Below are 224,265 nucleotides of genomic sequence, written 5' to 3'. Positions count from 1 at the left end.
TATGGGAACTGGGAGACCAGTTGACCGGTGACCTGGGGTCTGTTAGAGAGGAGGGAGGGAAAGGAGCCGGGGTGGGGGCAGATGACAGATGTCTTTGAAGAACGGAGGCTGAGGAACCCACACTTACAGGGAACTTCTCTTCTGGGGATGAGTGTCTACACCATCAGTCCCCTGTCCTCAACACCAGGCTTCTGAACCTGCTCAGAGTCTTCTGAGTCTTCCTCCAGACCTCTCCCCAGCCACTGATGCCACCAACACTCAGGCCACCCTACAGGGGATCCAATAAGAGGTCAAGAGTCCTCTCCTGCACAACCTTCCACCACCGCCCCCCACCCTTGACCTGGCTGGATTTCCTAGCAGTCCTCTTAATTAATCCACTTCCCCATGAGCTGGTGAGCATCTACTGTAGGGGGACATCATAAGGGCTGCTCCAAAGACTTACGAGCGGTGCAGGGGAGACAGACACAGGTGGCGCAGTTCCTGCAGGGCCAGGGTGGCTGCCTGGGGGCTCACTCAGAGGCCCAGCATTCAGAGACTCCATGCACTGCCCCTGCCCTGCTTGGTTGCACTCTCTGCCCCTCTGCCCACTACCAAGTGTCACTCTCTCCGGTCACTTAGTTAAAATGCCTGAGGGAGAATCCCACTGGGCCCCCAAATCAAGGTCATCATCAAGCCCATGGTGACCTTCTCCACCCATCTAATCAGCTGGGGCCAGGAGGCTGACCCAGGACAGCGGGGTCTTCATGGAGGTTGAAAATTCTTGCACACGTGTAGCTGTTTCTTCATTTAATATACTATTCCACAAATACTGTTTCTGAAATTTCTTTTGTTTTGCTCTTATTGGTTTTTGAAAACCACAAATTTAGTAACATGGCCACGATTTATTGGAAATAAACCTTTATTCTGATGTAGTAAGGGAAAATGTACTACCTGAATTACCATGAACTTTTTTTTTTTCCTTAAAAACATTTTTTTTTTTCACTTTGAAATCTTTGGGGACTACTTTCTGGCATAATTTCCCTGTTCTGTCCCAAATGGCTTTGAAATACTTACTGCTTCTCTCAGATGACAAACCTTGGAATATTGCTTCTTTATTTGATGGCAAAGAGGAAAATGTCTACAGCCCCGGTTAGAAGCTCTTTAGACAAAATGTCGGCAATGGTTGCCCATTGTTTAAAATTTGTAAAAAAGAAGGTAAATTCAAATCTGAAAACCAACATCTGCCAAGACCCACTGCACCAGCCACCTGCGTGCTTCAAGAATAGCTTGATACAATTTCCCATGCTTTAATCTGCAGAAGCCCCACAATCACAACCAATAATCTAACAAGTTTGCAACAACGTCGGAGCTTTCTGTATGTTATGCCTTCACATCGCTTACAAATGTTTTGAAAAATTGCCAGCTTTTCAGAGATGCATGAATAGTGTCATACAAAGAAATGACAGTACTGAGATCACTGAGGAGCTCTTTCATATCCCGACAAACCTCAACACCATTAAACCCCTAAGATGTGCATGACAATGTGTGTAAAAAGCTCTTGGCTCATCCTCCATAAACGTTGTAGCAACACCAATGAATCTTCCATTTGTGTCAGCAGATCCAGTGTAGACATAGCCATGCATTTTAATATAAGCAATTATATGTAGTTACATATGTATAAATACATAAATATTATTATCAAAATAATCGGTGTAAGTGTCTTCCAATTATCTTATCCCCATACATGGCACTATCATCCTAATTAAGATGGCCTCTGACATTTTCTTCAGGGACCTTCCACAGACTGAGAGCTAGGCACTGAGTCCTACCATGTCTTATGATTTCGTTATGGAAACAACCCATCTTTATTATTATAAAAACAATCCATCTTTATTATTTCATTAATAATTCTAAATGCCAGCTATATGCCTGGCACTCTTCTAAGTGCTTTGCATGTAAATACTGACTGAATCCTCCCAACAAACTATAAGGCACATTCTGTGATCATTCCCATTTTTCGGTAAGGAACTGGCACTGAAAGTTAAGTAACTTGCCCAATTTCCACGGTTAGTAAGTTTGCACAATTGGAAGAAATCAACTTACATTAGTTGCAAGTTTTTTTTTATATTTCTCTTTGATTTCCAACTCAAAACACTTGCCTTTGTTCACAAATTAGATTCTCTCTGCCAATGATAGACACGGTTTTCCCAGAAATAAAGTATTTTTAACTTCAGATAAAGCCTACTTTTCTCAATAGGTTTCAATTAATCAAACCATAGTCTGCAACAGGCAATGTCACCAAAAAGTAGTTGATTATTACAAAAATACACCAGTTATAAACGCACTTTGCATCTTTTTCTGGTTTTCGGAAAATTTCCAGGAATCTTTTCATTTCAATTGTTCTTTTCACTCCTGAATTTTTGCCAGCAGAACCAGAATGGTTAACAGAATTGTAATTGTTTATAATGCTCTGTCCCATCCATTTAAAAAATCTGATGACTATGATTTTAAAAAACATTTTAATTTGCCTTGAATTTTTTGTACTTTGAAGGTAGGTTTGCGTTGATAAGCCCATTAGTTCCTTTCACAAATTTCAAGCCATGTGCAGAATCCTGCCTTTGAAATGTGTTACTCTCTATACCAGGCCTCATGTCAACCCTGATTAACTCTTGATGATAAAATATGTGATTATGCCTCGCTACTACAATTGGCATCATAATTTGATGATAAACTCTTGGAAATTTTTGTGAAAACTAGAAACTCAAACTTTTGTTTTGACATCACTTTTTGAATTCCTGTGATCTAAGTATTTATTTAGAATTGCTCAGTGATTGTGTTCCATCTCCAAGAAGAGAATGCCAGTGACAGATTCTCTAACACTTCTTGTTATGACACTTTCCATGTTTTCTCAGTTATTTTCTAACCAGATTAATGTCCCAAAGCAGGGCTCTTTCAGTCCTAGTGGCTTTCTTCTGCTATAGCCCTATAAACCATGGATTCAGTAAGTTTGTACCAACTACAGTTTTTACTAAGAAATCATTAGTAGTTTATTTCACTGTAAATTTTTTAATTCTATTTTTTTTTTATCTTTTACTGATTTGGAAGTAATACTCCCATTTCTACTCCTTTGGTGGTTACCCTAGAAATTTTCAACATGCACATTTAACTTCTCAAAATCTAAAGTTAATCACTATCTTCACCTTCCTGCAGAAAAACGTATGATCCAAGTATGCTTTAGCTTTGGCCACTACCCTGCCCCAATTTATTTGCTATCGCTGTTCAATATCTGGTTCTACATTTTTAGTCCCACAAAGCATATATAACATTAAGGTTTTATACAATCAGTATTTATTTATTTTAACCTTACTTACCATTCATCCTTTCATTTCAGACTTTCCTTCTGCCTAAAATTCTTTTAGTGAGGGTCAATTGGTAAAATTTTCATTTTTTTTGATCTGAAAAAGTCTGTATTTCACTCTTATTCTTGAAAGATACTTTTTGCCAGAAATACAATTCTGGGTTGTAAGTTATTTTCTATCAACACTTTGAGGATATATCCCACTCTCTCTGGCATCCATTATTGAGAGTCAGCTCTCAGTCCAATTGTCATCACTTTGTAATAATCTGTCTTTTCTCTCTGACTACTTTTAGGATCTTTTTTTCTTAAATGTATTGCAATTACATTGTGTATGTGTTGGTTTTTTTCATTTATGTTGTTGGAATTAGGTGGGCTTCACTAATTCAAGGACTGATGCCATTGATCAAGTTTGAAAAATTAGCTCTTTAAAAAAAGCCTCTTCTCCATAACCTCTATTCTTTCCCTCTAGAACTCTGATTAGATAGATGATCGTCTTTCATACACAGCCCTTCATCCCTCAACCCCTCCTTGATACTTTTTACACCTCTTTCTCTCTCTGTGTGTGTTGCATTCTGGGTTATTTCTTGAACTCTTCTGGTTCATTAATTCTCTCTTCTACTATGTCTAATCTTCTAACTTATACATTTGATAATAAGCGGTTTTCTTTGTTTAAAGTGCAGTATAAGCTACATACCACAAAATGCATGAATCTTAGGTTTACATCTTGATGAGTTTTTGCCTATGTGTATATCCATGTAACCCAGATTAAAATATAGAACATTTCAGAACCTCAGAAAGTCCCTCCGTGCCACGACCCTGTCAATAATCCCTAGGAGGTAACCACTATTCTAACTTCTATCAATATTGATTAATTGTGCCCATTCTACAGCATCCTTCAAATGGAATCTTACAGTACACACTCTTTTGTGTCTGGCTTCATTGACTCAATTATGTATTTGAGATTTATCATGTTGTTGCAAATATCAATAGTGCATTCCTTTTTAAAATTGCATTCCTACCCTCTCCAGCTAAGCAGCCCTTCTAGTTACTTTATTTCTGGGAGAGGAGTAGTAGACAGATAGATTGCCTGGTGTATCTTCTATTAAATAGGACTACATAAGTATGTTTCCCTTGCACACTTTGATTTGGAGAATTGATGCCAGTTGGCAATAGTTCACTCAGCTTAGATTGCAATGCAAAGGGGGAGAGGGGTACACAACAATAATAAACATAAAAACTTGCTGAAAAAAAAAGAAAAAGAATTTTAATTAAATTTTTTTTTAAATTGCATTCCATTGTATGAATCTAGCAATTTATTTAATCATCCTGTGGTTGATAGGCATGTAGATTATTTCAAGCTTTTGGCATTTTGAATAAAGTCTTTCCGTCAACATATGCACTCATTTCTCTGGGTTATATATCTAGTAGAAGAATGGCTGTATGTTTAAATTTATTGAATGAACAAATTTGTATCAGTGGGCAGTTGGGCAGGTGGGCAGGTGAGTAGATGAATAAAACACCAAGTCAGGTGGGGTGGGCCTGCTGAAGCTGTCTGGACATTGAGCTATACCAAAAGGCTAAGTTTTTCATTGCATGCCCCAGTTGTCTGCTGGTTGATAGCCCCATGCATGTGGTTGCAGAATCTAGCTTTCTCCCTTTTATAGGTCCAGCCCCTCTAGTTTTAGGGAGAAGAAATTGCCTCCCAGCTCCAGTTTAAATCTCACTGGCTCCCTAAGTCCTACATTTCAGCCCCTTCTTCTGCGGCACAGGAAGCACAGTCAGAATGTCCAGGGGGGCTTGGGCCCCTGCTGGGCCAATCTACCACCACATAATCATCTGACATGAGTACATATCCCAAAGTCTGGGAATTCCTTCTGGACTAAAACTCTGAGTGGGTATTCAGCAGAATATCTCAGGGTGGGTTTTGATACTTCTGGTTCAGACCTCTCTACCAGTGGGAGGCAGAGATATAGACCTCCTCACCCTTCATTTTCCAGCCTTATGGAAAACTCTTTGACTAAGAACACATATGTGCTCTCAAGAAAAAGCCCTGATTTTCAGGGACCCACATGTTGAAAATAAACATTTCCCTCAAGTAAAATTAATATATAAAGATAACATCCTATTAAAGAAAAGACATTTATATTGTTGTGTAGAACACTTGAGCCATGGGATCTCTAAGTGCTTCACTGAAGAAGTCAGTCTTTGGTTTATATTTGCCAAAACAAGGCATCCACTGAAGTAGTCTTCTGAGAAGAAAGGGATATTTGCTCCAAGTTCATGCATCTTGCAAAATAGAGACATGGAAACTCCACCCAAGAGTTCAGCCAATTCTTGGTCAGGGTCCAATTTCAAAGTATCTGGGTTTTCTTTCCCATCAGAGACTCTGCAGGAGGAGTGTTCTTCCAAGATGAGGCCTAGGATGGGAAGCTCATCCTGAAAGTCAGACAGGAATTCTACCTCTCCTTCCAGGGCAAACATCACAGGGTATGGGCCATGTCTTTATGTTCTATTTTGATGAAAATTTGCATTGTTACACTGCCTCAGGATAAACATAACCGTGACTTATGTTTCTCAAAATTCATATATTCAGTAAACCAATCTTTAATGAGCATTTACTATATGCCAGGAGACTATGCTGGGTGTTGGGAGCACAGCAGTGAACAAAATAGACAAAGTTCTTGCAAAGCTGACATTCTATATAATTGGCTTCATGCACCCTTGACAATTTTTGTCCTCTCAGAAGTTGGGCTGACACATGCTCTGGAGTAATGTTTTTGAGCACGACTTGGAGGAGAAATGCATCGGGCACACATAGGAGTCCCTGGATGAGGTGGTGGCATTGCCGCAGTGCAGGCTGCCTACAGATAAACAGAGGACACAAGGCTGGGGAGGTGGGGATGTGCCCATGGAGGGTCTTCAAGTTCAAGCTAAGGAGTTTGACTTTCTTGGGAATGGTGACACCAATAGTCAATGACTACTGAGTGCTTACTAGGTGCTAAGAGCTTTTTAAGTACTACCTCTTTTTAATTCTCTCAATAATCCTCCAATCCTATTATTACCTCCAGATTGCATATGAAAAATGGAGTCACACAGAGCTAAAGAAACTGCCTCTGATTCCACAGTTGTGTGAAAAAAATTTAATAGAGTAGAGTTGTTTGGTAGAAATCTGGCAGCCATGTGCAGGATGAATTGCAGAGAAGAGAGGAGAGACCACAGGGATTTATCCTAAGAGAACTGGGGAAAGGTAACAAGAGTCCTAACTAGGCCAAAGGCAGGGGGAATGGAAAGAAAGGAGAGAGAAGGAATGGATACAAAGATTGACTGGATGTGCAGGGTGGGGACTAGAGAAAGGGAGATGTCACAAATGCCTCTTAGCTATTGAGCTTGGATGACCTAGAGAAAAATGGGGCCATTAGAGAAAAGGGAAGTCAAGGAGAGGCACAGATTTGTCAAGGAAGATGATCTTTTTTGGGGGAGTATGGCAGAATAGTCTAAGGGGCCTGTGGAAGGCATCTCATGGGCATTTGGAAATTAGTGACCTGATCTGGGATAAAATACTGGGATGGCAATAACAAACCAGTAAGATGTCTGCACCAAGGTGTTCATTGAAGCTGTGGGAGTGAATAATGATAGATGATGATGATAGATAGATAGATAGATAGATAGATAGATAGATATAGATAATAGAGATAATGATAAATGATGCTAGATAGATAATAGAGATAGATGATAGGTAGACAGATGACAGATAATAGATAGGGATAGATGATAGATAGATGATGATAGATAAATACATAATAGATGATAGATAAATGATAGACATGATAGATAATAGATATAAAGATGGTAGACAATAGATGATTAGATGATGAATAATAGAAACAGATGATAGATGAATGATGCTAGATAGATGGATAATAGATGACAGATAACAGATAATAGATGATAGATAATAGATAGATAATTAGACAATAGAGATAGATGACTTAGATAATAGAGAGAGATTCTAGATAGATAATAGATGACTGATAGGTACTAGATAGATAGATAGATAGATAGATAGATAGATAGATAGATAACAGCTGAAATGAGGCAAGGGCAAAGGACAAGGATGTCTCAGAAAGGAAGGGAAGCCCATCCAGGAGCAACTCCCAGAGGTGGCAGAATCAGGAAAGTACTTGGTTAGGAAAACGAAAGGAAGAGTTTCCAAAAGAAGAAAGGGTTGAAGATAGTCAAATGCTCAAGAACCCAAGGGAAGTTATGGTTCAGAAAGGACTGGAATTTGGAAATAAGGAGTTCTGATGAATATCTCAGAAGATGAAGAGAAACTTGCAAACTCTTCTGGTAGGAGAATAAATTGGTACAATCTTTCCAGAGGCAAAACTGGTGATATGGGTAAAAAGAATTAAAATATTGCCTATCTGGAGAGTATACTTCCAGAAGTTAAACTTCTAGAACTTTATCTAGAAAAGAAACACTCATGGGCATGTAGTAAGATATAGCCATGGGGCTGTTTGTCAAAACTTCATTTAAAACAGTGAAAATTTGTACATGTCCAACAGAGATATTCAATTAGATGTAAAGATGCTTGTGATTGATTGTAAAGATAAAGAAGCAAGTAACAAAACTATGTACAGTATGATTCCTCTCCCCCCTTTTTTCTTCTCTCCATCCTCATACCTTTTTTCTTCCCTTTTGGATTATCTGTATTTTCTACAACTCTATCCAATAGAAACGTAATACGAGACACATATGTACTTTTAAATTTTCTAGCAGTCACATTTAAAAAGTGAAAAGAAACGGATAAAAATAATAATATATTATTAACCCAATATATCCAAAATAATATATTACAACATGTAATCAATATAGAAAACATTCATGAGGTATTTTACATGCTTTTTGTTACTGAGTCTTCCAAATCTTGTATGTATTTATACTTACAGAACATCTCAGTTTAGACCAGCCACCTTTCAAGCACCCAATTAGCCCCACATGGCTCATGACTTCCATCTTGAACAGCACAGCTCTATAAAATAATAGCAGCTAATGTTTATCAAATACATACTGTGTGCCAGGCCCTGCCCTAATAACATCAGGTGGGAATTACAACTCATTCAATCTCCCAAGGATACCGTGTGCTCACTGGTTATTATTATCCCCATAGCACATACTGTTCTTGTAATAATAACACCATAATAAAAGTTTTGGGGCCTCTGCAAGCGATTTTCCTAATGGGGTGGGGATGGAAGCCAGGTTGCAAAGATTTATCAAGTGAAGGGGGAGTGGCGGAGTTGGAGACTAAAAACTATTGAAGAAGTTTGGAGGTGAAGAAGAAAAATCAACAGACAAAGAAACTTGAGGGCATGACATTTTTGTAGAGTGGGGAGACACGAAGAAGAATGTAGGATGAAGGGGAAAGAGGGAAGTGAAAGGTAAAAGGGGGATGGCCGGAGCACCGTGATGCACACCACAGCTCCCCAGCCCAGGGGTGGGGGGTGAGAAAGAGGTGGCCAGTGAGGGAAGCAGACAGGGACCCTCGGTGGGGGCTTCCCAGGAAGGACGTGACACCTTGACTGCATTGTGAAGGAAGAAGTTCGCCAGCAAAGAAGCAAAAGGGGAAGGGATGTAGATTTGAGAAGTACTTAACTATAAAAAGGAATAACTGGTCAGATGTGGAAGATGAATGAGGCGTAGAGGACAATTCCCAAGTTTCCAGCATGGAAACGATGACAGTTGCCGAGTGCTTCTTTGGAGCCAGCACAGGTCCTGTGCACCACAGATGTCCCCTCATTTAATCCTCACAGAGGTCCCATACAGTGCTCACCATTTCACAAATGTGCGAGCCAAGCTGAGGCAAGGTCATTTGCCCCAGGTCTTACCACTAGTAAATAGAAGAGACAGGATGTGAGTCCAGGTTATTCCAGGAATGGATGGAAGGAGCCAGAGCCAGGACTGGCAGCCCAGACCATCCAGCAGAGTAGGCATCAGGCACCTCTGCAGAAAGTGAGGCTTTGGGCTGCAGGAGATGGGAACTCTGGTAAGGGAGGGAGGGCAGGTGCAGAGAGAAAGATAAGCAACCCTGAAGGTGTGTGGGGTGGTAGGGTGCTCTGGTAAGAAGGAAGCAGGCTTTGGTCTCCGGCAGAGCTCAGCAGCCTGGGCTAGGAGAAATGGAGGAGAGAAGGGTTGGTGAATAGAAAGAAAAGTGGAGGAGGCAGAGAGCAGGTTCTGGTTAAAGGTGGGCACCTATCTCACCTGGTGTGGGAGAGCAAGCATTAGTGCACAAGATCAGCTGGGAAGGAGGGGGAGTTAGAGGAAGGGGTGTGAGAGCTTGGGAGGGACTGGGCCTGGAAGATGGCAAAGGAAGAGATGGGAGCTAGGGTAAGGAGAGGCACTGGTGCTAGATCCAGAACACAGTGGCAGCTGAGACCCCAAAGGTGACAAATTCTTCTCTTAACCTTCTCCAGTAGAAGGGAGAAAAGGGGAAGAGGCACTAAGAGGAGAGGAAAGAGAGGAAAGCAGGTAAGAGAGAACTATCTGCAGAGGAAGGGAAGGGAAGAGAAGCAGGGAAATTAGAGAAAAACAGGTAAGGAAAGTGAGAGAAAGATGCATGGGAGAGGGAAAGACCAGATAGGACAAAGGTAGAAGAGCAGGAACTCCCCTCACTCAAGTCACCCCAACATCCCATCTCCATCCCCTGGATGCCCTGTCTCGGGAGAGTTGGCTGAGACAGACGGACTGACAGCAGAGGTGGGGTGGGATGGGGGTGGGACCTGAACCAGGAAGGGCCAGGGCTGTCCCAGATCGTAACCGGACTCAAGGCACTCACCCTCTGTGATTCTTTTCCTCATCTGTAAAATGGGCTTAAGGACAGACAACTGGATGTCAACATACTTTAAAAGCATCAAGTCAAAGGACAGTGTTAGAAAGGTCTATGGATTTAGATACGAACAGGTATACCCGAAGTCATACGAATGAAAGTAGACGTGGGCGGTGCAGACGCAAGCGTAGGAAAGGTGGGGTAGATTCCAAGCTCCTCTGCGCGCCCAGCTTAGCGTAGTTCGCGGTCACTGCGCAGCCTCACGGTGGGGGTGGGAGGTGGGCTCATCGCGGCTAGACGTGCGCGGCCTTGAGGCCGGATGCAACTTGCTCGGGCTCTCTCGTCTTGTCCGTCGCAGCTCCCAGCACGTGCCCTGTCGCCGCAGAGCACAGGCCCAGGATAAACACTGTCCCGCTGGAACCTTGCTGCGACAAAATCCCTGGTCATCTCTTGCCATTTTCCGTCTTGTCTCCTCATTCTGTACCTCTGCCCAGCTCCGCCGCCTTCCCTTACGGATATGGCCTGGTCAGGTCCTTGTCCCCACTCGGCGGCACTTCCCTTTTCCCAGGATTGCGGATGGGGCAAAGGAGGAGTGGGGAAGAAATACTGGGAGGAAAAGTCGGGGAGGGGGTACAGGGACGCAGGGGATGGAAGAGATAGAGACAGCCTGAGACAGAAACGGGGAGGGAGGGGGAGAGCAGTACAGAGAGCCCGAGAGAGCCGGAGAGGTCAGCGACAGAAACGCGGGCTCGGCCGCGGATTCAGTAACTCTTCCTTCCATAGTCGTTTCCGGGGTGGCTCTGCGGTGCGCGCCCCTGGGCCGCCCAGGACTCGAAGGGAGGCAGGGTGCGGTGGCCTCACCTCCCCCCCTCGCCGTCTCAGCACCCCCACCCCTCGCGCTAGGGGGCCGGAACGGCGGTGGCTTGCGGGGGCTTTTCAACGCAGTCGAGTGGAAAATAGACTTTAACCGGCTTTGTGGCGGCCGGGGCGCCCGGAGCGCTCTCCAGGACCCGGCTCCGGGCGCTCAGGAGAGCCACTCCCAAGACCCGGCCTGGAGCCCCCGCAGAGCCGCGCGGTGCGGCGACACTTAGCCTTCGGGCGCGGGAGGCCCATCCCGCAGACCTCCTCGGACTGACCCCGGCAGCGGCGAGGGCGCGGGACTCGCTGCGGTTCCCTCCCCGCGGAGCGCTCGCGGGGGCCCGACCCAGCCTCCCAACGCCCTCCTAGGCCGCGGCGCCGCGTTTCCTGCTGCCTGCGAAGCCCCTGGCGGAAAAGTTAGGAGAGTGTTGGTTCTCATTACCAACCTCCCTCTCACCCCCCGGGAATAGCCCACGAAATGGAAACTGACAGGAGCAGAGACGCTCGCTGCTCTACCGTCGCGTGTGGAAGGCGAGGGTCGGGGGAGGCCTGGCGGCCGCTGCGTTCCCAAAACGACCGGCGTGACTTCTCCGCGACCGACTCGGGCTGCGTCGCCAGCTCCAGTTCTCCAATGTAAGGCACGGTGTCCCCGAGACACCCCCACCCCACGCCCAGAGACTGCTGCCGTGACTGGGCAAAGGGACGGCGTCCGAGCCCCGCGAACTGAGGCGCAAGGCAAGACGGCGGCGGGGTGTTGCTCCCCGGCGGCCCCCGGCCTGGCTCAGAGTTGTCTCTGGAGATATTCAGAAAACGGGAAACCACACGAAGAAGGCCGCGGCTTTAGACTGCGGCCCGGGAGCCGCGTGGTAGGTGAACCGGCAGGTCCCGAGACCAGGGAAGCAGGTTCTCGGGAGAACACATTTGTGGGCCCTCCAACACCCACCCTCCGCTAGGATCCAGATTCTCTAAGAACTGAACCGTCCCGGGACGAATGGGAGAGGGTTCAACTAAGTTACACACGGAGGAAGGGGGGCCGGAGTTTCTCCCCAAGCCCCAGTCCTCTCGGACTCCTTCTCCGGTTCCCTTGTGGGTGGAGACGGCTGCGGCGGTCGCTAGACTCAGCAAAAGGGCGGAGACGCGGGGAGAAGCCGGTGGCGAGAGGGGAAGGGGCCTGGATTGCCAGGAAAAGGCTCCAGTCCGGCTTTTGCCTCCGACTCCGGGCTCCTTCCCCGCCCGCGGTCCCTCTCCCGGCCCCGCCCCACCCCGCCCCCCACCTTGGGGCAGGTGAGCGGCGGCCAATGGGCGAGCGCCCGGCAGGTGCCCGCTAACTCGCGCCTCGCTTCGCCGCGGCCGAGGCCCGGCTGGGCAGTGCCGGGCGGGGGTCGGTCCGGAAGGCTCCTGAGGGAAGGAGCCGGGCTCAGCCCCCGGACCATAGAGGCAGCTCGCAGCATCGCACCGAACCCGCTCCAGTGCCTGTACCGGGACCTGCCCGCTCGGCCGCAGGGGCCGGCGCGCCTGGCTGCGAGTCGTGGCCCGACTCCGCGCTCTCTCGCTCGCACGCCCCTCTCCGCTCCGCGCCCGGCTCGCCGGCGGGGGCTGTGCGCGGGCGGGCGGGCGGGGGAGGTGAGGGGTGCGGGTGTGTGTGCATGTGCCTGGCTGGGTGCACACCCCGCACGGCGGCGGCGCCAGGACGCGGAGCGCTTCCCAGAGCCCCGCTGCCTTGCTCGGTTCTGGCGGCCGCGACCATGTTCCAGCCCGCGGCCAAGCGCGGCTTTACTATCGAGTCCTTGGTAGCCAAGGACGGCAGCGGCGGCGGGGGCACGGGCTCTCATCCCCTAGCGACTGCCGCCTCCGAGGAACCGCTCCGGCCCACGGCGCTCAATTACCCTCACCCCAGCGCGGCCGAGGCGGCCTTCGTGAGCGGCTTCCCCGCCGCTGCCGCGGGCGCCGGCCGCTCGCTCTACGGTGGACCCGAGCTCGTGTTCCCCGAGGCCATGAACCACCCCGCGCTGACCGTGCACCCGGCGCACCAGCTGGGCGCCTCCCCGCTGCAGCCCCCGCACTCCTTCTTCGGCGCCCAGCACCGCGACCCGCTCCACTTCTACCCCTGGGTCCTGCGGAACCGCTTCTTCGGCCACCGCTTCCAGGGTGAGTGCCGACGCTGTGCCCTCCGAGGCGGCTGGCTGGCGCCCGCTCTGCGGCGGCGCGGGGGAGGCTGGGGGAGCGCGGAGCTGTTCAGAAGTTGGTGCCGAGAAGGCTGCGGGTCTGCTGAGGTCGATTTCCAAGCCCGGAAAGCCGCGCGGGATCCACCCGCACCTCTACCCCGTTGTTCTCCCTCCCCGAGTCGGGTTGGGACCCCCAGGCTTTCCCAGGGAAGATGCCCGTCTGGACGGCAAGCCCGAGGGCATCCGTGGAGCCTCCCCGGGTCTCCCCGCGGCCTGCCTTGTTCTCCCTCCTGGCTGAGCCAGTCCCAGCCTAGAGAGCCAAGCGCTCGCCGCTCTCCCTCCGCCCTGGCTGGACCCGGGACTTCGCATGTCCACCAACTCTCAGGGATCCGCCCTCGCTGGCGCGTCCGGCGGGGGAAAGTCCGCCCGCCTGGGGTCTATGCGAAGCGTGGGCATGGGGGAGGGCGAACGAGAGTTAACGTGGCACGCTTTGCTGTCTTGGGATGTTTCTCGGCAACCTTGGCCCGACTTCTCCAAGTCACACGTGCTTCTCGGAACCAGGGTAGGGAAGGTTTGCAGGAACAAAGTGGTTCCTCCGCCTTTCGCCCCCTCCGGGAGCCCACCTGGCTGCTGAGGAACCAATGACAATCCTTCTGGGCAGGGGGCCGACGCTGAGGGCTGTTAAGGTCGCAGCAAGTCCGAGTCCCCTGATCTACACCAAAATGGGTCTGCTAATGAAGATCCCCCGCTGGCCTCACACACACACACACACACGCACACACACACACACACACACGCTCTTCCTCCGAAGGAAAGGAGAGTTGCGTTTGTTGGAGTTCGTTTTCTTCCTTGAATTTGTTGAAGTTTGGTTTTCTTCTTCTTTTTTTTTTTTTTTTTAATAGGTTGTCCATAATTTGCGCGGTAATTGTTTTCCTTTCCGATTTTAGTTTGTTAGTGTAGACCCGATCCCAGCCTTGTGAGATTTCGCGGTTCGGAGCTGCGTAACCCGGCTTTTAGGGAAACAAATGAAAAGGATATGGCTGGGGCTTCGGCTCCTGGGGCTAATCTGACAGTAACCAAGTCCACTCAACCAAAAAAAACCTGGATGTTTGATAACATTATCTGGATAATAGAAGAAAAATTGTATCTTGAAGCGTTTGCCTTAGCTACTTGGCTATTTCACAAAAAGTCGCTTTTTCGGTCCCTATTTTTCTGACAATTTTCTCAGACCCACCTAGCCAATATATCCTGATTTGGACAGACCCCACAATGTAGTGACTCGAATAAGAATTTTTATGGGCAAACTTGTCTCCCCCGGGGACTTAAAAGATTTGCCCAAATTATCCGAAAAATCGCCTACGCGTCCGCCGCTTTAGGCAAGAGTTCCTGTCAATTAAAACCAGTGCTTCTAATGAAATTGGGGGTTCTTAAAAATTGAGCAAACCACCGTGGTCCTCCGTGGGCTCGGTCCCCGGCCTGCGTCTCACAGCCTGGCGTCTTCGGGCCGGAGTGGAGTCGCTGTGGTTTGTGAGCCCCGCGGGCTGGAGCTACCCAGCGTTCGCGGGTGGCGGATTGATGGAGGGGGTGAGGGATGGAGAGGACCGAGCCCTGTGCCTCCTGCAGCTCGGCTCGTCCGGAGGTGGCTTCCCGGCGGCTCCCTCGGCATTGGATCACGCGCCCCGCGCCCGCCGGGCCACCTTTCCCGCCTCCCGCTTCGCCCGCGCGGCTCGGGGCGCCGAGGACCCGGGACGCCTCGCGAGAGATCCAGCCTGGGCTCTGAGCATCCCCAGCCAGGCAAGGCCGGATAAATCCTTTGCAAAACCCGCTCCGAAACTGCCGCCGCTGCCCGGGAGCCATCAGTCCCGGCAGACACGTTGTCGAGTTGCACAAACGGATGGATTTTTCTCTCGAGAGCCGTGTCTGGACGCGGAGATGGAGCTAAGTGTGGTCTCATTTTCGAAGCCGGAATGCCGGTGGGCATTGAAAGACTTCGAACCCGGAGACGCTTTCGCTTCAGGGTTCATCTCCGCGATGGCAGACCCAGACGCGCCCCAGGGGCAATGCGCCCTGCGGTCCCGGCGGAGCCTCCGGCCTGCGAGCCGAGCCGACCCGGACTCTCCGGCGCCGCGTTTTCTAGAGAACCGGGTCTCTGCGATGTTCATTTCAGCCCCGTTTTAATGCAAGAAATGAAACCCTACCCGAACGAAAAGGAACATGTCTGCGCTCTGTGCGCAGCGCTCTGGGGATGGCACGGTATCGCGCGCACGGGCAAGCGGCTTCGCTGCCTTGCGAGGCGGTGGAGGAGCAAAAGCGAGCGCTGGGTAGCCGGGACCAGGCGGCAGGATCCGGCGGCGGGACCCCGAAGCCCCGGCCGGCTTGCGAGGCCCGTAGAGGAGGGGCCGACCAAGACCTGGAGTTGGCGGTATTTCGGTGCTATTTCTCGGAGATCAGGAACTTTCCGGACCCGGGAGCCGAGCCGGGAGGGGGCCGTGGGAGACCCTGCCCTCCGGGACGGGCAATGGTAATGGACCGGTGCTTCAAAGGGAGCCTTTGTTCCGGCAGGAGGACGCCGGACGAATGCTGGGATGAAGTTATTTCTCCCCGTCGCCCCGCCGTCCTTCCCTGCGGGCAGAGGCCTCTCCAGAGGAAACTGCAGCTCGAACCGGGCGCTTCGGCTCCCTGGCTCCCATCTCCCGCCGCCGCTCTGGTGGGAGTCTTCTGCTAGTTCCCAGCCATTGCCTTGAAGGGAAGTGCAGAAAGAGGCTGTAGGAAAACGAGGTGGAGGGTTCAGTTCCCAGCTCCAGGGAAGGATAGGCGGGCCCCTTTCCACCTGTCCTTGTCCGAAACTGACAGCCCCGCTTCACAACCCAGAATTACCGCGTCCACGCAGGCAGCACTCCAGCCCCAGACTTCTCTGCCCTTGTGGTCCAGTCAAGAGAAACTGGGGTCTTAGCAAGGATGGTTCAGGCTGTCTCCCCACAGGTCAGAGTGAGCTGGGCCCAGGTACACAGGCCCGTTAGGCACCACCCTCGGCCTTACAGAAACATGTAGTTTTGGATCTGTTTGCCAAGACGGTTAGTTTTGTTGTTGTTGTTGTTGTTTTACCAATCATCCTCTTTCTTACAGGGAAAAAGCCCTGTTTCTTTTGGAATCAAATAACCTCATTGCTTATCAGCATCTCAAATAATTTCCCAGCCCCCTGTGTCATCTTCATGGTTGGGTTAGAAGGGCCCTTATGTTTCTGTCTATGCTTGTGGACACAGACTGCAGGCCTCTTGCCATCCACCCATGACAGGGCACTACATTCTCTCCGTGAGGCAGACCCAAAGCAAACTAGCTTCCTCCTAAAATAACCAGACTTGTGGCAAAGGAGCAAGTGCATGAAGAAGGACAGAGAAGCTTGTGACTTCCATCCTCCACTTTGGGTTTATAAAGGCAAACCCAGAGAACTCCCCCATCTAGTCACGCACACTGGGATGGGCTGGAATCCTGCTTTCTCAGCCCCACTCTGCCTTCCCGCCTCTGCTTCCCACTCATCCACACCTACAGGGCCTCTCGTCGCTGCCTCCTCACTTCTGACCAGGCTGGGTTGGCTGTGCCGCTGAAGCCAACCTCTGTGAACACTCGGCTGAGCTAGGTGTCCTCTCTCCTTCTCTGGCTCATCTGTCCAGAGGAAATGACTGCTGGGAGCTCAGAACGATGTTGTTTTTTGAAGCAAATCAATGAGAAGCTTTTGCTTCCCCCCTACTTCCCCCACCTCTTCCTGGCTTACCCAATGACCCCCACCCCAGAGTCTTTATTCCCACCTGGAGCAGGCACCTCCGTTCTTTCTGATTTATCCCACTCTGCCAGACCACTGCTCCTGACCATCTGTCTGCTCCACTATCCCGAGTTAAACCTCTCTTTCTTCAGTCAGGACTGAGAGCCCTGGGCCTGCCCCCATTCTGAAGGGGCCAGTGGACAGTGTGTCCCTCCCCCTTCCCCCATATACACACTCTCTTTTGTAGTGGCACAGATTCAGTCAATTTAGATGGATACAGTGACTGGAGGTTAGTGACTTTTCCCTGTCAGGTACCTTTGTCTCTTTCCCAGGCACTAGCCCCTAATTCCTGGGCAACCCTGTTCCACAGAAAACCCCAGCAATACAGAAGACCTGTGTAGAAGTCCAAAGCCCAGGGACTTAGAGAAAGTGAAGTCAGGCAGTTCCCACCAGCAGAGGGAAATGAACAGTTACCTGGTGAGTTTTCACAACAGCGTCTCAATTATACGCCTTTGCTTCACTTAAATAGATTTTTCAGGAGATGGGAGATGGCAACTGAATTATCCAGATAATTGTCTTAAGAGCAAAAACAGGCCAAATTGAGGCAACCTAGTGGCCATCTGATCTCTAAGGAAATTAATTGGATCAGTCAATCTCAACAGCTAACTGTCAAAACATTCTATCTAGGGCTGTGTGTTGTTGATGGGTCTGGGGGTCTGTTGGGTATTCCTGCATGAGAATCAATGGATGATGTCCTTGGGCCTCTTTAGAGTCTGTTAGCAGATGCCACTGAGCCAGGGAGTGTATGAGGGCCTAATGGGGGCTCTTTGAGGCTGGGACTGTGGGTGGGAGCTTGAATTGGTTGTTCCTGACCCCCCATCCCAGCATCATCTAGTCCAATGTTACCCCCTCCTCCTGGGTGTGGGAGCTAAGTCCCCACGCTGGCCAGCATTTGCCAAGGGACAGTCAAACCCTTTGAAAATCCTGTAGACTAGATGGGAGAAACAAGACAGTAGGGTGGCTGGAGCATATATTTACACACGCCCATGCAGAAACCAATGTATCTATATCTATCTATATATATTAGAGAGAAAGATGACATCTAGATATTTATACATGTGTTTCTTCAGCACGAACTATTCAGGAATGAAGCAGGGCCTGTGACAGTGACAGTGTCCTGTGGGGCTGGGAGGGTTTTACGCTAGAGGCTGGGCCTCCAGGTCAGCTGAAAGCCTGGGAAGAAAGCTGGAGAGAGGGCTGACCTTAGACTTCCTGGAAGTTGATCTAGCCACTGGCCTATTTTTACCACTTGCAAGGTAGAGCTTGGTTCTGCTGACACAAGTTTTCAGGGAGCTAGAAGCCTGAGCATTTAGCTGCATGGCTGTGGTTTAAGCAGGTGTGAAGGGAGAGCTCCTTGGGTACCCTTCTCGCTCCTGAATCTGTTTGGTATTGGGGTGCCTAACACCCTCGCTGTTCTCTTTATTGCATTCCTGACACCTGGCCCTCCCTCCTTCTTGGCCCACTGAGGGAGGAGAAGGAGTGGTGTCCTGACCAGTTAATTAAAAGCAAACAATTTGGAGGCCTGGGACGCTGCTAAAGGGCGGAGGGAAAGAAGGCCCAAGGACCACAACTTGGCCTCTTGGGCTGCTCCTGCCAGTCTGGATTAGGGCCCGGTGGGGCCTCACTAGGCCAGGGCCAACTTTTTGGCCCAGCACAGTGATCTGCTGGGCCGCGATTCCGCATATCCCAGAGGGGTAGCGCTCAGAGTCTGGGGAGGTGCTGGGAAAGGGAATGGACTTAGTGAAGGGGCGGGAAAAGGGCGAGGAGGGAAGTGGGGCGACCGGGATTGGAAAGGGGGAGCGGAGCGCTCAAGGGCGTGCGGGCGCGGGACGGAGGGCCGGCAGAGGGCCGGGCTGCGGCTCATGGCGCCCCTTCTCTCTTTCTGTACCTGCGTGTGCTGCCGTCGGCGGCGCGGCCGCAGCGAGCGACGTGCCCCAGGACGGACTGCTTCTCCACGGCCCTTTCGCGCGCAAGCCCAAGCGGATCCGCACGGCCTTCTCGCCCTCTCAGCTGCTGCGGCTGGAGCGCGCCTTCGAGAAGAACCACTACGTGGTGGGCGCCGAGCGGAAGCAGCTGGCCGGCAGCCTCAGCCTCTCCGAGACGCAGGTAATCACCCCCCGCCAGCCTGCGGCCTGCCCTGCGCCCCCGGGGCCGGGTGGACGTGAGGGAGGGCGGGGGCGGGAGTGACCCTGAGCCTCGGTCCCCGGCGTCCCCCCGCTTTGGCGCGCCCGCGAAGCTTGTCTTTAGAGCCCCTTCCCTGTGGCTGTTTTGAGCCGCAGAACTTTTATCAAGCACTCAGGATCCGGCAGGAGAAATACAAATCTTATCTCGAGTCCGGCTCCCGAGGCCCTTAAGGAAGTGCCCTGTTACGGGTGGAGGTGGGGAGTGGGGAGCCCCCACGCCCCCTCACTCCCGGGCAGCACCTTCTTCCGCCACTCTTCAGGGTGGGCGCTCACGATTTTGTGGGGTGATCGGGCCTTCTCTGCCGGCACTGGCTTTACTGCTGTTAATGGCAGAACTGACCGAGGCGTCGGATGTGGCTTGGGGAGACAGCCCAGGTGTCCTCAGGTTATAAACCTTCGTCAAGGCGACCGGCCCCACTGCTGTGCCTTGGTGGCTGCTGCTTGGGACAGAGGGTGGCACTGACCCCGCGCAGGCTGTGGTGTGCTCTTGGAGCACCCGAGGGGCCAGGGCAAGGTGGGAAAGTGGACTCTGGGTACTCAGGGGCTGTTTTCAGTCGCTTGGAGGCCTATGGACTGGAGGAGGGAATAGACTCCGACGGTGTTGGAGGGGTTCAAACTGGGTGACTTTACTGTTGCCATGTAGTATTTTTGTAACTGATAATTTTTAAAAACATTTTTTTCAAGAACTAGATGGGAGTTTTAGGGAGGCAGATTTGGGTCCATTGTAAGTAAAGACTTTGCCATAATAAATGCTGCCCGGAAGCGCCCCTTAAGTTCTGGGTCGGTCGCGGTCTGACGTGCTGGAGGGGCTGCTGCGAGAGAAGATTACAAGGTCTCGATGGGCCTCGGGAGACCTTATGTCCCTCGGTGTCCCAGGTTTTCCAGCCAGCTTCCAGATTTGCGAGCGAGAGAGGCAGTCTTAGCGCAGCAGCTCCCGCCCCGTGGGCATGTCATCTTCCACTCCTCTTTCCTGCTCCACTCGCCTTCTTACTGCCCCTGCCTCATTCTGAGATGGTGAGAAGGCGCCGTGTGTGTGTGTGTGTGTGTGTGTGTGTGTGTGTGTGTGTGTGTGTGTGTGTGTGTGTGTGTGTGTGTGTGTGTGTGTTAGTAGCCTGGGGCCTCCCCGGTAGCAGTTCCAAGATCCCCAGGATCACTGTGAGAGAGCCCGGGACGCTAGCAGTGTCCCCAGGCCGCCCCTACCCTCTCGTCTTCTGCTCGCATTTGGGCATCTATTGTTGTATCTGTCTGACAGCCCACTTAACGCATCGCTCCCGGCTCCACTGCAGGACCCGCGTGCGTTTTCAGATTGGCTTGCTGGGCTGTTATAACTGCAGAGAAAAAGCTTAGAAAACAATGGAGTTAATTTAAAGACATTTTAAAGGAGGATAATTTAAAAAAATAAGTTAATAAAATAAAACACACACCTCTTTCCCTTCTGGCAAACAGTCTTAAAATTATCGTTTAAAGCAAGGTGTCAATTTAAGAATGGTTTTTATAGTGAACTTCATTTAAACAGTAGTATTTATTAAATTTTTAATTGCAGAAGTGCAAGAAAATAAAAACAGCGTATAATCCCACCACCCACAGATAACACTTGTTGAAATAATGTTGTGGTTTTTAAAACTTTCCATTTTTTAGCTCATTTGAAATTAACCTTTCAAATTGAATCTAGTTGCCTATTTAAAATAGACTAATTGTTTCTTTCATTTTTATTGTGAGAACTTTCAGACATATTTTTAAATCCCAGATAGAATAATATAATATATCCAGTTTTACTACCGAAACTCATAGCTAATCTTGTTCCCTCTATAAATGGACTGCTTTTTTGCATATGGAACAAAAAATAATAATAATAGAACTATGGGAGGTCTGAGCCTTAGAAACCTCCTTGTCAAGGTCTGTCTTTCCAGCTGAGGACCCTGAGATGGGAAGCCAGACTCTGCAGAGCTCCCCAGTCAGGAAGACACGATTTCAAATGGCTGCTTCCTTTCAAACTGACTGTGTGACCCTGGGGGAATTACTCAACCTCTCTGGGCTTCATTTTCCTCATCCAGCATGTGGGTTGTTTAAGGATTAAAAGCATCTAATATGAGCTCAAAGAATATTACTTTCCATCTCCAGTCCCTTCCTTTCCATTTGTTCAAGTAATATGTCCAGTTAGGGTCAGAATAAGATCCAAACCTGGGCTTCTTGACTCTTAGTCCAGTGCTCATCCTGCCACATCGTCTCTACCATCAGAGCGGTCTTTCTGTTCACCTTATAACTTATCATCTGGACCTAGGTTATATAATTAACTAATTATCCATCTCAGTATTTACTAGAGGAGCTTACCTGTCAATTCCAGCCATCAGCTGTTTGTCAAGCATCAGTCACTCCCATCATCCCCCTGCCTTGTATTTCTACCATCAATATCTATATTTGTCTCTCAGAACTATCTAATCTGTCCCTCAAAAATGGCTGTTTTATATCTAGCCACCTACTTCTGTCTGCTCTCATTTATAACACCTCCCTAAAGCTGATTAATTTATATTTTCTATTAATTATATGTGCTTTTCCCTAACAATAACTTGTATTTACCCACCTGTTGATTATCTTGTTATCAGCTCTTTTGTTTTCTCTTCTGTGTATCTACCATCCATCTCAAACTTCCATCTCTCTAGAACTATCTAACAATTGACAGACAGTATATTTATACATCTTCTAATGGTTATCTATCATCTCCTTGGCTCTGGCTCTGTCTTCTCTCTGGGCCTCAGTTGCTGTATCTGTGGGATTGACTGAAATGAAATGCAGCATTCCTCCCAGCCTGGAGTTCTGTAGCTCGTCTATATTCTGCCTCAGTGCTTCTGCATAATCCCTCCTCCCTGTCCACAGAGCTCACACTCTACCCGCCACCTGTCATAACGTATCGATCTTTGCTGTTATGACTTGTTTAATTATCAGCCTTGTCCACAGGACTGGCTCTCCGGATGTTGATCTGTAGACCAGGCGAATCCATCTCCCAGGGAGATCCTAAAATACAGATTCCTGGCTCCACCCAGGATGTTCTCTTAGAAGGTCCAGGATGGGACCCAGGAAAAGTTTTTTAAAACAGCTCTTTGGGTGATTCTGGTGAACAACAGGCCTGACCGTCTTAGCTCTGAGAAGCAGAGGTAAAGTTCTGTGTGTTTCTCACTGAACCCCAGGCCCAGCTCAGTGCCCAGCTAGGAGTAGATGCCCAATAAACATGTACTCAGCGAATGGGCCCATTTCTCTTGATTCCATACATATCCATAGGTTAACTTTGCTCTCTGCTCTCAGTGCTCTCGCCCTGGCTCTTTCCTTTCCGCTTCCCCTTGCACTTTCACAGCAGACTGTTGATCTAGATGATGCAAACACCAGCTCGTGGATAAAACTTCTGGGACAGTTAGGTGGATCGGTGTGTGGGTCTCTCTAAGCCCGAAGTTTCAGCATAGGGTGTTGGGAGGTGGACAAACTGAGCTGCTTTGTTGGGGTAGGGCTGTGTTTAGTGAGGAGTGGGGAATTTGTGCTGGGAGGGTCATTGGGTCAACCCAGGAGGTGGAGAGAGGGGCGCTGGGCAAGGGCTAGTTCTCCCAGTGGCTCTAGTTACTTGCTCCCACTGCTGTGGTGCAGCCCTGGGGTCTGATCAGAGTAAACAGACCTGGGCCTGAGTTACATCAGGGCCTTGAGTGTGGGTGAGTGTGTGTAACATGTGTGTGCCCACAGTGTGGGGCACATATGAGCAAAGTGTGACAGATGCCCATAGATCAAGTGATGTCTTACCTACACGTCAAGTGCCACAAAGCAGTCACATGGCATGGAGTGCAGGTTCAGATGACCTCTTGATAATGACCCTTGCATACTTGCATGCTACTGTATGTGTGTGTGTGTGTGTGTGTGTGTGTGTGTGTGTGTAGTTCTAATAGGAAAGAGAAAGTATTTGCTCCAGGCTGATGAATTTCTCAGTATTTCCAGCTGCCTCCTCTCCCCAGCCCTGAACTTGGCTACTCTGTTGGGCAAGAACTTAGAGTCAGCCAGAAGGAGCAATAGAGGCCAGGCTGTGGGAAAATTTGAACAGGGTTTTGAAGGCTAAGTAAGAGTTTTCCAGATTAGATAACTCAGAAAAAGGTGGAGAGTCTTGGAAGGAATATGGTTTATATGAATAACAGAGAAAGTCAGTGAGTCAGATACTTGGGAGACCACAAAGAACCTCTCCCCAAATACAGAGAGTGTCCTCCAGCTAATATTCCCACTGTGCCCTTGGGGCTTAGGCAGAGCTGAGTAGTGTGGGAGGACAGCAGAATACATACAGCCTCCTAAGCCAGCTCCAGCAGAGTTGGCAGCCATGTCATGTGACCTGGCTCCTTTCTGGGTCCTCTGTCCACTAGGAAGGGGCTTTGGCGTAGCCCTGGAGTTGCCCAGCTGAGTTAGGAGTATCCCATGGAGTGCCACTCTTAGCTCCAGCTACACTCAGAGCCCAGTTCCTTTCCTCTTATCAAGTTTAAAATAAGTTAATGCCTTAAAGAAAACTCATACAAGTAGAAAAAGGAAGAAAAGTCACCCACACTTTTGGTATATTTCCTTCTAGTCTTTTCCCCCCATACGTATTTTCTTTTTCCATGATGTCATACTGCCGACACTGAGGATCCTGCCTTTTTCACTAATATTATTAAGTCAGAAGCATCCCCCTGTTATTACAGTCTTTGTAAACAGCATCTGGACACTCAGTCCAAGGCTGTTCTCCGGAAGATAGCCAGGCTGCCTAGGGAAGGGTTTATGTCCCCATGGATTGCACACCCTGTTTCTGGAGAGCTGCCTCCTTGACCCCACTAGTTTTCATGGAGAAAGTATTCAGAATCACCCTTCACTTGGGTGTCCCAGGAAGCTGCCCATGGCCTGAAAACACATCATGTGCCTGAAGTTCCACCATCGAAGTTTTCCTTCTTCGGGCCAGGGTTGCTGGGAAAGGGTAGCACGCTGGGGGCCATCCCACGAGAGGCGAGTGTGATGATCAGAGTCCTTCCTAGAAGGTGACTCAGGAGTGTGTGGGGGAGGGAGAAAGGCACAGAAGAGACCCTCTGTCCCTAGTGTCACCCAAGGCTGCCCTCAGTCCATCCTCGCCAGGCTGGCCAAGCTCAGTCCAGGGCCAGCCCACTTGGACTTCTCAGGAACTAAGCCTCCAGCCCTGAGTCATGCACACGCCTTGCACAGGAGGCCGGGTGAGCTCACCCGCCTACTGGCTAGCACAGCCCCAGCAGGCTCCTGGGCTGGGGGCAGGGGCCAGGCTGACTGCCAAATGGCTGTGCCAAGAACCACCCAGGACCCAGCCACCCTGCACCCAAGGAAAGGTGGGCTTGGAATCCAGAAGCCCTGTGCTTGGAGCATCTGCTGTCCTCCCTTGTCTACCTGAAGTGAGATGTGCAAGCTATAGGTTTCCTGCCCTGCAAATGAGGGCACCCCACCTTTGGAGGCATCCCCTCTTCCTGTCCCTGGCTGGCTGCTCTGGGTAGTGCTGAGACTGGCTGCTCCTCCCCATCCTGGTGCTCTGGAGGGCAGGGTGGAGTGTCACGGTGGCACCCCTGGGGTAGCCCTGGGTTGGGTGGGCTCCGGGAAGGGACAGAGAGGACTGTCTGGGATGCGTGGAGATATGAAGGTGGGCCCAGCTGCCAGGCCTGCTTTTGGCCACTGCTGCCTGCCTTTGTGGGTAAGGGCTGAGCTTTTCAGCTTTCCCAGGGAGGAGGGCCTGGACGGGGTCATCTTTCTGAGGAATGTTGCTTTCAGCCCTACCCAGAGTTCAGGGCTCTCCCTCAGCAGTCACTGCTGCTGCCAACACCGAGTGCTCACCATCATTGCACACTCACCATTTGCACAGCCTCCATCCATCACCTCTGCTGCAGCTGGCGCAACCTACTTGCTTTCACCTGTGCTGTCATTCCCAGGAAACTGTCTACACCTCGTGATCCTGCCCTCTCTACGTCACCTCCCCTTGGGACCCTGTGAAGCAAGGGCACAGGAGGTGCCCCAGAGCTGCCAGGGCCTCAGAGAGCAGCTCTCCCATGGAGAGGGACTTGAGCCCAGAGAGGGGAAGGGACTTACCCAGGGATCAGCACCCAGGACCCTCCTCCCAACTCAGAGGAGGATCGGTTCTGGCCCCACTCTGCAAGGCCAAGCAAGGAAACGTGTAGGGATGTGGAGGTGATGGACAAAGGATTTCTAAGCACTGAAACTAGTCAGGGAGCCAGGACAACCTGCCCAGATTATGCATGACAGGATGGTAAGGGCTGGGTGCTGGACACTGAGCAAATGCTGGAGGAGGAAGGAGGAGAGAGAGAGGATTAGAGATGGGACTAAGTCTTGGAAGGCTTCCTGGAGGAGATGGGCTTAGAATAGAGACCTACCCCTCACCCCATGCCTCCCCCATCACAGAGGGTCTCTGAACCCTCCTCAGTAGGGCTCTCACTGCATGTCACAGAAGGTCCCTCCACCCCCAGCCCCAGCCCCTTACCCTGTGTTCAAAGATGAGCTCACTTTTGTCACCTGGAATTCTCCTGGCTGTTCCTTGGGCAACCGGTTCCCACATCCGTACAGTCCACAGGGACCAGTGCCGTGGGAGCAAGAGGTCCAGAGCTGCCCCTGGAGGGCAGAGCACTGCTGTCAGTGGGCAGGGCCTTCAGACACACCCCCTCCCTCGTCCTCCTCTGTCCGGGGAGGGTGTGGATTTCAAGCTACTCTGAGGAGCTGTCACCCAAGGGGGCTGTGAGGCTCCCACCTGCCCAGCTCCAGCCTGCACCACTCCAGGGAATTCCACAGGGGTTTCTGAGAAAGGGTCCTGGGAGGTTAGAGCCCCCAGCTGTGAGTCCCCGGCCCTAGTTGTGGTCTGGCTGTGCTGGGTACTACTTTTGTTCTGGAACTTACCTCCAGTTCATGGAGCCACTTCCACTCTGCCTCTTTGTGTGGCAAAGAACACAGGGCTGGCCCTAAGGGCAGGGGACCCCAGCAGGCCCTCGGGGAAACCAAAAGGACCCATGCCATATGTACTGTTCACCTGAACCCTGGGAGGGAGGGAATATCATCTCCTCCCTAGAATGCAGCAGGGATGCAGCCTGCAGGGCCTCAGAGCCTGGGCTCCTTCCCCTCTGCTCTGCTGCAGCTACTGGAACCAGGATGCCTCCAAGCTCCATGACTCCCCCCTTTCCTCTGGTTGAGGGGGACAGGCCGTCTCTCCAGGCCCACCTCATTGGCCCCTGGAAGAGCAGACCTCCAGGCCCACCAGGTGGCAGCTGACCAGGGGGAGGGTCCCAACCCTGGAGGCCTGACCCTGTGTGGCCTCAGTTTCCCCACCTGGCTCCCCATTTGCCTGGAGTGCTGAGGCCCCACTGGCTGCCCAGTGGCCTCCCAGGTGTTTCTCACCTGTGCCCCCTCCCTCCCCGGCCCAGGTGAAGGTGTGGTTCCAGAACCGGAGGACAAAGTACAAGCGGCAGAAGCTGGAGGAGGAGGGTCCGGAGTCTGAGCAAAAGAAGAAGGGGTCCCACCACATCAACCGGTGGCGCATCGCCACGAAGCAGGCCAACGGGGAGGACGTCGATGTCACCTCCAATGACTAGGGGTGGGTGGCCAGGAACCCACCACTGCAGAGTGCTGCTCGCTTCTGGCCGGGCCCCCGGGCGGGCGCAGGCTGGACTCTGGCCACTGCCGGCCCGGCTGGCTGCGGGGAGGCCTCGAGCCGTGGCCCCGGAGGGCTTGGAGCCTGGGCCACCACTGACAGAGGGACAAGCAATGGGCCAGCTGAGGCCGGGGACTGCCCAGCCAGTGGCCCACCACCGCAGCCTCCCAGCTGCTCTCCATTTCCCTTCTCTTATCTCCTTTTGTTTTGATGTGTTTCTGTTTTAATTTATTTTCCAGGAGCCCGCTATAGTTCTTAGTGATCCCCTTGTGTCTCCTTCCCTGGGGGGAATAATAAAAGTCTCTCTCTTAATCGTGGTGGCGTCCAGCGCCAACTCCTGAGCCTGGGAGCCTGGTGAGGTGGACTTGGCCCCGGGGGAGGGCAGAGCAAGCGTGTGCAGGGCCCAGGAGCCTGGGGTGGGGCTCTGAGACTCAACTCATCAACTCCTCTCCTTTGTTGGTGGTAGACCCTTGTGTCTCGCTCCAGCCCCACAGCAGGAGAAACTGAGGCTAGACATAAGGAAGGATCATCCTATGTCTTGAAGGTGGTAGAATGAGGGGTGAGAATCAGGCCCAGGTGGGTCAGGGAGGAGAAACAGAGCTCCCCCATGCTTAGGGGAGTGAAGACGTCGGTGGCTTCTCCAAGTGAGGAGAAATCCGAGGAAAAGGGGAGTGTTCGGGGCTGAGTCAAGGGGGCACCATTCCCAGAGGCCATCAGTCCCAGCCCCAAGTCCTGGCACCAGTCAAATGCTCGCCTGTCCCAGGAAACCCCAGTGGGGCAGATCGGAGCTTCAGAGGCAGGGCTGGAGGCTGAGCCTTCCACTGGGCCCAGGAACTCAGGCCACCCCCACCCAGGAAGGAGCTGGAAGCAGCGTTCACGGAGCCCTTTAGCTCACCTGTTGCCCTTCAGTTTGTCCACTTGTTTTACCTAGTGGTCACCTAGTAAGGTCTCCTGCATCCTAAAAATGCATAAACTGTCTTCCTAACAGCTTCCCCTTTAGACATTCAAAACCTGTCTCCACTTTTTCCCATGTGCTCCCCAAACCCCTGCTCTTTTGGCCACTTGGCTGACGATGACGACAGTCACTACGGTCACCAGCCATCCCTCTGTGGCCAAACCCAAACCACACTACCCTGATCTGGATTCAGCTGCTCCCTGATACGCTGGCCAATCCCTCACCACTGCCTTCATTTTGGTAGCTGGGATACCTTCCCCTCTGCCCCTCTGAGTTCTGCCCTTTCTCCTCCACGCCTCCTCTGCTGCACCCTGACGTCAGCCCTTGGCCCTCTTGTCTCTCCCCCGTCCTCCTGGGGGGTTCACATACACTCGCAGGACCTCTCTTGGCTCCACATCTCCAGCCGACCTCTCCTGAGCTGCAGACCCTCTGTGCCGCCCGCTGCCCTCCGTGCCCCTCAGCACCTCAAACTCAGCACGCCCACAGCTGGACTCATCTCCCCAGTCTTCCTCTCCCCCCACCCCCCTCCGCCACACCTCACCTGCTCAGTCTAGATTAGCTTCCTGACAGCACCCGCTTAGTCCAGCTCCTCAGCTCTCCCCGACACCGGCCCAGGGTCTGTTCCTCGGGGGGTGGGGTGGGCATGATGAGGTTTCCGTGGATGCCAGAGGAGGCCTCTTCCATGCCGTGGCTAAGGATTATCTTCCTCGAGCTCAAATGGGACCTTGTTCCCACCCCCCCCACCCCCACCCCGCACCACTTTCCCACCCTTGGCCTCTCCTTCCTCTCTCCCGGTGCCCTCTGCTCCAGTCTTACCCATGTCTTCCCTGTCTGCAAGGGAGCCACAGGCTCTCCCTGCACCGTGCCTTTGCTTGTTGTGTCCTTCCTGCCGGGAATGCCAGGTGAGCACACCGGGGGTGCTTGATCGATGTGAGTTCATGGGAAGGAGAGCAAAGCTGACCTCTGTCCACTCTATGTCCACCTCGCTTGTGTCCAGTCGCTGCTAGAAACCAAAGGGTTTTGTCCTATCCCCACGCCCCCGCCCCCATCCCAACCCCTACCAGCCAGGAGAACGTGTCCACTGCACCTTGAGAGCCCTAACCTGGGCAAGTCCAAGGTAAGCCGCCTGTGGGCCCTCTCTCTGCCGCGCAGGTGGGGTGACTTCCCGGGAGCATGTACGCACAGGTGGGGTGACGGTGGCCCCACTGGGCAGCAGGGGAATGGAGGAGCCTTCCTCTCAAGCTTCCAGCTCACTGGGCTGGGGAGGGCATACAGGGAGAGCACAGCTGAGCTCCCCCTGCCATCCGGATGACGCGCTGGAGAGGACCCAAGCAGACCCGCAAGGCTTCCTGGGCCGGGCCGGCGAGGAGGTGGGGTGGGGAGTCCCCCCCACTCTCCCTTCCGTCCCCCATGTTGTGCCTCTCCCGCAGACGGTAAATATTGGTGTTGTGACTTCATTAATAAAGGCTTCTGTGAGCCTGAAAAACATGGAATCAGGATAAACTATTTTCTGAGCTGCAGGCTTGCCAGGTTTGCTAATTTGGGAGTTTTTGGGCCCTATCCAGGGAACAAACCAAAGTCTCTCGAAGAGACACAGATGCAGCCGAGAAGGGGAGAAGAAGACAAGGAAAGCTGCTCCCTGCCCTCCCCCACGACTCCCCCCTCACCTGGAGCCGGGGCCCTGCAGAGGGGAGACCGGGGACCTTGGCTGGCTGGTTTCCTTGGCATGCAGGGAGCTGCTCAGCTGGGCTCCCTGAGTGACCCCTCAGCTGGGCTGGCCCCCAGGGGCCCTGCAGAATCTGAGGACCACAAACTGAGGTATTTATGGGCTCCTGTAAGAACTCCAAGTCACACACAACTGAAGTGGAGGGAGCACAGGGGACCTGTTCCTAACTTCCTTGGCCTAAACCATGTGGCTCCCCTTCAGGGAATGATCTTTACACATCCTCTTGTCCGTGGAACTTTCTGGAATGAATCCCCACAGCCTTCACAGAGGCTTGGCTCATGCTCCTAGCCTCTCTGCACTTGGTCTGCACCAGCTCCTCCTCACGGGTGCTGCGGTTGCTTCCCACGGGCCTTCGAGGAGCCCTTGCCACGTGACCCGGGCTCTGCCCAGGGGGCCAGGCTCAGGGCCCCTCCTGGAGCCCCCCATTCCAGGGCAGCCACACAGGGGGAGGGGAGGGGAGCCCAGCAGGCTGAGTGGTGCAGGCCCAGCCAGCTTTCCTGTCAGACTGGCACTGCCAGTGCGGAGCCAGACATCGGGAACAGGTTTAACCAATTACCCGAGCGCCCCATCTGCTGTCTGGGGTGTGTGTGAGGGTGAGTGCGTGAGAGGGTGTCTGGGAGTGCCTGGGAGGGGTGTGGGCGTGTGTGCGAGTGTGACTGTGTGGGTGTGCGTGGGCGTGTGGCTGTGCATGTGTGCGGCTATGTACATGGGTCCTGTGTGGCTGTGTCCCAGCCATGCCCCCACATTTCTCAAAGACCGTGGACCAGCTTACAGTCTTCCCGTGCCCCTCAAGATCTTGGGGTCCACACGGACAGCCCACTTAGCGCCCCAGCCTCTCTTTCCTTGCCCTCCTCAAATGTGGATGTCCTTTCCTGTCACACCATGAATTCGTCCTGCTCAACTTCTCAACTTGCCCTCTACATCAGTGCTTTGACCTCACAGCCTCTCCTGGCCACGGAGCCCTCTACCCCTTCTCTGGCCCTTTCAGGCCCTCTTGTTCTTGCTTCCTCCTTCACAGGTGCTCACTTTGAACAAAATCTGCCAGACCCTTGTCCCACTGATCCTTGGTGGCACCTGCCTGGCAAGACCACAAGCCTGTCCAAACCCACTTCTTCACCTGCCCTTGCAGCTGAGAGCCATGAGGACATCACGTGGGCGTGCTGATCCCCTGGGGTCTCCGGCCTCAGCTGAGGCCTCACCCCTGCTAATCAGCCTGCTCCCATTCTCCACAGGGGGTGTCTCAAACCATCACCTTTCACCCCAATCTCTTCGCCCCCTTCCTCTCAGCACAGGACCCAACTTCCATCTTCAGAGAGAAAAAAGTAGCAGAAGAGGAAAACCTTTGGATCAGTCAGAGTCCAGGTGGAAAGAGATGGTACCTCCAAACCAGGCAATTTGAGGAGCATTTAATAAAGGAACAATGAACAAACTTTGAAAAACCAATAAAGGATGTGGCACCACCCCAGGGCTGGTGGCAATGGGGAGCCCTGGTGGCTCTTAGGCTTGAAGAGGTGAAGGGCAGGAATAGTTACCAGAACCCAGAGAAGACAGCTGGAGGGAGGGCTTCCGGCCAGAGCTGTGCCTGTCAGCAGAGAGAGCTCCCCCTCAATCCTCCAATTTCCTGCCTCCTGGCACAGGCAGCAGCAGGGAGAAGGAAGGGGGGTTGAACTGGAGGGTCAGAGAAGAAGGTCTACACTCCTGCATCCAACCTGTCCACTCCAACTTCTGTTATCCCCAGAGAACTTCCTTGCTTTCTGGTCAAGGAGGATCCTCCCACTTGGGCTCCAGATGCTACCACCCATCCCCAGAAGCTCATCCTGGATTGTTCTTCCTTTTTCCTACCCTTCCAGTCTCTTCTGACTCCTGCCCCTTTGGGTTCCAACATGCCCAATAGTCTCCCATCTGATAAAGCCCTCTCCTAAGGCATCTTTATCTCTCTGCCCTGCTCACAACCAAATTTCTTTAAAGAGCTGTCTACACTCCTTGTGGATCACACCCCCTTTATCTAGTGTATGGATGAGTGGAGGAATGGGGATAAAAACTAAAGGTCCAATGGGGTGGGATGGGGGGATGATTTGGGTGTTCTTTTTTCACTTTTATTTTTTATTCTTGTTCTGGTTCTTTCTGATGTAAGGAAAATGTTCAGAGATACATTGTGGTGATGAACGCATAACTATGTTATCATACTGTGGACAGTGGATTGTATATCATGGATGATTGTATGGTGTGTGAATGTATTTCAATAAAACTGAATTTAATAAAAAAAAAAAAACAGCTGTCTACACTGGCAGCCAGTGGCAGTCCCTCTGACTTCTCAACCCATGGAGCTCTGGCTTCTGCCATGACCACACTCCACTGAAACAGCTCTCCCCAGATCCCTCCAAGAGACGTGCCTTCACCTTCGTCTCCCTTCTGTGCGCAGCTCCGTAACATGTGGACAGTCCATCTACTCGGAGCACTCTTCTCTTGCCTTGTCCTCCGGGATGCCACACTCTCTTACTTCTCCTGTGGCTCAGCTTCCTTGGCAGCTGCCTTGTCTCTCTGTCCAGGCCTCCGAGGTTGGGGCTCCTTGGGGTTCCATCCCAGGTCTTCCTCTTCTCACCCCCATGCTCTCTCTGGGTGACTTTTTCTAAGGAAACTGAAGAAGCCAGGCTCTGGCCTTAGCCAAGTCTGTTAGCTGCCGCCTCTGAGTGGGAGGTGGAGAATGAATCTTGCTTGGCACTGCCCTGGAGACATCTGGCACTGCAGAAAAGGGCGTGCATGTAGGGGTTTGGCCTTCTGGGGAGTGGCTGTCTCCGGGTCTAATCAGTGGTAGGGGAATGGATGAGATGGCAGGAGCAGCTGCAGCTCTGGGGGACTGAGGAAGGCTCCATTTAGAAAATGAAGCCGGGCTCCCAGGGGCCTTGAGAAAAGGTCACTCATCACTGCCCTCATCCGCTAGCATTTCTGAGCCTCCTTCTATCCATTGCCTCAGTAGGAGGAGGGAGGCCCTGGGGGCTGGGCAAGTGGGGACAGGGGGGTAGGGGAGGCCACATTCCTGGAGTGTTAATGATCTCTGGGCTGGGCAGGAACTGAGCCCCCAAACCAGCTAAAAACAACAAACAGCTCCCAGGAGGGATTTGTGTCTGTCCTGCGAACCAAGGATTTCCGCCCAGATGGGGGCTATGGCCTGTGGGGCTTTCAGCAAAGAAATTCCCCGGAGACCAGAAGACCCCGGGCCTAGAAGTACTGCTTTGTGAACAGGCCCCTCCCCCATCCCTTTCCCTCCTCCAACCCTCCTAGGGAGACCCAGATTCCCGGGGAGGGGAGGAGCGGCTCCCCTGACACCCTCACGGGGCTCTCAGATCCTTGGAGCAGTCCAGGGAGTGAGGCTGTTCTCAGCCTTTCAGAGATGAGGACCCCGAGGCTCAGCGAGCAGCATGACCCGGAGAAGGTGCTCAGTGAACATGTGGCTAAATGAACGAGTGGCTGAATGAATGCAGTCACTGGCTACAGGCCACCCACCAGACTGGGGCCCAGCTGGGGCTGGAACCCGGGGCTGCCTGTCTCCAGATCACGGGGACTTCTCTCTACTACACGGTCCCCCAGCAGGCGAGGTCAACAGCTTCTTCTTCCACCTCTAAAGGAGATCCTGGAAAAGAGGCCGGGCCTTGCTCCCTTGGGAACTCTGGCTGCCTGGAAGGAGGAGCAGGAATGTCAAGAGGCAGCCAGTGCTCACCCTGAGGGGCTGCGGAGGAGTTAGGAAGGGGCAGGCACCAGGGCATCAGCCCTTTTCGTGGGCTCAGACCTTCCCTCCCTGTGAGGTCCCCCCTGGTTCCCCATCCTCCTAGCCGCATACCAATACAAACAATATGGGAATCCACCAAAAGTCCTTATTTATGGACACGTTCCTCGAGGGGGTCCCTTAGTGAGCACTCAATAACCACTCTGTAAAGGGGGTCCTTTTGCAGATTTCCCACCCATGCCCCTCTGCCCAGTTTCCTGCCTTCATACACTCCTCTGCCCTTTTCTGTTTCCCTCTTGGCTTCCCAGCCGGCCTCACCCTCCCTGGAGCCTGGGGCTACAGCCCCCCGCCATGTCCACACTCTCCCCAGAAATCCTCAGGCAGCCCTTGATCTGGGCTCCACATTCTAGCTCCCCGGGGGAGCTCACTCCTGGACTATTCTATTTCCTACTTTTACAGCAACCCCGCTCCCCCACCTCTCCCACCCACCAGTCACAAAGCCAAGGCCTGATGCTTTAAATCCATCATTTATTGCCCGCAGCTCATTAGTATTACAGAAATCACAGAGACTGAGAAATTTTCTGAGAAGGTTAAAAAGACCGCAATTTCAGCAAAGTCCCCTGGATGTGGCCAAGGCGTTTGCTGGTCCCTCACTCACACCAGCCCAGGGCTGGAAGGCCGCCTTGTTCTGTCCGGCTGACCCTTCTCCAACCCTCAGGCCCCCCACCCTTCTCCCAGGCCAGAGGCTCGGAACAGGAAGCAAGATGGTGCCCTGCCGGGGGTGGAAAGGGGACTAGCAGCCATCTTGGCCTCCTGGTCTTCTGGTTCCCGCCTTCAGATCCCTCAGAATGCTCTCTGGAAATGGGGAGAAGGGCATCCCTGAGCCTGAGGGAATGTTTGAAGGGCCACAGGAGGTTTGGGCAGGTACTCCGGGGCTGAATCCAGCGGCAGGTATGCCCTGTACCCTGGCACCGCTGGGCCAGCCCGCCCTGATTGTGGGTCAAGGCTTGTCCTCCTCCCCAGTCATGAACCAATTCGCCCACCAAACCTTCCTGCCTCTGGCTCCAGCAGAGTGGGGGATGGAGGTTGACTGAAATTTTCCCCTCATGGGACTTTCTGCAGCAAGGCCAGGGCTTAGCAGCACAGCTGACTGTCCCTCTGTCACCACCACTCTGAGCCGCCCCACCCTGGAGGAAGAGTCCCCTTAGCTCACCTGAAATTGCATTGGGAGAATGACCAAAAATCATTCAGGAGACAAAGCAAATAGGTTATGGGGTGCTGAGGCCCCAGGGGTGGAGCAGAGGTAGCCTCCAGAGGGGGCGGGAGTGGGGGTGTGGTAGGCAGTTTTGGTCCCAAGGTGAAGTGCACATGAACAAGACCCTATGAGAAGTGAGCTTTTCAAGAGGGGACCCAGGCATGCCCAGCCCCCAGTCCGGGCTGAGCAACCAGCACAGCACTGGCGGTCATTGCCACATTCACATTATGGTGGGATTGCCCCTCCCACACCCTGGCACCCCTTCCCCCTTCCCTGCTACATCGTCCTCTGTGTTTTTCTCTGCCTTCTCCCCTGCCTGATGGGTGCTCCTCAGGAGGGTGGTGGGCTCCGCAGGGCAAAGGCAGCAGCGGCCTCTGGGTGGGGTGCAGGGTCAGTGCCCATGGAAGGCCAGCCTCACTGCAAACACTCCTGACCTCAGGGTGGGGAGGGGCCTCCTGCAGCCTCTTGCAGCCACCCCCTAGCTGCCTGCCCTGGCCCGCTTGCCTGCAAGTGCCTGGGTTCTCCATCTGGGCTGGAAGTCCCAAGGTGCTCCGGGCCCAGGGGCTGCATGCCAAGGGGTCCTGTTCCAGCTGGGGTCAGGTGAGGGGTGTGCTTTGAGGCCAAGGCTTCCCCTTTGCTTGAGCCTTGCAGACAAGGGGCTCACTCTGCTCACCCCCACCCCACCTCCGGCCTGTAAATGGGAGGAAGGCTGGAGCCAGCAGCAAGGGGCTGCCGGGAGCCTGAGTGGGGGCGAGAGGCGGCGTGCGGCTATGGCTGCACTCTCAGGACCAGGCTTCTCCTTCTCCAGAACTGTAAGGTGTTTGGCAAAGGTCAAGTGCTCCCAGGATGTGGCATCACACGTAGAAGGGTAAGGTCCAGTTTCTGAGGCCAACTGCTGGCCATTCCCAGAGGAGGCTGCCCCTCTCCCAGTCCATCATCCGCACTGCAGACGTGCCTTGGGAAAGCCAGCATCTGAGCAGGACAGGCGAAGGCGAGATCTAGCTGGAAGAGCTGGCGGATACTCAACCCCATCCTCCAGCTCCAGACAGGGAGTGGACTTGCCCAAGGTCCCAAAGCCCAGCAGTGCAGAGCTGGGTCCGCCTATTCCTGCGTTGATGGCTACCACTCAGGAGGGTGCCTGGGTTCTGGCCTCCAGGCTCTCAGTCACAGGACCCTCAGGAAGGGGTGCGGATGGGCCAGATGCCCCAGTGGCTGGGGAGACTCCGGGACAGCTGTCAGCCTGGCTCCAGCACCACTGTGGCCTGAGGCCTGCAAGGAGGATCTTCCCCTGGAGGCTGGAGTGCAGGCCCAGGGTTCCCACTAAGCATCGTTCCTTCTTGGGGCATCCTGCCTGGAGCTGAGGTCACCTCAGGGGTCCCCGTATCAGTCAGGGCTCCAAGACAGGTGGCCCCAGCCCCACTGTGTCACTGCGTTCCACAGCCTCCTGGCCCCTTCCTAGGACCTCTTCCACTGCTGGGTCATCCTGTGGGACGTGGGTGCCCCTCTCCCCTTCCAACCCTGTCTCAGGGGGTGATCTGGCTGGGCCACCCCCATACCCTAAATCTACCTGCCCAGCCATCAAACCAACCCAGGCCTGTTCCCACCCCGTCAGAGACCACTTCTGGGCAGCCACAAACAAAGCTCAGACTCGATTCCAATAAAAAATAAAAAGAGAAAAAGAAAACACCCAAAATATAAAAGAATCCTAACCCAACCCCTTGGGCACGCTACAATTTTTCAGCTTCACATATAATTGTGCTGAGTGGAGTTTTGACAACCCCGTGTAAGGCCCAGAAATGCACTTGATTTTTTTTTTTTATAGGAAATGCATCAAAATCCTCCTCCCCTATGTTAAAATGTGAACGGATTAGTCTCCCTACCACTGTGGGTCACAAGCCAACCCACAGGGCGGCCCAGGACTCGGGGAGTCTGCTCTCCCCTCCCTGCTGGGGCACCCCACGAGGCTCCTTCCCTGCCCCCAGCTCCCCAGCCTGGATGCTGCAGTGCCCCGGCCAGCAGGCCCCACTCACAGCCCCTTGTTGTACACCACTGTCCGGCTGCTCGTGGCCCGGGCGATCTCAGGCTCTAATTGGGACGTTTCAATCTGAGGAGAGAGAACAGGGGGTGGAAAGCTGAGGGTGGGCTCTCTGGAGAGGGAGAATCTGAAGGGGAGAGCAGGGAGGCCGGAGTTGCCCGTTGGGATCACGCTGGTGCCCCCTCCCTGTGCCCCAGCCACGTGCCCTCCCCACTGACACACCTTCCTTCCCTCCTGCCCCTCAGCCTGTAGCTCACAGTGTCCCTTCCAGCCCAAGAAGAGGTCCTGCATCTTCTCTTGCCACGGCGTTCGAGGGTGAGCAGCCTATTTGTTGGCCTCTGAGTTCTGTGTCTCCCTCATCTTCAAGGACCTTGTCCGCCACACCCTGGACCTGGTCATCACCCAGTGTCACTCCACTCAGATGCCTTAAATTCCAACTATCCCCTACAGTATCCTGTCTTCCCAGCACCTCACTCACTCTTCCTTTTGTTTTTAAACCACTGAGCCCTCAGACCTGGATTCCCTTGCTCTCCATCTTCACATCCTCCTCCTCCAACTCGTGCACCATGAGGCAGCTCTTGGTGCCTCCCTTGACCAAAGGTCCTTCCAACCCTAACTGGTGGAAGCCCTGCTCTGAATGGGTTCATCCCTCCACCTTCTCTGCACGTGGACTCAACAGCCTCATGGACACCACTCAAAACACACTGTCCCTGACTTTGGCTGGATGCTCAGAGCAACTGGCAAACCACCCCGACTGGCCCGGTCAACTGCCTCTCCCATTCCCCATGGAGGCCACCTTATCCTTCTCTGCTCTCCTTTGCCATCCCCATCCTCATCTCCCCACTCATCCTGAGCAGATGAGCCTGCTTCCTTCTTCAGGGAGAAAACAGAAGGCATCAGAAGGGAATATCCTCAGCCTCCCATCATCCAACCCACAACCTACCTGTGCCCACAGCTTTGCTCAATACCTGGCCTTCTGTTACCCCACAGTAGCTATCCCTCCCTGAGGAGGCAGACCCCCCACCCCGGGCTCTGCATCATTCTGGCCCACTCCGGGAGCCCACTCCTGGATTGTCCTCCCTCTTTCCTACCTTTTCAGTCTATTGACTCTTATTTCGATGCATGACAAGAACCTCCCATCTGACAGAACCTCCTCTTAACCCATGTCAGGCGCCAGCTCCTGTCAGGTCTCTGTTCCCCGACACCCACATTTCTTTAACGTGTTATCTACACCACAGTCTCCACCTCCGTCTCCCACTGACTCTTCCACCCACAGCAAATCTGACTTCTGTGTTCTTATCACATGGCTCGGAAATCTTCCTCCCCAAGGCCATGCCACCCTCCTTCCCTCTATACCCCCCGGACTCTTCTCGGCCGGGCCTCAAACTCCCTGAGCTCTCGGGAGCACTCCCCACTGTCGAGGTCTCCCTCTTGCCTCTGTCTTCTGTGGGCTCTCTCCTGACTGTCCTCCCCTGGCCAATACTGTTGTGCCAGGGTCCTGGGCCTTGGCACTCGCTCTGCAGCTCCCACCCAGGTCTCCTCATGCCCTTCTTGTGACTCAGCTCTCCACAGCGGACTGTCCTCTCTGACGCCTCTCTTTGCATGTCCCACCGGCACCTGAACTAAACGCACCCAGAAGGCAAGTGAACCCACCATCCCGCTCTGCTCCGACCCACCTCCCCAGGCCTCCTCCACCCCAGCCAGGGTCTTCTAAAACCAAGTCACCTCCTTTCACCACAAAATGGCCCCATGTTCCCGCTGCCCTCAGGGATCAGGCCCAGACTCCCGCCTGTCTGCCTCTGGCCAGCCCTGTCCCACACACACCTGACTTCTGTCCCTCAGGTGCACTTGGCTGCTTCTCACCCTCGAGGCTTCGCCTGAGCTGTTCCTGCTGCCACAAGCGCACATCCTCCTACTTGCACTCCTCCTCCCCACCCCAGCTTTCCAGTCTCGGCTTCAGGCCAACTCCCTCACCCCAGCTGGGGGTGGCCCCCCTCCCCGCACTCCCTGTACCCCAGCATGGCATCGCATTGTTGGGGGCTGACTGCTGCCTTGCGTCCCCTCTCCCCACGTTGGACCACAAGCTCCGTGCCCATCCCTGGGTCCTCGAAGCCTAGCCCAGTGCTGGCATTCAGTGCATGTTGACTGAGAAAGTAGAATAAAAAGGGGCAGAAGGCCCTGGGAGCCCCCAGAGATGATCCAGTGGGGGTGCCTGAGCCCACAGCATGAGAGGAGCCAGGGAGGGCAGGGCTGCCTCAGCGACAGGGCCCAGTGTGAAATCTGCCCTGGGCCAGGCCCTCCCTCAGCTTCACTGGGTCCCAAGCACCTGCTGTAAGTCAAGACACGGTCACCTGTGGCCGCCCTGGGGAGCAGGTGGAAGGAGGCATAGACCTGCCCCGGCCTTCAGAGAACTCTGGCTGGCTGGGGAGGGAGCACTGTACAAAGCACTTAGGGATGCCTGGACTGGAGCCGGTGGGTGTGGTGGGCTTCCTGGAGAAGGCCCCGCCATCCCCAGTCCCTGGTACCCCATTACCCAGGTTCCGGCCACTTCCGAGGGCCAAGCAGATAGGAGTCCAGAACAAGGGTTCGGCGTCCGGGCCTCTCCCCACTCCCTCTCCTCCAACCACCTTCTCCCTCCCCACCCCTGCTGGCCTCCGAGTCCCCTCCATCCTGCCGGTTCCCCGCGTCCCCACGCTGCCACTGACACAATGCACAGCGCCCACGCTTAAAAATCTAAATGCTTTTGAAAATGTTTAACCTAGTTAGACAAATTAGCAAAAATTTGTGCAAAACAATTTAGGTATTTAAAATATTCAATGTTTTTAAAAAACTGGAAAACTGTTCTTAGCTTTCAGCTGCAAAAACCAACAAAATATAACATCCCAGCAATCTTACCATGAGGTGTAACATAACCCTTCGGGAAAGCTGTTAAACAGCTACTGAGGCATCCTGGGAAATAGCACTTCATTTATTCAAATGCACATATGTCAGGCTTTTGCACCATATGTCATTCCAAGCTATTTACAGTAATAATTAAATCTTAATCAACGTTTAACCTCTGTAAAATGTTTGAAGAATCCTAATCACCCTTCAGACTGCACTAATGAAGGAGAAATATATAAACATAAAAGGAAAATGATGCATAGATATCACGCTGGAAAGAACAGTAATTGCAAAATTGTATTTCTTTTAAATATAATCAGTAAATGATGTAAAGTAAGCCAAGGAGTATTTTAAGTTAAGACATCTTGGATGTCAGAGGTGTGAGCAGCTAATTTTGTTCTGCTACCCATAACAGATGTAGCATATTTTATTTTAGTGCCATTATTAGCAACTTCCCATGCCGGCTTTCACTGAAGCACTGAGGCCCGCATTAAAATCAGAGGCTGCTCACCACCACGGTGAGGACCACGGTTCAGGGCCATGGACCACCCTGCCCACTCCCTGGAGAGTGCTGGCCCCACTGGAGCCCGAAGCCCTCCCGGTGGAGGCTGTCACAGACCCGGGCGCCCCTGGGTGTGAGGGCACCAGGTAGGAGGGGAGGCAGGGTGGGGGGAGCTGCAGGCGGTGGGAGGGCTCCTGGGGGCGGTGGCTGAGGCACCCGGGAGCAGGGACTTGGGGACAGAGCTGGCATTGCAGGCTTCCTCTCTCGTTTCAGGTCTCTCTGCCCTGGGTTAGCAGAGGCTTACGGCTGCCAATTCCATCCACCAAGGCTGGGCACACAGAGACGGACGGGACCAGCCCCTGCCCTGGAGGAGCTGGCGGGTTGGGGGAGGAGTCACACACTGAAAGCAGATGGATTCCAGAGCGACGAGCAAAGTGCCATGGAAACTGGGGAGGGGGTGGGGGTTACAGCTTACCGATGAGGGACCAAGGAAGGAAGACTTCTCAGAGGAGGTGGGCTGAGAAGAAAATGGAGGCTTTTGAGAAGAGAGGGCAGGGGAAACTTGCTGGGTGAAGGGAAAAGGCCCTAGCTGTTTGAGGTGGGCAAAGTTGGGCATGTTGGAAAGGCAGCAGGAAATGGAGGTGGGGCGGGGACAGGTGTCTGCATTTCAGCTGAGGGCAGTGGGGAGCCATGGAAGGATTCTGAGCAGGAGCAGGCCATGATGCAGAGTGAGTTTGAGGAAGGTCTCTCTGGTGACGGTGGGTGAGGAGGATGGACTGGAGTGGTACGGAGGGGGCAGGGAAGCCTCCTGGGGGGCAGCTGTGGGGATCAGAGTCCCCGAGACAGGCACCGGGTCCTGCCTCACGATGCTGCCGGTGAGGGCAGAGAAGAGGGTGTGCTGGGCATCCTTTCTGAAGACGAAATCCATAGGAGTTGATGACCAACTCCACGTGGGGGTGAGAGGGAGGTGTCGAGGATGACTGTGCGCTGGATAACTCCTAATTCTAGCGCGGGAGCTGGGGTGGCTGCTGACGCCATCTCGGAGGCAGGGAATACAGGAGGGGGGCAGGCCGGAGTAGGGGGTTGACAGGCTCAGGTTTGGCCACGCTGAATCAGGAATCTGGGGTGCCTGCGGGTCCCCCAGGTGGAGAGGCCTGGGAGGCAGATGGGGCCAGGGCTTTGGAGCTCCGGGCAGGGGTCTGGGCAGGAGCAAGAGCCTGGGATGTGCGAGCACAGCAGAGCCTCCAGAGTGGAGGAGGTTGCCCAGGAGAGCAGATGGAGGGAGAGGGTGCCAGGGCCCGGGGAACACGCACATTCGAGGGGTGGGTGAAGGGAACAAGCTCACGATGGCAGCCGTGGCAGGCCAGCCCAAGGGGTGGAACTGTGACAAAGGGTGCCACAGACGCCAGGCAGCCTGAGGTGGCCACAGACACCAGGCAAACAGTTTTTGGAGGGTGGTCCTGGTGGGGGCTGAGAGGCTTTGGCCTTGGCACCTGGATTTTGGGGACCAACTAGGGTCCAGAATGCCTAACCCCCCACTTGGTGCTGGCCCTGGTCACAGCCTCCCTCTTCCATCCTGGGTCAACTCGGCTGGCCGTTTGTAAAGACCCTCCAGCTGTCTGGTCAATGGCCCACCATATTCTAGGTTTTCTTGGTGCTGGGACCATGGAGGTCCTCGCTAGTGGACTCAGAGTGGGAGGCAGGGGCAGGGACTCCTGTGCTGCCTGCTAGGCCAGCCCTGCTCTTTCCTCCCTTCTCCACCAATAATCATGCCTCTAGAGCCCTTGTGGCCCTCACCAGCTCTGGGGTCCCAGATGGAGAACGGAGGGCCTAAGCTGCTCTCTTGGGATCCAGTGCTGCTTGGAGGGGCTGACGGGTAAGACCCAGAAGCCAGCTTCATGTGCCACGAAGGCAGCAGAACAAATGGGCCAGTGATTGCAGCAGCTCCTAGGAGGGACTGGGAGAGAGGGAAAGAGGGAGAAGGAGCAAGAGATGCAGGAACACAGAGGAGTGGGTACAGCAGGGAGCGGCCACTGGCACCGAGGGCAGGGTTTTGGTTCTGACCACAGACTAACTGGGAGTGACTCCTGGGCAGGAGAAAGGAGGCAGGGCAAGGCCACAGGGAGAAATGGTGACCCAGGCTCCAGGTTGCCCTCTCTAATGGGGAGTGTGAGGCCTCCTTCCTTCCCAGGCGATTGAGAGCCAGTCAACAGGGGGCTCGGGGGGGTAGTAGGGGGAGGCATCTAGATGGGGAGCCAGAGTCCTGGAAGGTTGGGGCTGCAGGGCCCAGTGGGAAGCTGAAGTTATCAATCAGCACAGGCTGATGGTGCCTGTCCCCAGCCCCTCTGCCCAGCCTGGGAGTGTCGGGAAGACGTAGGCCTGCTGGAAACACTCACCCTGCCATGCATAAGCTAGTACTCCCGGACTCCTAGACAGAACCTGCAGCCTGGCTCCCACATGGTCTCATGGGATGCCCCATATCAGAGGCCCCCACCCTATCCCACAGGCCCAGTTCAGACCCTGCAGCCCCTCCCAGTAGATAGCTCCAAAGCAGACGTCCAGTTGCATTTGAGGTCAGAGGCAGCAAACTGCAGGCCTCATGTCCAGTAGCCCCTCTGCCTCCCCGCAGCACCCAAGTCCTGGCTGCTTCCAGAGTCCCCTAGAACAGCCTGGCGACCTTCCTCTGTGGCCCAGGAAGGGTTAACCCTGAGCTATTTACCTCTGTCTCCTGGCTCAGTGGGTCGGGGCCCAGAGTCAGGAATGTGTGTGGGGCCACTGCTGCTGGCTGCAGCCCCTGCACACACACCTGCAGCGGCGGCCAGCGGATAGTTTACATATTTGAACCTGGAGCTAAGGTGCAGAGACATAAACAGGAAACTAGATCCCCCGGCCTGTGCCCCATTCCCGGGGGCTTTTACCTACTACAAAGGCCCTCCTCCTCCTCGCCTTTCTTCCGGAGGCGACCCGGTGACACAGCTCAAAGCCACCTCCTGCTCCTGCCCGGGGTCCGGGCCTCTGAGGGTCCGTGGCTGGTGGCGACATTGACACAAGGTCCAAAGCCCAGGTCGGCACCTGGCTGAACCCGTGTGCCTGAGGCCTCTGCCAGGGCAGGGGCCTGCCTGTCCCCTGGGCAGCCCCATCCTACCCCTTCTCAGCAGGTCCAGGCAGGCCTCAGGGCCTGCTCAGACGCACCCCCAGGCCCTGGGTTTGGGGGAAGGAAAGCCATCCTGAGTACCCTTGGAGGGTAGGGGAGCAGCTGAGGCCTGAGCCTGGACCCCAGAACCCCTCAGTTAGACCCATGTGGCTGGCTCTGGGCTCCCACTGCCTTCCCAAGGAAGGCCGGACACTCAGGGTCTTCTGATATCTCCTCTAGGTACCTCACCCCTTGGCTTCTCTCCATTTCCCATACATGGCACGATTAAGCTTTGAGACCTGAATCCAGGCTAGATCCTTATTCTCTGTGGCTGCCTCCTCCAGGAAGACCTCCCTGATCTTCTCAGCCCCAATCCATTGCTGCTTTCTCCAGTACCCACAACACTTGTTTTTCATCTCTATCACATCCTCAATCCCAGGCTGATTTGTGAATATAGCCCCCCCCCCCATGGTGAGCCTCTCAGGCAGCTCAGTATTCCTGTGCCTTGGACACAGTGGGTCCTCAATAAAGGCTGAGTCAAATGGAACTGTAGCACCCTAAGCCCAGGGCTCCTTCTTATACTTTTCCTCCTCCCCTGTGCTGGGCACACCCAGGGGACGCTCAGACCCCTCCTCACTTTGGAGCTTTGCCTTGTTCCTGGGTGCCCTCTGGTGGATCCACCCCAGAATCATTCTCTGTCCTCCATCTCCTCAGCTTCAAGGCCTCAGTTTCCCCCCATGTGCAGAGGGAAGATTTTCTACCTCCTGACGCTGGGATGTGGATAGTATCAAGAAATTGATGGGAAAGCGCTTTGGAGACTTAGACGACACATAGGACGCTGTGAAGGGAAGGTAGGAACCCACGGTTAGCCCGGCACCCAGGCCCAGTCCTGCTCTCCAGAGGCTCCTTGCTGTGGGCAGGCATGTCCCAATACTGCACATGTGTGGATGCATTTAGTCTTCTCAACAGAAGCTTTGCACAACCAAGCCTCCTTCCCTGCCCTGAATTTGGCTAGACGGTGTTCTGGAAGGTCCTGGAAAGGAGAAGCAGGGACGGCTGGGCTGGGAGGTGGATCCGCTGAGGCCTGCCTTTGGGTGTGTGTGCACAGGCCCTGTGTGTGCATGGTCGTGTGTGTGCTCCCACAGGGGCCTGTATGCACACGCAGGTTTGGGGTGGGGGGGTGGGGAACAGGCAACATGACAGGTGGCGTTGGCGTTCCTGGGCTCCGAGCGGCTCTGCCTTTCCCATCCGTCCCTCCTGGGGGGTCCTGTGGGCAAACTCCAAGAAAGCAGCGGGCGGGGAGGCGGCAGATTTCTGATGGCAAAAATAGCCCGCTTCAGAGTTCAGCAGGGACTGATTAAACCGGCAAACAAGAAAAACCCCAAACAAACATCTCCAAGCAAAGCAGGGGATGAATTTTAGACTGGGGAGAGAGGCCCCAGCTCTGGGAGACGGTGAACCCTGCTGTGGGCCCCTAGACATGGCCTCACGTCAGCCCTGGGAGAGCGGGAGAAGCAGGAGCCAATCAACCAAGGCAGGCTGAACCCAGAACAAGCCAGGCCCTGCATCAGGTGCTGATAGGTAAAGAGCACTGGTTCTCAGCCTCAGGGACAACCTAAGTACCCAGGGAGGGAGGGAGGACTGTGGTCCCAAGGTGGGAGATGGGACGCAAGAAACCCACACCACCGGAGTCTACGTTTGGAGGGTGAAACAGATCCTGGTGGGGATCAGCAGGGTGGGCTTCCTGGAGGCGGGGTGATTTCTAGAACAGCTCACTCCTGATCTTTCCCATTCTTGGCTGTGAGTTCAAATCCTTCCTCAGGGAAAGGGAGAGCTGCTGGGGGAGATATTTGCCGCTGATGCGTCACAGCTGCCCAACCAAGTTGGCTCCTTAAAACCACCATTTTCCTCAGGGTTGATGGGGCGAGGGGGAGAGGTGGTGGAGGCTCTGGTACTCACCAGGGGTACCCCCTTTCTCTCCCCATGCAGGGAAGGTGTAGCTCTTTGTTTCTTGTCTCTGGAAGTTGGAGAGGGTGGGGACAGGAAGGCATGGGGACAGTGAGGCGGGGGGGGGGGGCTCAGGGGAGGAGGGGCTGGCAGGGCTGACAGGAGAGGCTGGAGCAAGAAGCCCTGGAGGGCTCTCTTTGCCACCTTTTCTTCCAGTCAAGGTGTTGGGGGGTGGGGCAGAGGGGCAGAGGGAGGATGGGGGAGAGGTAGGGGCCCTGCTGAGGTGTCATCAGGGGAGGCCAAAGGGCACGGGCCGACAAAGTGATGAGACAAAGTGACGAGACAAACGTCAGGCTGCCAAAGCAGACAGGCCAAACAGGGGGCACCCCCACCCAGCTTGTGAACCAATGGCGCCTGCCCCGCAGCAGCTGGTGCAGGGAAGAGAGAGACACACCGTCCAACCCCTACAGAAGCAGCCCCAGCCCTGAGTCATGGGGCCCTGGAGCTGCTGGGGGGGGTGGTGGAAGGAGCCCCATGAGGGTGTGGGGGACTAGAAGGTACATTCTGGGGAAGGCTGGCCTGCCCGTCTCCTGGGCCCCACTCAAGAGCCACATCCCTTCCTGGCCCTGGACGGTGGCTGCCAGAGGGCACGTCCATGCTACAGAAGACTCCCGAGGTCGAGCATGTGACTTAGAGCCACACAGCTGGCTGTCAGCTGTCCCAACTCCAGCACCAGGGCTCTGTCCCGGGTTTTCACTTCCAGTCCAATGGGCAGAGCCAGAAAGAAACTTGGTTCCAGCCCCACATCTTAAGGCTGGGGGCACTGAGGACTTGGAGGCAAGGCCCAAGGTCACACAGAGAGTTGGGGCTGAGGGACGCCAGCCAGAGGGAGGAGGGCAGGCCCGGGGTGGGTGCGTGGGACCCGGGACAGCCCCCCAGTCCCACCCCAGCCCCAACCCCACCTAAGGGCTGGGCAGAGCCCCCAGTCACCCCCTAACTCCCCACTCACCCTCAGAAAAACGCCACCTTCTCCTGTGGACACATTTCAACGTCACCAAATCAGCTAATTATTGACAGTTGGTGAAGAGGAGATTTCACTTTTTCCTCCTGTTAAACTGCTCCTAATTAGTTCCCTGTCACCATGGCTGGCTCGCCCGCCCGCCGCCCGCCCGTTCCCGCAGTAATCCCGCTGCACAGTGCCTCATTAACCTTTTGCTCCTCTCCTGCCGCCTGCCAACACGATGAAGACAAAAACAGATTGTCTGACAATGGCTCTGGCTTGTATGTGCAGCCCCGTTCCCCAGCCCCCGAGCTCCTGGGGGAATGGCGGGGAGAAGAGAGGGGACCGGGGTGGGGGGAGAGCCCGAGAGGAATCAAGGAGGAGAAAGAGGCACAAAGGAAGACAGAGACAAGACAGAAACGAGGCGGGGAAGTGGGGAGGGGGTCTTGGCCAAGGCATTGCTTTCTCGCACCGGGAGCCATGAGGTTCATTAAGCGGGGTTGGAAGAGCTTCCAGGTATGGCGCCCCGGCTGCCGGGGCTGGAGGGGCACGTGCAATGCCAGGTCCCGCCTCTCGCGGCAGCCAGGCCTGCAGCCGGGACCCCACAGCCTGGACATCTCCCTCCAGGGACCTGGGGCACCAGTGCATGAGTGCACATCTGTGTGACTGTGTGTGTGTAAATGTGTGCACGAGTGACAGCGTGAGTGCATGCAAGTGTGTGTGAATGTGTGTGAGTGTGGGTATGTGTGTCAGAAAGCGTGTGTGTCTCTCCCTCTGGGAGAGGAAAGCAATGGCCACATTTGCCTGGAACCCAGAGCCCCAGAGCCCCACTCTCCAAAGAGACAGAGCCAGAAAAGTCAGCACAATTCAGGCCCCAGGCCCCCACAATTACCCAACTGAAAGCAACCCCTGGTAAGTTCCAGCACAGTGCTCTGATTTATTTTCATCATAGCGCTCACTATTCCAGGATATTTCTTATGGATTTATATTTTGTTTCTCCAACCAGAATGTAGGCTCCCTGAGTGCAGGGGGAAATGGCATGGCCACCCCAGTCTCAACGGGTTGGGGAAAAGATTGTGGGAGCCCAGGAGACTGAGAAACCACATGCTGACCATCCCATCCTTGCCTGGTGACACCTGGCTGTGTGGGCCCTGGCCAGTGGCACAGTGGGCTGTAAGCTCCAGTGTCCACCAGGGCAGGCCCTCTGCTCCCCAGCCCGGTCCCCACAGCCTGGACATCTCCCTCCAGGGACCTGGGGCACCAGTGACGTGACTGAGGTCCAGAGGCAGCCACACCCTGTCCCCAGAACTCACACCCAAGTCCATGGGGGGCCTCCTGCCCTACCTGCTGGCCCACCAGGACCCCCATTCCTACCCCACTCTAGGCTAGAAAACAAAGAAACACTTGCTCCAGAAAGTCCCGGGGAGGTGTCAGAGGGCCAGGTGAGGGGACCGGAAGGCCCCCACAGAGTGGTTTGGGGCTCGGGCCTTCTTTTTTTACAGTAGGTGGGGGAGGGTTGGGCTTTGGTTAGGGGATCACTCTGCCTGGGTACAAAGCCCTCTCTATCCTTGCCAACACTGGACCTCAGGCAAGGTATTTAACCTCTTCATGCCTCAGTTTTCTCATTTGTAAACAGGGAACATTATATTGGTAAATATATTGGTAAACATTATATTGGTACCTTCCCTGTAGGACTGTCATGTTTCTGGAACCCCGTTCCCTACCACAGCCAACCAACCCCTCACTCACTGGGACCCCATCGAGGATCCTGCCTTGGTCTGTGTGTGGTCCCCCCGCCCATTCCCCCCACCCAACTGTCATCTCCCCAAGCCCCTGGCCCCCATCTCACAGAACACCAGAGAGTGACACTGTCTTTGATGTTCCCCAATGGCTTCCCATCCCTGAGCTCACTTCGCTGATGAGACAGAGGAAACTGAATACCACCTTCCCTCCCGACCGCCTTGTCTGGCTCCATCACCCAACGCCAAGTCCTATCAATTGCTTCGTGTCCCCTCGGCAGCAGCTCCCCCTGCAGCCCACCTCCCACTTAGTGTCCACAAAGCCGCTCCCTCTGCCCCGTCCCTGGCTGCCCCTTCCCGTTCTGGATGGCTTGTCCCCCTCCACCCTGTAACCCCTCCCACAGTGATCTCATCCCCTCCCTACTATGCACCGAGGGCTCCCCCATCCGTATCTCCAGCCAAAATCTTCCCCCAGAGCTTGGGACCCACATATCTGTCTACATAACATCCTTGATATTCAGTAACACCTCTGACCAGAAGGCACTACGAGGATTTAATACAACACAGCAGGCAGAGCCCCCAGTGTGAGGTCTAGCATAGTAGCTGCTTCGTAAACGGCAGCTAGGAATCTTATTTGCAGTATGACCTTGGCACCATTTTAATAGGCAGAAATAATTTGAAATGAGCAGACAAACCCCCCTCCCAGGAATTAAAGGGGGACTGAAGTTCTTTGCTTAACCTCTGGGGTTAAGTGGGTTGGAAATCCCACCCCAAACCACTGCAGGCCAGCCATTCTAAGAACCAGTTGCCTAAACTCTATCTCCAAGTCCCCTAATTAATTAATTAGTGTTCCAACGAATACTCCTGTCGACAACCGTGGTGGCTTTTGGCAAGGCTGGGTCAGCCAAGCAAGTCCAGACTTATTGTGGCAAATCCCACTGGCTTCTGGGATGTGAGACACAGTCCCTGTACGGCAGAAGTAGCACCTTGTTAGAGAGAATTAATTGGGAGGATGAATGGGGGAACGAGGTACCCTCAGCCAACTGGCTGCTGGCCTTGGTGCCGTCATCCCAGACGGGCCTCGAGACACCCCATAATGCCCAGGCCAGCCTGCATCCTGTCGGGGTGGGGGCAGCTGAGGAGGGGGCTCTGAGAGTTGTGCCCCTGTCCTCCCTTCCAGGTTGACAAAGACTTATTATGCAAGGTTGAGGAAGAGACTTGGGTTACCATAAGAGAGATTTGGGTTAGACGCCCAGAAGAACTAACTTCTGTGCCTATTAGAGGCAGGCATGGGGGAAGAGAGGAGCCTAAAGCAACCTCTCTGCAGCCAGAGCTGGACGCATGGCGGGGGGTGGTAATCAGGGGCTCTCTTCATTATTTGCCCCAGAGGAGCTCCCACCAGAGACCCTTCCACTGCCTCTTGGCTCCACCATCCCAGGGTTGGTAGGTGGTTGAGAGAAGAGAGAAACTCAGCCACAAAATGCAATCAGATATATACAGTAATTCCTAAGAGCTCTGGACTGGCAGGGGGACATCTGGGGATTGCTCCCAGATCAGCACCTGGCTTCTGGGACTTTGAGCTGAGGACTCTGCCCCTTGCCCAGAACCATGGACTTGGCCTGACTGCACAGACAGATGCGACGGGGATGCTAGAGGCCACCGAGAAGCACCCCCACCCCGATTTTCAGAATTTCTAGGCAACGTGGAACCCCTCTGCACCATTTGGAGTTCCCAGGCCGCATCAGCTCACAGCTGCTGAGCCTTTCTCAGAGTGGGGGAGCCCTGCCTTCATGACAGGGTGGAGCCCTGGGGGCATGAGGGAGCTGCTGGGACACGTCACATACCAGGCTTCCCACCCCCTGTGCTGTGGCCCCCAAGACAGGAGCTCTTCCCCCATCACAGTCTCCAACTTGAACTCCGGGGCTCAGCAGAGGGAAGTGACTCCAGCTCCCACGCTCCCCGGGCTTCGGGGTCCAGATGCTGGGCTGCCAGCTCCCCAAGGCTCCGGTTGTCCAGGCCTCACAGCCCAGCTGTCCCACCCCTTGTTTTCACTTTCCTCTACTTCCCTCCAGTAACCCTCTCCCTCCCCACTCTGGAGACCCTTAATGAAGTGGGGTCAGTCCTGAAATCACAAATGCAGAAGCTCCTTTCACTGGCCACAGCCTCCTGCTCTTCGCAGGGGCTGGGCTGGGTCTGGCTCTTCATCAAACCTTGCTCCTCTCTCTGACCCAGCTGCCCACCCTCGCTCCCAGCCCAGCTTAGACTCTACGGTCACTGCTCATCCTGATCTCTCACCACTGAGGGCCCCACCCAGCCTGAGGGAACCCAGCAGCCTCCCGCCCCAGAAAAGCCCCGACCCACACCCACAGACCAGCGTCCTTCCCCTCCTCGGCCAGCCGCTGGCACTGCCCACCAGGCTCCCCTGGCCGGCTGTCTCGTTCTCCCCACTGAGTGTCTCAAACCTCTGTGCTTCTGAACCCCGGCCTCCCCCGTCCCCACCCCGAATCCTCTGCTCCATCACAGAGAACACAGAAGCCAAAAGGACAATTCCCCCAGGGCCCCACCCCCCTGCATCTGCTCTCCCTCTCCTCTTCCTCCTGCTAAAGTGGGGAGGGGGCTTTCTCCCTGCCAAGGCTGAGCTCTCCCGCATCATCTGCGCTGGTCCCTGCGTCTCGCCGTGGATTCTGCTCTCCCCACTATCCTTCAGGCACTTTCTCTTCAGCATTGACACAAACTCCAGTCCCTCCCATTTCAACAAGGACAAAAGAAACAAATAAATAAAACCGTCTCTTGATCCCACATCTCGATGCCGCAGCTAGCCTGGTTTTCTTTTCCCCCCTTTGGTGCCCGGCCCAGACCCATGTCCTTACCGTCACCAGGGGACAGGGCCGGCTTTGATTGCCTGGACTCTTCTCAGGGCTCATGGAGTTGACCTCTCAGGCATGTCGGACCCTGGGAATGGCCGACCCACCCCCTGACCCCATGGGCCCAGGTCTGTCCTCACCTCTCTGGCCTCTCCCCCCTTAGATCTTCCCCTGGCTGAGCCCACCCACGGTCCTCCTTCCGTTACTGTTTCTGGGCTGGGTGTCTCCACTTCTGTCCCTCCAGCCCAGGCCGCTCTCCTGGGCTCCAGACCCAGAGCCAACGTCCACAGGTATACTCCACAGGCACCTCAACCCCCCCACGTCCATCCAACTCCACACGCTGTCCTCCCCTCAGACCCGACCCCACTCCCACCCGTTGCCTCATCAGCCTGGTTGTTCAAAACCAGAAGGCCGGGAGCTCTTCCTGCCAGCTTCCCTTCCCTCCCGCCACGTTCCAGCACCCAATCCTGAAGAAGCCGCCCCCCAACCCTCCCTTACACGGGCCCGCTTCTCCCCATGCCCACAGCCAGCAGCCCGGTCCAAGCCGCCAGCGTCTCCTGCTGGATGCCCGCCACAGCCTCCTGATGGCTTCTTCTCCCCCGGAGCTCCAGCCCAGCCTTCTCGACGCAGCCACAGGGCCGTTCAGAATCAGGACTCTGCAGTCCTGCTTTCAGAGCTTTGGCCTGTCTCGTTCACAGCGGAAACCCCAGTGCCTAGCGTGGCGCTTTGGAGTCAGCAGCGGGGAAGTATTTGTTCATTAGTGACCCAACGTAGACCTTCCTGCACCCCTCCCCGTCCTGCCCACGAGCTCCCTCCCCCCTGCTGACCTCTGACATCTGCGGGAAGAGGCTGATGGCCAGCGGCAGGGCCAGGCCGAAGGCTGCCAGGCACACGAGGCTTTGCACAGGAAGGAGCAGCCGGCGGCGAGCCTGCAGGAGGGCCGTCCTGTGGGGGAGACAGGGAAACGGGGCCCATGAGACTCGAGATGGGGTGGGCTGGCTGCGGGGGCCGTGCTGGGGCCCACACAGGGTCTCAGGGCCATGGCATGTAGTTCCAGGCTAATGCCAGCTTGCAGCTAAACAACTGTGGCAGGATTCTGTCTTTGGGGCCTTTGTTGGTTGGTGCCCCTCTGCCCAGGCAGCCTTGAAGGACGCTACTGGTTGAACCCTCAGCTACGCAAATCTTAAATAAGCGCCTTAGGGCACCCACCCACCTTGTGTCCAGCCCTGTGCCAACAAGGCCACATGTGGGAGAGATGACAGAGCAGGCTGTCGGCCCCTGATCCTGGGGACACACAGGAGAGTAAGAATATCTGCAAAAGCAGCACGTAATTAAATAGCAGACAAACCAGCGTAGATCCAAAGCCAGGAAAGGAGACAACCTACACACACACACACACACACACAAAAACACAGCCAGGAGGGGCTGACCCTCTTCTGTCCCACTGGCCATCCCATCAACTTTGATCCAAGAGCCACTGAGAGAGCCAGACTTACTGTCACCCTGAGCTGCTCCTGGCTCCTGCCTTCAGGGCCCTTTGCCAGCTCCATCACCAGCATGCTCACAGCTGGCACCCACTCCCCAAGTCAGGCTGGGCAGGAGAGGGGTGTGAAAAACCTCCCTCCAAGGCCCTGGGTCCTCCAGCTCTGTGATAAAAAAGGGTACCCAGACAGAACGGGGGTGGGAGTGGGGGCAGGAGCTACCAGCTGACAAACACACCTCCACTGTGGTGTTCATCGTAGCTTTACGTTTTGCATAATTCAGCAGGACGGCCTGGGGAGGTCTGGGGTGGGATGTGCCATCAGGATGGCTGGCTGCACCATTTCCCAGATGTTGGGTGGACACTAAATCGGATAGTGGAAACTGCGTCAGCTTCCATGCGACCAGTTCATGGTGAGAGCCTCTTCTTCGGGCTCTTGCCCCTTTCCTGCTGGAGCAGGAGTGGCTGTGGCCTCAGACAGGTGAGAGGCCCTCCTGGGGGTCAGACAAACCCCACACCACTCTCACCTCCTTACAAGAATCCCAGGAGTACCTGGCCCCCAGCAGGCAGCAAATATGGGAACAGAAGTTTGCAAACTTTAAAGCGTAACAGAATGATCTGGATGGCTGGTTAAGAAGGCAGACTCCCAAGGGCCCTTACCCCTTAGGGCCCCTGACTCGGTACTAGGCCTGGGAATCTGCATTTCAAACAACGTTCCACGAGTCTAGGACCTGAACCACACTTTTGAGCAACCCTGCTCCAGGAGGTTTCTGTTAAGGAGTCAGTAAAGATCCAAATACTTGTAAATTCTATGCAAGGATTCCGTGCTCAGTAATTGTGCATTTTTATCACTGTAGTTAAGGGAGGAGCCTGGTGGCTGGGCTCTTCTCCAGATCTTCCCACTGGCCCTGAGTCCAGGATCTGTCCAGCTATTGACTTCAGCTGAGATGAGCTGCTGGAAAGGGGAGTTTCACAGGATCAAGGGCAGCAGGACAAGGGTACCCAAATCAATCCCATCTGCCCATCTGATCCCCCCTCCACCTGGGTCCAGCAACTCCGTCCTCTCCCCCTCCTCTGTTCTAGCCCTGTGCCCCAATGGGCTCAGCCCCAGGCCCTCTAGACTTTCACAGAAGTCATGGAGGGGCCAGGAGTAAGGTTGAGATGGGCCCTGGGATTGTTTTCAACTCCAATCATCTTCTTAAGCACGTCAAGAAGTGTCGGATCCAAACTCGCCCACAGGGCTTGGGACCAGGGCTCAGAGGAGGCTGTGAAAGGCGGGGTGCCCTCTGCCCCAGTGGTGTGAGCCAGGGTCTCAGTGCCTGGGACATGAGGGCAGGAGAAAAGGGGACAAGAGGGTGTAAAGTACCCGGAGGCATAGCCCTGAGGCCACCAAGGACAGGGAAGTTGACAGGGATGTTCTCTCCTGGCAGTTGAATGGCAGACAGGGGCTCTGTCCTGGGGACCCCTGGTGGGGTGGGAGCACTAGGACCTTGGCTATGCTCTTGGGGGTGACTGGACCCAAGGTCCCACTGGGAATGGGGGTTCAGGGAGCCTTGGGCCTGTGCTCCCAACTTAGGAGGGAGGCAGGCCCAAGACCCCACCCACACAGGAGCCCCTTTAGTCCCAGCTCAGAGCAGGCTGGAGAGTGAACACAGCAGGATGGGGGGAGGGGAGGAGGGAGGGAGATGGCAGGGAGGCATTGGAAAGGCAGCTGGGGGAGTTACATATGCAGATGGAGAGATGTGTGACTGCCTGGGAGAAAGGAAAGACCCGGATGCCAGGGACCAGGGGAGGCTGGGAGTACGGTCTCAGGAACCCACTGTGGAGGGTGTGGTTTGCACCCCATCCCCACCCCACACCCCACCTCCACCCAGCTCACACGGGCCCACCCGGGGCCCTGCCAGGGACTGCAGGGCTGGGGAGCGAGCTGCGGCCTTCCTGGTCCAACACAGGCATCCTGCCCACGAGTTGGGGGCTTATGTCTGGGGGCTTATGTCTGGGGGCCTGATGTCGGGGTCTCTCTTCTGGCCCTGGGTCTTCCTGTGTGAAGCGTATGGGGTGTGAGTGCAATGCAGCCATGGGGGAGGGCGTGGTTGAGAGTGAGGGGCTGTTACATCTGTGTGTGTTGGGGTGTGGGGGGGTGTGTGGTGGAGGAGGTGTCCTCCCCTCAGACCGAGGCCAGTGTTCGGGGCTGGGGCGTGAGGATCTTTTTTTCAGAGTCTCCGAGTCGAGGGGAACTGACGGTGCTGGGCTCCCACCCCGCTCAGATCCCATCAGGAAACCCAGGGCCCTTGACTCGCGGTGCCCCTCGCAGAGAGGGTAAACTGAGGCCAGAGGGAAGTTGAGACAAGACAGTTTCCATCCCTCGGCCTGCCACACAACAGCTTGTCTCCCCCATGGCCGTGCATTCCCTCAGCACTTGGAGAGGAGTTTTAGTTTGCGCTCCATTAATTTGCAAGTAGGCTGCTTTGTAAGTGTTCTTTTGTCTTTTTTTCCTGATTGTCCTGCTTCTCTCATCCAACCGGGGCTCCCCAGAGTAGGGGCTGCCCCCCCCCATCATCCTGCGCGGCAGAGGCCCCTCTGCCCACTGATGTCCCTCGGCCCAGGGGGGCCCCTGCCAAGAGCCAGAGGGCCCATTGGGTGGGAAGGATGGAGCCCTGATGAACAAGGTGAGGAAGAGGGAAGGGTCCTCATTCTCCGGATGGGAAACTGAGGCTCAGGGAGGCACCGCGACCTTGTCAGACTGGCTGAGAGCGGTGGGGCAGGAACCCAGCTGAGTTTTCCTACCATAAGCCCGGGCTCCCTGTGCTCCCTGGCCCAGCCTCCCCCAACATCCCACAGAGCTCATGAGCAGTTTCAGGTATAGGCTTAGAAGAAATCTTTGAGGTAACGAACTGGGTCTTATTCATCTTGATATTCCTGGGGAATCTCAGGCTGGGCTCTTTCTCTTTCCCTATGACCCTCCCAGGAGCTCCAGAGAAGGACCCCCCAAATACAGGGCTGACAGGAGAACGGGACAGCTAACCCCCCTCTACCCAATCCTTGAGCTTCTTGGGGCCCTGAGCTGAGCCAGACAACATGGCACCTCAGACCTCAGGCAGGTCCTAGACTGGGGAGGCTCAGAACTAGAACAATCCCCATCCTGTTGCCCATGCCCCCCAAGCCTGAGTTTGAGCCTCCAAACCATGGGGACACTAACTGCAAACCCAAAGCAAATGCCAGCCGAGAAGGCTTTGCAGACCGTGTTGCCCCAGCAAATCCCAGGGCTCCAGGAGGGCATCTGGAAGACAGCAGCCTCACCTTCCCCATTCGCCCCACTGTGCTGTTGTGAGTGGGGTGCCACTGTCACTGGAATTCCAGGACAGCCTCAGTTCACAACATGGCTACGGATACAAGAGGTGGGGGCACAAAAGTGCTGCTCTCCCGGGAGTTGTTTATTTTTGACTATTGCCAACCTACATCCAGGATTAACTTCCTTAAACCTCAGAGCTCAACACACCACACCCCTGCTCAGGTACCTCCAGACCCCCCACCCCCACCTCCATCTAGGGTGAAAAGGGCTCCTCTCCTGGGCTTGGCACACAGGCCCCCCAGCAGCTGGCCCCACGCTACCCCTCTACCCCAACAGGCACACTGGCTTCTGCTGAGCCAGCCTCCTCACTGTCCACAGGACGGGCCCTCTCCCTGCCCAGTAAGCTCTCCCTTCTGCAGCAAAAATCCTACCCTGCTTCAGGACCAGCTGAGCCCCCTCCTCAGGAAACCAGTCCTCCCTGGGGCTCCCTCCCCTCAGGCTCACCTTGGTCCCCTTCACCCATTGCCTGGTCTTGCCTGTCCCCCTTATCAAAACACAGGCCTCCTGGGGTCAGGCCCCCAAATCTGCTCCTCCCCTGTTTCCATGCAGGGCAGGGCCCAAAGACATACTGATACATGAACTGAGGGCCTGAAGAGGCAGCCAGACTCCTGAGCCACCCCTGGCTCTGCCATCTCCTAGGGCACGACCTAAAGCAGATGACAGAACCTCCCTTTGCCTTCCTTCCTCATCTGTAAAGTGGGAAGACAGTACTTATCTCACAGCATTACTGGGAGGGTTAAAGGAGATCATTCATTCATTCAACAAACACTGAGCCCCTAATATGTGCCACAAACTGTGCTAGATGCTGTGCATGGTGGTAAACAAAAGGAACTCAATTGCCTCTGTGGAGATTACATTCTAGTGGGGCAGGTAGATAGCAAACAAGTGGAGAAATAAATTCAGATACTGATAAGTGCTGTGAAGAAAAATAAGGCCATGCGAGGGGAGAGAGAGGGGGGATAGTTGTAACCTTGGGTGGGGTGGTCAGGGAGGGCCTCTGCGGAGATGGCATCTGAGCAGAGACCTGCCTGCAGGGAGGCTGGGATGGAAGCAGTGCCCCAATAATAGAGTGTTGGCTGTTATCAAAATTAGTCTTGTGGGAATAGGAAGGTCCTCAGAACAGGGGTGGGAAGGAGGATCAGGAGAAGCCCTGGCCCCAGAACCACAGACGGACTGCTCTCTAACCCCGTCCATGCCCTAAACCCCAACAGCTGTCTGAGGTGCCCCCGCCCTCAGCCCAAGCCAGCGGGCCCCACCTTGGGCTCTTCCTGCTTGTCCTCCTCTCTGGCCTGTCCACACCTGCCCAGCTACTCCTGCCCTCTCTGAACAGCCTCTCCTTCGAGTAGCACTTAAGCCTTTGCCATTCAATTTCCACTCATTAATTAATGTAATCACCCTATTATCATTATTATGATTATGTCCCCTTATTTCATTGCAGGTTGACAAATACGTGTTCTCAGGGCATTCCTGTGAGGGAGACGGGGAGGTCATTACCATCCTTATTTTATAAACAGAGAAACCGAGGCTCAGGAGGTGGCAACTTGCAGAATGGGATGGCTCTGGCCCCAAATCTAGTCGTCCTACCAGAATCCTCAGACTCTCTTCACAAAGTTCCTGCACTGTTCACTAACGGAGCATGTACACGCACACACGTGCATTCACACACACCAGAACCACCCCTCTTCCAGGGTGAGGAGGGCTCGCCCCTCAGCTTGGCACACGGGGCTCCACCCCACCCCACTCCACCCCAGCATATTTGCTTCAGCTAAGCCAGCCTTGGGCCAGCCTCAATCGTCCCGACGACCCCTGTAGCACCCAGCAGTGTCCTGCAGTCACGGAATGGTGCCGGTGGCATGGCCCGGGATAGCCTGAGGCTGCGCAGTCCCCTCCCCCTCTCTGGACAGACCCAGCTGGGATGCCAATGGCGCCCCCCCCCCAAGTGGGCACCCCTGTGTCCTCACCGCCCGGACTCACTTCTCCAGCATGGACATGACGATCGGGGGTAGCACCAGGATGGGCATGGGGAGGACGACCCGCGTCAGCGCCGTCTCCAGCAGGGCCTGGGGAGCAAGCAGAGGCGGTGGTGAGAGGGGCCCGCGGAGGGGGCGGCCTCCGACGGCCCAGCCCGCCCCGGAGGCCCCGGGGGCCTGTGGCGCTGCTCAGCACTGCTGGCTGGCAGGAATTATTCCAGGGCGCGCTCATGAGCCCGGATCCCAAGGACAGAAAAGAGCCACCCCCGACGGCCCCTTGGCTTCCCATCGCCTGCCACGGAGTAGGGGAGGGCGGCGGCGCGGACGCAGCCCCGGGATGGCGCCGGGCTTGGGGGGAACGGCAGGGCGGGGAGGGGGGATGTGGAGGACTTCAGATGCTCTAAAAACAAAGCAGCCGCTGGAAGGACCAGAACAAACAGCTGGGGCTGTGGAGCCACGTGAGGCTCACGGTGCTGGGGAGGACAAAGATTCTTGGCGTTACGTTTTCTTTTTTGACGTCTCTTAAAGACTAAGATCGCGGGGACCTTAAGCCTCCTGCGTCTGGTGAGCGATTTTCTTACTCATGAGAGGTCGGCTTTGCAAAGGGGAGCGGGTTCTGCCACGGGTCCGCGGGGTCTACACCCAGGAGCTGGTCCCGGGCTCAGTCCCACACATGCTCCGCGTTCAGCTCAGCTGCAGTTCGGCTCGCTGGCGGGCGCGGTGGGGAGTTATTTTCATCCCAGCGCCCCCTGCCCTCGGAGGAGGCTTCAGGAATGGCTCGTCGCCCACGGGTCCCTGCAGTCTTTCTCCCGGACAGAAAGGGGCTGGCCGAGCCCCTCTGAAGGGAGCCCCGTGGCTGCAGAAGGGCAGGTTTCCCTGCTGCCTGTCACTGCCATGAGCTGTCAGGGGCTGCCCCCCTCACCGAGGCTCCAGCAGAAGAAGGGGTCATGGAGGAGGGTGGGATCAAGCACAGTCCCCTGTGATGCTGGGCAGAGGACTGAAAACCTCCCCCAGGAGCCTGTGTCCTTCAGGACTAGCGCCGCAAGGCCTCTGGCCCCCTGAACAGGTGTGGGTCCCAGCAAGGGATGCAACATGGTCCCCACACCAGGAAGCACCTTGTCCCTCTCCCCATCCCTTGGATGGGCACCCGTTTTCCCTGAGACAGGTGGGAAGGTGGGGGGAAGGAATCAAGAAAGGGGCCTTCTGGAATCCGAGGGATTATCGCGAAGGCCTCGCTGACAGAGCTGAGGCTGGCGTCCCTACGTGGGAGCTGATGAGGGACAGTGGCTGAGCAGGGGTTGCCTGGCTACTCCAAGCTGACCCTCCCTGTCTCAGCACTCAGGAGACAAGGCCCTAGGGCAGGACACGCCACTAACTGCCACTTGGATGAAGCTTGGGGAAGCATAAGGAGATGTGCAAATGGCTGGATTGTTTTTTTCCCAATTACAATTGCTAGAGGGGGTGAGCCCAGTGAAAGCTGAGTTGAAACAGGGTCTTCTTGTAACCAAATATTCTTCCCAAACCACCCTGTGGCCTCCCACAAGCTTGAAATCTGTCCCTGGTGAGGCATCACCTCCAGAGGTGCCTAATTACACAGAACCACAACCGCTTGCCCTCCAGACCTGCTCCTCGTACCCAGGAGGATAGGAAGACCCAGAGGAAGGCCCTGGTCCCGAAGAAGGGGAAAAAAAGCTCTGGCGGGGGGGTCTCCTCTGCCCTTGGCAATTAACACCTCTTCTGGGTTAGGTGATCAGAGAAGCTGGGTCCTGAGGGGCTGGGATGAGAGACAGAACGTTTTGCAGTAGTGGTGGGAGGGGGGCTGCAGAGAAGCGAGGGGCTGTCCAGGGGCAGCAGGGCTGGCTGAGCTGGAAGGAGGCCTGGGGCAGGAGTGAGGTGGGGGTGGGGAGGAGAACTCAAGAGGACAAAAAAGGGGTGCTGTGGACAGAAGTCATTAAAGGAAAACCAGCCCCTTCCCCGTTGCGGGCCTCCCCGTGGCCCCTGGGTGCCCTGCCAACCCACGTGTCTGGCTGCGATCTTGGAGGAGCCCACGAGGTTGCCGTCACCATCCAGGACGTCAATGCCCTCCTCCAGCTCCCCGTACCTCATCAGGACCACGTTGCAGATATTGGCGCTGGCTGGAGAGAGAGGGGGGAGGGACAGGTGTGAGGGGGGATGGCATTGCACCTGGGGAAGGAACCCCAACAAGGGTTCAGAGTGAATGCTAAGTCTGCGTGGGGGAAGGTGTCCATCTGTCTAACATCCTGGTGGGGGTATTTGGATATCCTTGGGACCTGGTGGGCAAAGATATAACATAACTAGCGTTTGGAGCTTAGAGAGCCATGAGCTATCAAGGTGGCTTCTCTCAATGCCTCTGTGGCAGGCCCCAGTCAAGGGAAGCAGAGACCCATCTGGAAGGCTCTCTGGCCTGGAGATGTCTCCCCCAGTGATGCCCGATGTCCGCCAGCAGCAATTCAGTCCCTTGGGCTGCCTTTCTCGGTGCTCCTTGAAATGCCAGGCCCCTGCGTTCAGCCCCTCACTCCTCACAGTAAATCAAGTTCCCAGAGATTTGCTTCCCCGACAGCAGGTGCCAGAGCAGGCAGGAACCTCAGTGCTCACCCAGCACCACCCTCTCAGCATATGGATAGAAAATCGATGCTCAGAGAGGGGGACTGACTTATCTGAGGTCACACAGCAATGTGGGGCAGAGCTGAAAGGCTATAGTGCCTAAATCTCTGGGTCCCCGGAGGGGGTGGGGGTGGGATGTCTGGCACTTAAAGGCAGATCATCTATATTCTTCCCTCTTTGATCATGACCCCAACGTGGCTCCTTGATTAGGCACTACATGCCCGAGGGTGGGGACACCCCATCAGCTAGTGACTGGCATGGGAAGCCTCTCGCTGCCCTCCTGGCCTGGGCCTCACGTGGCCGGCCTGGTCTGTGGCCTGGTGCGGGGACTGACCTGGCCTGAACTCCTCCAGCCTTGCTTTAGAGGGAAGTGGGGGACTTGGGGATGTGGGGGGGGGGGAGTAGGGGGTGACAAATGCAGAGCCCGCCTGCTTCACTCCTCCCCCAAAAGCGCCTTGCTGTTTTTAAAGTTTTAATTTTTGCTAATTAATGTCAATTAATTTTGTATAATGAGTGTTTAATTTTGGGGAGTGTGTGAGGCTGGGAGCGACTGCAGTTCTGGGCTGTGAACGCTGATTAGCATCAACACCTGCTGCTTCCCCAATCCCTTCAGTGTGTGGGGGGGGCATGAGGGTTTGGGGAGCTGGAGGGCGGAGGGGCCCAGTGGGCAGGTGGAAGGGGAGGAAGACCACAGATGCTCCTGGCGCCCGAGCCCAGGGCTGGGGAGCGGGGCGATTCGGGTGCTCACAGCTGGGTGGCAGGGCTCTGTGCCGGTGAGGGGTGGCTCGGGACCTGGGGGTCTCGGAGCCTCCATCTCCTGTTTCAGTAAGGTGGGGAGGTGAAGCAAACAGAGGGGAGGACCAAGAGACTCTGCAGTTTTTGGAGAAGAAAAGCAGGAGACCAAATAGTTTCAAAATGTGTTTACAGCCCATATGCTGTCTCTGGGTATCTGGCGTTTCCACACGGCACTGAGCGGCAATGGTAGCAGCGGGCAGGCCTTCCTTGGTGCCCGGACTCGAGCCCTGTGCCCCGTCCTCTCCCCACAACAGGCCTGCTCACTTGTGTCAAACAGCAGCTCTCAACTGGGGGCGATTTTGTTCCCTGGGAGCCATTCAGCAATGTCTGGAGACGTTTTTGATTATCACGACCTGGCGGGAGGTGCCAGTGGCATCTAGTAGGGACACTGCCAAACACTCAACCATGCACAGGACAACCCACACCACGAAGAATTACCCAGCCCCGAGTGTCAACAGTGCCAGGACTGAGAAACCTTTGTCTTCATCACAGCCAGATTCAGACAGAATTAGAGAGGTGAATCTGCGGTAAAGGAGAGGCTGAGCAGCAGGGAATGAATGACCTGGAGGAGTTGGGAGCCTGGGTTTGGGGCCAGCTGGGCTTGGGTTCCAACCCTGGCTCTGCCCCCTTGCACACCCTCCCCTCCCCCAGGTGAGCTCCTGCCAGTCCCAGAGCCCCCAGAGCTCAACCCCAGGGCAGCAGTGAGCCGGCACCTGGCCGCTGTGTTGGCAACACGCCCTCTAGTGGTGGTAGGTGTGATCTGCAGCTCCCCCACCCTCCCGGGGCTGCCTGGCCCTCAGTTTCCAGGAGACCCTCATACTGGAGACAAAATGTTGGGAAGGATATAGGGCTTTCTGCCCTGAAAGGCACGATCCCTGGCCTCTGAGAACTTCTCCTCCACACTACCTTCAACACCATTAATGAAAGCCAAGGCTGCAGGACTGCGGTAATGAGCATCCGCTTGAGGCCAGGAGCTGCCAGCTCACTCTGGCCACCTCGAGCAGCTGCCACCCAGCCCCTCTGGGCTTCTCTGGGTGTAAAAGGAGGGGCTGCATGCCAAGTCTCCGGGAAACGCCAGCCTCTGTGCCGCACCCACACCAGGTCAGGGAAGCCAGGGACAGCTGAAACGTCTCTAGCCCGTGTGTGTGTGTGTGTGTGTGTGTGTGTGTGTGTGTCTGTGTCAAACGCTTGGGGTAGACACACCCACAGTGCTCAGATGTAGATGACAACCCAGGAGACGCACTGGGGGAGACAAAGAGAAGAAGAGTGGATTTGCAGGTGGAGGTCCACCCAGCCCCAGCCTCAGTGTGAAACGTGGCAACCACAGGTCACAAAACCACTCGAGACAAAAGACAAAGCATGGAAGGAAGTGAAAACCCAGCCTCCCTCCCCTGAGACACCCCCGCCTGAACACTTTTGGGGATGACATCCCCCTCTCATCTAAGCTGCCTGAATGGAAAAAAGACAGAGAAAACCCTAGAAGCCACCTCAAAATGATGGCCACCCCTAAGGTCCTCCCTCAGAACACCCACCGTTCTTACCACCTGCTCCACCTGGATGGCACACGCCCTACAGTCCCTTTGTTGACTGTATACTGATTGCTCATTTAGCGAACACTTGCTGTATACAGAGACTATTAGTCATCCCTGCCTTGAGCAGAGAATGGCAGCCTCTCACAGTGATTTCATTTCCATGATCTCATCCAGACCTTACCATTCTGCTGTATCCCTTTCAAGCCCGCCCTGGTCCCTCCCATCCCACTCCCGGCAAGTCCAGCTCCAGAGACATGGACACTGAGAGCCTAAGCAAATGAGTGAGGTGGGGGGGGGGGGAAGGGAGAGGGAGAGAGAGAGAGAGAGAGAGAGAGAGAGACCGACCACGGGTCTCCTTTCTAACACACCGGTGAGATCTATTATTGATGGCATCAGCAGGTTAATTAACAGTCTGTTAGTGGTAATGTTAAGAAAGCTGGCACATTTTCAACTCAGATTGACACCATTCAAGACTCAGGCATAACTGACGTTGGAGCAGCAATGCTGGGAGATGTCATGGAATGAGAGAGGAGCGAGCAAGCGAGGAGGATTGCTTCACGCTGATGGCAAGCTCAGTGTCAAGTCCTGAGGAAAATATGCTCTTGACTGCTGCAGATGTTCTCACATCAGACCCATCACGATGCAAAATCATGCATCTTGTGAACAGCTAATGAAGCACCCAGTGTAAGATGGACGGTGTGGGAAGGAAGAGAGAGCAGTAGACAGAAAGACAAATGTGCAGGAAAGTTCTCAAAAAGATGATGGGGAGCTTGTCTGCTGACCTAGTATAGGAAGAGACAAGTAGATCAATGGAACATAAGGGCCAGCAACACATCCACAGGTGGGGGAAATTAATCTGTGGTAACGCAGTTGTATGGGCTCACGGGGAAGGGTGATTTAAAAATGGTGGTGGAGCAATAGGCTATTCATTTGGGGAGAACAAAATGCCAGAATTCCTCAGTTCTAACATGCATTTTCCCATATTTTAATGTTTTTAAAATCATTATGTGTCTTACAATGGATGTTGGGGGAAGAAAAACAACCTTATCTGCTACCAAACACAATTGCCTGTGTATGTGTGAACTTAACCATGTGTAGAGGTATCTGTTTGTCCAAGTGTCACCTCAGTTGACCACAGCAACCCACAGAGAATTTGAACTTAGATTCCTAACTGTTACTTAAAACATCTTTTTAAAACTTACACTATAATGGAGCATGGACACGAAACGTTATTGTACATGCAGAAGATCGTCTGCCAGATACCAGGCAATGCAATTAAAGGCAGTAGAAATTGCCAAACCATAGATAGCTCCCCTAAAGAAATGCTTGCCCATATGCACAAAGAGACATTTACAAGGATGTTAATTATAGCACTGTTTGTAAGAGCAAATAATTAGAAACAACCTAAATGTCCACCATTAGGGAACTCATGTGGGAAGATTCCCAAAGCAAATTATTATGTGAAAAAAGCTACTGAGTGGTTACAGAAAGATTAAATGTATGTAAAACCCTGTGATTGCTATACACATATATGTGTGCACAAATTGGCAGGTAATGTTTTTGAAAGGTTCATGCCTAACATAGCAGTCCCTTTTATGGAAAGGAATTAGATGTGGGGATTAGGGGGGAGTTGAAGGGCTTCCATTTTCTTACCTTAGATGTCTCTATATTCTTTGAATTTTTACCATGAGAATATAATCATGCTTTGTTATGTGGAAAGTTAAAAGGAACAGCCAAGCTTCTTGAAGTAGATCATAAAATTGGTGTGACCTATACATAGAGTCATAGATTCCACACTTAGGCATCTATCTGTCAAAAACTTCCTAAAGAAGATGAGTAACTTCAGGAATATTTTTTTCCTTCACGAGCGAGAGAATGAGCGAACGAGCGAGAGAGAACGAGCGAGTGAAAGAGAGAAACAGGGATCTCTGTCATATCACTAGTTAGATACAAACTTAAGGAACAGACAGTTCAGGAACTAAATCCCAGACTTAACACTTTAAAGTATTAAAATGTATAGTGAGTAACAAAAGATTACAAAGAAGCAGGAAATGGTGGCCCATCGAAAGAACAAATAAAAACCCAGAGACATCAATGAAGAAAACCCAACTTTGGACATACTGGACAAAGACTTTAAAAAAAAGGATCTTCAATATGTTCAAGGAGATAAAGGAAAACACACAGAAAGAACTAAAGGGTAGGAAGGAAACAATGAAGGAATATGAGAATCTCAATAAAGAGAGAAATTTTAAAAGGAACCAAACAGAAATATTGGAATTGAAGACCACAGTAACTGAAATGAAAAATCCCCTAGACGGTTTTGACAGCAGATTGGAGCTGACAGAAGAAAGAATCAATGACCTTGAAGACAAGACAATTGAAAGACTGAGGAGCAGGAAGAAAAAGGAATTTAAAGGAGCAAACAGAGTCTAAGAGCCCTGTGGGACACCATCAAATGTATCATTATATACTTTATGGGTGTCCCAGAAGGAAAAGAAGGAAGAGAAAGGGGCAGAAGGAATGTTCAAAGAAATAATGGCATAAAACTTACCAGATTTAACAAAAGACAGGGATATGGACATTCAAGAAGCACAACAAACTCCAAATAGGATAAACTAAAGAGAAATATGCTCACACACAAAGTAGTCAAACTTTCAAAAGCCAAGGACAAGGAGAGCATTCTTGTCTGCAAAGAAAGCTGCAAGAGAAAAGCAACATCTCTGTATGCTGATAAAGGAGTCAATCCAATAAGAAAACATATATTTATATATATGTATGCATACACACACACACACACACACACACCCTTAGTGCCAGAGCCCCCAAACCTATGCAGCAAATATTCACAGCTTTGAAGGGGGAAATAGGTGGTACTACATTAACAGCAGGAGTCTTTAATACACTACTTCCAATAATGGATAGAACATCTAGACAGAAGAGCAGAAAGGAAACAAAGACTTGAACGATGCTATAAACCAACTATACTGAACAGACATATAAAGAACATTTCGCCCAAGAGCAGCAGAATTCACATGCTTCTCTAGTGCATATATACCATTCTCCAGGATAGACCATATGCTGGGTCACATAACAAGTCTCAATTAATTCAAAAATACTGAAATCATACAATGCATCCTCTCCAGCCACCATGGAAGGAAGCTAGAAATCAATAACAGAGGGAGAACTGGAAAATTCACAAGCATATGGAAATGAAATTACACACTCTTAAACAAACCATAGGTTAAAGAAGAAATCACAAGGGAAATTAGGAACTATCTTGAGGCAAATGAAAATGAACCACAACATACCAAAATGTATGGGATGCAGCAAAGGCAGGGCTGAGTGGGAAATTTGTAACTCTAAATGCTTACTTTAAAAAAGAAGATCTCAAATCAGAGATCTAACCTCACACCTGGATGATCTAGAAAAATAAAAGTAAAGTTAACCTGAAATGAGCAGAAGGAAAGAACTAAGAAAGATTAAAGCAGAGATAAATGAAATAAAGAATAAAAAAATAATAGAGACAACAAAACCAAAAGTTATTTCTTTGAAAAGATCAATAAAATTGACCATCCTTTGGCTAGACCAACAAAGAAAAAAAGAGAGAGGACACAGATAACTAAAATCAAAAATGAAAGGGCAGACATTCCTCTTGCCTCCACAGAAATAAAAATGATTATAAGAGGATACTATGAACAATCGTACATCAACAAATTAGATAACCTAGATGAAATGGACAAATTCCTTACAAACACACAAACTACAAAGCACTGATTCAAGAAGAAACAGAAGATCTTAACAGACCAATAACAAGCAAAGAGATTGAATCAGTAATCAAAAACTTCCCAACAAAGAAAATCCCAGGAACCATGGCTTCACAGGTGAGTATTACCAAATATTCCAAGAAGAATTAATATCAATCCTACTCAAAATCTTCCAAAGAATTGAAGAGGCAATACTCCCTCACTTATTCTGTGAGGCCATCACCCTCATACCAAAGCTAGATAAAGATACCACAAGAAAAGAAAATTACAGACCAAACTCCCTTATTAATATACATGCAAAAATTCTCAACAAAATATTAGCAAACCCATCCAACAGCATATTAAAAGAATTATATGCCATGATCAGGTGGGATTTATACCAGGTATGCAAGGGTGGTTCAACACAAGAAAACCAATTAATGTAATACATAAAATGTAATAGAACAAAGGAAAAAACCACATGATCATCTCAATTGACGCCCAAAATGCATTTGACAAAATCCTGTACCCCTTCTTGATAAAAACACTCAGAACACTAGGATTAGAAAGAAACTTCTTCAACATGATAACTCTCTTATATATAAAATCCACAGTTGACATCATACTCAATGTTGAATGACTGCAAGTTTTCCCTCTAAGATCAGGAACAAGATAAGGATGTCCACTGTCACCACTGCTATTCAACATTGTACTGGAAGTTCCAGCAAGAGTAATTATGAAAGAAAAAGAAATAAAAGACATTCTAATTGGAAAGGAAGAAGTAAAACTTTCCCAATTTGCAGATGGCACAATCCTATAAACAATAAATCCTGAAAATTCCATAACAAAACTAAGAGAATGAAGAAACAAATTCAGCAAAGTGGCAGGTACAAGATCAACATGCAAAAATCAGTAGTATGTCTATACACTAGTAATGAATAGTTTCTAGAGGAAATCAAGAAAAAAATTCCATTTGCAATAGCCACTAAAAGAATCAAATATCTAGGAATCAATGGAAGGACTTTCCACGTCCATGGATTGGAAAGACCAAATATTGTTAAGATGTCAATTCTACCCCAAACCATTGACAGATTCAATGCAATCCCACTCAAAATTCTAACAGAAATGGAAAGGCCAATCACCAAATTTAAATGCAAAGGTAAGGGCCCAGAATAATCAAAACCATTCCAAAAAAGAACAATGTTGGAGGATTCTCGTTTCCTGATTTTAAAACTTATCACAAAGTTACATTAATCAAAACATCCTGGCATTGGCACAAGGACAGACATTCAGACCAACGGAATTGAATTGAGAGTTTAGAAATAGACCCCCACATCTATGGCCAATTGATTTTTGACAATGGTTCCAAAGTTTCCCATTCAACTGGGAAAGAACAGTCTCTTCAACAAATGGTGCTGGGAAAACTGGTTATCTATATGTGAAAAAACGAGCATGGACCCTTACCTCATATCATATACAAATATTAACTCAAAATGGATCAAAGATCTAAAACAAGAACCAAAACTATAAAACTCCTAGAAGAAAACACAGGGAAGCATTTTACAGGACCTAGTGGTAGGCAATGGTTTTTTGGACTTTACACCAAAAGCTCAAGCAACAAAAGAAAAACTAGATAAACGGGACTTCATCAAAATTTCAGACTTCAGTATTTCAACGGACTTCATCATGAAAGTAAAATGACAACCTACAGAATGGGAGAAAATATTTGGAAACCACATATCTGATAAAGAGTATATAAAGAAATCCTACAACTCAACAATAAAAAGACAACTCAATTGAAAAATGGCAAAAGACTTGACTAGATATGTCTTGAAAGATACAAAAAGCATGCAAAAAGATGCTTAACATCTTTAGCCATTAGGGAAATGTAAATCAAAACCACAGTGAGATACCATTTCACCTTCACTAGAATGGCTACTGTTAAAAAAATGAAAACAGCAAGAGTTGGAGAGGATGTGGAGAAGTAGGAACACTTGTTCATTGTTGGTGAGAATGTAATTTGGTGCAGCCACTGTAGAAAACATTTTGAGACTCCCTCAGCTAGTTAAATATAGAATTGCCATGTGATCCAGCAATCCCAGTTCTATGTACATACCCCAAAAACTGAAATCAGGGACTTGAACAGATATTTGCACACCAATGTTCATAGCAGCATTATTCACAATTGCCAAAAGGTGGAAGCATCCCAAGTGTCCATCAAGAAAAGAACGGATAATCCAAAGGTGGTATATACATACAGTGGAATATAATTCAGCCATAAAAAGGCATGAAGTTCTGTTACATGCACCAACGTGAATGAACTTTGAAGGCATCATGTTGTGTGAAATCAGCCAAATACAAAAGAACCAATATTGTGTGACCTCACTGATATGAAATAATTAGAATAAGCAAATTCACAGAGTCAGAAACTAGAATACAGTTACCAGGGGCTGGGGTGGGGCTGGGGAATGGGAAGTTAATGCTTAATTGGTACAGAATTTCTGCTTGGGCTGATGGGAAGGTTGGTGGTGATGGTAGCACAACACTGTCAATGTGATGGACACCACTGAATTGTACACTAGAATGTGGTTAAAAGGGGAAATTTTAAGTTGTATAGATGGTAATGGAATAAAAATAAATGAAAAGCCATAGGACTGTACAACAGAAACAACGAACCCTAATGTAAACTATGGTCTACAGTTAATAGTACAATTTTAATAATATTCTCTCAGCAATTGGAACAAAGTTACCACAGTAATGCTAAGTGTTAATAGTGGGGAGGCGGGTACGGGAACCCTGTGTTTTCTGCATGATTTTTCTGTAAACCTACAACATTTGTAATAAAAAATTATTTTAAAAAGTTATGTACATAATATAACATGGAGGTCATGTGTATCTGTGACGGAAGGGAGTTTCCTTAGTCACTCTTCACAGGCTGCTGTTTAAGTTGATAACTTGCATTCCCAATAAAAATTCACTTAGAATCCTGCCTTTCGTAGTTCTGGAATTCACTTAACTGTGTAAAAGAAGTAGCATGTTGCTGCCAGAAAACAAGCATTGCTTTGGGCAAAAAAAAAAAAAAAAGATGTACATTATGATACAGTTAATATAAATGTAAAAAACATAAGCAATAAAATTTATGGCTTATGGTACATATGAATATGGTAAAATTATAAAACCGTAAATGAGAAGGTTACCACTGACTCCAGGATGGTGGAGAGAAGGAATAGAACAGAATCAAGAAGGTGGAAGGCAGGGAGGAGCTGGAATTTATGACTGTCACGGAAAGATATCCAAAATTTACTGTGAGGTTAAAAAGCAGTTTACAGAACAGTATACATAGTATGATCCCATTTGTATTAAATGTACATTTATATAGGCATAGTTACACTATCTAGAGATACAATGAACAGGCAGAGATTCAGATACTCTTAGTCAGAGGGATGTATACCAAACTGATCTCTGGGGAGAGAAGTAGGATTGTTTACCTTTATATAAAAACCATGTAGTTCAGAAGAAAATAGAGCCACTTTCCTTTAAAACAAACAAACAACAAACAAACAAAAACACTCTAGTAGCAAGCAGGAGGCTGGAGTTGCCACCCCGGCTCCAGGTTGACAGAGTACTCCCAGGCTCCACTGCCTCATCTGCAAGGAGGGAAGGCAATGCTGCCCTCTTTCTTTCTTTCTTTCTTTTTTTCTTCCTCCCTCCCTCCCTTCCTCCTTCCTTCTCTCCTTCCCTCCCTCCTCCTCCTCCTCCTCCACCTCCTTCTTCCCTTCCTTCCCCTTCCCTTCCCTCTCTCTCTCTTCCCTTCTTTCTTTCTCCTTCCCTGCCTCCTGCTCCCCTCCCTCCCTCCCTTCTTTTCTTTTTTTCTCATTTTTTATTGTAAGTATAACATATATACATAGAAGTGATAATTTTCCAAGTGTAATTTAACAAGTACTTGGAGAGCAAATTTCAAAGAAAATTATAGGTTACAATTCCACAGTTTCAGTTACTTCCTTATTAGGAAATACAACATATATACAAAAAGGTAATATCTTTCAAAGTATGATTTAACAAGTCGATATATTTCCTTTCTATTTTCTAGGTAACACATGCACAGGGTAGTAAATTCAACCTCTGTAAAAGGGTAAATAGTAAGAAGTCAGTCTCCTTCCCATCCCTGATACTTAGCTTCACTCCCTCCCCAGAGGGACCCACTGTGGCCAGGTCCTCACGTCCCTGTCAGAGAAAGTCTATGAATTTGCAAGCATATATTTACTTGCATCACCACCCTTACACACGTGTGAACACACATACACATGATGAAATCACAGCAGGATACAGTCCCTCTGCCTTTGGAGGAGTGAACATTATTAAATGAAGGTATACACCCTAATATTTGCTTGACTTCATTATAGTCCCCATATTGTACCCGAGATGCAGTGCTATATGGGACAGATTTTCTTTCAAATTGCTTGAGAATTTGGGAAAAGTTTCACAACCCATATTGAGGTGTCACAAACTAAGGACTGGGAATTTCTGGGTTGAAAAATCAGTCTGTAAATTTAGGTGTAGGCTGACTCTGAAGTTCAGAATAATCTCTTAATATAAGAGTCCTGCTAGATTTTCATTTATATGTATTTTTGAGATAAAAAATAATAAAATTTGTAAATATATAAAAAAAAGATTCCTGCTAACACATCCATCTTCTGGAAAACTCCATTTTATCGCAGCTGCTCCCTTAGCTCCAGACTCTTCAATGGCTCTCCAATAACCATAAGACACAGTTTGAACCCCAACACGCCCTCTACCCTTCTGATTCCCCACCATGCCTGGTGCCTCCAAGGACACCTCTTCCTCTCCTGCATCTGGAACCCCTCTCTCCACTGCCTTGTACATCCCCCACCTTCTCTGCCTCTGAAAACCCTACTTTTTCTCAAGGCTCAGTTCCCTGTGATTTCAGGAATGATAAAATCTCTGAAATGGAAGGTATCACAAGTCATTCATTCAGTAAGCATTTATTGAGCACCTACTGTTTGCCAAATCCTGGACAAGCTGCCCAAAAAACTGGTGCCTTGGTCATGCATGAGTGCCCCCCACAGCTTTTGGGGCCAGTCTGCTTCTTGGACAGGTCCCTAACCTGGAGGGGGAGGTGGCGGTAGCCTATCCCAATAAGAGACTCGGTCATTTTTTGAGCATTCATGGATCTTGCCTGCTGGGCTCCCACTTGTCAGCACTACACTTGATGCGTAGGGCCCAGAGCTACCCCGACTCCTCGATTCATGGTATTCTGTCTCCACAAATGCAGCTGACATTATGTGAGCTTCATCAGAGGCCACAGGGCACACAGTGGGTCCATCCTGAGCTCACAGCTGACAAAATCTCCAGATCTTCTTCCCAAGTACTTTGACAAAACTGGGGCTTGGTGACTTTACACTCGTGCAGTTGCCTTTTTTGAACAGCAAGCCTCACATCGAAATCGAACCTCATGAAATTTCATCAGCCCACCTCTACAAACCTTTCTGGACCCCCATACTGTTGCCCATTGTTTTAGTTTGCTAGGCTGCTGAAAGCTGATACCAGGAAACAAGCTGGCTTAACAATGAGGATTTATTCGCTTACAGTTTTGAAGCTGAGAAAAATGTCCACATCAAGGCATCACCAAGCTGATGCTTTCTTCCTGAAGACCGGCTGCCGGTGATCCTTGGCTCCTCTGCCACTTGGCAAGGCACGTGGCGGCATCTGCTGGTCTCTTCCTTCTCTTGTGGGTTTCGTTGCTCTCAGCTTCTTGCTTCTGTGGCTTTTTCTCTCTCTCTCTCCCCCCACCCCTGCCCCTCTCTGTATTCATCCTGTTTATAAAAGATTCCAGTGAGAGGATGGAGACCCCCCCCCCATCCCATGCCTTAAATAAAGTAACCTCATCAGAAGGTCCTACTTACCACAGGTTTACACCCAGGGGGATGGATTAGCTTTAAGAACATGATTTTCTGGGGTCCCTACAGTTCCAAACCCCCACACCCACGAATTCACAAACTCTGCCAGGTTGGTGTTCCTGGTCCTTAAAGGTGAACAACAGGCCTCCTCTGTCCGAGGCCATCACAAGATAAGGGGATGGGACTGAAGACAGAGCCCTCAGACACATCACTAGAGACTTCCCTCTGGCTGACTTAGAGCCTGTGTCCTCTTGGGGCTGGACACACTGGGCACCCATGCCAGTTTGGGGCTGCCCCCAGTTCTGGTATCCTGTCTGCTCCACCATCTTTCCACAAAGTTTTGGTGAGAGCTTCCTTCACAGGCCCCTCAAAAATCCATGTCCACTACACCTACCTAATCCTTTGACAGTAGCGAGGTCAAATGACCCCTCCCCTTCAAAATAAACAAAAACCTTCTCGCTGTAATAATTTCGTTCATATTACATTCCTAAAGTTTTAGTGTTGGGAGGTGATTGAAAGACACCCTCTGATGGATTTCATCTTTCTACGTAACTTCATAGCACTCATCACAAGAACTTTCACTTTCACTGCCATTTTGAGCATCTGAGCACCCCTTTAGCCTCAAACAAGTTCCCTGATGGCAAGAATGTCTCTTCTCTAATTCCTGCCACCCTTGGTTTGGGATCGGGGGGGTGGGTGGAGGGGGAGGAACTGGAAGAGAAGGCACATGATGTACTGGGTGTTACATATCTCATCCCCATGAAAACTTGGCTTTAGAGATAGTAGGACCCGCTGGTGAAAACTCACAGAAGAAAACAGATACTCTAAAAAATAAACTAAAATAAAGATGAGAACCCAGAATAAATGTCCAGGCAGCCACAGAATCTGGTCCCCATTCTCATCAGGGTGGGGTTCCAGTGTCAAGCCTTTGCCACCGATGCACTCATTGGCTCATTAGACAACTTCCCTCCCCTTTCCTGAGCACCTCCTGCATGCCTGGCACAGAGGAGTGCTAGGGGCAGAGGTGAATGAGATCTGTCTCTGTCCTGGGGAGCTCACAATCTGATGAGGGAGGCAGACTCGGAAAGAAAACAGCCAGTCCCAGGAAAGACACTGGTACACACAGGGTGCTACAGTCTAACCCTGACTGGGCCTAGCAGGGAGAGCTTCCTGGAGGAGGTGCTCTCTGGGCCCATGTAGGGCCCAGAAGGTAGGGAAGGCAGAGGGTGGGGCTGACGTAGTGGGGAAGGGCAGACACTCTCGGCAAGGTGGCCCCTGCAAAGGCCTGGAGACCAGAGAGAGAGACAGAGAGACAGAGGGAGACAGAGAGAGACACAGAGAGACAGGTGGGAGAGGAGGATGGCAAGAGCTCCCCATAGCTGGGATGAGGCACCAGGAGCCTGAAGGGCTATGGATGCCACATTAGTGTCACTGACCTGGATGGAGGGGGGCACACGTCACAAGGCCCAGGAGGATGCGGCTGATAAAGTGCAGAGGAGGAGTGGGCCTGGGGGGATCCCCCTTGGACTGCCGTGGCCTCTCCTGGGCATGGGAGCAGGTGGCCCCACACCAAGGAGAGGGTCAGGAAGTGAAGGGGGGGTCAGTGACACGAGGACCATGTGGCCTGAGGCCCAAGGAGAGCACCGAGATGGAGGGGGTGAACAAATAGAAGATTATCTCCCCCAAACACCTTGAGGAAGGGACTCGCTGCTGAACACAGAGATTTTTTCATGGCGATGAACTAAGCTGTGACATCTTAAAGGGAGGGAATTGCTGGGGACCGCACAGGAAGACGTCTTCTCCCGGCAAAGGGTCGACGAGGTTGGCATTTCGGGGTCATGCAGGATGGATGCCTCCTGTGTTAGGGGTCAGCTGTGGACGCTTCACCCTGTCCCGGCGGGAGCTCAGGGCCTTTATTAGCCCATGACCCGGCTTATTCCCTGCTCCATGTGGGTTTGGCTGGGCATTCGCAGGGTGGCCCTCTGGGGTCCCTGCCCACTCACACGCACACCCTCGGAGCCTGGCATGCCAGCCTGACAGCTGTGCTTGCAGAGAGAACGCTGTGGTGGTCGTCCCCTCTCAGCAACCAGCTAAGGTCCTGCCCCTCGTGCTCCCGAAACAAGGCGCGTCTCTCCCCAGTGCCCCCACCACGGATGCTGATCCAGGACCTGGCACTCCCGCTGGTACCGCCTCCCACCCGCCCAGCCCCACAAGCTTCTCGCGAGACTCAGGAGGACGTGAGCCTGTGCTGCCGGGAACGGCCTCTGCTCTGGAGCCTGGAGGCTGGTCCTGGGGGTAGGAGGGGGGAGGGAGGTGTATTTTTCCCATGCCTCCTCTGTTGACCTTTAATTACACTGTTTGCCCAGCTCCCCAAACCATTAACTTCCACCTCTCAGCAACCAGACGTCAATTAATGGAGGGCCTGCTCGGAGCTCAGGCTCCTGAACACAATTAAGCGTGACAGTCCACAAATAGGAAAGAACTGGAGAATTAATTAAGGTCTAAACAAATTAATTACCAGTTCCCAATCGATTCCGATGCCAGCACACATGCTCCTGGGTGCTCCGTCTTTCCGATCATCTCCACGTATAAATAGCAACTGAGGCCCCCCACACGGTGGCTGTTCTAGACCAGGACACTGAGCGCCCCTGGAACCAGCTCGAGGGAGAGAGGCGGCTGCCCGGCCCTCGGCACACAGGCCTGCACACACACTCGTACACACATGCACGGAACCCCAGGCTGAAAGACCAGGGTGCAGGAGGCCAGCCTGCTCCCGGTGGGAGGCTGAGCAGCCCTGCAGCCTCCGGACCCTGTCCCTCGGTTTCTCAGCTGCAGAGGACAGAGGGTTCTCCAAGTGGGGTTGACAGAGCCCTGGGCTGGGCCTGGGAGGACTGGGCTTTGGCCAGTTCAGTGTAACTGCTAGCAAGAATGAATTTGTTTACTCTTCTGTCAAATGGGGACACTGGCTCTGCCTTAGGTTCCTCCTGGAGACATAATGAGGAGAACTGAGGAAGGACAGAGGCCTGCTCCAGGAAGGAGTGTTGGATTCCACAGACCCCTGGGGAGGCCAGCAGCGACCACCAAGGAGGTCTAGGCAGGGAAGGGCCAGAATGGGTCCGGTCCGAGCCCCCATGTCCAGCTGAGGAGTCTGTAGATAGAGAGCTGGGAGCAGCAGATTTGGGTGTGGGATCCATGGGTCCTGCACCCTGGGTGTCTCTGCCTTTCGTGGGCAGTGTGTGGAGTCCAACGGACAAGTCTCCTCCCTCCTCCCAGACTTTGGCCTGAGCAGGAGGCCCTGGGAGGAGCCGGGGGCAGCAGATGAGTGGAAAGAAGCAGCCGATTCCTGGGAGCCTCCCTGTTTCCCAGAGCTTGGGGGCACCCCCAGGCTGCCCAGGAGTGGGGAGGGGGTTGTGTGTCCTCTGAGCACAGGTCCCCTTCAGGACCGTCCCTCACTAACACACACACATACACATGCCCAACAACCAGGGTTGAAGGGACACTTCTGGTTACCTCTGCCTATTTCCTTTGCACCCTCATGGCTGGGAGAGTCTGGCCTCCCCATCATGCCAGGGGCTCAACAGGGCAAAGGACCTTCTACAAGGCAAAGCAGGTCCTGAGCCAGCTGCTGGGTGGCTTCAGCAGCAGCTTGGCCCCATCCGGCCCAGCCTGCAGCAGAATCATGGGGTGTGTGATGCTCTGTCCCAGCTGGGGCGGGGTGCGGGGGGGCCTGGGAGGTGGGGGGTTCTGGGGCTTAGGTGGCTGGAGGCCAAGTGCAGGGGCTGGATGGTGGCCTGAGAGGAGCCCTTGGTGGGCAAGGGGCAGGCCTCTTCCTCTGTACCCCACTCGGTCAGTGTCAACCAAGGGAGTTGGCAGCTGCCCATTTATAGATGGGCCACTGGCAGGGGACACATGGGATTTCAAGACTCCATGGCAGTGGCCGGGCATGTGGGAGGGACTGAAGGCTCTTTCCTGACAAGAAGACAGGAGAGGAATCACGGGCCGGAGCCCGAAGAGGAACAGGTCAGACAGTCTCAGTGAAGGCAGAAAGGGGTAGAATGGAACACAAGGACCCTCCCCATGGAGGAGCCCCAGAGAGGTTAAGGATCCCCCTCCAAGGTCACACAGCAAGCTGGCCTGGAACAGCCCCTGGCGATGTTCTCATTGGAAGCTCGAATTGAGGGACAGATTAAATCTCAGCCGAGGCCCAGATCCAGTCCGGGGCAGCTCAGAGCTGCCTATTTCTCAGGCCACATTTGACCCTCTGGCAGGGATCGCGAGGGAAGCAAGTCCAGCAGCAGGGTTGGCACAATTAGGCCCCTTAACAAACTAAGATCTAAAGAGTTATTCCATTAATGGCCCATGCCAGAAATAGCTGAGAGTTCATTTAAAGTGTGGAGTTGCTATGGCAGTCATCTGGGACGGCCCAGGCATGGCTGCGTGGTTGATCCTGGGAGTTCATTAGCCCCTGGGTCATCGAGGGGGTGGGGAGCACCCAGGATTGCCTCCCACCTGCTCTTGGGGACTCTCGGGTGCTTCAAAGCACTTTCCTATCAATGGAATCTCATCTGAGGCCTCAGTTGATCCTCCCCACAGCTCTGGGCAGAAGGAAGGTGGGTGCCGGTGCCCCCATTTCACAGATGGGGAAGCCGAGCCCAGGGTTGAGGCCATGAACCTGGGTCTGACTCGCGGCTCTTCTGGCTGGGCCTTAGCTCCAGGGAGGTCCCTGGGCCTCGCAGCTCCTTCCTGGGCCTGCCCTGGGCCTCATCGCCTGGCCTTAGATGGGGACTCTGGTGCTACCGTTCAAGCACTCGCTGACAGGACTAACCCTGCACAGCCTTGGGCTGCTTTCAATTGCTTACTTCTCTTTAATTATTAAGAAACTTTCCTCTCTGGTGCACCCGTCCCCAAATGGGGTGTAGGCTTCTTAAGGGCCAGGCCAGCCTTTGTGGGATCCCCAGAGCCCAGGTCTGCAGCACCAACTGTGAGCTGCAAAGTGCAGCAAAGTCCCGGCTGGAGGGAGGAGAAGCCCCTCCACGCACGGGCACGAGTGAGCATCTGAATTTGAGTGGTGGTCTCCAAGAAAAGACTCAAAGCACAAGACCAGCAGTAGCCCTGAACCGCTATTTGTGCCAGGACCCCTTCAACAGCCTTGTGGGGCCAATGCTCCCCTCTCAGAGCAATGCTCTTAAATGCATACAATAGAATGCATAGAATTACACAGGGCTTAGATGGAAATAAGGTATGAAAATATTTCAAAAATTGTGATCTAGTTATAGGTGTGTTTTTAAATTAATTAATTAATAAGCTCCAGCAGTGGATCTAAGAACTACTGTAACTTTGAATTGGTGTTGAGCATAAATGATATTTTAAGATCTCTGTAACAACTGTAATGTGACAGACACTCCCCCCCCCCACCCCAAACACACATAAATACTGTGCAAGCCTTACCTACGGCAGGGAACGGCACAAATCTCTGGACAAGAAGGCGGGTGGCTGGGGTGAACTTGTTTGCTTTCTGAACCAGGACATTAAGGCCCACCTTGGAAAGAAAAAACCAGAAAAAGTGCATTGTGCATTGTGGCTTCCTGTAGGAAGGGGCAGGAGTAGGGGAAGAACAGAAGGTGAGGGGCACTGTCTTCCCCCTGTAGTTGCACCCCAGCCCCTAATCCTTGGTGGCAACTGATGTGTAAAGCTCCAGTGTTCCAGTGTGACCACCGAAACCACCACTGCTCCGTCATCCCAGTTAACGGGCCCATGAGCAAGAGAGAGGAAAAGCCTCAGATGCCCACACGTAGACTCTGGAGAGGGAAAAAGGGACAGTGGGGTGGTTGCTGTTAGAAGGTTACCTAATTTTCAAATAAATGAGGCATAGGAGCCCCTCATTCCCACCCCAGCTTTTAACCTGGGAAGACTGGGAGGCAGGGAGATGTGTGTCGGCTTGGACACACTTCCGGGGTACACCAGGGCCTGCTGCCCTGCTTCCAAGGCCTGCTACGTGGATGGGACTTGTCAAGTCCAGGGATCCCAGCTCCCAGCCTCTGTAACTCAGAAATGGTCTCACCCCTCCACCCAAATAACGTGAACATGTTTCTACAGAGTGCAGAGAAGGGAAGTGTGGAGGGAGGCAGAAGGACACACAGACGGGCATTTGTGATGAGGAAGAGGAGGGAGGAGGCAGGGAGAAGACAGTGAGCAGCTATGGTGTAGCATGCTGTGTGCTAAGCACTTTACATGAAGTGTCTTAATTAAATCCCCACGACAAGCCTTTGAGACAAGACCTATTGCCCCTTTTTACAGATACGAGACAGGTTCTGAAAGGCTAAGTAACTTTACCCAAGGACAGATGGCTTTTATAAGCAGGTGCAGTTGGGATTTGAACCCAGAGTCTGCTGCTTCCAAAGTTTTGCTCTTAACCTCTGTTCTATTCACTTCCCAGTTGTCTTTCATTTAATGTCTTACATGCCATTTTAAACTAGCTGTTTGCATAGCAAGAGGCTCCCTGATAAAAAGCAGTTGGGGCTGGAGTCCAGAGGAGTAGGAAATGGAAGACAGCTCACATCAGGGGAGATAGGGCCTCTGGACCCCCCATCCCCTGGCAGGTGGAAACCAGAAGGTCTGGGTTCAAAACCCTATGTGACTCTTTTGCAAAGATGCAGGAAGTGCTGGAGGTGCAGAAGCCATTGAAGGAAGCAAGCAGGGATACTCAGACCCTTCTGGGTGGTAGCCTCTTGGGGCGGGCAGGGGTGGGGGTGCAGCGAAGCGTGAGGAGGACCAGTGGCCCTTGGTTGGAGTGAGCTCTCGGCAATGTCTCCGTCCTCAAGTCTTGCCCTCCCTGGCCACACTGCTCCTCTCGCTGTCTAGGACTGGCACAGGCCATGGAGTGTGATGCACCCAGTCTTCCCTACCCCATGTGGGGAAGAAAGGAGAGAGGCAACGATGCCCTGGTCCAGGTCTCTTCTGGCCTCCCCTTCCTTGAAGCCCACCAGGGTTGCCTCAACATGGCCGGGATAAGAGTCAGTGAGGATAATGTCAGCTGCCGGGAGCATGGCCAACCTGCCCAGGTCCCAGGGCGTGTTTGTGGCTATGAGGTCTCTAGAAGTCAGCGTGGTCACCCCCACCCACCGATGATGGGCCAGGCTCGGGGGTGGCACGAATGCAGGAGGCAAGCAGCCCCCTGCCCAGGTCTTACTGTCCCAGCAGTTAGGGTGGCTGCAGCCTGAAAGGAACCCAGGGTGGGCTGCAGACCCAGGGATTGGGGGCCCATCTGTTACGGTTCCTCAGGGACCCTCTGGCCTGGAACATTTGGTGGAGCCCATTAAAATCCAAAAGCCTCCTGGCTGGTACCTCTGAGAGCCAACTCATTTTCCCTGGCATGAGGGGTCCTGTTTAAGGGAACCAGCTGGTATTAATGGCACACAACTCATCAGGAACAGCAGCTAGCGATCAGAAAAATCTGAGCTAATAATCAGGTTCGGGAAAGATGAGATATGGAACAATTGCTGCTGAGGGTCCCCCAGTATCTGTTTTAACAGCCTCCAAATAAGCCACAAAATAGAAATTAACCAAACAGGGGCTTCGTTTTGGCGGAGGGGAAGGAAAACAGGGTGCTGATTTTGCACTAGAATTCCCTGCATGGCCAGCAGATGGGGGGTCCCGAGAGAAGCAGGAGCCCAGCGCCATGGGAGCCCAGCAGGGCCTTCTCCAGCCACTTCTCAAGCTCAGGCTCACAGGCCAGTGGATCTGCTGTGGGCAGCTGATGGGAGGCAAGAGGTGGACGAGGGAGACTGGCTGCCCACCAGTCCCCACGCAACATCAAGAACTGCTCGTGGGGTGGGAGCACCACGATATCAATTCTTTAGCATCATGAGCCTGCATGGCAGAAGAGAAACTGCTAAGAGTCCCAAGGTCTTTCCCAGGCTACCAGCTGCCTCATTTCTGCAAGATGGGTCTTGAGCAGGGCATGCAGCTCTCTCTCCCCTCAACCCCAGACCACACAGCTGATCGCTTTTGGGGCCGGCTCTCTTTTGGTGGGCTTCAGGCACTCCACCTCCACACACCCAAAACCGATGTGGACTTGCTTTTTCTTCCCCACACCCTGTCCCCTCTCTCCCATTGCCAGCTCAGTTCCTCATGCTGGAGACCGGGAGCCACCTTGGACAGGAGCCCTCTGCCCCATCACCCGCAGCTCCCAGTTCTGCCTCCTGGGTGTCTTGAATACAGCCACTTCTCTCCCTCTCTGCTCCTTCCACTCAGCTTCGGCCCCCCTCACATCTCCCTGGAGGACGGCCCAGCCTTCTAAGTGGACTCCCTGCTTCTACTCCTGCCCAGCTCTGCTCTACTACAGCAGCCAAAGAGCTCTTCTAAAAACGGATCCTGACGCTTGCTTAAAACGGTTCCGAGCTTCTCACTGCACGTGAAGGCCCATCGCCTGGCTGGCACCGCTCCGGGCCCCTGGCCATCTCACCGTTCCTCTCTCTTTCTCTCCAGGACCCTCTCGCGCTGCCCCTCCCCTGGCCTCCTCATTTTCAGCTTAAGTGTCAGGCCCCCAAGAGGCCTTCTCTTCCATCAGGACCCCTTTTTATTGTCCCTCGCAGAACCTGGAACTTTTCCTTCTGTGTATCAATCACAGTCTCTAAGAATTCATTTATTTACCTTCTTAAAATTTTTTGAATCAAAGTAATACAGCTTTATGGTTAAATGGCTGAATAGCACAGAAATAGTTTCAGCTGTGGACTCTCCTAAATAGCCATCTTTCCCAGGAGCCCATAATCACCGAGGGGCAGGGACTACATCTTTCTTATGCCTCAGTGAATTTGGGGTGCCTGGTAAAATGAGGAGGTGCTTAACAAATGTTTCTAGAGTAAATCAAGTGAATGGATTCTGAGGCAGGAAAAAGGTGAGCCTGGCCTGGTGCAGCCATGCCATGCATTTCAGCCAACCCTGAGCTGACACGGTGCCAGGCTTAGAAAGTTAATGATGAAGCCAGATCCTGCACCCACAGCCTAAAGTTCATTTCCTCCCCTCTGCCAGGAGGAGGGCCCATGGGAAAGGGGACATCCACTTGAGCTCTGAAGGTTGAGTAGGCAGGAGCCCCCAGCAGAGGTTCAGATGCGTGAGACCCCAGGAGGTCTGCAGGGCCCTTAGAGGGGCAGAGTGGAGGACAAGCAGCCCTGAGGAACAATGGAGAAGAGGCACCATGCCTGAAAGGCGGGACAGCGTGAGGTCAGGATTCAGAGCCACTCTTGAATGGTGGATGAGAAAGTGATCAAGTGGTGAGGGGCTTGTGTTAGGCCTGGGGAGCAGGGGCTGGGGAAGGTCAGGGAACCTTTGAGGTACCATAAATACCCACCAGAGGGCACCCTGTGCAGACTGAGCTCTTGGGAACCAAGTGAACCCCTGAGGCTGCACGGAGGGCCCCTGGCCTCCAAACCCAGCCGGCCTGTTGCAGGAGCACAGCGGCTGCTTTGTGGCTAAGATGTCAGGCGGCTCCAGCCACGTCTGAGTACCTGTCGCCAGCGACAGCAGCCAACCCTGAGCCCTGGGCAGGAACCAGCTGCCCACTTGCTGGGAAACCAATGGCATCAAACCCCGTCCGTGTAGGAGGGGGGCAACCTGTCCTCCCCAGACAGATGCAGAGCCACCACCAGCATCACCATCCATCGGCTTCTGTCACGCTTCAGGTCCTGCCATGGGGTGCATGCAACGGGCCGTCCAACCCGGAATCCACTCACAGTGGAAGCAGGGAGCCGACAGGCTGGTCCTGGGATCCCAGCAGGTGCCGTCACTCCCCTGCCTCCATCGTGTCAGTGAGGAGCTGCAGGGTCTGGCATAAACCCTCAACCACAAGGCCGGCTGGGCGCTACCGTGCAGGAGGCAGGGCATTCTCCGGCTCAGTGATAAATACATGCTGCTGCCTTTACCTTGGCCAGAAAACATAGGCTGGGAACCAAGTACAGGGGCTGTGGAGGGGCTAACCCCATTACACCAGAGAGCCTCTCAAAAATGTTCTTGCAGTCCCCACTGTTCTCGGGGTACCTGCGGAGGGACTTTTCTACCAAGGGGCATGGCGACAGTTCCTCCAACCTGGAAGCTGAGAACACTACTTGGCTCTTTCAGCCTTCTTATGCCACAAGGGGAGTGGGGAGAGAAAGGGGTCCCTGTGTTAGTGGAATAGTGTGTGTGATTGGGCCTGAGTTTGAATCCCAGCTCTGTCACTTCCTCCACCTCTGTGTCTCAGTTTCCCCCGCTCTGTAATGGGGAGGAATACCTAAGCAGGGCCTGGCACGTGGTAGGCACTCTGTAAAGCGTTAGCCATTATTACTGTTATTATGACTGTTAGCCAGAATGACTATCAGTGGGGTTGCCACTAGGCGGTGGGAGCTGGGAGGTATGGGGGTTCAGCCCAGCGACCCCGGGACACCTCCTTGTACTCGAGTGTCAAGTAGTATAGGTTAGCACACAACCACTGCATCCTGCACAGATAGAACCCACCCTCACCCCCCTCCCACCCCCAGGGCCCAGCACCTTTGGGAGTAGAGGTCAATCTTGTCCCAGCAGGGAAAGACCTCAGCCAGCTAAGGCTGGAGCTGAAGGGTTCGAGGAATGGGCACAAAGCATCTCTCTGGATCTGATTCCACCAGTTAGCTCCTGACTGGCCATGCTGCACTCCAGCTCTGACCCTTCCTCTCTAGCTGGGGGTGGCGGTGGGGGGTCGGGGGTCCACTCCCACCCAGCATCCTCTTTCTGCCGGGCCTGCCGACTCCCCACGACTTTCTCCTCCAGCCCACTTCTACCTGCACCTCCTGCCATGCCCTGGTCCGCAAGCCCAGGTTGCATTTAACCCAACTCCCTGGCAAAGCACCCACAGTCCTTCCTAAACAGGCCTCTGCTAACTCCTCCCACTTCCTCACCACCTCCTCACCCTCACTCCCTACGTGCCTGCCACACTCGCTTTCTGGAAGTTTCCTGGACCTGTCCTGCACGCCCTCTCCTGTGTGCCTCTGCACGTGCATTGCCCTCTGTCTGGAACACGCAGCCCTGCCTTCTGTCCTATAAGAGCCAGCCCTGTGTGAATTAGGGGCCCCTCCCTGGGGTGCCAGCCCGCCTTCGGGTCAGCTTCACCGTAATTCCAATTTACCACAGAGAACTCTCAGCTCCTGCTCTCAGCATCTCGAAAGCCACACCAGTCTCTGCACCCCCAAGAACCTGCCAAGTGCCTGGCACGTACTAGACCCCCTGAGGCAGGAGAAGGGTCCTTGCCTCCCTCTTCCCCTTGAGTCCCAGCGAGGGTCCCACCCAGCGAGAGCCCAGCGAGGGCCAACTGCAGACGTACTTGATGCCAACCCCCAAATCACAGAGCAGTGAGGAACAAGCAAGGCTTCCTTTGTTAAAACACAGCAAACTGTTAGATTTCAAAAATAACTTAAGACGGAATTTCTTTTTTATTCCCAAGCAAGAAGCCAGGCATTGCGAAATCTATCTGGATGGCTTGCCAGGAGGCTGCCACCCCCGACCCTGGTGGTCCTGCAACCAGCATGGGCTTCCTTTCGGGGTCGTGACAACTGGGGATCCCTGATGCTGGGGGTTTGCCAGCCAAGGCCAGGGGCTCTTCTGGGAGGGGTAGAGAACTCCAGGGTCCAGTCGAGGAGGCTGCACTCCCCAGGGCCTGGCCTCTGCTCCAGCTTGCCCTCGGTCCCTGGCCTGGCCCTCGGCCTGTCAGCCCCCGTCCTTGCCACCTGCTTGAAGGGGCTCGTTTTAATTAATGCCGGAGCTGGGCCAACCACTGGGGCCATGACACTTGTTTGCAGGCCATCTCCTCCTCACAGGCTCGCCCTGGGAGCGGATCCATCACTAATTGAAGCAAGATCAGCTAATGAGGCGGCTGGGCCTGGGGTTCCAGGGAACAAGGGAAAGGAAAATAAGATAAAGCCCCTTTCTTCGGAGGTTTTGTGATTTACGCACACAAAAGGAAAGCCATCAAGCTGCAGATTTTCCAAGTCAGAAACTCCACTGCATCTGCTGGAGTTAGACCCTCATTGTGTGAAGACGCCGGGCGGAGGGACGCTACAGCCACCAAGGCCTGTGGGCTGGGGAAGAGAGCAGCCTCCGGAGGCCAGCGACCAATTGGCCACCTAATTAGTAAGTGTTTATGGAGCATGGCTCCGAGCTCCCCTCTGCAGGGGAGAAGACGCAGTCCCTGTCCTGGGTTAACTTGTAATCCGGCTGGGGCATCAGGCTCAGGCCACAGAACAATGACCAGGGAGTAAAGGGGTGTGCGTGGGAAGGATGGAAGTTTCTGGAACCTGGGAGGATGGAGAATAGGGAGGGCCAGAGGGGTCAGGGGATGCCTTCCCTAGGGGCCTCTGGAGCTAGGCAGGGAGCAGGAGGAGGGAGTCCTCCAGTCATGGGGCCCTGGGAGGCCCAAATCCCCAGGAGCTGCTGGGCCTGGGCCTCAGAACCCCTTGGAATCTGGGTGAACTTTGGTCCTGGGAAGTGGCTGGGATGGAATGACTGATGGCCCCTGGGATGGGAGAGTGAGGACCAGGGTCGCACAGAGCCGGGGCCCCAGGCCTGTGGGAAGGAAGCCCCACTGGAGAGGGACCCCCTCCCATTCCGCACCGCTGTCGCCTTCCGTATGTGGCTTCTTCTCCACCAACTTCTCCCCACCCTGCCCTTAAGTCTCAAAGAAGGAAAATGGGATTTTCAAGCTGCTAAGCCAAGCAGAGCTATCGGCTCCTCCAACATGAGGGCAAGGAGGAGGCAAAAGAGCCCTTTCCCCTCTCAGGGATCCCCACTTTGCATGAGCCCTAAAGGAAGTCTCGTGCTGGTGGCAGGATGACCAGGTAGGGATGGCAGCTCTTGGCAAGCCATCGAAATAGATTCGGCAATGCCTGGTTTCTTGCTTGGGGTAAGACATAAGGATTTAGGGAAGGAGAAAGATCTTGGCACAAGAAGGGACTCCACCCCCCAAAAAAAGGGCTGTTCAGAGCTGACCTGGTCTATACAAGAGTAAATTAAATGAGGCCATTGCAGAACAACCCCCAATCCCTGCTTTAGAAGAACAGTGAACTAAATTACGGTGTATGCCTCAATAGGTTATTACATAGTTGTGAACAAATATTATGTTTACTTAATGACCTGGGAAAGATGAGAAAGTGGGTTTTACCAAAAGATTATTATATGTGAATTCTTTACAATAATGGGAATGGTTTCTTTTCATCTACATTTTCTAGTGTTTTTTTTTTCTTGCCAACAACATTTATTTCTTGTATAATGAATGATATAACGCAGGTCGTCAAGTGACACTTCTCCCCCAGAACTGTGACATAGGAGGCCACCCAGGAGGGATCTAGAGAGCCCCAGGTGGTGGGTTCAAGATGGGGATAGCGTGGGGTGGGCAAGGTCCTGGGAACCTGAGCTTCCTCTCTGGCTTCTGCCCAGGCTCTCACTGTGTCCAGTGCCACCGGCCCTGTGCCCTCATCCAGGAGACAGGGCTCCACCACCCATCTCTGTGCTCACATGGCAGCCCACAGACCTCCCCTCCTGAGCAGCCGCCATGTTCTCAAAGTCCTGCGGAAGATTTGAGTTGAGCCTGTCACCCCATCTTGAGGATCTTTCTGCCCCCAGGAAGAACGTGGGAGGGGAGTGGACAACAGTGCTTCCGGAGCTCAGGCCTGCACAGGGCAGGCGGCATTTGGGCCAACCTGGAAGGATCATTTCTGTGACCGTCCCCTCCTTGGTGTGTCACCAAGTTAGGCTCCTCTGAGCAGCAGGCTGGGGAAACCGGTGCACCTCGAGGGATATACATGCCCTGCCCTCGGCTGGAGTGGGAGCACTTCCCGTCGCCCACAGGCACCGCCTCACCTCCCTGTCTGCTTGCCAAACGTGGAGCATCCGTTTGCTCTCACCCTACTGAAGTGCCACCAGCATCACCTCCTTCTCTGCCTAGAACCTCCACTGAACCTCCACCCCCTCACACTCCCTGCCCTGGCCCAGACCCAAAGACCAGGGACCGGCCGGCGATGCTGGGTGGGGCAGCCGCAGAGCAGCAGGGCCAGGAGGAAGGGGCAGGGAGCTACTCACGGCGATGGAGACAGCACTGATGACAGCCCCCAAGTAGCCCTGGATGAACTTGGACACAGGTGAAGGCTGGAAGACAGAGGCAGAATTTCAGTCCCCCTGGGGACCCAGAGCTCCCCCACTCCACCCTCGCAAACAGCTCCCCCAACAGCAAGCAGCACCCCTGCTCACAAGCTTGGAAGGTCAGGGAAGGAAGAGGGATCTGGAAGCCAAGGGGACTCAGGCCTCGCCCAGCTCCGTTTAGAGGTGGAAACACAAGGCAGCAGCATCTGGGGAGATGCTAGAGGGCCCACTTCAGCTCTGCCCTGCCCTAGAAAGGTAAGGGGCACACGGTGCTGGCTGGCGGGGGACAACAGCAAGGCGGCATGGACCGTCTGCGGCTGGGGTCCACCATTTCCAGTTTTGGAAGGCGAAATGTGGCTGGGGGTTGTCTGCACCTGCAGCGCTTTCTGGGTGGAAATGGGGGTGCCGAGCCAGCCTCTCCTGGGCGTCATCAACTTAGGCAGCAACTGGGCTGCCACATCCATAGACGATAATCTCCAATATTTCTATGGAGAATGTACGCCAAGTTCCAACTTAAATTTTTTTTTTTTTAAAAGTTAGGAACTTGTCCTTCACTATGACACAACCGTAATTTGGGGGATGTCTGGTTTAAGATGTGCAAGTGGGGAGCGGAGAGAGACCCCGGATGGAAGTTTCGATGGGGCAGGCAGGGGAGGGAGAGGGGAGACGTCCTCAGGGTATCAGACCCCTTAGTTCCCACTGCCCAGGCCCAGCTCCAAATCCCCCCACCTCTGGCCCAAGGTTAGAAAACAGGATCCTCTCTTACCCCAAACTGACGGCACCAAAGCGGACATAGACTCCCCACCCCACCCCTGGGCTTGGTGCTGAGGCGGAGACTCCGCCAGGGAAGAGGTGTCCCAGCCAGCACAGCAGGGGCCCAGCAGCTCCTCCTGGGTCACAGAATGGGGGGCCAGGCCTCCCCCATGAGCTCGCCCCAGGAGTGCAGGGACTTGGGAAGGAGGTGCTGGTCCTCTCGGGCCCCTCTCCTCTCAGAAGCCATCCTTCAGCTTTGTGGCCAGCATTCTGGGAGCTGGGCGCACTGAGGCAGCTTCCAGGCAAGCTCGGAGGATGCTTTAGGGGACGTCACTCCCCACGTGGCTGGTGTCATCCTGAGCCAAGATCCAGAAAAATTCTGAGGCCAGAATTTATTCCCTGCACCATCACCACCAGACTGACATTTTAGGGCCTTCTTCATGTCATATAGACAGCCCCTTCCCAGAGGGGTCCTGCCCAGACTCCTCTGCCCCCAGCACAGTAAGGTCTGAGTGTTCCACCTCTTCTGAAAGGCAGCACACGTTAAAGTGCCCAGAGGAGGCACAGCTGATGGGCATGTCCCAGGGGAGGAAGGATAACAGGTCACCCAGCCTGAATCCCACCACAGGTGGTCGTCGGGGCTGCTCACCTTGGTAGCATTGCGGTTTGCATAGTTGACACAAGCATTGTGGCTCTGGTTCAGCCACTGCAAGATAACGGGGGAGAGGAGAAGTCAGAAGTCAGCCACAGACCTCCAGGAAGAAACAGGACACTGTCTCCAGCCCTTAGCTGGTTCTGTCCGTCCCAACAGTTAGCATGACCCACCGTCCCAGTTTGCCCAGAATTTTCTGGTTTTAGCATGGAAAGTCCTGAGTCCTGGGAAAATTCTCAGTTCTTGGCAAACCAGGATGGCTGGTCCTGCCACCCCACAAGCCCACCCCCATCCAGGATGGTTACCTCTCCCGGAATATGGTACTCAGTGCCCATGACGGGCCCCACTGCCTTGGCCGTGGCCTTCCTTATTATATTACTTACTCAGGTTTGTGACATTCAGGCCCCTGGAATGACTGATGACCTTGAACCTTTTAAAAAATATCCCAGCCCACTAGCCTGCACCACCTCCAATGCCCAACATGAGCACTGCTGGGAGTTTTATTCAGGGAAGACTCTTCCATGTTTTATATCAGACAGGCATGTTTTCCTCCTGACCCTCTTTCTCTGCACAAACACAGAGACATAATTATTTTCAGGAAGCCACAACCCAGATTGCCTCAAAGAGCAGAGAACAGGGTCAGTGATGCTTTTTTACCCATTTCACTGCCTTGGGGGTTGGGGATGGATTTTCCTTCCCCTACAGATTTGGACAAGGCTGATGCCAGATGAGGCTGTGGGCTTCGGGGTCACTGACCACTGAACAAGGGGCCACCAGCAATCCATCGTGTCCCCAGTGAGGGCACCAGGCGGCCCTCACTGCCTCTGTCCAGAGGTTAGCATGACACCTAATGGCTCAACTCGTGCTGGGCTGCATGGGACCCGCTCAGCCAGGGCCACGGGAGGTGTGGGGAGTGGGCCGACTCTACCCAAGGGATCCTGGAGAGAAGACACTAGGCCTGGGAGTTCTAAACCAGCACTTGTTTGGGCCCTTCCTCCAGGGGCCCTCTGTTTGCCAGGGGACTATTACCTGCCAGAAGACAGTGGACGCCAGTGTCTGGTTTGGCAAGAGAAGACCAACAACCTAGGAAAGAGAGAATGAGAGAGGAAAGGCTGAAGAAATCAAAAGAAACACCTGACATTTTTGTAAAGAAATATTATACAGCCATGCACAAGAGTGAGCTGGATCTATACAAACCGAAGTGGAAAGATGCCCACAGTGAGATGGTGCACAACGAAAAACGATCAAGTAGCAGAAATGTTTGTACAGTATAATCCCATTTTTGTAAATAAAAAAAATCTCATCTTCTGTGTAATCACATACACAAACACACCTACACAGACATATCTCCAAGGATGAAAAACGACAGCACAGCCTGCCAACTGTTAACTGTGCATGTCTCTAGAGGTCAGATTGCAGGGCATTTCTCTCATTCTATTAAAATATTTTCATATCCTTTTGAACAATGGATTTGTATAATTTCCATAATAGGGGGAGAGGGAAGGCAATGAAAACAAAAAAGCAAACAAAGGGAACACATTCACGTCAACTCAGATAACCTAGCTCTGACATGACCTGACCATCCAATAGGGATTTTGTAAGGATTAAATAAAAATCATTTCAAAGGCCTTGAATGCTTTATAGAAACAAATTGTGGGATTTGTATCTGTTCTCTCTGAGCCTCTGCAAAACAAAAACCTATACCAAGTTTAAGCTACTGCGTGGAACAGAGATGTCTAATAAATATTTGTTCATTGAATGAATAAATGGGTAAATCAATGTACATGTGCACACATATGGCTAAGTATGCTTACATATACATGAATCCATCATTCCCAAAGCCCAGATATCACCTAAGACCCAGACTCACTGGCTTTGTTCTTTTGGTTTAAGTCAAGATCAACTGTCTGAGCTGGACACTGCCAAACCTTGGACTTCAAGGATCCATGCGGCTTCTCAATTTTACCTTTGGAGTGTTTGTGTGCAAAATAACATCCACCAAATATGCTGCATATGGAAAAAATGTGCACAACCATCCACATATTGACTTATTTATTATTCCTGTAGATAAAATGGTTCTTTGGCAAGAATCTCTGTAAGGAACAAGTATAAACATTCAATACCAGGCCGTAAATCAAATTCTAGACATCCTCAGCATTAGTAAATCATGTTTTAAACATTAAATGTTTTAAAACAGCAAACACGCACATACACACATTTATATTTATTGGCCCATATCAGTTTGAATAAAATTATATAATGTAAAGCCACTCCACAGATCCAATGAAGAATTATCTTTTGCGGCTTTTCTCCCAGAGTGAGACCCCAAGTCGCCTTCTCTCTGCAGTGTCGGCTTAGGAGGAGAGGAGAGTGATGCAGGAGATCTTCGGTCTTAGACTGAGCTCCGTCCCTGCGTGCTCTCTGGCCCCTTTGGGGATCTAGCTTTCTCAGCTATGAAGTGGAGGAGTTGACCTTGGAGGTCCTACCTCGGTTTAAAATTCCATTCTCAGGTACAGGTAGGAGATGTGAAGGTGTATCCCGGGGCCCCAGGACCTCCTCCTGGTCAGCCTGCCAGCCAGGACCTGGACCCTGGAGGAAAAGCAGATCCTGGAGACCCTGGGGCTGGGAATGGAGGGTGGGAGCCAGCGAGTGGGGGTGCTCACATGTGGACACCTGTGCACATCCAACTGCCTCCCAAAGCCCAGGGAAATGAAAGCTGTTCTCCACGTTTGGGACTCTGCACATCATTCCCCCGATCTGTCGGTTTATAAAACACACGTGGGACTTGAACTACATTCAATCCCTATTGTCTCACTGGCAAAATACACAGCCCCATGGGACTCACTGTATTTACCAGACAACCGTTGCCCAGGACGTTGCTCATTACATCACAGAGTCACCCTTACGAATCCTTTTAGAGGAGATTTTTTCTGGCCTCCAGGTCAGAAACTGTTCTGAGCAACTGGTTTGCATTTGTCTTGCAGACTGAGCCATCTCACTGTGTCTGTCTTCCCCCTGGCTGTTAGGAAGCTCAGGTCTGATCCTCATGGCATGCATTTTTGCCTGAACCACACTCATGCCTCCATCTTCTCTTCTCGTCTCTAATCTTCCTCTTGTCTCATTTTCATCTTCTATTGTTTCACCTTGTGGCATTTTTTTTTTTTTTAAGAAAAAATAGCATTGTCTTTTCCAGAACAAACCAGAAGCCTATATAAATTAAACTGGTAACCAGACTTTGCACTACACACACACACACACACACACACACACACATTGCACATGGCTTGTGACCAGTGGGCTTTTCACCCTGCTGGCCACCCCCAGCCTCCTACCCCAACTTCCTGCCATAACTTGGGCCCGATGTCCATGCCAGCGCCTCTGACTGTAATATTATAACCCCTTGTGCTTTCTTAAAGGTATAGTTCGACTGATTTTGCCAAGCATGTCCCCATATGTCACATAACAACTCTGGGGGTCAGAAAAAATAGAGATTACTTTCCCTAATTTGCAAATGGGAAACTGAGGCTTGGAGAAATTCAGTGATTTGCCCGAGGCTTCCTAGTAAGGTGAGAAAGAGGTCTCCCGATTCCTGGCTTGGGGACCCCGGCTCTCTGATTTTAGGATGCTCCTTCTCCAGCTCATCCCTCGGAACCCAGAGGAAGAGGGAATTCAGTCAGCACTCCATACTCACTTACTGAGCGTCTTCTATGTGGCACGCTCCATGCTGCTCCCAGTGGAGATGGGAGGAGAGCAATATAAGGCCCCTAACCACAGCAGGCCAACAGATCAAACGCACTTGATATGCCAGGGCGTGAAAATGACCGGATGATTTAATTAGGTGCCCGGGTGTGCGTACAGTAGGTAAATTCTAATATCCCAACAGCAGTTCACAAAAGGAGCAGTCAGTGTGACAAAGCGTCATTGGCCAAATGGGACCCCAGGGAGCCACTGGAGGCTGTGGCGAGGGGAGCAGGGACTCTGCCCTCCGGGCCCCTGCCATCAGGCTGGCAGGGACCAGAAGCACGCAGATGCCAGCTCATTCCCTATTAGGCAAAACGCAGCACCATCTGCACACTCCCAGGAGCAAGAGCAGATATTTTATAACTTCCTCTTTTCTTTTTAAGTCTAAATTAAAAATAAATGTTCCCTTCAGTTCTCAAATGTATATCTCTGGTGCAACCTGCCCACATTCCTTCCCGCTGCCCTTTCCAGAACATGGCAGGGGGAAGGGGGAAAGAGACGGATAGAGAGAGGGAGCCGGTCCACCCGGCTCCAATGCCAGCAGACTGCCTCTCTCCCAAGAGGGAGCCGCTTCCGGCGGCTGGCCACGCAGACAGGCCGAGAGAGCCCAGAATGTGGCGGGTACAAAGGGAAAGTGGAAGGAGAGGGAAATGGGAGCCAGCAGCTAGGATTTCAAGCCCGGCCTCCACCCTATAATCGCTGCAAGACCTTGGCCAAATCTTACATCCTTTGTTCCCATTTTTGGTTCACTACACAGTCGGGGTCCCCTCCATGGCTCCCAGCTGGGGGCAGGTGTCCTCCTGGCACACCTGGCTCTAAGTTCGCTGCTTCCTCCTCAGGCTGCTGGGCGTGGGGCACTAACACACACTCGGGCTCTGGTGGGAGGAAGAGCTGAGCTCCAATCTTGGCTCCAGGTCTGACCAGCTGTGACCACAGGCAGGTTGCTTGAGCAGTCTGTGCCTCTGGTTTCTCGCATGTTATATGGGGATAATCCTGGGGCCTTTCTGGAGGGTTCTGAGAAGAGATAACCGGTGGAAAGAATTTAGCACGGGGTCTGGCCTGCAGGTGTTAGTTGCAGGTATGGTTCCTCTCCTCCTCTCTAGTTCTTGTCCAGCCCACTCCTGCCCACCATGGGCTCTCTTTTTCTCTGAACTCCACAATCTGCATTGCACCATTGAGCCTCATCTTGTTGCCAGCTCATCCTTGAACACAGTTTTATCCCTCAAAGGATGATGAGCTCCTGAAGACAGAATCAGGAACTTCCCCTGTGATGTCACCCAAAGCACTCAGCACAAAACTAGGCTCCCACTACAGGCTGGAAAAACATTGCTATTGCACTGATGATTTAGAACATTAAGTAGTGCCTGGCCAGGGAAGAGACTCTGATGGATCGTGACAGTGTCCACCTCAGTCATCTCTTCTGAAGTCCTTTTATTAAAGTCCTAATTGCATGGAGTATGGACATAGCAAAGACCCCAGCCCTGGCCTCATTTCAGTACTGAGTATGTTTGAAGAATGTCTCCTTGAGAGACCATCGCTTTGGAGAGGTGAGGCCACATGACATCTACTTCTCACACATCCAGGAGTCTCCACTGGTAAAATAACAGTCCTTTGACATCATATCCTTTCCCTCCACACTAACCCGCAAGTTCAATCCTAAAATGTCCCTCTTCGTTTTTGATAGACCCATCGTGGGCCTGGGTACCCCACCACTTGCCTGTCTTTCCCTTCTCCTTTGCCTTCACCTTCGATTTATGGGGCTAATGATCTGAAAAGTAACCTTCAGCACATCAGGGGTATTGCTGTCAAAAGGATCCCAGGCAGTTAAAGAAAATCTCTTTTGTCAAATGACTGGTCAATGCCAGGGAAAGGCCAGAAAGGCTCCGGGGCACAGGCAAGCCCTGACATGAAGTGGACCCTTCATAGCCCCACATGGAGATGAGGTGGCCTACACTAGCACCTTCCAGGACGTGGGGTTTCGATGTCCATGAGAAGGTCTGGCCTGCAGACTACAAGCTCTTAATTTCCCAAGACAGAAATCTGCATAGAATTACCCGGGGCCACCAGACTCACTCACTGGGCACTCACAGACTGCAGTCCTCAGCCCCCCAGCTGGGTGTGGGCAATATGTCCCCGGGTTTAGGGGCTCCGGATGCAATGAGGTGGGGGGAGCAGCAGCAACCAGGGCAGGCAGGGATAAGGAGGGAGGCGCTGATGCCACTTGGGAGAAACTCGGACCGGAAAGAGAAGGCCAGGTCCTGGCTTGGGAGGCGCCATGGTAGCTAAGGGTGCAGGGCACAGACGGACAGTGGGCGAAGTAGAGAGAGGACAGGATGGGAGGGGACCACTGCGCCAGCTCCTGGCCCTGCCTCTCCCCAGCCACATGTGCAGGAAGAGGACAGGGCTGCACAGCTGTCTGTGGGAACCCTGGGAGAGAAGCCGCCGGTTATCAGAAGCCACCGTGGTTGGTGGGGCTTGTCTGGGCAGATACCCAAAGAAGGGGACCTCCGAACGGCACCCGACTCGGGGACCAGGGGTCCCCAGCAGCCCTGGGCACGCTGGCTTAGCTGCGGGCTTATGTATAAATTGGGTTCTCTCTGCCACACACCAAAGGAGGGAAAAGTTCCCATCTTCAAATGTTAAGCTTAAAATAAGACACTACATGGGTGCCAGTGGATCTGTGAAATCTGCTGACTAAACTGGCAGCAGCCTCTGGGAGAAAACCAGCGCGTTTCTCCTGAAGCTCTGGGCAGGGATGGGGGCTGGGGGGGGGTGGTCTCTCAGGCAAAGCCATGCGACAGTGGGGTGGGGCACTCACCTGGGCAGGAGGCAGCATGGCCGCAGCTTCCAGAAGCATCACCGACAAGGCCCGGCCAGCCTTCTGACCCCTCTCCCCCATCACTCAGGAACCCAGTTCCCATCAGATGCGCTGGCGCCCTTGTTTCTATTTTGGTAAGTGTTTTGGGTGGCTTCTGCATATGCAGATTTCTTAGCCACCGTATCCGACAGAGGCTTCCCTAAGGTGGGGACTGGACCCTTCACGGCCCTTCAGACCAGGCGTTTGCAGAGCCGTTGAGCGTTACCAGGTGACGGTGGGCCCCGGGGAGCTGTGGGGCTGGTGGGAGCTGGGCCTGGGGTGGCCACGCTGGAGCAGCCACAGAGCGCCTTTCACACAAGGCTCCCTTCATCCAAGGCCGGGCAGCGGCTCTGGGAGGGAGCGGGACCCATGGGTCCTCCTGTGGTTCGTCCATGTCAAAGTGCCAAGACGGAAGGCCCCCAGTTCTCCACGTCCCGAGGTTCCTCTGGGAACCAGCCTCTGGCCCAGCTATTCCGGATCTTGGTTCTTCACCTCTACCAGGTGCTCACACAGCATGCTGGAGGACTTCCTGCCTCACGCCAGCCACATTTATCCACAGAGAGTTGTTTATTCTGGGCTGCAGAGGATGGGTCTTGATTAGACATTCCCAGCGTCTGCCAAGCTCCCAGGGTGCCAGCAGGACTGTGATCCTGAAAGGACTTGGGAAGGACTTAGGTAGGAGTAGTAGAGAGCACACTCAGTGACTAGAGGCAGGGCTGACAGCCCTTGGGTTACCCAGTTCATCCCTGTTGATGGCAACCATGAAATTTGTAAGGGTCCATTTGGCCTCTGGTGGGAAAATGAGCCCCAAATTCAACATTGGTTCACTCAGTTCTCCACTTGGCAAAGAGATGATACTGCCAAAAGATACATCTCTTTTTTCCAGTGTTGATGGAATATTTTAAAAATGATTATGGAAGACTCGTGTTTGCCTATCTCCTAACCATTCTTTCCTTCTTTCATACTTAACAAAGTCCTATGAACTACGTACCCAGCTACATTGTACATGAAACGTAAGCATCCAGGAGGGCTTCATAAAGGGAGCGGACTCAGTTGGCAAGTATATCCTTTTACTTTTCACCTCTTCCTCCTTCTTGGAATGTGGATGTGATGGCTGGAACTCCAGCAGGCATATTGAACTAAGAGGTGACTTTGAAGATAGAAGCCAACACTGAGAATGGTGGTGTAGAAAGATAAAAGTCTGGGTTTCTGATGACATTGTGGGAATCTGCCTATTCCAAACTTCCTTGACATGAGAGAGAAATACCCTTTTACTTTATGTCACTGTTATTTTGGCTTCTCTGTTATATGCAGATGATCTAATCCTAACTGATATAATCATATAAAAAGCCATAATAAATCCCAAATGGCATAACTGTAGAGGTCACACTCTGAAAAAAAGTAAATTGGAAAATAATAACAGAAGAATACACTTTTAAAACCCAATGACTTGGAATTAAAAATGTGTTGGGTACCATAATTTCAAAATTATTTAGAAAATAACAATGTAGGATCACTATATGTGAAAATGTATTAGATATAGCCAAAGCTATACTCAGAGGCAAAGTCACAGTCCTATACACTTTTTTTTTTTTTTTAACTTTTTTATTTGAAAAACTTTCAAACTTACAGGATAGTTACAAAAACAATATAAACCCCATGCATGGAAGTCCAACATACCCCTTCCTCCACCCTCAGACAACCAGATCCCCCAAGTGTGCCACACCTATCTTCCTTTCTACCTACCTTCCTTCCTTCCTTCCTTCCTTCCTTCCTTCCTCTACTTTCTGAACACTTGAGTGTAGGTTGTGTACATCATCCTATACACTTTTATTAGGAGGAAAGAATGAGAATAAATAAACTAAGCATTCAAGGCAAGAAGTAAGAAAACCAACCACAAACAAACCATAGAAAAGAAAAATGGAATTCATAAAACAAAAACAGAAATGAATGAATTAGAAAATGAAACAGAAGAATTGATAAATACATCTGAGAGCTGATTCCTAGACATCACCCCCTTACAAATGTGGTTATTTTAATAAAGGAGGTGGAGGTGAGAAAAAGGGACAAGACCCAAAAGAGATCCAAGGAAAGATGATTACATTTTAAAATATTAATATTTAAAACTTTTCTATAACAAATGACATCACAGAGTAAAGGAAAAACAACTGGGAGAAGAGATTTGCTATAGGATTCAAAGGATTAATATCCAATATATAGGGAGAACTTTTATAAATTAACAAGAAAACAGAGAAGAATGGGCAAAGGATGTGAACAGGTAATTCACAAAAGAGAAAATACAAATGGCCAATAAATAGATGAAAAAAGGTGCTATATTTTTGGTGCCCAGGGAAATGAAAACTAAAACTGTAACACCTCCTTCCCCATCAGATTGGCAAAAATGTTTAAAAAAAAAGAATACCAGTGTTACGAAGGTGTGGTGAAAGACTTTCTGAGGGGAAATTTGGCAATATCTATTAACAATTTAAATGTGCATACGTTTTACACAGTAAATTAACTTTCTGGAATCTGCCCTTGAGAAATCCTATTTGTGCAAAAAGAACTTCACAGGGGTTTCTAATGGTAAATGGTAAAAACAACCTAAATCCATTACTAGGGGAAAGACTACTGCCTAGCAGGAAAAACAAATGGATGGATGGATGGATGGATGGATGGATGGATAGATGGGTGAATGAGTGGATGGGTAGATGAGTGGATGGGCAGGTGGGTGGATGGGTGGGTGGATGGATGGATGGATGGATGGATGAATGGGTGGATGGGTAGATGGGTGGATGGGTGGGTGGCTGGGCGGATGGATGGATGGATGAAGCAGACCTATACATAGGCAAGCTGTTAAGTGTAATAAATGAATTGTAGATAAATAAGTATATTATTATATTTTCAATGGAAAAAAAACTACAAAAATATAATTTTAAATGATGATTCATGTGCATGCAAATGATAGAAAAAGGCCTGGAAGCTCAAACCAAACTTCTAACAGAGATTACTTCTGGCAGCAGATGTGGGGTTGTGGGTCCTTAGAAAGACATACTTTTTTTTTGTATTGTTTGAATTCTGAGCTGTCAACTCAGAATATTTATATATTACTTACATAGCTTTTAAAATATTCTTTTAAAATCCTGGTGGTATTTTTGAATTCCAAAGAACATATTCACATACTACTTGTATAATAAAAAATATAGAAACAGAGGATATTTTTTAAAATCCTGGATCTATTTCTGAATTCCAAAGATAAAGAGAAAAAAATACCAAAAGATCCCAGGGAACAGGTTGGATGGGGAGGAGTTAACCTATAAAGGAAAAGAGAATCAGGCTAACTATTGTTCACGTGTGAAAGGAAAAAACAGACATTTTCAGACAAGCGAGGATTCAGACACAGCCCATACACTCTGAATATTATTAAAATAAGTACTCTAGCCAAACATTCAACACACACTCACACATTCACATAGAATTAGGAAGCTCTCCTTCCAAGATCCTTAAGAAAGCAAAAGGACCAATGAAAACTCTCTCTCTAGTACAAATCAGGAAAAAAAACGAAAATAATAAGAATGCTTAATAAACAAACTAACAAAATAAACCACTTGATGGCTGGGACAAGTGGTCTCCCAGTGCAAAAGAAAGATGAATGAATTACATTTATTTATTAAACGTAAAGATAAGGTTTCTCTAACTGGGTAAAAAAGTAGAAGTCAGCTATATTTTGTCTACCAGAGACATATAGTACACAATGACAGAAATTAATGTTGCTCTGATATAAAGGAATATGCAATAATATACAAGGCAAACAAAACAGGAAATAGCAATATTAATACAAGATGAAGTAGAATTCAAAGCAATGATATTCAATAACACTGGGATATTTCATAAGAATGTATGTATATTTAGAGAGATTATAACCATCAAAAAGATAAAGCTGTCATGAACACCCCAAACACCACTGCTTCAAAATACATACATCAATAGCTGTAAGAAATGCAAGGAAATAAATAAAAAAAAAACACAATTAGGGTGGGAAATTTATAATCCTTTTTCAGAATATTTCAGAACAATGCAGTAGTTTTAGGGAAACTATATAAGGAAGGTGTGAATAGTTTAAAATCTCTCCATAATTATTTACATATTTCTAAAATATATATATTTATATAATTAAATATTTCAAGCATATAGAAAAATCTAGAAGATAATATAATGAGCATCCATGTTTTGTCACATTTACCATTGTCAAATTTTGGTGAAAATTTTGCCTTTAAAAAAAAATAACACTACACATGCAAATGAAGTACCCCTGTTCTCCCAGATCCCATTTCTTTCTCTCTCTCCTCAGAGGTCAACAACATCATGGATGTTTTTTATGGATTCATAATCTTTAATGTCCTTCAATAAAGTTTTTTTTTAAATTCAGTTTCATTGAAATATATTCACATAACATACAATCATCCATGGTATACAATCAACTGTTCACAGTATGATCATAGTTATGTATTCATCACCACAATCTATTTCTGAACACTTCCCTTACATCAGAAAGAATCAGAATAAGAATAAAAAACAAAAGTAAAAAAAGAACACCCAAACCATCCCCCCATCCCACCCTATTTGTCATTTAGTTTTTATCCCCATTTTTCTCCTCATCCATCCATACACTAGATAAAGGGAGTGTGATCCACAAGGTTTTCACAATCACACTGTCACCCCTTGTAATCTACATTATTATATAATTGTCTCCAGGAGTCCAGACTACTGGGTTTGAGTTTGGTAGTTTCAGGTATTTACTTCTAGCTATTCCAATACATTAAAACCTAAGAGGTGTTATCTATATAGTGCATAAGAATGTCCACCAGAGTGACCTCTCAACTCCATTTGAAATCTCTCAGCCACTGAAACTATTTCGTCTCATTTTGCATCCCCCTTTTGGTCAAGAAGATATTCTCTATCCCACAATGCTGGGTCCAGATTCATCCCCAGGAGTCACATCCTGCGTTGCCAGAGAGATTTACACCCCTGGGAGTCAGGTCCCACATAGAGGGGAGGGCAGTGAGTTCACCTGCCAAGGTGGCTCAGTTAGAGAGAGAGAGAGGGCCACATCTGAGCAACAAAGAGGTACTCAGGGGGAGACTTTTAGGCAAAATTACATGCAAGTTTAGCCTCTCCTTTGCAGTAACAAACTTCATAAGGGCAAGTCCCATGATAGACGGCTCAGTACATCAAACCACCAGTCTTCAATGTTTGTGACAACATCAGCATCAGTCCAGGTGAAGAAGTCCAACACTTCCGCATTTCCCCCAGCTCCTCAGGGGGCCCCTGCAAATATATTTTTATTCTCAGCCCAAATTACTTTGGGATGCATCACTATTTCACTCCAACCTATACTAACCTACCATATCTCGCTTCCTATTCAAAGTTCTATGTAATTGTGGTGTTTGAACAAACTGACTGTAGAGTTATACTGTTTAAAAAATATAGGTCCTGCACCAAATAGACATCTCTTCCCTTGGTCTCACATGGAAGTTGAAGTTTTAAAACACAGTCAGTTTTGACCTTTACCCTTTGGCCCAGTTTGCCCTAGTCTTAACCAGATCTGCTTCATTCATATCACTAATTGAAGTTTGGGCTCTCCTTTGGCCTTTTTTTTTTTTTAACAGTTGCTGTATGCACTAATACTGATATTCATATCTGCTGAGCTCTAGCTCTGAGTTTCAGGTGTCACACAGATACCCAATGTTCCAGAGACCAATCAGGTTATTCACTAAGAGATCAGTATCTCAAAGTTTGGAGGTAGCCATTACAATTCAGGAATAGATTTGACTGCTGTAAGAACTTACAATCTAAGTACCTGCTTATTTTTACAGAAAGAAACAGGAAGGACAAAACTGTTTATCTACAGATGATGGGTAGGAATGAGATAGAAGGGACAAAGAGGAAATGGAACTTTTATGAATATGCCTTTTTTTTTTTTAATAGCTTTGACTTTTGACCCATGCTTGTATTTTATATATTCAGAAACTAAATCTGTACCTGTCTTGTCTGGGGAAAACTGACTAGGGTAGGTCCTCTCCGGGGGAATCCTCCTCCAAGAATCAGCCCTCCAGAAATATCGTCCATGGCAGAATGGCTATTTAAAGAGTAAAAGATCCCTCATCACACAGTTTGAGAGGCACTCTCCTGTTGAGTTGCAGATCCCCAATCTACAGATTCAAACTCAGTGAGAGGAAGAAGGAGAAGAGAGGAAGGCTGACCTGCAGCCAGGGACACCGAGCCATTCCCCCCGCTGGTCCTTGCCTCTGAAGTCATCTGCAGGGAACCCTGACTCAAGAGCACGGGAAGGAGCTCAGCCCACAGTCAGACCTCACCCGAAGTCACCGATTCTAGGTTCACCCTCAGCTGAATTTCAGTACCACTCCTTATTCTCCAGAGTCACTCCTCTAAATTTTCTTTGCATCTTACAGAACCTAACCAAAAGAATTAAATCTGTAAGAATTGGGGGACAGTTAAAATTGACTGCCAACAGAAACAAATAAACCTAACTCTTCATAAAATAGATAAAAAACACATAGAAAAAAATAATTCAAGTAAATTTTGAACATATTTCTCTAACTGTACAGTCTCTGTGGAATAAATTCCAAGGTCAAAAAAAATTCAAAGAAATCTTGGGCTTTGTGTAATACATGTGTTGGGAGTGGTATTGATGTAGCAATTCTGAAGCTCTTTTATTTGTATGTATAGGATTTAGCAAGTGAGTAAATAAATTGTTGGATTCTCATCTGGGGAGAAGGGAGCTACACATATGGGGGGGGGGGTGAGCCCTGAGACGTTGGATTGGAATTAGAGGTGTCAGTATAAACCCATGAATTTATCTCCTAGCTCTGCTGTGAGAGGGCCTAGAAGCCATGATGTCCACTAACAGTGAGCACATCTAGCATCTAGATCTTGGTTTCTAAACACCATTCCCCTCTGAAAGGAACCAGGCTCCTTGGAGAAATGGATGAGTCCAGGACTGGGGCAGAGAAAGTACAAGGTTAGCCTGGAATAGCCTGTTGTGCCAGAAAGTACTGAAATACTCAAAGAATGAGAGGGACATGCCAAACGGGCAGAGAAACCACTTGAAGTGTTCCTATTGGTCACATTTGGCATAGTTTGTATATCAAAATGAATAATGACAGGAATATATTATTACCCACTAAATAAAAAAATACATAAGACAAAAAAAAATTAAAAGGGTGGCAGAAGGGAAAAAGTCTTATTTACAGGGTGGTACCAACTAATAAACAGAGAAGGGATGATATATATGATATATATAGGAAATCATCATTTTATAACCACTATACTAATAACTGATTCAGGTGAGAATCATCAACAGATGTTAAAACCAGTGGGTGACTGACTAATTGAGAACAAGATATCTACATAGTTTCAAAGTTTCACTCCACAATTAACTTATTAGTTACAAAGGGAAAAGCATATATTTACAATGAAAACATACAGCAGATACTAGTTGCTTCATACAAAATGCCCATGTTCAGTTTTAAGTAGATACTACCAAATAGATTTCTAAAGTGATTGCACCAATTTATATTTCCATTAGCAGTGTACGAATGTTCCAAGTTCCACTTGGTACTGTCAGTCATTTTAATATTATTTGTTCTTTGGGGTGAGTAGAGGTATATCATTGTGGTTTTATTTTGTATTTACCAGATAACTACAGAGATTGGCCATTTGTATATCTTTTACCAAGTTTTTTTTTTTTTTTTGGGGGGAGGGGTCATTTTAATTGCATTGTCTTTATATCAATTGATTGATAGGTATGAATTCTTTATATCACTCCCTGGCCCCTCTTATCACTGTCTTAATGACATATTTTGATGTAGAAAAGCTCTTAGTTTAATGAGGTTCAGTTTATCAATAATTTAATTTATGGCTAGTGTTTTTTATGTCCTGTTTAAGAATTTATATATGGTCACGAAGGTCATGAAGATAATATCCCATGTTATTTTGGAGAAAACTTTCTGGTTCTAATTTTCACAATTGAGTCTATGATCAATGAGGAATTAATTTTTATGTACGGTGTGAGGCTGGAGCCAAGCTTCACTTTTTCACCATATGGTTATCTAGTTGACCCAGCATCAATCATGGAAAACCCTTATTTCACTGAGTGTATGGGACATTTACTAAACCAGATGACTACATGTATGTGGGTTTGTTTCTGGACTCCCGTTCTGTTCCAGTGGTCTGTTTGTATATCCTTGTGTCAACACGATATTGTTTATCTCATAAAAAAAATCTAATATATAGTATGGCAAGTCCTCCAACTTTGTTCTTCTCTTCAAAATTGTCCTTGATATCCTGTTTTCTTTTCTTTTTTTTTTTTTATTGAGATATTGTTCACATCCCACAAAACTCACTCTTTTAAAGTATACAATTCACTGATTTCTGGTATATTCACAAAGATGTGCAACGCTTACCACTATCTAATTCAAGAATATTTTCATCATTGCTTTGGGCACTTTTAATCCTTTGCATATCCATACTAATGTGAAGTCAAGTTTATTAAAGTATCATTTATGTATAGTAAAATTCACTCTTTTTAAATGACTGGTTTGATGAATTTTGACAAATGCATGCAGCTGTGTAGCCACAATTAGGATACAAAACAGTTATAGCCCCCAAGAGTTCCCTCGTGCTCCTCTATGGTCAATCTCCTTTCCCAGGCCCCAGTCACTGGTAAACACTAGTCTGAATTCTATTATTTCAGTTTTGCCTTTTCCAGAATGTCACATAAATGGCATATAAACAGCTATAGTAAGTAGCCTTCTGTACCTGCTTTCTTGCACTTAACATAATGTTTTTGAGAGTCATCCAGGCTGTTGCAGATACCAGAAGCTCATTCCTTTTTGTTACTGAGTAGTATTCCATTAGGTGGATATACTACAATTTGTTTATTTATTTACCAGGCGATGGATATTCTGGTTGTTTTGAGTTGCAAGCTAATATGAATAAGGCTGCTATAAACATTTGTGTACAGATCTTGGAGTAGGCATATGTATTCATTTACCAAACCTAAAAGGAGGATTGCTGGGTTCTAGGGCAAATACATGTTTAACTTTATAAGAAACCACTATACCATTTATACACCCCCTCGCCCGATCCAGGATCCATCTAGGATCACGCATTGCCTGTGGTTATCTCCTCAGCCTCCTGTGTATACATCCAAGAGAAATGAGGGCACGTGTCCCCTAAAAGATGTGTACAAGCATGTTCACAATAGCACTATTTGTTATGAACCCCAAGCTGGAAACAACCAACTGTTCACCAACACTAGAAATTCTGCTATATTTATAACAATGGAATATTATACAGCAATGAAAAGTAACTAATACTACATTTAACAATATGGTGAGCCTCACAAACAATGTTGAACAAAAGAAGCCAGACACAAAAAAGTACATACCATGATTCCATTTATATAAAGTTCAGTATCAGGCAAAGCTAGAATATAGCGATAGAGTCAGAAAAGTGGTAATGCAGACGGGCACGGGAGAGGTTCCTGAGAAGCTGATGATGTTCTAAATCCTTACCCAAGTGATGCTTACATGGACACATTCACCATGATAAATGCACATTACGATGAATGCAGTCTTCTGTAGTTTGTTTTACCCCAATAAATTAAGAGTAAACGTAACCCTGATTCCAGACCAAACAACAGAACACTGAAAACACTCTCTGTATTAATTTTAAATTTTACTTTTCAGAAGGCACCCTTATTTTCCTACTTCCCAAGTACTTTGGTAAAACTTCCCTGCAGCTGCCACATGCTAATAACAAACTCAGGATGGCACATGGGCAGGATGAAGGCACTTTCAGACCCTGTGTGGGTACAAATCGGCACACCTTTTAAGGAAGAAAGTTTGATGGGGCACATTGAGGCAAATGAAAAGAAATGTATGCTATTTTATCCTAATTCAACAACTCACTCAAATATTTATGGACAGTGATGTAAAGTTATACACTGAAGTATTTTTTAGAAAAGAAAATCCTTTGACGGTAATACTTACAATTGGTGTCCCAAAAGGAATGTAACCTGCAAGAGGGGAAAGAAAAGTCAGGTCTTCTCATCCACCCCCAGCAGCGGAGACACCTGGACGGCCTTCTTGGTCTCAGTCTTGTCGATGGCCCTGAGGAAGGGGCTCAGGCCAGCTAGGCGGGGGGCACCTCCAGCCCCCCCCCCCGACCTGTCCCAGTCCAGCCCTCCCCAGCAAAGTGCTGCTGCTGACAGAGCACCAGTGTTTATGTCCTGAGGGGGAAAAGGGTCCCCTGTGACCCCAGACTCCCTTTCTCTGTGGCCCTCTAGTCAAACAGCTCCAGCTTCCCTCCAAATCCCAGAGGCCCATCCTGAAGGCAGGGCTACCCCTGCGTGGCACCACCCCTCTACCACTTAGCGATCCTGGGGGAGCCCCCTCCGTGGGGCACAGCTCTCCCCACCCACACTCACTACACAAGGTGGCAGGTCTGCCGAGGGTTTGGAAGGGCACCCTCCTTCCCTCAGTGTGTCCTTCTAGCACAGACCCTGACTTCCTGGCATCGTGAGCCGTTTCTGGAAAGGGAATCCTAGCCCCCGAGTGTGTATTTCTCAACACCAGAGCTTTTCACATCTCAAGTACCCTGGCTGGACATCCTTTGTGGAGCAGGAGAGAGCTGGTGTGAGGCACAGCCAGGCCCAGGGCATGTTTCCTCATGGGCCCCCGACTGCAGAGAGCCTCCTGCCACCCCCACGGCTGTCGGTGAGCAGTCTCCTGTCCCCAACCTCTAACCTGTGGCAGCGGGCAGCTGGTGGCCAGACAGCAGGCAACTGCACTTATCTGAGTTGCGTCTAAAGCAAAGCTCCTTACTCCAAGTGGGCATAACTGCATGTGTGTGAGCCGCCGCCCTCCCACCTGCACCTCCCTGGGGAGACATCCTAAGATTGGTGAGGCCCTCAAAGGAGTACGTGCCTAAAAGGCCAAGAGGAGCCAGGCTTGGGGTGGGAGCCTGAAGTCTCCTGCTCTGACCAAGTGCAGGGACTGGGGAACACTTACAGCCATGGTTAAAAATTGCCTGGAGCCTTTGCGGCCTTGACACTCCTGACGCAAAATGAGGGGGTTACTGGGCGCCACCATTCACTGGGTGTTTCTTCTCCATCCCCCGTGATGTCAGGCTTTCAGGGTGGGGTCCTCACTGCCCCATCAGACTGAGAACTCCCCGCTGGCAGGGACCCTCTCTCCAGCCACCCGAGGCCTTTGCATGGCAGCAGCCCCCAACCTTACCCCCTCTGATACCCCATTGCACTGAGCCACGGCCTGGAGGGGGCATCAGGGCCCTGGACTCGGGGTCCAAGCCTGGGGTGAGTCGGACCCCTGCTGTGTGATTCTGGGACAACTGCAGCCAGGGTGAGAGTGCAAAGCCACTCGGGGCCATCCACACGGAATGACCACTGGGCAGGGAGCTCCCCAGGGACAGGGCTCTTCTGTCCCCTCTGACCACTGGCATCCACAGTACAGGAGTCCTGCCTTCTCTCTGTGCACAGTAACGCTCTCAAAGGTAGGTTGACAGCAGGACCAGGGGGTGGGGAGTTGGTCCAGAGATTTGCTGCCTGAAAGGGGTGGGCAGGGAGCAGGCTGTGGAGCACAGGGCAGGGAGGAGGGTGACTGGGGAAGCCAGGGCTGACCTGTGGGAAGGCATCACCCCTGCAGCTGCAACAGGTGGGCGGTGTGGACCTGGGGCAGAGGGAGGAATCAGATTCACTGGGGCCACCACAACTCCATCCCAACTGCGCAGTCAGAAGGGTCAGGGACAGTGGGAGAGGGCAGACAGGCCAACAAATTTGTTCAAACTCCACAGATGATTCTGAGGCAGGTCAGGGTCTTGCTCGAGTGAGCCAAGGAAGTGTGTCGGTACAGTTTGGACATGCGTGTGACAGACCCCATTCCCAACTTGGGCAGCACGTCTGGCACTCCTGGAGCAGCAACTGCAGCATACACCGAGACCAGGGGCCCAGGAGCTTACCTGACATTCTAAACGGCATGAAGATCTTCTCGTTGGTGTCTGGGTGTAGGATAGCCTGGCAGGAGCAGGGAAGAGAGCAGAGTGTGACAGAGGCGGCTGGGTGGGGTTGGGGGGCAAGCAGGGGCGATAGGGGGGCTGGAGGGGAAAGGAGAGCATCCCTGGGAGCCTCAGATGGCCAGGGGCTGTTTTGCCTTCTGGCAGTCTGTCCTTTCCCCTCACTCAGGGCCAGAGAAAATGAAAATGTGGGCCACAAACAGCACCCATCCTCCTGGCTAATCCTCACAGCTGACCACAGGGGACACCAAAAGCCCGTGGGGGCTGGGAACTGCATCTGCCTTGCAGGCTCCTGACCCCCAGTGCCTGGCACACAGTAGACACTGAATAAGGATGTTGTGGAAGGAGCCCAGGGCCTCCCAGTGCTCCGAAGGCCCAGGGAAAGGCTTAGCTTGGCCTCAGCTCAAGTGTTCAGAAACTTGGGTCCTTGGGGTGCTGGGGAAGAAGGAAAGGGGCATAGGGAGGGGAGGGGCTGGGCATGCAATAGCCAGGGGAGAAGGGGCTGCAGCTGGCTCTTGAGACACGAGGGGACAGGATCCAGGAAAACAGAATGGGGGGAAAAAATCCAAAGCTGACTTACCTGCTTGATTTTCTGTGCACTCCAGAGCTGAAAGAAAGAAAAAGGGGGGAGGGGATGGAGGGAGAAAGGAAAGAAGACAGATGGAAGAAAAGAGAGAAAGAGAGAAAGAGGGAGAGAGAGAAGAGAGAAGAGAGGAAGGGGAACGGAAGCACATATCAGTTTCGGGTCTCAAAGCCACATTTTCTAACTCCAAAGGCACAGGAGGTGAAGGCTGTGTCCTGGCCACCCAGGCCCTGCAGCCACCCTGGGGGTGTGCCATCAGGGAGCAGGAAGGCCAGGGGTCCCAGAACTCCAGTGGGCGGCCTCACACAGATTCTCCAAACAATGCCTAGAATTATTACTGAGGAGGAGTCTGAGAACTACAGGCTGAGTTGGTGAAAACACTGGAGCGGGAGCCTCTTCTCCCCAACCCTCAGACATGCCGTGTTGGTGCAGACGGAGGAGGCCAGACCTGCCTAGGGCCTGCCTGGCCAAGGGAAGCCTCTTAGGAGTGCTCAGCAATGTCCACCCGGGGGCCGCGGGAAGCCAGGCAGGCCTGAGTGTGCATCTGCCCCTCCCCCCCACTTGTGGGCAAGGCCTTTGCTAAGTCATTTAAACTCTCGAGATCTCCGTTTCTTTAGCTGCTAAAAGGGGGAGGGAACTACATATCCTACCAGGTGGGTGTAAGGATGGGTGAAATGATGTGAGCCAAGAACCCGGGCCTACCAAATCATTTAACTCCTATCATCATTCCACCAAGCTAACCCGTCTGCCTCTCTCTGAGGGGCTCAATGTCCTTCACGTCCAGATTTCTGTAGACCCACCGATGTCAAGCTCCAGACTACACTCTTTAATGAGCCAGCAGCAACAACACTAACAAAAGGCACTTGTGGCATCCGCCTTTCTCGGGGCCCACGTGAGCCAAGCTGGTGCCCCTCCGAGACGCACTGCCTTTTGCCTGCCTCTTCTCCAGCGCTGGGCAGAGCGAAATCATGCAGAAGTGGGAGGGGGCATTTGAATTGGGGGTTCTCAATTCTAGCTGTGCATCAGAACGGCCTGGGGGGTCTCGCTACAGCTCCCCAGTAGATTCTTAGGTAGAACCAGGGTGAGACGCCCTGACTTAATTGAAGATGCAGCAGTTGCCCCCTAGAATCACTAGAGGCAGCAGAGTGGCGTTTTTGAAGCCAGACAGACTGCTTGGGTTCATGGCTTTGCCACTTCTTCCTCTAAGCCTCAGTTTCCTCGGTTGTAAAATGGGGGTCATAACAGCACCTTTAACGTAGGGTTGTTAAAGAGGTTTACGAAAAGTGCTTGGAGCGGTAGGAGGCACACAGGAGGTGCTGCATAAGTGCTTGCTGTTGATGTTACTTTTCCTATTGTCGTTGTTATAAGAAGGTTCTAGGGAGAAGAAAGTCGCTTTTCACTGAGTGATAAGGGTCTCCATCCAGCACTGGGGAGGAGTCAGGATGAAGAAACAGAATAATCTGTCGACGCCTTCAGAGACCTCTGTCCCTTTTGTGCAGCCAAGCAGGGGTTGGGCAGGCTACAGGTGCCCATCCAAGCCCTGGAGAACCCTGGGAGCAAGGGGGACAGGCCAGGGCCAGACCCTGGTCACAGAGGCAGAGGAGGCCCGAGGAGCAGGGTCTTGGTCTTCCCTGTAAAAGAGCACGAAACCACCAATGCCCAGTGGTCCTCCAGCTCCGGAGGCACTGGTGGTTCTCTCTCAGGACAGGCACATTGTTCTTAGAGTAACTTCTAGAAGCTGTTGAGCAGCTCAGACTCGAAAGTGCACCGGAATGCCTGGAGCCTGGGGGTTAAATAACAGAGAGAGACTCAGAGGACGTCTCCCAGCACCCTCAAAGCACACTAACCCCAGCCCACGGGACAGGAAGGGCCACCAACCACTCCTTGCAGGGTCTGGGGAGCAGCACGGAAGTGCCGGGCCCAACACAGTGGTTCCTGACCCAGACTGCACATCAGAACCTCTGGAGGTGGTACCGGGGTGCCTGTGCTTTCAAAAATTCCCCAGTGAGGTGCGGATGGCGGATGGTGCGAGCCGGCTTCCTCGCTTTTCAAGTGGGAAGTTATACACGATCAAGAGGGGAAGGCTAGCATGATCCAGGAGGTACTGGAGCACAGTTGGCACATCAGGATAAACTCACATTTAGCATACTATAGATACAGATAGATTCATTTGGAAATATTTATAGATCTGCATAGACACAGGCTAGTATACAACAGTCATTCCCTTGCTCTGTCAGCTGAGGGAACCCACAGCGACGAGCACACTCAGCACCCAGATCTCAGTTTCCAAGACCATTTTCAACAAAAGGAACCTGGGCTCCTTGGAAAGTAGCTGATTCTAGGACTAGGGCAGAGAATATCCAAGATGAGCCTGGAGCATCTTATGGTGCCAGAAAATAAGAAAGTGCTCCAAAACACAAACAAACAAACAAACAAAAATACAATTTGGGGGGTATGTCAAAGGACCTAGGAGCCAACTGAAAGAGTTACATATCTTATCAAAAGCTGGAACAATTTGAGCAACAAAATAAAGGAGTATGGGATTATAACCCAAAGCATAAAATCAATTTTGAATCCTTACTGATAAATGAAAGAATGAATGCATGAATGAGGGAAAAGAGAAAAACCTCCCATGCAAAATTTCCAATAATTTAAGTTAATGATCTGCCCTCAAGGAGATGGCGCAAAACTCCCTACTCCTTTAACTGGACTGCACACAGTGACTTCCATCTGAAGAGGACAATACCAAAAGGGTATAGGGGGAAAGCACAAACTTACAGTGCAGACACCTGAGAAACACGACCTCAGCCAGGAGGTCAAGGTCAACAGCAATGGCGAGAAGTCACGCTGATAGCATGAACCCTTGATACGATGTGATGAGAAAGGCACTCACCTCTGTGTTCTTCTTCCCCAAAACACATCACCCCGGTCTGATCAAGAGGACACCAGACAAACCCACACTGGGAGGCATTCTACAAAATACCCTGACAGGACTCCTCAACTGCCAAGGTCATCAAAAAAGCAGAAGATAAAGTCTAAGAAACGGTCACAGCCAAGAGGAGCCAAGGGAGACACGACAACCACGTGTCATGTGGGATCCTGGATGGGACAGAGCTCAGGCATCAGGGAGAAGTTTTCGTGAGGGATCGTGATGACGGAAGCACAACGTGAACATCATTAACATGATGAATTATATATTTGAATGTGGTTAAAAAGGGAAATTTTAGGTTGTATTTATGTTCCTAGATTTAAATTTTTTTTACAAAAATTCCATGGAACTGTACAGCACAGTGAATCCTACGTCAAACCATGGACTCTAGTTAAGAGTACTATTATGAAAACGTGCTGTCATCAATTGCAACAAATGTTCCACACCAATGCAAGGTGTTAACAATAGGGTGGTACATGGGAATCCTGCATTTGATGCATGATTGTTCTATAAACCCACAACTTCTCTAATTTAAAAAAGTAAGGAAAAAAGGTCATTAGGTAAAGACTAAGGAAATCTAAAGAAAGTATGGGCTTTAGTTAATAATGGTATATCAATATTAGTTCATTAGTTTCGACAAAAACTCTATACAAATGTGAGTTAATAATAGAGGAAACTGGGTGTGTGGAATATGACAAATCTGATAGTCATCTTTGTGGATTTTATGCAAATCTAAGAAATTCTAAAATTAAAAGTTTATTTTTTAAAAATCAAGATCTCTTCATACAATTCTTTTAAAAAAAAATTAAAATCCCCCATGATTCTAATAAACAGCTTGGGCTGAAAACATTGGTCTAAGACATAGAAGGATGGTATGTAGAGCACAGGTGTTAGAGCCAGGAGGTCCTGGTTCAAATCCTGGCTTCTCCACCTATTGGATGTGTGACCTTGGGCAAATTACTTCACCTCTGCACCTTAGTTTCTCCATAGGTAAAATGAGGATGAAACTCCCTCCTTAGCAACTAGGGTTACTGTAAGGATAGGGCAGAGACAGAGCCTGGTGCTCACCAGCCCGTCTGCTTTTCCCCTTGGGCACACAGCTCACCTCCACCTCCCAGCATCCCCTGCGGGGCAGGTGGGGTCGTGTGACTGGTGCTGGCCAATGGACTTGGTTGGACCGTCCACCACTTCCGGGCCTGGCCCCAGAGCTTCCCACGTGCCTGCCACGATTCGCCATTTTCTCTCTCCTCCCTCTCTGTTGGCCTCTCTATTATAAACTCCAGTGGAGAACTGTGAAGCCCTAGAAGGCGGTAAAGCAAGGAGGTGAAAGGAGCCCAGTCCCTGAACAACCAAGTCCTTGAGTTGCATGAGAATCTGAGTTGTACATGAGTGAGAAATAAACCTTGCTGTGTTAAGTCCCTGGAATCTGGGGGTTGGTTGTTACAGTATTTGGCTTAATCTGACTAATACAGAGGGTTAAATGAGATACACCTATATATAAAATTCTTGGCCTGTAGAACGTGCTCAATAAATATTGGTTCCCTAGAACAGAGAGGAAGCCATTCAAGTGAGCTGCATTATTTTTGAAGGACGTAATCATTTCTCAGAGTAACTTCATCTCTATTGTCTTATTTCCACAACACGTCTGCAAAGTTGGTCAATTATTTTCAGATAAGGTCATTCATCCCTGAGAGACTAAGCAACTTGGCCAGGGTCCCATGGGGCTGGCGGCTGGATCAAGACATGCACCCAGGCCACCAGGCCCCCAGCCCCCGGCCCTCCAATTCCAGGGGCTCTCCAGAACAGACGGATGTCTGAGGCTGGCCAGGGGAGGAAGAGGATTGGCTAACTCTTTTGGGGTTGGTGAAAAGTCCCAGAACCTCCCCCTCCTAGACAACACCCTTTCCTCCCTTCCCTGCCTAAGTCCAGCCAAACAGCCCCGCACCTCCAATCCATGGCCGCATCAGGGTCCCGCAGGTTCTAGGTCTGCCTCCCCCGCCCCAGCCAGGGAGCAGCAAGTGAGAGTCAAGCAGATGTGCTGGCTCATCAGCAAAGGCCAAAGTGCAGCAGGTGTCAGCAGGGAGGGACACTTGGGGAGCCCAGGAACCCAGAAGTGACAGACGTGTTCCCTACCCCATAAATGACATCACTGCACAAATGGCCCAGGCAGACTGGGGCCACAGATAAAAGATGATGGCAAAGTCTCTTGGGATAATTCTGTGCTTTTCCCTCCCTTGAACTATTTGATCCTCACACTCAGAAATCTGTTCCCATGGGACAGATGAGAAAACCAAAGCTCAGAGCTATATCCAAGGTCTCAGAAGGGGGGCAGGATAGATCCTACAACCTCTGACTCAGATTCATTCATCCATTCATTCTCATTCATTCATTCATATTTACTGAATACCTTTTATGTGTCAGATGCTCTTCTAAGGGTTTTGTTCCTATTAATTTATTCATTCCCTTCAACAGCCCTATGAAGCAGGGACTGATAAAGCCCCCATTTTACAGATGTAGATGGGGGGGGAAAGAAAGTTAAGTGATTTGCCCAAAGACCCACAGCAGAGCTGGGATTTGAACCAAAGCAGTTTGATTGCAGAGTTCCCACTCTCAACAACCACATGTACCCCAATGCTAAATGGTAGCACACAATTGCACACTGTTCTGCCCCTTTAGGCATGTGACATATTTTGGAGATCTTTCAACACAGGACATTGATAGCCACCTATTCTTACAAACAAGATCCTTGAATGAACATATGATAAACTGTCCCCTGTTGGCGGAACTTGGCTATGTCCCATCATTTGCTATTACAAACCATGCTCCAGTGAATTTTACTGGAGTTACCATTATCATGTCATTAGAATTTAAAGAAAAAAGTATAAACGTGTGCAGATATTGCTGGAAGAGTACAGAAGAAACCAATGGTTACTCTAGAAAGTAGGGGCATGGACGGAGAAAGGGAGTTTTTTTTCCTTCTCTACCCTTTTCATTTCTTTAGAATTTTATATTTTGTTCATATATTTCCTATTCAAAAATAATTGCTAAAAATTTAAAGGTAACGACTAGAAAAATAGAAATAGGGTACACAACTTCCAGGTCCTTTATCATCCCCCATGGCACAGATGTTAACTGTCAAACAAAACCCGTGTCCCTTTCCTCCACAGTAATGGAAAGGTAGGAGCAGGTGGCTGGTCAGCTGCCCTGTGTTTGTCAGCTTCCCTGGCAGTTAGGTGTGCCCATGGGACTGGGTGCTCCCAACGACAACTGAAGGAAAGTGAGATGTGCCTTCTCCTGGCCAGGGCCTCTCCTTCCATGCTCTCTGCTCCCTTCCCAAGAGCCAGAGCACAGACCTGGCTGCCGCTCGGCTTTGGACATGCAGGGATGGCAACACCCAAGAGGAGGGTGGAGAAACACGATGGTGAGAGCCTGGGCCCTGAATGGCCCTGTGGGACTGAACTGCCTGCCTGCCTGGAATCTGAACCGCTACAGGAGGCAGAAAGAAATTTCTCTCTTACTTGAACCAGTGGGGTTTGGGTTTTTTTGTTACAGCAGCTGGTACATCCCTAACTCATATAACCCACTTGGGGTTATATGAAACTTCCTTCCATGGTATCAGGGAAGACTTTCCAGAAAAGAAGAGAGGAAAGCGTGGATAGTGTCTGGGGCTCTCCTTGTGGCACCTGGCAATGCTCCAGAAGTTTCAAGGGTTGATGTGAGAAGCCCTGGGTTAGCCGGGGTCAGGGTTTCTGGCCCTGGCTCAGCTACTGACTTCCATGATCTCCCTGTTCAACTCCCCTCATGCCTTATACTTACATTGTTTTCAAAATTAATTGGGCAGGAGGAGGGGCAGGGGGTGGAAGCAAGCAGGGCCCCTTCCTGCCTGATAGTCTGGGATGCCACATGCAGCTTGTTGGGAGTCCAGGACAAGGACCTGGATCTGCTTCCTTAGGCTTGGGCTTCTCCCGGGACCTGCTGGACCCATGAGTCAGATGCTGAATGCTGAAATGGCAGCAGGGGCCACCCTCAAGCAAAGAGCTGATTGCTAATTTGCAGTTTGAGCCAGTCCTACCAACAGGTTCCAGGGGAAGATCATCCTGGGAGGTAAAGCATTCTACGGGAAGCCAAAGGTCATACATTAGATGGTCAATTCGCACTAAGAATCTAGTAGGGGGGTCCCCCCAACCCCACCCCCGGCATCTTGTCATCAGTCCATCTCATTTGAGCTCAGCCCACCTCTCTCTATGCCTGTGGCTGAACATTCAAAATGTGCAGCCCTGACCTCTTGGAACTTAGAGGCTGCAGTGCAAACCAGAATGGGTATCAGACTGCACCGTGCTTGATTTCTCCACTCGAGGAATGCGGACAGAGAAGGGGTGTGGGGGAGCCCTGAGGTGGCGGGAACTGTGCAGATGTTTGCCGATTGCACACATGGCCGGCGTCCCAGCCATGCTGCCCTCCAAGGTGTCTGCAACTCAGGGTAGAGGCCCAGGGAGGAGGAGCGGGTGGACCCCAAACCTGCTTTCGAGAGGGGCTGGTACCCGAGCCCGGCCTCCTGGGGCACAGCAGGGCAGGCGCCTCGAGCCAGACTGAGGCCTGGCTCGCCCCTCTGCCCCTCTCCCTCCTTTCAAGATGCTTCCCCACATCTAAGGCAGTAAAAATAGAGCCTATTTAAAACAACCTCCAGAAGGTAATTAAACAGATCCTGAAGGGGATCCTTCTGTAAGGCAAACGATGCCTCCAAAAAACAAAAACTTCCTAATTTATCAATTGGGCCAACTGCATTAGTCTTCATCATTAATTCTGTTGCCATGGTTACTCCCAGGTAATATGTACATAGGTAAGTCTATGTGGGGTGAAGTCCCACCTCCAATTCTACAGACACAAGAAAGGAGAAAGAACCTCCCCCGAGTTCTGCAGAGCAGCACACAGCGGCCATCACGACTTCCACAGACACGTAACTTCTCTCTAATAAGACAAAGGACCTCGGACTGGGGTCCGGGTTCGAATTCGAGACCTGCCACCTGCTGACCATGTGATTTGGGGTCATTTTGTGATACGGGATATGACTACCTCATTTCAAGGTTATTGTGAAGATTAAAAACAGTTCACTTGTTCAAAAAATTTTTGAAAACTGTCTATGTGGCAGGAACTAAGAATGCATCCGAGAACAAAGCAGACAGAAATCTCTGCTTTGGAGGCACTTAAGGGCCGGTGGGGATGGGCCGACAATAAGCAATGAAAATAATAAGTAAGCTCTCTGATACGGTAGGAGGCCGAGTGCTCCAGGAATCAAGGAGAAGAGGAGCAGAGTAGGAAGAGGGGGTATGAGGCTCACAGCGTTAATTAAGGTGGTCAGGGTAAGTCTTGTTGACAAAGTGACTGTTCTGGTTTGCGAAAGCTGCTCAAATGCAAAATACCAGAAATGGATTGGCTTTTATAAAGGGGTTTATTAGGTTACAAACTTACAGTTGTAAGCCCATAAAAGTGTCCAAACTAAGGATCGACAAGAGGACACCTTCTCTGAAGAAAGGCCGATGGCATTGGGGGTTCCTCTCTCGCATGGGAAGCCACACGGCCGCAGTGTGCTGGGCCTCTCCCAGGGTTAGCTTCTGGTTTCCACTGCTTTCTCCAAAATGCCTCTGGACTTCTGTCTTAGCTTCTCTCTCTCAGCTCCTTTGCGTCCTTGCTTGTTTCTCGCTCAGCATCTGGGGGTCCTCTCTTAGGTTCTCTGGGACAAACTCTGGACTTCACCCTCTTAGCTTCTCTCCTGGTTCTGGTTTCAACTGCTGACTCCAAAATGTCTCTGGCTGTTTTCCTACTAAGTGTCTCTGAGTTCTCTTCAAAATGTCTCTGCCTTTTATCCTCTCATAAAGGATGCCAGTAAACTAAATAAGACTTACCTTGAATGTGCAGGGTCAAACCTCCATGGAAATAATCTAATCAAAACGGCCCACCCCCAATAAATCTGTACCCACAAGATTGGATTAAAAGAACATGGCTTTTGTGGGGGACTTAATAGATTCAAATCAGCACAGTGACATTGGAGGAAATACTCGGAGGAGGGAGTGAGCCATGTGGATATCTGGTGGGAGATTGTTCTGGCAGAGAACGGCCAGTGCAAAGGCCCTGTGGCAGAAGCCCTGTGGCAGAAGCAGGCCGCCTGGCTTGTCTGAAGGACAACAAGGAGGCCAAGGTGACTGGAGTGGACGGGATAGGGGAGAGAGTGGGAGGAGACAGGCCAGAAAGAAGCAGGGGCTTTGCAGGCCCTGCTAAGGCCCGTGGCTTTTACTTTCAGAAAAGGGGAGGGACAGCAGTTTCTACTAGAGCAATGCCCTCCCGGAGGACATTTGGCAGTGACTGGAGACATTTCTGATTGTCACAATTGTGTAGTAGGTAGAGACCAGGGATGCTGCTAACACCATTCCGTGCACAGGATGGCCTCTGCAACAAAGGATTACCTGGCCCCAAATGCCAATAGTGCAGAGGCTGAGAGACCCCGGCCGTGAGGAATAAATGATGCATGTTTTCACCAGGCACTCTGACTGCGGTACTGGGGATGGACAGAGAGGCCCAGCTGGAATGGGGAGACCACCCAGGAGGCCGCTGCCACGGCCCAGCCCGGAGATGAGTGTGGAGCACTGAATACAATGCCTGGCACGTCACACAGAAGGCTTCAGCTAATATTGATCACTTGTCTGTTCTGTGCCAACTTTAAGCCTGAGGCTAGAGGCAAGGGTGAGACAGGGGTCAGCCCAGTCTCCCCTTCAACCCGCTTCTGGCAAATCTTCTTGCTGATGCCCACTGAAGATTTGGGATACAGGTATTTTTAAGCCTCTAAATGTGATGAACTAAGAGACTCTGCTATTTTCAGCAAAGCCCAAACACACGTGATCCCGTTCCCTCCCTGCCAGAGGAGGAGACTGGCCCTCAGGAACTCTTACATCCCAGCTGCCCTCCCTCCTCAGCAGGTCACAGGCAGAAACCCTGCCCGGTGTCTCTGAGCTGCTGATATGGTATGCTGGGTGCAGAGTAGGCACGGACTAAGGCTGGCTAGTTCCCAGCCTCTGGGGAATCTGGAATGATGGACAAAAACCACCACTCAGAATCCTACAGTGGTGCCCAGAGCCCTGCCGCCCTCACTCCTGGACCCCTCCAGCAGCCTCCAAGCTGGCATCCTTAGACCACTCCCTCCTCCCCCAGTCCACCTGGCACTGCCACCAGAGAGATCCTGCCATGATATCACTTCCATGCCACTCCCTTATTCAAGAGTTTTCAGTAGCTGCCTATGGCCCCACACAACACATCTAGCCTCTCTACCTGGTTTTTAAAGACCTCCACAGTCTGGCCTGAAACCTCCCAAGTTCCTCTCCAACTTCCTTTAATCTCATCTCTTTCCCCTCTCTTGCCCTCCTTCCCCCTTTCCTGCCCCCAACTCCATTCCATATCTCGGCTTTAGTCTGTAACTTACAGGGAACACCCCTCCTACTGCCCTGCCCTTCAGGGCTCCCTCGGGCCCCCCTCCCACCACAAGACCATTCCTCATCTCTCGCTTCTCAGGATTCTCTCACTCTGAACTCCTGCCCTCCAAGTTAGGTCCCTGCGGTGGAACCCCAGCCTGCCTCCAGTCACCCTGCTCAGGAGCGCAAGTGGTCTCCCCACCTGGGCTGTGAGCTGGCTCCATAGGGTGGGCTGCCCACTACCCTGTTTACACACGGGATGCTCGGCCAGCACCCACAGTCTGGACTGACAGCCTCAGCCACAGCCGTGCAAAAGCCACTCAACCCTCGCAAATGCCCAGCTTCCCTGACCACTCCAGACACCTCCTGCCCTCCAGCCTCCCAGGTCTGTGTACACTGTTCTGCTTCTCCCTTCCCTACCCACCTAGATGGCAGGAGCCCGCCACAAACTGGCCACATGGCCTTGGGCAAGTAATGTAACCTCTCTGAGCCTCAGTTTTTCTGCCTAAAAAATGGGGGTAATATTGATGCCTACCAAACAGGGTTTCTGTGCCAGTGATTCGAGATAGCACATAAAGCACCAGTGCTTGGCACAGCACCCGGCACTCGGTAGCACACAGTGCATGGGGCTCGTTGTCCCGGGGGAGCCTCCCACATATATCCCTGCCCGGTTCCAGCCAGCCAGGTCATTCCCTCAGGGCCCTGGCGTATCAAAGTGCACATATCAGGGTCAACCGTAGAAACGTGTGTGCTCTCACCTGTGCCTTTCTTGCTTAACCCATAACCAGAGTACTTGTTAGGGTTCCTAGCACATTAAATTTCTACTTGTTAAACCCAAAGGGTAAATTATGCTTATTTTTCTTTTTATTCTCAGTACTAATTAGCATTGGTTCAGCTATCTTTTAACAAGTTAACAGGCTTTGAGGAGGAACCAACCGCCCATGAAGAGAAGGCCAAACCAAGGCCATGAGGTGAGACAAACTATTGCCTGTTTGTTGCGTGTTCTGCTGGTGAGCCTGGAGGACAGGTTAGATGACAAACTGTGTGGGAAAAATCGAGCACACGGGTTTCCCAGCAGGGCTCATGACAGCAGGGCAGGCACACGGCCATAGGGCCCCGGCCACAGGCTCCCAACCCCACTTCTGCAAAAGGACATCAGGCAGGTACAGGCTGTTCACGCCACAAGGCCTGGAGGCAGACGAGGCTGCTGGTCCAGATGAAGGTCAAGAACCACCCTGGGCCTCTTCAGATGGCACAGATTTGAGCCAGGAACAGGAGCCCGTCCTGCATTCCAGATTCCCAAGGCCTCCACAAGCCCTGAGCTGACATCGCCAAGCCCCTCAGGTCCTGTGCAGGCCAGGAGAGGATGTGGCTTTGCTGACCGAGGCCCAGGGAGGGAAGCATTGGGAGATGACACAACCTGATCACAGGGGCTCCAAGGAGCCAGGAGGCCGGAGGAAGGGAGGGGGAGGGAGGGCCTGCTTATCAGAGGGACCAAGCGGGGGGCTTGCACTGAGATTGCTGTGCTTCCTAGCCACCAGATGGAAGTGCAGGCATCACAACGCGAGCTGGAAGTGGGAAGTACAACCAATGTCAAGGGCCATCCCAGCTGCCCTCCTCTCCAGCTCCTTGGAGCACAAGGGGGCTTAAAGACAGAAAACAAAGCAGGTCCTGGAAAAAGGACCAGCAGCTGTAAGCTGCTGAAGGGAGCAAAGACGGAAAATGTGGCCTTAGTCCCCAACCTCTGGGAACTGGAAGGGGTCTGTGCTAATTTGGATGTATTATGTCCCACCAAAAGACATGTTCTTTAATGTAATCTTGTGGGGCAGACATATTAGTGTTGATTAGGTTGGAATCCTTTGATTGAGTGTTTCCATGGCAATATGAGTCAATCAACCGTGAGCAGCCCGTTTGATTGGATTATTTCCATGGAGATATGAGCCCTTCCCATTCAGGGTGGGTTGTGATTTAATCACTGGAGTCCTATAAAAGAGCTCACAAACAGAAGGACCTCAGAGCAGCTGAGAGGGACATTTTGGAGATGGCCATTGAAAGCAGACTTTTGCTGATGCTTTGGTGACACTAAGAGAGGACAAAAAGCCCCAAAAGCAACATTTTGAAGAATGCACAGGAGCTGAGAGAGGAGCTGGAACACAACCCTGGATCAGCAGATGCCAGCCACATGCCTTCCCAGTTAACAAAGGTTTTCTGGACACTACTGACCTTCCTTTGGTGAAGGTACACTCATGTTGATGCCTTAATTTGGACATTGCCGTGACCTTCAGACTGCAAATTTGTAACCAAATAACCCCCTTTATTAAAGCGAATTCATTTCTGGTGTTTTGCATAACAGCAGCATTAGCAAACAGGAACAGGGTCCCAAGATGCCAACCTCAGCAAGGACGGGCCAGAGGGGATCTTGGCCTGGGCAGACACAGGGTCAGGAAGGGCTTGGTGGCTGGGCCCCTCAATGATGGGCCCAAGAAGAACATGCAAGTGTTTGAGGACCATCGCGGCCTGGACGGGGGCGGATGTTAACTCATGCCAGCCAGGCTCCTCACTGCCATGGGAAGAGAGAAGTGGCCCTGCCCTGGATGGAGGAGATAGCAGTAAGCAGTATACGCCCCTGCTGTCAACTGCCCATGACTCAGCATGCAGTTGAACACCTTAGCATGGGCCCCGCATAGCAGTCACCACACCAGCTCTCATCACTCATCTAGGCCCTGCACACGGTGTCTGGACAAGGAGTGACAAGGCAGCATCTACTCCGGGGGCACCTCCAAGCAGACACCCTCCTTCTCACTGCCAGGCTCCTGTCTAGCACATTCAGCCTTTCTCGCCCCCTCTGGAGGGGCTTGCTCGCTCTACCTGCAGCACAAGGTGCTTCCTCTCCTGGACCTCTCCTACCTGAGCCTCCTGCTCTTGGCACACACCCCTGGCCTAGGCTGGGTACTCCTCCCTCTGCAAACCCACAGTATCATGAGTTTCCATGGTCACTGTCTGGTTGTTGGGGTCCATAAGACAAGAACATCATCCAGATTCTTCCTTGCTCTACTGCCTGGGCCCTAGCACCATGCCTGGCCTATAGGTGCTCCATAAATACATAATGGTGAGAACTGGACTGGGGAGGGCTGACTGTTAAACCTTCTACCCCAGGGAACACCCAGCCAGACAGCAGGTGTGGTGTTGGCACATGGGTCTGGGTGGGCCAACCCAGCTGGGTGCCTAAAGGGGTTAAAGAAGGCATGGGCAGAGTGACATCAGGAAGGGGGCAGAGCCACCTCATCAAAAGGTCCTACTCTCCATGGGTTCACAGCCACAAGAAGGGATTAAGTGTGAGAACATGTTTCCCTGGGGTTCACAGTTCCCAGCCACCGCAGACACCATGAAGCATATCAATATATGCACATGGGAGTTTCAGAAGGAGAGGAGAAAGAGAAAGAATATTTGAAGAAATGATGGCTGAAAACATCCCAAATTTGACAGAAGATGGGAATATACACATCCAAGAAGGCAAATGAACTCCAAATAGGATAAACTCAAAGATATCCACATCAAGAGACATTATACTCAAACTTCTGAAGGCCAAAGACAAATAGAGAATCCTAGAAGCAAAAGAGAAGTGAACCATCCCATTCAAGGATCCTCAACAACATGAAGGGCCAATTTTTCACCAGAAACCATGGAGGCCAGAAAGCAGCGATGTGACATATTTAAACTGCTGAAAGGAAAAAAAACTGCCAAACAAAAATTTTATATCTACCAAAGCTGCCCTCCAAAAGTGAGGGAAAAATCAAGATATTCCCAGATGAACAAAAGCTGAGGGATTTTGTTACCAGTAGACCTGCCCTACCAGAAACACAAAAGGGAGTTCTTGAGGATGAAAGGAAAGGACACTGGCCAGTGACATGAAGCACTATGGAGAAATAAACACCCACAATACTGTTACGACATAGGTAAATATAAAAGACATAAAATAAAAATGTGTAGAAGATATCATATTTCCATATTATTGGGCTCACAAAACATAAAGAGGTATCTTGTGACCAGAACAACATAAAGGGGGTAAGAAGGGGTATAGGAATAGAGATTGTATGTATCATTTCAAACCAGTAGGTTATAGATTTAGGATGTTGTATGTAAACATCATGGTAACCACAAAGAAAACAGCTTTAAAAATACAGAAAAGGAAATAGGATCAAACTGCTTCAAATGATCAACTATACACAAAAAAGGGCAGCAATGGAGGAAATGAGCAATCAAAAAAGGTATTAAATGAACAAAAAACAAATGGCAAAATGGCTGAAGTAAGTTCCACTTTATCAGTAATAAATTTGAATGTAAATTAAACTCTCCAATTGAAAGGCAGAGATTGGAAGAAAGTATAAAAAGCATAATCCCGGAGAACCTAAGATGGCAGCTAGGTGAGACAGGGCAAAAAAAACACCTCCATGAAAAATACTAGATAAAAGCCAGAAAGTGACCCAGAACACCAGTTCCAGCGATGCACCAGCTGGACAAGGTCTGCTAAATCCACAGGGACCATGCACTTGGTGAAACCGGGAGTCTGCGTTCGGAAACGAGTGAGTGAGCTGGCTGAATGTCTGGCAGCCATGCTGCAGTGTGGGGAAACTGTGGGCTGGCATTTGGAGGCAGCCTAGTTCTTTAAAAAAAAAAAAACCCAAAAGCGGCTGCAGATACGGCAGCAAGAACCACACAGTGAAGTGCAGCAGGAACAGGCTGTGCAAACACCTCAATATCTGGCGTGGAAGATAGCCTTTTGTATGCCCACTGCTAATTGTCTCAGAGCGAGGAAGATAGAGGTTAACCAAAAGGGGGAAAAACCATGCCCCTTGCAGCCATCTTCACAGTGGGCTGGGAACGCTCCTGCCCGGCGCAGGCACCACAGCCCAGAGTCGTGCCAAGGGACCCAGTGTGACAGAAGATGTTTCCAGCAACATGAGCACACGCCACAATATCGGGCATGGACAATAGCCTTTAGTGCACCCACAGCTAATTGTCCTGAAGCTGGGAAGGTGGAGCTGTGCGGAAAGGGGGAAATTAACATGCCCCATTCAGCCATCCTTACAGCAGGCTGGGAATGCCCCTGCATGGCCTGGCAGCCCACAACTTCCCTTGAGGGACAGCACACACTTGTGACATAGCACAGCCATCCCTCAGCAGAGGCCCTAAGAAGGGCACGGCTGGGAAGAGGGATCCACTCGGAAATCCCAGGGACCATATGCCAATACCAAGGACTTGTAGGTCAGCGGCAGAGACAATCTGTGGAGAGACCGAACTGAAGGTTTAGACTCTTGAAACAGCCTTAAATCTCTAGGAACACCTGGGAGGTTTGATTATTAAAGCTGCCCTCCCTCCCTAACAGCTCAGACACAAGTCCCACATTCAGGGCAGACAGCACCAATAACACACCCAAACTTGGTGCACCAATTGGACCCACAAGAACCAGACCCCCACACACCACAAAGACAAAGCTGGGGAGAACTGACTTGAGGGGAATAGGTGACTTGCAGATGCCATCTGCTGGTTAGCTAGAGAAAGTGTATGCCACCAAGCTGTAGATCTGACAAATTAGAGACTGGTGCTTCAATAATCCTTCATATCCTAAAAGAACCCTATGAAGTAAAGCAAATTCCAAGAGGCCAAAAACAACAGAAAATTTTAAAGCTTACGATAAAATCAGACGATATGGATAACTGAAACCCAAACACCCAAATCAAAATATCAGAGGAGACACAGTACTTGGAGCAATTAATCAAAGAACTAAAGACAAACATTGAGACCATGGCACAGGATATAAAGGACATGAAGAAGAGCACGGCACAGGATATACAGGACATGAAGAAGACCCTAGAAGAGCATAAAGAAGAAATTGCAAGAGTAAATAAAAAAATAGATGATCTTATGGAAATAAAAGAAACTATTGATCAAATTAAAAAGATTCTGGATACTCATAGTACAAGACTAGAGGAAGCTGAACAACGACTCAGCAACCTCAAGAACCTCAGAACGAAAAATGAAAGAACAAAAGAAGGAATGGAGAAAAAATTGAAAAAATCAAAATGGATCTCAGGGATATGATAGATAAAATAAAATGTCCAAATTTAAGACTCATTGGTGTCCCAGAAGAGGAAGAGAAGGGTAAAGGTCTAGAAAGAGTATTCAAAGAAATTGTTGGGGAAAACTTCCCAAACCTTCTACACAATATAAATACACAAAGCATAAATGCCCAGCAAACTCCAAATAGAATAAATCCAAATAAAACCACTCCAAGACATACTCTGATCAGACTGTCAAATACTGAAGAGAAGGAGCAAGTTCTGAAAGCAGCAAGAGAAAAGCAATCCACTACATACAAAGGAAACAACATAAGACTAAGTAGTGACTACTCAGTGGCCACCATGAAGGCGAGAAGGCATGACATTTAAAATTCTAAGAGAGAAAAATTTCCAACCAAGAATATTTTATCCAGCAAAACTCTCTTTCAAATTTGAGGGAGAGCTTAAATTTTTCACAGACAGACAAATGCTGGGAGATTTTGCTAATAAAAGATCTGCCCTACTTCAGATACTAAAGGGAGCCCTACCGACAGAGAAACAAAGAAAAGAGAGAGATATAGAGAAATTTGGCAGATGTGTGGAACATCGCGTCCCAAATCACCAGGATGCATGTTCTTCTCTGGTGGTCATGGAACTATCTCCAGAGTGAACCGTGTGCTGGGACATGAAACGGGCCTCAATGAATTTTGAAAAATTGGATTTGTTCAGGGTGCATTCTCTGACCACAATGGAATACAAATAGAGGTCAATAACCATCAGAGACTTGTGGGGTTCGCAAACACCTGGAGGTTAAAAATGAGGGGGAGATGAAAACATTCCCAGATAATCAAAACTGAGGGAATTTATTACCAGTAGATCAGTCCTATAAGAAATGCTAAAGGGAATTGTGGAAGCTGAAAGGAAGGGACACTAAACAACTGACTGAAACCACATGAAGAAATAAGGATTCCCAGTAAAGATCACATAGTAAATTTAAATACCAATACTACTGTATTTTTTATTTGTAACTCCACTATTTACTGCCTACAGGATCTAAAAGACATAAAGTGTAATGGTAAATCAGTGGTTTTGGACTCAATATAAAAAATGTAATTTTTGATAAGAACTACACAAAGGTGGGGGAATGGAGGAGTATTGGAACACAGTTTATGTGTCCTATTGAAGTTAAGTTGGTATCAAAGAAAACAAGATTGTTATAGATTTAAGAGGTTAAATTTAAGCCCCACGGTAAACAAAAAGAAAGTATCAGAGAATATGATCATAGAGATGAAATGTAGAGTATGGGTTACGAGAAGTGGGGGAAGGGGCATTGGGGAGTTAATACGAAATGAGTGTATGGTTTCTGTTTGGGGTGAAGGGAAGTTTCTAGTAATGGATGGTGGGAAGGTGATGGCATTGCAACACTGTGAATGTGATTAATCCCACTAATGGAACACTAGGGAGGGGTTGGAATAGGAAGATTTATGCTGTGTATATGTTCCCACAATTAAAAAAAAAAAGACAGTCTAAATAGATAATGACAATTAAATGCCAAGGATGATCCTGGATGGGATCTGAGGATGGAGGAGAGGAGGCTCAAAGGGACACACCTGGGATATAAGAAAAAAATGAAATATAGAATGTAAGCTTTGTATCAATGTTGAATTTCATGAACTTCTTAGCTGTGCTTAACGTGATTGCATAAATGAATGTTCTTGTTCATGGGAAATTATATGTGAATTATATTGTTTTTTCAAGGATGTGTGCAGCTTGCTCTCACATGTTCAGAAGACAGAGCAATAGATGATGGATGATAGACAGTGATGGAGGGAAGGGAGGAAAGAAAGAAATGGTAGAGTGACAGGATGTTAAAGTTGGTGGACTGGGGTATCAGGGGAGGGGAATGGGGTATGCTGAGTTCTGTGTATGGGGTTTGTATTGTTTTTGCAACTGTTCCTGTAAGTTTGAATTTATTTCAATATAAAATTCAACAACAAAAAAAGGCCAAAAAAAAAAAAGGGTACTCCAACTGTATATTGTTTACAAGAGACTCACCTTAGACACAAATACGGTGAAAGTGAAAGAATGGAAAAAAAAAATTTTCCATATATTAGTAAGCAAAAGAGAGATAAGCTAGCTAGACGAATATTGGACAAAATAGATTTTAAGTCAAAAACTGTTACAAGAGACAAAGAAGGATACTATATATTAATAAGAGTCAATCCACTCAGAATAAATAACAATTATAAACATATATGCACATAATAACAGATCAGCAAAATACATGAAGCAAACATTGACAGAATTGAAGGGAGAAATAGATGGTTCTACAATAATAGTTGGAGATTTCAATACACAATTTTCAATAATGGATAGAAATTAAGCCATAAAGAGAAGGGCAGATGTGTGAAACCATTTACATGAAATAAGTAGAATGTACATTCATACAGACAGAAAGTACAGTGCAGGTTACCAGGGCCAAGGAGGAGTGGGGATGAGGAGTTAATGCATGATGGGTTCAGGGTTTCTATTTGGGGTGATAGAAAAGTTCAGTAATGGATGCTGATGAGGGTAGCAAAACACTGTGAATGTGATTAACCCAATGAATTGTATGCTTGGTATTGTTTAAGATGAAAAATATTATGTTGTATACATGTTTCCACAATTATAAAAATAGGGAGAGAGACTAAAGAGACAATGAAAACTAAATGCAATGCATGATCCTGGACTGGATTTAATAATGGAGAAGAAAATGTCCAAAAGAACATCACTGGGATATTTGGAAAAACTGAAATATAGTTTATAACCTTTATGTCAATGCTGAATTTTGGGAACTTCATAAATATATTTAAGAATGGTTACATAAGTGAATATCCTTGTTCTTAGGAAATATACATGGAAGTATTAAGTGTTCAGGGAGAATGATGTATACAACCTACTTTCAAATGTTCAGAAAATAGATAGATAGATAAACAGATAGAATGATATAACAAATGACATAAAATGTTAAAGTTGGTAAATTTGGGTAGGGAGTATATTGGAGTTCTCTGTATAGGTTTTGCATTATTTGTACAAATAAAGTGTATTTTGCCTCAAAATAAAAAGTAAAAAAAAAAAATCTATTCAACAAAATATACCATTTAAGTCTTGTGTCTAATTATAAGAAATAATGAAAGAACATCTAGACAGAGGATCAATAAGAAAACAGAGAACTCGTACAATACTATAAACCAACTAGACCTAGCAGACATATACACAACACTTCACCCAACAATAGCAGAATACACATTCTTCTCAAGTGCATCTGGATCATTCTCCAAGATAGACCATATGTTAGCTCACAAAACAAGTCTCAATAAATTTAAAAAGAATGAAATCATACCAAGCATTTTTTCTGAGCACAATGTAAATAATAAAGCAAACAATAACAGAAGTATAACTGGAAAAATTCACAATTATATGGAAATTAAACAACACACTCTTCAACAACCAATATGGCAAAGAAGTAATCAAAAGGAAAATCATAAAATTCTTTGAGATAAATAAAACTGAAAACATAACATATCAAAATCTATAGGATGCAGGAAAAGCAGTGCTCGGAGGAAAATTGATAGCCAGAAAATCCTACATTATAAAAGTAGAAAGATCTCAACTCAATAATCTAATTTCACATCTTTAGGAACTAGAAAAAAAAGAGAGCAAAATAAACCTAAAGTGACTGGAAGGAAAGTAATCATAAAGATTGGAACAAACATAAATGAAATAGAGAAAAGAAAAACAAATGAGGGAATAAAAAAATTAGTTCTTTGAGAAGATCATTTAAATTGATAAGCCATTAGCTAGACTGACAAAACAAAAAAGAGAGAAGACACAAATAACAAAAATCAGAAGTAAAAGTGGGAACATTACTACTGATCTTGCAGAATTTTTTTAAAAGATTACAAGAGAATACTATGGACAATTGTACACCCACAGATCAGATAGTCTAGATGAAATAGACAAATACCTAGAAACACAAAATTTGCCTAAACTGACCCCAGAAGAAATGCAAGACTTCAAAAGACCTATAACAATGAAAGATATTGAGTTAGTAATAATAATAATAATAATAATAATAATAATAATAATAATAAACTCCCAACAAAGAAAAATCCAGGATCAGATGGCTTCACTGGTGAATATTACCAAATATTCAAAGACAAATTAGCATCAATCTTGCTCAAACTCTTCCAAAAATTGAAGAGGAAGAAACCCTTCCTAACTCATTAATTAGGCTAACATTACTTTGAGAACAAAGCCAGATGAAGATTCACAAGCAAATAAAACTATAGACCAATTTTCTTTAGAGAGAAACAAAAATCTTCAACAAAATACCAGCAAACCAAACTAGCATATTAAAAGGATTATACGGAGGAGGGGCAAGATGGTGGCATAGAGAGGAGCGGAATTTAGTCAGTCCCCTGGAACAACTAATAAACAACAAGGAACAACTAGTAAAAAATTTGGAATAACTGCTGGGGGACAACCATGACTGTCCACACATCGTACACCAACCTGGATTGGGAGGAATGCCTTATATCGCAGCATAAAATCTGTAAGTAAAAGCTGCAGAACTGCACCGAGAGCCCCTCCCCCCATGGCAGGCTGAGCTGCAAAACCTCACTGTGGTAGAAACTAGCAGCACTGTCCAAGTGAGCAAATGTAGCTCAGCTGAGCTCCAGCTGGGGTTTTAATTAACAAATGTGGACTGCTGAACACAAGCTACAAACCTCCAACAAGCAGACAGAGGATTTTAGTGACAACTGACCTTAACGAACCAGAAGACTCATCTGTCCTGGAAGGGGGAGCCCAAAAGATCAGGTGTTACCTCTGGCCGTCAAGTGAAACTGCAGGGCCGTGTACTAGCTCTAAGAGGGGGTTTTCTGTCCCTTTTTCTCTCTTTCAACCTGAGGGGCTCAGAGGAGAGAGCCACAGCTATTTTCAGTTTGCAGCACTCTGATCCAGACAGGGGTGGAAATAACAGAGTCAGAGAGAGTATTCAAATGCAGATAACTCCCTAGGGGGTGTATCTTCCCTAAGAGTAAGGAGGTGGAGCCCAGCTTTCCCTTCAGAACCAGACTGCAGAGGCTGAGGGGAAACAGCCAAAACAGAAACTAAGGAGGCCAGACCTCCTTACACCAGTCAGGAGTGTCAGGCTAACAGGCACCACCTGCTGGGAAGGTTAGGAAAAGCACAGCTACTGGAGACCTCACAGAAAAGTCTGTCATTCCTCTAAGATAAACCCTGACTATAACCACTTTCTGAGACCTGAACCCGTTCTGGTCTGGGAAAATCTGACTGGGGTAACAAGGAAACCAGATGCCTAGACAACAGAAAACTACAATCTATATTAGGAAAAACGAATATATGGCCCAGTCAAAGGAACAAACTTACACCACAATCAAGATACAGTTGAGATATTGTTTCACTTTAATGAAACAATCTATTAAAGATTTTCAAAGAAATATGCTAAATCAAATAAAAAGCCAAATCAATGAGTTCAGGGAAGGTATAATAAAAAAAGACAAAGGATAAAGAAAACACTGAGCAAACATAAGGTAGAAATCAAAAGTTTGAAAAAACAACTGGCAGAATCTATGGAAATGAATGGCACAACACAAGAGATGAAAAACACAATGGAGACATACAACAGCAGATCTCAAGAGGCAGAAGAAAACACTCAGGAACCAGAGATCAAGACACCTGAAATCCTACACACAAAAGAACAGACAGGGAAAAGAATGGAAAAATATGAGCAACATCTCAGGAAATTAAATGACAACATGAAGCACATGAATGTACATGGCATGGGTGTCCCAAAAGGAGAAGAGAAGGGAAAAGGGGCAGAAGCAATAATAGAGGATATAATCAATGAAAACTTCCCATCTCTTATGAAAGACATAAAATTACAGATCCAAGAAGCACAGCATACCCCAAACAGAATAGATCTGAATAGACCTATGCCAAGACACTTAATAATCAGATTATCAAATGTCAAAGACAAAGAGAGAATCCTGAAAGCAGCAAGAGAAAAGCCATCCATCACATACAAAGGAAGCTTGATAAGACCACATGTGGATTTCTCAATAGAAACTATGGAGGCAAGAAGGAAGTGGTGTGACATATTTAAGATACTGAAAGAGAAAAACCGCCAACCAAGAATCCTATATCCAGCAGAACTGTTCTTCAAATATGAGGGAGAGTTTAAAATATTCTCTGACAGACAGATAATGAGAGAGTTTGTGAACAAGATACCTGTGCCACAGGAAATACTAAAGGGTGCACTGCAGACAGATAAGAAAAGACAGGATTGAGAGATTTGGAACACAATCTGGGGTGATGGTAGCACAGCAATGTAAGTACACTGAACAAAGATGACTGTCAGTATGGTTGAAAGAGGAAGGTTAGGAGCATGTGGGACACCAGAAGGAAAAAGGAAAGATAAAGACTGGGACTGTATAATTCAGTGAAACCTAGAGTACTCAACAATTGTGATAAAATGTACAAATATGTTTGTACATGAGGGAGAACAAATGAATGTCAACCTTGCAAGGTGTTAAAAATAGGGTGGTACTGGGGAAAAAATATAATCAATGCAAATTAGAGACTACAGTTAACAGAAACTTTGTATTATGCTTCCTTTAATGTAACAAAGGCAATATCCCAAAGCTAAATGCCTATAAGAGGCAGACATAAGGAAGGAGTATGGGACTCTTGGCATTGGTAATGTTGTCTGACTCTTTTATTCTACTTTAGTTAAACTCTAACTTTCCTTTCATTGCTTTTTAGCAGTCACTTTTTTTTTCTTTCTTGTTCTTTTTCTTTGTCTCTCTGCTTTCTTTGACTCTTCCTCCTTCTTTGTGGAAGAAATGGAGATGTCCTCATATAGACAGTGGTGATGGTGGTGAATATATAAATATGTAACTATACAGGGAACCACTGATTGTTTACTTAGGACTGAAAGTATGGTGGAAGAACAAAACCGTCTTAAAAAAAACTGGTTGATGAAGAAACCTTGAGGACACGACATTGGGTGAAATAAGACACATAAGGACAAATATTGCATGGTCTCACTGATATGAACTAATTATAATATGTACACACATAGATATGAAATATAAGTTAACAGGATATAGAACAAGGCTAAAGAATGGGGAGCGGTTGCTTATTATGAGCAGAACATTCAACTAGGTTGAACCTAAGTGTTTGGAAGTGGACAGAGTGATGGTAGCACGTTAATGTGAGAATAACTAACAGTGTTGAATGGCATGTGAATGTGGTGGAAAGGGGAAACTCAGGGTCACATATGTCACCAGAAGGAAAGTTGGAGGTTAAAAGATGAGAATGTATAAAACAGTGAATCTTGTGGTGGACAATGTCTGTGATTAACTGTACAAATATTAGAAATCTCTTTCATGAACTAGAACAAATGTATGACACTATAGCTAGAAGTTAATAATAGAGGGGTATATACAGAAAAATATATCTACTGCAAACTATGTACTACAGTTAACAGTATTTAAACACTCTTTAATCAATAGTAACAAATGTTCTATACCAATACTATGAGTCAATAATGGAGGGGGGTGGTTAGGGGTATAGGAGGAATTGAGCTTTCTTTTTTGTCTTTATTTCTCTTCTGGAGTAATAAAAATGTTCTAAAAGTTGGAAAAAAATTAATTGTGGTGATGGATGCACAGCTGTATGATGGTACCATGGGCAATTGATTGTGTACTTTGGATCTTTGGATAATTGTATGGTATGTGAAAAATCTCAATAAAATTAAATTTAAAAAAGGATCTTACACCAGAATGAGGTGGGATAATCCTAGGAACACAAAGGTGGTTCAAAATAAGAAAGTCAATCAATGAAATATACCATATTAATAGTATGAAGGAAAAAACACACATGATCATCTCAGTTGATGCAAAAAAAGCATTTGACAAAATCCAACATCCTTTCTTGATAAAAAAAAAAAAAAAAAAAAAAAACCTCAGAAAACTAAGAATACAGGGCACTTTCTTAACTCGACATGATAAGAAGGCATTTATGGAAAACCCACAGCTAAAACACCATATGCAACAGTGAGACTGAAAGCTTTCCCCCTAAGATCAGGAACAAGATTAGGATACCCTCTTTCACCACTGTTATTCAACACAGTTCTGGAAGTTCCAGCCAGAGCAATAAGGCAAGAAAAAGAAATAAAAGGCAACCAAATTTGAAAGGAAGAAGTAAAACTATCCCAACTTGCAGATGATATGATCCTTTACCTAGAAAATCCAAAGAATCCACGAGAAAACCAGTAGAGCTAAAAATGAATTCAGCAAAGTTGCAGGGTAGAAGGTTAACATGGAAAAATCAGTTGTGTTTCTATATACCAGCAATGAACAATTTGAAATGGAAATTAAAGAAACAATTCCATTTATAATAGCATCTAAAAGAATAAAATAACTAGGAATAAGTTAAACTAAAAAGGTGAAAGCTTGTACACTGAACACTAAAAAACACTGCTGAAAGAAATTCAAGGAGACCTAAATAAATGGAAAAAAGTCCCATATTCACAGATAGTAAGACTTCATATTGTTAAGATGTAAATACTACCCAAAGGGATAAAGATTCAACACAATCCCTATAAGAATTCCAGCTACCTTTTTTTGCAGAAATAGAAAAGTCAATCCTCAAATTCATATGGAATTATAAGGGGCCCCAAATATGCAAATTAATCTTGAATAAGAAGATCAAAGTTATAAGTCTCAGACTTCTCAATTTCAAAACTTACCATAAAGCCACACTAATCAAAATAGTATGGTACTGACATAAGGATACATATGTAGAAAAAGAAATAAAATTGAGAGTTCAGAAATGAACCCACATATCTACGGCCAACAGATTTCAACAAGGGTGCCAAGTCCATTCAGTGAGGAAAGAACAGTCTTTTCAACAAATGGTTCTGGGACAACTGGAAATCCACATGCAAAAGAATGAATTTGGACTCCTACCTCTCACCATATACAAAAATGAATTCAAAACAGATCAAGGACCTAAATATAAAAGTGAATACTAAAAAGCTCTTACAAGAAAACATAGGGAAATATCTTTAGGACCTTGCATTACTCAACGGGTTCTTAGATTTTACACCAAAAGTACAAGCAACAAAAGAAAAAATACATATATGACTTAACCAAAATTTAAAACTTTTGTGCATCAAATACATTATCAAGAAAGTGAAAAGACAAACTACAGAATGGAAGAAAATGTTTGGAAACCATGTATCTGATAAGGGTTTAATACCCTGAATATTTAAAACAAAGAAGCAAAAGAATTGAAAACAGGGACTCAAACAGATATTTCTACTCTAACATTTATAGCAGTATTATTCACAACAAGCAAAAGGTGGAAGCAACCCAAGAGTCCATCAATGGATGAAGGGATAAACAAAATGTGCATTCCATTACACATGCAATGGAAAATTATTCAGCCATAAAAAGAAACAAAGTGCATGCATGAAACTTGAGGACATCATGTTGAGTGAAATAAGCCAGACACAAAAGGAAAAATAATGTGTGGTTTCATTTATATGAAATTTACCCAGAATAAGCAAATCCAAAGAGACAGGAACTAGAATACAGGTTACCAGGAGTTGGGGTAGGGGTAGGGAATGGGGAGCTAATGCTTAAATTGTACAGAGCTTCTATTTGGGTTAATGGGAAAGTTTTGGTAATGGATGGTGGTGATGGTAGTACAATACCATGAACATAATTAATAGCACTGAATTATATATTTGAATGTGCTTAAAAGGGGAAATTTTAGATTGTATTTATGTTACTAGAGTAAAAATTAAAAAAAAAAGTACAAACAAACAGGGAATCCTAATGTAAACCATGGACTACAATTAATGGAACAATTAAAACAAAATTTATTCATCAGTTGCAACAAATGTACCCCAGTAAAGCAAGGTGTTAATAATTGGTGGGTATATGGGAACTCTGTATTTTCTGCATGATTTTTCCGTAAACCTACAACTTCTCCATTGAAAAAAGGAAAGTAGACTGCATGTTCCCAGGGTCCAGAGGGAAACAGGAGGGGTGAAATGGGGAATTATTGCTTAATGAGAACAGGGTTTCTGTTTGGGGTGAGTGAAAAGTTTTGGTAATGCATGGTGGTGATGGTAGCACAAAAATGTAATTATAATTAATACCAGTGAATTGTAGACGTGAAAGTGGTTAAAATGGGAAATTCTGAGTGGCATATATGTTACTGTAAAAATTGTTTTAAGTTTCCAAAAAATTAATAAAAGGACATGGGCAGTGCCTCACAGAGTTACCCAAAGAATGGAGGAGGAGACAACAGCAGAGGAGGGACAACAACAAGGACAGGGACAGAAGTGAGCAGAGTTTTAATAATTGATCCAACAGAGAAGAGGAAGCTGCCCCCTAAATGCATGCAGAGGCATCACTTAATAAGAAGCCAGCCCATCACCCTTCAAATCCCAGCAAAGATCAAGAATTAGAAGAATCAGGTACCACAGGAAAAAAAAAAAAAAAAAGAAAAAAAAAAAGGCAGCTTATCACAGGGATTTGTTGAAAGTCTCTATTCAAAAGCACTAGGACCCCCAGGTCTTCCTTACACAGCTGGGTTACTCTTTCCATCCTCCTCTGTGTCCCCGAGATGCTGGAGGTTTATCAACGTCCTGCAAAAACTGAATGCGAGTGACTCCAGACTTGGGAACACCAGATACAGTGGAGGATGTGGGTAGGGCTAAATGCAGGGAAATTAAATGAAAGTCTGCAAATGATAATGACATCCAGGCTCCTTCCGCTACTTGTCTTACAGAATGCAGAGAGATGAGATGCCATTGTATTCACAAACCAGGAATAGGGTTTTATTAAAACGAATAAAGAAAAAACAAAAAACAAATTGCAATCAAGAGCTCTTGAAAATTAAAAATATAATAGTTGAAGTTACAAATTCAATAGACATGTTGAAAATAAACTCAAGGAAATTACCTGCAAAGCCAAACTGAAGGACAAAGTGATGGAATCGAAGAGAGAAAATCTGAGTGTCAATCTAAGATATCCAATGTTTGACTAATAGGAGTTCCAGAATGAAAAGAAATTTTATAAAAGAAACAGCACCAGAAAATTTGCCAGAACTGAATGGAGACTTTCAATTAAAGGGGGACACCAAGAACCCAAGATAGTGAACTTTAAAAGTGAGAGAATTGCAGAATTTCAGAAATAAAGAGAAGAACTTAGAAATTCCCAAAGAGAAAAAACAAGTCGCTTGCATAGGATCCAGAATGAAATGGCATCAGATTTTTCAACAGCTCTACCAGAAGCCATAGACCGTAGAGCAAATGTGTCCACCATTCCAAAGGAAAACAATTGTCAATGTAGAATTTTCAACACAGCCAAACTGTCAATTAAGGGTAAGTGAAGAATTACAATTTTTCAGGTAGAAGAGGACTCAAAAAATGTTCTTCCCATTTACTCTTTCTTAGAAAGCTACTAGAATAGGTACTGCACCCCAATGAAGGTATACACCAAGAAAAAGGAAAGCCTGGAGCTGGAGGGAGGTGGGTCCCAGAAAGGAGAATCTCAGAGGGGGAAAAAAAAAACAAACAGAACTGAAGGACAGAGTCTTCAGACAAAAAGGAGGCATCACAAATATTGAAAAGCTGTAGAAGGAAAGAATAAGTGTTAGAAATGGTACAAAGAAAACTATGCCAATGGGAAAAAAAAATGAGGCAATTATGAACTCCAGATAAAACATACAGTTGAAAAAGAGAGGATACTAATACAAACAACTTGAGCTGCTTGTAAATATCATTCACATAATTGTAATAACATGAATATTGAATATTGATGGGCCAAAAACCAACCATGTTGAGAGGATAGGGGTGGGGAGGAGAAGTGTGTTTATGGAGATGGGTTATAAGACAGCTAAATCCTCATCTACCACAATCGATAACTCAAAATAACCAATTGAGAGACAGCAGTAGGGATAAGCATATTTGTTTGAAATATAGATCTGTATGTGAAAAGTTGTTGTCTCTGGGGAACAGGAATGATAATTGGGGAGGGATGGAACGGCACACTGATATTTTTCCTTACAAGTATTTAGTACTATTTGACTTTTTGAACTATACACATGTATTACTTTGGGAAATAAAAGAAAAAAAATATTTTTTTTAAAAATTTTTAAGTAACATTTATGAACAAAAGTAAGTACTTTGGCACATTAACCATCTCTGTAATCATTAAAGTTACCCTGCACTATATTCCTCTACCCCTCTCCAAAACTAAACACAACCATCAACATTTCAATTAGGTCTAGTTCAAGTGTCTGTGAGATAAAAGTATGAAATTACAGTGTCCTAGCTAATCTTTGCCATCCTTCCCACCCCTTCCCAATTTCAATCTGAATTTTTGGGCAGTGATATGCTGATGATGTTTAATAACTGGTTCTCTGCAGGAAAAGTCCTGATTTGAAGTATTTGCCAATTTCCATGGTGCAAATACTCCGATGATGGCTGATTTCAACCTACCTTCATGATATAACTGAATGGGGAATTGGGAAGAAGTGCACACTGTCAGATCTTCTGAGCCAGTGCAACTGTCTTTGTGTCTTTCCAGTCTTATCAGCCCCCATTCTTCCCATCAGGCCCAGAGGGAGAGCTCTGGTCCCCTCCAAAGAGCCAGAAGTCCTCATGTATATGTGGCAGCAGTGGAAGTAGCCCCTGCAGTGGGGAGAGGTGGTTCTGGGGACTGAGAAGGGGTTGGGCATTTACCACTTCCCTCTCCTCCCCACCTGCCATCACTCCCACCTCCAGCAGTTACCTGTTCATTGGTGACCCCTGGATGCAGGGTCCCATGCTTATAGTCCTCCAGCAGCTGCACAGCCTCTCTGAGACGTCTCTGCAAGGGAAAAAAATGGGACATTGAGGGGCACAGATCCAGGGCTTCTGCAGTCTTTCCCTTGGGGGATTGCATCAGTATCAATCAAGTATTGACAACATTTAGTGTGCAAGGCCTGGGACCTACCCTTCAGTTCATGGGGTACACACACAACAAAAAAGAAAGATACAACCTAAACGTCCTTCCTAGGGAAATGGCTAACCAAAGGTGGGAAGGTAATACTATGGAACAATTTAAAAGTGAAGTAGAATGAGTGAATATGACAGAAGATGAACAGAAGACAGTGCTTTTACCTGGGATCTGAAACCATTTCACTCCTTAAGCGTGAGTTATGAATGTCAGCTAACTTGGACCTACAGTTGGGCTCTGTTAACCAGGACTTTTTGAGTTTTATATCATTGTACTGAATAATAAACTCTACAAATATTTGCAATGCAAAGTGATTTCTTACTTCTACAGGTCAAAAAGAGACGTGTTCAAATGACGACATGGATAGGTATATTAATCTAACAATTCCTCTACCATGGTGCATATTGGTTGTTTCCATATTTTCCCTGTAAAAAATAGTGTTCCATTAAATATCCACATATAAGGAAATAAAAAAAAAAAAGTGAAGTAGAGCAGTGTATGATCCCATGGCCATAGTTCCAAGGTGTTTGCAGAGGGAGAAAGCAAACTGCAGAGCAGTGTGAAGCCACGCATCCCACCAAACAAACCAACCCATGCCCTCATATAAAACAATCTGTTCTATAAGAATATTTATGTGAGCAAATGCATCCAAAAAGCTCTGGAAGGTCTTGAGACCCACCAAACTGGTAACAGGGATTACCTTGGGGTAGGGAGAAAATGCCCCAGAATTGGCAAGTGGTGTCCAAAAGAACTTAAATCTTAATTGTAATGTTGGAAGTTTTTATAAGGAGGATATATTTATGTAATATTTATATAATTTATTTTAAACATTTTAAAAACACTAGCAGAGATTTACATACTAACGTATATGGCTACAGTAATTGATGAGAGAATAAATTGTATGTTCGTTAAAATCTCAAAAACTAAAGAGCCAGCAATAGGATTAGAAGATGGCCTTTTCCCCCTAAAAGATATGTATAATAATGTTCATAGCAGCCCCAAAGTGGAAACAACTCAAATGTCAATTAATAGTAGAATAGATAAGTAAATTGTAGTATACACACACAATGAAATATGCAGCAAGTAAAAAAGCAAATTACAAATTCATGTAACAATGTGGAAAATCTCACAGACATAATGTGTCAGATTGTATCTTCCAAAGATGATGTGTCAGTTAATTTTATGTGTCAACTTGCTGATGCTACAGTATCAAATTGGTCAAACACTAGCCTAGATGTTGCAGGGAAGGTATTTATAGATGCCATTAGCATCTTCAATTGGCTGACTTCAAGCAAAGGAGATTAACCTCAGTAATGTTGCTGGGCCTCATTCACTCAATTGAAGGCCTTAAGAGGAAACTGAAGAAGAAATTCTGCTTCAAGACTACAATTTCAACTCTTGCCAGAATTTCCAGCTTGCTGGGATGCCCTACAAGTTTCAGACATGCCAGCTTCCACAACTGTGTGAGTCAATTCTTTCAAATAAAAAATTAGATAAATGGGTAAATAAATAAATAAAAATAAACCTTCTTGGTTCTGTTTCTCTGGAAAGTTCAACTGATACAGATGGCTATCTGAATATCTCCTGACCCCATGCTCTTCTAGAACCTTCCCACACCCCCATCAGGAGGTAGAATTTATGTCCCCTCCCCTTTTTCCTGGGCTGAGCTTTGTGACTGCCTCATCCCAGAGAGTATGGCAGGAGTGATGCCATGTGACTTCTGAGACTAGGAAGTTAAAATGCCTTGCTCTTCAACCTTGTTCTCTTGGGATGCTCACTCTTGGGTTCCAGATATCAAGGAAGCTCAAAGAAGGAAGCCCAAGCAGCCTATGGAGAGACCCAAGCTCCAGCTAAGCCATAACTTGCCCACCATATGAGTGAGCCATCTAGAAATGAACCCTCCAGCCTTGAGCTGAGCCATCCCAGCTGATGGTGCATGTGGCACAGATAAGCCCTCTGAGCCCTGACCAGATTGAAGATCTGTGAGCAAAATAATAGACGGTTGTTTTAAGCCACTAAAACTTGGGATGATTCATAATATAGTGATAGATAGCTGACACACAACAATAATGAAAGAAGCCAGACACAAAAGAGTATGTATCAAGTTTGAAAACAGGCCAAGCTAACCGATAGTGGTAGGGTCATCACTCTGCTATCTTGGAGGGGGTGTTGACTTGCAAAGGGCATGAGGGGAGCCCCTTGGGTGACGGAATATTCAACGTATTGATCGGAGTGGTGGTTACAGGGTGGGTCAGTTTCCTGGGGTTTCCATAACAAATCACCACAACCTGGGGGGGGGGGGCAGTCTTAAAACAACAAAAATTTATTCTCTCATGGTTCTGGACACCAGAAGTCTGAAATTATGGCATCAGTAGAGTCACGCTCTCTCTGAAGGCTCTGGGAGAGAACCGGTCCTGCCTCTTTGAGCTTCTGGTGGCCCCAGGGGTTCCTTGGGCTGTAGGCATAAGGCCACTCTCTGCCTCTGTGGTCCAGTGTCCTCTCCTCTTCTTATAAGGAAACCCTAAATACAGGGTGACCTCATCTTGAGATCCCTAACTAATCACAGCTGCAAAGACCCTACTTCCAAATAAGGTCACCTTCTGAACTTTCAGGTGGAGATGAATTTGCAGAGCACACTATTCAACCCCCTACACATGACTATAAACATTGCAAAAATTCCTTGGGCCATACATTTAAGATTTATGCAATTTACCATATGTATGTTGCAACTCAAAATAAAATTGACAGCAGTGGTAGGCGGCAGCCTAAGTCAAGGGCTAGATGAGGTGCCCAGACATTGGAGATGTCCAGTGTGAGGAAGAAACCCAGAGAAGCTGCCGTGTTCCCCTTTCGGGGCTATTGGTTGACTGAGGCCAGGAGTGCAGAGAGAACTCAACATAAACCCCTTGATCTGAAAGGATGGCAGCAGCAGTAGGGGCACTAGGGGCAGGCCGGGGGTCTGCTGAGCTGGCCAGCAGGGTGGTCTCCTAGGATGGGAAATGAACAGCCACCTACTGTCCTGTGACAGCAGGAATAACTGCCAGCCCAGACACCCAGCCAGGCCATCCTCCATCCGATGGGTCTGGGTGCAACGTACCATCACCACCACTGGCCCAATGCAGATCTGGCTCACGGCAGAACCATCAGCAGTTGGAGGCCAGAGAAAGCTTTTCTTACTTGGGAGCAAACTGAATGCTGGAAAGTTCTGTCCCTTCCCTTTCAGATGTATGGATTTCACTTCCTGGATTCCAAAGAGATCCTTCCAGAATCTGTTTGTTTCCAAAGTGGACAGTGCTTTGTGCTTTTTCCCAATTATGTAAGTAATCCATGATGCTTACAGAAAATGTCAGAAAAAAATAGAAAAGCACACCAAAAAATTGTAATCACCTGTGATCATACCACTGAGATATGACCACTGCAAAAGTGAGGATGATTTTCCCTGTAGACTTACTACATTTGTTTTTCAGCAAAAATGGGGTCATATGGATTGCTTGGGTTTTTTTGTTTGTTTTTTGTTTTATTAACTTTATTTATCAAAAATTTTTTTAAAAAAACTTCCAAATAAAACACAGCAAAGGAATAAGAGAAACAAATATCCTTAAATAACTTCATTATTGCTTGTTTTAACTTGCTTAAGGTTGCAGAGACTGTGAGTGAGCAATTCAGTCGTTGGACCCAGAGTTTAGTCAGAACCCCTACTCTGCCCACCCACCCCTCCCCACACACAGCTAACACCCCCAAACCCCCTAGGGATACATGAGGCTCTGCCAACCCCATGCCTGCTTCCTCCCCAGTGACAGCCTCTGCAGCCCCGGACAATGAGTGCTCTACTTCCCAACCCTGAATGGTGAATGGCCCCGTGTTCTCATTATTTTTCCCACTCCAGGGATTCTCCTGAGTTCCTATAACAACCTGGCCAGATTCCATCTCATTTGACACAGTCATCAAAGGGAGCCTCCTGCCAAAAGAACAAGTTCCAAAGAGCCCTGATCTTGGCAAAAGGCGCGGGCTGAGAAAGAAACTAAATCCAAAGTTCCTGAAGACAAGTCTGAGAATCCAGGACTGAGGGAAGCTGGGACAGGTTTTTCTGGCTCTGGATGCTATAGGCTGGCTTTGGGCCTTCCCAACCCTCAGCCAGGAGCCCCTTTCAGAGGCTGAGGGGCTGGGGCTCCAGGCCCTGCGGGACAGCCATGGCCCCCTGCCACCTGTCCTGAGGGGTCCCTGAGTGCTGGCTGTTCTGGGGGTTGGCCTCCCCTCTGCAGAGGAGAGGGGGCATTTTTACGGAATTTGAGGGAGAGGAGGAGGGTCTCTCAGCTTTAAACACTCCTCTCCCCATGCTGTATTGTGAGGCTTGGCAGAAGGGCCCTGGGCAAAGCCAGGGAGGGGGGTGGCAGGGTGAGCCCAGCAGGAAGTCTTTTCAGCCAAGAACAAACCCGGCATCAGTAGCCCCTGAATGCAGACTGTGAGGGGCCCTGATGTCCCAGAGGCAAGGCTGTGGCTGGCTGGGGGAAGGACGGCCCAATGGCCACTTCCCAAACTCCATCTCTTTCTCCAGCCTGCCTGCCTCCTGCTTTTTCACCAGAGAGGGTTACCCTGAGGGCCTCTGTTGATTTCCACAAGAGCCTGGTCTCCAGAAGTTCCCTCTGGAAACTCAAGCACCTGGGAGAGGTGCTCCCTCCAGTCCTGCTCCAAGTTGCTGAGGGGAAAGACTGGGAAGCAAAAGGGCAGGCTTGGAGGGTTGGGGTGTTGGCCAGAGAGGGCAGGATACTGTGGTGGACAGGAGAGGGAGGGACTCAAGAAGTAAAGGGCACAAGAAAAAACATTGGGGAAAGAGGCGTCAGAGCAAAATGAAGCTTTCCTGGGGGCAGGGAAGGCGGGAACACCACAGGCCACCCCCAAACTAATTGCAGACTGAGTAATCCCTGTTTGGCTAAGGCAGGCTGTCAACCTGATTTAAACATTTAATCTAGTATATTTCATTTATATTGTATTTAATATTAAATAAGTGACGGTATGAGAATACCGCATGAGAAGACTCAGCAGCAGGAAAAGGTCACGCCTATGTTTTCCACCTCCTGACCTTGCCCTATTGTTCCCTTCATCAGAACACCCTTCCTCCCTCACATCTATCACCACCCTCAGCCACCTTTCAAGGCTCAGTGCCGCCTTCTCCAGGAACCTTCCAGATCGCCCTGTGAGAAATGTTCCCTTCCTCCTCTGAACAGAGAGCATTCGGTTTGCACCTCTCTGAGTCCCTGGCCACTTGCTGCCCACGTGCCTGTCTTATCTCTCAGACTACAAAGCGCAAGGAGCCAGAGACTGATTTTATGTACCTCTGTAAGGACCACAGGACCCACGTTCCTCCAGCCCATCACCAACACAAGGCCATGCATAATGGGCATTTAATAAAATTGGAGGAATGAATGAATGAATGAGGTGCTAGGGGCAGAAGTTAAGGGTATGGTCAGGGATAGGGATCCAAGTTCCAAAGCAGCAGACCAAAGTCCCTGAATAGTTATGCCGGCTATACAAAATCCCAGGATTCCAAGAGACTGTATGCTGTTCACACAGGACATGTGTATATCTGAGAATCATCTAGACCAACCCCTCTAAGAAAACTGGGGCTAGAGATGGAAGGATAGTTCCCTGTTCAAGTCACAGAGTAAGTGGTAACCACCTCGTTCTGGGCCATTTTAGCCTGGAAGAACCTCTTGCACACCCAAAAGCAACTGAGAGAAGGGCCACCTCCCAGATAAACCACAATGAGGCTGGAATGCCCCCCAAAACTGATGGCTCCTGGGGCAGGGACAGGGTCCAAAAAACAAACAAACAAACAAAAACAAACAAAAAACAGAGAGCATGGTTAGAAGAAGTGGGTACAACTGAAACATGGGGCATTTCAGGCCAAGTGGAGAGCTGGGGAGTCCCAACGTTTACAGAACTAGGGAAAGAAAAAAGGCACCAGGCGAGGAGAATGAACTGGTGGTGGGGTGTGGGTGACAGAGGAGGAGAGTGGTTGGCAGGGGGCCGACAGGTTGTGTCACAGCATGCCTGGATTGCTGGTCACCTGGTTGTTCTCTGGACACCTCACTGGGTCAGTGTCACATCTGCCAAGGGCAGGGCCACACACTCTTACATGGTCTGCAACCGCAGCTCAACCACTCCTATTGCAGATGTGCAGGAAGTGTCCCAAGCCCAGCGGATCCTGTCTGTGCCAAGAGTGCTCCTTGGCTGCCCCTGGCTCCTAGCAGTATCAGCCAGGCTCTGCCTTCCCTGAGGCTGACCTCTGGCCCTTCAGGGAGACTGCAGGAGGTGAACCCCATCTGATTCTGGCAGCACAACAGATTGGTACAACCCTTTAGGAAATCTATTCAGCTATCCCAAGAACCTTAAAAACAGCCATGGCCTCCAGCCAGGTTACCCCACTCCTAGAAATTTATTCTAAAATATAAATTTAGCAAAAGTGAAAAGTAATATGCCTGAGACTGATTTTTGCAGTAGCGCAAAAAATAGGAAAAAACTCTAGAATTCTAACAACATGGGATGGTTATATTATAAAACTTGATTTAAAATTTTTTAAAGACTTGGAAATTGTGCTGGTTTGAATCTAGTATGACCCCATAAAAGCCATGTTCTTTGATACAATCTTGTGGGGGTAGACTTGTTAGCTTTGATTAGGGTGGAACCTTTGACTGAATTGTTTCCATGGAGATGTAACCCCATCCATTCTGGGTGGGTCTTGATTAGATCACTGGAGTCCTTTAGGAGAGCTCACGGAGACAAGGAGTTCAAAGAAGCTGAGAGAGACATGTGGAGAGAAACTAAGTGCTGACACAGACACAGACGCTGGGAGATGCTGGAAGATGCAGACAGAAGGATGTTGGGAGATGCTAAGCTAAGAGATGAAGCCCAGAGTTTGCCCTGGAGAGGCTAAGAGAGGACTCCCAGATGTTTAGAGAGAAACCCCCCAGCAGAACCAAGCAGAGAGCTGAGGGAAGCTAAGAGAGACAGAAGCCCAGAAATGTTTTGTAGAAAGCTATTTTGAAGCTAGAACCCAAGAGCAAAGGACGAGCAGATGCCAGCCACGTCTTCCCAGCTGACAGAGCTGTTCTGGATGCCACTGGCCTTTCTTCAGTGAAGGAATCCTCTTGTTGATGCCTTAGTTTGGACCTTATATGGACATTTGTGAACTAATAAACCCCCTTCATAAAAGCCAATCCATCTCTGGTATTTTGCGTAATGGCAGCTTGAGCAAACCTGAACAGAAATAGATGAAAAAAGCAAATAAAAAGTATTTGTTCAATGTAATCTGTATGCCTAAGTGAACGCAGATAGACAAGAATGTAAAGTGTACAAGGGTACTGACATCTGTGCAATTTTTCCATTAAAAATTCCATTAAAGGCTTTAAAATTAGAATACCTGATGCTATCGAGAATGCATTTAAATTGATACCCTCACCCACAGCTTTTGCGAGTATACACTGATATAATCTTGGTACAGGTTTGGTACAATTTGCAGGGTAATTTGGCAATCTATAACAAAACACTTCAAGAGTCTTTTATCCAGAAATTCCACTTCTAAGAATTTATCCAAAGGAAATAAACAGAAATATAGTCAGATTTATGTATGAGGACATTTATTGTAATATTATTTATACAGCAAAAGACATGAAACCACCTAAATGGTTAACAATAGAGAAAATTATTAAATAAGTTATAAAATAGCCATGTGATGATTTACTATGCAATTATTAAACACGTTTTGAAAGAACATTTAATGACAAGAAGCTTATGATACGTTATATGGAAATATATATAACATATATGCATATATATCATGATTCTATCTGCCCATTTGTCTATTTTCTAATGTACAAATCATCTCAATTTTGTATATATACACACACACACATATATATATATATACACACACACACATACCAAAATCTTAATGGTGATTATTTCTGGCAGGTAGAATTATAAGGAGTTTCTATTTTCTTCTTTAGACTTTAATTGGTTTTCTAATATTTAGGGCTTTCTGCTAGAAGCAGGGGAAAAAAAACAGCAAAAGTGATTTTTAGTTATTTAAGGCTTACAGAAGAAAGACATTCATTGTCCAAACTGTCCTGCCCCCTAAGTACCATCTGATAGGTATCCTACAGTACACCCCAAAGAGTTTCAGATGATTACACCAATATTAGCATTGAGCTGGTATTATCAATACTATTTCATTTAGCTTTCTATGCCCTTCAGGATGAAAATCTGTCATCCATCCCTTCCCTTAATTACTGAATTCAGAATAGCAATTCCTTTCATGTTTAGTCCCTAATTAGAAGTAACTTGTAGATGTCGGCTGGTACAGCCTTGCCCCTCCATGGCCTGTACGGAAGGGCAAAACCTCCCCCCTTGGGCTTTTGCAGGCTCCTGGTGGTTTCCCTCTGGGGCCTGAATCTGCACATGTGCCCTGTGGATTGGAGACTCCTAGCCCTGCAAGATCCCCCCAAATAATTTTCTCTCGCAGAGATTTTATGGACCGGGCAGAATTTAATGCCAGTTTCCAGAAATGATGATGGAGGAGATAATACTGCAACATCACGATGACTTTTGCAAGCACGTGGGCACCATCAGTCCCGAAAGGGCCCCAGCCCTGACCCCTCTGCTGTGGTGTTTCTTTTGCTGACCACTCATTTCTTGCTCTCTTCCCCACTGTTTTTCCCTCTCCTTCTCTCTCCTTTTAGGATCAAAAAGCACAATTCTTCTCCCTCTGTCAAGCAGAGCAGACTCCTCACTCCTGTGAAGGCTTGTTCAAGGCATTCTTAGAACAAAGACAGCCTTCTTTCTACGAGAGATTAGGGTAAATAATACTGTCTTCACCTCATTACACACACAGGGGTCGGGATCTTTTTAAAGGTTGGTAGTTTATAAATTGCAGACAAGTAACTACAAAACTCCATCAAGATTTGTGTGGTATGTGAATATATCTCAATAAAACTAATTTAATTAAAAAAAAATCTCAGTCAATATGAATCTGTCTATTGACTCAACTAATGACCCTCAAAACCAGGTCAGTAAACGGCTCAAGCTGTCCAGGACCTTTCCAGATCCAGAGCCACATCCTCATGTCCTCCTCTATCCTCCCACCCACCCTCACTGGCAAACAGGCCCGTCCCAGATCCCCTCTAACTGGGCAGCCATCACCCCACACTCCCTCCCAGGATGCCAGCCATGGGTTCTGGATAAGAAACAGGGCTTCACAGATATGCACCCAGGGTCTGTGTACAAAGCTCAGCAAGAGAGGGAGCCCGGTCCTCCTGGTAACACCTTAGCTCATGGGGAAGGGGCTCAGGTAAGAGAATCCCTCACTACCTTAATGGAGGTGACTTGCTAAGCAACCTGTCTGGGCTAGAGCCAGCAAGGGTCAAGCCCACTGCTTCCTGGAATGAAGGCCATCATGGCCCTTCCAGAGTTTTTAGGGCCTAGAGGAACTTCTGTGGGCAGAAACTTTCTGAAAGGCTGGCAGGTAGTGTGGGAAACAGTCCCTAGCTGGGGGGTGGTAGGGTGGTGGGGTATGTATCTTTCTAGAAAGTCTATCAGAATCTCTGATGAGGGTTAACAGCCCCCTGGCCCAGGAAGCAAACTACCTGGTAGCTTGTCACCCATCCCCAAAGACCCTGCCTGTTGGTGGTAATCTGAGAAGCACTGAAATACCTTCCCATCTCCCAGGTTTCCCTCCACCCACCTCTCAGCATGTGTTAAAGTCAACCATCAGCATCTCTGTCCTTTGAGTTAAGCATTGGCCTATGCTGACTCTCCATCAAGCAAGTGGCATTTGTGTTGGGATTTTTTTTAAATGCAATTTTATTGAGATATATTCACCCACCATACATGTGTTGTGATTTTAGGATTGTAATTATATCTCATTTTGCACAGTTCTGGAACTTTCTAGAAAGACACATTACCTAGGCTCTAATTTTGTGCTCTTCCAAATGTTTATGTAACAGAATTGATTACTCTTCAGGAGGCTCCAGACAGACCCTAGAAGCACAACAGCCTTGACCTCAAGAGGCAGCAGACCCTAAGGAGCAGGTAAGGCCAGCCAGTATAATACCTGGGCCCTTCATCCCTGCTGAGATGTAATAGGAAACCACATGGCAAGGTAATTCCCATACTCCAATCACTGGGCTGCTCCCACAGGGCAAGACAGGGATGGTCAAGGCACCCAGCAAGCTTTGTGCTTCTTCCCATCATGGCTTTTTCCCCCCAGAGCAGGTCAACTCCAGGGCTGAAGCAAGTCCAAGCTCAGGACAGAAAAGATGAGCCATGAAGTGCTGTCCACTCAGGAAACAGACTCAGAGGCTCAGGAACTTACCCCAGAGTGTGCAGGGACCCAGAGCCAGAGCTTGGGCCTTCTGCCAGCTGAGCAAACTCTGGCAAGTTCCCTAAACTCAAGTTACCCAAGCAGGAGAGCAAACTGGCTAAGAGGGTTCCGGAGACCCTGGCTCCACCACTCTTCAGCTGTGCGACCACAAGCATGAGGCTTAACTTCTTTCTGTTGCCTCATCTTTAAAATGGAAATTATAATACTACCTACCTCCTAGGGTTGCTTTTAGTTAATTGGATGAACTAAAGCATGTTAAATGCTTACAACACGGCCTGGCTCACATTAAGTGCTATTTTATTTGTGCACACATTCCCAAACACACTTGTAAATGTATATGAAGAGCCTATAAGGCAAACCTCTTAGAATGGCTAAAATAAAAATTTTAAAAACTGACAATACCAAGTGTTGGTGAGGATGCGGAGCAACTGGAACTCACACACTTCACTGATAGGAACATAAAATTGTCTAGTTGCTGTGAACAACAGTTTGACAGTTTCCTAAATTAAACATGCACTTTTCATATGAGCCAGCAATCCCATTCCTCATTATTTACCTGAGAGAAAGAAAACATACGTCCACACAAAGAATGTTCACAGTGGTTTTTATTCATAATAGTTACACACCAGAAATAGTTCAGGTGTTCACAAACAGATGACTGGACAAACAAATTCAGTTGAATTCCCATTCAATAGAATATGGAATACTGCTCACCAATAAAAAGGAATGAACTATTGATAAACACAGCAACGTAGATGAATCTCAAAACCAATGCTAAGGGAAAGAATCCAGATCCAAAAGGCTACAGACTGTAGGATTCTATTCTTATGGCTTCTGCAAACATCAAAATGATAGACCAGAAAACGGATCAGCGGTTGCCAGAGGCGGGGATAGCGGAAGAGGACTGACTACAAAGGGGCATGGGAGAACGTTTTAAGGTGATGGAAATGTTCTATCTCTTGATTGAGGTGGTGATTACATGACTGACTATGTTTGTCAAAACTTATAGAACTATACACCTAAAAACAAGATAAATTATACCTTAATAAACCCAACATTAAATGTCAACAGCACACCTATTAGAATGGCTAAAATCCAAAACACTGACAATCAAATGCTGGTGAGGACGTGGAGTAATAGGAACATAGGAACTCTCATTTGTTGCTGGTGGGAATGATAAATGGTACAGCCACTTTGAGAGACAGTCTGGCAATTTCTTACAAAGTTAAGCACAGTCTTACCATATAATCCAGCAAATGTGGTCCCAAGTATTTATCCAAAGGAGTTGAACACTTATGTCTACACAAAAAACCTGGACACAAATGTTTATAGTAGCTTTATTCATAATTTTATAAAATTGGAAGCAACCAAGATGCCCTTCCAAAGGTGAAAGGATGAACAAACCATGGTCCATCCATACAATGGAATATTCATTGATAAAAAGAAATGAGCTACTAAGCTATGTAAAGACACGGAGGAACTTTAAATGCATATTGCTAAGTGAAGGAATCAGTCTGAAGAGGCTATATACTGTCTATTCCAACCATATGACATGCTAGAAAAGGTAAAACTATAGAGATAGGAAAAAGATCAGTGGTTGCCAAGGGTTCAAGGGGAGGGAGTGAGGGGTGAAGAGTGGAGCACATGGCATTTTCAGGGCAGTGAAACTATTGTGTGTGATACATGACATCATGCATCAGTCAAACTTCATAGACCTGCACAACACAGAGTGAACCCTAATGTAAACCATAGACTAGTTACTGGTAACATATCAATATTAGTTCATTAAATGGAACAAATGTACCACAGATGTTAATAATAAGTGACTGAATGTGAAAGGGGGTGGTATACGGGAACTCTCTGTCCAATTTTTCTGTGACCTAAATCAGCTCTGAAAATAAAGTCTATTAAGTAAAAAAAAAAAAAAAAGGCATCAGGCATCATTACCTACAAGAGAAGGAAGCTGGGTAGGGAGGTGTAAAAGGGATACTTTTTGTATTGTTTGAACATACCTGTACTTTGGACTTTTATAATGAGCACAGGGTTCATGTACATGGTAATAATTTTGTCAAAGTTTTAAATAATAATAGCAATGATGTCCGCCTTTAAGGGGTGCTGGGGATCCAATGAAATGTGATAACATGTATAAAGCCCGCAGCCCAGGGTGTGAACTCTACATGTATCTGCGACCTTCCTCTCACCTCCCATCCCCCTTGTCCTCTCCACCTCCACCCCACCCTTCCTGCCCCGGAAGGTGACCCTCAGATCTTCCAAAGGGCCAAGGGACATAAGCCAAGGGGCTCCACCGAGAGAGAGAACCGAGACTTACCTCAGTAACAAAGAGCGTGCGAGGGTCGATGATGTCCAAGAAGTGCCTGAAGCGGCCATAGAAGGAGGTCTGGAGAAAGGGGTGGGAGAGGAGAGTTGATCAGCAGCTGGAGCCCGCCCTCTGACATGAGGACCCCCCACCCAACAGCTCACTCTTACTGCTGGGGTCCCACAGCAACCAGGACACCCCACGTGGGAGATGAATGCCTGTGGGACGTCCATGCTGAGGGTGCCAGGCCTGAGGGCTCTGTAAGGTGAACTCAGAAAGATGCAGAAACAGCGCTCAGGGACAGTCTCCACTTCTCTTCAAGGTGCCTGTTTTTCTCCCTCCCTCTCAATATCCAGAGCCCTTTGGAAGCTCTGGAGGACCACTAGTCCCAGCTTCCCCCCAGCCTTTCCTGCCCACCCCCAGCTTCCCTGTCTCACCTAAGACTCCCTGGGTGTCCCTCTCCAAGGTCCAGCTCAGTCTCTGCCCCTGGAGGAAGCTCCCCACAGGCCCAGATCAAGCATGACCCCCAGGTTCAGGGGTCAGGGTCCTCCTTCACCCCTAGTCCTGGAGCTGCAGAAGGTGCAGGATGAGGGGCCAGCTCCCCACCCCCTACCCCTGGCCTTGCCCCAAAGCAGGGGTCCTGGGAAAGGAAAGGAGAGCTTTGTGCTGAGGGGGCCACAGGCATTAGAGCACAATGGAAGGAAACTGAGCAGTACTGCCACTGGGACTTCTGCCCTGGGGACAAAGCCAGCTAGTCAAAGCTGAGCCCAGGGGGAACAGAGAGGGTGCCAAGCTAGATGACGGGGAATGCTCAAATGCTGGGGGTTCATGTCTCACTGCACTCTGGGCTCTGCCCCAAATTCCTCCCTGGAGCCCCCCAGTGCTCCAAGCACCATCCTTTGCACGATGGAGGAAACAGAAGTCTCCATACCCCCTCCCCTTGCTCACTGGGGCTCCAGACCCTGTAGCTAGCATCTATTCCTTTCGCTTCCCAATAAATACTCTGCACCAGTCCCCCGCACACACCAGGCCCTATGCCTCCCTTTTCATTCCCTACTTCCACCCCAGCCAGGTGCTGTCTTTCACAGCCCAGAGCACATTTCGGCACCATTCCTAACCAAAACAGTGGCTCCTCTAACCTCTGATAACTCAAATGGCATAAGCCGTTTCCCCACTTGACATATATACATGTTGACCTGGCAAAATTTCACCCTAAGAATTTAGTCCAAGGAAACAACTGGAGAAGTTCAGAGAGATGGTCAGAAGTGCAGGCTGGGAATGGTCACTGGTGCAGTATTTATAAAGGAGGCTGGTTAAATAAATTATGTCTATTCATGATCGAATGCTATGCAGCCACTCAAAATTATGTTTGCAGACATTAATGAAATGGAAAATGCTTATGATTTTGTGAAATGGATATAAACAGCATGTTCCTACTTAATAGACAGATAAACAGAGCTTGGTAGATAGAAATGAACAGCAACAAAACTGAACGACACCCAGATTCTGGTCTCTAATATAATTCCCCACTTAAAGGAACCAGGGCTCCTTGGAACAAATGGCTGATAACAGGGCTGGTGCAGGGAAGGTAACAAGATTAGATTGGTACATTTCTTTGTGCCAGAAAGTAATGAAGTGCCCACCAAAATGACGGGAACAGGTTAAAAGGACACAGGAGCCAAGTTGAAGGAGCTCACACTGGCCAAATCTAGGATAATCTGAGCAACAAAATACATAAGGATAGTGATGGATTGAATAAAATAGGAATTCATGAGTCTGTATTGATAATAAAAAAGATAAATGAATGAATGAATGCATGTATGAATGAATAAATATAAACAAACTGACAAACAAACAGGGAGTGGGGTGGGGATGGGGGTTCTTCCTTAGAGTAAAAAGTCCACCGATAAGTATGGAAGGGTCGGTGAGTTCAAAAATCACCATGATATTAAAGAATGGTTCAGGCTAGAATCACCAGCAGATACTCTAACCCTAAAGGGAAAGTTTGATGAGAACAGGATGGTCTTAAATTGCTTCTCCAAAGACTGCATATTAGTTGCAAGGAGAAAAAAGTAACTATACAATGGAGAAAGCAGAAAACACTTTGACAGGGTAATCAAAATTAATATCCCCAATGAGGGACAGATGGACACTGGGGGCCTCTAGATGTGATACGCTGGCAAGTCCACAACTTTGCTTACAAAGAATTCCAGTGGGACTGAATCTAGTCAAACTCAAATTGACAACAGTCCATAAAACAACAGGCCTAGTTTATCAAAAATGTCAATGTCATAAAGACAAGGAAAGGCTGAGGAACTGTTCCAGACTAAAGGAGACTAAAGAGACAACGAATGCAAAACACAACTCTGGATTGGATCCCGGACCAGAGAAGGAAAAAACGCTCACAAGGACATTGACACAAATGACAAAATTGGAATATGGATCATTGATTAAAGTTTTGTATCCATGAATATGGTTACAAACTTTTGTTTCCTGAATATAATAACTGTGCTGTGGTTATGTAAGAGAATGTCTTTGTTCTTAAGAGATAATATACTGAAATACTAAGGGATAAAGAGCATATGAATTAATGTAATTTACCCTCAAATGTTGAAGAAAAATAATAGGTGGCTGTAAAATCTTGAAATGTAGGTATTATTTTGTTTATTCACAGATTGACGAGGTCCTTGATAATATTATTTATATTTCCTATGTTTCTAGACTTTATGATCCTCCTGTAGATGAAGAAAATAATAAAGGAAATGTGACAAAATGTTTCTAGGCAAAAGGTATACAAAATTCTCGGGACTGGCCTTGCAGCTTTTCTCTAAGACTGAAACTGTTTCAAAATAAAAAGCTAATTATATTTTTAAAAAGCTAGATGAAAATACATTACAATGTTACCAGAGACTGTCTCTGGGTGATAGGATTAAAGGGTATTTTTTTTTCCTGTATCTTTTAAGTTATATAACTTGAACATAATTGTTTTTAAGATTAAAAAATCAACATTATGTATAATATGTAGAAGCAATTTTCTATTGAAAAAAATATATGCTTAGATACAAATTGATATATTTCTTGATTACAAGCTCCTGAGGGATGTGGGCTGTCAGATGTTTCTTCTGTAAGCTCCTTGGCATCCAGGCCAGTTTTGCCCACTAGAAGGGGCTCCACAGGTACACTTGCCATGGGGAGGAAGGATGGGGTGGACGAGCAGCCAAGGGGTCTTGGGGCTCCTTGGGAGGGCTGGAGCCCCAGCCCTGCTTTGAAGGGAGGCAGGATTGGAAAGGGAGTTGGTATGTTGGTTAAAGGGAGGGCCTGAAAGGAGAACGGCCTGAGCAAAGCAGCCCCCTGGAGAAGATCCAGAGGAACCTGCCAGCCTCTAACTCGCCCTGTTGTCTGGCATGTCCTGATCCTTTCCTGGCACTGCTCAGCCCTCTGTGTCACTCTCTGCCACTGTCAGAGAAAGGCCCAGATAAAATGCTTTGCTCGGCAGACACCTGCAGCCCCTACTGAATTAGGCTCAGGGGACACCACAATGAATAGGGCCTCAAGGAGCCTACTGTGCATCCAAAGAGACAGATAAGTAGACAAATAACTACAGAACACTGTGATCAAGGCTTAAATGAGGCACCCCAAGGCACGGTGGGGACCCTCAGATTATTTCTTCCTGAGGAGCTGGGATGGGGCGATGGGTGAGTTTACCAAGCAGAGGGGGGTATAAGCAACATCTTGAAGGCATGTCCCTGGGATCAAAAACAGCACTACACCCCTGGGACCTATTCACTCATTCACCCGACAGCTACCGAGGACCTGCCCTGGCCTGGCTCTGTGCTAGGTCCTGGGGACACAGCAAGGCTGACTAACCGAGGGTTACTGAGGAAGGACAAAGAGTTTCGGATAATGCCTAGATTTCTAGTTTGACACTAATGCTTATTAATCAGGATAAGGGAAGCAAGAGCACACTGATTTAGTGGAAAGTCAGATAAACATTCTATAGCTGTCATGTAAGTCTGAGATCATTAGAAGGCCTTCCCGATGTAACTTTTCAATAAACACTTGGAAGTATAGGCCTGAGATTCAAGAAAAGGGTTCTGAGCTGGAAAGGCACAGATGATAGTGTCCTAGCCAGGTGAGCTTAAGACTATCAGGAACAAAACCTGCACTCTGACACTAACCCTAACCCTAACCCTAAGTCAGCTTTGTTGACTCTTTGCAATGAGAGAGACCACACACCAGAGGAACTGTGGGCGCCACACCAAAGAAAGGAGAAGGTATGGCTAGCAGAGTGTGGGACCCAGGACCTGGGCCCCCTCCCCTCCACAGTGAAAGTAAGTTACTTCTCAGAGCTGCCTGCTTGACTGGGACAAATGTTAAGTCATCAGACCTCCCTGGAGTGTGGGGGGAAAGGATGTATCATAAACAAAGTACTGAAATTCCCTTCCCCTGATCACTGTTAAGTTAATAACAAATCACACGTTCCTGTGTCACAAGACCCTGCTGAAACTCTGTTCTCTCACTCTATGGAATGTCCTTGTCCTAACCCTTACAAACCATCCCCTGGCACCACCACCACCACCACCACTCCACCCCCCACCCCACCCCACTCTCTGCAGGGCGCTAACTTCCATCTTTTCCCCTGCAGGCCACCACTGAGAAGAATCCTTTCCTTTCAGTAAGTCTTATTAAACTCATGTCTAACTCCGTGCCTGGCATGTTCTTTGGTCTTGAGGCTAAGCTGGGTTGGAACAAATAGAATTTAGGGGGAAAAGCGGGGTAAAATTTAAATGGAACAATGCTTTAAGAGGCTCAAAGCAAAGCAAGGCTGGCAATATCAGGCCTGGACTGAGAAGTGGACACAGGATCTTGTTTCCTCAGAAACTACAGAAGTTTCCAGAATCCCTTTTAGTTGAAGTTCTGCATTCAGGTTGGAAAACAAGATTGATTTTCTGAGTCAGAGGGGCACAGCTCCACCAGGTAAGAGGGGACTGTTCCGTTCCTCCTGATATGGCTTTAAACAGCAAAGTTCCTGGCAATATCTGATTCCAGAGAATGTGATTTCTCAGTGAGCAGGAAAGAGTGGTCACTCAAAGAAGGGGAGTCACTGTGACACTTTCCAGTGGCAGCGGGTCCTGGGGGAAACACTGTTTCTTTGCAGCTGGCTTTATCTGTATCTGTCCTCCCAGCCTGATGAGTGGCAGCCAAGATTTTAACTTTCCTAATCTGAGTTAATTTTTACTTTCTCAAAAGCTTAAAATGTATGTTTTTTTTCCCCCTCCCAAATTCAGCCCCCATCTTTACCCAATCAGACAATGGATGTTTTCTCTTCATTTTTTCTTTACCAGAAGCATGAGTCAGCCAAGTGATTCCTTCCCTTTGCTTCTCTAGAAGGGTGACTCAGCAGATTCTCATCGGGGGCTCCAGGCCTGCAAAAGCAGGCTGCCTTCTCACCTACAGGGCTTGGCCTGCACCTGTGCCTCTTTCCACCTGCAGGACTCCGAGGGAGCAGGCCTTGGGAGCAGCAGCTAAGGGCAAAGGCTCAGGAAGGAACAGAGAGCCCTCCTGCGCTTAGACCTCTAAATTTCTGCTTTTCTGGATTAAGAATAAACATCCACAGAACTCTTTAGACCAAAGGCAGAAATGCTGGAGCAGCCCAGTGGTTCTCAACCCAGGCTGCATATTGGAATCACCGGGGCACTTCAAAAACCAGGCCTTCCACCCAGGGACTCTGATCCCATTGGGCTGGTGTGGGCTCCAGACACCCCAGCATTTTTGTTTTTCCTTTTTTTAAAAAAAAAAACGGAAAAACAAAAAACTACTCAGTGGTGCTAATGTGCAGACAGGGTTGAGAGCCACTGGAATGGGGGGGGGGGGTGACCCTACTCTCTACAGCCCAAGACCAGCCCTGGGAAACAGTAAATCTCAAACCTGCAAGGTGCTTGACTTTAGAACTTGTCTTCTTGTATAGTTTATACAAGAAATCTCCCCTCTGCCTTCCAATTCTCAGTCCATGCAAACCTCTCAGCCTTGAAGTGAAGCATGCATCTTCCTGTCTAGCAAGCTCTCTGTACCCCCAAGGGGACCCTGTGCATCCCCTCTGCTCTGCTACACTGGACCTCAGTCGATTCTGGACCCCCAGGTATCATAGCAGGAAGTAAGAATAAACCAACAAACAAGAAAACCTTATTTCTGGGTAGACTACAACCCAAATGGGCAGAAGCACATGTATTTGTTTCCCGTCTGGGGCCCCAACATGCCAAAAACGGTGTCTGTGGCTGAAAGGAAGGAAAGAGCCAGGTCAGGAGCGGAAATGAGCAGAAAGGGGGAGGAAGGGGGCAAGGCTAGGCCTCAGGGGTTGCCTTCCCCTTCTCACCTGCAGGATGGGGTAAGAGTTAAAAGCACGGACTTCGAGTTTACAAGAAAAACTGGGGACAGAGGGACATATTAAACAACACCAAAAGGACGCCACCAGCCCCCGTTCAGAATGAGGGCAATTCTACAGGACAAGCAACCCAGTCTCTTCAACAAATAGCATGAAAAACAGGAGTCAAGACCAGCAGATTCGAAGAGACAAAAAATGATATATCATCCAAATGTAAAGTGTGGACTTTGTGGGATTCTGATTCAAACAATCAGGGAAATGTGAATAGTGACTGGTTATTTGATAATCCTAAGAAATAATTATTTTAGGTGTCAACAGCATTGTGGCTATGTTAAAACCAATAAATAAAAAACCCTCTGATCTGATGTGATGAGGAGGGAATTTCACCTTCCTCCCAAACCCATTACTACAGTCTCACCATGAGAAAAATATCAGACAAACCCAAATTGAGGGACATTCTACAAAACACCTGACCAGTATTCCACATAAACTGTTAGGGTCATCACAAACAAGGAAAATCTGAGAAACTGTCACAGCCCACAGGAGGCTAAGGAAACACGCTGACTAAACAAACATGGGCTGCTGAGTGGGGTCCCGGAGCAGAAAGAAGACGTCAGTGTGAAAACTCGTGAAACCCAATCACATCTGGGGTTTGGTTAATAGTGATATACCCATGGTGGCTTCTTAGTTTTGATAAATGTATAGATGAGATGATAACCTCAGGAAAAACGGGGTGAGGACTGTACGAAAACTCTGTTTTACCTTGGTAACTTTTCTGTAAATCTAAAATTGTTCCAAGACTTAAAAGCTTATTTTAAAAATGAATCAAAAACAGTCCTTATTTTTTTACAAACAACCACCAGGAGGTACAGTGGCATCATGTGATATTGGGGCTTTGCTTCCAAATAATTCATGGGTTGGGAGCTGAGGGGTGAACAGATGAAACAAGACAAGCCTTAAGTAGGTAACTATCGAAGCTGAATGACGGATACATAAGTGTTCGCTGACAAGTCTCCCCACTTTCATATGTTCGACAATAAAAAAACTAAACATGGACTCTGGAACCAGTCTGCCCTGGAAGTTACTCAACCTGTTTGGTGCCCTGGTTTTCTCACCTATAAATAGAGGATAATTGTACCTGCCTCATGAGGTTGTTGTGAAAATGAAATAAATAAGTCAATATATAAAAAGATTTGAACAATTCCTGGCTTTCTACTTCTTCTTCTTCTTCATCATCATCACTGTCGTCATCATCATCATCATCACTACCACCACCACCATCTTGTGGAGAGAAAAATGGTCACGGACCAAAGTCCACCAAGGCTAGCTGTCTTTCTCCATCTTCTGATCCAGCTCAGTGCTCTTTCTTCCTGATGTCACCCCCACCCCCACTGCATCTGCACAAGCAGAGGGAGACCCTTGAGGAATGAAAAGAAGAAGAGGCTCTGGGGTAAACCCAGGGAGTGTAGAAAGATGTTCTCTGAGTCCTGCAGAAAGTTGCTGAGACTGGTTGGAGGATGAAGATGGTTGGTATCCCTGGTGGGGGCTCTGGGGATGTACCCTGCATTGTGAGCCGCCCAGAAGCAGGTCTCTATCAGGCCAACACAGGGCACTATTAGCATTCAATGGACATCGACTGTGTGCTGGGCACTGAGGGCAGGACCTCCATGACAGACCTCTGCATCCTTAGTCTCACCTCCTTAGAGACCCTCCTATTGTGGGGTCACTCAGGGCTGGAGACTCTTACACTGACACACTTGTTCCCACTTGATTTTATAAGATTCCTAAGGGATAGTTTGGAGAAATCACAATCTCCTAAGTAAATTTAGTGCAAGTCCCCAAAGACCTACTGAAGGCCTGCAGTATAGTTAGTCATTCAACAAATCTTCATTAAGCACTTCCTGGGCTGAGCCCTGGAGAGTCAATGAGGAGTGAAGGCAGGCACAGCCCCGGCTTCTATGAAGCCTGTGGGGGACAGGGGGAGACAGGAGACAATGAAATAGCCATCCCAAATCAATGTATACACTGAGATAAGTGCTTTGCAGTAGGGGGACACAGTCAGGGAACTGGACCCAGGGCGGGGTAGATTCTGCCCAGTTATTGACACTTCTTGGAGACATCAGGGGTAAGGAGAAGTGGAGACAAGACTTGGGGGCAGGAGAAGGTGGTGTTCCAGACAAACAGCCCAGGGGTGGGAGGGAACACAGCAGATTCAAGGGGCTGAAAGGTGGCCAGTGAGGTAAGAGTGAGGGGGTAAAGGGGTAGATGGTACTATGAGAGGATGATGAGGTCAGCACCACATAGCTCTTTGTGGTACTTTCCAAAGGTCTTTATCTCAGAAGCCACTGGAGGGTGTTTAAGCAGAGGTGCTACCTGATCAGACCTGCATTGTTGGGACTCTGCAGTGCAGAGGGAGGGACTGGAAGGGAGCCAGAGCAGAGGTAGGGAGACAAGTTGGGGGACTTCCCCAGAGGTCAAGTACAGATGATGCAGGCTGGTCTAGGATTGTAACAGCTGAGATGGGCAGATCTGAGAACCAAGAGGTGAAACCACTGGGCATCTGGTTGTCTTTAGAGGGGGAGAAAGGGAAGTATACAGGTGACTCCCAGGTTTCTAACTCCAGCACCTGGTTGGGCAGCCTGCAGAACCAGGGAGCACTGTAGGAGGAGGAAGTTGAAGGGAAAAAGAAGTACCTTCACATGGCTGAACCTGATGCACTGTGCTTTATGCAGTCACTATGCTGGAGGGAGTGGGGTGGGGGAGCTTCTAGAGCAAATACAACACTTTTACTGCCTTTAAGAGCAGTGCCAAAAAGAGGTACCGGAAATGTCCCAAACCTGCATTTCTGGTTCCAGAGGTGAATACAGCAAAGGGCTCAATCATTAAAGCTTCTAGGAGCTACTAGGAGGTGCTCAACACACAGCCAACAGGCACAAGAGCAACTGTGACTCCCAAATCTTTATTCCACACACTATGTGCCTAACCCCCGGCTCAGAGTAAGATGGAGACAAAGGAAAGGCAAGACCTGTACCTTCTCTCAAAAGGCCGACACTGGGGTTGAGAAACACAGCAAGCAATCAGAGGACCACAGGGCAGCCTGAAAGTAAAGGCAAAGCTAGGAGGATCCCACTTGGAAAGAGGCAGCCTAATCCGACTGGAAGGTTAGGGCCATGGGGGAAGAAAGAAAGAAGGGAGTGTTTGCCGGGAACCTTCAAGGATGAGCAGAGTGGAGAGAAGAGGGGTGGGGTGGAATGGGAGGGGATTGCGGGGTAGTACCCCGGACAATCTCGCCCTAGCTGCCGTCCTACACTAGCAGGGAGATGCCAGTCTCACTTCAGATACCTGTACCTTGAAACGATTTATTTTTTTAAAAAGGAATTAAATAAAGTCTTGTTTAGAAACTGCGGGACATTTCATCAGAAGGTTCAGGAGCGCAGTTCCTAAACTATCAGCTTAGCTCCTAGCACCATGTTGCTCGAACCCCTCTCCCGCCTCCCCTCCCCCCTCAAAAACCCGTCCGGACCGACCTTTGTGCAAGTCCTTTCTTCCTGCAAACTTCCTTCTATCCGCCTCGGCTGCCACCCACACCCAGGCAAGCCCCGTCACTTCAGCCGAGTCTCTTTGCCCTTTTCCTGGTAAAGTCCACTTCCTCGGCGCTGGAGGCAGCGGGGCCCGAGGGTCCGCGGCGGCCCATGGGGTGGGCACGGCCCCTCCCCGCCTCTCGACTCCCGGGCCGGGGCAGCACGTCCCGGCGGCGGCGATGCCATCCCCGTCTCGGTGGCCAAGGGCGAGTCAGGGACGCCCTTTCGGCGTCCCGGAAGGAAAGAACCACCGTCCCTGTGCCCCCTAAGAACTCGAGCGCTCGGGGACCCTTGGCCGAGGGCGCAGCGAAGGAGGGGACCAGGGTGGACCCCTGGAGGGGCCGCGGCCCGGGGGATGACACAGCGTTTCCTCCGCAGCCCCTGGCTCCCCTCGCCGGTCCACCGAGCGTCCTCCGCGGCAACGCGCCAGCCGGCCGTGTCGCTGCGTCAGCGAGCGCCCAGCCCGGGGGACAGAGGCCGCAAGACTTCCGACATGCGGCCCTCACCCAGCGCCCGTCCCGCACGCACTTGCTGGGCGAGCGCCGAAAGCGCGAGGCCCGGAGTCTACGGCAGCGGCTCGGGGAGAATGTCAGTCCCCACTTCGGGACCAAAGTTAGCAGGCAGCTCAACCACTCCAACTTCCTACCAAGAGCGGGACTCGAACTCTGCGCGGGAGCGGCCGGCGGGACACCCCACGGCGACCCTGCAGCCGCCGCACGGACCGGGGCGCCCGGGATAGCGGGCCCGGCGGGCTCTAGCCAATCACAGAGCGCCGCGCGCGGCCGAAGCTGGGGGGCGAGGGCCGGCGGGGAGTGACGGCGCCCGCCTCCAATAGGGAGCCGCGGTGGGAGTCCTCGCCCACCCTATTGACCAATGGGAAAGGGGCGCTGTGGCCGCGGTCTCCCAGGCAGGCGCTGCAGGGAGCTCCGGTGGCCGCGGGTCGGAGACCCTAGAGCTAAAGCGACTTTGGAGGGGAGTTTGCTCGCCCTCGCGGTGCCACCCGCTGACCCTCAGTCCCTAGCCCGGTCCTCACCTGCTGGAAGCGGGGTTTCCCCAGCTGGAAAGGAGGTGCATCGGTGGAGGCGTTCACGGCCCCAGCCGCCGCCGCCGCCGATGCTGTGGTCGCTGTGTCCGCCATGGCCACTGACGCCCGCAATCTCCGGCCCTTTTAAAATGTCCCTCCTCGGCCCCCGCCAAAGCCGCCTCTCCCGATTGGCCATAAGCAACCGCAGCGAGCGGGAGGCGCGAGCGGTTGTGGGGAGTGTAGTTTTTCTTTTCACGGCGCCTGACGACCCTGGACTGCGGTGAGTTGCACCAGCGCAGACCTGGTCCCGGCCCCGCCGCGGGCCTTGCGGAGCTGGGAGCCCGGGACGGGGGTGCGTGGGCGACCCCAGGGTCTCTACCGGGGACCACGGGGCCGACCTCTCTCGTGCTTACTTGCCTCGGAAGTTTGAGTTGCTGCGCGTCGCTGCTAGACCTGCAGCCCACGTAAAGGGCCCCGTCCCAGCGGGCCCGACTCGGGCCAGTTGGGCTGGGACTTTAGGCGGAGTAGGGTTAACCTCCGGAGGCTTTCTGCAAGGAGTTGCACTGCGGCCCCCAGCGGTTTCTTCTGTCGCCTCCCTGCCCCCTCTCCCTGTGCTCTCCAGCCACTTTGCGGCATCCCGGAGCAGGCTTTGTACCCTTTGCGCAAACACTAACTTTTTGTCATCGACTAACGCTCTTTTTCTGACCTCAACCTGAACGTTATTTTTACCCTGAACCACTTCCCTACTTTCACCAAATCCGTTACAGCACCCAACACTTCTCTTTTGCGGTCCCTGAATTTATTCATGGTTTTATATATCTGTCTTCCCTACCTGGGCAAGGACTGTGACTTTTTAATTCACTTCTAAGTCCGCAGCACCAGGCATAAGAGGGCTCATGGTAGGAACTCAGATATGTGTTGGTTGTGAACTTATCAGCAGAGGCTTTAGAACCCTGGCAGCCTCCAACTCCTTTGGCCAACCAAGAACACTCGCTCCCAGGAAGAGACCTGGGGATGGAGGGATTCCGTAGTGTTTGCCAAGCAAGTGCTGCAGGACTTCAGGTAGGCAGTGTGGAAAGCAAGGCAGTGTGGCATCCTTAATAAACACACATTTGTGCAGAATACAGTAGCAGAAGGCTCCCAGCTGAATTAGCTGGTCAATGAACTAAAGTGGAAGGAGGGCCCCGTTTCACCCAAAAGGACAGTAGAAATATTTGGTCTTGACCCCAGGGAGTCCCACTTTGGGGCTCAGTCTCATAGTGAGGTACAGGGTTGACTCATATCTGCTGGCGTCTTTCTGGACACCCTGTGATCTGTATGGTCAGAGTTCCTCACCTACTAATGGCTGAACCACAACGAACAGATTTTTCCCTTAATGGGTAGTTAAGGGTGATGAAAAAGCTTTGGTAATGGATAGTGGCGATGACAGCACAATACTGTGAATATAATTAATGTCACTGAATTGCACAAATGGATTGTGGTTAAAATGGGGAATTGTCTTGCATGTATGTTACCACAATAAAATTTTTAAAAAGAAACAGATTGCCCTAAAGCTAGAAAGAGATGCTAGCTAGCAATGAAGTGTATCTCAGAGTTGTATTTTATCTTCCTCAACCAGAATGAGTGGTTTGAGAACAGGAATCAAGTCTTTTACCCTCTGTATTCCCCACAGAACCCAAAAATATGCCTGTAACAGGTGCCCAATATATGTGGGTATCCTGGGAGTGAGGAAAAATCACGTCGAGGCCACTGGGTACCACTGGGTGGTTGCTCCTGATGGTAAGGCCGGGGCAGTGTCAGCCAGGATCCCCACCACCTTGACTTCAGCCTGCCGTCTCCCACAGGAGGCTCCCCTCGCTCACTCTTTCCAAAACAGGAATGCAATAGAGCCACCTGCAGTACGTGGACTTTTTATTCTTCATAAAGTGCTCAAACCATGAAGAACAAGCTCTTTATAAACAGGAGTTACAACTAGGAAGACAAACAGCAAAGCTGAACTGCCTGCTCCCCACCCAGCCGCCTACCTGCTCCCCTCCATCTTGGGGCTAGGAGCAGAAACATCAAACAAGAGCCTAGGGCTTCAGTTCAAAAACTTCCGGAGACGTCCCTGCCCTTGGCACGCAGGAGACCGCGGTCAAAGACATCTAGGAAATCGGGGTCAGGGCCCGGGCTCAACAGATCACAGAGGAATACCCCATCCCCTCCAGAAGAGACACTATGCAACTCCCAGTGACTCCCCCAAAATGTGACCCGAGTCCTGGGCACCTGTGAATATTCTGAGCTTTGGTGAGTGGTCCTTAAGGGCGATGACATTTCAGGGGCTCTCCCCCATCTGACGCTCCTCTGCTCTATCCTGGCTGAAGAAATATCACCCACAGAGCACATGTCCTCCCCCAAAGCTTTAAAAGTCCCTCTCACCAAGAAAAGGCAGTCCCCGAGGAGCTCTCCCCTCCTCACTGGGCGAGAATATCCCCCCTTCAGTACCTCTTCACCCCCCCCCATACACACACTTACTAAAGCAGGGGGCCCCCAGCCACCAAAGGCGCCCTGCAGATGCCATGAGGAGAGGAAGGCTGTTGTGCTTTCGGCAAGCAAACCGGGGTGGCCTGGACCAAAGGACAGACACAGTGTGTCAAAGTGCACTCTGCCGCCAAGACAGGCAAGGCCAAAGGGCGGGAGGGACAGGCTGGGGCAGAAGCATGGTGACTGGATGGGAGAGCAACAAAAACTTCCTAAGTATAGGTGTCTTCCGAGGCACCACGGGCCCTCCCCCTTACAGAATGTGGTTTTATGCGAGAATCCTGATCTAGGCTGAGGGAGGAGGGGAACAAAGGCAGAGAAGTGGTGGGAACAGCAGCAGCCTGCCCAGACCCTTAACTGAAATTAACCCAAAGGGAGAGGGAGAGTGCCACACTGCAACCATCTCCATGTCCATTCCCAGCCCTCGCAGGCTCATCCCCTTGTGCTCAGCAGGGAGGGAAGGGGAGGGGATGCCACAAGGGAGGAGGGCCTACAGCCAAAGGTTCCTGACCTCTCTCAAGGAAGGCACAGTTTAATTGGTTTCCAAAAGTTCAAACCCTGAAGCAGCACAGTTTTGGCATCTGGACAGACAACAAGAACCAAGACAGAGGCTCGAACCCCCACAGAGGGGGAGGGGGACACACCTTGGAGGTGGGTGAGAGTGCAGGGCTCTCCCCCCCTGCCCCTACCCCTCACACATTCACATGTGACACGTGACAGGCAATGGAAAGGTGAGAAGAGGAGCCTGCAGGACGGCCAGTCATCTGCCCCCATGCACACACACTCACGCTGCAAACAGCTGGAGACAGAAACAGACTCAGGACACAGCAGAGACTTGGCCACATGGGCCCCCTTGCCCTCTATGGGATGGACATGAGGCTGAAGAATAGGCACCCTGGTTGCCTGTAACTCCCAAACAGGCAGCTTCGTCCCTGCCTGGCCCCAGTAATACTAGGAGCCCTTCCACAGTCTGGAGGGAGACAAAGAGGATGGGGGTTTGGCGGTAGAAAGAAATGGCTGACCGTCTTTGGGAAAGGGGGGTATAAAGTATGTGCCAGCAACCAATCTCACCCCTGATACCACATCAAACTGTGGCTCACCCCTGCTCCATCTTCATGGCTGAATTCCTTGTTCCAACTCTCCAGAGTCCCCAAAGCTAAGTAGTATGAAAAGAGGCAGGTGGGAAAGACCCAGGTTCCCAGAGATACACTGTTGTGCACAGAGCCTGATCCCCACCCCCCATGGGAGTCCAAAGGGAGCCCCTTCCAGCAGCCCTGGTGGAGGCAGGAGGGCAAGGGGAGCAAGGAGGGACAGAGGACACTGGCTGCGCCCTGCCCCAGATGAGAGTGAGTTCAGCGGAAGAGAGGAGGGCGTGTGCCCCATTTGGGCAGCGGGTTCACGCCAACCCTCCCAGGGATGGGGGGGAGAGAATGGCTACTTGTGGGGGGCAGGGGAGATCTGCAGCAATGTGGGTGAGGTCTCCATGATCCGCACCAGCAGCCGGTCAATGTAGCTCTCCAGCTCCTGCACATGCTCATCCCGCTGACTCAGCTCCCGCTCCCGCTGCAGGAGCAGGCCGATCAGCTCGTCGTGGGTCAGGTGGTAGTACTTGGCTGACTGGTCCAGCACACCTGAGTCCTGAGGCCAGGTAGAGAGAGTGTGAGCCTGTCGGCCCCAGGCCAGCCCTGCCCACCTGCCCACTCCCACCCCAGTTTCACCATCCAGGCCCCTGGAGCTGCCCATCTCCTATGCCAGAAACGGCCTAACTGGCCTCGGGACCCTGGCACGGAGACCAGGTCTCCTCCTCATTCTGCTCCGCCCAGGGCTCTGCTCTGACTCTTGATCTCTGCCCACAGCACTCTGCTGGGCCTCACCTTCAGCCTTTTGGTGTCCACAGCCTGGCCAACTTGGGGGGCAGGAGCCACAGGCTGCACACTGCCAGAGGTGACTGTTTTCAGCTTCTCCAGCCCGCTGCTCAGGGCTGTGCTCAGACTGGAGCGCGGCTGCTTCCTGTCGGGGCTGCCTTCCACAGGGGCAGCACTGAGGGGCTTCACAGGGTGGGGACTGTGAAGACAGACAAGAGGTGAGTTATGGGCAGCTCATGGGAATTGGGGCTGCCAGACAAATACCCCACCGCTTGGTGCTGGCTGTCCCTGAAGTCATGGTGTCCAGGGCAGCTGTGCCCAGCACCCCTCAGCAGCCCCTCTCCCCACCTCCCTCACTACCCTCAACCCCCCACCCCCCACCCGCTCCCTCCGATGGGCTCACCCCTTTGCAGAGGAAGCCGAGGGCATGCTACAACTGTCTCTGCACCAAGATCCAGTCTTTGCCAGCGACACCCCTCTCCATCCATCTTCCCTCCCTCCTCTTCCATATTGTAACCTTTCTCTTGGGGTGACCAACTGTCCCCATTTGCTGGGATGTGGGACTTTCAGTGCTAAAGCGGGAAAAGACCAGGGCAAACCAAACCAGGACGGCTGGTCACCCTGCCTGGCTCTCTGCTGGTTGCTTCCCATTGCATTTAAAAAAGCCTGAGAAACACCCCCTTGACCTTGTATTCATTCTAGTTAGCACCCTCAGTTAGCATCCTCCGCTCCTCTTCCTTCTCGTCCAAGCTTCTACAGAGTAGGTAGACTACTTCCTGACCAATTACCTTTCACTGTGTCTCAGCCCATTAGAATAGGGAGTCGGCCCCGCCCACTTGAGGTCACCAGCAGTGACCCCACTGTGGAGTTGACACCTGGACCATTCCTTCCTTCAGCCGCTCTCTTCCTCCCCCCACCCCTTAGTTTGCAAGACATTCCTCTGGCTTGCCTTCCTCTGATGGCCCCTTCTCAGTGTCAGCTGCTCTTCTGCCCCCAGGGTCTCTGCTCTGCACCTCCTTGGCTCCTACCACCCCACACTCTCTCCAGCCCAGACCGGCCCCTCAGCTCTTGACCCAAGCCAACAGCTGCAGGCTGGCTCTCTGTGTTGGGGTGCAGCTCAGGTATGCCACACTCTCCTCACCTGCCCTTCCTTGTGTGCTCCCCATGGCAGTGAGTGGCACCATTAGCCTGCTGGGGTTTAGGTCAGAAACCAGGGAGTCTCTATGACTCCTCCCCTTCAGCCATGGCCACCTTCCTACTTTCTCTCAAATTTTCCCCTCTTCTCCAAGTCAGTGCTAGCTAAACCTTCCTTCCGGCCACAGCTGCTCATTCATCTCCTCCGAGATACCTTGCCCACCTCTAGCCATTCCTCTGTTCTGCTGCTGGATAATGCCCTTGGGCTTCTCCAATGTTTAAAAGTCCTTGAATGGCTCCCTATGGAGGTCAGAAAATGCACTCTTTAACACCATCTGACCCCTGCCCTTTTCCCATCCCCCGGCCATGGGGAAGATGTGCTGTCTCTTATCTCCAGCCCCTCCCAAAGCTTCCTCCTATTCTTGGTCTGCTAGCTCCTACTCAATTTTCAAGTCTGAGCAAGTCCGCCTCCTCCAGGAAACCATCCTGGACCCGCCAGGCTGACTAAGGTCACAGTTCCCACCTCTGGGAACCCCCCCCCCACTCTGATTCTGTGACAGTTATCCAAACTGCAAACCTCATGCCCTCAAATCAACTCACAAATTTACACTTGCTTTTCAGAACTGGACCATTCAGTTCTGAATGGGTAGGAAGTAAAATGGCTTAACTCATGGGCCTGAATGCCCCCTGAAGGAAGCTCAGATGCAGAAAAGCCAGCTCTCTTAGGATAGGGCTGTGGATTCAGTCCCACAAATCAGAAAGGACAGAGAGCCCAGACGGGGAGCAGACAGTAGGGAAAAGAATGTGTTTCAGTCCTTTCCTCCTACCTAGGAGTTGGCATTAGGGATGGGGGTTTAAAAGCAGCTCTAAAGCCACCTGTGACCTGTGTGGGTGGGGTAAGGATTCCCAGTGAGGCATAAAGCTCCCTGGGTCTCACTGCCCCATACACCCACAGAGCACTGCAGGGGCTCTGGTGGACTTCACTTCCTCATCTGAGAAATGGGCATAGCTCTATTTGGCCCACTCATTCCGTGGGACTGGTGGAAGGACACCAAGTACAGATGTGAAGCCAACGAAGGCACTTTTAAAAGAGTGGCAAGTTAACTAGAAGAGGTGCTGAACTACAGAGGGCCAGCTGAGGACATCACACTCAGAGCAACATGAGGAAGCCATAAACACTGGGTCTCCCACCCGCTACCCCTCATGTCAGGGGAACAGCATCACCTCCTACTAGCAGGATAGAAACCTGGGGGCTGCTGCCCACTCACACTCCTCCCGCTGCTTTTCATATAACAGCACTGGCCACCCTGGGGGGTTCTCTTCATGGGTTCACGTCTCTCTTCCCCAATGGATAGGGAATTCCTTGGAACATGGCAGGGACAGTGTCTGACACCCAGCAGATTCTCGATAAATTTGCATGATTGAATGTATGAGCCAGTGAGTGCTGGAGTGGGCTGGGGGCCTGGCAGATGGCCAGTGCCGGAGCCCGCTCTGCTCTCCAATCCCCACACCCTGCCTGGTCCTCAGAGGCCGTAGCCCCTCTGCTCCCCACTCCACCCCCTTCCTCTCTCAGGCCCGCTCCATCACTGATGTCTCTCTGGACTTTGCTGCCCCTGCAGGTCACCCCCTATCACTGCCCAGTGATGCCACACCCTAATTCTTCCAAATCCGATCAATGCCAGAGTGTCCAGTCACACGGACACCCACTGTCCACTCAGCACAGTCCTAAACACATCAGGACCACCCCCTGAAAGGCACAAAAAAGCAAACTAACAAAGCTCCTGATGAGGTTAGAGAACCTTTGTTCTGAGGATCCCGTGTCATTTTAGTTGTGCTTTTTCTTTTTTTTCCTCTAAAGGTGTCTTCACCCTTCCTCTTGGAACTAAATATTGGTCCCTCCTCTTGCCCTCTGCCTTCCACAGCCTCTGTGGACACGAAACTGGCAAGAGTGGAGGCCTGGGCTCAAGGGCTCCCCTTCTAGCCTGCTCTCCAGAGGACTCAGGCCCCTGACAAGCCTCATGCAGGAGGCCCCTCCAACCAGCCCACAGCCAGCTCCCCCTGCTGCCAAGCACCCTTCCCCTGCCAGCCCACACTGGCTCTCCCCCAGCCCCATTCTTCACCCCTGTACCTCGTCAGCATCATCCCCCAAATCCCTGGGTTCTGGGGTCCCATGGCCCTTCCTGGTGGCACCGTGCATGTTCAAGGTCCCAAGGAGGAAGCTTCAGAACTGGTACCACAGAAAACTATTTTCCAAGAAGCCTTGGCCACCCTGCCTCTGCGGTGAAGGAGACCCTGCTCCGCCCCTGGGAGGGCCCAGCCCAGAATATAAACGCCCCAGCCGCTTTGATGTTTGGCCCCCTCCCCACCCCCTTCTTTCTAGCGAATGTTCTTGGGGGGCTGGGGGGCTCACCTGGCACTGGGTGGCGGCTCCTCAGCTGGTCGTGTCTCCAAGGGCAGAAGCACAAGCAGGGAGGCTGGGGTGGCTGCAGCGCGGTCGTCCCCAAGTGGGGCAGGGGAGCCCTCAGTGGGGGAGGGCTCAAGGGGGCCAGAGGGTGAGGCTGGCTCCCCAGGGGGTGGGGAGGAAGAGGCCGGGGGCCAGGCCCCGGGCAGGGAAGACCACTGAGGGCTGGGCCCCCCAAGGAGGTGGCTGGCCTGGGGTGGGAGAGGGGGACGGGGGAAGGCAGGTTCTGGGCAAGTGGGCAGCTCTTCTGGACCAGAGTGGATAGAAGATTCCCTGGACCCTGGAGGGGAGATGGATGGGAAGCTGGGGGGATCTTGGCTCCCTGGAGACAAGAAGGGACTCAAGGCATCCTCCTCAGAGGCCCACAGATCAGCCGGTTGGGAGCTGACTGACAGGGGACTAACCCCCTCTCCTACTGGTCCCTGGCTCTGGGCCTCAGGAGCCACGGGGCCTTCTCTCTCTGGAGGCCCCCAGACCTCCTGACTCCGAAGAGTTGAGCTCTCTGAGTAATAGGGGAAGGGGGCAGGAACCTCCGGGCAAGTGGTGGGCAGGGCTGGGCAGGGCCCAGGCACAGGGGGGCTGGCATCCTCCACTAGATCTTCCAAGCCGGGCTCACCCAGCAGGGTCTCAGAAGAATGACTGTCCGACTCCTCCGACTCGGCCTTCCCTCCCAGCTCCTTGGCCTCCTGGGGCTCAAGATCCAGTGCACATGGGAGGGCATCTTCTCTTGTCTCTGCCCCTCTGATGCTCATTCCCCCCGCAGCCTTCTCCTCCTCCTCCTCCTGGGAATCTGAGGGCATGAAGAGGCGTGGGGGCTTGGGAGGTGGCGTGCTGGGCTGTGGCCCCTCTTCTGACACCCACTCAGGTTCCGGCTCTGGCTCCGGCCCCAGCACCAGCGGAGGAAGCCTCTCGCCCTCCTTGGGGCTCTCCGTTTCTGGTGATTCTGGCTGCGTCTGGGGAGGTGACAGCTCATCAGGCTGTCCACGCAAGACTGGTGAGGACATCTCAGCTGTGGGAGACACGGTGACTACATCCCAAGGCCAGGAATCCACGGCCTTATTGAGTTCCTGGAAAATGTGGCTTTCTTCTGGGAAGGCCTCCCCGTCCAGGTCCTTGGGGCCATCCTCGGGGCCAGGCAGCCTCTCCCACACACTGATCACTTCTGGGGAGCTAAAGAGAGACGCGGCGCTGCCTGCTGGACTCTGCCCTGCTTCCCCTCCTGCGGCCGGCATTTCCCCGTCTGGTTCTGAGTCAGAGGCTCTCAGGTGGAGCCGGGCTGGTGCGGAGGACAGGATGGCCCCCACCATCCCGAGGGCCCCCGGGCCGGCCGCACTGGCACTCTGGTGGTCCAGTCCCAAGTCCATAGGAGTCCTGGGCTCCAGCCACATGCTGCTCCCACCTCTTCCTCCTCCCCCAGGGTCCCCCTGGGGCTCAGCTGCCTCCACTGTCACGGCCCCAGGGCCAGGGTCTCGCAGCCCAGTCGCCTCCAGCCCCACTCCTGTGGGGGCCAGGATCTCGCTCCTGGCCGTGGCAGCAAAGACGTCATCCCACTCAGGCAGGGCTTTCCCCAGGGAGGCCAGGGGTGTGGGGCTGGCCCTCGAGGCACTGGGGAGAGAGGGAGCAGGTGAAGGAAAGTTTAGTGCTTCGAGTGCTACAAGCTCCTCGAAGAAGGGGTTGCTCTTCAAGGGGGTGAGGAATGGGTTGGTGAGCCCCAAGAATCCAGATGGGGTGGCGGTGGTGGCGGCAGCAGTGGCAGCAGCGGGGGAGGCGGCTGCACAAAGGTTAGTGCTTAGCATGGGAGCAGCGGTGGGAGCAGGAGTGCAGGGGCCCGGAACACAGGGGGAGCAGGGGAAGTGGTGAGGAGGAGCAGCTGGGTCAGATTCTACCTGAGGAGACACGTCCAGGCTGTGGAGGGAGACAAAACCGTGAGCCTCCTGGTTAATGCCGAGACTGGAAAGGCCCTGCTGAACCCCGCTCCCCTCCCATCTCGGCACGAGGCACAGGGGCTGGGCTCAGGCATTTGGGGCAGGGGACAGAGGGAAGACCCCCACATGTCACAGTATTAATCGCCACCCAAGGAGGAGGATGCTGGACAGAGCTAATTCAATGATGCTCACACCAACCCCAGGAAGCAATAATCCCATTTTGCAGCCAGGATCCCAACTTAAATATTCTTTCCACTACCCCATGCTGAGAATGCTAAATTCAACTCTGGAGGACTTAAGCCCGAAGGAACAATCAAAAAGCACCTTACATCCCTTTAAGGACTGAGAGCAGGAAAGGAAAATACCACCCAGCTTGGAGGCTACAAAGAGACCCAGAGAAAGGCCAGGCCTAGGTACTCAGCACTGATAACACAGACTGGGTTCTGCAGTCTTCCCCTTGCCAAGACAGGTCATGAGAGGGGGCTGCCGTCAGTCACGGCTGGTGTCCGTCAAGGAGAACCCGGCCTTCTCATTTCTTGGATGGGTAGCACAAATGGCCAAGGAGGAAAACAAGAAGCCTGCTGAGGAGTCCACACGGCTCTCGCCTGCATACCGACGGCCCCCCCACCAAGGGCACCCAGAGGCCAGCCCCGAAAGCAGCCCTGCTGAGAGAACAAAGGCTGGAAACGTAGCAACTCAGAGATCACAGGATCTCCCAAGGTCCCCCTCAGATTCCTCCCTCCCCTGGGGTCCCTCAGGAAATCCTTTATGCCATGATGGACCTACACTCCCAAAGACACTGGAGCCACTTGCCTTCAGTTCTCCCCTCTGGGGCCCTTTACGGTAAGGAGTGTCCCCCATACCTGACATGGGCAGGGAAGACCCTGCAACTGCAGCTTTTGGCTTCCCCAGAACACCCCCAGGACACAGAGAGAAGGCCAGGAAAAAGAGAGCAGGAGAAAAGAGGGATCAGAAGCTCCAATTTCAGCAGTCTGTTGCTGGCCTGACAGGAACCGCCTTGCAGCTAAGCCCACCTCTGAGCCCCGGACCCCTCTGCCGTCCCTGCCCAGGCCTCCCCCTCATGGCCAGTCTGCACTCAAAGCTCCTGAGACCTCCCCTCCTTGAACTCCACCTGACCCGTCTGGAAATATCCTTGGGAAATCCCTATATACCAGGGAACCTGGGTGTCCAGACAGGGCACAGCCGCACACATGGCTGGGCAGAGACAGCACCAGCCTGTTGGCCAACGGCAGGGGCAGGCAAGGGGAGGCAGCCCAGTTCAACAGGCAACAAGAGAGTCAAGGGGAGGCCCAGCATAGCAGGCAGGACAAAGCCAGGTCCCAAACCCAGGGGTTTCTCTCCAGAATCCAGCTGCCAGACATTTCTCCTGACTCAATTTATGCCCCACAATGACTCCCCACCCAAGGGTGGATTCTCGGCTCCATCCCCACCTCCTAGAGATGGACAGGGGGTGGTGGTAAAAAGTAAGTTTCAACCATTCCCACCCCACTCGGGCTTCGCAACACCACTCTGCTTCTATGGGACCCACAAGGAGTAGATACTTAAAGAGGGAAGATCTGGGCCCAAACACCCAGCCCCCCAATGCCGCTTCTCCCTTCACTCCTGGCAGACCAAGGGAGAAGGCACACGCACATATTTTGGGGGCCAAGGGGAAGGAGGAGCAAAGCACCATCACTAGTAGGTCAAGCCCCGGCACTCACCACCTTGCCTGGACCCCCCAGAGCCCACATACCCATCACAGCCCCAACCCCGGTGGAAGAGCTCAAAACCCCCAGGACCAGGGCTGGGGCTGCCCCGAGCCACCTTTCTCCCCAGTCCCCTTGTTGACGAGTGGCCTGAAGAAAGAGCTCCGTCCTCACTGAGCAGCACCAAGCGTGGCTCTGCACCCCGGCCTCCATCCACTCACCCCTGCAGTCCTACAGCAATCTGGCTGGAGTCGGTGCAGTGGAGCCAGAGAACAGGCAGGGAAGGAGACTGGGGAGCCTCAGGCCAGGCTTGGAAACCTGGCCCCAGCCTCCCTGCTGGCTCCCCCGAGACACACATAAACCTGTTGGTATGGAATCAGCAGAGGGCTCTCCCTGGAGGCACCGGGCTCGGCACCAGGCCGCGCAGGCTTCCCAGAGCCAGCGGCACCTCTGAGGGCATCCAGTCCTCCCTCCTCAGCCACCAGCTGCCTCCCCACCCCTCCACACCTGCCTGCCCCTTGCTCCACATTCCAGGAGCAAATTCTGAAGTCCTCCCTTAAGAATTTTTCTCAGGCCCATCCCCTCCCCACCATTTCAACAGGCCCAGATCAGACACGTTCCCATGGGATCATCTTCGCAAGCTGTACTCCAAGAAAGGAGATACCACCTTCTGCACCCTAGAAGCCACAGTGCTGGCCTCACACAGTCCCCCAAGCAGTGGCACTTTCAACTTGTGCTGATTTGTCTTCTCTTTTAGGGCCAACTATTTACTTTCTAGAGAAATCCTGCCTTGTACCAACTCTCTGCTACAATTAAAATACATGTCTTCCTCTCTGCCTTCAGGTAGGAAGGGGAAAGAAATCAGGAAGTCCAAATGTTTCTCTCCTTCAATCCAAGGTAGGAAAACCTTATCACACGACAGGAACCACAGGACAAGTTCCTGCCACTTAACTCAGGAATCACTGTTCATTCACTCCAGCAGCCCCTCCGTCTTACACGCTTCCTCTGCTGGGCAGCTCACTACACCACTGGCCCCTCAGGCATCTGGAGGCCGGCTCTCGCCCACAGAGAGCCCTTCCTCTTCCTCACACTGAGACCAGCTCTGCGCCCATCATTCCCACACCTGGGTCCCAGGAGTGTAACCTGGATTTGCAAAAGCCTTTCACCCAGTGGTCTACCACAAGGCCCAGGGGAGCCTCCAGGCACACCAGCACCTGCCCATGTTCCTGAAGCATGATTTCCTAGAGTCCTCCTGAGATGAGCTGAGATGCCCAGGAGATGAGTCTGGGGGGCTGGAAACACCCCACCTTCATCTGGGTGCAATGAGGTAAGAGAAGGGGACCTTGTAAACTATAGGTGGGGAGACCAGATAATTATCTTCCCAGCCGGAGCCCTTTTAATACAATAAAAAAGGAACTATTAATTATGCCAGGAAAACAGGCACAAATGGGGAGGTAGAGCCACAATAACTCCAGCCTGCAGCTCACAGCGATTTCTGCAGCAGCGGCCCACCCAGGTTCACGGACTCTGCTGTCCAGAACACCTGGTGAGCAGTGGGGGGGGCTGCAGATGGCTAAAGGCCACCGCAGTGACACATCTGTCTCTATGTCGGACCACACCTACACCAGTTTAAAAACTTTATGTATTTGACATCTGATCCTGAGCAAAGTTCAATGGTTAGTGTCATGGGGAGGGGGCAGGGGAGCATGAAGATGAGCGGCCCTTGGGAAGCTCAAATTCTAAAGGGGTTGGAAAGGGGCAGACGCTAAGACAATCCGTGCCAGCAGGTTTCACACGCACCGTCTCCACTGTCCTGGCCTGGGAGGGGCTCGCTGTGGGGCCTTGACTATCCTCTCCGCACCCCAATCCACACACAGTGGCAGGGCCCCGGGTGGCAGAAAGGGAGCCAGCAGTCGAGGGTCGGTCCTGAGGGCCATCCTCTCGGCCCCTCCCATCCTCCTCCCCCTCCCCAGCCCCCGTGATCCCAACAGCAGCAGCCTGATTTCCGGGTCCTGCCTCCACCCGCCCAGCCTCCTACCGCTCCATGGGGCCCTAGTGCCATGCGGGGGCACTAGAGGGTGCCACAGCCCTTCCGAGAGGGGGCACCCAGCAACTGGCAGCCACTGCCTCAGGGCAGGGGCACCCCAAATCTCGGGGCCCGTGGACAGGCTCCCCATGCCTCAGCTGTGGATTCTGCAGCTACCTCCAGTCACTCCCCTTCTGGGTGTCTAACTTCCCCTCAGCCTGTGGGTGAGGGTCAGCAATCTTTTCTTCCCTTTCTTCAAGGCATCCGGAGTTGGGGTGATGTGGATGGAGCTCAGGCTCTAGGCCACTCCACCCACAGAGTCTGCCCGCAGCCCCCGACAGCCAGTGGGCACCAGGCAGGGAGGACAGCCCCAGCTGCCCTCCAGCCTGCTGAGGATGAGGCTCAGAACTCAGGTGTGAACAGGACAGAAACGGCCTCTGTATGTCCACCTATGACCCAAATTCTCTTGGTCCTGAGAGGATGTTAGGAGACCCAGAGAAACAGGACAAGGAAATGGAGACTGGATGTCATCCCAGGGTCGATGGCAATCCCCGACATCACCCAGAGTCACAGCCCACAGGGGTCTGAGCCCCAAGCCTTGGCTCTTGCCTGCAAATGGCCTCACAAAGAGACATCCCCAGCATCCACTGTGCCCCAGAAAAGGCTCAGAGAGAGCCAACCAACAACAGTCCCTCCTGACCCAAGCCCCCCGGATCCTCCCAGCTACTGCCCTGTCCAGGTCTCCTGCCACCTGCCCCCACCCCACCACCCCCAAACCCTTTGCAGGGTTGTCACGGGGCCACCAGGCTCAGCCTGGGCATCCGGGAAAAACCCGTCCCCTCTTCCTAATCTTTCACTAGGCTGCAGATGCCCAGTAATTCCCGTGGACTTGGGTGCTTAGGGGCTGGGCAGTGGAGACAGAAGCTGCTGTACTAAGAGGATGAGGCAGAGGTGGCACCACCCAGAGACCAGCCCACCCCTTCCCCCCTTGTCTATGAGGCTGTAATGAGGACACCAGCCAGCCAGGGCCCAACCCTAGAAAGGGCCTGCATTTCTTTCCACTTCTCTCAGCAAACTCAGAACTTCCCAGGGAAAGAGAAAACTCAGGACTTCAGGATTCCTGTCCCTTCTGCTGGGGACTAAGGTCAGGGGTCCTCCCTCTGCCCTCTTTCTCGACCCTTCACCACTGTGCCCAGCCTTCCCACCCCACCCCTGGCCACAAACACCCGGGGGAGGGGTACTCACAGCTCACTGAAAGAATAGAAACAACCACTCCCTCCACACTGGCTGGGGTTGCCCTTGGGAACCTTGGGAAGGTGGGAGCCCTGCTTCTGGAGCCTTTCTCTGGGCCCTGGTGGACAATGCAGCAGCCTCTCCTAGCTCAGAGTTAGCAGGAGACAAAAGGACCAGGGTGAGGGGGGTCAGGGGCTCTGCCCACAGCCTGAGCCAAAGGACTCCCAAGTCTCCCTCCTGGGTAGGACTCAGCACATTCAACACAGAGCAGCCACATCCAGCACCTCCAGCAGTGCCATATCCCAAGGCCAAGAGATACCAGAAAGGGCCAGAACCCCAAAGAGTAGGTTACAGATTTCAGGGGAGCTGCCAATAGCCTCTCGCAGGCCATTGGATTCTCATCTCTCACAGGGAAGAGATCTCAGAGCCAGATGGAGCAGCTGAGAGGAAGGGGCCTAGTTTCAGAGAGGTTCAGGGAAGTCAGGGTACAGTCCACAAACCCCACTGCTCGATCTGCCAAGGCTTCCTTACCTTGCGGCCAGAGGGCCAGAGGTGATGGTCAGGAAGCAAAGAATTCATACGACTGGCTTCCCTCTGCCTTCCCTGGTCCTCCCCTCCTCAGCAGGTGGGAGAGTCAATTCATGCAGCAAGGCATGGGGATGCCTGGGTCCAGGGGGCCCCTGGAGCACTGAGCCTTTGAACTTACCTGTGTTCACAAGCAGAAAACAAGCCTCGGCTCAGGGGGACAAGACAACCCTATGTAACCATGCAAAGCCAGAGCCCCAGCAGGCACCCCACTGGTGGAGTCACATCTGTTCCATCCTCCCTGCCCCTGGGGCCAGGCCAGTGGCTGCCAACACCCCATCCTCCCTGAGGAGCAAGGCTGGCCTTGCCAAGGACCTACCTGGGTTTCTGTGTTGCCTCCTTGGCCTCGCGCAAGCTAAACCAGCTACTCTTGGCCTTTTCCTCCCCGCTGGATGTGTGGTGGGGGGAGGCCCCCAGGGTGGGACCCCCCTTCTCCCCCAGTGAGCTGCGGCGCCCCAACTCGCCCCGACTCAGCCCCTGGTGGTGGTGATGGAAGAGGCCCATCCGGGGCTTCCTCTCCTCCTTCCGGGCTCCCTCCTTCTCCGCTGCAGCCTCGGAGGAGGCCACCATGGGCGTGGCCACCTGGACCGGCCTCCCCTCCAGCAGCCGGGACCCCTCCTCCGCCCCGGCAGCCAGCCCTTTGGCCTGGGCGCTCTGCTCCCCATGTCCGGGCACGGCCTCCGAGCTGCTGGTGCTGCGGCCACCTCTGCCCGGGTCATCCGCGGACCGGGGCCCCTCCTCGGAGGGCTGGGAAGAGGCACCATGCAGGGCGCTGGCGGGTGGGAACGGGCCCGAGATGGAGCTGCGGTGCCGCAGAGGGCCCTGGGGCTCCTCATTGTAAATGTGGCTCCCGTTGACACAGAGCGAGGAGCGGGCAGTGGCATCGACGTGGCCCTGCAGGTCAAGGAGGGCCCGGGGCGGAGCGGCTCGCATCTGGCTGGCCTCGTCGCTGTAGGTCCTCTTGTGGGCGAGCAACTTGGGGGACTGCGTCGAGTCCCTGCCTGGGAAGGAAGCAGAGACAGAGTCAGCGCCCGGCTGGAGGGGCCCCGCTCCCCGGCCTTCCCCGCCTCGGCGGAGAGCCAGCTCCTTCCCATCCCCAGGGGAGGCACAGCCCCACGCTCACCCCCTTCGGAGGACAGCCAGCTGCTGCGGCTCGGCGAGCGGGTGAGGAGCTCGGAGCCAGGGCCCTGGTAGGCCAGGCTCCCACTGGCCGAGGACAGGGTGCTGTCAGAGCCCAGGGAGGTGTTAGACTGGGTCAGTGACGACTTGCGCAGCTTGTTGCGGAGGAAGAAGCCCTTGGCTTTACCCATCTTGCTGAGGCTGCCCAGCTCGGGGTCCTCGGGGGCACTGCTGGGGAGGATGGCAGAAGCGGACTCAAGCTCGTACTTCTTCTTGCCCTTCATCTTGTCCTTGATCTTGCTGAAGGGGGACCGCGGTTTGTCTTTCACAGACAGGTCGAACATGCTGGCACTCAAGTTGCTGCGGGTGAACTGGATGGTGACTTGGATCTCCCCACGCTCCTTCTCCTTCTTGCCGGGCTTGGAGTGCAGCTTGTACCACCTGTGAGGACAGGGGGCGGGTGGAGCTCTGATCACCAGCCCGGGAGGCCCTGGCTTCTACTAGGGTCAGGAACCCCACAGGGACCCTCCCCATTTTGGGGGCCACCAACAGCTTCTCCCCACAGGCTACTGCTCCCAGGCCACAGGCATAGCTAAGAAGCCATCCAAAACGTTTCAGTGATGGAGAAGACCACATCCTGACTCGCGGGAGCCCCTCTGGTGTTGCCTGCAGGCCCACCCGGCAGGGCAGCAGTGACCCTGTGGCCCCCTCCTTCTCGCCCCAGCACCTTCCCCTGGAGCTCAGAGACTTCTGAGGCCCAGGGGGGCAGGGTGGGGCCTGGGAGGGACCCCACATCTCCAAGCTCCCAGCACAGACAGATCTACCCACATTTTTCCGTTTACATTATCTCTTCTGGCCAGTCTTGGCCAGAAAAGCTCTGCTCTGAGCCACCGGGGAGCCCAGAAACGAACACCTCACCCAGAGGCCCAGGGACACTGGCACACGGGAGCTCGCTCACATACACATATCCCCTCGCCCACTCACTGCCTCACCCCAGCCCACCAGGAATACCACTGCAGGATGGAGGCCTAAGGAGACCCGAAGGCAGGGAACCAGGGAAAGAGGCAGGGAAAGAGCATCCGCAGAGGTTACGACCCAGGTGAGGTTCTTCTCACTCCCATTCATGCTTCGCAGTGGCCCTGTGACCTAAGAGCTGCCATCCCTATTGTGCAGACCAGGAAGTTGAGGCTCAGAGACGAAGGAGTCCATCCAGGAACAGGCAGCCAGGGAGGGAGAGGGGACTCAGGCAGGTTTTCCCACCATACTCTTCCCAGGGAGGCACAAGGAGGGAGTCCCTGACATGCAGTGTAACGGAACCAACCACTGCACAGGGTGGGCCGAGCCTGTGCAACCCACAGGAGCGAACGGGTTCCTGTCGGAGAGAGGCAGACACCACCCCCGCCCCCCACCTCCACCCCAGGTCCTCCCTCCCACTCTGCTCGGCCAGGTCCTATCCCACCCATCCTCCACGAATGTGAGAGAGATTCCACAGAGAAACTGAACCAGAACCGTCTGGACTCAGAGATGCCAAGCCCAAATGACAGAGTCAGGTGCAGGACTGAAAACAGAGGAATAATTAGAAATCAGTTCCTTTCTCACTCCGGCACCCAGAATGCATGTAAGAGCCAAAACAGAACAGCCAAAGGGAGTGCTAGAGGATTAGGTGAAGGAGAGCACCCAGAAAGTAGGAGGGCAAAGATGAGGCGACTTGAGGTTCCATCTGGGAAGATCACAACCACATCAATGGAGGGTCAAAAAAAAGAGAGAGAGAGGAAGAAACTATGAAAGAAATAATACAAGAAAGTTTTCCCAAACTGAAGGGGGTGAGCACCAGCACAAAAGGGCCACTCACATGCAGTCCGGTGAAGAGAGACATCACTGTGGGGTTTTAGGACACCCTCGGGAGGAGATAAGGGCTTCACACAGCTGGGAATAAGAGCAGCATTGAGTCCTCATCAGCGACAAGGACACCACAGGCTGGAACACCTCTGAACAACCTAGAATGCTGCACCCAGCCAATCAGGCATGAAGGGGAAGTCAAGCCATTTTCAGACATGCAGAGTCTCAAAAACTCAGTTTTTATGTATTCTTCTCCTCAGAAATTACTACAGGATATGTGCCATCAAAAAGAGAGGGCAACCACCTCCCCCCTACATGGGACCCGACTCCCGGGGGTGTAAATCTCCCTGGCAACGCAGGATATGACTCCCGGGGATGAATCTGGACCCAGCATCATGGGATTGAGAACATCTTCTTGACCAAAAGGGGGATGTAAAATGAAACGAAATAAAGCTTCAGCAGCTGAGAGATTCCAAATGGAGTCAAGAGGTCACTCTGGTGGACATTCTCACACACTATATAGGTAACACCTCTTAGGTTTTGATGCATTGGAATAGCTAGAAGTAAATACTGAAACTATCAAACTCCAACCCACTAGTCTGGACTCCTGAAGACAATTGTATAATAATGTAGATTACAAGGATGACAGTGTGATTGTGAAAACCTTGTGGATCGCACTCCCTTTATCTAGTGTATGGATGGATGAGTAGAAAAAAGGGGACAAAAACTAAATGAAAAATAGGGTGGGATGGGGGGGATGGTTTGGATGTTCTTTTTTACTTTTATTTTTTATTCTTATTATGATTCTTTCTGATGTAAGGAAAATATTCAGAAATAGATTGTGGTGATGAATACATAACTATATGATCGTACTGTGAACAGTTGATCGTATACCATGGATGATTGTATGTTATGTGAATACATTTCAATAAAACTGAATTTAATTAAAAAAAAGAGAGAGAGGGCAACCAAGACTGAGAAAAACTGGCCATGAGCATCCAGACACGAAGGGAACTCCCCAGATGAGAGCTCTGCAATGCAGGTGGGAGTGGGACAATATGGCCCAGGAGAGAGGTTTTCAGACAAAGGTAAAACTGATACATTACAGTTATATTTTGATCATGAAGAAAATAGTGTTGAGAGGCTATTGAAGAATATAGGAAGAACTAGAGATGGGTACAAAGAAAATGGAGCAAATGGAAAAATGAGGCAACTATTAACCCCAAGCAAAACAAACAAAAAAATTATATAGGAAAGGAAATAATTCTATCATATTAGGCTTTGCAATGACCAATATTTACACATACATGATACAAATCCTTGATTTCTCATTAGCCTGAAATTATAATACAACTTTTAGGAGATGACAGGAGAAGGATGACGGGGTAAGAGATGAATCTGCATCTACCATAAGTCAACAGATAAATTCTAAATTTGCTATATTAAGAAATAATGGCATACTATTTAGAAACATGGAGTAAACAGGAGAAGGAACAGCTAAGTGAGTTCTTAGCGGCTGCACCGGGAAGCAGGACAGACGTGGGGAGGAGATGCTTTGGGTTTTGAGTCTCCCAGCGTTAAGCTGGGCGTGTCTGACTGGTAAACCCCTACGCGAGCCCACCTCCCCCGGCCCTCGCAGACCCTGCTGGGATCCTGCAGACGAGGAAGCTCTGAGCTTAGCCCACTCGCCCGGGGTCACACAGCTTCGATCCCAAATTTCTCACTCTGGCTTCCGTTCTTCCTGAGCCCTGTTGGCTCCTCTTGCCCCACACAAGTTTGCTGCTGTTGTCATCCCGTTCCTGGTCTCCCTTCATTCTGCTCCTCCAGCCAGCGAGGCCGACCACCCCGTGGGAGAGACTTTCCAGGGGACCCAGAAGGAAGGTCCCTGGCACTGGGCGGGTCTGCTCCTCAGGCCCCACAGGGAGAACACGCAGCAAGGGGGCCTCTCTGCTAGGGACATGGAAACTGAGGAATGAGGAGACTTTCCCTCCCTGCCTGGAAGAGATGGTCAGATTGGTCAGTAGAGGGCTCAAAGGTCTGCAGTGCATGAGTGTGCACACATGTGTGTGCACACAAACACATACACACTACAGTCAGTGTTACCACTCATCCCCCACCTGGGATTCTCCTAACCCATGGCATCAGCTCCCTGAGCCTCTGGGGGACATTATGGGGGACATTCATCCTTTACATGAAATCCTATACATCCAAATGTTCACAGTTGAGTCACCACAGGGGCTTGGTTGTTTTGCTTTGTTTTGTTTTAATACAACAAAATAAAAAGCCTTCCCAGGCCCCGGGGTGCCTCTCATTACATTCCTTTGGAAGAGTCCACCATGACTAAACCCTTGTGGGCTCCCAGTGGGCTGCACCCTCGTCCCTTCCTTGGGGACCCATGCAACGGCCTGAGCAGAGTGACTCTGGGTTGTTGGTTTTCCCTCCCAAGCTTGAGCCCACCATCCCCTCAAAAGACTGGGGCAGGGCAGATGGGAAAAGCAGAGAGGGTGGGGGGCCACAGTCAGCAGATGTGTGTGCCCACAACTACGCTGGTGCTCCCCTAAGAGGCAGGGGCAAGGAGGAGAGGGGGGTGGGGGAACAGGGCTAAGCAAGAGCGAGCGCGTGTATGAAAGAGGGCAAGAGGGGAAACAGAATAGAAAGACCACCCAGCTAGCACCAACTTCCTCACACCCCAACTGTCTCAACCTGAAGCCCACCCTGGGCCTGACTCTCTCACTCTTTAAAGCCCACCCTCCAGTCACTTACCCCAAACCTGGACTAGAATCCATGTAGCATAGGAAGACCCTGAGATGGGGGGGCAAGAAGTCTCTGGACTCCAGCCCCAGACCAAGCAAGCCATTAACTAGTAACTGGAATCAGCGAGCACAGACATCCTTTGCTGAGGCATGAAGACCAGGCCCTCAGACCTGCCAGTCCCAGGTGGTTATCTCGGCTGCAAGACTTCAAAGGAACCATCACTTCCTGCATTGCCTATTTTTGTCCTGTTTGAATTTTTCATAAAGAGAATGTATTACTCTTTAATAAGGAAGAGAGTCAAAGGAAAACTCCCCTTCCAACCTCATCTCCTCCGCTTCTTGAGCCACAGAATGGGCCAGTCTCCCTCAGCCCGGCCCCCTCAGATGAAGGGACGATGCACCCCTGGCCCAGAGGCTGGGGTCCTCCCCCAAAGGGTCTCATCCCCGGCCTGCCAGGATCCTTCCCCCATTCAGTCACTTCCCCTTCCACGCTCTTCCCCAGGGGATTTGGGTTTCTCTCTGGACCTGCTTTTTAGGGCAGCCAGGAGGGAAAAGAAAAGGCTTTCCTCCACATTTTCTGCAACCCCCCAGTCCAGAGCAGATGAGGCCAACAATGGCCAGGACCTGCCTCTGGACCCCCAGACCCTTCTCCCCACCATCTCACCCCACTTCTCTCTGCCCACTACTCCAGGGCAGGGCTGAACTGGACCCTGCCGGGCCCCTGGGCTGTCCCAGGGACTTGACCAGAGCAGGCCTTCTCCAATGAGCAGGTAGCACACACAGACTGAGACTGCAGGGTCAGAGCAACACCCAGTTCTCGAGGCCTGCACTCCTCCGCCCCTAGAACATGGAAATCACAGCCTGCACATCCTACGCTGCAGGTCCTAAACTGCCCTGCCTGCGTCACACCCACCTTGGCCCTCCCACAGGATGAGCAAGGCCCAGGCAGCATGTGCTCAGGAGGCACGGGTTCTGATGAAGATGACGATGAGCTGGGACCTGTCCTGGGTGCCTCTGCAGATGAGAAATGACAGGCGTGACCAGGAAAATAACAGTAAGAGAGACAGTTCCCTGTACCCGAAGCAGTACACACAGCTCTGGACACGGCCACTCCTCAGGAGAGACATGCATCAGCCTTCTCAAACGGCCATGTGCAAAGGAACCACCTGAGTGCTGCTAAAATGCAGGCTCTGATTCAGCAAGAGTGGACAGGGCCTAAGAAGCTCCATTCCTAACCAGCTCCCAGGGGACGCCCAAGCTGCGAGTGGAGGGACAGATGCAAAGCAGCTGGAGAACAAGCAGAGCTAACCTCACCAAACACCCACCATGTGCCAAGCTCTGCAACCCTGTGGACCCACACAATCCAGGAGGTGGGACCCACTGTTCTCGTTTGCAGATGAGGACACTGTTTAGTAACTTGCCAGAGGACATGAAGCTATGAGCAATGGATTGGGGTTTGAGCACTCCAAGACTATGCCCTTAACCTTTAAGGTTTAGCGTATCTCAGGAAGCTGAATGCAAGTACTAGAACCTCTGGACACCCTGAGACGACAGAGGCTGGACAAGACTAGGACACACATCACAGACTCCTTAAGAGCACAGGGATGGGATGTGAAGACCAGAACCCACTTCAAAGGGTTGGCACAACCCAGGAGAAGTCCCTGGGAGAACCTCGGGGTTTTGTCCCCAGCTCATTAAAACCTTGTCAGAGGGGAGAACCTAAGATGGCGGCTAGGAGAGACAGGGCAAAAACACACCTCCGTGAAAAATACTAGATAAAAGCCAGAAAGTGACCCAGAACACCAGCTCCAGCAATGCACCAGCTGGACAAGGTCTACTAAATCCACAGGGACTGTGCATTTGGTGAAACCAGGAGTCTGCGTTCTGAAATGAGTGAGTGAACCTGCTGAATGTCCAGCAGCCACGCTGCGGTGTGGGGAAACTGTGGGTTGGCGTTTGGAAGTGGACTAGTTCTTTTTTCAAAAAAACCCAAAAGCGGCTATAGATACGGCAGAGAGAACCACACAGTGAAGTGCAGCAGAACAGGCTGTGCGAATGCCTCATTATCTGGCGTGGAAGACAGCCTTTCGTGGACCCACTGCTAATTGTCTCAGAGCGGGGAAGGCAGAGGTTAGCCAAAAGGAGAAAGAAACCACACCCCTTGCAGCCATCTTCCTGGCAGTCTGGGAACGCTCCTGCCTGGCAGCGGAGCCATGGACCAGAGCCACACCAAGGGACCCAGTGTGACGGGAAGTGTTTCCCGCAACACCGCACACATGTCACAGTATCGGGCATGGACAGTGGTCTTTCACGTGCCCACAGCTGGTTGTCCCAGAGCTGGGAAGGCGGAGCTGTGCAAAAAGGGGGAGATTAACACACTCCATTCAGCCATCTTTACAGCAGGCCCTGTAGGCCCAGCGGCCCAGGGCTTCCCTTGAGGGATGGTGCGCACTTGTGATATAGCACAGTCTTCCTCCAGCAGAGGCCCTGGAAGGGCACAGCTGGGAAGAGGGACCCACTCGGAAATCCCAGGGACCCCACGCCAATACCAAGGACTTGTGGGTCAGCGGCAGAGACAATCTGTGGCAAGACTGAAATGAAGGTTCAGACCCTTGCAACAGCCTTAAATCCCCAAGAACACCTGGGAGGTTTGGTTATTAAAGCTGCCCTCCCTCCCTAACCACTCAGACACACGCCCCACATTCAGGGCGGACAGCACGAACAACACACCCAAACTTGGTGTACCAACTGGACCCCACAAGAACCAGACCCCCATACAACACAAAGACAAAGTTGGGGAGAACTGACTTGAGGGGAATCGGTGACTTGCAGATGCCATCTGCTGGTTAGTTAAGAAAGTGTAAGCCACCAAGCTGTATATCTGAAAAATTAGAGATTGGGGTTTGAATAATTCTTCATATCCTAAAAGAACACTATCAAGTAAAGCAAATGCCAAGAGCCCAAAAACAACAGAAAATTTTATAGCATATGAAAAAAACAGACAATATGGATAACCCAAACCCAAACACCCAAATCAAAAGATCAGAGGAGACACAGTATGTGGGGCAATTAATCAAAGAACTAAAGACAAACAACAAGAGCATGGCACAGAATATAAGGACATGAAGAAGACCCTAGAAGAGCATAAATAATAAATTGCAAGAGTAAATTAAAAAATAGATGATCTTATGGAAACAGAAGAAACTGCTGACCAAATTAAAAAGATTCTGGATACTCATAGTACAAGACTAGAGGAAGCTGAACAACGACTCAGCAACCTTGAGAACCACAGAATGGAAAATGAAAGAACAAATAAAGAATGGGGGAAAAAATTGAAAAAATATAAATGGATCTCAGGGATATGATAGATAAAATAAAATGTCAAAATATAAGACTCATTGGTGTCCCAGTAGGGGAAGAGAAGGGTAAAGGTCTAGAAAGAGTATTCAAAGAAATTGTTGGGGAAAACTTCCCAAACCTTCTACACAATATAAATACACAAAGCATAAATGCCCAGTGAACTCCAAATAGAATAAATCCAAATAAACCCACTCCAAGATATATTCTGATCAGATTCTCAAATACTGAAGAGAAGGAGCAAGTTCTGAAAGCAGCAAGAGAAAAGCATTCACCACATACAAAGGAATGTTTGTATGTATGAATGTTTGTATGTTTGTATTCACCACTACAAAGGAAACAATGTAAGACTAAGTAGTGACTACTCAGTGGCCACCATGGAGGGGAGAAGGCAGTGGCATGACATATTTAAAATTCTGTGAGAGAAAAATTTCCAACCAAGAATACTTTATCCAGCAAAACTCTCCTTCAAATTTGAGGGAGAGCTTAAATTTTTCACAGACAAATAAATACTGAGAGATTTTGCTAATAAAAGACCTGCCCTACTTCAGACACTAAAGGGAGCCCTAACTGACAGAGAAACAGAAGGGAGAGAGAGAGATATAGAGAAATTTAACAGACATATATAGAACATTACATCCCAAATCACCAGGATACACATCCTTCTCTAGTGATCATGGAACTTTCTCCAGAATAGACCATAGGCTGGGACATAAAACAAGCCTCAATAAAGTTAAAAAAATTGAAATTATTCAAAGCACATTCTCTGATCACAGTGGAATACAAATAGAAGTCAATAACCATCAGAGACTTAGAAAATTCACAAACACCTGGAGGTTAAAAATGAGGGGGAGATGAAAACATTCCCGGATAATCAAAAGTGGAAGGACTTCATCACCAGTAGATCAGTCCTATAAGAAATGCTAAAGGGAATTGTGCAGGCTGAAAGGAAGGGACACTAAACAATTGACTGAAACCACAGGAAGAAATAAAGATTTCCAGTAAAGATCACATAGTAAATATAAACACCAATACTACTGTATTTTTGATTTGTAACTCCACTATTTACTTCCTACAGGATCTAAAATACACGAAGTGTAATGATAAATCAGTGGTTTTGGACTCAATGTAAAATATGTATTTTTGACAAGAACTACATAAAGGTGGGGGAATGGAGGAGAATAGGGACATAGTTTATGTGTCCTATTGAAGTTAAGTTGGTATCAAAGAAAACAAGATTGTTATAGACTTAAGATGTTAAATTTAAGCCCCACAGTAAACACCAAGAAAGCATCAGACAATATGATCATAGAGATGAAAAGTAGAGTATGGGTTATGAGAAGTGGGGGAAGGGGCAATAGGGAGTTAATAAGAAATGAGTGTAGGGTTTATGTTTGGGGTGAAGGGAAATTTCTAGTAATGGATGGTGGGAATTTGATGGCATTGCAACATTGTGAATGTGATTAATCCCACTAAATGGAATGCTTGGGAGGGGTTGGAATGGGAAGATTTATGCTGTAGATATGTTACCACAACTGAAAAAAAAAGACAGTCTGAATAGATAATGACAATTAAATGCCATAGATGATCCTGGATGAGATCTAAGAATAGAGGAGAAAAGGCTCAAAAGGACACAATTGGGACATAAGGAAAAAAATGAAATATAGAATGTAAACTTTATATCATGTTAAATTTCTGGAACTTCTTAACTACACTTAATGTGATTACATAAATATTCTTGTTCACAGGAAATGTATGTGAATTACATTATTTGTTCAAGGATGTGTGCACCTTGCTCTCGTATGTTCAGAAGACAGAGCAATAGATGATGGATGATAGACAGGGAGGGAAAGAAAGAAATGGTAAAGTAACAAAATATTGAAGTTGGTAAATCCGGGTATGGTGGAGGGGGGTTGGGGTATGCTGGAGTTCTGTGTATGGGGTTTGTGTTATTTTAGCAACTGTTCCTGCAAGTTTGAATTTATTTCAAAAAAAGCCAAGAAAAAAACAAACCTTGTCAGAGAGCAGCACCCCCCCCCCCACCCGCCCCAACAGCCATCAGGATCCCAAACTCCTGAGAGGGCAGAAGCACGGGGAAAGCTCTCAGAGGGCCCCTGCTCAGCCACCTGGCAAAGTCCAGCAGGCCCAGTGTGGACTTGGGACTCAGCCCTAAGCCTCCTCCCCTGCCCGGCCCCCCTTCCCCCCTCCAGGCTGCCTGGGATTAAGCCCAGGCCCCACCACTTACCAGCTGTATGACCCCGGGCAGGTCACCTAATATCTCTGTGCCTCAGTTTCCTTGTCTCTCTATGAAATGGGGGCAACAGAAACCCCTCGCCTCACAAGACCACTATGAGGATTCAAGAAACCACGTTGTGGAGGTCTCAGCACAGGATCTGGCACACAGGAAGCACCACGCAAGCATCAGCTATTATTTTGCAGATACAGACACTGAGGCCCAGAGAAGTACTTCTTTTTTTTTTTTTTTTAGTTTTTTTGAAATCATATATTTTTAAGCTTTTTTTAGTAAGTAGGAGAGCCAGGATTTGAACCCAGTCTACCTGCTTCCAGAGCCCATGCCCTTATTCACTTATAAGCAAAACACACACACACCCAGGCCCAGAAACCCCCTCTTCCCACCCACCCCAGGAACACAAAGTCACCCACTTACTTCTCTAGATCAGGGAGTCTGTGTTATATGGGAGAAAAACTACATCTTTATTTTCACCTATCTTTAACTGAAATTTAGCATTTCCTTTGACTATGAATACATGCACCAAGAGAAATCAGGTATTTTCATGTCATGTTTACAGCTGTTGCAGATGTCACAAAATATTGTTTATGTTCATCACTACTTCGAAATTAGTTATTAGTTCGCCCCGAGATTGCATTATCTGATGCAGAATAAAGCCTATATAGTAATCATTTATTCATTTATTTTCACATACTGATAACTGTACTTCCACATCATTGGCGTTCTTCATAATCTGTTTACTTAAAAACCTTCCTCTGAGAAGGGTCCACAGGCTCTACCAGATACTAAGGGGTCCACGGCACAGATGGGGACAAGAGTAGGGAGGGTGCAAGCTCGACAGAAGGGCAAAGCGTCCCCTCCCTGCCCCATATACAGCCCCGGGCTAAGATCTCAGAGCAGGGAACAGGCACTGCTCCCCATCTCCCACCATCTCCCACTCAGGGGCACGGCAGGCGCCTGGCAAAGGTCAAGAAGCTAGCCAAGGGCCCTCGGACTCCCCGGCATCACGCCACAGTGCTCGGTCTGACCCTCAAATACCCTTCATGCCAAGGTGACTCCAGAGAGACAAAGTCAGCCGCCTGCACCTCCTGGCGGGGCAGGCTGTTCCGGGAGCTTGATTTGATTGCTGCCAACACCATAATCAACGGCTTCCTCACGCTGGGCCTCACCTGAGCCTCATCTGCCAGGGCTGCAACCCACCAAGTTTACAGCTTCTCTCCTGGGCCTCGCCACCGCCCTGGCCTCTTCATAGACAGGCCTCCGCTCAGGCTAGTGGACAGCTACCACCATGCTGGGGATGACGGCTTGCAAAGAAAATTGTGCTGTCCCAGCGTACAAACTGGGAGAGTCTTCTAGGATGGAAAGTGAGGTGCCAACATGAAGAGCAAAAACAAATGCAGGTCCAGTTCTGTCCCAGACTCTCTCCCCACCTGGCTTCCCTGCAGAATTAGTACAAACGGGGAACTGAAGGGCTCCAGAGCAGGGAAGACACACAACTCAAAAAGACGTTGGAGAAAAGCAGAGAAGAAAATACCAAAATATCTCCCCAGAACATGGCCTGCCCTGGATTTCTACTCCAGGACAGCAGTGGGCAATTTCAGGTGACACTGTATAGATTACATCATTTGTCCTCAAGAGGTCTATGGCCTTCAGAGACATGGCAACCCCCTCCGTGCCTCCCCAGGCTCATGAGGGCTTCACTTTGGCAAGAAACTCTCGCCACGTAAATAACTGGGGTCACATACCGCATCATGGGGTAGGGTGGGTTTTTAATTTGAAAGTCACCACCAAATTGAAAAACAATGGCAAATAATTGGGCTTTTGCCTTGCTCTTCTTGTGCAAACAGGGCCATCCTGTCATTCCTACTGGAGAGGGACCAAACGGTTAAGAGGGAAAGGTCCTCAGTTAAGCGGGATTCCAGCTGACAGACACAGAAGAGCAGACAGCTGGAGAGCCAGGCAACCATCATCAGTGGATACTTAAAGTCTCTGGGTGAAAGGCTGATGGGGAATGTCAAAATGGATGGGCCACTATAGCCAGTGTATGGACTGATGAGTAGAAAAACAGGGACAAAAACTAAATGAAAAATAGTGTGGGATGGGTGTTCTTTTTTACTTTTATTTTTTATTTTTACTCTTTCTGGCATAAGGAAAATGTTCAAAAATAGATTGGGGTGATAAATGTACAACTATATGATGGTACTATGAATAGTTGATTGTACACCATGGATGACTATATGGTATGTGAATATATCTCAATAAAGCCGAATTTAATTATAAAAAAAATCCACCCACAAATACTAATAAACAAACAGACAAACAAAAAAGGATGAGCCAAACTGACAATCTGGAATCCACTGCTTCTCTGACATGAGAAGTATAGTGAACCTCTGACAGATACTGCAGGGGAAGCTGGAGGGGGGGAATGACTGGGAAACAGGTCTAGCACTCTGTGCCCTGGGGGTGCAGAATCAGGTTGAGAAGCACCCAAGGACGCAATCAGCTGGGTCCAGAGTGAGGGGCATTCTCAAGGGCAAACGACTTGGCTTCTCCATCGGGTAATGGAATCAAACAAAGAAGGCAACCTCTATACTAAGGACACCTGAAGAGACATGGCGGTCAGTGCAGTACGTGGGCCCTACCCGGACGTGGACTCAACAAGCCACCTATGATGAAGTATTTTTGAGATAATCCAGGAAATTTGAATATGGACTGGGAACTAGTATGTGTGTGTGCCTGTGTGCATGTGGTAATGGCATTATGGTTCTGCTTATTAAAAGCATTACGGCTGCAGACGCCTGCTAAATGCACTGACTCATTCACACTCCCTTCTGGCCCTACTTGGTAATAACAGTGGGATGCTGTTAAGACCTGCAGAGGTCAGCGGCTTAGCCTTGAGCCAGAGTGCAACATTCTCCTGAGCCACCACCCCTGGTCTTGCCCCTTAGCCTCCTGCTAGCCTGTGAGCTCATGTGCCCTGTCCTGCTCACCTCACAGCCCAGCACAGGGCCTGGCACATGGGAGCCCGACACCTACACCACCAGCACTGTCCCCCCTCCGAGACACAGGGAACTCGCCATGAGGTCCCACCCAACCAGAGGAGGCCTTGGCCACTTCCATTCCAACATTTCCCACCTACTTAGCCAGAAGGAAAAAGGGAGTGTCCTCGAGGAGCTTCCATCCTTGATGGGTGTGATGGATAGGCTCATGGGGCAACTTGGCCAGGTGATGATGACCAGTTGTCTGGTCAAGCAAGCAATGGCCTAACCATTACTGCAAGGACGTTTGTGGCTTATTAATAAACCAGAAGGCTGGTTTATTAAATAATCAGTCAGTTGATTTCATCTGTGGCTGATTACCTAAAGGAAACAGTGTCTTCCACAATGAGAGAATTCAATCAGCTGGATTTAATCTAATCAGTTGAAGACTTTTAAGGGAGAAGAGAGAGAACTTTCACTTCTTCAGCCAGCCAGCCAGCCTCTACTGCGGAGTTCATAGAAGACCTTCATTGGAGTTGCCAGCTTGCTGCCTGACCTATGGAATTTGGACTCATGCATCCCCGCAGTTGCGTGAGGCACTTTTATAAAATCTCATGTTTACAGATATCTTCTATTGGTTCTGTTTCCTTAGAGAACCCTAACTAATACAGTGAGGAAATAAGATAGCCACACAAACAAAGGGAAAAGGGTAGCAAGACCACCAAAAATGCACAAGGGCTCATGAACGCTAAAAGGGAGTGTGAGATGATTTGGGGAATGGGTAAAGACCCTGGCATTTCTACTGGGTCCTGAACAGCAGGTAGGAAAGAGGCTAGGAGTGGGGTAGAGAGTATTCCAGGTGAAGGAACAGAACATGCAGATGCCCAGGGCCAGACATCACCCTAAGGAGCTGTACCTGTATTCTAGGGCCCTGGAGAACACCACAGGGTATGAAACGAGGGCCGCACCTGACAGGCAGAGGGCTGCAGAAAGAGCAATGGAGAGATGAGCAGGGGAAACCAGCCTGAAGCCGGCACAGCCCAAGGTGGGTCCCATGGCCAGGCAAACCTGAGCTGTAGCGGTTTTATTTCTTATCATAAATTAATAGGCTAGCATTCTGATTTATAAATACTGTAACAGTCCAGCACAGAGGGAAAAAAAAAAAACCTTTAACTGTGTAACTAGGTCAGCAGCAATGGGCAATGGGAAAAGGCCTGATGCATAGAACACCTGACAACTGCTGGAAAATGAGATGGAATTGTCAGGGCTTGGCTTTAGTCTTACAAGTAAGTTGAAAGAATTTTATTTTAAGGGCAGAGTGGTAAAATTCCATGTATTGGTCAGGGTTCTCCAGGAAAACAGAATGGACAAGAGACAGATAGATAGAGATACGCAAGTATGTAAATATTATGGGACTTATAATTGGAATTGGCTCACAATCCCACATGGGGATAGGCAAGTCCAAATTCCATACGGCAGGCTGCAAGTTGAGAACTCCAATGAAAGTTTCGATGAATTCCCCAGGAGAAGCTGGCTGGCTGAAGTGGAGATAGAAACTCTTTCTGACTGCCGAAATCCTCAGTTCTCCCTTTAAGACCTTCAATTGATTGGATGTGACTTCTCTCATTGTTGGAGTCCATTTCCTTTGTTGATGGTGGATGTAATCAGCCATAGAGGCAACCAACTGACTGATGATTTCAATCCCCAAAATATCCTCACACTAACCATCAGGCCAGTGCTTACTTGACCCAACAACTGGGCACCATAACCTAACCAAGATGACACATCAACTTAACTGTCACACCCCATGATAAGATAAGCCAATCAGGGACAGGGAGAAGGGTCAAAACTTATTATTCAGAGTTTGGGGAAACAACTGGAAAAAATGTTTCCCAGGAGTGTCCTCTATCCTATGCCCTCCTGCCTCTCCAAATCCCCTGCCCACGCAGTCCTCCCTCACCTACCACCAGACGGGAGACATGTGGGCCTCAGGCCAACCCCCCTGGGCCCCCAACACCCACCCCCTAACCCACCCTTTGGTTTGGTAGCTGCAGAAGGGCACACCAGACACAACTGCAGGACAGGATATTGCCTCTTGTCAGCCCTGAAAGATGACTCGTATCACCTCCTGTGGCACCGCACCTGGCACCAGCAATCCATGGAACCCAGAGCACCGACTTCAGGAGCTGCCCCGGCCCCCACAGAGAGCGTCTGCCCGGTTCTCCTCAGACCCTGGCAACATCCGGCCGGCCTCTGTGCCCCCTGGACACAAACATCCCGGCCCCTGCACCCCCCTGACTGCTACAGGCTCCAAAGGTCCATCACCGCCAGCTTGCTCAGAAGTGGCCAGAATGAGGAAAAGCTATAAAAATGCCTGGAGACAAATAGCAACAAAAGTGTGTGCAGCTGACAGCATGAGGTGGAGAGAAAAGCACTGGGCTTGAAGGTCAGAAGTTTGGCTGCCACTTACTAGCCATGTGACAGGCCATTCCACCTCCTGAGGCCTCAGTTTCCACATCTGCAAAACGGGGGTCACCCTGCCCACCCTCAGGGAAAAACAAAATGAGGGAACACCAAGAAAGCACTCTGAAAAGCAGGCCAAACCCCGCGTAAGGATTTGGGTTTATCGTCTAGTGAGGGCCTTTTACAGGCTGTAATCAGCCCCGTGGGAGCAAGGTGGCCCAGGAACAAACAGCAATAACCTCTCCCAGGAGGTCTTCAGCACAAAGGGGGACTAAGGAGAAAGTGCCCCCCTCCCCAGTCTGCTCCTCATCCCCACAGTCACCCCAAAACATGGAGGACAAAACTCAGGGGTGCCTTCCCTTGCAAGCATCTCGGTTCAGACCCCACATTCTCAGGGAGATGAACAAAAAATATCTCCCAGTGGGAAAGTCGGCTGGTCACAGGTACACAACTGTGTGCTGAGAATGTTGTGTTTGGACTGACAAAAAAAGGGGAGAAGAAAATACATGAGGCATCTGCTTGTAAATGTACTAAATAACTTTGGGAGGTTACACAGAACTGGGTCTGTTGGTTGCCTCTGAGGAGCTGGTTTACTCAGGTCAGGGCAAGGGAACTTTTCCACTGCATACCCTTCTATACCTGTAGAGATTTGAGCTGCCTGATTTACTCAATAATAAATAAAATTTACATCGAAAGAAAAAAAGAAAGTCAGGCTGTTTTGCTGAGAGAGGCACACAGGAAACTAAGTTTGGCTCAGCTCCCTTCTGCTCCCTCTCCGGGCCAAGCCCCACCACACTCACCTCCCCTTCTGGAGCGGCAGTTTCCCCGCCTGGAACTCAGTCCCACCCACCCCGTTCACACCTCACCTGTCATTCGAGGCCCCACCTCCCTCAGGAAGCCCACCCTGATCACTCCCACACTGGCGAGCTCCCCCTTCTACAGCCCCTTCCTTCTCTCACACTTTTTATATGCTGCTTTATAGGTTAGTTACCCTTCCTGGATAAGTCTTGTCTCCAACACACTTTCACCCTTCTAAGGAAAGAGAGATACATTTTTGTTGTTGCTGCTTCCTCCATAGCCCTGATCTAGGCACAGGGGTTACCCAGTAACTGCTTCCTGGATAGTGAACCAAAGGAAAAAAAAAAAAGCAGCAAATGACTGCATTGCTGTAGGAGGAGAACTGGGTGGCTTAGAGTGTTCTGTCACCGTAAAACAAGCATGTGATGTCTCAGGAAAGGTCAGGAAGTCCTGTATCTGCTGACACCCCCAGCCCTGCTCCACTGCACAAGCCCAAGCGGAATGAGTCTCTCCAGGGCTGACGAGAGCCCGGGCCCCAGACAGAGCTTCCCAGGTGTCGCCCCCACTCCTCTCCAGCCCTGGCAGGATGAGGGGAAGGAGCACCTTGGTGGCAGTGACACCTCGCACCCTGAGACAGACATGACCAGGCAAAGAGTTACTGACCAAATGTGCTTCCCCCAGTAAAGCAAGGCTCACACATGAGAAGTGGGACCTGCTCACAACCAAGGCTCACACATGAGAAGTGGGACCTGCTCACAGAGCCGGCAAGCCTATGCCAAGATCTGTTTTGGGGAGGAGAGATGAAGCCTCAGGAGGGCAGCTGCTGAGCACCTGGCCCAGTGAAGAGCTGAACTGTGGGAGACACGGGGAAAACTGAGATAGGAACTACAGCATAGTGATCAAGGGCACAGGATCTGAAGCAAGACTGCCAGGGTTCAAATCCTGGCTCTATCGTTTACTATGTGCCTTTAGAAAAGTCACTTAACCTCTCTGTGCCTTGGTTTCCTCATCCATTAAACACAGTAACAGTACCTACACTCCGAGGGCTAATGTAAGTTAAGACCTTAGGACAGAGCCAGCACTTAGAAAGGGCTTAGTAAATGATACACCAGACCAAAAAACAAGATTTTAATAATCTACCAAAACAGAGTGCTATATGCTCCGGGTGTGGGAATTCAGAGAAGGCTGGTATGGCAGACAGGCTCTCCAATGGTCAACCCGACCAGTCTTTGGTGTTTGTCCCCTCCTCCAGGAGGCTTGCACCAACCAACACAGACCGCATGGACTCTGTCTGCCCTGAACATCTCCAGTGCTCCCTGCCTGGGCCTCCTAACACAGCACTTGGTGACACCCCATGGGTATCTGGGTATCTGGGTACCCCGTAGGTGTCTGTGTTCCTGACAAGACCACACTCTCCAGTGCATGCAGACTGGGATGCCCATATCCCCCACTCCTTTGAAACCCCTCCCCTCACCCAGTGGCCCACTCTTGCCTTTGTCCAGCAGGTACTTGAGTAATACCCTTCAAATCAGTCCTTGGAGGTCTGCGGGTGAGCCCCAAGGCCCCCACCCTCCTTGCCCCTCCCCTTCTTTCTAAAACCCCACAGGCACTTCCACAGAAACCTTGAGGTGCAGGCAGGACCTCAAATGCCATCTCTTCTTTACAACAAATCCTTACTGGGCTAAACAGGAAGCACACAGAGCCACACCTGCCACTAATGTGCCAAGTAACTGACAGCTTGTCATTCTCCCTCCTCCAGCCTCAGTTTCCACATTACACTCTCTTCTGTCTCTGGATTCCATGAGCAAGGGTCGTGCTTCCTCCGGGGGCCATGAGTAGGGGGTGGCCTCTGACACCCCTCCACCCTGGCCATGTGAGCTCCTCCTCTGAAGCACTGCCTCCTGCGCTCTCCACTTGCAGAGACCCCGGCATGACCGCCCATGCTCAGCTCCCCTCGCTGGCCACCATTGTTCCCGAGGGAAGAAATAACCTATGGGGTCCTCGACCAGCTCAGTAAGAGAAAAGGGACCAGACCCTTCCTGACAGGACTGCCAGTTGCATAAAGGACCCACACTGTGTATTTATTTTTATTGCTTGGCCGTGGGGAAGGGCAAAGCTTTTTCATGACTACATCATTCTGCAGCCGGCTGGCCCTGCACAAGGGAAAAAAAAAAAAAAAGACTACAAATTCCCATGGAGCCAAAGAGCACCTGTCATTGTGTTAATTATCTGTCCCGGAGCAAGGTGGGAAGGGCAAGGGAAACATCTGGCCTAGACCACTCATTTGGCAGAAACAAGCGCGTCACAGCACAAGAGCGGCTGCAATAACAGTGGGCAGCTCCATCGGATGGAAAGGACAGCCCTCAAGGTCACCCAGGATGGAGTCAGCACTGAGCAGTGCCTCATCTGTCCCCATGGCTGACAGGGAGGGGAGAACAGGGCAGAGGTCGGGCTGTGTCACAGGCCCCTCAACCCTCCTCGGGTGCCCACCGCGGGCTCAGGGCCATGGGCAGATGCAGAGGGAAGGGGCCGCTGCTGTGCCAAAGAGGAGCCGCCCAGTCTGACGGAGGAGTTGCTTCCTACCACCCCCCCAGACACAGCTCGAGCAACCCCAAATAAAAACTGCCCCATAACTAAGGGAGTTGGAGCCTCCCTGAGACCTAATGAATGGCTTCTGAATATAGCCGCACCCTTCCCTGGCAGCCAAAGCGGATTTCTCCAGCAGCCCCACAGGCCTTTCTAAGGCCAGGTCCGGGGCTGGAGCAGGATCACATCTGGATGGTGACCTGTGGAGGGAAGGCTATGGGGTCTCTCACACACACACACACACACCCCCTCTGTAATGCCAAAGCATCTGCAGTGACAGGCACACACACACACACACATACACACACCCTCTGTAATGCCAAAGCATCTGCAGTGACAGGCAGGCTGCCTGGAGGCTAAGGGTGGATGGAAGCCCTCAAAATAATCCCAATCTTAGGCCAACAGGCTGCATTTTCCCTCTGGCCCCTGCCTTCCAATGCCCCCCAAAACCCCCTCTTCAAGGAGGTCTCAGGCCACTGTGACTAGCCAGGCAGAAGGTTCTGGGTTTGGGCTTGGACCTACTTTCTCCCCAGCCACTGGCTTCCCAGAGGCCCTCCCATAAAACCAAAGGCACACAGGTCTGACAAGGGGCTGAAAGAGCCCCTGGGGTGGGCGTGGGGCAATCAGCACCTTGTCTGTGGTCAGACCACTTTTTAACCCTTTTAGATGAAAGGAGACAAACTGGTCCCAACCCAAACAAACCCATAAACTCGGCTTTCCCAAGGGGCCAGGCTCTAACCTTTAATCCAATAGGCGCAGGACAAGAGCTCCGTCCTCCATAGTCCAGGTCTTATAGTGGGAGCAGTTTTATTCCATATCAGGGCCAGGGGTCAGGTGGCTTGTGCCTTGCCCTTCCCCAAACACAGAGACTAGCATTCCTGGAGGGCAAAGACCAGGTCTCCCACCCAAAATGGCCTCACAGGTATATTCCTACTCAAAAAGGTTTGCTGCCGCTTCCTCTTCTTCCAAAAAGTTTAGGGCCATTCAACTGGAGGTGTGACCTACCTTGACACGCTGAAGGCCAGAAAAGCCCAAGTGACACATCTCACAGCATCACACCCCACTCTACAAGGAACAGAGGGAACCAACCCCCCAAACACACCCGGCCCCCATCTCTGGAGTCAGGGGTGCAGACACAGAGCCCTGCCACTAGAATGGAGGCTGGAGGTAAAAACCAGAAAGGAAATCAGGGAAGAAGAGTCTCAGGATTTTCAGACCCACAGGAACCATAATGACCCATGCATGGTTTTATTGGGGGGAAGAGGGTTATGATGAGTTTATTCATTTACTACATTAGTTTTTGTTTTGAGAACTCCCTCTTCAATTACTTGGAAGCCTCCAGTGAAATCCCTCACCTCAAAGTGTACCCCACTGGCCAAGGGCCTCCGGGCCAGTAGCCAGCATCTCACAAAGCTGGGCCCTGAGTGTGACTCCAGTACAAGTGTTTTCAGAGTTTGCCATGTGTCTGGAACTTTACAAAGCCTTTGGCAGTGTCTTATTTCATCTAGATGGCTCTTGGAATTATTATGACCTTTTTAAAATGAGGACATTGGTTAAGCAGCCTGCTTGCTAGTGAGAGACAGAACTGGAAGTCAAACCCAGTATTCAGGTTCTTAAACACCAGGCTGCCCGGCCTTCCCCATAGGCCAGGCACCACCCCAGGCCTGGCGGGGGACAGCTGCAGAGCTGCAGGCCCACCTGAGCCTAGCTTCACCACTGCAGGGGCCTCCCAAGCTCAGTCCCGGTTCTCCTGCCAGAAGGGTGGCAGGGGCAGAGGGCCAGCCCACCTCCTCAGGGGCTCTCACACTCAGGTGTGTGTTCTGCCACCTCCCGCCAGGAGTTTTCCCAGGCTCTAAGCTCTATATTTTCTCCCCTCATCACAGGAGAGGGTCTTCAAGGGCCAGGGCTTCTCCCAGACTACCAGGCATCCCTCTACAATCCCTTCCCTACTGCCCAATGGCCACCTCTACCACCACATCCAGGGACTGCCCTGGGTACTTTAACTGGCATTCTTACTTTATCGTTCATATCAACCCTGTCATAGTGGTAATTATCCCCATTTTACAGATGAGAAAACTGAGGCACCAAGAGTTTAAGTTGCCAAAGTGGCAGATTTAGGTCCAGAATCTGTTCCATGTAACTCCACAGCCTCCCCCCTTAGCCATGAGGCTGTCCTTCCCCAGTCAGGTTCTCTCTTGGTGACATGGAGTCCAGCTGCCTCCCAGACTCAGGTGGCTCCTGGAGGTACGGCAGTGGTCTTCCCTGGCAATGCCTTGTCCTCCCCACACTGGGCAAGGTACAGACTCAGTCTCAGCAACCCATGCCAGGTCAAGTGAGGCAAGCCAGGTGCTCCAGGAAATGCCACCCGTACTGGCCGCTGGAGCCAGAGGTGGGAGGTAGGGCACAGAGCCTGGGCAGCAGCCCTCACCCTGGAGCAGGCTGTCAGGGCCAGGTGAACTGGGGGCGAGGGCCGATTCACAGCCTTTCCCACTGCCCACCACAACCGGTCCTCCCCTCTTCTGCCCTCTCCAGGTTCTATAAATAACCTAGGACAATGCATCTGGAGGAAAGTACCATCAGGTTGGTGCTGAAAGATCCTTGTGGAAAAGATGACTTCCATAAAGGAATTAAGGCTCCAACTCAGATCAAAGGATGGCATTCAAATTCCCCAAGAGGGACTATCCTTGGCTGAAAACAGGCCCACATGGGCCTCCAGGCACAGCCAGCTCAGCAAAGAAGGATCCAGAAGCCTAGAGGAAAGCAAGGGCAGGAACTGAAAAAGTCAGTGACCTCAGAGAAATCTCTCCCCACACCCAGAGACTTGTTGGGGGAGGAAGGGAGCCAGATGCATCATGTGCCCACCTCCAGGACTGGGGAAGGGGTGGAGTGAATTTGGGGACTGGCAGCTCTTCTGAGAAAGAAAAGGTTAAGAGATCCAGGGGAGCCCTTTCAGCCCCACCCCTACCCCCTTGGGCTCGGTGAGCCAGGAAGGAGGGAGAAGACCAAGAAGGGGAGGAAAAAAACAAAACAAGGGCCAAACTATGCCACATGATCCCAGGCCCAGCAACCAAACAGCAAGTCATGAGGGAAGGAGGGGAGCAGGTCTGGGGAGGGGGAGATGCAATCAGGTCACAGCCCTGCTGGGAACCTGCCCTGTACCCACCCTGCTTCCCACCGCATGCCTTGGAGCCAGCCAAGAAGCCCTCCCTACTCATATTTTGAAAAACGTTCAAGGTCAGATCCTTTTCTACCTAAGTCCTGGCTTCATTCTGGTCTGCATCCGCTCAGCCTTCCCCCCACCACACACACACACACACATCTCCCCAGCAAGCCTTCCTGAAGTTACCAGGTTGGATGCTATTGCACTCAGGCAAACTTTTCCAGTACCTCTCCCACCCCTTCACATGGGGCAAATCTTTGCCCCAATTCCCAGCCCACGGGGGGCCCCAGGGAAGCTGTCACTCCCCTTTAGCCACTTGAGGTATCCACAGCAAGTTGTCAGCCCCGGACACTGGCTTCCAGATCCCGCCCAAACCCAAAACAGGAAATGGGGCTCCAAGCCTGAAGCCTTGATCTCAGCACAGAGAAGGTTAAACGCTGCCAAAATAAATGATTTAAGAACCCAGGGGCCCTTTTAGGTGGAAATGACCAGAAGACACTCTGTTTTACTTTAACCACGTCCCTGCCTCGGGCAGGGCTCCTAAAGGCTGAGGAAAGTTTCCTTTCTTTACTCAGGAGATTCTCCTGTCCTCACATCAAGGGCCTGGAGGGGCAGGGTCCACAGAGCATATCTGGGACAAGAAGCAAGCAAGGGGCAGATGGTCTCCGTGACCTCTAGACTTGGTGGGGGCGCCTCCACTAAACCGCCCTAGAGGCCAGCTCCACACCTTCCCTCCCCCCAGGGGGAGGCACAGTCCCGAGGAGAGGTGGAGAGGGAAAAGAGGCCAGGAGGCCCAAATAATGGCCCCAAGAATTCCCTTCTTGAGGTTCCCACAGCCCAAGAGCTCCTAGACCCTACTTTTAAACTTGATAATCTACTCTCATTGCTTGACCCACACCCACACTTCCCCCGGGCCTTCAAGAGTCCACCAGTGGCCAAGCCCTGCACAATGCACGTTTGGGGGAGCCAGAAGCAGGCCCCCGAAACGCGAAGAATCAACTTGTCCGTTTACGCCCTTGAGCGCGAGGCCTGGGGCGCAGCGCCCCGGCCTAGGTTCGGGGTCGTGCACCACCACCCCCAGACCCGCCGGGTTAGGCCTTTAACCGTTTCCGCACCCACCCACCCCCGCATCCCCTACTCACTGCGTGTGCTGGGCGCGGCCTGCACCGAAGACCTCGTCCAGCGCCACGGTGGCCTGGCCCAGGAACTTGTCGACGCCGATGAGCGAGCGGTGCATGGTGGTGAGTACCAGCTCGCAGGCGGCGGCGGGGCCCGCGGCCCAGGGGGCCGGGCCCGCATCGGCCTCCTGCGCCCGCAGCAGGCCATCCAGAGCGCCTGGCGGCAGCTCGAAAGAACACTCCTCACGCCACTCGGGGCAGCCCGTCGTCTTCTCCACCACCGATGTGCTGTACTTCTCGCGGCCCACCTGGATCACGGTGTACGCGTCGCTGGTGCTTCCCGCGCCCGAGCTCCTGCCCCGGAGCCCGCGGGCCCGCAGCACCGTCACCTGGACGTGTGTGGGCAGCCAGCGGGTGGGCCCCGCCGCCGGCTCGGCGTCCCGCACCAGGGCCATGACTGGGGAAGCGGCGGCGGGCGAAGGCAGGCCGAACCCGGCGCAGACGCGGGGCCCGAGTGAGTAACTTGGCAGCGGCGGAGGACAGTCAAGAGCCGGCTCGGAGCGCCGCCGCCGCCGCCAGCCCGCACACCCGGCCGCCGCAGCTGCGGGCTGGGCTGGGTCGAGCCGGCCGCCGCCTCCCGGCCTCCCCGGCCGCCGGCCGCGCAACGACGTCAGCGCCCCGCCCCGCGGCCCCAGACCCGCGCGGCGGTGCAGCAGCGCTGCGGGGGCGCGGCCCGCTGCCCTCGGGATCCAGCCCCGCCCGCGCGAGACCCGCCCCAAGGAGGAGGGGGCGGGGCGCGCGGCCTCTGCAGAGGGGTGGGCGGGCCTCCCGCGTTGGCCACGCCCCTTCCCCGCCCCCTGGCTGGCGTCCGGCTAGGGGGCGCACGGCTGGGGTCTCCGCGAAAGCTCGCCTGGACTCGGGGTCGCGTGATACCCTCAGCACAGTGTGAAATGCCCGCTTCGCGCCTCTGGACCAATCCCGGTTCTTCCTTGAAAATGTCCCCGCGCCGGAAAGCCCACCTGCCCTAAGGCAGCCCCAGACCGCCCCAACGGGACGGTCACCCCCCTTGGCGCGGGCATGCCGGGACGATGCGGGGCCTGGCTGCACCCCTTCATCTCCGGCCGCGTTCTCCCCCTCGCCTCCCACCCCTGCCCGGGAAAATTCCGGAGTTAAACCAGAAGCGATTCCCGCCCCGCCACGTGACGGCTCGCGACCTGGAAGCGGGTGAGCGGCCGCCGCCCCCATCCCCCACGTGCGGGAGGGGAGCCGGGATGCGGCGAGGCTGCAGCGCGCGAGGTCGAAGAGCCGGGCTCGCCCTCCCCGGACACTGCGGCGGAGAGCCGAGTGATGAATAAATGAGTAACCACATCAATATTTAAGTATTCATTGCGAGCGCTGGGCTCCTGCGTCACGGGTTGGGAGAAATTATAAGCTCTGGTGGGGGGTTTAAACAATTAGTTCCACCCATTAAGTGCCTACTATGTGCGAGCCCTGGTGTTACCTGCACACTTGGTTTATTATTGATAATGTTAACAATGTCTAATAATTATAGATGCTGAATTTCGGCCATCGCTGGTCCGTGTGCTTTACATGCGTTACCTCATTTTATCCCTGAGCAACCATGCAGATGTTTTTATCCCTATTTTCCGTAAGATAAACTTGCAGTTTTTGAAAGGTTAACTAACTTAGACAAGGTCCTTAACAGATAGAGGTGGGATGTGAATCAACAGCTGACCCCAGACCTATACTTTTTTAATTTTCAGAGCTTGTACTTTTTAAAAATAACTTTGAAATAAGATGTAATACACACACCCTTGCCTTAAAAAAATCAAATAGAGCAGAAGGGCTTGTGATGAAAAGTAGTTGTAGCCATTAGTGTTTTCAGATCTGGTCGTTACCTTCATATCTCTACATAAAATGCTTACACAGCTGTGTCTAGATTTATCAGGTCTCGCCATTATCTGTTGCCTTCCTGCTATGATAGATAATGATTTAACTCACTCATCCATTTCCCTCCCCCAAGCTTGTACAGTTATACTCCTATTTTTAGTTCCTCTATTGGATACCTTAATAATGGAAATTTTTATTTCTTCCTGGGGAGTACTCCTTGACTTCCTACACTGGAAGAGGAGAATGCCAAAATCCCCATCCCCCAACCTATGTCCTCCACCAGGAATATGGATGTAGGAAATACCAGACAGAGGAGACCCACAGCGGCACATTCACCAGAGGCCCAATTCTGGCAGCCTCCCACCCTAACCCTACAATCACATAAGGTTTGGGGAAGCCCTGGGCACTCAGCCTCAGGACACAGCGTCCCTGCGGACAGCCTGGCTTTGGAGATAGCTAGATCTGCCTATGGATCTTCGCTCTGCCACACAGCAGCTATGAATCCCAAAGTTTAAGCCAGCTCCCTAACCTCTCTGGCCTTGTTTCCTCATCTGGAAAATGGGGATAATGATTCTTATCTCAAACAGTTGCCGGGAAGATTACATGTGAAAATATTGGAGAAGATCATAACTGATCCCAAGGTATGTGAACGTCAAATACAGCTTTTCCTTCTGATTATAAAAGTAATTTGGTAAATATAGAAAAAAATAAAGGAAATAAAAATCATAATCCTACCATCCAGAAATAAACACTAGCATTTTGTTGTATTTCTTTCCAATCTTTCTCCTATGCTATACCTTGTTGTTTTGTATACATTATGGTTGTGAGAGAACTATAGTATAAGGGTTGTCATTTACTTAATTTGTATTATCTCATTTACCTGTGACAGCTACCAGTTAAGGCAGAAGCTACTGCTACCCTCAGTTTCACTGATGAGGAAACAGAGGCAGAGAGTTTGGTTAATTTTCTCTAAGTCTCCAACCGGAAAATAGCAGAGGTTCTTGAACCCAGCTGAGTGACTACTGCCCGCTGCCCTCTGTGCTCACACCAGAATTTACCACTCATGCTTGCTGTTATTAGTCTTTTAGGCCCTACATCCATGTGAAGTCAATTAAGCAGAAAGTGTTGTCATACCCATTTTACAGATGAAGAAATTGGAGTACAGAAAGGTCACAGTCAGGTTTCACAGTCAGGATGAAGCCATCTCTCAGCTCACTTTATTAATGAAGTCCCCAAAGGCTTTTCAAATGAAGATGTTGTTACCAAACTTCAATTAACACACATTTGTTTCTTCCTTTAATGATTCTGTTTCACCTGCCTCTGGCTCTCCAACATGTCTGACCTTCCACCACTACCACCACCTCACTTCATGCTAAGTACAGGCTCCAGGGAAAGGACAAAAGAGAATTTGCCTTCTTTTAGTACATATACACTTCCAAGTGGTGTTCTGGTGCTTTACAAGTTATTTTACTTACTCCCTACAGCAACCCACGATGTAAGCATTATTGTAACCAAATGGGATTAGGTTTACGTCAGGAAATGGGTACTCAGTAACTTGCCCAGGGGGTCTCAAGGAGTAAGAGACCTTCTAGCCTCATATTTCTGCCACTACCTGCTTGGGGCCTCCCTCTGAGAAGTAGTTCTCAAACTTGAGCCTGTGTCAGAATCACTCCGAGGGCTTGTTAAGACCCTAAGGATTGGGCTCTACGCCGTAGTTTCTGGAATTCTTAACAGGGGTTCCCAGGTGTTGCTGGGTCTAGGTTCTGCTCTTGAGAACAGTCTAGAGACCAGGTCAGAGGGCGCCGGAAACGGTAGGCCTGGCCCTGGGGAGAGGCGCCAGGCAAGGGGCTGCGGGGCTGCAGGGTTTCGGGGCAGGGAGGGAAGTTCTGGATGAGCATCTCCGCCTCACTTTCTCCTTCCCCTGCCCTCCAAACTCCGGCTTCCTGCTGGCCCAGGTCAGGGGCTGTAGGGATGGTAGCGAAGCCAGGCAGGGCTGACCAGCAGGCAACTTGGCTCTTGGAGGGAAACGCGGGGGAGGTACCTTAGCTGGAAAGGACTTTGGAAGTCCTCAGCTTTTCTCTCATCCTCCACCATCGAGTAAAAGCAGCAGCTACAAAGACACTGAGATATTAGCCATCTAGAGTTTTGTTTCTTCTCTATGAGACCACCCCGCCCCTGCAGCCTGCTGTAAGGGTTAGAAACCCCAAAAGCGTCAGCTTCTTCCCCGGGTCCCAGGGCTGGGTGAGCTCAGTGCCTTCCTGGGTCTCTCCAGTCCATTAGGGACAGTTCTTGCACTGAAAGGTAAAATTACTGTGTAATTTCCACTCGTTGCTTCCCTCTGCAGTACCGGACAAGCCCAGACCCTCTTCCACCTAGGCACTTCAAATATATTTGCCTGGACCCTCAGGCAACATTTCTTCCCGTGAGTCGCCTCTCCTTTCCGTGACTGTTTTCTAGACCCCTCAACACAGAAGAGTCCTAGAGCCCAGGTTCAAACCTGGTGCCACCACTCATTGGCTGTATGAGCTTGTGCAAATTAATGAACCGCTCTGAGTCTCAGTTCCACATCTAAAAATGGGCCTAATAATAGGATATTACCTCATAGGGTTGGTATGAGCTTGATTTCAACACACTCTAAGCACTGAGTATGAGCGTATCAGCAATTTTTGTTAAAGACAAAAAGTTGTACCTTCTTGTTTCACCTGCATTTCCTTGATGGCTAGTGAAAGTGAACTTTTTTTTTCAAACAGTTATTAGTTGATGAGTTTCCTCTTTTAATGGCCTATCTTCCATGTCAATTTTTCTTTGAAGCCCTAATTTCTTATTGATTTATATTATCCCCTTCTATGTTAAGAAGGGTAACACTGTGCCTTTTATATTTATTGCAAATACATTTTGTTTTTTACGTAAGAGGCTATGTAGTCAAATCCTTGAATTCTTCCATTGTTTTTAAGTTCTTCCACACTCACAGATCCAGTAAGATTCACTCATATTTTTTTTCCTAGTTTTTCAGTTGTTTGGCTTTTTGTTCTTTCATCTTCTTTGAGTCTTTCTAGAAACTATTTTGGTGAATGATTTGAGGTGAAATCTAACCCTTCCTCCCCTAACTGCTCCCCAGATTTCCTAATACTTATTGCAAAAATCTACCCCTTTTGCCATTGGTTTGTGAAGCCTCCTTTAACATAAATTCTTATGTAAACTGTAGACAGAGCCAGGACGTTGTATTGTGTTCCACTGAGATCTATATCATTCTGCCATTGCCACTTTGTTTTCATTATTGCCACCTTTCAAAATGTTTTATTACAATTGAAAAGCAATTCTTCATTCATCTCTATCAAATATTTTATAGCTACTTTCACTTATGTATTCATTCACATGAGCTTTAAATTCTCTTTGGAATTGTGTTAAACCTATAAATTGTTTTAAGAAAAACTGACATCTTTACAAATGATAGTCGTCCTATTAAGAATCAGGGTATACCCCCTAAGATTAGGAACAAGACAAGAATGTTTTCTTTCTGCTTCTGTTCAACATTGTGCTACAGGTTCTAGCTAGGGCAAGAAAAAGATTGGGAAGGAAGAACAAAAACTACCACTATTTGCAGATGACATTATCTTGTATACAAAAAAATCCTAAGGAATCCATTAAAAAACTATTAGAGCTAATAAACAAGTTCAGCAAGGTTGCAGGGTACCAGACCAACATATAAAAATCAATTGTATTTCTATGCTTTAGCAATGAACAGTCTGAAAATGAATTTAATGGAACAATTCCACTTAAAATACCATCATGAAGAATAAAATACTTAGGAGTAGATTTAACAAAAGAAGGGCAAGACTTGTATACCGAAAACTACAAACCATTGTTAAAACAAATTAAAGACCTAAATAAATGGAAAGACATCCCATGTTCATGGGTCAGAGGACTTAATATTGTTAAGATGTCAATATTCCCTAAACTGATCTACAGATTCAACCTATTCTCTATCAAAATCCCAACTGTCTTTTTTGCAGAAATTGACAAGCTGATCCTAAAATTCATATGGAAATTCAAGGGACCCAAAATAGCCAAAACAATCTTGAAAAAGAACAACAAAGTTGGAGGACTCACACTTCCCAATTTCAAAACTTACTACAAATCAAGACAGCGTGGTACTGGCATAAGGATAGACATATGGATAAATAGAATAGAATCCAGAGTCCAGAAATAAACCCATACATTTATGGCCAATTGATTTTCGACAAGAGTGCCAAGACAATTCAGTGGGGGAAAGAATAGTCTTTTCAACAAATGGTGCTGGGACAATTGGAAATCTACATGCAAAAGAATTAAGTTGGACCCCTTCATTATACCATACACAAAAATTAACTTTAAGTGGATTATAGGCCTAAATGTAAGAACTAAAACTATGAAATTCTTACAAGAAAACATAGGAGTAAATCTTCATGACTTCAGGTTAGAGCAAAGCCTTCCTAGATTCAACATCAAAAGCACATATGACAAAAGAAAAAGTAGATAACTTCATCAAAATTAAAACTCTCATGCTTCAAAGGACACCATCAAAAACACATGAAAAGACAACCCACACAATGGGAGAAAATATTTGCAAATCATATACTGATACGGGACTGGTATCCAGAATATATAAAGAACTCTTACAACTCAACAAATGAAAAGACAAATACCACTTTAAAAACGGGCAATGGATTTGAATACATTTCTCCAAAGAAGATAAACAAAAAGCCCAATGAACACAAGAAAAGATACTAAAAATCATTAGCTATTAGGGAAATGTAACAAAACCACAATGAGATACCATTTCACACCTTCTAGGATGCTTACAATAAAAAGGACAGATAATAACAAGTGTTAATGGGATATAGAGATATTGGAATCCTCACATATCCCGGTATGAATGTAAAATGATATAGTCACTTCGGAAAATAGTTTGGCAGTTCTTCAAAAATGTTAAACACGGAGTTACCATGTGACCCAGCAACTCCACTTGTAACTGTACACCCAAGAAAAGTGAAAACATGTTACACAAAAACTTGTTCATGAATATTCACCCCCAGCTTCCTGCCTCAAACCTATAAACCACACTCCACCTTCATTTTCCCCATTATTCCTGGTGCTTAATTTCTCTCTTTCTGGAGTAGTCCTGGGTCCCATCCCCTTGTTTGTTCCTGTATCTGTCATCCACCAGCTCCTTCCTCTTCTTGATATGCTGAAGTCACTCCCAATAAAAACAGACTAAACAGCAAACGCCCTCTTGTTATCAGCGGATACCATGTTCTCCTTTCCATCAGGTTTCCTGAGGAGGATTTACCCTCCCAGTCTTCAATTTCCCATTCACACCCCAACCCAGGGCAGCCTGGCTCTCTATCCTCCCAACCCTGTCATTTCTCCATTCATAATTGAAAAGTCCAAGGCCTTCTTTCAGTCCTGATCTTACTCGACCTCTTTTTGGCATTTAGTCATTAGCCACTCCTTCTCCAGACACCCTCCACCCTGCTCTCTGCCTCTAGGACTGTACTTTTTCATGCTTTTGCCCCTCCCTTCTGTTCTTAGTTGGTTTGTCTCTCAGGCCCTCTTCTCTTTTCACTCCTCAGACTCTCCCTGGAGAGTCACTTCTACATACATGACTTTACCCACCCCATATACATTTCCAATTGCCACATCTCTACTTCCAGACCAGTCCTCTTTCTGAACCCCAGATCCACATTTACAAATGCCAGGAGACATCCAATAGGTACCTGAAACTCAACAAGTGAACAGCTTAACTCAACCTCTTCCCCACTCCATCTTCTTTCTGTCCTGCATTCTCTCTCTTAGTGAGTCCATCAAGGCCCTACCCAGAAATCTAGAAGTTTCAGTGTTGTCCTCTTGAAGGGCAGAGGTGTTCCCCCCAAACTTAGAAGCTGCAGAGAGCATCTAACTCTTGCCTGCTTCCCAGATGCCGGATTGGAAGAAAGCTATCAAAGACTAGCAGGATTGTGCCAAAAGGACTCGGGAGCCAACTCGAGAATCTCCCTCTGGCTAAAGGTTTAACAAATTGAGCATCAATGAGGATAACAAATCAGTGGATTGAAATATGTTAAATATATTTAAATCCATGATCATAATGATCTTCTAAAATTCAATTTGTCATCATTAGGTGATGCAAGGGAACCAGCATTTTATTTTGAAAACAGATAAATAAAGGCAAAGAATCCTGCCTTTTGTATATGAACTGTAACACTAGATAAGAAAATAGTAGATGAGGCAAAGATTCTCTTTGTAGAATGTTCCAGAAAATTAACGAAGGGATGAATTAGAATATCACCATTTTGCAGCCCTTAATGAATCAATAGATCTATGCAATTATTATCAATGGCCACTGATACCACAAAAGAACTAAGGATTATATACCTCCTGATGGAAGAAACCACCACCATCTTTGAAGAAATCTTGCCCCCAAAAATCTAACCAGAATCTGGTCAGGCCTCTAGATCCTATTTTAAATTTACAGGAAATACATGGGACAGAGAAAAATGTTAAATTATACCTCCAGGATGCAACCAGCAAAATCCAGGTTGTGGAACACTATAAGAGAAACAATCTATTTTTTTTCAACAAATAAATTGCAAGGAAAAAAGAGCCAGGAGAGGAACCTAGAAACTTGAAAAACCCATTTTTAAAAATGTGAAAATACACTAGTAGCAATGAAAACTCCCAGCACCAGATTATGCTTTCTAAATACCATTTTCCTGTCAAAGAAGCCAGGGCTCCTTGGAGTAATGGCTGATTAGAGGGGTGAGGCAGGGAAAACACAAGATGAGACAGGGTCCTCTTGTAGTGCCCCCAAAGTAAGGAAGCACTTAGGGGAAATAAAAAAGGAGGATATGTCAAAAGAGCACAGGGTTATTAGCCAAGAGATGGGGGCAGAGGGGAAGGAAGAATTGTTACTTGGTGAGTAGAGTGTTTGTAAATTTTGGAAATTTAAACATAGAATTAAAGGAAAGGAGGGAGAAAAAAAGGGAAAAAATGACCAGCCAAGCTATTAGCAACCAATACAGACTCAATAAATGGCAACTAGTGTCATGGTCCTACCATGCCATTTTCCTGGATGTCATCTCCTAGGTGCCCTCTCCACAAAACTTTCTGAGTTATGCAGCATGGGTTCTTGAACCCATTTTACAGAGGAGGAAAAGTGAGGGTCTGTTATTCTGTGGGGGGGCCAAGAAACAAACCCTGGTCTTTGGGACCCTTGTGCTCAAGCTCTTGTTGAGTCTATGTCAGATGAGAATAAGTTACAGGAGGGCAGGGACTTGCTTCACTGATGGAGTCCTGAAGTCCAGCACAGTGCCTGGCACTCAAGAGGTGCTGCATAAATATCTGTGGGATGAGTGAATACAAATCCCCCCAGGGTCTCCATGACCTGATAAGAGAGTATATGCTCTTGTACTCACACTCGCTGTCTTTCACCAAAGCTCCTTTCCTTTAACTCTATGTTTAAATTTCCAAAATTTACAAACACTCTGTCTCCCTGTACTTTCTCCATTGCCGCAGCTGTATGGGTGGAGCACAGAGAGATAAAGTTTAAGGCCAATTTCTGGCTTTTCTCCCAAAATGAAGCAAAATAACAAATGTAACTTCAAAAGGAAAAAAAAAAGCACAGAGGAATCAATCTAAAAGAACTCCAAATGGGCCAAAGCTGGAGCAATTTGAGCCAGAAAATAAATAACAATAGTATTGGATTAAAACTTATAAAATACATCTCCATGAGTCTATAGTGGCATAAATGAATGATTGCAAGAAAAATGAAAGAGAAGAGAAAAATCTTTACAGAAGAATTCGAAAGAATATATATAGTTACTGCCCCCGCACCCCCAAAAGGTGGAGCTTAATTCCCCCCTCCTTCAGTGTGACCTGGGCTCAGGGGAAAAACAGTAGCTCTACAATTGCAAAATCCAGCAGATACCACCTTAAACAACACATCAAGCATCAAGCATCACCCCACCAGTGGTGTCAGATTGATAGCATATGCCTCCACCCCGCTTGAAGCAATGAGGAAGGCACTTACCCTCTGTGCTTTTCCAAAAACCTGATAACCACTTACTAATCATGAGAAAAACATCAGACAAATCCAAATTCAGGGACATTCTTCAAAATACCTGACCAGTACACTTGAAAAGAGTCAGGAACACACACACATATACATGAAGGGGAGAATGAGAAACCCATCACAGATGAGAGGAAACCAAGGAGACATGACGAGTAGGTGCAGTGTGGGACCACAAAGAGGATAGAGCAGAAAAAAAAGACATTCATGGAAAAGTTGGTGAAATCTGAATACAGCATGTAGTTTAGTTAATAGTATTGCACCAAATGTTGGTTTCCCAGGGTTTTTTGTTTGTTTTTTAATCTTTTATTTTTTATTCTAAACTTTTATTCTAAAATTTCCCCTTTTAACCACATTCACACATATAATTCAGTACTGTTATAGTCACAGTGCTATGCTACCATCACCACCATCCAAGTCCAAAACTTGGCAATCAACCTAAATAGAAATTACGCACAAATTAAACATTAACTCCCCCCTCCCTACCCCCAACCCAGCCCCTGGTAACCCACATTCCGGATTCTAACTCTATGAGTTTGCTCATTCTGATTATTTCATATCAGTGAGATCATACAATATTAACTGTATTTATCCTGGCTTATTTCACTCAATATAATGTCTTTAAGGTTCATCGTGTTGTCGAATGAACCACAACTTCATTCCTTTTTAAAGCTGAATAATATTCTATTATCTGTATATACCATGTTTTGTTTATCCATTCATCTGTTGATGGACACTTGGGTTGCTTCCAGGTTTCCTAGTTTTGACAAATGTACCCATAAGATACTAACATGAGGGAAAGTGAGAAGGGTATACAGGAACTCTCTGTGCTATCTATGCAGTATTTCTGTAAATCTAAAATTATTTCAAAATAAACATTTTCAAAAGCTGACAAATCCCCAAAACATCCACAAAGCCCCCTACATATTTTGTGCTTCATTTGATCATGTCTTCACATAACAATTATTTTGTAATCTTTTGTGAAGACAGGATAAAAAGTAATTTAGTCTTTTCCTCTTTAAAAAACAAAACAAAACAAACAAAAAAAACCCCACACAGGTAAACCTAAACCACAGTGTTGTTTAGGGACCGGGATCGGCTGTTAGGTTAGTCGTGATCCCCTCCAGGAAGCATGGCTGCCCTCCGTGGGGAGAGCAGTCAGCTACAACCACCAGCTCGCAGGCCCTTCGGAGTCTGCCTCGGCCACAGAGAGCCGCCCATCCAGGAAAGCCCGCATCCAAAGAATGAGTGAGGTGCGAGAGTAAAGGCCAGCGGACCTGGCCCCACCCGCGATAACCCCTCCAGCACCCAGGCCTGGTTGACTGCGCCTGCGCGGGGCAGTTTCCCACTTCCGCTTCCTCGTGTGCCCACGCTGCTTCCGCCCTTGCCCCTTCGCGGGTGTTGATCCCTAATAAGCTCCTTTCACCCCAAACTCTGGGAGAGAGCTTTCAGAGAACTTAATCTGCGGCAGGTGGTAAACCATGAAGAAAAGCAAGGCAGGGATATCCACAGAAGTCAGGAGAGCGGTTGCACCTTGAGAGAAGGAGGGCCTGTGATATGGCGGCTCCTGACCTGGGGAGCAGCAGTTAAAAGGATGTTTGCTTTACAATAATTCATTAAGTGGCACATTTTAATGTGATTTTCTACATTTATGCTGTATTGAACAATAACAATTAAAAAAAAAAACATCTTAATGGCGTCTCACTGCTTTTAGAATAAAGGCAGCTGTCGCCAGCATGGCCTGTGCTGACCCAGCTCTGCAGCCTCTCCCTGCCTCACCTGGGGCTAGCCAGGCTGGTTTCCTTTCGGCCTCTCATATTTACCTTGCAACCTCCTGCCACAGGACCTCTGCACCTGCTGTTCCCACTGCCTGGCGCCTCTTTCCTCCTCTCTGCCAAGGTAAGTCCTGCGCCTGTGCCTCCTGTTGGTATCACTATGGCAGCTCAGCTTTCCCTGGCTGCCCGGGCCCGGTGGCCTCTCCTTGTTGCTGGCCACAGGGCAATGCTGCACTTGTTGGGGGTGGTTATCTGTTTTTATGTCCCTCTCTCTGCTAGACCCTAAGTGCCATAAGGGCAGGGATCATGTCTCCTGGTTCACCTGGGTATGCTTGGCTTCTGCCATAGTGCCCAGCACATAGCAGACGCTCAATAAATATTTGTTGATTTATTAAATGAGCAGAAATCATGAGACATGTCCAAAAGATGGGGGATGAAGGGAGGGAAGAGGAGGGAATTGCCACGGTTATATGTAGCTTATTTATTCATTTTACATGGTGATAGGGAGGAGAGCTAATAGACACTGGTTGTTGCTAATAAACTTCTTAGGAGGGTGGATTCTGGTAAAAGAGATGACTCTTTTGGTTTTGCTGGGCACCTGGATGGGTTCTGGGTGAGGAGAGTCAGTCTCGGAGCTGGGTTTGAAAGGAGAGGCTGGAGAAGGCTGACTTGCTCTGCAGGGTGAGAATTTCAAGTTCCCAGGAGCCATCCAGCAATCCAGGAGGAAGGGGCAGATAGGAGAGCCAGCAAAATTGCAAGAGGCAGATGCTTTTAAGCCATACTTTTGTTATTACTTTCTAATTTTAGTGCATTATGGTCAGATGACACAGTGTGTATGACATTGATCATGTGGAATTTATTACAACTCCTTTTATGGCCTTTTACATGGTCAATTTAAATGTTAATCCTATGCTCAAAAAGAATGTTTTCTTTTAAGGGGGTGGAGTTCTAAAATATCTAATTGACCAAGTTGATTAATTGTATTATTTAGGTTTTCAGTATCTCTGCTTATTTTTTGTCTGCTTTTTTGCTTGGTTTCTAAGAGGAGTCACCTTGGAGTTATATACACTTAAGCATATTGTTTTAAAATAAAAAGATAAAGATCAGTTTGTAAAGATTATACATATTTCAAATTGTTGGGAGTGGGGAGAGGCAACAGAGAAAACACAGACCAGAAATTAAGTGATAGGAAACAAGGAAAACAACAAGGGAGCATTAGAAGATGGAAATACAGAGAAATCTAACTTTCAGTTCATTTAAATGTTGCCGGAATTAATATTTTACTTGCATAGAAATAATACCTTGTGGTATTGTACACTATGACCTTCTAGGAAAGAAGGATGTCAAAATATAAACCTGAAAATTGTAACATACCTAAAGTTTATTTTAACTAAATTTTTCCCCATCCTTTCCTATATGCCCTTTTCCTCAGCTTGCAAGAAAGTATGTACTAGCATGCTGAAGTATAGTTTTGTATTCAATATACACTTTGTCACACACAAAAAATTATCATTTAGTCAGTCCATCTGTGTATATATAAAAAGTCTTTGTCAGTTTTGATGACTACCTTTTCTATTTGGATTGGTATAATATCACAGCTTGCTTGGAATCCATTTTGAATTACGTGTGCATGACAACCAATTCCAAGTACACTTCTATTCCATAGGCATCTTCTTTTAGTAAAAACTTTCTTTCTACCAAGATGATGTACTTCACAAAAATTTATATTATATAACAAAAACAAATAATCATATCAATAGTAAACTTTAACTGAATTTTCAATAGAATTAATAATAAAGCCATATATTTTCCTTAGATAGAATGAACTTCTAGAAGCTTTACTTTGATTCCACAAATTGGGTGAAAATAAAATTGAACCATCATTGGAATTGTAAAAAAATATAAAAATAAAATAGAGTTACTATGGCTAAGAGATTTAAAATGGAGTCGGGAGGTCATTCTGGAGGTTGCTTGTACACAGACCTCAACCAGACATCACAAACTGCCAAAGTATGCAAAGCCTCAAGCAACAATGTTTCTGAAAACCCTAAGGCCATCAGGACACCATAAATAAACCACAAGATAAAGAACTCAGTAAACTATTAGTCTAAAGGATATTTGGCATACCCCAAATATCTACCAACCTCAAACAATTTATCTAATCTTTTTTCTTTAAAACCCTCACCTGAAAGTACTGAGTCTGTGCTCCCCAAATCGCAATTCTAAGACCCCAAATAAATGCCTTTTCACCTTGCAAATATAAAAAAAAAAGCAACAATTTTAAAATGTACAAGATGACAAGACTAAATCTATCTGTACAATAATAATTGCAAATGGCAGAAACTCACCAATTGAAAGAAAGCGCTTTCAGATATGATTAGAGTAAAAAAGTAAACAAACATATGCTATCAATAAAAGATATGCCTAAAATAAAATTACTTAAGGCATTTGAAAGTAAAAGAAATAAATATATGAATGGGCTTTAATATAACATAACAATTGTATCTAAAGTTTACTTAGAAGAGTAGATTTGGATAGTTATCAACAAGTTTTGAGTGTGTCTGAGGTACCAGGTGTGTGTTATAAGGGTGTGATAATGAAAACAGTATGGTGTGGGGCCAGAAATAGACAAATAGAGTTAGCAGGAACAGAGTAGAAAATCCAGAAACAGATTTTCATGTGCATGGGAATTTAATCTGTGATAAAGATGATATTTCAAATATGTAGGAAAAGGACAAATTTGCTTTCCATTTGTGAAAAAATAATGGTAATAAATATTAAATACAAAGTTAGAGTCCTAATGTAAAAAAGATAGATTAAAGATCCAAACATAAAAACCCCACTGAAGAAACAGTGACGCATCCCAAAGTAATTTGGGCAGAGAAAAAAAAAATGTATTTGCAGGGCCCCCCTGAGGACCTGCGGGAAAATGTGGAAGTGTTGGACTTCCTTACCTGGACTGATGCTGATGTTCTCACAAACATTGAGGACTGGCGGTTTGATGTGCCCAGCCATCTATCATGGGACTTGCCCTCATGAAGCTCATTACTGCAAAGGAGAGGCTAAACTTGCATATAATTGTGCAAAAAAGAGTCTCCCCCTCAGTACCTCTTTGTTGCTCAGATGTGGCCCTCTTTCTCTCTAACTAAGCCATCTCAGCAGGTGAACTCACTGCCCTCTCCCCTACATGGGATCTGACTCCCAGGGGTGTAAATCTCCCTGGCAACGCAGGATATGACTCCCTGGGATGAATCCGGACCCGGCATCATGGGATTGAGAATATCTTCTTGACCAAAAGGGGAATGCAAAATGAAACAAAATAAAGTTTCAATGGCTGAGAGATTTCAAATGGAGTTGAGAGGTCACTCTGGTGGACATTCTTATGCACCATATAGATAACACCTCTTAGGTTTTAATGTATTGGAATAGGTAGAAGTAAATACCTGAAACTACCAAACTCCAACCCAGTAGCCTTTACTCTTGAAGACAATTGTATAACAATGTAGCTTACAAGGGGTGACAGTATGATTGTGAAAACCTTGTGGGTCGCACTCCCTTTATCTAGTGTATGAATGCATGAGTAGAAAAATGGGGACAAAAACTAAATGAAAAATAGGGTGGTATGAGGGGGGTGATTTGAGTGTTCTCTTTTACTGTTTTTTATTCTTATTCTTTCTTTCTGATGTAAGGAAAATTTCAAAATAGATTGTGGTGATGAACGCATAACTATATGATGGTACTGTGAGCAGTTGATTGTATACCATGGGTGATTGTATGTTAAATGAATATATTTCAATAAAACTGAATTTAATTTAAAAAAAAACCCTCACTAAAGCACCTGAATAAAATATAGTTTAGTTTTTATATTTGGGGTTGCTAACTCAACTGCTCAAAAAATTTAAATAAACAAGTCACGGGAAATACAAAGGGTTATTGCACATATGAAAAAATGCTTCTTCTCGCCGCCAACTTAAAATTGCAAATTAATACAATGAGGGTGTGCAGTATGAGGTAAAAGGACACTCTTGATGGGGGTATAAACCAGTACTAACTTTTTGGAGATCAATTTAGCCATATCCATCAACACTTTAAAATGGTTCATCCCTTTATTCTGGCAGTTTCATTTCTAGGAATTTACTCTATGGAAACCCTCACACAAGAGTTCAAAGAACTTTGCAGAAGGATGTTCATTTATGCCCATTTTAAAACCGCAAAACGCTGTTACTGGACCAAGGTGGTGGATTCTTTTGCCTGATGTGGTCCGATGACCAATTCCTGAGTCACTGGGGTTTCAAAGAGATAAAGAGTTTTATTGCTAGGTGCGAAGCAGGAGAACAGATGGCCTCTGGGTCCAAAATCTGTCTCCCCGAACAGCAGAAATTCTGATAGTTTTATAGCATCAAAAGATGGCAGGTTTTAGGATAATGAGCACAGTGGCCCCAGATGATGTAATTGGAAGTGATCTAATTGCTGAGCATGCACAGATTGATTACATGCTTAGAAAGTATGTAAGAAAATGGTGGCCTTAATATGATAATAGGTGTGATTTTTAGTATTGTAATGAGGTATAGGTATAGTCTACGTGACTGCGCATGTCACGCGGACCCATTTTGGTTAGATCCAGCTTCGGTTACCAAGATAACTTTGGACTTGGGTTGGGTTAGTTCTGGGCTGACCCAAGACCCTTCATTAATAAACATTAGGGGCTGCCTTTAGTGATCAAAGTAGAAAAACTCGATAAATGGGTACAGTGAAGTTTCCTCACAAGGTTTTTACAATCACAAGGGCACAAGTTAAAGGCTATACAATCATTATCAGTGATCTCTGGATTACAGATTACAGTTCAGGTTTCAGATATTTCTCTCTGTCTACTCTAATGTATCAGAAAGTAGAAAGGAATATCTATATAATGATTCAGTAATCATCAACAGTCCTTAAATCCTAACTTCTCAGTCACAACACTAGGGGCGGAGCTTAAATATCCATTAGGGGAGATAAAGAAGTAAAGTACCAGCAGAGAAAGGCATTGGGCACCGCAGGTTCACTTCAGACCAGGCTCCCCACCCTGAACCCTGGGCTTAGGAAAACTCTCCTGTGCAGGGACCACTGGTCCAGAATGGGGTCTGCCTCACTGGAAATTGGTCCTCAGACCTTTCATACCTGGAGGGACAAGGTCTCGGCTTCACCTTTGGTGATGGACTGACTACTAGTTTATTTTGAGAAAAACACTTAAGCCTTGGGCCTTTGGGTTAGATGCGTTGCAAAGATGCATCCAACATTCCCATTTTAAAATAAAAAAGGTTTAAAATGTTAAGAAGCTAAACTGCACCATATATTTTAAACTGTTGGCGATGGAGGCAGAAGACATCTTTGTAAATGGTTTCCTTTCATTGATTTATTGATTCAACAAACGTGACAGACAGATGCAGCCTCTCGTGCTATAGGAGAGGGGAGGACCTCTGATGGGGATATTAAGTACATAACCACAAATTTTAGTCAGTGCTATGAAGGGGCAGCAGGGAATCTGGGGATCCTTCTTACAGGGACTCCATCTTGGTTGGGAGATCTGGGAAGGTTTTCCTAAGGAAAACCTTAGGGGCGACCAGGGGAATGATGAGACGGATGAAAGCACAGGGGGTAGGGGTGGAGGGATTGCAGGATGGAAAAAGCAGGAAACACACTTCCGGGGCCTGGTGAGACACGTCAAGGATTTGGGATGTTCTCCTAAGGGCAATGCAAAACCATTTAAGGACTAGAAAAATGTTTCTTTTTAAAAAATATGATTCAGACCAGGCAGTCTTGGCTGCTATGTTTTGGCAAGGGTGTGGGTGTATTCTGGTTAAAGCAGTTGGTAACCCACAGGAAATCGGGAGCAGGGCCAGGGAGGCGGCCACAAGATTCCAAGCGAATCTCCTTTTCAAAATGGAGACTCCTGAGGAGGCTGGAGGGGCAGTGCCAAAGGGCGTTAGTGGGCTGTTTTGCTGAAGTGGCACAAATGGCTGTTCTTCCAGACTGACAAATCCAGTCGTTGGGAGATGATGCACTGACAGGGTTGTGGTTTCTTGGGTGGAGGTGGAGGTGTAGCAAGTGGGAAAGTTTTGAAGAGGGAGTAGTCATTTTGGCTTTCATTTTTTCTGGAGGGGACAAATGAGAGTGTGGAAAAACCAGCCCTAGAGTCTTTCCAGCCTGAGTCAAGGGCTGCGGGAGCCAAGGACTCCACTGCACAAGGAGTGGCTTTAATCTTGTTTCCTGAGGGAAGGAGAGTGGGACAACAGCTCTGAATGGTTCCCAGAAGGGGGTTTAAATAGAAAGACTTGGCCTTTGAAGGCTGACAGCTGACCTGTCTTTTAATCTTTTTATGTGGATTGTAATTCACCCCAAAACTTCAGGTGAGTCTGTCATCCTTTTACCTGTGCTAAAAAGAACCTGTCACAAACATACATTTATAGGAGCCAGGCAGGCATCACAGGGAGCAGGCCATGAGCAAGACCATGGAGGCTGATGGGGAAGATCCGTGTTGCCTAACTTTCCAATTAAAAAAAACAAACCAAAAAAAAAACAATCATAAATTCAGGTTTTAATGTGAAAATTTTAAATTTCATGTTTTTAACTAATCCAAAAATTGTAAGACATTATTTGTTCTAAAACAAAGTTAGAACACATTAGAACATGTCATTCAAAGGAGAAAAGACCATTTCTGCTGCCCAAGTCTCAGTTGTGGGGCAGGAACAACACAGGAGATTCTCCCCCAGCTGGAATAACCAATTATCCCTAAAATATCCCAAAACTCTGGGTCCTGAGCCTAGGGTCCCCCCCTTTTTTTTTTAAACAGTTTTATTGAGGCTTAACATTCGTATCATGAAATTCACCCATTGTTACGTATATTGTTCCATTATTTTTAGTAAACTTATAGGATTGTGCGACTATAACAATCCAGATTTAGAACATTTCCATCACCCCAGAAAGTTCCCTTGTGCTAGTTTGCAGTCGGTTTTCACCCCCAGATCCAGCCCCTGCAACATTGATCTGCTTTCTGTCTCTATGGATTTGCCTTTTCTGTGCATTTCATATGGATAAATGGAATTATATGACATACATAGTCTTTTGTGGCTGGCTTTCCTCTAGTATTTTTTTGAGGTTCATCCATGCCGTAACATGTATCAGTAGTTCATTCCCTTTTATTGCTGAGTTGTGTTCCATTGTGTGAATATACCACATTTTATTTATCCATTATCCTCTTGATGGACATTTGGACTGTTTCTTGGTTTGGGCTATTATGAATAATGCTACTGTGGATATTCATGTACACGTCTTTGTGTTGACATATGTTTGCATTTCTCTTGGGCGGATAGCTGGGAATGGAATTGCTGGGTTGAATGGTAATTTGTTTTTCACTTTTTAAAAAAACTGTTGTTCTCAAAAGTGGCTGTATATCTTACATTCCCACAAGCACTGTATGAGGGATCTGCTTTCTCCACATCCTTGCCAATACTTAGATTGTCTGTCTTGATTATGGCTGTTTTAGGGGGTGTGTAGTAGTATCTCATTATAGTTTTAATTTGCATTTCCCTAATACCTAATGATGTTGAGCATCTTTTCACATGCTTCTTAGCAGTAGATACGTTTTTGGCAAAACATCTATTCTAATACTGAGTTTTTATCGGGGCAGTCTTCTTATTGAGTTGTAAGAATACATACATATGTAGTTCCCAACCTTCTTGCTAGCTCGAGATGGCCATGTGACCAAACTCTGGCCAAGAGGATATAAGCAGAAGTAGTACTGGCAACTTCCAGGAAATGAACTTAAAGGGAAAGGGCATCTTCTGTTTCTCTCCCTCCTTTTACCTACAGTGTGGATGGAATATCAGCCCCAGAGATGCTAGCTCTAGTTTTTTTTTTTTTTTTTTATCTGAGAGACAATCTGTTCTTTTCTTAAGACAGTGTAATTTTGGATTCTCTGTTACTTGTAGCTAAAACTAATTCAAACTGATAAACCCTCAAATGCGGAGAAAAGTTACCTCCTTTTGAAAATACACCCTATCATGCTCTTAAATTCTTTAGGTTTGGCTAATTGTAGCATCTTCTTTGAATTAAGTAATTCAAATCTAGATGATGTCATCATAGTAAATAATAATAATAGAGTCCAGTTTTTCTTTCTGAAGAAGTCAATACATTCAAAATGATGTTTATTTCCTTTGAAGGAAATAGGTTATCTAAAGCAAACAACTTGCTTCAGATTTGTTAAAAACAAATTCAGTATTCATTTTGAATTCTTGTGTCTATTGCAACTGTGGAAAAAATCAATGCCATGGATAATTTGTGTTTCGATGAGTTCTAATGATCAAATGTTCAATGAAGAATACGTGAATTTTGCATTGGAGGAGATTGCCTCTGGAGTGCTGGTAATGTTTTATAATCTTGACGTGTGTGGTACTGCATATGTTTGCTTTATAATCATCCAGTAAACTATACATATGTTATGTGCTTTTCTGTATTATGATATATAGTTCACCATAATAAAGGATTGAAGAAGTGAAAAAAAAACATACATATATAATATGTATTCATATATTATTCATATATTATGTATGTATTTATATTTATATGTATTTGATGATTCTAACTGAGGACGAAGTTGTTTGTGCTGTTTGTGCCCCACAACAAAGACTTGGTCAGTAGAGAAGGTATTTTCTCCTTTGGACGGGAATATGTTCCAACATCTTCTAACTTTGGAACAAAAAAATGTCTTACAATTTTTGAATTAGTTAAAAATATAAAACCTTGCATTTCTGGGCTAAATCCCACTTGCTCATGGTGTATAATTTTATATATATGCTACTATATTTGCTTTGCCATTATTTTCTTAAGGCTTTTGCATCTATATTCATTAGGGATATCGGTCTGTAATTTTCTTTTCTTGTGATAGCTTAGTTTGCTTTGGTATCAGCATAATATTGGCCTCATAGAATTAGTAGGGAAGTGTGCCATCCTCCTCTATTTTCTGAAAGAGTTTGTGAAAACTTGGTATTATGTCTTCTTTAAATATTTGATAAAATTCACCAGTGAAGTTATATGGGATTGGCTTTTTTTCATAGGAAGACTTTAAGTACTAATTCAATTTCTTTACTTGCTATAAGTCTACTCAGATTTTCTATTTCTTCTTGGGTCAGTTTTGATTATCTGTGTCTTTTTAGAAATTTATCCATTTCATCCAAGTTGTTGATTTCCTAATATTCCCTTATAATTCTTTTCATTTCTGTAGGGTCAGTAGCAATTTTGTAATTTATGTTTTCTCTTTTTATCTCTTGGTCAATCTAGCTAAATATTTGTCAATTTTATTAATGTTTTCAAAGATCTAACTTTTTATTTTATCAATTTTTCTCTATTGTTTTCCTGTTTCTATTTCACTGCTTTCCACTCTAATCTTTATTATTTTCTTATTTCTGCTTTCTTTGAATTTAATTGGCTCTTCTTTTTCTAATTTCTTAAAATGGAAGCTTAGATTATTGATATGAGATCATTTTTCCTTTCTAATTTAGGTGTTTAAATCTGTGATTTCCCTGTAAACGCTAGCCGCATCCCATAAATTTTGATGTGTTTTGTTTTCTTTTTCATTCGGTTCAAAATATTTTCTAAGTTTCCTTGTGCTTTCCTCTTTGACCCATGGATTATGTGGAAGTGTGTTGTTTAATTTCCAAATATTTTGTGCTTTTCCAAATTTCTACCAACCCCTAATGCCACCATCAATTTAATATTTTCCAGAATTTTAATTTGGGTTTACTGTAGATGTACTTCTCTTTTTCTTTTCTTTGGTCTTAGGCTGATTATTGTTCTTGCTGTTGTTTAGACAAAAGAAAATTTTACTAATGTATTTAATTACCCTTACTTTATGTATTTCTTGCAAAGTTTTTTGGATTTATTTCTGTTCTTATTTGAGTACTTCCTCCAAGATGTTTTAAACTTCTTTTTATTGTGAAAATTTCAGACTTCTAGAAAAGTACAATGAGCATCAACATATCCCTCCATTTAGATTTTTTAAATGCAATTTTATTGAGATATAGTCACATAACCTACAGTCATGCAAAGTGGGCAATCAGTTTTTCAGTGTATCATCATATAGTTGTACATTCATCACCACAACCAATTTTTGAACATTTTCATTACTCCAAAAAAAAGAATAGAAACAAAGTTAAAAAAAACACCCAAAACATCCCCTACCCCTCATCTCCCCCTATTATTCATTTACTTTTTGTCCCATTTTTCTACTTCTCTGTCCAACTGGAAAAAGGAAGTGTAAGCCACAAGGTTTTCACAATCACACATTCACACCGTGTAAGCTATTTAGTAATACACTCATCTTCAAGAATCCAGGCTACTGGGTTATAGTTCAGCAGTTTCAGGTATTTCCTTCTAGCTGTTCTAATACCCTAGAAACTAAAAAGCGATGTCTATATAGTGCATAAGAATAACCTCCAGAGACTCCATTTGAAATCTCTCAGCCACGGAAAGTTGATTTTGTTTTATTTCTCTTTCCCTTTATGGTCAAGAAGTCTTTCTCAATCCCAGGATGCCGAGATCAGGTTCATCCCCAGGAGTCATGTCCCACGTTGTCAGGAAGATTTACACCCCTGGGAGTCATTCACATAGATTTTTAACAATTGTTAACATTTTTAATGTCTGCTTTATATAATAGGTTAAACCATTTGAACGTACTCCATTAATCTTTGGATGTGTCCTTGCTTTCTGGCACTTCATAGATGTTTTCACTATGGCTCTCTGTATGGCAAATATTCTGAGGCCTTGTTGCCCGAGAAATTTTTTTTTCCACATTTGAATGACAGCTTGGCTGGATGTAAAATTGTAGGCGCAATGTTATTTCCTTTTAGTACTTAAAATATATTTCTCCATTATCTTCTTGTATCCAGCATTGGTGTTGAGAGATCCAAAGCCAGTCTAATTCTTAGACATTTCTCTTGGGTTTTCTTCAATGTCACCACCATGTATTATATAGGCTTTCCCTTCTTTCTTTTGTTTTCCACTCTTTGAGCCCTTTCAATTTGAGGTCATTCATCTCTCTCTCTTTTTTTTTTTTTTTTTAAATTTTTTTCCTGATAAAATACATATAACACAAAATTTCTGACTGTAACCGTTTTTAAGTGTATAAGCCAGTGGTATTTAAATACATTCACAATATTGTGCTACCATCGCCATCACCAATACCAAAACTTGTTAATCACCCCAAAGAGAAACTCTTTAACCATTAAGCAATAAGCTCCCATTAGTCCCTTCCTCTGGCACCTGGTAACCTGTAATCTACTTTGTCTCTATGAATTTTGCTTATTTTAGATATTTCATATAAGTGAAATCATATAATATTTATCCTTTTCTGTATGGCTTATTTCACTCAACAAAATGTTTTCAAGGTTCATCCATGTTGTAGCATGTATCAAAACTTCATTCCTTTTCACTACTGAATAGTATTTCATTGCGTGTATATACCACATTTTTTTTATCCATTCATCTATTAATGGACACTTAGGTTGCTCCCACCTTTCGGCAATTTTTGAATAATGTTGCTATGAATGTTGGTGTGCAAGTATCTGTTCAAGCAAGTCCTTGTTTTCAATTCTTTTGGGTACATATCTGGAAGTGCAATTGATACGGTAATTCTATGTTTAACTTTCCGAGTAATTGCCAAACTATTTTCCACAGTGGCGACACCATTTTACATTCCCACCAACAAAGTACCGTTGTTCCTATTTCTCTGCATCTTTGCTGACACTAGCCATTTCCCATTTTTTAATACTAGCCGTCCTAGTGGGTGTGAAATGGTGCCCCAGGTATTTCCCTAATAACTGCTGATGTTGAGCATCTTTTCACGTGCTTTTTGGCCATTGTATGTGTTCTTTGGAGAAATGTCTATTTAAGTCTTTTGCCCATTTTTAAATTGGGTTCTTTGTCTTTTTGTTGCTGAGTTATAGGAATTCTTTATATATTCTGCATATTAAACTCTAATCAAATACATTAGTTGCAACTATTTTCTCCCATTCTGTAGGTTGTCTTTTTAAAATATGGAATGCTTCATGAATTTGCATGTCATCTTTGTACAGGAGCCATGCTAATCTTTTCTGTATCATTCCAATGTTAGCTTTTGTGCTGCTGAAGCAAACACCATTCATCTCTTTAAACCTGAAAAATGTGTCTCTGTTTGTTCTTAAAATATTTTCCTCTATTCATTTTTATTTTTTTCCTCCTGGGATTCCTATTATCTTGATGTTGACTTTCTACTTTTATCCTCCTTATCTCTTAATATTTCTTTTTTTATTTTTTTGTCTTATTATTCAGTGAGTTCTTCTTGAAATGAATTTAAATGTGATCTCCTAACTCACTGATTTATCCTTCATCTATATCTTATCCCATTTATTGTGTTCTTTATTTCAACTTTTATCTTTTTTCATAACTAATATTTTCATTTAATTCTTTTACATTTTTTCTTGTTCTTGTTTTATACTGCTGATAACTTACAGGCAACATC

General features: G+C 49.3%; 3 protein-coding genes, 1 long non-coding RNA gene and 1 other non-coding gene across 12 annotated transcripts; 1 reads left to right on the top strand and 4 right to left on the bottom strand.

Moving 5' to 3' along the window:
* Positions 1-4,684: 4,684 nt before the first annotated feature.
* Positions 4,685-12,234, bottom strand: LOC119512799. 2 transcript variants are annotated; one of them, XR_005212452.1, is made up of 3 exons: positions 10,170-12,234; positions 8,285-8,369; positions 4,685-6,198 (listed from the first exon to the last, which is right to left on the bottom strand). It is a non-coding gene; the product is annotated as an uncharacterized LOC119512799 (long non-coding RNA). The 2 variants fall into 2 exon arrangements; XR_005212453.1 differs by lacking the exon at positions 10,170-12,234 and adding an exon at positions 8,991-9,333.
* Positions 12,049-27,161, top strand: EMX1 (empty spiracles homeobox 1). The gene is made up of 3 exons (XM_037807597.1): positions 12,049-13,166; positions 18,925-19,109; positions 26,623-27,161. The coding sequence occupies exons 1-3, from the start codon at positions 12,665-12,667 to the stop codon at positions 26,788-26,790; spliced, it is 855 nt and encodes a 284-aa protein (XP_037663525.1). The 5' UTR covers positions 12,049-12,664; the 3' UTR covers positions 26,791-27,161.
* Positions 27,162-28,464: 1,303 nt separating this feature from the next.
* Positions 28,465-160,252, bottom strand: SFXN5 (sideroflexin 5). 5 transcript variants are annotated; one of them, XR_005212451.1, is made up of 17 exons: positions 160,094-160,251; positions 149,110-149,178; positions 136,196-136,273; positions 106,867-106,893; positions 106,233-106,287; positions 104,246-104,271; positions 88,604-88,657; positions 87,572-87,628; positions 86,110-86,175; positions 77,476-77,566; positions 59,434-59,549; positions 57,419-57,504; positions 51,440-51,557; positions 36,540-36,613; positions 28,907-29,062; positions 28,621-28,807; positions 28,465-28,495 (listed from the first exon to the last, which is right to left on the bottom strand). XR_005212451.1 is itself a non-coding variant. In XM_037807593.1 (16 exons), exons 1-16 carry the CDS (start codon positions 160,196-160,198, stop codon positions 28,777-28,779), a joined length of 1,206 nt encoding a protein of 401 aa, XP_037663521.1. In that variant the 5' UTR covers positions 160,199-160,251; the 3' UTR covers positions 28,621-28,776. The 5 variants fall into 5 exon arrangements, 4 of the variants coding, with proteins under 4 accessions (XP_037663521.1, XP_037663523.1, XP_037663522.1 ...); XM_037807593.1 differs by lacking the exon at positions 28,465-28,495 and having other exon boundaries at positions 28,621-28,804; XM_037807595.1 differs by lacking the exons at positions 28,465-28,495; positions 28,621-28,807; positions 28,907-29,062 and adding an exon at positions 31,013-31,112.
* A 1,726-nt stretch (positions 160,253-161,978) lies between these two features.
* RAB11FIP5 (RAB11 family interacting protein 5) lies at positions 161,979-201,037 on the bottom strand. 3 transcript variants are annotated; one of them, XM_037806933.1, is made up of 6 exons: positions 199,986-201,037; positions 176,663-177,099; positions 175,859-176,540; positions 168,014-169,969; positions 164,479-164,668; positions 161,979-164,242 (listed from the first exon to the last, which is right to left on the bottom strand). In XM_037806933.1, the coding sequence occupies exons 1-6, from the start codon at positions 200,414-200,416 to the stop codon at positions 164,039-164,041; spliced, it is 3,900 nt and encodes a 1,299-aa protein (XP_037662861.1). In that variant the 5' UTR covers positions 200,417-201,037; the 3' UTR covers positions 161,979-164,038. The 3 variants fall into 3 exon arrangements, with proteins under 3 accessions (XP_037662861.1, XP_037662862.1, XP_037662863.1); XM_037806934.1 differs by having other exon boundaries at positions 168,014-169,669; positions 199,986-201,031; XM_037806935.1 differs by lacking the exon at positions 168,014-169,969 and having other exon boundaries at positions 199,986-200,716.
* Positions 201,038-223,795: 22,758 nt separating this feature from the next.
* LOC119513002 lies at positions 223,796-223,902 on the bottom strand. The gene has a single exon (XR_005212512.1). It is a non-coding gene; the product is annotated as a U6 spliceosomal RNA (small nuclear RNA).
* Between the last annotated feature and the right edge of the window lie 363 nt (positions 223,903-224,265).

Source organism: Choloepus didactylus, chromosome 17 (assembly GCF_015220235.1).
Source record: "Choloepus didactylus isolate mChoDid1 chromosome 17, mChoDid1.pri, whole genome shotgun sequence".
Classification (NCBI taxonomy): domain Eukaryota; kingdom Metazoa; phylum Chordata; class Mammalia; order Pilosa; family Megalonychidae; genus Choloepus; species Choloepus didactylus.
Note: the sequence above shows the minus strand (reverse complement) of the source record. Positions and strands in the feature narration are given on the sequence as shown.

Coding starts and splice junctions, on each gene's coding strand:
- EMX1 (XM_037807597.1), top strand. CDS start 12,665: ATGTGCCTGGCTGGGTGCACACCCCGCACGGCGGCGGCGCCAGGACGC. Junction 13,167..18,924: donor CTTCGGCCACCGCTTCCAGG/GTGAGTGCCGAC, acceptor GCGCGGCCGCAG/CGAGCGACGTGCCCCAGGAC. Junction 19,110..26,622: donor TCAGCCTCTCCGAGACGCAG/GTAATCACCCCC, acceptor TCCCCGGCCCAG/GTGAAGGTGTGGTTCCAGAA.
- SFXN5 (XM_037807593.1), bottom strand. CDS start 160,198: ATGGCGGACACAGCGACCACAGCATCGGCGGCGGCGGCGGCTGGGGCC. Junction 106,288..106,866: donor GTGCACAGAAAATCAAGCAG/GTAAGTCAGCTT, acceptor TGCTCCTGCCAG/GCTATCCTACACCCAGACAC. Junction 29,063..36,539: donor GTGGTGTACAACAAGGGGCT/GTGAGTGGGGCC, acceptor TGCCCTCCCCAG/CCCAGTGAGCTGGAAGCTTG.
- RAB11FIP5 (XM_037806933.1), bottom strand. CDS start 200,416: ATGGCCCTGGTGCGGGACGCCGAGCCGGCGGCGGGGCCCACCCGCTGG. Junction 164,669..168,013: donor GAGCCGCCACCCAGTGCCAG/GTGAGCCCCCCA, acceptor CTGTCTTCACAG/TCCCCACCCTGTGAAGCCCC. Junction 164,243..164,478: donor TGGACACCAAAAGGCTGAAG/GTGAGGCCCAGC, acceptor ACCTGGCCTCAG/GACTCAGGTGTGCTGGACCA.